The 243,793-nt window shown below is 41.6% G+C and overlaps 3 protein-coding genes, 2 long non-coding RNA genes and 1 pseudogene across 11 annotated transcripts; 4 read left to right on the top strand and 2 right to left on the bottom strand.

Moving 5' to 3' along the window:
- The first annotated feature begins 4,402 nt into the window (after positions 1-4,402).
- AS3MT (arsenite methyltransferase) lies at positions 4,403-21,238 on the top strand. 2 transcript variants are annotated; one of them, XM_055560212.1, is made up of 11 exons: positions 4,403-4,505; positions 4,700-4,740; positions 4,998-5,125; positions 6,065-6,215; positions 6,797-6,933; positions 7,636-7,705; positions 10,277-10,358; positions 11,313-11,444; positions 11,815-11,957; positions 14,087-14,221; positions 20,998-21,238. In XM_055560212.1, coding segments are annotated over exons 1-11 (1,125 nt in total). In that variant the 5' UTR covers positions 4,403-4,504; the 3' UTR covers positions 21,103-21,238. The 2 variants fall into 2 exon arrangements, with proteins under 2 accessions (XP_055416187.1, XP_055416188.1); XM_055560213.1 differs by lacking the exon at positions 14,087-14,221.
- Positions 21,239-22,018: 780 nt separating this feature from the next.
- On the bottom strand, positions 22,019-26,508 carry LOC129636652 (uncharacterized). The gene is made up of 3 exons (XR_008707059.1): positions 26,358-26,508; positions 22,948-23,034; positions 22,019-22,627 (listed from the first exon to the last, which is right to left on the bottom strand). It is a non-coding gene; the product is annotated as an uncharacterized LOC129636652 (long non-coding RNA).
- A 27,128-nt stretch (positions 26,509-53,636) lies between these two features.
- CNNM2 (cyclin and CBS domain divalent metal cation transport mediator 2) lies at positions 53,637-241,331 on the top strand. 6 transcript variants are annotated; one of them, XM_055560831.1, is made up of 8 exons: positions 53,785-55,420; positions 207,866-208,009; positions 210,868-211,005; positions 213,032-213,201; positions 223,669-223,762; positions 226,871-226,936; positions 234,037-234,221; positions 234,872-241,331. In XM_055560831.1, exons 1-8 carry the CDS (start codon positions 53,800-53,802, stop codon positions 235,079-235,081), a joined length of 2,628 nt encoding a protein of 875 aa, XP_055416806.1. In that variant the 5' UTR covers positions 53,785-53,799; the 3' UTR covers positions 235,082-241,331. The 6 variants fall into 6 exon arrangements, 5 of the variants coding, with proteins under 5 accessions (XP_055416809.1, XP_055416810.1, XP_055416806.1 ...); XM_055560833.1 differs by having other exon boundaries at positions 234,436-234,911; XM_055560832.1 differs by lacking the exon at positions 226,871-226,936.
- On the top strand, positions 100,898-106,072 carry LOC129636996 (uncharacterized). Its single transcript, XR_008707253.1, has 4 exons — positions 100,898-101,144; positions 102,534-102,697; positions 103,317-103,380; positions 105,732-106,072. It is a non-coding gene; the product is annotated as an uncharacterized LOC129636996 (long non-coding RNA).
- Positions 129,920-130,317, bottom strand: LOC129637068 (ubiquitin-40S ribosomal protein S27a-like; annotated as a pseudogene).
- LOC129637069 (small kinetochore-associated protein-like) lies at positions 143,934-146,997 on the top strand. The gene is made up of 2 exons (XM_055561060.1): positions 143,934-143,942; positions 145,505-146,997. The coding sequence occupies exons 1-2, from the start codon at positions 143,934-143,936 to the stop codon at positions 146,336-146,338; spliced, it is 843 nt and encodes a 280-aa protein (XP_055417035.1). The 3' UTR covers positions 146,339-146,997.
- Positions 241,332-243,793: the final 2,462 nt, after the last annotated feature.

A 243,793-nucleotide genomic window follows, 5' to 3' on the forward strand; every position in this document is an offset into this window, starting at 1 on the left:
AATTTTATGCAAGTGAATTTATGCGATGACACCCAAGCAGTACTATAAAAGAAAAAAGTCATATTTTAAAGTCATACCGACTCAATGGACATGAGTTTGAACAAACTCCGGGAGAAGGTGAAAGACAGGGAAGCCCTCTATATTAGGGATAAAATAGAAATAAATGCCCCCCCCACCCTCCGCCAACCCAAGGGGTTTGTGGTTAGAATTTAGAAAGAGAGCAAAAGAAATCAAAGTAGAATAAGAAAACCAGGCATGTGTTACAAAAGTTTGAAAAATATATGAAACATTAATTAGTTCTTATAGATTAAACTGGTAAAATGTTGGCTCAGTCATAAAAGTGTAAATTTGTAATTAAACAGGAGATATATAAATCAGTTAGATTTGAAAAGAATTATCAGTTTGATTCCGTATAGACTGAGGTATGGGTTTTCCAGTAGTCGTGTGTGGTTGTGAGAATTGGACCATAAAGAAGGCTGAGCACCAAAGAATTGATGCTTTATAACTGGGGTGCTGGAGAAGACTCTTGAGACTCCCTTGGACTGCAAGGACATCTAACCAGTCAATCCTAAAGGAAATCAACCCTGAGCTGAAGCTCCAGTACTTTGGCCACCTGATGCAAAAAGCTGATTCATTGGAAAAGACCCTGATGCTGGGAATGACTGAGGGCAGGAGGAAAAGGAACAAAGAGGATGAGATGGTTGGATAGCCTCACCGACTCAATGGACATGAGTTTGAGCAAACTCTGGGAGAAAGTGAAGGACAGGGAAGCCTGGTGCATTGCAGTCCATGGGGTTGCAAAGAGTCAGACACAACTTAGTGACTGAACAACAACAAATCAGTTTGATGCTGAAAATTTAATTATTAGTATCAAAATGTCTGGCTCATTATAAAGACATAGTATCATAAAACCGACATTTAAAAAAGAGTATGTCCCATCTGGTTATGAGAAATAATCCATAACTTGTCAAAAATAACCAGTTAAAATGTCATCTGTTTGTAATGGCTAGCCTGAGACTTTTCCAGAGTATCAAAGAACAAATCATTTCCATATGCTCCCAAAGTATAGAAAATGATAGCAAGATACCCAGTTCCTTTGCTGAAGTAAATGTAATTTTCATGAAAAAAAAATAAATTGAGATAACATATAGGTATTTAGGAGATACTTATTTATGAATATAGAGGCAAAAATCCTAATAAAATCTCTGAAAAATCAAATAGAGAAATATTTAGAAGAGTTGCCAAAATAATTCCAGAATTACAAAGTTGATATAACAGCTGCAAAATACATTAGATTACCAGGAAACAATAAAAATTATACATCACTGTAATAAGCACCAAAAGGGGATTAGAAAAAATTCAACTTCTATTTCCAATTAAAACTTAAAAAAACTCTCTAAAAGTATGTTTTAGAGGAAAGTATCATAGGACTCCAGAATATTATAGCTGTATGAGGCCTCACAAATGATTAAATTTTGGCCCCATGTTTAACAGATGAAAACATATAGGCAGGGAGATGAAGTGACTTATCCAAAGTCTCTGAGCTTGGTAGTCTTGACTGCTAGTCTAGCTTGCTATTATCTGTTACTTTTCTTTTAAATTGAGACAAGGGTATGTGTGTGTGCTCAGTAGTGGCTCTTTGTGGCTCCATTGACTGTAGCCCCCCAGACTCCTTTGTCCATGGAATTTTCCAGCAAGAATACTGGAGTGGGTTGCTGTTTCCTCCTCCAGGGGATCTTCTCGATCTGGGGATTGAACCCATGTTTCTTGTATCTCCTGCACTGGCAGGCGGATTCTTTACCACTGCACCACCTGGGAAGCCCCAGAAACAAGGATGCTTCCTGTCATTTCTAGTATTTAGCATCATACAAAGGAAAGATTTTTGGAACTGAATTTTAACCCATTTACCCCTGCTGCTTCATGTCTGGTAGGTAAACAACCGGTTGGTATTTCTATTAATAGCTTCTGTTTAAATGCTTCTAATGTTTGGAGAATCTTTTACTTGGGGATGCTGGCCATTTTGGAAGCTCTACTTGAAAGGTGGCTCTGTGTATTGAACCAAAATCTGGCTTTCTGGACCATGCTGGAATTGTCAGACCAGTAACTTACAAGGTTAGATGTGTGGAGTTCTATACAAGGCCATCCTTGGAGGTAAGGAAAGAAAACATGAAAATATCTGTGTATGTTTATGTTTTATTTTTAAAAGAGAAAATTAGGGACTTTCCTGGTGGTCCAGTGGCTAGGGCTCTGTGCTCCCAGTGTCGGGGGCCTGGGTTCGATCCCTGGTCAGGGAACTGGATCTCACATGTAGCAACTAAAAGGGTCCTGCACAGCACAAGAAGGACCCACGTGCTGCAACTGGGATCCAGCTCAGCCAAATAAATAAATAAATATTAAAAAAGAGAAAATTCGCTTTTGCTAATATTTTAAATATGGCTTGATTTGAGAGCTCTACCTCAGTCTGCCTAGCACGTGCACCATTCAGGAGGACCGCTGGTGGTAATGGTGGTGGTGATGTAGTCACTAAGTCGTGTCCGACTCTTACAACCCCATGGACTAGAGCCTGCCAGGCTCCTCTGTCCACGGCATTCTCTAGGTAAGAATACTGGAGTGGGTCGCCATTTCCTTCTCTAAGGAGTGATACTAAAAACAAAAAAATTCTGTGACTGAGGCCCTAACCAATCAGGATGAGTGACGTTCACAAGCCATCTGGTCCAAAACCAGCCCTGCACACTAGATACTTCAGGGAAAACTGGGAATAACCCAGTGTAAGTTGATGGTGGTTTGTTTAATTGTAGCATATCTGTGTGTGGTTAAGCGGATTTAAGGCTTATCAAATGGTTCTTGTGAATAACCGCAAATTGAAGATAATATAATAAAACAAGCACAAGTGGACAAGTAGAAAATGATAAATTTCTTTCCTTAACCTCCCACTCATCTGTCCTTTCAAGATAAAGTTACCATTTTAACAATGAGTGAGAAAGTGACTACTTTTCTAAACGAACTAATTTTAAATGGAGAGAGTGTTTTTAAAAACTTAATATTTAGAAGTTCAGTTCAGTTTAGTCTCTCAGTCGTATCTGACTCTGTGAACCCATAGACTGCAGCATGCCAGGCTTCCCTGTCCATCACCAACTCCCGGAGCTTGCTCAAACTCATGTCCATCGAGTCGGTGATGCCATCCAGCCATCTCATCCTCTGTCATCCCCTTCTCCTGCCTTCAATCTTTCCCAGTATCAGGGTCTTTTCAAATGAGTCAGCTCTTTGCATCAGGTGGCCAAAGTATTAGAGTTTCAGCTTCAGCATCAGTCCTTCCAATGAATATTCAGGGTTGATTTCTTTTAGGATTGACTGGTTTGATCTCCTTGCAGTCCAAGGACTTGCAGTTCCATATTCAGGAGTGTTTTCACCATTAAATGATTGCCCAAAACTAGGTATCTATAAAAATTTACTTTTTAAAAAACTCATTTTTACATATTTAATAGTTAGAAATATTCTGGCCTATAAGAATATTCCAACAAGCATCGTTTCCATGGGTTTAGTTTGTTAAAAATACAAAAATACAACAACTTCCTCTTAATATTTAAAAACTAACTGACATCTGGGAAAATTGTTATCAGATGAGATTGAAAAGTAAGTAAAATTTGGTAAATTTTCCGTTCAGATATCCTTTTAATTGAAACCCCGTATCTCCTTACTATCCTAATGAATAGGAATTCTTGTTGTTACCACAAAATAAAATGTATTAGTGGAGGAAAAACTAAATTAAAAAAAAAATTTCTGCAAGATGAGATGACAATACCTAGAAAACAAGTGAATTGTTTTAACCTCTAGTAACAATACTAGAGGTTAAAAATGAACCTAGCAAAGTTGCTTTCCTAAATACCATTCAATGTAGACTGTGAACAACTACATAATGTGTGAGTCTATTGCTGTGACATTCTGGGAAAGTTGGGACAACAGATCTATGGTTGTTTAGAAGCTGGAGGTGGGGAGATTTACTATACAAAGAGGAACGAAGAAACTTTTGGGTGAGAGAGTCGATTATAGTGATGTGCTCTTTGTTAGACGTTACAAAACTGTACACTTTATAAAAAAAGGTGAATGTTACTGAATGTAAATTATATCTCAATACACTTGATTTTAAAAACTAGATTGAGAAAAGGTGATTTCATTCCCTAAAGAGGCAAAAATCAATGTATGTATGGATGTTAATATGAGCGTTATAAAATGAAAATTACAGTCGAGCAGTAAAGGAAGATACTAATTAACAGTAATAGCCTTTTCCTGGTTGGAAAGACCGAAAGCCAAGCTGACATTAGGCCCAGTAGGGCCAGAGCAGCACGTGGGGACACGTGGTCCCTCCTACTGCACAGGTGGGTTCCTGCCCCGGGGCGGGGGCGGGGACTCAGGCCTGCCTGTCTGGGGGTGGGGCCTCGGGAGCGCTGGGCTTTGAGAGCGGTCTGCGGGTGCTCAAGCCCTGGAGTCCGGAGACGGTGGAGACAGTGAGTGTGGTCCTTCTCCTCTCCGCCCGCCCCCAGACCAGGCCCTGTGCCCGAAACTCTGCTCCCTCTACCTCCCACAGTCGCCCCCACCAGGGAGCTCCGGCTCTAGGCCACCCCTCTGCCCCGGGGCTCCCCCACCTCCACGCTGGGCTCAGCGCCCTGGCTTTTCAGCTGCCTTTTCTCCCTCCCGGCAGTGGCCACCCCGCGCGACGCTGAGATCCGGAAGGACGTGCAGGTGCCAGCAGCAGGGCCAGTGGTTGCGGTGGAGCATCGGCTGAGTGCAGACATTAGGCCTTTGGAAGCCCGGCCTGGCCCGCCAGGATTCCTGGGGTGGGGGCAGGGCCACTTCCGGGCTTGGAGCTTTACAGGGAGCAAAGGCCGGCCAGGCCTCAGTGGGTTGGAGTGGGGTTGGTGGGGTGCAGGGGGCCTTACCCCAGTGGACACCAGCTCTTCTTTCCCCACCCCTCACCCCACCTTTGGCCCCTGGGTCAGACCTACTATGGGCAGGTGCTGAAGAAATCAGCAGACTTGCAGACCAATGCCTGTGTCACTGCAGCCAGGCCGGTCCCCCAGCACATCCGGGAGGCCCTGCAGAATGTACACGAGGAAGTATCCTTGAGGTAAAGTGCTCTGTGCTGCCTCCATGAAGACCCCAGACAGCAGCTTTCTCAAAAGATAGTGATGCCAGGTCACTAGAATTAACCTGCCTCCTCCAGTCCATGGGGCTTGCCTTATCTGTCATAAAATCGGTAAAGCTCGCACTGATTATCTTACTGCTCTGTTGAAGAACATCCAGTGACACCCCCTCACCTCCCAGCTCCAAACACCCCCCCACCCCCCCACCCCCACAATGCACAACCCTTTACTCACAGGATACATTCACACTCCTTTGACCTGACATTCCAACCTGTTCAGTTTGGCCCTACCTTCCTAACCAGTCTTGGCTCCCTCCGATGCCCTGGACTACTCTAGGCCGACCTTTCCTTTCCTCTTACCATCAACACAGCCAAGATGATTTCTGCCTGCCTGGCATGCTGTTATGAATCTGGAATGCTTTCTGAATCCCGCCTGTCCAACACCTCACTGATGTCCTACCTACTTTGCCAGGCTGTCGTCAGTCCTTGAGCACTGCTTCCCTAAACCACTATAGCACTTACTTCCTGTGCCACTGTTTTTCAGTAAATCATAGAAAATGTTCTCTGTGTTTGTGTTTTACCTCCCCCATTAAATACACTTGTCTTACCTTTCTTCTTCAGTAATGAGCTTGTCCTGGACCTGCATTAGATGCTCAGTTAGTGCCTAACAAATATTTTAGTTGGTTTATTTGTTACTACCTGGAACGGTGCCCATCAATTCAATGGTAACAAAGCAGTGATAGTCAGCCTTCATGGAGCTTCCAGTGTATTGGGGGAGACTAAACACCAGAAGAGAAATTGAATGAGTGATGGAAGGAAAGGAGGGAGGGAAGGAGGAAGGATTTATAAGATTTAGTGGTTCCATGTCTTCTAGTTTCTAGAGGGAAAATAATAGACAACGTGTATATATTTTCTATTTTCCAGGTATTATGGCTGTGGTCTGGTCATCCCTGAGTGTCTGGAAAACTGCTGGATTTTGGACCTGGGTAGTGGAAGTGGCAGAGATTGCTATGCTCTTAGTCAGCTGGTTGGTGAGAAGGGACATGTCACTGGAATAGACATGACAGAAGGTCAGGTGAGGCGATTTCAGGGATACTGCTGCTGCTAAGTCGCTTCAGTCGTGTCCAATCTGTGTGACCCGAGACGGCAGCCCTCCAGGCTCCCCCGTCCCTGGGATTCTCCAGGCAAGAACACTGGAGTGGGTTGCCATTTTTAGAGATGAAGTTGTTTCCTTGTTACGTGTCAAGGATAATTTAAGAGAGATGCTAAATGCAATGCTCATTTCTGCCATTATTGCTTCCTGACTTGGAAGCTGAGAACTTTGAGGTTTAGGGGCCTCTCTGGGAGAAGGGAGTCAGAGGTTTGATCTGATATAGGAGTTTCATGATGTCTGAATGGAGTTTGATCTTTTCCTTCTTTCTACCATTTATCCTGAAAGATTTTCTTCATTCAAATAAAACCCATGTATCAGACAGGGGGTTTATGCTTCATTGAATTGTCCTATGTTGTAGTAAATTCTCCTTGCCCAGATGAACCTTGTTTACTTACTTAAAATAGTCTGGGGGGAGTATATTCCATTAGTAATAGGAAATGTTAGGAAAATATTAGTGCATTCAAAAATGTTGATTATCAAATCTATTTTTTTCCTTCCTGTAGGTGGAAGTAGCTAACAAGTACATTGAATATCACATGGAAAAATATGGGTTCCAGGCACCCAATGTGACTTTTATTCATGGCTACATAGAAAAGTTGGAAGAGGCTGGAATCAAGAATGAGAGTTATGATATTGTTATGTAGGTCTGCATCCTTACTGTTGTGAATATAGTCCATTTATGATTGAACACACAAACATCACCACTTTTTGTTGAATGGATTCTCATTTAGGGGCTTAAAGTAAACTTAGGCTGGCTTAACAAAAGGATGGAGCTAGCCTGAAGCACTTGTAGTCCACTAGCCACCTAACACACTAGCCTAAGAGAGAACAGATTTTAAGCTGAACCGTGGTTTATGAATGTGCCCAAAAGACCAGCAAGACTCCTGAGTCTGCTTGTATAATGTACATTGATCTGTTATTTTTAATATTATTTTCATGGGAAATGATAAGATTCTGTGTTTCTGTTTTTCCTCCGAGTTGTCAAATCATGCCCAAGTGACAGCCTTAATAAAGCTGCCTTTGAGGAGCTCAACCTATTTACATGTGGTGTAAGAAATGCCTTGAACAGTAGGCGTCTGGTCCCAGGTCATTTTGTTGCATGGCCAACATCATGCCTCAGAATTTTTTCTGCACACTCAAACTTGCTAACAGTTTATTGAGATTCTAAACATTCTATCGCCCTTATCTTGGGACAAAGTTGAGTGTGGGGAAGAGAGGAGGGAGGTGGGAAAAATGGTGTAGCTTTGAGAAAATGGTGGGAACCACCTTTAGGGACTAAAAGGATTTGAGGGTGTCTTAGTAGTCTGAAGGTGTGCTTGACATTCTCTCTGTTCTTTTTTAGATCCAATTGTGCCATTAACCTTGTACCTGATAAACAGCGAGTGCTGCAGGAGGTATATCGAGTGTTAAAGGTGAGGAGAAGAGGGAGACAGGCTATCAGTGAGAACACATGGAATCTGTCCTGTCCTTGTCCCCTTGAGCTGAGAGCTCCAACTCTTAATTTATCCATTAAATTAGAAAGAGTGGCAAAAAGGGGGTGACTGGAATACCTGAGATATGAATTTATTTCTCTCTCAGGTTGCAAAAGGTGATAAATCTGAGAGTCACGATTGAGATTGAATATGTTAAAATTTGCTTTTTTGACTGTTTTTCCTCCTTGCTTCTGTAGAGGAGCCTAGAATAGCATCTGCAGAGCTGCGGGGACCTTTGGACTGACTCCTAAGGTTATTTTGAATATGCTCTCCTAGCATGGACAGTGTTTCTCAGTGCTCCTTATTTTGTACCCATCAGTATTCCATTATCTTTGGGAAGTTACAGAAGGTGAATCTTTTACACTAACTACTGTCTTAAAGGAAAATTTGCAGGCACTCCACACCCTCTATATGTATCATGAGATGTATCTCTTCATGATAGAAGATTCTGAGATTCTTGGTTTATATTACTGTTACAGAGATCAGGGGCTTTTGTCTGCAATTCAGGAGACCCAGGTTTAAACGATCCCTGGGTTGGGAAGATCCCCTGGAAAAGGGAATGGATACCCAATTCAGTATTCTTGCCTGGAGAATTCCATGGGCGGAGGAGTCTGGCAGGCTACAATCCATGGGGTTGAAAAGAGTTGGACACTATGCAGAAATGATTTAACAGTGTCTTAATTAGTATGCCATTATATAGACCAGTTCATTACTTTCACCAGGGTGTACTTGTAGAAGGTAGAGACATTACTGTAGAATCTAGACCTCCATGCTCTTGAAATTAGCTAAATAAAATCTTAAAATTCCTGATAACTCATATGCCTGAAATTTTAAAAACGTTTTAAAAAGATAATGTGTTATTACAAAAATAAATAACAGTGTTACAAAAGTTATATAATTTTTAAGGAAGGAGACTTTATGAGTACCGTTTACGTCTGTTCTGTGAAAGCCTGGTCTGCTTTGCTTCAGATTGATTAAGTTTGTAAAGTTATTTTATTAGCTATTAGCTGACCAATCCCAAAGAAAGGCAGTGCCAAAGAATGCTCAAACTACCGCTCAACTGCACTCATCTCACATGCTAGTAAAGTAATTAATGCTCAAAATTCTCCATGCCAGGCTTCAGCAATACGTGAACCGTGAACTTCCCGATGTTCAAGCTGGTTTTAGAAAAGGCAGAGGAACCAGAGATCAAATTGCCAACATCCACTGGATCATGGAAAAAGCAAGAGAGTTCCAGAAAAACATCTGTTTCTGCTTTATTGACTATGCCAAAGCCTTTGACTGTGTGGATCACAATAAACTGTGGAAAATTCTGAAAGAGATGGGAATACCAGACTACCTGACCTGCCTCTTGAGAAACCTATATGCAGGTCAGGAAGCAACAGTTAGAACTGGACATGGAACAACAGACTGGTTCCAAATAGGAAAAGGAGTACGTCAAGGCTGTATATTGTCACCCTGCTTATTTAACTTCTATGCAGAGTACATCATGAGAAACGCTGGGCTGGGCTGGAAGAAGCACAAGCTGGAATCAAGATTGCCGGAAGAAATATCAATAACCTCAGATGTGCAGATGACACCACCCTTATGGCAGAAAGTGAAGAGGAACTAAAAAGCCTCTTGATGAAAGTGAAAGAGGAGAGTGAAAAAGTTGGCTTAAAGCTCAACATTCAGGAAACAAAGATCATGGCATCTGGTTCCATCACTTCATGGGAAATAGATGGGGAAACAGTGGAAACAGTGGCTGACTTTATTTTTGGGGTCTCCAAAATCACGGCAGATGGTGACTATAGCCATGAAATTAAAAGATGCTTACTCCTTGGAAGGAAAGTTATAGCATATTGAAAAGCAGAGACATTACTTTGCCAACAAAGGTCTGTCTAGTCAAGGCTATGGTTTTTCCTGTGGTCATGTATGGATGTGAGAGTTGGACTGTGAAGAAAGCTGAGCACCAAAGAATTGATGCTTTTGAACTGTGGTGTTAGAGAATACTCTTGAGAGTCCCTTGGACTGCAAGGAGGTCCAACTAGTCCCTCCTAAAGGAGATCAGTCCTGGGTGTTCATTGGAAGGACTGATGCTAAAGCTGAAACTCCAATACTTTGGCCACCTCATGCGAAGAGTTGACTCATTGGGAAAGACCCTGATGCTGGGAGGGATTGGGGGCAGGAGGAGAAGGGGACAACAGAGGATGAGATGGTTGGAAGGCATCACTGACTCAATGGACATGAGTTTGGGTGAACTGCGGGAGTTGGTGATGGACAGGGAGATTCATGGGGTCTCAAAGAGTCAGACACTGAGGGACTGAACTGACTGACTGAGGCACTGAAAAAAAATCTTGGCAGTTTGCTATTGATTGTAACTAGAGAGGGAGCAAGTAGTTATTTGTTCAAAAAGGGTCAACTCAGGAACTTCTGTTGTTTTTTTAAAACTTGATTTTATCCCCTCATGCCTTTCTTTGCTATCAGGGACTAATGTAATCTTTAACCTTGTTTGGATTAATTCTGTTTCAGCATGGTGGGGAGCTATATTTCAGTGACGTCTATGCTAGCCTTGAATTGCCAGAAGAAATCAGGACACACAAAGTTTTATGGGGTAGGTGTTTGTGTTTTGTTTTGTTTTGTTTTGAGGCAGATACTTGTTCAAGTACAGCATTCCATCCTGCTGATGTCCAGGGTGAGGCTTTGTGCTGTGGGAACACATGCCTTTAGGTAACAGGCTTAGGTTCTTTTCCTCCTCTGACACTCAACTCTGATAAGACCTTGGGCAATTTAATTACTCTCTTTGAGTCATGACTTCCTAACTATAAAATGTAGGTAATAATTCAGTCTGCCTCATAAGGCTGTCATGAAGATTGAATGGGATAATGTGTGTGAAAAATTCTTTTAAAAGCTCTAGTGTGGAAATGACGCCAGTTGCTCCAGAGATGATGCGTCCTTAATTCCCTGTATTTTCACCATTATTCTGTTGCTGATCCCTTGAGTGTCATTTTCATGGAGTTTCTGGACATTGAGGAGATAAATGGCATGTGTTTGGTCAGTCTGGCTATGAAATCAAAAGTTCTTTTAAAATAAATTATGTTAACTTTTTTCTTTCATACAATTATATTGTACAGCTGAACCATATTTTATTTGGCCATTTCTTTCTTGGTAATGATTTAGTTTGTTTCTAATTTGTTGATGTAATGAACTTGAAAACTATAAATGCCTTATGAACGTTAATAGTGCTTACTGTTCTAGTAGCAGATTGTTATAAGGTTAATCTGGAACTAAGAGGCAGTGTTGTAATTTTTCTTGTATATTTTTACTCACATAACATAGTGTTTTTCAGAATGTGACCTAATATATGCATGAATATTATGATTGATAGAACCATTAGCTAGCATATCCAGCCTTCACTTTGATTTTCTAGACCTTGGGGGACTCTCAGGTTCTTCTATTTTTCTAGGACCTGTGTTCTAAGTAATACCATAGCCTAATCAATTATACCAGAAGAATAACTCCCTAATATCTAGTTGTATTGGTTGATCTGTGATTTTTCTTTTTTTAGGTGAGTGCCTGGGTGGTGCTTTATACTGGAAGGACCTTTCTATCCTTGCCAAAAAAGTTGGGTTCTGCCCTCCACGTTTGGTCACTGCCAATTTCATTACAGTTCAAAACAAGGAGCTGGAAAACGTGATCGGTAAGAAACAGTGGCAGGGACTGTTATAACTCCAACCTGAATGGTTCTGATTTGGTGATTAGCAAGTATCTCCTCAGTGAGTCTCACTGAAGGAGACTGTGTCATCTGGAAATCTCTATCTTATCTCCCCTTTAATGGCAGCTTCCCAAAGTTTGGTGTTTATCCTCTGAGCCACCAGGGAAGCCCCCCAAAGTTTGGTGTTTAATAAAGCACTTTGAAGGTATTCAATAAATAGAGTCATGTGCCCAGAAAGATGATTGATGGCATGCAAAGAAGATACCATCTTTATAATATTTAAGTCTTCATCTATTGAGCAGACCAATAACCATTGCAGTGCTGGAGACAAACCATGAGTATATTCTGTTTTTAGGCGACTGCCGTTTTGTTTCTGCAACATTTCGCCTCTTCAAACTCCCTAAGACAGGACCAACCCAAAAATGCCAAGTTATTTACAATGGAGGAATCAGAGGACATGAAAAAGAACTAATATTTGATGCAAATTTCACATTTAAGGTAACTAAAGATTTCCATGACTTCCAGCATTCTTCCTCTTCTTACTTTGCTCCACAAACCTTTGCTTAATCTTGCATTGCTTCTCACTTTTCTGGTCTTGGTATATGTGTATGTGTCTGTGTGTCTGTCTATATACACACAAACAAATACACACACATACTTGTGGGCTTCCCTGGTGACTCAGTGGTAAGAATCTGCCTGCAATGTAGGAGGCCCAGGTTCGAGCCCTGGGTCAAGAAGATCCCCTGGAGAAGAAAATGCCAACTGACTCCAGTATTCTTGCCTGGGAAATCCCATGGACAGAGGAGCCTGGTGGGCTACAGCCCACGGTGTCAAAAAAGAGTCAGACACGACTTAGTGACTAAATAATAACAAATATATATATATTATATATATATATATATATTTTTTTTTTTTTTTTTTTTTGCTAAACCATTAAAATGTAAGTTGCAGATATCATGACATTTTACCTTTAAATATTTCAGCATACATCTCCTAAGAATAGAATGTTCTCTTACGTAACCAAATATCATTACCTTAAAAACTTTTCTATGAAACGTCATTCATGCATCAGAGTCATGGTATTATAAAGATGGAAAACTGTGAGAGTACTGAGCAATAATATTTCAGTTGTTTAATTGTTTTGGGATTAAGGAATTGTTAGTGTTTAATGATGACACTGATATTGCTACTACTCTTTTTCGAGTAGGCTTTGTTTTTTCAAAACAGGTAAGTACAGGCTTTGGAACTAGACAGCTGGTTTCAAATTCTAGTTCTGTCATTTATTTATTACTTGAGTAAACTTGAATATGCCACCAAAATTGTTTGAGAAACAGTTTGCTCCACTGTAAAAGTAGGGATAATAATAATACTATGTGGCAGATTTTCTGTAAAGATTAGCAATACTGTAGTAAAACATTGGTACTGGGAACTCAGTAAATAGAAGATACAGTCATTGTTTGTTTCAAAGGTGGAAGAACTTAACTGTTTCCCTACTCTGATGTTTTGGTCTAGATAGCATTTTCAGATTTCTTAAATACTCCTGGTGCCACAGAGCCATTAATGCTTTTTCACTGATACACTGCCATTTGCCTGCTCAGTAGAGCCACAGAATCAGTAAAACCATCACTCTGGTCTAGTGGCTTTCAAAAAAACATTTCTAATGGCAGAATTATTTTTTATTGAGACATATTTGGCACATAACTCTATATTAACTTTAGGTATAAAACACAGTGATTTAAAATTTGTATATATTGCAAAATGATCATCCAGTAAGTCTACAGTTAATGTCCATTACCATACGTAGTTACAAATTTTTTTTTTCTTATGATGAGAAATTTTGGGATCTTTCTCAGCTACTCTCAGATATATAAAACAGTATCATTAACTACAGTCACTATGCTATACATTACAGCCTCATGAGTTATTTATTTTATAACTGAGAGTTTGTATCTTTTGACCCCCGTTAGCCAATCTGCCTACCCTGTACTTGCCCCCAGAATTTTTTTTTTTTTTTTTTCAGCAAAAGCAGGCAGATTCTTTACCAACTGAGCTATCAGGGAGGCCCACAATTTTATTTAAAAGACCAATACTTAACTATGTGTAGGTCCTTGCCTTATGTAACCCCAGTATCTGAAGGGATACAAGCAGAATTTATTGGACAGGAGCAGAGACTGGACAGCTCAGAATCTCCTGTGTTAACTCCTGGTTCCCAAGGCGTGGACCCTTTACGCATGTCCCAGGCACACTGGGACTCAAGGAAACACACCAGAAAAGCCATTAGTCCAAAGACCTTATTTTAGCAACAAATAAGGTGAAACTCAGAGAGCAGTGGTTTTCTACATTTGCTTCTGAGCAGAAACTAGACACTGGAGCGATGAGTGTCCTTTTTTTTTTTTGGTGTTGCCACCAAAGGAAAACTAATAGTGACACTGGTCAATTCCATGGAGAAATAAGCATGAAGCTACTAGCAGCAGGGTCTGAACGTGAGAAAATACTATGTCAAAAGGTGTGGTCTTTTATCTTGAGATACTTCTTGATAGTAGTAGATAGAAGAACCCTTCAGGGTGTTTTTCTTCTATTCAGACGAGAGTGGCATCTCTAAGAATGTCTTTCATGCTTCCCTTCAGAAAGATGAAGCTGTTGAAGTAGATGAAGAAACAGTGGCTATCTTGAAGAATTCACGATTTGCCCAAGATTTTCTGATCGGGCCAGATGGAGAGAAGTTGCCAACATGTGGAGCCTATACTGCTTTAGAAGTAAAGGTTGGCTTGGCTTTTCATTCCCTAACCTCCAACGGAGAACCATTTAAAAAATTGTTATGATCACCACAGACTGCTAAAGAAACAAATCATTATTCTTTTAGTTGGCCATCATAACTTATTTCTAGTATTTTTGTACCTATAAAATGATTTAACTTCATTTTTCCAATGCTGACTTGGTACTTCCATCAATGGACTTTGAAGCATCCACGAACCCCTTAAAATTGTATGTGTATTTTCTTGGGAAAGAGTGTTACTTTCATCAGGTTTCCAAAGAGGTACAGATACAAAAAAGATTAAGAGCTACCTTGGGAAAAAATTATGCAAAGTATACATATATACATACACCTTTTAATGTGGGCTTCTGTGGTGGCTCAGCAGTAAAGAATCCACTGCCAATGCAGGAGATACAAGAGACGTGGGTTCAATCCCTGGGTCAGGAAGATCCCCTGGAGAAGGAAATGGCAACCCACTCCAGTATTCTTGCCTGGGGAATCTCACCAACAGAGGAGCCTGGAGGGCTACAGTCCATGGGGTCGCAAGGAATTGGACACAACTTAGTGACAAAACAGCAACAGACCTTTTTATATGAATAGTCAGAAAGATGGTACCAGCCTACATGCCTGCCTGCAATGTATGAGAATACCTTTTCCCTGTATCCTTACTAATATGGTTATTACTTTTTAAAAAAGATGATGGTTGGATGGCATCATCGACTCAATGGACATGAGTTTGAGCAAACTCCAGGAGATAGTGAAGGACAGGGAAGCCTGGCATGCTACAGTTCATGGGATCACAAGGAGTCAGACATGACTGAGTGACTGAACAACAACTTAAAAAAAATCTTTGTTTATCTGATAAGCAGAATATAATTTGTTTGTTTTACATACATTGAACTTTTTGGTTATGTTTATTGACTATTTACATTTCATCTATTGTGAACTTCCTTTGTAATATAAGAGTGTTTATTATTATGTTGCAAATTTTTTCTCTTTTATCTTTTCGTTTGCTTTTTTTGTTCTTGTGCCACATGGCATGTTTGACCTTCGTTCCCTGGGCGGGGATTGAACCCATGCCCCTTGCAGTGGAAGCGTAGAGTCTTAACAACTGGACCACAGGGGAGTTCCCCTTTTTATTTGCTTTTTCTCCTGAATAGATGTTTTCGGTTTTTATGCAGTCATTTCCTTTATGGTATCTGGCTCTGGTGTTACCATTAGAAAGATCTGTTCTATGTGAACCTTATAAATTTACTTGTTTTCTTTTAGTGCTTTTTAAAACTTGAGGTAGAATTTGCATAACATAAAATTCACTATTTTAACCAATTTTTTTTAACCATTTTAATCTGTACAGTTTAGTAGCTTTTAGTCTGTTTATAATGTCATACAACCATTACCACTGTCTAGTTCCAGAAAGCTTTCGTCATCCCCCCGAGTAAATCCTATTCCCATTAAGCACTCATCCCCAGTCCTCCTCTCCCCCATCCCTGGCAGTAACTAATCTGTTTTCTTGTCTCTGGATTTGCTTTTTCTGGACATTTCATAAAAGTGGAATCATACAATACTTTGTGACCTTTTCTGTCTGGCTTCTTTTACTTAATGTAATGTTTTCAGGGTTTATCCATATAGCAGTATTTCATCCCTTTTCATAGCTGGATAATAGTCCCTTATATGGCTATACCACAGTTTTTTCTTTTTAGCCCATTCATCAGTTGAGAGATGTTTAGGTTGTTTCCACTTTTTGGCTATTGTAATGTTGCTGTGACTGTGCATGTATATGTGCCTCATGTACTTGTTTGAGTGGTTGTTTTGAATCCTTTTGGGTCTGTATCTGGGAGTGGAATTGTTGGGTCATGTGGTAATTCTCCATTTAACTTTTTGAAGTCACCAAACTGTGTCCTACAGTGGCTCCGCCATTTTACAATCCTCCCAGCAATGTGCAAGGGTTCCCATTTCTCTGCATCCTTGCCAACAGTTGTTATTTTCTGTTTTGATTGTAGCCATCTTCGTTAGTGTGAAGTATTTGAGCCAGTATTGCAGCATATTCTAAAATGAATATTTTCTAAAATATCTTAGATTCTTATTTAAAAATTATTCTAGTAACGGAAATATTGGTGTAGCATTTTTAACAGCATTTTATCACAAGTTATCTCCAGTCACCTCTCACAACCTCCCTATGAAGAAGGTGGATAGGGAGTGGTAACAGATAGTGGCATCTTTCTCTTATTTATTTTTACCTTTCCCCCATTCATGCTCTCATAATTATTAATCCATTTGTTAATTTATAATATTCTATTATTTAGAACAGGCTTAGTGATGGATTTCAAGTCTTTTTTGTCTGACAGAACTTCTAACCTGCACCAGAGTCCTGCCCAGCAAAATAAGCTACTGCTCTTTCTGGGGCAGGATGGTGGGGTGTATGTACACGATAGGCTAAGTACACATCTCGGCTCTGCCACCTATGTGTAATCTTGGATTCCTTACCTAAACTCCTCAAACCCTCTGTTTCCTCATGTTTAATGGCAAGATAATAATCCCTTTTCTCCTCAGATTGTAAAAGTCAAATGGAATGATACATGTAAATGTTAGGCGATGCCTGGCAAGTAATAACATACCCAAGAAACAGAGGTGGTTATGGTTGTGGATTTGTATTTGCTAAGATTCTTGGTCCAACTAAAGACTAAGATCCAACCAGTCCATCCTAAAGGATATCAGTCCTGGGTGTTCATTGGGAGGTCTGATGTTGAAGCTGAAACTCTAATACTTTGGCCACCTGATGTGAAGAGCTGACTCATCGGAAAACACCCTGATGCTGGGAAAGATTGAGGGCAGGAGGAGAAGAGGACGACAGAGGATGAGATGGTTGGATGGCATCACTGACCCAATGGACATGGGTTTGAGTGGACTCTGGGAGTTGGTGATGGACAGGGAGGCCTGGCATGCTGCGGTTCTTGGGGTCGCAAAGAGTTGGACACGACTGAGCAACTGAACTGAACTGAACTGAAGATTCTGGGTATCTTGGAACTGTGTTCTGTGTGTTTGAATTCTGACCCTCTTTGCAGGATTCTTTCATCATTCTCTCATGTACCCTTTCTCCTGGCTCAGAATTTCTATAATCTTCAAAAATTTTACTTTTCTGCTCTTTATATTTTGTAGAAATTTTCGATGCATGGGGCAAAAACATTGATACACAAGTAACTCTTGTGCCTTTTCCTCCACCTTTTGTTACCTTGCAGTCTTTTTTTTTTCTTCCCTCAGTGCTTGTGGGATCTTAGTTCCTGAACCAGAAATTGAACCCCGGGCTCCAGCAGTGAGCACTGAATCCTGGCCTCTGGACTGCCAGGGAATTCCCAAGCAGTCTTTTTTTATTTGGCCACGCTGGGTCTTTGTTGCTCCGCACAGGCTTTCTCTAGTTGCGGCGAGGGGGGCTACTCTGGTTTGGTGCGTGGTCTTCTCGTGTTGGGGAGCACAGGCTGGAAGGTACATGGGCTTCAGCAGTTGCAGCTCCCAGGCTCTAGAGTGTGGGCTCAGTAGTTGTGGTGCATGGGCATAGTTGCTCCGAGGCATGTGGGATCTTCCTGGATCAGGGATCAAACCCATGGCCCTGCAGTGGCGGGTGGACTCTTATCCACCAGGGAAGTCCCCAAGCAGTCTTTTAAGAGTGAAGCTTATTAGGGAATTCCCTGGTGGCATAATCTGAGCTAAGTGTAGAAGCCATCGCTAGAGGTAAAAAGTGATTTTATTTATTTATTTTTTGCTTTATTTGATTCTTGAGCACTCTGCTTTTGAAGGAAAAAGAACTTTAGAGGGAAAAGTAGAGAAATTTGAATTCTGACTTTTCAGTCCATTGCATTTCATGAATGTGTTACTGGTCTTTTGAAATTCTTGGTTGTTCACTGATAACAAAATCTTCCTGGTCAAAATCAGTGTTTATCTGGAAATACTTTCATCATTCTATTCTCCTTTACTTGGTTTCCTGAATCCTGGTTCTGAAGGCTGCCAGAGAATTAGTTACAAGTAAACAGAATCTTTCCCCCAGCCCACTCTGGGGGCGTTTGCTTGTTAGATGCGTTTGCTTCTGCAGGAGAGAATTTTCTGGCAGCAGAGCTCTCCAGCACCTCATGTGCAGGAGGATGCCTGACCTCTGGTTGGAATGCAGCTTTCTACGTGTTTGAACTGGTTTGTCAGAACCATCTCCCATCTCTCACCTTGCTTCTTTCAGCCTGCGGGCGTGCCGTCAGTTCCATGTCTGAAATGGGACTAATTGACACTGAAGGAAGATTTGAAGAATGAAGCAGCTGTGTGTCCTAGAAATACAACCTTGGGCTTTCGGAGGAGGACGTTCTTATCTTTTTTATGGAAGACCTTTGTGATAGATTCCTGGGAACCACAAGCAGGAGGCATGTGGGGAATTGCTCGTATTTCTGTCATCCTATCCGTTGGCGCAGTAGAAGAATCAAAGTACTGCTTCTTTCTGGGACTTGACTCCATAATGACTGTTTTTGAGAGTCCTCGTTTTTCTTTCTTCTCCTCCTCCTCCTCCTTTAATCCTGACAAGCAAAGTGTATTTTGCTATTTAAAAGAACTATTAAAACCCTGCAGCATCTATAGTGATGCAGATAGGATGTGTGCTATGTCCTGTCTTGCTCTAGTTAATAGTCGTGGGAGTAATCACATGACAACAGTTGTTGCTGTTGTTCAGTCGCTGAGTTGTGTCTGACTCTTTGCCACCCCATGGACTGCAGCACGCCAGGCTTCCGTGTCTTTCACTATCTCCCGGAGTTTGCTCATACTCATGTCCACTGAGTCAGTGATGCCATCCAGCCATCTCACCCTCTCTTGCCGCCTTCTTCTCCTGTCCTCAGTCTTTCCCAGCATCAGGGTCTTTCCCCATGAATTGGCTCTTCAAATCAGGTAGCCAAAGAATTGGAGCTTCAGCTTCAGCATCCATCCTTCCAATGAATATTCAGGATTGACTGACTACCTTTAGGATTGACTTGTTTGATCTTGCTGTCCTGGGAACTCTCAACAGTCTTCTCCAGCACCACACTTTGAAAGCATCAACACTTCAGCACTCAGCCTTCTTTATGGTCCAACTCGCGCATCCATACATGACTACTGGAAAAACTATAACTTGGACTGTACAGACCACTGTTGGCAAAGTGCTGTCTCTGCTTTTTAATACACTGTCTAGATTTGTCATAGCTTTTCTCCTAAGGAGCAAGCGTCTTCTAATTTCATGGCTGCAGTCGCCGTCTACAGTGATTTTGGTTGTAGTCGAGAGGACCTAATCTTTATCAAACAGTTAATATGTTGAAGGCATCTCATCATTTAGTCCTCATAATACTCCTTTTCTTCATTTTACAAATGAAGAAACAGGCTCAGAGAGATTAATTTGCTGATCCAAGGTCACACAGCTAGAAAGGAGTAAATCTGAACCCACATGTATTTCTGGAGCTGACATTCTTAACCAGTATGCTGCAGTAGCTCTCCATATCTGTACTGTTCACACAAGCACAGTTAGTGCTGGAAAGGACTGCTTGTCAGGGTGTCCCACCTTCTAGTTCCTTCAAGTTTTGAGAGCTTTTTGGTCTGGTTGCAGACATTTGGAAGTGGTACTGATATTACTTGTACATCTTTCTGTTTGCTGCCGCCGCCGCTGCCGCTAAGTCGCTTCAGTCGTGTCCGACTCTGTGCGACCCCAGAGACGGCAGCCCACCAGGCTCCCCCGTCCCTGGGATTCTCCAGGCAAGAACACTAGAGTGGGTTGCCATTTCCTTCTCCAATCTTTCTGTTTGCAGTTATAAACAAATAACTTGTTTGTAACTTGTAGGTTGCAGTCCACCAACAAATAATAAGAGTGTAAGATCAATGGCACTCCACTCCAGTACTTTTGCCTGGAAAATCCCATGGACGGAGGAGCCTGGTAGGCTGCAGTCCATGGGGTCGCTAGAGTTGGACACGACTGAGCGACTTCACTTTCACTTTTCACCTTCCTGCATTGGAGAAGGAAATGGCAACCCACTCCAGTGTTCTTGCCTGGAGAATCCCAGGGACGGGGGAGCCTGGTGGGCTACCGTCTATGGGGTCGCACAGAGTTGGACACGACTGAAGCGACTTAGCAGCAGCAGCAGCAAGATCATGTTTAATGAATTCACTTTCATTAATAAGGTGGCTTGTGCATATTCTTGATGTGCAGTCTTGTGCCTGGATTTTCTCTGACTGTTGGGACTGCTGGTAGAGGTATCTCATTAGAAGGTGAAAGGAGGAAAAATAAAGACTGCTGTCTTGTCTTTTGAAAGTTCCACTTACTCTGCCCTGAAATCTTACTGGTTGTGGTTGGCAATCTCAACATCTGAATATCAGCAATTGCTAAGGAGGGCCCTGGTATCTGGGACTTCCCTTCTTCTCTTGCACACGTTTCTAGAGATTAGAGTAAGAGAAGGGAAGAAGATCCAGCATGTCAGTAGCTCAGTTCTAAAAAGGTAAAAGGCACAAACAAATGGGAATCCCATGGAATAAAGCAAATCAACTCTTCTGGCCCAAAAGGGACCTTTCAGAAGCTTTAAATGAAGTTTACCTTGAAAATAGCGATAACTTGATTAGAAACTTCAGGAAAAGACAGCCACCTTGATAAGTGAGTCACTGATGCTGCTCCCGGACCCCACAGAACTGTACAATTTTGTCCTCCTTGTAGGAAATAAGCGTTAAGTCCAGCTGAAATGTTAGTGTCTGTCAAAACATCTTTAACGTATCCTTTCGTCTTGGTTTGTCTTTTGACAGGATGTGATCACAGATCCATTTGAGCTTGCAGGGAGGTCCGACAGTGAGGAGTCCAGAAGTTCCCCTGCTGTTGGTGGCTGCTGCAGTACAAAGAAATGCTCCTAAAACAACAGCTGACCAGACGACAGTGCGCAGGAGGTGAAAGAATGAGTTACACATGTCTTAACCCACCCTTTCCCATAGCCCATACCATACGAAAGAGCAAGTGGCAGAAGTCCACTGATCTCTAGATAAAAATAAATGAGTTATCTTTACAAAGTATTAAAGGTTTACATCAAAATCACGTAAAGACCCGTTAAGCCGGTTTCCTCTTACCTGATTCTGGTGCCACCTGGTGGCCAGAAATGGAACTGAGCAGCAGTCTGAAAGCTTGGCCCATGGGCAAGGAAGGCTTTAGAAAAGAGTTGGCTGAGTCTCAGGGAAAACATTTTCCTTCTGACCCACATAGAACCTTTTCGACTTTTCACCATGTGTGCTCATTAAACAAAACTCCTACTGAAATCATTCGAATCATGCCAAAAGATTGCCAAATCAAATTTGGTAGGAGTGCTCTGGAGATAATGGTCTTTTATATCAGTTTTTTTCCTCCAATGTGCAGTTGAATGAAGAAAAAACCCAAGTGTTAATTTTTTTGACTTCAGTTTACCCTAACATAAGACAACATGGTAACCATATGCAGTAAATCTTAACCAGATCAGGAAAACAGTTTGATACTTTTTAAAAGACAAACTAGATGTAAAAATGGTGGGTTTTCTTTTCCTTTATAAAATGCCCTAATTAAACCTGTAGGAAAGTATTAGGTTTAGTCCTAGTTTCCATAGTTAAAGAAGATTGAGGGATTCTTCTCTCCTCAATCTTCAAGGATGGTTGAAGATTTCAAGGATGGTTGTGTCACACGAGTGTATGTTCCTCGGTTCTTTGTCTCGTCACAACAAAGATTTGGAGCGATGGACATTAAAGCCCTCGGCACGTCACAACTCTTGGGTCTTGGACAAACCGTGTTATAGCTCTTAGGCAAATCAGTGTTACAGCTCTATTTTATGTAGAAGATAGCAGGAGAATCCATCCTCAAAGCGTGAGGGCATGCCAACCCAAAGACTCGAAGAGAAGAGAGTGGAGGAGTGCGCAGGGGGGTGGGGGAGAGAGAGAGAGAGTGAGAAAGGAGAGACAGAAAGAGCGCATGCACGTAGGAGAGAGGGAGTCCGTGAGAAAGCGCTTTGGCTCCTCCTTTTATATGTTTTTTCCTCCACCTGGGCCTGCCCTATGCAAATTGGGCTTAGCCAGGAGTGCTGTTTGTCCTGCCTGAAGTCTTCACTCTGGTCCTCGGACCTTCCTTTGACCTTCCTTGTCTTTTAGCCACCGCCATTTTGGACTCCTTTCCCCTATTCTACCTACCTAACATTCTCCCCTCAAGAGATGAGAGGCCCAATTCTTTGGGAATAGGGGCGTCGAGGTCTTTCAGGCTACTTCCTGTTGAACTGGGATGGTGAGGGGTATTGGGCCTCCCCCTCTTGCTAGTCTCAATCCTCAGAGTCCTTATAGTGGTGTCCAAGGGTGTGTGATATTTTCCGTGGTCAGCTGTAGTTTTATATCTTTGTTGAACTGGCACTGCATGTTGTAGCTGGTTGACCTGGGCAGAGATAAGACAGGTTAGACAATTGACAGTACATGGAATAAGCATAAGCATCATCAGTATAGCATAACAAGGAGTAGTAGGGACATTGGTCAATTTTAAATTCACATCGCCAGGATGGCTCAAGTCCCTCCTTGTTCAGGGATCAGAAGATCTATCTCCTGTCTGTTTTGGAGTACAGTCTCTGTCAAGCTGTGTTGGCTCTTTAGAGTTATCCTGAGAAATTTTATCCCCAGAAACCAGATTTTGGGGGTGTTCATTAGAATGGCACTCATTGGTAGTTCTGAATAGGTATCTGAGATCTCCCAGGGGCTCACAGGTGTATTGAGTGTCCTCTTCTGTTTTCTTCCATGGCTTGACTCGTGAGTAGTGAATCCAGGAGTCATGTCCTGGTACCTTGACTGCTGTGGGGGTAGAAAATATTACAGGGTAAGGGCCCTTCCATGTGGGCTGGAGTTGAGCCTTTGGGGACCCATCTTTCCCGACTTTAATTAGGGCTTGAGTTCCTGGAGCATATAGTGGTGACTCCTTAGAATCTTTTGGGTCCTGGTTCATACCCCACAAGCGTATATCCTGTTGGAATTGCCCAATGGTCATGGTATAAGACTGGAGGGTCTGAACCTCTGGATCTAGGAAGAGGTCATTGACATAAACAAAAGGTCTCCCATATAGCATCTCATAAGGACTAAGACCAACCTGTCCCTTAGGGGCAATGTGGGTGCGGAGGAGAGCTATTGTTGGTAAAGCCTCCTTCCATCCCAGGGAGATCTCCTGGGTTATCTTTTTTATCGCTGATTTTAAGAATTGATTGGCTCTTTCTACTTTTCCTGAAGATTGAGGCCTCCATGCACAATGGAGATAATAAGTAATGCCCAATGCTTTCGAGACCCCTTGGGTGACCTTAGAAGTAAATGATGTCCCATTGTCACTTTGTAATGACCTGGGCAGACCAAATTTTGGAATGATTTCATGGAGCAGTTTTTTTACCACCTCCTCAGCCGTCTAAGTCTGGGTGGGAAAGCCTTCAATCCATCCTGTGACTGTATCTATCATAACTAATAGGTATTTATACCCTTGAGAAACTGGCATCTGGGTGAAGTCCATCTGCCAGTCCTCTCCTGGGTAGGCCTCACGTCGTTGGACGGGCTGGGCCAGCTGAGGTCTTCGAGCTCCTTGGGGGTTGTTTAATTGGCAAGTAGGACAAGAGGAGACCACCTGTCTTATCGTTGTTTGGAGGCCTGTTCCTCTGAAGGATCTTTCTAGTAATCTTTGGAGGGCCTTTCCTCCTAAATGAGTAGTGGCATGTAAGGAGTTAACCAACTTCCATTGGAGGTTCCCAGGCAGAAAAAGGAGTCCCTCCTCTTGGAACCACCCCATATGATCTTCTTGAAAGCCCTCGCTCTTAGCTTTAAGAGTCTCACCTTCAGTATATGAAGGAGTTTCTGGCAAATTAGTCTGTGGAACTAAGGTGGCAATCCCTATTAGGTCATGGTTCTGTAATGCTCTCCTAGCTGCCTGATCAGCTGCTTGGTTCCCTCGTGCCACTTCTGTGCTCCCTTTTTGGTGTCCTTTACAGTGGGAGACTGAAACCTCAGTGGGCAGATGGACTGCCTCCAAGAGTCAAAGAATCTGATCACCATATTTGATTGGGGACCCTCGGGTGGTCAAGTGGCCCCTTTCTTTCCAAATAGCCGCATGTGCACGTAGCACCAGAAAGGCATACTTGGAGTCAGTGTAAATGGCTATTCTTTTTCCTTTTCCCAGCTCTAAAGCTCGAGCCAGGGCTATGAGCCCAGCTAATTGGGCTGAAGTACCTGGTGGCAGAGGCTTAGCCTCTATGGTCTCAAAATTGGAGACTACTGCATACCCGGCTCTTTTTCCATCCAAGACAAAGCTGCTTCCATCAGTGTACCAGATTTCCTCAGGATTGGTCAGAGGATCTTCTGACAATCCCTCTCTGGGTTTTGTCCAGTGGTCCAAGGTTTCTAGACAAGAGTGAAAGGGGAGAGAGCCCTCGGGGGTAGGTAGGAGGGTGGCTGGGTTAAGAACCACACAAGGGGATATAGTGAGGCCTGGATTTTCCATCAGCATTACTTGATATCTGAGGATTCTTTGATCAGACATCCATAAATGGCCTCTCCCATTTAGGAGTTGTTTACTTGGTGGCTGGTAAAAATAGTTAGTTTGCCCCCAAAGGAGAGTTTTGAAGCATCTTCTATCATGATTGCAATAGCTGCAAGATTTCGAAGGCAGGGGGGCCAGCCTCGGGTAGTTGGATCCAGCCTCTTGGATAAGTATGCTACAGGCTGGGGCTCAGATCCCAACCTTTGAGTTAACACTCCCGAGGCTATTCCCTCTCTTTCATGGACATAAAGTTGGAATGCTTTTTCTGGGTCTGGCAACCTCAAGGCAGGTGCCTGAGTTAAGGCCTGTTTTAGTGTAGCCTCTGCCTCCTTTTGAGGAGTTCCCCACATGAGTGGGATTGAATCATCTCGTCCCTTTAAGCTTTCATATAAGGGTTGGGCAATTAGACCGTAGTTGGGTATCCAGATTCTACAATAACCAGTTAGCCCCAGGAAAGCTCGCAATTGTTTTTGAGTCGTGGGGGAGGGCAACTGGAGGATTCCTTGTACCCGATCAGAGGACAGCCTCCTGGACCTGTGTGTAATCTGAACTCCCAGGTAAGTGACCTTTGTCTCGACCATCTGTGCCTTAGCACGGGAGACTTTATATCCCCTTTCTGCCAAGAAGTTTAGAACCTGAATTGCATGTTGTTGGGCACTTTTCTTGTCTGGAGAGCAGATTAGTAGGTCATCTATGTATTGTAATATTTTCCCATTAGGTCCCAGGTCCAGATCTCGGAGATCCCGGCTAAGGGCCTGTCCAAACAGGTGGGGCCTATCTCTGAACCCCTGAGGTAATACTGTCCAAGTCATCTGTTGGTGTTTTTCTCCTGGGGCTTCCCACTCAAAGGCAAAAAGGTATTGGGATTCTTTAGCCAGTGGTATGCAAAAAAAAAAAATGCATCTTTGAGATCCAAGACTGTAAACTACTTGGCACTGGGTGGGATTTCTCCCAAGATTACATAGGGATTGGGTACTGTGGGATGGAGGGGGACTACAGCTTCATTTATGATCCAGAGATCTTGAACCATTTGCCAGGTTCCGTCTTTTTTCTTTACTGAGAGGATTGGGGTGTTACATGGCGAACTGGTGGGGACCAATAGCCCACAAGCAAGGAATTTATTTATTAAAGGCTGTAGTCCCTCCAGAGCCTCTCTTTTGAGAGGATGTTGTTTTCGGTTAGGAAACTGAGTGGGATATCGGAGGACAATGATGACCTGTTCAGCTTGGTGGGCTCGTCCAGGAATCCCCTGGTCCCACACCTGGGGGTTAATTTTGTCTTCCCATAGTTTTTGGTCCCTCTCTATTAAAGGTGTAATGGGTTCTTCAGTAGTAATGAGGAGCTGTAGAGCTCTAGGGGCTGAAAAAGTTCCCATCACAAGGGTGGTCCCCAGTTTAATGAGTAGGACACTCAGGGACCACCAGAAACTGGTGGGAAAATATTTGTCCATCCCAGCAACAAAGAAGTGCTCGGGTGAATCTTTTAGTAGTTGCTTTTCCTGCAGCACCCAAAATGGTACAGGTTTGGGAGGAGAAGGCTCCGGAGTAGGAGATCAAGACAGAGTAGGTAGCCCCCGTGTCAACTAAGAAATTCTCAGACCTACCTGCCACATCCAGTTGCACCCTTGGCTCCAGCCCCGTGATGGTTATCTGTGACAGGCGGGCTGGCTGGAGTGGGCCGCTTCAGTCCTCTTGAACCATCATGAAGGTAGGCTTGGCCTTTGACCTTGAGGCTCTTGGGTCCCAAGGGCAGAGTGCTGCCCAATGTCCCAGTTGATGGCATTTGTGGCAGGCCATTCTCAGAGACTTGTCACAGTTTGGACACTCTTTGGCCCAATGCCCCGCCTGTCTACAGATCAGGCATTTGTCTCGTGCCTTATCCCTCAAGCACTTGGGGTTTGCCATAGGGCTTCTCTGGAGGGCGGCCAGCATCTGGGCATGCCTTTCTTTCTCTCCTCCTGGGCCTTGGCCTGCTTCTCCTGTTCTCTGTTATAAAAGGTATTGGTGGCTGTCTGGACCATCTCATCTAAAGAGGCAGCAGGGTCCTGCTGTTGTAGCTGCTGTAACTTAACTCTGATATCTGATGCACATTGGGACAGGAATTTGTCCTTTAAAATCATCCGTCCCTCGTAAGAGTCTAAGTCCAGGTTGGTAAACTTTTGGAGGGCCTCTTTTAGCCTCTCCAGAAAGGCAGTGGGGTTCTCATTGGGCTCCTGAGTTGTTGCTGAGACCCAGGCATAGCTAATTACTTTTTGTTGGACTGCTTTCAGTCCTGCCTTCACACCGATTAGAAAATGATCTCTTTCCCAGATGTGCTCAGGGTCATTATAATTCCAATTAGGATCGGAGGAGGGGACTGCAGTTTCCCCTACTGGGTATCTATCACTGGACATGTGAAGCCCTGTTGCATACCTCTGGGCTTCCTTTAAGACCCTGGTATGTTCAGGATCAGATCAAGTTTGACTAAATATGACCATGATGTCTTTCCACGTCAAGTCAAAGGCAAAGGTAATAATGTTGGAAGGTATCTATATATTTGCCTGGGTCATCTGTATAGCTTCCCAGGTCTTGTTTGATCTGCCTTAGTTCTAAGAGGGAGAAGGGCTTATGGACCCAGGTTGGTCCAAATTCTCCTCCAGTTTCAACTAAGGGACATACTCAAGCTGGCTTTTGTGGAGGGGGTGCTCCCGGATATGGGGGCACATTTGGGTACGAGGAAGGAGCACCAGGCAACTCGGGAGCTGTGGGAGGTGAGCCTTCACGAGGGGGTTCCTTTTCTTGGTTGCCTGTGCCTAACACCATTTGCCTAGTGGGCTCACTTTTAGGGCATACTACAATCCCATACTTAAGACAGAGTTCCTTCATATTGCTTAGTCGGAAGAAAATTTGGACATAGGGGATCTCGGTTCATTTCCCTTGTCTTTTGCAGAATAATTCTAATTGCAGGATGATATTGTAATTTAAAGTTCCATCCTCAGGCCAGTGTTCCTCGTCCCCCAGTGGATACTGGGGCCATGCAGCAGCACAAAAGAATTTCAAACGACTTCTCCTTAGGGCTAGAGGGTCGAACAGCTTCCAGTTATCAAGGATACATCTCAAGGGCGTCTGCCAGGAAAGACAGTCATGACAGGGAGAAAAGAAAAAGACCTCTTTTGATTTTTATGGGTGGACTTCCTTAGGGGTGAGTCTTTCTAAAGCTTATCCTACCCAGAACTGTTGCAACCTGAGAGCCAGGCGTCCCCAGGTCAGGGTGCAGATCCCCACGCAGGCTGAGGTGTGACAGCCTCCTAGAGATCGAATCCCTGGGCAGGTCGAGGTGTGACGGCCTCCTGAGAATTGGGTCCCTGGGCAGGTCGAGGCGTGATGACCTCCTGGGACCCCTGGGACTAGAGGATCCCCAAGCAGGTTGAGGCATGACAACCTTTTGAAGACCGATCCCTGAGCAGGTCAAGGCGTGATGACCTCCTGGGATCCCCCAGACTGGAGTTTGGGCGTCCCCAAGATCTCCAGTGTGACCAGTGTTCGGTAGGATTAGGGGGTTGGATATTATAGAGTATTTCCCTCCCACGGCCAGGTATTTTATGGTTGTCTTTCCAAAAGATTGTAGAGGCAACCTGTGGGTCTGGATGGGGCTCAGGAAAAGAGCATGAAACAGGAGGGAAGGGGGCAGAGCACAACCTTTGAAAGAATGACATAGCACAAGGGTATAATGTAAACCAATTAAAATCAATTGGGTCCAAGATGACAAGTCAAATTCAAGTAAACCTTAATCCCCGATCTATAAGCCAACAGACACACCCAGAGGTGGCAGGACAGCTCCAAGGCATGGTCAAAAGAGGGAGGAGTGGGTGGTTCCCCAATGGCTGGGATGATCCTCTCACTCATTAGTATATGAATCCCACCCCCTCACAAAACCTGGAGAAGGCAATGGCACCCCACTCCAGTACTCTTGCCTGGAAAATCCCATGAATGGAGGAGCCTGGAGGGCTGCAGGCCATGGGGTCGCTGGGAGTCGGACACAACTGAGCGACTTCACTTTCACTTTTCAGTTTCATGCACTGGAGAAGGAAATGGCAGCCCACTCCAGTGTTCTTGCCTGGAGAAACCCAGGGATGGGGGAGCCTGGTGGGCTGCCATCTATGGGGTCGCGGACACGACTGACACGACTTAGCAGCAGTAGCAGCAAAAGCTAGCCAGGCCTAATACCATGGCCCCAGCCCTTGCCCTCGGCAATGGTTCACACCCTGAAGAGTGGCTTCTCTCCAGATCCTAACAAATCCACCTTTTATCGCTTTGTCTCTCATTGAATTTTTGCAATGAGACATCGGAGCCTGAGTTTCATTAGTTTAGGCTGGGCTTGAGTCCTGGGAGAGAGCTGAAGGACAGGAGGAAAAAGCAGTGGGAAAAACGTGCCAAGGAATCCCCTTCATAGCCTGCCGGAAATTTTGCTAAATATCTGACCGGTGCTCACAGTTTCATTGGTCTGATCCTTGGCACAGAGAAGAGAAAGGACAGAAGAACCCCACCCCACCCCTCCACCCACACCGGCTTGTGTAACAGTTACTGGGGCTCAGCAGATAGTGCCTTTGGGACATGCTGAGGAGTAGCCTCTCCAGAGTCCTTCAATTGTGCCCCCTGCCACCTGCCTGTTCGCGGGAGGTTCGAGGAAACAAGAGATTGTAAAGGTCCCTCCAGCCATAGGAGCGAGGACCTCTTACCTTAACCAGAGGTCTTCTGGAATCTGAGACTGGGCCGCATGAGCTTTCTGTTGAGTTCGTTTTTCACTGTCGTGGTTTCCAGCACCAAGGGCCTTCCCCTGCGATGGGTTTCTTCGCCTTCCACTTCTAGTGCGGGAGCTTCGCTGAGTTGGGCTCCTGCTGTGCTTGGCCTCTTCTGCGCGGAGGTTGTTTCAGCCAGGTTAAACCCGAGTCACGGCACCATAAATGTCACGCAAGTGTATGTTCCTCGGTTCTTTGTCTCGTCACAACAAAGATTTGGAGCGACGGACATTAAAGCCTTCGGTGCGTCACAGCTCTCAGGTCTTGGACAAACCATGTTATAGCTGTTAGGCAAATCAAGTGTTACAGCTCTATTTTATTTAGATGATAGCAGGAGAATCCATCCTCAAAGCGTGAGGGCATGCCAACCCAAAGACTTGAAGAGAAGAGAGTGGAGGCGTGCATGCTGGTTGGGGGCGGGGAGGGGGGTAGAGAGAGAGAGAGAGAGGGAGAGAGAGAAAGAGCAAGAGAGTCCGTGAGAAAGCGCTTTGGCTCCTCCTTTTATATGTTTTTTCCTCCACCTGGGCCTGCCCTATGCAAATTGGGCTTAGCTAGGAGTGCTGTTTGTTCTGCCTGAAGTCTTCACTCTGGTCCTTGGACCTTCCTTTGACCTTCCTTGTCTTTTAGCCACCGCCATTTTGGACTCCTTTTTCCTATTCTACCTACCTAACAGTTGCATCATTAGAAATTAAGAACCTTAAGGGAAGTTTCAAGAATGATTAGATCAATTGAAGACCACTTTTACTTGAAGACTTTGTTAGGGGCAGAACGTGTAAGTCATATATAAGTCACGGCCCTGGTCATTAGGAGCTGATGGTTCAGTTTTTAAATAACAACCTTCAAGCAATGAAGAATTTTGACAAGCAAATATCAACTAGTTGCTCTGAGTTCAGTGCAAAAAGAAGAAGGGGGGAACACGCATGACTGAAGAGTTTTTTTTTGTTAGAGGTAGGAAAATTTTTAGGTCTTCTAAAACATTGGAATGAATTTATAGGACATGAACCCTCTTTTAATAGAGCTGTACAAAATGGAAAAACTCTCAGATTTCTGAATGGGTTCAGGTATAGACACTAACTTACTACTACAAACTGAGGAAAGGACTGGTGGTATACTTCAAGGCTGATGCATCTGTGTGACCTTGATTCTAAACAGTGCTTTCTTGGTTGTAGAGTTCAATATCTATTCAATCGTAACCTACTTCAGTGACAGTATTACTTAAAATGGTACAGCTGGGATTAAGCCTACTTTGCTATCAGTGCTCGGTGGTCCTGCAACAGTAAATGATGAAAATATATGGTGTTCTGATTATTTGGTTTATTCAGTTTAGTTCAGTCACTCAGTCGTGTCCGACTCTTTGCGACCCCATGAACCACAGCACGCCAGGCCTCCCTGTCCATCACCAACCCCCAGAGTTTGCCCAAACTCATGTCCATTGAGTCGGTGATGCCATCCAACCATCTAATCCTCTGTTGTCCCCTTCTCCTCCTGCCCTCAATCTTTCCCAGCATCAGGGTCTTTTCCAATGAGTCAGCTCTCTGCATCAGGTGGCCATGACTGAGTGACTGAACAACAAAATATGATCCAGCTATTTCACTCTTAGGTATCTATTCAAGAGATATGAAAATATATGTCCACACAGACAATTATGTGAATGTATATAGGAGTATTATTCATAATAGCTCCAAACTTAAAAGCAACACAACTGCAATCAACTAGCAAATAAATGTAGTTTATCCACACAATAGAATAAAATTTATCTTTAAAAGGAACAAGTTGCTGACACATGAACAACACAGCTGAACAAAATACTATGCTAAGCGAAAGAAGCCAGACATAGGACTACATAATATACAGTATTCAGTATCAAATTTCAGTGCATGGGTTTCCCCCACGAACACACCAAGCTATTCTTTGACACCAGTTGTTCAGTTCAGTCACTCAGTCGTGTCTGACTTTTTGCGACCCCATGAACCGCAGCATGCCAGGCCTCCCTATCCAACACCAACTCTTGGAGCCTGCCCAAACTCATGTCCATTGAGTCGGTGATGCCATCCCAACCATCTCATCCTCTGTTGTCCCCTTCTCCTCCTGACCTCAATCTTTCCCAACATCAGGGTCTTTTCAAATGAATCAGCTCTTTGCATCCGGTGGCCAAAGTATTGGAGTTTCAGCTTCAACATCAGACCTTCCAGTGAACACCCAGGACTGATCTGCTTTAGGATGGACTGGTTGGATCTCCTTGCAGTCCAAGGGACTCTCAAAAGTTTTCTCCAACACCACAGTTCAAAAGCTTCAATTCTTCGGTGCTCAGCTTTCTTTACAGTCCAACTCTCACATCTATACATGACTACTGGAAAAACCATAGCCTTGACTAGATGGACCTTTGTTGGCAAAGTAATGTCTCTGCTTTTTAATATGCTATCTAGGCTGGTCGTAACTTTCCTTCCAAGGAGTAAGCATCTTTTAATTTCATGGCTGCAGTCACCATCTGCAATGATTTTGGAGCCCCCCAAAATAAAGTCAGCCGCTGTTTCCACTGTTTCCCCATCTATTTGCTGTGAAGTGATGGGACTGGATTCCATGATCTTAGTTTTCTGAATGTTGAGTTTTAAGCCAACTTTTCCACTCTCCTCTTTCACTTTCATCAAGAGGCTTTTTAGTTTCTCTTCACTTTCTGCCATAAGGGTGGTGTCATCTGCATATCTGAGTTTATTGATATTTCTCCCGGCAATCTTGATTCCAGCTTGTGCTTCTTCCAGTCCAGCGTTTCTCATGATGTACTCTGCATAGAAGTTAAATAAGCAGGGTGACAATATACAGCCTTGACGTACTCCTTTTCCTATTTGGAACCAGTCTGTTGTTCCATGTCCAGTTCTAACTGTTGCTTCCTGAGCTGCATAAGAGGTTGAGAAATGAGATTAGGCTAGACATTCACATTTTTCTTTTCCAAAGGATAACATACTTTATGCATGTTAAGAATTGTATTTGATCTAGAACCTAGAAGAGATATATATTAGACAATATAAAGTTAGATGGGTTTTACCCAGAAAAATGCCATAAACAATTATGTAAATATTCAAAAATAGGTGAAATAGACAGCTAGGAATATTTGACCCTTATGAGAGTGAGACGCAGTATGGAATGATAATTAAAGGCAAAAGTTGATGCCAGACGCTTTAGTTTTTTTCCCTCTCAACTCTGCCGTTTAGCATTTTGGCCTTGAGAAAATCATTTCACATCTCCATGCCTTTGTTTATTGATTTGTATGAAGTTCTTTGAGAGAGCACATGTTTAGATCCACGTGGTTGCTGCAAGCATGTGATGTCAGGACAAGTGCTCCTTTTGCTGCCAGAACATGGGTTATGAAGCTGCCTGCAGGTCTTTTGACTGTAGGTAGCTTTACTTCCAACATTTTACTGTAACCATTTCCAAACATACAGAAAGATTTAAAGAATTGTAGGGATGATCCATTTACCCACCCCCATCAAAAAAAAAAAAAAAAAAAGACTTGTTAACCATCTGCAATCATTCAATACATTTTAACATTATATTTACTGACAATAGAAGCACAGAAACATTCTCCCCTCACTGCAAATCCTTTTCAAAAGATACTGGACGTAAAAATTTAAGAGGCAGATTTTTCCTTAATTGATTATTGTATCAAATACAGTATTTTCAGTCCTTCATTATCACAGAGGAAGATTTATTTCCCAGACCACCTGACCTGCATCTTGAGAAATTTGTATGCAGGTCAGGAAGCAACAGTTAGAACTGGACATGGAACAACAGATCAGATCAGATCAGATCAGTCACTCAGTCGTGTCCGACTCTTTGCGACCCCATGAATCGCAGCACGCCAGGCCTCCCTGTCCATCACCAAATCCCGGAGTTCATTCAGACTCATGTCCATCGAGTCAGTGATGCCATCCAGCCATCTCATCCTCTGTCGTCCCCTTCTCCTCCTGTGCCCAATCCCTCCCAGCATCAGGGTCTTTTCCAATGAGTCAACTCTTCACATGAGGTGGCCAAAGTACTGGAGTTTCAGCTTTAGCATCATTCCTTCCAAAGAAATCCCAGGGCTGATCTCCTTCAAAATGGACTGGTTGGATCTCCTTGCAGTCCAAGGGACTCTCAATAGTCTTCTCCAACACCACAGTTCAAAAGCATCCATTCTTCGGCGCTCAGACTTCTTCACAGTCCAACTCTCACATCCATACATGACCACAGGAAAAACCATAGCCTTGACTAGACGGACCTTTGTTGGCAAAGTAATGTCTCTGCTTTTCAATATGCTATCTAGGTTGGTCATAACTTTCCTTCCAAGGAGTAAGCGTCTTTTAATTTCATGGCTGCAGTCACCATCTGCAGTGATTTTGGAGCCCCCCAAAATAAAGTCTGCCACTGTTTCCACTGTTTCCCCATCTATTTCCCGTGAAGTGATGGGACCGGATGCCATGATCTTCATTTTCTGAATGTTGAGCTTTAAAGCCAACTTTTTCACTCTCCACTTTCACCTTCTTCAAGAGGCTTTTTAGTTTCTCTTCACTTTCTGCCGTAAGGGTGGTGTCATCTCCATATCTGAGGTTATTGCTATTTCTCCCAGCAATCTTGATTCCAGCTTGTGTTTCTTCCAGTCCAGCGTTTCTCATGATGTACTCTGCATAGAAATTAAATAAACAGGGTGACAATATACAGCCTTGACGTACTCCTTTTCCTATTTGGAACCAGGCTGTTGTTCCATGTCCAGTTCTAACTGTTGCTTCCTGGCCTGCATACAAATTTCTTAAGAGGCAGATCAGGTGGTCTGGTATTCCCATCTCTTTCAGAATTTCCCACAGTTTATTGTGATCCACACAGTCAAAGGCTTTGGCATAGTCAATAAAGCAGAAACAGATGTTTTTCTGGAACTCGCTTGCTTTTCCCATGATCCAGCGGATGTTGGCAATTTGATCTCTGGTTCCTCTGCCTTTTCTAAAACCAGCTTGAACATCAGGAAGTTCACGGTTCACATATTGCTGAAGCCTGGCTTGGAGAATTTTGAGCATTACTTTACTAGCGTGTGAGATGAGTGCAATTGTGCAGTAGTTTGAGCATTCTTTGGCATAGCCTTTCTTTGGGATTGGAATGAAAACTGACCTTTTCCAGTCCTGTGGCCACTGCTGAGTTTTCCAAATTTGCTGGCATATTGAGTGCAGCACTTTCACAGCATCATCTTTCAGGATTTGGAATAGCTCAACTGGAATTCTATCACCTCCACTAGCTTTGTTCATAGTGATGCTTTCTAAGGCCCACTTTGCCGGGGTCCAGCCCCAGCTGATCCAGGGTATTTGAAGGAGAGACGGCGTAGGTGAGGGTCAGGAAACAACTGCTTAATTACACGTTAATTAAGGATACAAAGAGTAATAGAATGAGGATAGCTCAGTAGGAAAATTCAGTGGAGAAAAGAGGCTGAGTAGCTTGGTTTACGCGGGAGACCAATAAAACTTCAAGACAAGAAGTTTGCACCACTTACGTAGGCCGCAGGCATCCTTCCGTTCTCCCGAAGGAGAGGAGACACTGAGGCTTCCCCGGTCGGATCTTAGAAGCCCAGGCATAATTAGCAAGCATGGTGGGTTCCGCGCTCCAGATGGAGACTCAGCCAGAATTTGGGAGAGAGAGTGACATGGGGAGACCAAGTTTCGGTGAACAAGGCCCGCACTTTATTTTCCAAAGTAGTTTTTATACCTTAAGTTGTGCATAGAGGATAATGGGGGAAGGGGTGGAGTCATGCAAGGACAGCAGTTCCTGGTCCTAATCAAAGCCAGGCTTTCAAACTTATCATATGCAAAAGTTCAGGTGATTGACATCATCTTCTGGCCAGGAGGCCTGTTAACATTTTAAGAAACTTATTTTTCTCTAAAGGTGATTATTCCGAAGTCAGGCACCAGCCTCCAAAAAAGCATTGAACAAAGCTGCATTTTACATTTCTGTACACCCATTATATCAATCAATACACTGCCAAGGACACAGTAGGTAAGGAGTATGGAGACTTAGCAGCAAACATTGGCCCAACAAGTGAAAAACCCTTCACCAATACAATTTCTAATCAATCTTTTAACTACTCAAAGGAATCTGTGCTTAGGCAGTTTAGAACATCTCCTGCCTCTCACAGGTGGGAGGCTCTGAACAATCACATGTGGCCGGAAAAACCTATTCAGGCAGGCTAGAGGATTTCCAAAGGAGTTTGTAGGTTGAAACACTGTCACACCCAGGAATTATTAACTGGAGCTGTAAGCTAACTCTTTTTTCAGAGAGAGGTAGTGGGGGACAGCCCCCATAAAGTCAGAGGTGTAGGTGAAAGCACAAAACAGAAAGTAGGCAGACTCTGGTTTTGGGGGTAGATGCTCGAGAATTTCCAGGGGGACTCCTGAGGCTCGATCCCGCCTTTGCGTATGCTGAGCCTCCTTCCTCATGACCTTTGCCACAGGCAGAGTGCCTCACGCTGGCTCCCAGCAGTGATAGAATTCTAATTGAGCTATTCCAGATCCTGAAAGATGATGCTGTGGAAAGTGCTGCACTCAATATGCAATATACCGGCTCCCGGCACCACTTGACTTCACATTCCAGGATGTCTGGCTCTAGGTCAGTGATCACACCATCGTGATTATCTGGATCGTGAAGATCTTTTTTGTACAGTTCTTCTGTGTATTCTTGCCATCTCTTCTTAATATCTTCTGCTTCTGTTAGGTCCATACCATTTCTGTCCTTTATCGAGCCTATCTTTGTATGAAAATAGGAAAAGGAGTACGTCAAGGCTGTATATTGTCACCCTGCTTATTTAACTTCTACGCAGAGTACATCATGAGAAACGCTGGGCTGGAAGAAGCACAAGCTGGAATCAAGATTGCTGGCAGAAATATCAATAACTTCAGATGTGCAGATGACACCACCCTTACGGCAGAAAGTGAAGAGAAACTAAAAAGCCTCTTGATGAAAATGAAAGAGGAGAGTGGAAAAGTTGGCTTAAAGCTCAACATTCAGAAAACGAAGATCATGGCATGCGGTCCCATCACTTCATGGCAAATAGATGGGAAAACAGTGGAAACAGTGTCAGACTTTATTTTCTTGGGCTCCAAAATCACTGCAGATGGTGACTGTAGCCATGAAATTAAAAGACGCTTACTCCTTGGAAGGAAGGTTATGACCAACCTAGATAGCATATTCAAAAGCAGAGACATTACTTTGCCAACAAAGGTCCGTCTAGTCAAGGCTATGGTTTTTCCTGTGGTCATGTATGGATGTGAGAGTTGGACTGTGAAGAAAGCTGAGCACCAAGAATTGATGCTTTTGAACCGTGGTGTTGGAGAAGACTCTTGAGAGTCCCTTGGACTGCAAGGAGATCCAACCAGTCCATTCTAAAGGAGATCAGTCCTGGGTGTTCTTTGGAAGGACTGATGCTAAAGCTGAAACTCCAGTACTTTGGCCACCTCGTGTGAAGAGTTGACTCATTGGAAAAGACCCTGATGCTGGGAGGGATTGGGCACAGGAGGAGACGGGGACGACAGAGGATGAGATGGCTGGATGGCATCACCGACTTGATGGACATGAGTTTGGGTGAACTCCAGGAGTTGGTGATGAACAGGGAGGCCTGGCGTGCTGCAATTCATGGGGCCGCAAAGAGTCGGACACGACTGGGCGACTAGACTGAACTAAAGAGTAGCCCATTTGGGGGATGCTTGTTCTGAACCCCTATAGACCAAATTTTTATGTTTTTCGCTGTGGTCCTAGGATATTTCTAATTTTTCAGGAGTGGTCCCTTTTTATCACTTTGTCTCCCTTGTGAAATCATAGCTAAAATGGGATAGAAATAATTAATGGAAGAAAGTAAGACACTGATTAAAATAGATATTTGTTTTTATTATTTCTTTTGGATTACTTCCACATTTCATATTTAAATTGTGGTATATGATCTTAGAATTAAGCTCTGACAACTAATTATCTCCATTATGCTGATCTCCCACTTTTCATCATTGCTTACCTCTTAGAATTTTGATTATTTCTTAAATTTCATCATGTGTAATAAATCCATACTAACTTGCAATATTTGAGGAAGTAGAGAGAAGCCTAAACTAACTAGCTGAAAATCTTAAATACAGTGTTTTTCAAAGACTGGTATATTTTCATTTGTGTGTATATGTATATATAAAAAACATAAATCACATATTACCTAGCATGATCCTTAAGGAATTTGCAATTTCCTTAGTCTTGGTTTTGCATGTAAATGGAAAATTTCTAAGTGCTTGAGGTTACTTTGAAAGAGTCCTTAATAGTTTAACCAGTAACCCTTAAAGCTTAGGTATACTCTTATTTAGTAAACCTTTTTTATTTTTCTCATAGCTAGGTTGAGTCCATTTAGCTCAGCTATATGAAGTATTACATTATTAAGTAGAGTGGAGCTGCTAGGATATTTTTAGAGAAAAATCTACAGTGCTCTCCATATACATGTGCATTTGCATGACTATTACATCTGCTACACACACTGATGTATATGTGCACGTGTATTACAGTCCCTGAGCACACCATGTATTGTGGGCAATTGGAGGACATGATCTTTGGGTATAAACTAGACCAAGCTTTCTGAGGGCAGGAAGCATGGCCCTTGGCATTCTTCTTCTGTGTAAATATATCTGCCAAAGACTGCTTGGTGCCCATTTTAGTTGGGGGCAGCCTTTATGAGAAGCAGCTCCAGTTCCTTTCTGCCTTTCCATCGGGTGCTGATGAATGGGAGGGGAGGCTGTGTTGGGGGAAGGCTGGGAGGTTGAGCTGTGCAGTGTGCCTTCTTAGAGGTAGCAGTGTGACTTCTCACCTGTTCCTGATTCTCTTGCTGCCACACCATAAGCACAGTAGTTAAGAGCACAGGCTTTGGTGTCAGCCCTGGATTTGAACCTTGGCACTCTCATTTTCCAGCTGTGGGATCAATCTTGAACAGATCTAGTTAATCTCTCCAAGCTTCATTTTCCTGATCTAGAAAACAGAGATCATAATTACACCCTCACCAGGTATATATGTACTTTTGGAAGGAATTTTTACACTGGCAAACAGGTGATTCTTGCCTTACTATTGAGTAGATCAGTTTATCATCAACTTTACACAATCAGCCTTTCTGAAAAAGCCCATTTTGACTAAAGGTACAACCAGTCCTCTGCAACCACCGGTTCCACAGCCACAGATTCAACCAACCTCATATAGATGGCATTCCTGGGGAAAAAAATTCCAGAAAATTCTAAAACCCAAAACTTAAACTTGCTGTAGGCCAGTGACTATTTACATAGCATTTACATTGTATTGGGTATTATATATAAGTAATCTAGAGATATTTCGTAGAAGGCAATGGAACCCCACTCCAGTACTCTTGTGTGGAAAATCCCATGGATGGAGGAGCCTGGTGGGCTGCAGTCCATGGGGTCGCTAAGAGTCGGACACGACTGAGCGACTTCACTTTCACTTTTCACTATCATGCATTGGAGAAGGAAATGGCAACCCACTCCAGTGTTCTTGCCTGGAGAATCCCAGGGACGGGGGAGCCTGGTGGGCTGCCGTCTGTGGGGTCGCACAGAGTCGGACACAACTGAAGTGACTTAGCAGCGGTAGCAGCAGCAGAGATATTTTAAAGTATACAAGAGGATGTGAGTAGATTCTATGCAAATACTATGCCAATTTATGTAAGGGACTTGAGCATCTGTGAATTTTCGCATCCATGGGGGTCCTGGAACCAACACCCCATGGATACTGATAGACCACTGTTTGGGGGAATTTTTGTTTTAATTTTGAAATGGTAGATTTTTTACAAGTTAATTAAAATGAAAATGTTTTCATAAACTAAGACTTTTCAACAGTCAGATGATAAATGTATAACTGATACCTAAGGATGAAATGGGCTTTGCAGGTTGTTCAGTTGGTAAAGAATCTGCCTGCAGTGTAGGAGACCCAAGTTTGATTTCTGGGTTGGGAAGATCCCCTAGAGAAGGAAATGGTAATCCACTCCAGTATTCTTGCCTGGAAAATCCCATGAACAGATACTATCCATGGGGTAGCAAAGAATTGGACATGCCTATGTGGCTAACAAGGATGAAAAGGAAAATGTTCCACCAGACCAGACTGTGACTAGGGTTGTTAAATCAGCATTGTTGCTGACAGTGCAGGGTCAAGTTCCCAAAAGGAATTTGATTGGCTTAACTCAGCCTGAGAATAGATTCCCCGTTGGCCATATCCTCCTATTTCAATCAATCAGGGTCACAAGACACAACGCACAAACTGGGTGAAGTCAGATGAGTATGGGAGGCAATGACAGACATCTCTAAGCTCTGTGAGGGTCAAAAGCAGTAAGGATTTGCTAAACTTTGAACATTGGTAGAAAAATGACCATTAAAAAAAAAAAGATTGAGTATTGATGATAGATAAAACCTTGAAAGTGTGAGATCATTCAGGCAGAATGTAGATGGAGAAGGGCCAAAGACAGCTGACTAGGGAAAGCTGACATCCATGAGAAGACACGGGGAACTAGAAGAGAAACAAAAGGATTACCAGGAATCCAGAGCTATGTGATGTTTCATATTAGAAGGTGTAAGGAAGATGAAAATAACTGATAATGCTAATTGAGAGTCTTTACAAGAGAATGTCTGAAAGCAGCTACATGTAAAGAGATGAAGTTGGGCTTCCCCAGCGGCTCAGTGGTAAAGAATCCACCTGGAACACAGGAGCCATAGGAGATGCTAGTTGCATCCCTGGGGCAGGGAGATCTCCTAGAGCAGGGCAGGGCAACCCACTCCTGTATTCTTGCCTGGAGAATCCCATGAACACAGGAGCCTGTTGGGCTACAATCCATAGGATCGCAGAGTCAGACACCACTGAAGTGATTTAGCATGCACAGAACATTTTCTAACACTGTATTAAAAAAAAACTCAAAATGGATTGGAGACCTAACTGTAATACTGGAAACCATACAACTTCTAGAAGAGAACATAGGCAGAACATTCTTTGACATAAATTGAAGCAATTTTTTTTTTGATCTGTCTCCTAAGGAAAAGCAAATAAAGGCAAAAATAAACAAATGAGACCAAAGCTTTTACACAGCAAAAGAAACCACCAGCAAAACAGAAAGACAACCTACTGAATGGGAGAAAATATTTGCAAAACAATATGACAGATAAGGTATTAATATCTTAAATATATAAACAGCTCATACAACTGAACATAAAAAAACCACAAACAACTCGATTAAAAAATGGGCAAAAGACCTGAATAGACCTTTTTTCCAAAGAAGACATATGGCCAACAGGCACTTGAAAAGATGCTCACATTGTTAACCATCAGAGAACTGTAAATTAAAACCACAATGTGATGTCATCCATAATAGCTGTTCTCAAAAAGATCGCAAATAACAAACGCTGGTGAGGCTGTGGATAAAAGTGAACTCTCGTGCCCTGTTGGTGGGAAAGTAAATTGGTGCAGCCACTGTGAAAAACAGTACATATGGAAGTTTCTCTCAAAAACTAAAAGTAGAAATACCATATAAACAAGCAATTCTACTTCTGGGAATATATCTAAAAAAAAAAAGGAAAACACTAATTCAAAAAGATACCTGCGGGGATGTTGCTGGTTCTCCAGTGGTTAGGTCTCAGTGCTTTCACTGGGGACGGCAGGGTTCAGTTCATGGTCAGGGAACTGAGGTGCTATGAGCCGCAAGAGTGCAGTCAAAAAAAAAAAAAAAAAAAAAAAAGATACACCCCAGTGTTCACTGCAGCATTGTTTACAAATAATCCAGATACGGAAGCAACTTACACGTCCATCAATGGATGAGTGGATAAAGAAGATGTGGGATATTGATATACACATATATATACGCACAAACACAATGGTATTTGATTCAGCTACAAATAAGAATGAAATTTTGCCATTTGCAACAATATGGATTGACTTGGATGGTATTACAGTAAATGAAATAAGTCAGAGAAAGATAAATACGGTATGATATCACTTATATGTGGAATCTAAAAAATAAAACAAACTAGTGAACATAACAAAAAAGAAACAGATTCACAGGTATAGAGAACATGCTAGTGGTTACCACTGGGAGGGAAAAGAGGAGAGGGGCAAGATGGGGTAAGGGATTGAGAAGTGCAAACTACTATGTATTAAAAGAGCTACAAGGATATATTGTATAACAGGGAATTTAGCTAATATTTCATAATTGTAAATGAAATATAGCCGTTAGAATTTTTGAACCATGTTATACACCTGAAACTATTATAATATCAACTATATCTCAATAATTAATAGATGGATAGAAGGTCTGAAAGACATCCTATGGATCTACCAGTGTAGTGGGTCAGAGGCCAAACTACAAGTGTACAATGAATGGGGAATAAGATAGAAACACAAATGTTCATCATATTATTCTACCAAGAAGTCTGATTGCAAGTTGGAGGAGAGAAATTAAAGGAAAATTAGAGGGGAACGTAGCATCAGTGGAGGATATTAAAATTTTGTTTGAGATAAAAGTCTTAAGCGTATTTGTCAACTGAGGAGAAAAGGCCAACCAAGAGGGTGAGTGGAAGATGCAGGAGGAAAATGATGAATGAAACAAGAATCTCTGGGAGGTCTGAGGGAACAGGGTGGTAGGTGGAGGCATCAATTTTTTCAAAAAATATATTAACACAGTCAGTTAATACAGAAAGTGAAGAGGAACTAAAAAGCCTCTTGTTGAAAGTGAAAGAGAAGAGTGAAAAAGTTGGCTTAAAGCTCAACATTCAGAAAATGAAGATCATGGCATCTGGTCCCATCACTTCATGGGAAATAGATGGGGAAACAGTGGAAACAGTGTCAGACTTTATTTTCTTGGGCTCCAAAATCACTGCAGATGGTGACTGCAGCCATGAAATTAAAAGATGCTTACTCCTTGGAAGGAAGGTTATGACCGACCTAGATGCCATATTGAAAAGCAGAGACATTACTTTGCCAACAAAGGTCCATGTAGTCAAGGCTATGGTTTTTCCTGTGGTCATGTATGGATGTGAGAGTTGGACTGTGAAGAAGGCTGAGCACCAAAGAATTGATGCTTTTGAACCATGGTGTTGGAGAAGACTACTGAGAGTCCCTTGGACTGCAAGGAGAGCCAACCAGTCCATTCTGAAGGAGATCAGCCCTGGGATTTCTTTGGAAGGAATGATGCTCAAGCTGAAACTCCAGTACTTTGGCCACCTCATGAGAAGGGTTAACTAATTGCAAAAGACTCTGATGCTGGGAGGGATTGGGGGCAGGAGGAGAAGGGGATGACAGAGGATGAGATGGCTGGATGGCATCACTGACTCAATGCACATGGGTCTGAATGAGCTCCAGGAGTTGGTGATGGACAGGAAGGCCTGGCGTGCTGCGATTCATGGGGTCGCAGAGAGTCGGACATGACTGAGCGACTGAACTGAACTGAACTGAGAGGCTTTTCCGTTTACCTACTGGGGGAGGCCCAGCCGCAGCCCGAACTGGGCCCCTACTCCCAGCCCGCCTTGAGCCACACACAGCTTTAAAGGTCATGGCTTTGTGTCAGGACAGCAGCAGAACCCTCTCCTCCTATAGATTCTTGGCCTTTCTTTGATGGCTCCCAAGAAGCAGCCAACATAGTGGCTAGTTCTGTCCTATTAGGCTGAGAGACCTGTTACATGAGTCCAGCAGGAAATGTGAACCTGTCTATCCTTTTTTTTTCTTTTTGTAAGTCAAAGAATGTTGCTTGCTATCAGGTTCTGCAAGCATCAAGTCTTCATCTACTTCAGTCACTGATAACAGTACACCCTGGAAAGAATTAAGGATGAAAAACAGGATGAAGCACTCTATATTTTGGCAAAACAGTTCCCTTAGACAGTTACATAGATCTCAAGAAAAACTTTTATGAACCCAGATTCTTGTATCTTCACATATATAGAAAAGCACTAAAATCATTAACTGAGATATCTGTTCCTCTGGATTAACAGTAACCTTTTACTGAGATGCATGCTTTCCTGCACCAATTCCCTAGTCAAAGTCATCTTTATACTGACTTTCCTCCCGTCTCTTTGGAGCAGTACCCCCCAAGCTATGGAGGGGATGATTCCCAAGCTAGAGTCTTTAGTAAGACCCTGAATAAAACTCAGCTCAACTCTGCATTTTTCTTTCAGTCTACACTTTCATTTGGCCACTAAATATTAATGAAGTACCTGCTGTTTACCAGGCTCCATCCCAGGCTCCGATTCCTCACACTGGAATATTATGCACCTTCGAGGCCAACAGGACAAAACCAGCTAGGCATATTTTCTAAACTTTGTTGGCATCTGTCCTCACTTCTCTGATTTGCCAAGTTTCTTCAACCGTACACACACCACCATTTGGATCTAAACCGGGGTTATTTTGTAGACCCTGCCCTAAGAGTCAGCAGAGGGAGATTTCCCTAGATAGTGAACTCGTCTATAAATTGGAAGCTGGAATTCTACAGTCCTAATCATGACCTATGGCTTGGGCTTTCCTGCTTCATTCCAGTTTCTGTTTAACTGCTGATGCTGCAGTTCCCATAAGCACAGCTCCCACTGAGGTTAGTGGGAGTGTTATGTGAACGTAAGTTTTGTTCTTCATTTTCTCCTGCTGGGTGAGCCTTGCTTGTCTTGGACTGTCGACCACCCCAGTCCCCTTCCCCAATAGGCGTGGGAGTGCTAGCCCGTCCTTTCATGACGCCGAGCCCTACCACAGTGACAGGCTCCAGGTGAGGGGAAAATCAACTGGGAACAGAAGCATTCTGCTTCTTGCCTCATATAACAACAGAGAATGCTTCCTGTACACTGTCCAGAAGCCAGAGAGAGTAAATAGAATGGCAAATGGATGATTTTCTGGGTGCTCTGTAAGCCAGACTTGGGTCTGCTCATTTTGCCTAAAGCCATTAACCTCATTCATGGAAGGAAAAGGGATGCAGGAGACAGAAAACAGGTGTTCTTTCTAGTTCTGGTTCTGCTGCTGAATTTGTCACTTTCCGCTTGGAAAATCATTTGTCCACTTTGGGATTCACTTTGCTCAGCTGTAAAATGAGGTTTTGAACTCTGCATAAGTTCCCTTCCATCTCAGAAACAGACTTAACGGGTCTAGATTCTGGGGAAGCCACAGAGTTTTAAACAATTGAACTAGTTGCCCACATTTATAAATCAGAAGGTTTTCCAAAAAATATGAATTACTGGCTTCTCTTGAAAAATTGGCAACCTGACCCTGCATTTCTGCACAGCTGCCATGGCCCCAGTGAATACTGGTTTCCCTGTTACACAGGGCATGTCTCTTTAGGCATCGTTTCTACCTGGTCAACTTTGCTGACCCCTGCAGGCAAAGGGCCCCATTTTAGGACTGGAATTTAGCACAGTTTCATCATAATTAAAAGTGAGGGTGTGTCCCCCCATTATAATTCAAATGATGGCTGGCCTCTGGCTTAATCTATGACTCTGACTTGTATATTTAATTCATTACAAGCAGAAGCTAAGAAGGGCACGTGGAGCTGGGCAGGGGTGCTCACAGCAGGGAATCGAAGAGCGCTGGGGCTGCTTATGGTAATTTGACATATAACTCGGAGCCTGATTGTGTCAGGTGAGGCGACCTGGGATGGTTTATTCTCTGTTCCGAGTTAACAGGCTCCCATCACATCAGTGTCTCTGTGAATATGAGATGAGCATCCCCAGGAAAGCAAAGCCTCAAAATGTCAAGTTGCTCAGGAGGAAAGGTTTTGCACAGTGAGCGCAGAAGGATTTGTGTGGCTTCTAGGCTTAATAGTTAATCTTTTATTAACTGTCTTTCTTTTCTTTTTCTTATTAACCTTATTATTCCTTTCAGTCGGATCTAACTAGGGAAATGATGTAAAGGAGGTGTTTTTATTTCTGCTTTTCAATAATGTAACAGGACCCCACCGAGGCAGCCCTTCACAAATGGTGATTTCTCCTGGGGAGGAGGAAAATTGACTGCTTTGTGTGCATATAAAGCATGCCAAATATCCTAAGTTGTTTCTCTTCTGAAAAGAACTCCCTTACACCTCCCTCATAATGCTGATTTTTCTAATTTTACAGATGAGAAAGCTGAGGGTGCAGGTATTTAAATGACTTTCTCAGTGGGAGTGCAGTCTAAGAAATGTTAGAATCAAGGCTACACCCGGCTCTTCTGACTGGCACCACTGCCTCCGAAGGTCTGTCCTTGCTGTCCTTTCAGTTCAGTTCAGTCGCTCAGTCGTGTCCGACTCTTTGCAACCCCATGAATCGCAGCACGCCAGGCCTCCCTGTCCATCACCAACTCCCAGAGTTCACTCAGACTCACGTCCATTAAGTCGGTGATGCCATCCAGCCATCTCATCCTCTGTCGTCCCCTTCTCCTCCTGCCCCCAATCCCTCCCAGCATCAGAGTCTTTTCCAATGAGTCAACTCTTCTGAAGAAGCACAAGCTGGAATCAAGATTGCCGGGAGAAATATCAATAACCTCAGATATGCAGATGGCACCACCCTTATGGCAGAAAGTGAAGAGGAACTAAAAAGCCTCTTGATGAAGGTGAAAGAGGAGAGTAAAAAAGTTGGCTTAAAACTCAGCATTCAGAAAACGAAGATCATGGCATCTGGTCCCATCACTTCATGGGAAATAGATGGGAAAACAGTGGAAACAGTGTCAGACTTTATTTTCTTGGGCTCCAAAATCACTGCAGATGGTGACTGCAGCCATGAAATTAAAAGACGCTTACTCCTTGGAAGGAAAGTTATGACCAACCTAGATAGCATATTCAAAAGCAGAGACATTACTTTGCCAACAAAGGTCCGTCTAGTCAAGGCTATGGTTTTTCCTGTGGTCATGTATGGATGTGAGAGTTGGACTGTGAAGAAAGCTGAACACCAAAGAATTGATGCTTATAGCTGTGAAAAGAAGAGAAGTGAAAAGCAAAGGAGAAAAGGAAAGATATAAGCATCTGAATGCAGAGTTCCAAAGAATAGCAAGAAGAAATAAGAAAGCCTTCCTCAGCGATCAATGTAAAGAAACAGAGGAAAACAACAGAATGGGAAAGACTAGAGATCTCTTCAAGAAAATCAGAGATACCAAGGGAACATTTCATGCAAAGATGGGCTCAATAAAGGACAGATATGGTATGGACCTAACAGAAGCAGGAGATATTAAAAAGAGGTGGCAAGAATACACAGAAGAACTGTACAAAAAAGATCTTCACGACTCAGATAATCACGATGGTGTGATCACTCACCTAGAGCCAGATATCCTGGAATGTGAAGTCAAGTGAGCCTTAGAAAGCATCACTATGAACAAAGCTAGTGGAGGTGATGGAATTCCAGTTGAGCTATTTCAAATCCTGAAAGATGATGCTGTGAAAGTGCTGTACTCAATATGCCAGCAAATTTGGAAAACTCAGCAGTGGCCACAAGACTGGAAAAGGTCAGTTTTCATTCCAATCCCAAAGAAAGGCAATGCCAAAGAATGCTCTCCTTTAGGTGATCCCAAAATTTTAAAATATAGAATTAAGACGGGAAATGATTAGTACAAAAGCAAGCATCACTATAGTAGTGCAGACGGTAAGCAATCTGCCTGCCTAAACGAAAGAATCTGGCTGCAATTCAGGAGACCTGGGTTCAATCCCTGGGTTGTGAAGATTCCCCTGGAGAAGGAAATGGCAACCCACTCCAGTATTCTTGCCTAGAGAATTCCATGGACAGACCGTGAGGTTGCAAAGAGTTGGAGACGACTGAGCGACTAATACACACACACAAGGATCACTATGCAGGGTAAAGAACGTGTGTGATCCAGAAGGGACAGATAGGAGTTTTCTCAATGAGGGAGTGGTTCCTGTTACCATTATAAAAGATTACAAAGTCAACATAATCTTTGCCTGGGACTGTCCCAGTTAGCCTCAAACTAGGTTATTTATTAATAGTACCTTTATTTTTTACTCTAAAACAGGTTCTGTTTTAAACAATAAATTATGTGGTCAGCTACTATACATTTATGCACCTTTATGATGTTTATTTGGAGAAGGCGATGGCACCCCACTCCAGTACTCTTGCCTGGCAAATCCCATGGACGGAGGAGCCTGGTGGGCTGCAGTCCATGGGGTCGCTAAGAGTCGGACACGACTGAGTGACTTCACTTTCACTTTTCACTTTCATGCATTGGAGCAGGAAATGGCAACCCACTCCAGTGTTCTTGCCTGGAGAATCCCAGGGATGGGGGAGCCTGGTGGGCTGCCGTCTATGGAGTCACACAGAGTCGGACATGACTGAAGTGACTTAGCAACAACAGCAACAGCAATGATGTTTATTATGAGGCTTTCCAGGTGGTGCTAGTGGTAAAGAAGCCACCTGCCAGTGCAGGAGATGTAAGAGACATGGGTTCAATCCCTGGGTCGGGAAGATCCCCTCGAGTAGGGCATGGGAACCCACTCTAGTATTCTTGCCTGGTGAATTCCATGGATAGAGGAGTGTGGCGGGTTTCATGGGGTCGCAAAGAGTCGGACATGGACTGAGCGACTGACACATGAAGTTCCTTGACTGACCGTGAAGCTCCCCTCAATTCCTCTGTTTTATTTGTATTTCTTTTAAAGACATTCGATATTCCACCCTGCATTATGTAGTTACTTAGTACATGTTTCCTGATGTCTTACTAGTAAGTTTTCTGGGGTGACCTCTAGGTCCGCAATGCCTAGTGCTTATTTAGAAATGCAATCTCTATGGGTTGAATGAGGGGAAAAATGAATGAAAGAGAAAAAAAGAAATGGGGTGAGAAATAAGACACACACTTAAAGAGAAAGCAGAGAATTGAGATGTGGTATTAATAAATGGGAAGAAGTAAGTTAAATCTTCAGTGTAGTGGTGTTTCAAATAAAACAAATATCTCAGAGGAACTAAAAATAGGAGCAGAATTTTTTCCCACTGCTGCCTGGCCTATTATTTGTCTATATGTGGAGATTTGACTAATTACTGGAGTAGAGTTTTTGCTGCAATTTCAAACGATTTGCAAAAAAGACCATACAAATGAACTCAGTTGATATGGAAAAACTAGCATTTTATGTCTAGAGGCATAATCGAAGATCAGAGCTTGGATATCAGATCCAGGGCTCAGAATTGGACTCGAGAGATCTGTTCTTTTTCCTGCAGTCCTGTGGTCTCATAGTTACCTTCCTCCTGTCAGAGTCTGCCTTACCTCCCACATCTTCCTCACTCCCCAAGTGTGGCTTTTATGTTTAGATTTTTGAATCGGCAGTATTCATAGGGAGCAACATTTTAAAACCTAAAATTGCAACCTGGGTTGAATGCTTTGGTCACAATGATAAGGATAGTGGAGCACAGAACATCTCTTACAACTTTGTCCAAGACTGAGCTGGAGATTGGAACTGAGGTGATACAGAAGTCAGAAAGAACATCTAGAAGATTCTAGAAAGTCCCACAGTTGTAGGGTCTGGCAGTCTGGAGGACCGGGGGCAGGGCAAATAGTGGACTTAGAGCAGAAGAAGGACACCATGGGAGGTTTAGGAGGGGCAAGCTCCCTGGGAGAAGGGGAGTAGGTAGGGTGCTGTCCAATGCACCATGGGGCCGGGGCCAGGAGGAGGGCAGTGAGGAGGGAGGAGGCAGCAGAATTTTAAGTGGCAGGGGGCCACCTACCGTTGGCAGGGATTCTCTCCTGAGGAGCTTGGGTCCTTCTCAAAGGAGGAAGATTTTCTCACAACTCTGTCAAAAAGTCATGTTTTCCCTTCTCTTTTACCCCAGTGACTATGTCCAGAAAGTATCCAGAAAAGGAGGGAAATAGGAAAGCCTGAAACAAAAAGCCTGAAAAGCCCTCTAGAGAAGGTAGACTGCATTGCTGATTTTATTTTGTTTGTCCTCTGTTGTGAAGAGTTCTCATTTGAGCTAAAAGAGTTCTGTCTTTAAACAAGCGGACAGCGTTGCTTCAGGGGGAGCTGATTTGATTGGAGGGAAAGTTTGGACAACACCAGCATCACCCAGTTCCTAATTTTCCTCAAAAGACCCAGTGCTTCAGTGAGATTAAAATGTCATTTTAAATATTTTTCTACAGCTAGGCATTTTTCTGGGGGAAAAAGTTTCTCTATAAAACTGGAGCTTTATGTTGAGAAACCAAATGCAGAGAGAGCCATTTGGTGTTCTACTTGCTATCTTTAAAATCAAACTTGAAAAGACTTCTAGGTCTGGATACAGTGCCTTCCTGTCTCTGAACCTGCAGACAGGGGAGCATATTGCTGGCAGATGAGAGAACTGAACAGGTGCCTTACCCCTGGAGGACCCAGTGATGGATTCTAGCAAGAGAGGGTATGTTAGGGAAGGTATTTTCTGGAGGTTCTGCTTTACCTACGTAGGTGTGGAAGGTCAGAGTCAGAGCCTACCTAGGATTAGACATCCATAGCAACCAGTAAGCAGTCTTGAGCCTTTTGTAGCTCTTTGTGGAAATGAAACATGTTCAGAATTCAGGGTTTTGTTTTATTTTTTTCTGCCAGATTTTTAAAAAAGAGATCCTGAGAAATAGGTGCTGCCCCTGCCCTCGATTCATCCAGATGGACAGACTGGGAAGCTCCTGAAGGTCAAGTCTGTATTAGCAGGCCCCCACTAAAGAGAGGGTAGGCCAGCTAAAAAGCCTCCAAACTTGAAGCAGGATCCCACTTGCTATGGAAAAATTACTCGGCTGGGGTGTCTAGATTGCTCTGTGTCTTGGGTGTACATGGAGAATGTATTTTTGTTTGTTTGCTTTTTGGCCACACAGCACCTCCTGTGGGATCCTAGTTCCCTGACCAAGGATCAAACCTGGGCCCTCAACAGTGAAAGCACAGCAGAATCCTAACCACTGGACCACCAGGGAATTCCTTCATGGAGAATATGATCCCCACCCACCACATTCACATCTAGATGAACATTAAATTCACGCAGGGAATTGTTGAACTTGTGTGTAAATTTGAGCTTGCTTTGTTTTATATTGTAAATTGTCTTGCTGGGTGTTTTCTGACATTTTGCTATGAACTTCTAACTTGCTTCTAAATTGCCGAATGCCACACTTTCCTGACTATTCTAGTTTTCTCTGAAATGCACAGGAGATATCTGTAGGTTTGGCAAGCCTCTCCTCAACCTCTTCTCTGCACTCTTATTCCAAAGGTATGCGGTCAGCATTTAAAAGCCTTTAATCAATTTCCCTCTTAGCTCCCTTAAGCAGACTTGTGCTCACACTTTTAATGAAGGTAAAACAGTTGTAGTTTTAATCAGCTCATTTAGAAGACCATATCTATCCTTAACCTTTGTCATATATTCCCCCAAAGCTCAACATTTCTTCCAAACTTTGATAATGTTATTTTTGTAAATGCATGCCAAGTCTGTGAATCAGGGCTTTTTAAAAAATCTAAACTTAAAAAAAAAAAAAATCTAAACTTGTTTTTCAGATGTACCAGTATGAGAATTGTGGGTGTGGGAAGCAGTGTCAGAAACTGAAGGGTTAGAAGGACTTCCCTGGTGGTCCAGTGGTTAAAACTGTGTTACCATTGCAGGAGGCCTGAGTTCGATTCCTGGTCAGGGAACTAAGATCCCCCACGTGCCACACAGTCAACCCCCCCAAACAACAAAAAACACCAAAATGAACCAATAATACCTGATGACCAAGGAACCTTCATCAGTTCAGTATCAGTTCAGTCGCTCAGTCATGTCTGATTCTTTGCGACCCCATGAACTGCAGCACGCCAGGCTTCCCTGTCCACCACCAACTCCCGGAGTTCACCCAAGCTCATGTCCATTGAGTCAGTGATGCCATCCAACCATCTCATCCTCTGTCTTCCCCTTCTCCTGCCCTCAATCCCTCCCAGCATCAAGGTCTTTTCAAATGAGTCAGCTCTTCGCATCAGGTGGCCAAAGTATTGGTGTTTCAGCATCAGTCCTTCCAATGAACACCCAGGACTGATCTCCTTTAGGATGGACTGGTTAGATCTCCTTGCAGTCTAAGGGACTCTCAAGGCTCTTCTCCAACACCACAGTTCAAAAGCATCAATTCTTTGGTGCTCAGCTTTCTTTATAGTCCAACTCTCACATCCATACATGACTACTGGAAAAACCATAGCCTTGATGAGATGGACCTTTGTTGGCAAACTAACGTCTTTGCTTTTTAATATGCTGTCTAGGTTGGTCATAATTTTCCTTCCAAGGAGTAAGCGTCTTTTAACTTCATGGCTGCAATCACCTTCATAGCAGCTCTGAATGCAGACCTGTAGTCCTCTTCCATATAAGAGAGAAGTCAACTTTATTAAAAAAAAAAAAAAGACTGAAGGACTGGAAACTAGAGTTGAGGACATTATTTGGAACACTCAGAATAAAAATTCTTTCATTTTTTAAAAATACAAGTACTGTTCTGAGCATCTACTATTCTTCTAGGCCCTGATGATACAGCAGTGAATAAAACGACAAAATCGTTGCCCTTAGGAAGTTTAAGTTCTAGTTGGAGACAGATATACACCAAATTAAGGAAAATACAGCAAGGATGGAGTATAGGGAGTGTTTGGTCACTGGTTTATGAAGATGGACTTGAAACAGTCTTGAAGGAGGTAGACTAGGGTTCTGTGCTGACATCTGGGGGAAAGAGAGTCCCAGGCACAGGCAACAGCAGGTGTACGGGCTCCCTGAGGGAGATCCCTAGAGAGAATGAATAACCAAGAGAATCTGGCGGGAGCCGGGGGGACAGTAGGTCTTTTAGACCCTTGTCAATACTATAGCTGCCAGTGGCTTTTACTGTGATGAGTTGGAAAGCCAGAGTAGGATTTTAAACAAAGAAGGGACAGTGGCTTATTTAACAAAACTACTCTGGCTGGTGGGTTGAGAAGGGAAGGGGACAGGTGTAGAAGAGGATAGAACAGTGAGGAGGCCCTTGCAGTTATATCTATTAGAAATTCATAAAAATTTTACAGAAAGGAAAATGTGCTTGCAGCATAGAAAAAACGGAAATAATTATTTTTTGGATGTTTAAGTTCCAAGAAAAAAAAGCAATTTGGCTACTCTGTTTCCTCCAGATACAGAGGGGCTTGGAAGTCCTTGGTCTTCAGATTTTTTTTCCTCCTGAGCCACCAAAGAACCTAGCAGGGTTTGGTCAGTGTGTTTAAGAATGAGCCTTTATGGGTCTGCTTAGGATGTCCGCCCCGTCCCATTTCCCAGATTTGCCCAAGTGCCTACTAGGAATAGATTCCTGAGTCCTACCCATCCAGTAAGTATGGAATGGGTCCAGGGAATATATATTTTCAGTAAGAAAGTGAAGGGATTCTTATAATTTGGAAGACGGGGAACTGCCCCACCTCCTGAACACCTTTTTGGGTTTGCAGCGTACCTGGAAAGCATTGCAGGGAGCCTGTGCTACCGGCAGGTGGCGCTACCTGACCGTGAGCTGCAGAGGGCGTCTGTCCCTTACGGATAAGTGAGCGGCTCCAGCGGAGCGCGTAGGTGTGGTGTTGGGGCCCACCGGCCACTGCTCATCCCGAGCGGAGAGGCGCATAGGAGTAAAGAAGCAGGGCGCAGCCGGTGGCTCAGCTTCATTTTAGGCTAATGTGCATCTTGAGTCAGGAAGGCGCAGCTCTCTCTGAACGGGCACTGAGCACGCGGGAGCCGGCAGCGTGGCCCGGCGAGAACCGGTCGCCTCGGGCCACAGGACATTAGTCTAGCGGGCCAACCTAGGGACAGGGGTACTACCGAGGCCCCTCCGGGACGTCAGACTCGCAAAAGGCCCCTGTGCATTGGCCGCCGGGACGGGGGGCTCCGCCCCTTTTCGTACGGCTCTCATCTGTGACTGGCTCTTGGGCCCGAGCTGGCCACACCTCCTCCCCTCGCACATACACAAGAGTCACGCGCCTTTCAGTTGGAAACTTGGAGTGCAGAGGAGGACGCTGTCCCTCGTCTCCCCACCCACTTATCTTGCCATTGGCTCGCGGCACCGTTCACGGCCACGCCCCCATTCCAGCCCCCTGGCTGGGAGGGCGGGCACCTGCTGGTGATTGGCTGGTCGCCCTGCCTCTCGCAGAAGCCGCTGGCACTCCCCCCACCCTCTCCCCCCTCCCGCTAGCCTCGAGGTCTCGGTGCTGGCCCAGGCCGAGTCAGTGTCAGTCAGGGAGGCGGGTTGCTGAGCAGTGGGTTCGAACACTGCGTTGCAATCTCGCCCCAGGGCCGGTCCCTGCGCTCGTGCCGCCGGCTGAGAAGCATGAAGCCGCAGCTGGAGCAGCCACCCTATGATTGGCTGTGGCGCTTGTGAACCCGAAGTAAAGATGGCGGGCGGGCAGGCAGCCGCCGTACTGCCCTCTTGGAAGATGGCGGCGCGCCGCAGCCTCAGCGCCCGCGGCCGGGGGGTCCTGCAGGCGGCGGCGGGGCGGCTGCTGCCATTGCTATTGCTGAGCTGCTGCTGCGGCGCGGGTGGCTGCACGGCGGTGGGCGAGAACGAAGAGACGGTGATCATCGGGTTGCGGCTGGAGGACACGAACGACGTGTCTTTCATGGAAGGGGGGGCGCTGCGGGTGAGCGAGCGGACCCGGGTCAAGCTGCGGGTGTACGGGCAGAACATCAACAACGAGACATGGTCCCGCATTGCTTTCACAGAGCACGAGCGGCAGCGCCACAGCCCCGGCGAGCGCGGGCTGGGGGGCCCCGCGCCGCCGGAGCCGGACAGCGGCCCCCAGCGCTGCGGCATCCGCACATCAGATATCATCATCTTGCCCCATATCATTCTCAACCGCCGTACATCGGGCATCATTGAGATAGAGATCAAACCGCTGCGCAAGATGGAGAAGAGCAAGTCCTATTACCTGTGCACGTCGCTCTCCACGCCAGCCCTAGGCGCCGGCGGCTCGGGGTCCGCGGGTAGCGCCGTCGGGGGCAAGGGCGGCTCAGGGGTGGCCGGGCTCCCGCCACCCCCGTGGGCCGAGACCACCTGGATTTATCACGATGGCGAGGATACCAAGATGATCGTGGGGGAGGAAAAGAAGTTCCTGCTGCCCTTCTGGCTGCAGGTGATCTTCATTTCGCTGCTCCTGTGCCTGTCGGGCATGTTCAGCGGCCTCAACCTTGGACTCATGGCCCTAGACCCGATGGAGCTGCGCATTGTGCAGAACTGCGGCACCGAGAAGGAGAAGAATTACGCCAAGCGCATCGAGCCCGTGCGCAGGCAGGGCAACTACCTGCTGTGCTCGCTGCTGCTGGGCAACGTGCTGGTCAACACCACGCTCACCATCCTGCTCGACGACATCGCTGGCTCAGGCCTGGTGGCGGTGGTGGTCTCCACCATCGGCATCGTCATCTTCGGGGAGATCGTGCCCCAGGCCATCTGCTCCCGGCACGGCCTGGCTGTGGGAGCCAACACCATCTTCCTCACCAAGTTTTTCATGATGATGACCTTTCCCGCTTCTTACCCGGTCAGCAAGCTGCTGGACTGCGTTCTGGGCCAGGAGATAGGCACCGTCTATAACCGGGAAAAGCTGCTGGAGATGCTCCGGGTCACAGACCCCTACAACGACCTCGTAAAGGAGGAGCTGAATATCATCCAAGGGGCGCTGGAGCTCCGCACCAAGACGGTGGAGGACGTGATGACTCCCCTCCGGGACTGTTTCATGATCACCGGCGAAGCCATTCTGGACTTCAACACCATGTCGGAGATCATGGAGAGCGGCTACACTCGCATTCCAGTATTTGAGGGGGAACGCTCCAACATCGTGGACCTCCTCTTCGTCAAAGACTTGGCCTTCGTGGATCCAGATGACTGTACTCCCCTGAAAACCATCACGAAATTTTATAACCACCCCTTGCACTTTGTTTTCAATGACACCAAGTTGGACGCTATGCTGGAAGAATTTAAGAAAGGTGGGAAAATTTTGGTACCCTTTCATTGGCTTGCTCTTTCTCACTCCATCCTCCTCCCTACTTGAGTCCTCTACCCTCAGACCAACCCCCCAAGGCGAGTTGACCGGAATTTCTCCTCTCTTTTAATTGTAAAGTTGAAAGGGTGGCATGGATTTGGGGGTGGATTGAACTAGTAAGCCCTTCTAGGTTCTTTAAAACCACAAGACTGCCCTGGCTTGCTTCCCTCCCTATCAAAGCAGGCTTCCTATTTTCTGTGCATGGTACTCTTAGCCCCTGCACTCTGGCCTTGAGAGATCTGCTGCATTCATTGCGGGATTCTGAGTGGGTAGATGAAAAAAGGGACCCGCTGATGCCATGCTGTGCCATTTGGTTGCCATGTACTAATCTCAGGCATTTGGAGAACGTTTAAATGGGCTTTTCTAAACCCAGAGCAATCAGTTGATATTTCCAAGATTGGAAGTGCATTTTCAGTTGCTTCAGTTCCTTGTTGTCTGGTGACCTGTGGGAGAGATTAGGGTCTGCTTTTGAGAATAGGGTATGGGATAAGTCAGGTATCACTAAAGAAAATCACTCATTTGGTTGACTTGTCTTAGCTGGAAAAGAGGTGTTTTGTTGTTGTTGTTGTTTTTTAACTAAAGCTATTTGTTAATATATAACTTGGAAAGACTAGAGATAAATTAACCTTTTATGAGGCTCTATATTGCTTAGCTTACTTCACTGTTTGTTTACATTTACCTAACAACAAATAAAATTTCCCAAACCGAGTGTGGTTTAGGCAGAAAGCTTGGATTTTTAACAATGGGATTAATTCCTCTATATGGTTTGTCTGTTTCTTGAGACTTTCTGGTTTAAAAGTGTTCTTTTTAACCTTGATCACCTGGTATGTTCAGTGGAAGTATGTCTGCGAGTCATTGTTCCCTGTTCCAGGGAGTTTTACCAGGAAAGAGAAGTACAGGGGGTGGTGTGCTCACCTTTCTTGCATAGTGGTGTTTTCTGTTTGTTTTACCATGTAACAAATCGGCAACTCATACTGTTATCACTGAAATTCTGACTTTAAAAATGTTTCCAGTAGGTAGCTAGCTTTGTTAGTTGAAAGCCAAGTTTTTGATACTGAGTTTTTAAATTGTTATGGTGTGGGTGTTAGAATGTGTACTAACCTTTTAATGAGCCAATAGTCCTCAAAACTAACTTTTCCTTCTTCCAGTAGAATTTTGATCACTGAGAGTGGTCTCTCCACAGAAAAAGGCCATGTGTAAGTGGTGACAGCCTGATGGCTGTGATGATATGAACATAGAGTATGCAGTTGTCCTAATTCCATTTTCCTCCCTGAACGCTGTCCTCTCTGGAACAGGATCACACTGCAGTAATTTTCAGATACAGCAGAATGCGCTTCAGAGATGGGGTAATTTGCATTAAAAAGCAGAAGGGGATTCTTCTGGATTCTTAAACAGTAAAAAGAAAATGTCCATTATCTCTAAGTGACAGAGCTTCTTTGGAGATGGCATTATTCTTTCACTACTAAATTGTTAATTAGAGCATCTAACCAGTCTCTCTTTTCATTTTGCGGTAGAATGTGGAATACAGAAAAATGTCTTGAAATGCTTGAAAATGGCTTTGAAATACTTTATTTTCCTTTAGTTGCTAAATTTCCCAATATTGATAGAGATAATATATTCTTTTTTTTATTATTCAGAATTTTTGCGTATCTGCTGATGGATTGGTAGCACTGGTGTGTACTCCCTGCTGAAATCTTCTCTTCACTTCTGTATCTTTTATTTTCTTTCTTTGAGAATTTAGTTCTGCCCCTTGCAACTCATTAATCCTGCCCCTCTCTCAAAATCTCAAGATTTGCATTATTTTGAAATTTGGTTTTGATTGTTCTTGAGCAGTTTTCCTCTGAATGATTTATTTTTACTAGGAACTTTTCCCTTTCCCCAAATTACCTCTCACAGTACTTTCTTTGAAGTGTATCCTTTAAATTGATTGAATTGATAATATTTTCCTGTGAATTCTAAAAAAAAAAAAAAGATAATGCACAAGATTTTATTTTTGTCTGTAACCAGAATAATGTATTCAGTTAAGAAGACAGTATGATTTAAAGGTGCATTCATGCTAGTAGCTTATTTGGAAGAGTGGGCAATGACAGTTGGTTGCAAATGGGAAATTTAAGCCATGATCTTAAAAGGCTACAGTGGGTGCTTGTTGCTTAAACTGTCAAAATAATAGATTTTTCACCTTCCTTTCCTTGATTTTTTTTTTTTTTGAATGAGTGTGGCCGTTTTAACCTTACTAATAGCTGCATTATTTCTTTTTTCTGCGTTAGTTAAAATGTTTCACCTGATTTTTCTTTCCTTCATTTTCTGATTCAGTTATGAAGTAATGTGAACAGTCAACCTGCCACTGTTTTTCTCCATTGAATAATGCTTTATGGGATGGTTTGAAGACTTTTACTTCTTCTCCTTTCCTCTTTCTCCTAACACCACCAACTATAACTCCCCCCCACAGGTTAGACCCTTAATCCATATCTCATTGAAAATTATCCTTCCTAATTAAAAATGTCTGCATTGAAGCCTTTCCTGGATATAGGTCTGCATCATTAGTCTCAGTTATTCATTACTAAGGAAGGGCAAAGTTTCTGTAATGTGCAAAGAAAAGCTACCTTTATGTAGTGGCTTCCCAGGTGGCTCAGTGCTGAAGAACCCACCTGCCAATGCAAGAGATGTGGGTTCAACTCCTGGGTCAGGAAGAGCCCATGGAGAAGGAAATGGCAACCCATTCCAATATTCTTGTTTGGGAAATCCCATGGACAGAGAAGCCTGGTGGGCTATAGTCCATGGAGTCGCAAAAGAGTCAGACATGACTAAGCGACTAAAATAACAATCACCTTTCTGTATTATGTAGTATATGTAAATAATCTTCTTTCTAATGATTAAAAGTTTTTGCCTGGCTTTGGTGCTAGTGGTGAAGAACCCACGTGCCAATGCAGGAGACATAAGAGACACGGGTTCGATCTGTGGGTGGAGAAGATCTCCTGGAGGAGGGCATGGCAACCCACTCCAGTATTCTTGTGTGGAGAATCCTATGGACAGAGGAGCCTGGCAGGCTACGCTCCATAGGGTTGCAAAGAGTTGGACAGGACTGAAGCAACTCAGCATGCATGCAGGCCTGGCTACCAGGAAACTCATAGCTTTCCTTGAGGTTAGAAGACAGTAATTATGCTAATTTTGCAGTTAGCTCATTATTATTACCTATTTGCTCTCTGCAAGGTGCAGGGCTTAGTGCTTTACATGAATCACCTTGTTTAAATCTTCTGATAACTGATTGAGGCACCATCTCCATTTTACAGATGACGAAATTGAGGCATAGGTGAAATGATGTGTTCAAGGTCATTGAGTAATTTGTTGTTTTGGGGTTGGTGTGACAGCCAGACCCATACTCTTAACCATTCTATTATGCTGATCCCTTGATCCCGATTTTACATTTTTATTTTAAGTGAGTGTGAGGTTTGAATAAAACATTGCCTCAGGGCTTGTTGAAAGCAACAGACACAAAAATGTATTTAAACATTAAACACGGCGTTACTGCGTTAAACCAGTGCTTTTGCGATCTGGTACCTAACAGTTGGTGTCCCCACTTTTGCCATTAAAATAAGTCAGTTTCTGATGTGTATGATCCTAAATCTAAACAATTCTGTTTCCAGTATTGTAGGTCAAGATTCACTTTGATATTGTTTTGAGCTAACACTGTGTTGTGGTCCGCTGCCGCTGTAGTGGCGTACTCTAACCAGTGAGTGGTAGCTAACCTATGTGGTCCTGTTTCACTCTTAGTCTCACATGTGTTTGTGTTGCAGGGCTAACTCAAACCCAGTTTTGTGTTTTAATCCTGATTTTATTTACATTGTTTGAGGCCACTTTTGTGATAATTGGTTGCCTCCGAGCCTCCTGTACAGCCCTGCCCCTCCCCAAGCCCCAGTGTACCGCCATCAGCCTTTCTCTTTGTAAGCTTTTATAGTAACTCATAAATCTAAAAAAGAGAATAAAAGTGAATCCCAGAAGTGGATTACGAGAATTTTAGAAAAACCACCTAAAGCAAAGTAGTGTAGAGGAAGGAAAGCTAAATTAAAGCTTGCTACCTTTGTGCGCAGAAAGTGCCCTGGAGGCTCCTCCTATACCTGCCGAAACCTAACAAAAGTATGTGGGCTCCGAGCCACCTCGTTTGTTTTGCTTCCTTTTGTTTCTTTTAGCTTTGTAACAATTGTATTCCAGGATTGCGGAGCACGCTGTTTTATAGCTGCTGCAGACTTTGCCGGACTATTTCTTTAATTTTTTTTAAAACTTGAAACAGGTAAACTCATCAGATAATGTTCTTTAAGGGAAGAATGTAGTGTGTAATTTTCACTTAAACATTAGGTGTACAAGTTCTCCCTTCCTGTAACACAAGTCTTTCTGTATTAATGTGCTGAGTGCTTAATACTGAAAACTTTTTTCCTCACCAAATACAGTGTTCCATTTGTCTAGAATCTAGGAGGATGTTTTTATTGATATTTAAAGGTGTGAATGGTGTCGGGGTGAAGGGGTGGGCGTGGATATATTTGTTTTTTTGATCTTGTAGGTTTATTAATTCTTTGCAAATTAATGTGCAAACATGTGATACTAGTATGATTTTGCACATTTTTAGAACATAATTTTGAAATATCCAGATAGTATAGAATCAGAGCTGGAAGACAGGCAACAGCTCATGGATCATGTGGTCCAGTTTGTGAAGCTTACCAAATGATGAGACTGACTTGGATCACTTACTAAGAATTACTTCCTAAGCCTCACTAAGAGACCCCCTGAACTAGACTCTCTAGGGAAGGGGCTTTGGACTCTACACTGTTAACAGTTACTGTGAGGTAGTTCTTGTGATGAGGTGAGTTTAGGAAACTTTGGTCTAGTCAACCTCTTAATCATTGGTCTGGTCAGCCTCTCTCGAGCAGGAGAGAATGAGGAGAGAAAGCTGAGTGACTTGTGTAGGTCCACCCATCTAACTAGTAGGATCAGTAGCCTTAGAACTTGACTCTAGGATGGAGGTCTTTCCATTCCAAAAAGCAGGTCTTCTGGTTCCAAGTTCAGGGTACCTTTAAACAAATATTCAGCTTTGCCATTGGTTTTTATTTGCTTTGTGATTTTGATATCTATATTTTTGATATCTGGCATTCAAGTCATCTTTGACAGGCATTTTGTTACATAGAAAATGAGTCTGAATATGTGACCTCATTTTCTTTTAGTTTTTTTTTTTTAAGTTTTTCTCCTCTGCTGAGATTAGATAGAATGGGAAAGACTAGAGATCTCTTCAAGAAAATTAGAGATACCAAGGGAACATTTCATGCAAAGATGGGCTCGATAAAGGACAGAATGGTATGGACCTAACAGAAGCAGAAGATATTAAGAAGAGGTGGCAAGAATACACAGAAGAACTACACAAAGAAGATCTTCATGACCCAGATAATCACGATGGTGTGATCACTCACCTAGAGCCAGACATCCTGGAATGTGAAGTCAAGTGGGCCTTAGAAAGCATCACTACGAACAAAGCTAGTGGAGGTGATGGAATTCCAGTTGAGCTATTTCAAATCCTGAAAGATGATGCTGTGAAAGTGCTGCACTTGGTATGCCAGCAAATTTGGAAAACTCAGCAGTGGCCACAGGACTGGAAAAGGTCAGTTTTCATTCCAATCCCAAAGAAAGGCAATGCCAAAGAATGCTCAAACTACCGCACAATTGCACTCATCTCACACGCTAGTATAGTAATGCTCAAAATTCTCCAAGCCAGGCTTCAGCAATACGTGAACCGTGAACTTCCTGATGTTCAAGCTGGTTTTAGAAAAGGCAGAGGAACCAGAGATCAAATTGCCAACATCCGCTGGATCATGGGAAAAGCAAGAGAGTTCCAGAAAAACATCTATTTCTGCTTTATTGACTATGCCAAAGCCTTTGACTGTGTGAATCACAATAAACTGTGGAAAATTATGAAAGAGATGGGGATACCAGACCACGTGACCTGCCTCTTGAGAAATCTGTATGCAGGTCAGGAAGCAACAGTTAGAACTGGACATGGAACAACAGACTGGTTCCAAATAGGAAAAGGAGTACGTCAAGGCTCTATATTGTCACCCTGTTTATTTAACTTCTATGCAGAGTACATCATGAGAAACGCTGGACTGGAAGAAACACAAGCTGGAATCAAGCTTGCTGGGAGAAATATCAACCTCAGATATGCAGATGACACCACCCTTATGGCAGAAAGTAAGCCTCTTGATGAAAGTGAAAGTGGAGAGTGAAAAAGTTGGCTTAAAGCTCAACATTCAGAAAAAGAAGATCATAGCATCTGTCCCATCACTTCATGGGAAATAGATGGGGAAACAGTGGAAACAGTGTCAGACTTTATTTTGGGGGGCTCCAAAATCACTGCAGATGGTGATTGCAGCCATGAAATTAAAAGACGCTTACTCCTTGGAAGGAAAGTTGTGACCAACCTAGATAGCATATTCAAAAGCAGAGACATTACTTTGCCAACAAAGGTCCGTCTAGTCAAGGCTATGGTTTTTCCTGTGGTCATGTATGGATGTGAGAGATGGACTGTGAAGAAGGCTGAACGCCGAAGAATTGATGCTTTTGAACTGTGGTGTTGGAGAAGACTCTTGAGAGTCCCTTGGACTGCAAGGAGAGCCAACCAGTCCATTCTGAAGGAGATCAGCCCTGGGATTTCTTTGGAAGGAATGATGCTCAAGCTGAAACTCCAGTACTTTGGCCTCCTCATGTGAAGAGTTGACTCATTGGAAAAGACTCTGATGCTGGGAAGGATTGGGGGCAGGAGGAGAAGGGGATGATAGAGGATGAGATGGCTGGATGGCATCACTGACTCTATGGACGTGAGTGTGAGTGAACTCTGGGAGTTGGTGATGGACAGGGAGGCCTGGAGTGCTGCGATTCATGGGGTCGCAAAGAGTCGGACACGACTGAGCGACTGAACTGAAGATTAGACTATACGCGTGTTTTATGAAATGGGTGTTGATATCTGGATTGAAGCCTTAGGTAAGGTGTAAGCTATTTCTTTTTCTTTTGAGTTAACTAACTTGTTTTAGATATCCCTGAGTGATTTTGTTGTTGTTATTGTTTCTTCTGTGAGAGTAGTGAAGATTGGATTTGGGACTATGGGATGAATCTTCTTTGATTCTTTTAATTTTTGTTCAAGGTGCAGGTCTGTGACATTTCCATTGAAATAGTCATTAAAGCATTTGAAGCATGTGTCCCATTCATGCATCTTTTCAGGTTTTTTATCATGTAAACAAAATTCTTACAGAGGATCCAGTCTGAATTTTGAAGGCTATTTGTGTTAGTATCACTGAAGCCTTTTAGGTCAAGACATGCCATAGATGAATACCAGGTCTGACTTAGTATTACCTGGATGAAATAGGAAAGAATCTTGTTCTGCTTTTTCTCTTGGTCTTTATCATTCCAAACCAGTACCATACTATGAGGTAGTGGTTAATTTTAATTATTAGCAGCCCTAAACACAAATTAAAATCTTATTAACCAGGAAAATGCACAAAATAGACTGAGCCAACATAATATTTTATGATTTTATTTGCTCTTGAACTACTTCAACTTTTAAGAGCAAACCTCTGGACTTGAATTAGATGTTTACAGTACTTTAGTTACATATAAATTAGTATATTTCTTTCTAAGGAGCCCTTTCCTCTAAATACACATTTTATTGGTAGTAAGCGTCAATTCCAGTAAGATTTGCTTGGCACGTAAAGGACATTTATTAAACTAAATACATAGAAATGGATGACTGGGATTGAATACAATTTCAGTATTGTCTTTTCATCTTCTTTTTCTCAGAACACAAACAAGAAACCCGAAATCCTACCAACACTGCAAAGGAGAGACAATAGGAAGCATTCTTGCAACATCACATCACTGGCATCTCTAGGAATGTCTGCATAGAGGGATGTTCAGGGAGGCAGGCTGCGGAAGGGGGAGAAAGGGGACTAAGAACAAGCACCCTCTGAAGATGATGTGTTTATTAGACTGGCTGAAGGCTTGATGGACATAATGGGGGTGCTGACTCTTCCCCACTTTGACATCAGTGCGACCATTGATCATAAATATTGATATAGTGATGATGAGATGCTCATTTCTTCATACTTAACCCTCTCTTGCTGTCAGACATAGATGGGAATGTTTCTTTCTTTGAATTCACATCCTGTGGGGAGGCTACTACCTGCTAGCATAAAGGTTAAAAAATATGTGGTTTTCCTGAATCTACTTTGGACAAGTAACTTAGCCTCTTTAAGCTTCAGTTTTTTCATAGTAAAATGGGATATTTTCTGACTCATACTGTACTTAGTAAGGATTCCTGTGATAATGAATGTGAAAATGCTTCTACACCAGTACCAGTCACTCTGCTGCTTGTTGTTCAGTTGCTGGGTTGTGTCTGACTCCGTGATCCTGTGGCCTGCCGCCCTCAGGCTCCCTGTCCTTCACTGTGTCCAGGAGTTTGCTCAGATTCATGTCCTTTGAGTCCGTGATGCTATCTAACCATCCATCCTCTGCTGCCTCCTTCTCCTTTTGCCTTCAATCTTTTCCAGCATCACTGTCTTTTCCAATGAGTTGGCTGTTTGTATCAGAGTACTGGAGCTTCAGCTTCCAGCATCAGTCCTTCCAATGAATATTCAGGGTTGATTTCCTTTAGGATTGACTGGCTTGATCTCCTTGCTGTCCAAGGGACTCTCAAGAGTCGTCTTTAGCACCACAGTTCTAAAGCATCAGTTCTTCAGTGCTCAGCCTTCTCTCTGGTCCAGCTCTCACATCTGTACATGACTACTGGAAAAACCATAGCTTTGACTATACCAAGCTTTGTAGGCAAACTGATGTCTCTGCTGTTTAATATGCTGTTTAGGTTTGTCATAGCTTTCCTTCCAAGGAGCAACTGTCTTTTAATTTCATGGCTGTAGTCACCCTCTGCAGTGATTTTGGAGCCCAGGAAAATCAAATCTGTCACTGCTTCTACTTTTTCCCCTTATATTTGCCATGAAGTGATGGGACTGAATGCCATGATCTTAGTTTTTTGAATGTTGGGTTTTAAGCCAGCTTTCTCACTCTCCTCTTTCACCTTCATCAAAAGGCTCTTTATTTCCTCTACACTTTGTCCTGTTAGAGCAGTATTATTTGCATATCTGAGGTTGTTGATATTTCTCCTGGCAGTCTTGATTCCAGCTTGTGATTTATCCAGCCCAAGATTTCGAATGATGTACTCTGCACATATGTTGAATAAGCGGGGTAACAATATATAGTCTTGTTGTACTCCTTTCCCGATTGTGAACTCCTTTCCTAGTTGTTCCATGTCCGGTTCTAATTGTTGCTTCTTGACCTTGTATACAGGTTTCTCAGGAGACAGGTAAGGTGGTCTGGTATTCCTATCTCTTTAAGAATTTTCCACAGAGCTCAGTTAACCATTATTTTTATGTAATGATTCTGTAGACTCTTTGGTGGTGGTCTTGGTATTTCTCTAGACTAATGATTGCAAGTCAAGAGAGACACCTTGGGTCATGTGTGCACCTAGTTGTTAATGGAAGTTGAAATTTTTTTTTTTTTGCTGGGCCCATGTGACTTGCAGAATCTTAACTCCCTGACCAGAGATTGAACTGGGGCCCCTACAGGGAAGTGCTGAGTCTGGAATTCCCCTGGATGTTGAAACTTTGAAAAGTGGCTAATCATAGTAGGTTGTTTTTTGTGTGTGTGTGATTGAATTCTAGGCTTTTCTAGCCGATGCTGTTACTTATGAGATAGCCACATGTGTATATGTTTTTAAGGAAAACAATGCAATTGATTACATGTTCCATCCTCTTTAGAGTAAGAATGCTGAATTAAAAAAAAACTTCATTCTCTTTAACTGTAAGTGACTGAAAAAGACAGCAAAGTTTAAAAGAAATAGAACAAATTCTCATGGATTTTGGAAAGCCTTGAATAATCAAAGTTAGAAGATTAAAGGAAGATGTCAAATTACTCGGATAAAATTTTTTAGTATTGCTATTTTTTATGCTTTTGACATAATCAGCATCTAATATAGCAAGTTTTTGTTGCTAATAGCAATGTAACTTTGTAATACTTGGACGGCAACCAGGAATCATAAAAATATCCTTCAAAGGGTTTAGTAATTTTTTTCCCCTGGAAATCTTAATTCAGTGATACAATTCCAGAGGAGAAAAGAGCTATGTTGGCTTTTCATGTTGCATATATATTGCAAAAATACCTATAAATATTGAAAAATTAGAGATGACTTAAATATATCTAACACTTTAAGATAGGACATGGAAGAAAGGAGTTAAGAAAATGATAGGTGTCAATTAATCACAATCAATTAATCACAACCATTTAATGATCATATGGTCATTAAAGGCCATGTAGCAATATGGAAGATTTATACTGACTATTTTGTATAGATTATAGATATGTGAAAATATACATGTGTATAGACTGGAAGGGAACATGGACAAGTTAATAGTTAATGTGTTAGGATAGGGTAATCATAGATCATCTTTTCAAAGATCCCTTGGATAACTTTGCAGAATAACATACCTGGCAAAAATTCAAATCTGCTGAGAACATTATGAGTCCTGTTCTTGGGAAAACTGACCTTTGCTAATGGAGAACTCATATTATTCCATTTCTCCTTGGGAACATTTTGCTGCTGACACAAATGGTTCCTTTAAATTTTTTAAAACTTGAGATATAATTAACATACCACAAAAATCACCCATTTTATGTGTACAACTTGGTCTTTAGTGTATTCACAAGGTTGTATAGTTATCACTATTGCCTACTTCTAGAGCAGTTTCTACTCCAGAAAGAATCACATTAGTAGTCATTCTCCATTCCCCTCTTCCCTGGAGACCATTAATCTACTTTCTGTCTCTGTGGATTTGCTTGTTCTGGACAGTTCAGGTAAAGTATATCATACACTACATGGCCTTTTGTGTCTGGCTTCTTATATTTAACTTATATATTTAACTTTAACTTAGTGTAATGTTTTCAAGGTTCATGCAGGTACATCCATGTAACATGTATCAGTGTTTCATTCATTCATTTTTATGGTCAAATAGTTTTCCATATTATGGGTATACTACATTTTGTTTTTTCACCCATCAGTAGATGAACATTCAGACTGTTTCTAGTTTTTGGTTATTATAAATATTAGTATACGTGTTTTTGTGTGGATGTAAATTTTCAGTTCTCATGGGTAGATGCCTAGGAGTAGAATTGCTGGGTCTGTGGTAACTCTATATTTAACCCTGAGAAACTGCCAAACTGTTTTCCAAAATGGCTGCACCATTTTATATTCTCACTGAAAATGTATGAACATTCCAATTTCTCCATATCCTTGCTAACTCTTGTTATTGTTGATTGTTTGTTTAATTATAGCCACCCTAGTAGGTGTGAAGTGGTGTCTCATTGTGGTTTTGATTGGTATTTTCCTGGTGTCTAATGATGTTGAGCATCATTTCATCTTGTTGGCCATTTGTTCATCCTCTTTGGAGAAAAGTCTATTCCGATATCTTTTGTCCATTTTAAAAATTGCATTGTCTTTTTATTATTTAATTGTAAGAGGTCTTTATGTATTCCACATACTACTTTCTTCAGTTCAGTTCAGTCGCTCAGTCGTGTCCAACTCTTCGCGACCCCATGAATTGCAGCATGCCAGGTCTCCCTGTCCATCACCAACTCCCGGAGTTCACTCAGACTCATGTCCATCGAGTCAGCGATGCCATCCAGTCATCTCATCCTCTGTCGTCCCCTTCTCCTCCTGCCCCCAATCCCTCCCAGCATCACAGTCTTTTCCAATGAGTCAACTCTTCGCATGAGGTGGCCAAAGTACTGGAGTTTCAGCTTTAGCACCATTCCCACCAAAGAAATCCCAGGGCTGATCTCCTTCAAAATGGACTGGTTGGATCTCCTTGCAGTCCAAGGGACTCTCAAGAGTCTTCTCTAACACCACAGTTCAAAAGCATCAATTCTTTGGCGCTCAGCCTTCTTCACAGTCCAGCTCTCACATCCATACATGACCACAGGAAAAACCATAGCCTTGACTAGACAGACCTTTGTTGGCAAAGGAATGTCTCTGCTTTTGAATATGCTATCTAGGTTGGTCATAACTTTCCTTCCAAGGAGTAAGTGTCTTTTAATTTCATGGCTGCAGTCACCATCTGCAGTGATTTTGGAGACCCCAAAAATAAAGTCAGCCACTGTTTCCCCATCTATTTCCCATGAAGTGATGGGACCAGATGCCATGATCTTCGTTTTCTGAATGTTGAGCTTTAAGCCAACTTTTTCACTCTCCGCTTTCACTTTCATCAAGAGGCTTTTTAGTTCCTCTTCACTTTCTGCCATCAGGGTGGTGTCATCTGCATATCTGAGGTTATTGATATTTTTCCCGGCAATCTTGATTCCAGCTTGTGTTTCTTCCAGTCCAGCGTTTCTCATGATGTACTCTGCATAGAAGTTAAATAAGCAGGGTGACAATATACAGCCTTGACATACTCCTTGTCCTATTTGGAACCAGTCTGTTGTTCCATGTCCAGTTCTAACTGTTGCTTCCTGACCTGCATACAGATTTCTCAAGAGGCAGGTCACGTGGTCTGGTATTCCCATCTCTTTCAGAATTTTCCACAGTTTATTGTGATCCACACAGTCAAAGGCTTTGGCATAGTCAATAAAGCAGAAATAGGTGTTTTTCTGGAACTCTCTTGCTTTTCCCATGATCCAGTGGATGTTGGCAATTTGACCTCTGGTTCCTCTGCCTTTTCTAAAACCAACTTGAACATCAGGAAGTTTCTTTCCGGATATATAATTTGCAAATATTTTTTCCTATTCTGTCAGTTGTCTTTTCACTTTCTTGATAATAACCTTTGAAACAGGAAAGTTTTAATTTTGATGAAGTCCAATTCCTTTTTTTTTTGCTTTGTCTTTATTGTCATTTCTAGGAAACCATTGTCCAGTCCTAGGTCACAAACTTTTTTGCCTATGTTATCTTCTAAGACATTCATAGGTTACCTTCTACATTTAAGTCTTTAATCCATTTTGAGTTCGTTTTTGTATATGGTATGTAATAGTAGTCTAACTTTATCCTTTTGCATGTGAATATCTCATTGTTCAAGCACAGTTTGTTGAAAAGACTAGTCTTTCTTCATTGACTTGTCTTGGCATTCTTATCACAAGTCAATTAACCATAAACGTGAGGGTTTATTTCTGGACTCTAAATTCTCTTCCACTGATACATGTCTTCGTATGTCAGTACCATGCCCTTTTGGTTCTTATAGCTTTATAGTAAGTTTTGAAATTGGGACAAATGAATTATCCAACTTTGTTCTTTTTCATGATGATGTTGATGAAATCAATCCCTTGCATTTCCATATGAATTCTTCATGGATATTCTTCTTCATTTCTGCAAAGGCAGTTGAAATTCTGATAGAGATTGCATTGAATCTGTCAATTTGGGGAGTATTACAGTCTTAACAATATTAAATCTTTCACCCATGAAATGGGATATCTTGCCATTTATTTAGGTCTTTTAAAATTTCTTTCAACAGTGTTTTGTATTTTTCAGTGCATTTGCAATCTTTTTGTTAAATAAAATACTTGGAATAAAAGTTTTTTTGATGCTGTTGTAAATGCAATCATTTTATTAATTTCATAGGTAGTATATAGAATATAATTTATTTTTGTATAATGATCTTGTAGCCTGCAGCTGTACTGAACTCATTTATTACATAACACATGGTAAAATAGGGAAGTGCTTTTCAAAAACATGTGACTTTGGGGGGGATTAAGGCAATGCCAAAGAATGCTCAAACTACCACACAGTTGCACTCATCTCACACGCTAGTAAAGTAATGCTCAAAATTCTCCAAGCCAGGCTTTAGCAATACGTGAACCGTGAACTTCCTGATGTTCAAGCTGGTTTTAGAAAAGGCAGAGGAACCAGAGATCAAATTGCCAACATCCACTGGATCATGGGAAAAGCAAGAGAGTTCCAGAAAAACATCTATTTCTGCTTTATTGACTATGCCAAAGCCTTTGACGGTGTGGATCACAATAAACTGTGGAAAATTCTGAAAGAGATGGGAATACCAGACCACGTGACCTGCCTCTTGAGAAATCTGTATGCAGGTCAGGAAGCAACAGTTAGAACTGGACATGGAACAACAGACTGGTTCCAAATAGGAAAAGGAGTACATCAAGGCTGTATATTGTCACCCTGCTTATTTAACTTCTATGCAGAGTACATCATGAGAAATGCTGGACTGGAAGAAACAGAAGCTGGAATCAAGATTGCCGGGAGAAATATCAATAACCTCAGATATGCAGGTGACACCACCCTGATGGCAGAAAGTGAAGAGGAACTCAAAAGCCTCTTGATGAAAGTGAAAGTGGAGAGTGAAAAAGTTGGCTTAAAGCTCAACATTCAGAAAACGAAGATCATGGCATCCGGTCCCATCACTTCATGGGAAATAGATGGGGAAACAGTGGAAACAGTGTCAGACTTTATTTTTCTGGGCTTCAAAATCACTGCAGATGGTGACTGCAGCCATGAAATTAAAAGACGCTTACTCCTTGGAAGGAAAGTTATGACCAACCTAGATAGCATGTTCAAAAGCAGAGACATTCCTTTGCCAACAAAGGTCCGTCTAGTCAAGGCTATGGTTTTTCCTGTGGTCATGTATGGATGTGAGAGCTGGACTGTGAAGAAGGCTGAGCGCCAAAGAATTGATGCTTTTGAACTGTGGTGTTAGAGAAGACTCTTGAGAGTCCCTTGGACTGCAAGGAGATCCAACCAGTCCATTCTGAAGGAGATCAGCCCTGGGATTTCTTTGGAGGAAATGATGCTCAAGCTGAAACTCCAGTACTTTGGCCACCTCATGTGAAGAGTTGACTCATTGGAAAAGACTGTGATGCTGGGAGGGATTGGGGGCAGGAGGAGAAGGGGATGACAGAGATTGAGATGACTGGATGGCATCACTGACTCAATGGACGTGAGTGTGAGTGAACTCTCGGAGTTGGTGATGGACAGGGAGGCCTGGCGTGCTGCGATTCATGGGGTCGCAAAGAGTTAGACACAACTGAGCGACTGAACTGAACTGATCCTATGTTTCATTTGATTGTAGTGGACTTAATTTTTTCTTTAAAAAATTTAGGCATTTTTACTTACCACTTTCATATATATAGAGTGAAGCTCTATCTATGACTGACATTGTCATTCTTCGGCAAAGATGATAGGAAAGAATAAAATTTCTTTCTCAGATTAGATGTAGGAAAAAAAGAACTAGGCTGTGTGAAACGTTTTAGAGAGACCAAAAATACAGCTGGCTGGAGCTTGGGAGTTTAAAAGTTAATCTGTATTTAATGTTTAGAGTGGCTTTGTATAAGACTTGGGATTTGGCTAGGAGATGAGCACAGATGTGTTTGGTTGCTATCTAAATGTGCCTTTCTTCTCCAGGCCATTTTACCAAAGGTTTTCTTTGGGTCATTTTTACAGAGACTAGAAAAAACCCTGACTTTAGTCACTCTGCATTTCATACTGCCATTGTCAATGTAATCCTTAAGGTTTTTAGGTACCAGGTAACCGGAAGAGAGAAAATGAAACTCTTTGAGCTTTTTTCTTTTTTTGTGTGGGGGGTGGGGAGCTGGTAATCTGAGAGGGAAAATGTTTTCTCATTAGCAAAGACATATTGAGGGCATCATCTGATCTTTATGGAGGTGTGCAAAGCCTCAGTTTTTCCATTTGCCCATCTGCAATCATAAAAACAACGTGCTGACTCAACATGGAGCCTCTGCAGAATGGCATTTGGGGCTGAGGCAGTCGGGAAGACCATGCAAGAGATGGAAATATTTGAGCAGGTTTTTAAATGTAACACTAAAAACAGCTAAAATGAGACTGTGTTCTCATCTCCTTCAAGTTTTGTTTCTTGAGTAGTTACTGGTAGTAGTAATGTCACTGGTAGGAGTAATAGTCACTAGTCTACATCCTTGATTTAAGGCATGGCAGAAATAATTTGGTCTCTGTAGAGCTGATAACTGAGCAGAGATTTTCCCTGTTCCCGTGGTTATACTTTAGGGGTATGGGATTGTTTGGTGGAGGGAGTGAGATTCTGCTGCAAGCAAATCATTTGGGTAAAATACTATTATGATCATACTGGGTGGGCCATCTGCTAACTTTTCTCTTTAAAATTTTTAATTCTTTGTTCCTGTGTATCTACATTTACCCACAAAAGCTAGAAGAACATTTACCAAAATACAATATAATGTAACATTCAAGTGTACAGCACAGTGATTCAGTTATATTCTTTTTCAGATTATTTTCCTTGTGGGTTATTATATAATGTTGAGTATAGTTCCCTGAGCTACGTATCAACAGCTATCCTTGTTGGTCATCTATTTTATGCATCAAGATCAAGATCTGTCGCTCAGTCATGTCCGACTCTTTGCGACCCCATGAATCGCAGCACGCCAGGCCTCCATGTCCATCACCAACTCCCGGAGTTCACTCAGACTCACGTCCATAGAGTCAGTGATGCCATCCAGCCATCTCATCCTCTGTTGTCCCCTTCTCTTGTCCCCAATCCCTCCCAGCATCAGAGTCTTTTCCAATGAGTCAACTCTTTGCATGAGGTGGCCGAAGTACTGGAGTTTCAGCTTGAGCATCATTCCTTCCAAAGAAATCCCAGGGCTGATCTCCTCAAGGGACTCTCAAGAGTCTTCTCCAACACCACAGTTCAAAAGCATCAATTCTTCGGCGCTCAGCCTTCTTCACAGTCCAACTCTCACATCCATACATGACCACAGGAAAAACCATAGCCTTGACTAGATGGACCTTTGTTGGCAAAGTAATGTCTCTGCTTTTGAATATACTATCTAGGTTGGTCATAACTTTCCTTCCAAGGAGTAAGTGTCTTTTAATTTCATGGCTGCAGTCACTATCTGCAGTGATTTTGGAGCCCCCCAAAATAAAGTCTGACACTGTTTCCACTGTTTCCCCATCTATTTCCCATGAAGTGATGGGACCGGATGCCATGATCTTCGTTTTCTGAATGTTGAGCTTTAAGCCAACTTTTTCACTCTCCACTTTCACTTCCATCAAGAGGCTTTTGAGTTCCTCTTCACTTTCTGCCATAAGGGTGGTGTCATCTGCATATCTGAGGTTATTGATATTTCTCCCAGCAATCTTGATTCCAGCTTGTGCTTCTTCAAGTCCAGCGTTTCTCATGATGTACTCTGCATAGAAGTTAAATAAACGGGGTGACAATATAGAGCCTTGACGTACTCCTTTTCCTATTTGGAACCAGTCTGTTATTCCATGGCCAGTTCTAACTGTTGCTTCCTGACCTGTATACAAATTTCTCAAGAGGCAGATCAGGTGGTCTGGTATTCCCATCTCTTTCAGAATTTTCCACAGTTTATTGTGATCCACACCGTCAAAGGCTTTGGCATAGTCAATAAAGCAGAAATAGATGTTTTTCTGGAACTCTTTTGCTTTTCCCATGATCCAGTGGATGTTGGCAATTTGACCTCTGGTTCCTCTGCCTTTTCTAAAACCAGCTTGAACATCAGGAAGTTCACGGTTCACATATTGCTAAAGCCTGGCTTGGAGAATTTTGAGCATTACTTTACTAGCGTGTGAGATGAGTACAATTGTGTGGTAGTTTGAGCATTCTTTGGCATTGCCTTTCTTTGGGGTTTTATGCATAGTAGTGTGTATATGGGAGAAGGCAATGGCAACCCACTCCAGTACTCTTGCCTGGAAAATCCCATGGGTGGACGAGCCTGGTAGGCTGCAGTCCATGGGGTCGCTAAGAGTCGGACACGACTGAACGACTTCACTTTCACTTTTCATTTTCATGCATTGGAGAAGGAAATGGCAACCCACTTCAGTGTTCTTGCCTGGAGAATCCCAGGGATGGGGGAGCCTGGTGGGCTGCCCTCTATGGGGTCGCACAGAGTCGTACACGACTGAAGCAACTTAGCAGTAGCAGCAGCAGCAGTGTGTATATGTTAATCTCATCAAGTTGTTTTTTTAAGCATGTATTTTGTAATGTTTGGAAGGAAATGAAATGTTAAAATGTTATTAAAGGTATACATTTTGTAACTTGAATCACTGATTTAGGTACTAAAGTGAAATTCAGTATACTTAGGTGAAATTTATCCTTTTTCCTTCAGAATATGGACTGTTTTGTCATAATGCAGGCATGCTGTTATTTGAACCATTTTATCCTCTTCTTGGAATCCTTAGCGTTTGGAATGAAAGATGCATTTTAAAACCCATAAAATATATGTGTATATGTGTACATGTGTGTGAGTGCACATGAGTGTGTAAAACAGCTTAGCAAAATTAATTTTGTATTTAAAAAAAGGAATTTAGGCTTTTGTGTTTCATTTTCCAAACATGTTATCATTTGACAAAATCAGGTTTAGATTTGTACCTGGACTACCTGAAATGAAGCGATTTGATACTTACTTGATTGCTCTTATTAAATAAAAGGTTGGTGAAGTAGTTTTTCACCTAGGTATGTCCTTTTAGCATAAAGCTGTAATACTGAGATACTTGTCATTTAGGGACATTGAGATTCTAGAAACTGATACTTCCTTTTATCTATAGAAATCAGTACTGTAAAACCAGTAATAATTATTAAAAGGGGACAAAAGAGAAAAAGGAATAAATTGGAACCACACATACGTGAAGCTCGGTAGTTTCCAGACTATCTTTATACATTTGCTACATAAAAAGACTTTTTAACTTGGATGAGGTGACTTGATATTTACTTGATTGTAGTTCTATAAAATTATGTACCTGTTATATACATCATTTATCTCAGGTAGATAAAAAGATGTGATTTTCTGTGTTTTTCTGAATGTATACAGAAACTTTATATTTCTTTGTAGGATAAGTTAGCTGTCATTTAGGCATCTTTTCTAAAGTGTGTTTTCTCTTTTAAAAAAAAATATTTTTATTTTTGGCTATACTGGGTCTCTGTGCTACATGAAGGCTTTCTCTAGTTGCCGCAAGCAGGGGGCTGCTATCTAGTTACGGGGCTCAGGCTTCTCATTGTGGCGGCATCTCTTGTTTTGGAGCCCGGGCTCTAGAGCACAGGCTCAGCAGTTGTCGCTCATGGGCATAGTTGCCTTGCAGCACGTGGAATCTTCCCAGACCAGGGGTAGAACCCGCGTCCCCTGCATTGGCGGGTGGATTCTTAACCACTAGACCACCAGGAAAGTCCCTAAAGTGTGTTTTCAAATGAGGTAAAATTATGACAGTGGATTTTTGCCTCTACTCTTTTATCTAACTTCCCAAGAAAACTAATCATTCTAGGAATTGAAATTGATGTTTGCTTTCTGACAGCTGGCAAAGAATCTGCCTGCAGTGTGGGAGACCTGGGTTCGATTCTTGGGTTGGCAAGATCCCTTGGAGAAGGGAAAGGCTACCCACTCCAGTATTCTGGCCTGGAGAATTCCATGGAATTGCAAAGAGTCGGACACAACTGAGTGACTTTCACTTCTGACAAACGGTGGCGGTGGTGTAGTCACTAAGTCGTGTCCAACTCTTGTGACCCCATGGACTGTGACAGACAGTAGTATTCTTAAAAGGTCCCATGCATATTAGGCCGTCAGATCTATTATTACTCAGTTCCTTGATATCTGAAAATATATGAAAGGTTTGACATGCTTCCTCTATGCTGAAACTCATCAGTTGACACAGAACCTTCAGCCAGCGTTTATGCATAAGCTTCTTCAATACGAATGGACAGCTAAACATCTCTGGATATTTGAGGAGAGCCTCTAATAGTCTCATAGTGAGACGAAACAAACAGAAAAAAGAATCTTAATTGACTAAAGCCGGTTTAGCACACATTAACTAAAGTCCAACAAACCAAGTCACTTACAGGTATTACTTTCTTTGACCTCTTAAGGGCACTTACGAAACCATCTGTTAGTAGCAACTGTGAAGATTTGCTGTCTCTTCATACATAATATAGATAGAATCTTTCCTGTATTCATTCAGCCTACCTGGTTGGTTGAGGCTCCCAACTAGGACGAATGTTGTTAAGTAAGTCCTTAAAGCTTCCCTAGCCTCACTGCATGTGCAGAGGCCAGTGTAAGCATTTCTGGCAGTTATGTGTGTTAAGGAATTGTTACCTATTTTCCCTTTTTACTTTTACTATAAGATTAAAAACAAAAAGTTCTTTCTGTGCTGGATCTTCCTTACGGTGCACAGGCTTTCTCTGGTTGTGCTGCCTGGGCTTCTCTAGCTCTGGCAGGTGGGCCTCATTGCCCTGCTGCATGTGGGATCTTAGTTCCCCGGCCAGGGATCAAACCTGTGTCTCCTACATTGAAAGGTGAATTCTTAACACTGGACCAGCTGGAAAGTCTCAAGGTTTCTTAAGGAACAGGTAGTTGCTTCCCTTTCCTTGACTCCCTTCATCTTCAATCCTCTACAGTCTGGCTTCAAACTGATCAGGACTCCCTTTATTGCCAGACCTATGTCTTAGTTATTATCCTTCCTCACTCCCTTGACTAATTTAGCTGCTTGTCACATCCAGCTTAGCTCTTCAGCACAGTCTTGTTTCTCCTCCTGTTTCTCTGACTCTTTCCTTTTTCCTTTTAAATTCCTGATTTCTTCCTTCTGTCTGTAATTGAGCGTTCCCCAAGATTTTGTCTTTATCTTCCATGGTCTATTTCCATGTTTGGAAAGTTTTCTTTGACTCACTTTTAATCCATAAGCATTTATTCAGTATCATAATAAAAAAGAACTGTGTAGGATGCAAAAATGATTTAGATATATTTCCTGTTCTTGAGTAACCTGTAAGACATAGGAACTTTACAGTCTTTTTGCCCCCTGTGTCTTGTTACCAAAGTTAATTGATATTTTTGAAAATGCCTCTTATATACTTATTTTCTTTCCATTCCAGCTTCAACTACTGCAGCATATAGTCATCTCTATTATAATTTATAAATAGGTTAGAAATTGACATGGATCTCTAATACGACATCTAGGTTCTCATAGCATCTGTTCTTTCATTGTTGCATAGTTAGAAAATCCACTTGAAAATGGTAAAAAAAAAAAAAAGGCCAAGTAATATGTTAGTGTCATTATGACAAGTTTTCACCTCATAGGAAATCTGGCAGGCTCTCTGGGCCTCCCAGGTCAAAAGACAGACCTGCTCACACTCCAGTGTCATCTGGAATTCCTTATAAATTTCAGTGGGCACTTAAGCTATAGAACATTCTATTTACTGTACTGGTTTTAAGGTGGAATTCCAGAATTAAACATTGTGCCCAAACTTAACATTTTCACACTGTCTAGCCTTATCTTCCAAAAATAGTATATTACTCCACCAACTCTCCCTGCCCAATAAAGGACCTGAAGCATCAAGTGTTAACTGCAAAGAAGTTAGATGGGGCTCCTCTTCTCTCCCCAAGTCATGTGGAATCTGAGTGAATGCAAGTAACACAGACACATGACAATAATCTGTCCCCCAAAGCAAGCAGGCATTACTTTATTGTTTAGGGGAAAATACAAAAAACTTCCAGGAGTTCTCTGTATCTCCTGTATAAAATCCAAACCCTTTTAGAGTTTTCAGAACTCTTTATGCTCTGACTCTCACCCATATTTGTACCTTCTGTCCAAAAGGGCATCTCATAACTGCATATATGTAATATATGCATATATACATATGTCTATATGTTTACATGTGTATGTGTTTCTGCATACACATACTGTGGCTTGCACACTTCTACTCATGTTATCCTGATAGACACTTAGTTTTCTGCCCATCCAAGACTCTGCTGTGCCTTTAGTATCTTGTTAAAATGCTGGGTTTTTTTTTTTTCCTGAAATCTCTACTGATCTCTAACTCTTACACTACTTATATTTATGTCCTATATAATGAACACTCTATTTCTTAATTATCTTCAGTCTTTAAATTGCTACTTTTGTGTCTCTCATACTTCCTGTCTCCAGATCAACCTTATTCTTCTCTGCCTAATTTTCACTCATCCTCTTCTTATACAACTTTTTATTTTGAGAAAAATTCCAGCACAGAAAAGTTTAAATAATAGTACAATGAATTCCTGTATACCTCTCATCTGGATTTATTAACTGTTAATATTTTGATACCACTTTTGTCTCTTTTTCCATATATATATTGTGTGTACATATATGTGTGTTTTTTTTTCTAAACCCTTGATCATTTGTTTTTTTTTTTTAATTTTATTTTATTTTTAAACTTTACATAATTGAATGTAGGTTGCAGATATCATATTTCACTCCTAAATACTTCATCATGGATCTCTTAAGTATAATGATGTTCTCCCAAATAATCACAGTAACATTACTACACTCAATAAATTTGATGTCAATACAAACATATTGTCTAACATTCAGTCCATATTCATTTGATTGTCTGATCTATTTGGTGTCCTTTATTTTTTATGTGTATTTTATTGTTTGTATACAAGTTATTACAGAATATTAACTCTGTTCTCCATGTTGTACAATATATCCTAGAGCCTGTGTTTCAGCAAATAGTATATATCTCTCACTCCCCCATCTTTATATTGCACCTTTACCTGACTTCCCTGGTGGCTCAGTTGGTGAAGAATCCACCTGCATTGCAGGAGACCCGGGTTTGATTCCTGGGTTGGAAAGATCCCCTGGAGAAGGAAATGGAGATCCACTCCAGTATTCTTGCCTGGGAAATACCATGGACAGAAGAGCCTGGTGGGCTACAGTCCATGGGGTCGCAAGAGTTGGACACGACTTAGCAACTAAACCACAACCACCACTGCCACCCTCTCCCTACTGGTGAACACTAGTTTGTTCTCTGAATCTATGAGTCTACTTCTTTTTTGTTATATTCACTAGATTGTTGTATTTTTTAGATTCCACATATAAGTGATTTTATACAGTATTTGTTTTTCTCTGTCTAGCTTATTACACTTTAGCATAATGCTCTCCAAGTCCATTCATGTTACCACAAATGGCAAAATTTCATTCTTTGTTATGGCTGAGTAGTATTCCATTGTATGTGTGATATGCACACATGCCAGGGGCGGTGGGCGGGAGGAGCAACCCCACGACGGAGGCCAGGGGCTGTGGCCGGGAGGACCAACCCCATGTCCAAGGAGCCGTGGCTGCGCAGGCGCAGGAGGGCCTAGAGGAGCTATCCCACGTTGAAGGTCAGGAAGGGTGGCGGTGAGGAGATACCTCTCATCCAAGGTAGGGAGCAATGGCTGCGCTTTGCTGGAGCAGCCGTGAAGACACCCCATGCCCAAGGGAAGAGAAACCCTGGTAAGACGGTAGGTGTTGCAAGAGGGCATCAGAGGGCAAACACACTGAAACCATACTCACAGAAAACTAGTCTAATCACACTAGGACCACAGCCTTGTCTAACTCAATGAAACTAAGCCATGCCCGTGGGGCAACCCAATATGGGCGGGTCATGGTGGAGAGATCTGACAGAATGTGGTCCACTGGAGAAGGGAACGGGAAACCACTTCAGTATTCTTGCCTTGAGAACCCCATGAACAGTATGAAAAGGCAAAATGATAGGATACTGAAAGAGAAACTCCTCAGGTCAGTAGGTGCCCAATATGCTACTGGAGATCAGTGGAGAAATAACTCCAGAAAGAATGAAGGGATGGAGCCAAAGCAAAAAGAATACCCAGCTGTGGATGTGACTGGTGATAGAAGCAAGGTCCGATGCTGTAAAGAGCAATATTGCATAGGAACCTGGAATGTCAGGTCCATGAATCAAGGCAAGTTGGAAGTGGTCAAACAAGAGATAGCAAGAGTGAATGTCGACATTCTAGGAATCAGCGAACTGAAATGGACTGGAATGGGTGAATTTAACTCAGATGACCATTATATCTACTACTGCGGGCAGGAATCCCTCAGAAGAAATAGAGTAGCCATCATGGTCAACAAGAGAGTCCGAAATGCAGTACTTGGATGCAATCTCAAAAACGACAGAATGATCTCTGTTCGTTTCCAAGGCAAACCATTCAATATCACAGTAATCCAAGTATATACCAACCACTAATGCTGAAGAAGCTGAAGTTGAATGGTTCTATGAAGACCTACAAGACCTTTTAGAACTAACACCCAAAAAAGATGTTCTTTTCATTATAGGTGACCGGAATGCAAAAGTAGGAAGTCAAGAAACACCTGGAGTAACAGGCAAATTTGGCCTTGGAATACAGAATGAAGCAGGGCAAAGACTAATAGAGTTTTGCCAAGAAAACGCACTGGTCATAACAAACACCCTCTTCCAACAACACAAGAGAAGACTGTATACATGGACATCACCAGATGGTCAACACCGAAATCAGATTGATTATATTCTTTGCAGCCAAAGATGGAGAAATTCTATACAGTCAGCAAAAACAAGACTAGGAGCTGACTGTGGCTCAGACCATGAACTCCTTATTGCCAAATTCAGACTGAAATTGAAGAAAGTAGGGAAAACCACTAGATCATTCAGGTATGACCTAAATCAAATCCCTTATGATTATACAGAGGAAGTGAGAAATAGATTTAAGGGCCTAGATCTGATAGATAGAGTGCCTGATGAACTATGGAATGAGGTTCGTGACATTGTACAGGAGACAGGGATCAAGACCATCCCCATGGAAAAGAAATGCAAAAAAGCAAAATGGCTGTCTGGTGAGGCCTTACAAATAGCTGTGGAAAGAAGAGAAGCGAAAAGCAAAGGAGAAAAGGAAAGATATAAACATCTGAATGCAGAGTTCCAAAAAATAGCAAGAAGAGATAAGAAAGCCTTCTTCAGCGATCAAAGAAACAGAATGGGAAAGACTAGAGATCTCTTCAAGAAAATCAGAGATACCAAAGGAACATTTCATGCAAAGATGGGCTCGATAAAGGACAGAAATGATAAAGGACAGAAATCTCAGGAGGAGGGTTCAGGATGGGGAACACATGTATACCTGTGGCGGATTCATTTTGATATTTGGCAAAACTAATACAGTTATGTAAAGTTTAAAAATAAAATTTAAAAAAAAAAAAAAAAGAGAGGACAGAAATGGTATGGACCTAATAGAAGCAGAAGATATTAAGAAGAGATGGCAAGAATACACAGAAGAACTGTACAAAAAAGATCTTCACAACCCAGATAATCACAATGGTGTGATCACTGACCTAGAGCCAGACATCCTGGAATGTGAAGTCAAGTGGGCCTTAGAAAGCATCACTATGAACAAAGCTAGTGGAGGTGATGAAATTCCAGTTGAGCTATTCCAAATCCTGAAAGATGATGCTGTGAAAGTGCTGCACTCAATATGCCAGCAAATTTGGAAAACTAAGCAGTGGCCACAGGACTGGAAAAGGTCAGTTTTCATTCCAATCCCAAAGAAAGTCAATGCCAAAGAATGCTCAAACTACCACACAATTGCACTCATCTCACACGCAAGTAAAGTAATGCTCAAAATTCTCCAAGCCAGGCTTCAGCAATATGTGAACCGTGAACTTCCTTATGTTCAAGCTGGTTTTAAAAAAGGCAGAGGAACCAGAGATCAAACTGCCAGCATCTGCTGGATCATGGGAAAAGCAAGAGAGTTCCAGAAAAACATCTATTTCTGCTTTAGTGACTATGCCAAAGCCTTTGACTGTGTGGATCACAATAAACTATGGAAAATTCTGAAAGAGATGGGAATACCAGACCACGTGACCTGCCTCTTGAGAAATCTGTATGCAGGTCAGGAAGCAACAGTTAGAACTGGACATGGAACAATAGACTGGTTCCAAATAGGAAAAGGAGTAAGTCAAGGCTGTATATTGTCACTCTGTTTATTTAACTTATATGCAGAGTACATCATGAGAAACACTGGACTGGAAGAAACACAAACTGGAATCAAGATTGCCAAGAGAAATATCAATAATCTCAGGTATGCAGATGACACCACCCTTATGGCAGAAAGTGAAGAGGAACTAATAAGCCTCTTGATGAAAGTGAAAGTGGAGAGTGAAAAAGTTGGCTTAAAACTCAACATTCAGAAAACGAAGATCATGGCATCCGGTTCTATCACTTCATGTGAAATAGATGGGGAAACAGTGGAAACAGTGTCAGACTTTATTTTTCTGGGCTCCAAAATCACTGCAGATGGTGACTGCAGCCATGAAATTAAAAGACGCTTACTCCTTGGAAGGAAAGTTATGACCAACCTAGATAGCATATTCAAAAGCAGAGACATTCCTTTGCCAACAAAGGTCCGTCTAGTCAAGGCTATGGTTTTTCCTGTGGTCATGTATGGATGTGAGAGTTGGACTGTGAAGAAGGCTGAGCATCGAAGAATTGATGCTTTTGAACTGTGGTGTTGGAGAAGACTCTTGAGAGTCCCTTGGACTGCAAGGAGATCCAACCAGTCCATTTTGAAGGAGATCAGCCCTGGGATTTCTTTGGAAGGAATGATGCTCAAGCTGAAACTCCAGTACTTTGGCCACCTCATGGGAAGAGTTGACTCATTGGAAAAGACTGTGATGCTGGGAGGGATTGGGGGCAAGAGGAAAAGGGGACGACAGAGGATGAGATGGCTGGATGGCATCACTGACTCAATGGATGTGAGTCTGAGTGAACTCCGGGAGTTGGTGATGGACAGGGAGGCCTGGCGTGCTGCGATTCATGGGGTCGCAAAGAGTCGGACACGACTGAGCGACTGATCTGATCTGATCTCTGATATGTATATATAGTTATCCACTCTTTTGTTGATGAGCACTTAGGTTGCTTCTGTACCCTGGCAATTATAAATAATCCCTCTATGAACATTGGGATGAATGTATCTTTTCTATTCAGTGTTTTTGTTTATTTTGAATATATACCCAGTAGTGGAATTGCTGGGTCATATGGTAGTTTTATTTTTATTTTTTTGAGAAAGCTCCATACTGTTTTCCATGGTGACTCCACCAGTTTATATTCCCATCAACTGTGCACAAGGGTTGCCTTGTCTCCACATTCTCACCAATATTTTTTAGTTGTGTTCTTTTTGATGATAACCATTCTGACAGATTGGCGAAAGCAATGGCACCCCACTCCAGTACTCTTGCCTGGAAAATCCATGGATGGAGGAGCCTGGAAGGCTGCAGTCCGTGGAGTCGCAAAGAGTCAGACAGGACTGAGCGACTTCACTTTCACTTTTCACTTTCATGCATTGGAGAAGGAAATGGCAACCCACTCCAGCGTTCTTGCCTGGAGAATCCCAGGGACGGGGGAGCCTGGTGGGCTGCCATCTGTGGGGTCACACAGAGTCGGACACGACTGAAGTGACTTAGCAGCAGCAGCATTCTGACAGATGAGAGGTAATATCTCATTGTGGTTTTGATTTGCATTTCTTTGATGATTACTGTTGTTGAGCATTCTTTTCATTTTCTTTAATCTGAAATAGTTTTCTTTCCTTTTTTTTTTTTTTGACATTAACATGTTTGGAGTCCAGGCTAGTTGTTCTGTAGAATGTTCCACAATCTGGATTTGTCCGATTTTTCCCTCTCATAATTAGAATCAGTTTAAATCTTTTTTTTTTTTTCTGGCAAGAATAGTACATTGTAGACAACCTTTCTCCCTTGTAGTGAGTAAGCTGTGGGATGATATTTTGAGATCGTATATACCCTGGACTCTCCGGACAATTTTCATCCAATGGTTCTGATATCTTACTCCTTTTAAAAGTATCATTCTGCAAAGTCTGTCTCATCAATCTTTTTTGTATTAATCTGGTCTGTCTTCCATTTGAGCATGAAAATAGACATTTGAGATAGGAAGAGAGAGTAGTGAATCTGTTTCAAACATCTTATTTTCTAGATGAGCATTTAATGTTTCGCTCAAAAGCAGTCATGTCCATGCATGTGTGTGCTTAGCTTCTCAGTCGACCGATGGACTGTAGCCCACCAGGCTCCTCTAGCCGTGGGATGGTCTCCAGGCAAGAATACTGGAGTGGGTTGCCATTTCCTCCTCCAGGGGATCACCCCAACCCCAGAGCAGTCCTGTAGCTAGTAACAAAGTTACTGACCAGAACCTGGTTCTTAATCCAGTGCTACTTCCAGCTGTGCTCTATTGACTCTTAACCAATAATGCAAAACCCAAAGCATATATATATTACCTCACATAGAATATACTTTTTTTGCAAGTAGAAAGCATATATTCATTTTCCTTCTGCATGCATTCCTTTATTCACTTATTCAAAAGAGGCAAATCAAGCTCTTCTACCCATCCCTCCCATATCCTTCGTGGTGTAGCCCAGCTAAACCTGAGCTCCGTGCTTTCCAGCTCTCTTGTCTTCCTAGGTGCTGTTCCTTTGGCTTGTTACATTTATCTTTCCTTTCTCTTTTTTTAATTAATTTTTATTTTTTAAAATAAAAATGTTTAATTATTATTTTTAAAATATTTACTTATTTATTGATTTGGCTGCATCAGGTCTTAGTTGCAGCGTGTGGGCTCCAGAGGCCTTGGGCTCAGTAGTTGTGCGGCTTGGGCTTAGTTGCTCCTCAGCATGGGGATCTTAGTTCCCTAACTAGGAATCAAACCTGTGTTTGATCAGATTCTTAGCCACTGGACCAAGAGGGAAGTCCTTTAATTATTATTTTTAATGAATAAAAAGTGTGTATGTTTAGGGTATACAGTGTGATGTTTTGATATATGTATACATTGTGAAATGATTGCCATAATCAGGTTAATTAACTTATCCATCACCTCCCATACTTATCTTTCTTGTGTTGAGAACGCTTGAGATTTACTCTTAGCAAATTTCAGTATACAATACATTGCTATTAACTGTAATCACCGTTCACTAGTTCTCCAGAACTTACTTATCTTATAAACTGAAAATTTGTACTCTTGGATCAATATCTCCCATTTTCTCTCATGATAACCCCCCAGCCTCTGGTAACCACTATTTTACTTTCTGTTACTATGAGTTCCAGTGTTCAGATTTCATAACCGTGAGATCATGCAATATTTGTCCTTCTGTATAATGTCCTCTAGGTTCATCCATGTTGTTGCAAATGGTAGGATTTCCTTATTTATTAAGGCTGAATAATATTCCTCTCTGTGGGATGTGTGTCTATGTGTGTGTGTACATGCATGTGTGACATTAAAAAAAATTTATTTATTTGGCTGTGTTGGGTCTCGGTTTTGGTACGTGGGATCTTTAGTTGCCACATGTGAACTCTTACTTGCGACATGAGGGATTCTGTTCGCTGGCCAAGAATCAAAACCAGGCTCCCTGCATTGGGAGCTTGAAATCTTAGCCACTGGACCATCAGGGAAATCCCATGGTGTAACATTTTTAAAATCTATTCATCTGTCGATGGATACTTAGGTTATTTCCATATCTTGGTGACTGTGAAAAATGCTGCAGTGAACATACAGATGACACCACCCTTATGGCAGAAAGTGAAGAAGAACTAAAGAGCCTCTTGATGAAAGTGAAAGAGGAGAGTTAAAAAGTTGGCTTAAAGCTCAACATTCAGAAAACTTAGATCATGGCATCTGGTCCCATCACTTCATTGGAAATAGGTAGGGAAACACTGGAAACAATGGCTGACTTTATTCTTTTGAGCTCCAAAATCACAGAAGATGGTGATTGCAGCCATGAAATTAAAAGACGCTTGCTCCCTGGAAGGAAAGTTACGACCAGCCTAAACAGCATGTTAAAAAGCAGAGACATTACTTTGTCAACAAAGGTCCATCTAGTCAAGGCTATGGTTTTTCCTGTGGTCATGTATGGATGTGAGAGTTGGACTGTAAAGAAAGCTGAGCGCCCAAGAATTGATGCTTTTGAACTGTGGTGTTGGAGAAGACTCTTGAGAGTCCCTTGGACTGCAAGGAGATCCGACCAGTCCATCCTAAAGGAGATCAGTCCTGGGTGTTCCTTGGAAGGACTGATGCTGAAGTTGAAACTCCAATCCTTTGGCCACCTGATGTGAAGAGCTGACTCATTTGAAAAGACCCTGATCCTGGGAAAGATTGGGGGTGGGAGGAGAAGGGGCTGACAGAGGATGAGGTGGTTAGATGGCATCATCGACTTAATGGACAGGAGTTTGGGTAAACTCCAAGAGTTGGTGATGGACAGGGAGGCCTGGCGTGCTGTGGTTCATGGGGTCGCAAAGAGTCAGACATGACTGAGCGATTGAACTGAACATGGGAGTGCACATATCTCTTCAAGATCATGATTTTATTTCCTTTGGCTATATACCCAAAAGTGAGATGGCTGGTTCATATGGTAGTTCTATTTTCTAATTTTTAGAGGAACTTCTATACTGTTTTTCATAGTGGTTCTATCAATTTACATTCCCACAGATTGTGTACAAGGCTTCCCTTTTGTCCACATTATCACCAATACTTGTTATCTTTTGACTTTTTGGTAATAGCCATTCTAACAGGTGTAAGGTGATATCTTATTGTGGTTTTGATTTTCATTTCCCTGATTAGTGATGTTGGGTGTCTTTACATCTACCTATTGGCCATTTGTATGTCTTCTTAGAAAAATGTCTGTTTAGATCCTTTGCCCATTTTTAAAGTCGAGTTATTCGGTTTTTGTTTTGTTTTGTTTTGTTTTGTTTTGCTATTGAGTTGTATTAGTCCCTTATATATTTTGGATATCAACCCCTTATTAGATACATGGTTTGCAAATACATTTTTCCTGTTCCATAGGCTGCCTTTTCATTTTGTTGATTGTTTACTGTGTAGAAGCTTTTCAGTTTGCTGCAGTCCTCCTTGTTTATTTTTGCTTTTGTTGCCTGTGCTTTTGGTGTCAATTCCAAAAAATCATTGCCTTTCACCTACTTCCCTTCACTCTTTAACTATTAATGAGCTGAGTTCTGCTGAGAAGGCCTCTGACTAACCACCTTCTGGCTGAGTTAGGTGCCCTCCTTTGTTATGATAGGGCCTTATTCATATCTCATGTATCACTGTGTGGATTTCTTTTCCTTTTGCTAATAGTTGTTTGCAGTTATCTTCTCTTTTATTGGACTGTGAGCTCATCGAGGTCAGGAATTTCTGTTTAGTTCATTCCTGGGCCTGCCACTTAGAATGCTCAATCAATACGTGCTCTAATAGTGAAGCCCTTTCAGCTCTGTGGTCATTGATTGCTTTATCATAAAGATGTGGTTGAGATTCAGAACTCCACGTCCCTCCAGTTCTGATAGCTTCCATAAATATTTGATCTAGAATATGCAGGGCAGTATGGAAAATGGAAAGCTATTTTATGTGCTATACAAGTCCTCAAGGAACGTGGAGGGGAAAGTCTTGACTATAGTTATAAAAAAAGACAGAATGAGTTAATTGATGGTATAGGGAGTCTTCTGTGTTGCTCCAGCACTGGGAGGGTAGAGTGTCCTAAGGGCAGGCCCAAAGGAGGCCAGAGGCTGAGGGGATTGTTGGAGCATTTCAGTTGGAGAGAACAATTTGGGAAAGGCTTAGAATCAGAAAAGTTGTGTTTGGAAGAATTTGAGCAGTTGAGTTGACTGGTTTTTAGGCTTCTTTGCCTTATAAATCGGAGAAGGCAATGGCACCCTACTCCAGTACTCTTGCCTGGAAAGTCCCACGGACAGAGCAGCCTGGTGGGCTGCAGTCCATGGGGTCGCTAAGAGTCGGACACGACTGAGCAACTTCACTTTCACTTTTCACTTTCATGCATTGGAGAAGGAAATGGCAACCCACTCCAGTGTTCTTGCCTGGAGAATCCCAGGGACAGAGGAGCCTGGTAGGAGACTGTTTATGGGGTCGCACAGAGTCGGACACGACTGAAGCAACTTAGCAGCAGCAGCAGCCTTATAAATAGCATACATGTAGATGGTTCTTTGTACGAATTGGTTGCTATCCTGAGTCTTTTCCATTTTGCTTTTAGAGAAAAGTAGGATATATTTACTGGTTTTGTTAATTGAACACCTGTATTGCCAGAAAAGGACATCTTTTTGGGTGTTAGTTCTAAAAGGTCTTGTAGGTCTTCACAGAACTGTTCAACTTCAGCTTCTTCAGTGTTACTGGTTGGGGCATAGGCTTGAATTACTGTGATACTAAATGGTTTGCCTTGGAAACGAACAGAGGTCATTCTGTCATTTTTGAGATTGTATCCAAGTACTGCATTTCGGACTCTCTTGTTGACCATGATGGCTACTCCATTTCTTCTAAGGGATTCCTGCCCACAGTAGTAGATATAATGGTCATCTGAGTTAAATTCACCCATTCCAACTTCCAGATGTTCAAGCTGGTTTTAGAAAAGGCAGAGGAACCAGAGATCAAATTGCCAGCATCTGCTGGATCATGGAAAAAGCAAGAGAGTTCCAGAAAAACATCTGTTTCTGCTTTATTGACTATGCCAAAGCCTTTGACTGTGTGGATCACAATAAACTGTGGAAAATTCTGAAAGAGATGGGAATACCAGACCACCTGATCTGCCTCTTGAGAAATTTGTATACAGGTCAGGAAGCAACAGTTAGAACTGGCCATGGAACAACAGACTGGTTCCAAATAGGAAAAGGAGTACGTCAAGGCTCTATATTGTCACCCTGCTTATTTAACTTCTATGCAGAGTACATCATGAGAAACACTGGGCTGGAAGAAGCACAAGCTGGAATCAAGATTGCCGGGAGAAATATCAATAACCTCAGATATGCAGATGACACCACCCTTATGGCAGCAAGTGAAGAGAAACTCAAAAGCCTCTTGATGGAAGTGAAAGTGGAGAGTGAAAAAGTTGGCTTAAAGCTCAACATTCAGAAAACGAAGATCATGGCATCTGGTTCCATCACTTCATGGGAAATAGATGGGGAAACGGTGGAAACAGTGTCAGACTTTATTTTGGGGGGCTCCAAAATCACTGCAGATGGTGATTGCAGCCATGAAATTAAAAGTCACTTACTGCTTGGAAGGAAAGTTATGACCAACCTAGATAGCATATTCAAAAGCAGAGACATTCCTTTGCCAACAAAGGTCTGTCTAGTCAAGACTATGGTTTTTCTAGTGGTCATGTATGGATGTGAGAGTTGGTCTGTGAAGAAAGCTGAGCACCGAAGAATTGATGCTTTTGAACTGTGGTGTTGGAGAAGACTCTTGAGAGTCCCTTGGACTGCAAGGAGGTCCAACCAGTCCATCCTAAAGGAGATCAGTCCTGGGTGTTCATTGGAAGGACTGATGTTGAAGCTGAAACGCCAATACTTTGCCCACCTCATGCAAAGAGCTGACTCATTGGAAAAGACCCTGATGCTCTGAGGGATTGCGGGTGGGAGGAGAAGGGGACGACAGAGGATGAGATGGCTGGATGGCATCACCGACTGGATTGACATGAGTTTGGGTGACATGAGTTTGGGTAAACTCCGGGAGTTGGTGATGGACAGGGAGGCCTGGTGTGCTGCGGTTCATGGTGTTGCAAAGAGTTGGACATGACTGAGTGACTGAACTGAACTGATTGCCAGAAAAATCTTTTCTTGCGCTAGTTTCTACCATGGAGGACTTTTCGAGCAAGCACGGGTAGCCGTTGTTCCAACCCGAGTATTTTTTGAAAGATTTGTTGACTGCTTGTGTAACGCCTGTGAGCCCAGATTCTTCACTCTTTTAGGTTAGATAGGTAAAGTTCATTAATGATTGAAAACCTGTGAAGCATTACTGCTTCAATTCTGAACTTTCAGTGTTTTCTGTTACCTGAAAACTTTATTTAACATAATTTACATCCAGAATATTGAGATGTAAGCACATTGAGAATGGCCTGGAGCCTTCACCATGATACTTATTTTCTACCTGTTTTCTTTTCAGATGAGGAGAAAACCCTGAAACTTACTAATAGAAGGGACCAACTTGAAGAACGCGATGTTGCTTTCTGAGAAAGAGCTAGACATGTGCCTTTTTAATACATTAGTGTCTGTTTTTTTTTTCCCTTCTGAAATATACTTCTGCTTATATTTTGAATAACTCTTCACCAAATGGCAGAACTTTTTGCTTATAGTAAGTGTTGGTAAGATGGGAAGTGTGAGCCATTAGAGAATGGATTTTTTTTTCCCCTTATAAATACTGGCTTACTCTAAAGAGGTTTTTAGTTACCAACCTTGTTACCATAAATTCCCCAGTCATATGTTCTGTAATCTCTTCTCTGGCATACATTTTAATTGTTTTTTTACTGCTTCATAGGTGCTATAATCCTTTTATAGCTTCCTGGGTTTTAAAATAAACCTATAAAAGGTTCAGTTTTATATTTAATAGCTATGCTTCACAGAGTTCTAAAGCTGGGAATAAGTTCAGGCAGGCAAAAGCTTTTGATGTGGAATGCCTTTGTTTCTATGTTTTAAAAAATGTATTAGTCCTCCAGGGTTTCACATCATGATTTTAGACACTGACTGGGTTTTTAAAAAATATTCAGAAATAGTTATAAAGAAGAAATGTAGAAGAACACTGAAATTCCACAGGTTAAAAACACTGCTGCTGCTACTGCTGCTAAGTTGCTTCAGTCGTGTCCGACTCTGTACAAGCCCATAGACGGCAGCCTACCAGGCTCCGCCGTCCCTGGGATTCTCCAGGCAAGAATACTGGAGTGGGTTGCCATTTCCTTCTCCAAAAACACTGGTCTCATAATTTTCTGTTTCCAAGTTTCGGAAAAGTCACTTCTTTTTCAAACATTTCTGTTGACAAGTAAGTGTGTCACTGGCCTCTTGGAGCTTGCAGTTAAGTGCGGGAGATGGACGTGGACTGGATAATCACACAGATACACTCACCATCATGGGACGTGCCCTGGAGAAAAAGTGCTTGGTGCCCTGAGAGAATATCAGCTGAGGAAGGAAATAACTTTTGAGTGACTTGAGATCTGACAGTTAAGTCGGAGTCAACTAGGGGAAATTTGGTTGTGGAAAAGAGACTATTACAAGGAGATATATTGAGGAGGTGGGAGCTAACATTGTGTAGTCAAGGAACTGAAAGGTTAGTGTGGTGATTTATCCAGACTGTATAGATACTGATTTCAGTACTTTTTAAAAAAAGTGTTAAATAAGTACCATTTCAGATAAGCCTGTTGGGATTTATTAGTGGAGTAGAGTACAGGGTAACGTGAGGCTTGTTTCCTGAGGAGCCTCAGTGTTAGGGCAGCATGGTATTCCCCACCTCCTGGTTGAAGCCCACGAGACATGTTCTGTACATCTGTGAAATAGTAATATATCAGTGAAGCTGTAACTGAAAAGTACTTTTGCCTTGTTACTTGAACAAAAGGCCTTGATGGTTCTGTGCTGCAAACATATAGAATGTGCTAATAGGGTTAGTTGGTGACCTCATTGTAAGATCAGTGGGTATATTACAGGGAAACTTTGAATTATTTCCTACTGATGAGTATACAGAAGAAGAAAATATGACTTTGGTATGTATTGATTTAGCTCTTGAGTCAGATTAATAAACTTAAATAAGTTAGTATCCTACCAGTTATATAGTATGGAATTTTATGGACAGTGACTTACAATTTCTCAGGGAAGACTTATGTGAAATAAAGTTCTAAAAAGTAAAAATTGCTGGTTTCAGGTTTTATTCAGCTAGCTACTTAAAACTTACCTAGCAAAAAGGAAGAGTTTTCATGTAATAGTGACTGTAGCTCCATTTACTGAGCATTTACTATAAGCCAGGTACCGTGCGTGCTATTTAATTTTACCTGACAACAGCCCAATGAAATCGGTATTATTATTCCTAATATACAAGTCAGGAAGCTGAAGCTCAGAAAGGCCAAGTAACTGTTCAGGATTTCTCCATGAGAAAGTGGCCGAGTGGGAGTGAATCTCAGCTGCTCAAAAACACTTAGTCCAGTTCAGTTCAGTTTAGTTGCTCAGTTGTGTCTGACTCTTTGCAAACCCAAGGACTGCAGCACGCCAGGCTTCCTTGTCCATCACCAACTCCTGGAGCTTGCTCAAATTCATGTCCATCAAGTTGGTGATGCCATCCAACCATCTCATCCTCTGTCTTCCCTTTCTCCTCCTGCCTTCAATCTTTACCAGGTTCAGGGTCTTTTCCAATGAGTCAGGTCTTTGCATCAGGTGGCCAAAGTATTGGACCTTCAGCTTCAGCATCAGTCCTTCCAATGAATATTCAGGACTGATCTCCTTTAGGATTGACTGGTTGGATCTCCTTGCAGCCCAATGGACTCTTAAGAGTCTTCTCCAGCACCACGGTTTGAAAGCATCAATTCTTCGGCGCTCAGCTTTCTTCACAGTCCAACTCTAACATCCATACATGACTACTGGAAAATAGCTTTAACTAGACGGACCTTTGTTGGCAAAGTAATGTCTCTGCTTTTTAATATGCTGTCTAGGTTGGTCATAGCTTTTCTTCCAAGGAGCAAGCGTCTTTTTTAATTTCATGGCTGCAGTCACCATCTGCAGTGATTTTGGAGCCCAAGAAGATAAACTCTGTCACTGTTTCCACTGTTTCCCCATCTATTTGCCATGAAGTGATGGGACCAGATACCATGATCTTCATTTTTTGAATGTTGAGTTTTAAGCCAGTCTTTTCACTCTCTTCTTTCAATTTCATCAAGAGACTCTTTAGTTCCTCTTCAGTTTCTGCTATAAGAATAGTGTCATCTGCATATCTGAGGTTATTGATATTTCTCCCAGCAGTCTTGATTCCAGTTTGTGCTTCATCCAGCCTGGCATTTTGCATGATGTACTCTGCATATAAGTTAAATAAGCAGGGTGACAATATACAGCCTTGATATAGTCCTTTCCCAATTTGGAACTAGTCTGTTGTTTCATGTCTGGTTCTGACTGTTGCTTCTTGTCCATGCTATTCTGTATGTAAATTTTTAAAAAACAATTTAGTTTTTGTAAGTTCATCAATCAATTAATAATTAATTATAAGACAGTGAAGGCCCTGATACCGATCAACCTTTAATGTCTCCTCTCCAGGGAAATACACCTATTTCCCTGGTGGCTCAGATGGTAAAACGTGTGCCTACAATGCGGGAGACTGGGGTTCAATCCCTGAGTTGGGAAGATCTCCTGGAGAATGAAATGGCAACCCACTCCGGTATTCTTACCTGGAAAATCCCATGGACAGAGGAGCCTGTAGGCTACAGTCCATGGGATCACAAAGAGTCGGACACGACTGAGCGACTTCACTTTCTTTCTTCAGATCAGATCAGATCAGATCAGTCGCTCAGTCGTGTCCGACTCTTTGCGACCCCATGAATCGAAGCACGCCAGGCCTCCCTGTCCATCACCAACTCCTGGAGTTCACCCAGACTCATGTCCATCGAGTCAGTGATGCCATCCAGCCATCTCATCCTCTGTCGTCCCCTTCTCCTCCTTACACCTATTAAAAAGTATTTATTGAGCCGACTGTGTGAGAGTCACAAAGCTGCTAGGCCTAGGTGGACCATGCAAAGATGAAGAAGTCTTAGCTCCCTGTTTGGTTCATGGCTTTGCAGCAGTGTCTTGGCAGTGAAGAAAGACATTGCTGGTAGTTATTGGATAAACTGGTGCTTTGAGACAGATGAGGGAATGTTGTTAACAACCAGTTGTGGGAGGGGGAGACTTCAAGTAGAAGTGGGATTTTGAAGAAAACCTTGAGAGATAAGTAGGATTTCCACTGGTAGAGAGAGGGGTAGGTCAGGAGGTTGGAAGGCAGGCAAGGAAGAGAGAGTAGTAGGGGTGTGGGCTGGAAAGGAAAACTGATCTAGAAAGAAGAGTGTGTGAGTGCAAGGTTGAGTGATTTAAACTTTATGTACTAGTTGATTATGTGTTCATTGACATTTATCAAGCATCTCTTATGCTCAGTCACTGCTTTCAATTTAGGAAATCAACAAACTGTTGCTTTTAAGGTTGTATGGCTTTTCTTCTCACAAAGAAGGCTCTTTTGATAGCCTTTATTTAGGTCAGGATTTCTTTCATTCTTAAGGTCTTGACTTTTTCCCTGGAATTAAGCACTAAAGGAAGAAAAACATCTTTTAAAGACAGGGACTGATTACTGTGTTTAATTCTGATAGAATTTCAGGTGCCATATAGTACTTAATCTGGCATTTTGAGGTGTATTAGACTGGAGGAGAACTGCTCACTTTGGCATTACTTTTTGCTTCTCTGTAATAAGCACTACACCTACTGCAATCTAGAATACTGTGATACTAAGTAGCAATTGCTCTCAGAGAGAAAGTTGAATTGTGTGCTATTTTAGAAGGTCCAATTTTCATTTTTTTCTTCCCATGTTGCACAATTTGAGACTCTTCAATATATTTAGTTTCAAAAAGTAATATTGTATGGACAGCAAAGGAATTAAAGTGAATATAATTTGAAGTTGAATAGGTTTTGGCATGGCCTCCTCTTAACGCTATTCCCTTTTCCTGTATAGACTGTTGAGTCTGAATTGACTTGTTCTAAATTCTAGGAACTTGTGTTTGTTTTTTACAATTTGGTCTTTGTGCTTTGGCTTGTGATGGCTATTTCAGATTGGTGCTTTAAAAAACCCCTTTTAAACGATAGCCAGAATTCAGTGTGTGCTTTCAGAGGCAGAGATGGTTATCCTGGTTTTGGAAGGTTTGTGTGAGTTTATTTTATTGTTGTACATTTGCCAGTATAACTACACATGAGAAATGAATTAAACATGTTCTTTGGGAGGGATTCTCCAGCTTTCTGTGGAAGATCTGAGTTGTGATTATAATCCAGGAAGCTATAATCTGGACCTGGGGTGTTGGATGTGTGCTTATTAATGAAGAAATGCCAGCATCTCCTTCTCAATAAAAGCATGAGCTTTGCCATTAAACATCTTGTCTTTGAACCCTGGCTTCTCCACTTGATAGTATGACATGGGCTAGTTATTTCAGTTTACCTGTAAGCCTCAGCACCTCAGCTTTAAAATGAGAATAGTGATAGTATCGTTTAGATTTGTGAGAGGGTTAAATGAACTAGTCTATGTGAAGACTCAGCAACGCACCTGACACATTAAGTGCTCAATAATTTTTAAAAAGCATTTTGATCTTTTTTTTTAATTTATGTATTATTTTTATTTGGCTTTGCCAGCTCTTAGAGCATGTGGATCTAGTTCCCTGACCAGGGATGGAACCCAAGGGCCCCCTGCATTGGGAGTGTAGAGTTTCAGCCATTGGACCATCAAGGAGGTCCCCACTTTGATTTATTATTCACATTTCATTTAAAACTTGGCCAGTGCTTTGTAATGATCATACTAGCGTGTACGAGTGTGTAAATACTCTGCAGATCATGACTGAAGAATTATTGAAGACAGCAATGGCACCCCACTCCAGTATTCTTGTCTGAAAAATCCCATGGATGGAGGGGCCTGGTGGGCTGCAGTCCATGGGGTGGCTAGGAATCGGACACGACTGAGTGACTTCACTTTATTTTTTCCCTTTCATGCATTGGAGAAGGAAATGGCAACCCACTCCAGTGTTCTTGCCTGGAGAATCCCAGGGACGGGGGAGCCTGGTGGGCTGCCGTCTATGGGGTCGCATAGAGTCGGACATGACTCAAGCGACTTAGCAGCAGCAGCAGTAACTAAATAATTATGGAATCTTTTGTTGTTGTTACATGAATTGTTCAGTCACTCAGTCATTTCTGACTCTTTGCAACCCCATGGAATGTAGCATGCTACACTTCCCTGTCTTTCACTATTTCCCAGAGTTTTCTCAGACTCATGTCCATTGAATTGATGATGCCATCCAACCATCTCATCCTCTGTCGTCCCCTTCTTCTCGTGCCCTCAGTCTTTCCCAGCATCAGGATCTTTTCCAGTGAGTTGCTGCTGCTGCTAAGTCACTTCAGTCGTGTCTGACTCTTTGTGACCCCATAGACGGCAGCCCACCAGGCTCCCCCGTCCCTGGGATTCTCCAGGCAAGAACACTGGAGTGGGTTGCCATTTCCTTCTCCAATGCATGAAAGTGAAAAGTGAAAGTGAAGTCACTCAGTTGTGTCCAACTCTTAGCGACCCCATGGACTACAGTCTACCAGGCTCCTCCGTCCATGGGATTTTCCAGGCAAGAGTACTGGAGTGGGGTGCCATTGCCTTCTCCATCCAGTGAGTTAGCTCTTCACAATTGGAGAAGGAAATGGCAACCCACTCCAGTGTTCTTGCCTGGAGAATCCCAGGGACGGGGGAGCCTGGTGGGCTACCATCTATGGGGTCACACAGAGTCAGACATGACTGAAGCAACTTAGCAGCAGCAGCAGCAGCTCTTCACATCAAGAGGCCAAAATATTGGGGCTTCAGCTTCAGCATCAGTCCTTCCAATGAGTATTCAGGGTTAATTTCCTTTAGGATTGACTGGTTTGATCTTGCAGTCCAAGGGACTCTCAAGAGTCCCCTCCAACACCACAGTTCAAAAGCATCAGTTCTTTGGTGCTCAGCCTTCTTTATGGTCCAACTCTCACATCCATACATGACTACTGGAAAAACCATAGCTTTGACTAGACGGACCTTTGTCAACAAAGTGATGTCTCTGCTTTTTAATATACTGTTTAGTTTTGTCATAGCTTTTCTTCCAAGGAGCAAGTGTCTTTTAATTTCATGGCTGTAGTCACCATTGTGATTTTGGAACCCAGGAAAATAAAATCTGTCACTGTTACATGAATGCATAAAAGTCTGTCACTGTTACATGAATGCATAATGTGATTGCAATAAAACAACCAATATTCAACTATTGAAAACAATGTCTTAAAAATATTTTTTTTTGTTTTGCTGCGCTGGGTCTTAGTTGCAGCATATAGAATCTTTAGTTGCATCCTGCAGGATCTAGTTGCTTGGCCAGTGATCCAGCCTGGGTCCCCTGCACTGGGATCCTGGACATTTAACCACTGGACCACCAGGGGAGTCCTTGTTGTTTGTTTTTCTTCATCATTTTGGCATATCTTTTTTCTTCCCAGTGCATATTTATCTTTTATTTATTTATCTTTAACATAATTATAGTAGGATTATGTGCTATGATTTTAACATAATTATAGGGATTATAGTGTTGTATCTGTTCCCCTCAATTGATGTTATGTTTTAAACTCAACACCATTTTAAATGGCTACACAGAAACATCCCACCAGATGGAGCAGGCCATTCTTAACCTTCATGTTGTTCTTTCTCCATCAAATACTGTAGCAGGCAACACCAGGCTATCAAAATAGATAACTGAGTAATTTTATTCTGAAGTTTTAACTGATATTTAAATGTTCTTGATAAGTCAAGAAATCTCTCTCATTTATAAGAAGCTGAAATTATAAAAAGAAAGAACATTTACTTAAACTGAAGGGTTAATGGTATTTTTTTGCGATGCTGAGGCTATTTCTCTAGTAACTCATTTTGAGCATGTCTTATAAAAAGAAATATTTACATTTTTAGCAAAGGAAACATTCATGAAATGCTTTTCTTCCTGTAAAATGAGGAATTTTACATTGTTTTTAACTTCTGGATTTAATGCAGTATAACTACCTTAGCTTTTTAATTATAAAATTCGATGGTAAAATTTTACAATTAAATTTGATAAAGATATGATATGAAATTTTGTTTTAAAGATATTACTCCTTTTTTTAATTTTGCAGTAGTTAATTTATCTTAAGAATAGCCAAATCTGTTGTGGTGTAGAATAAAGCCTTTTAGAGCCAATTTTACAGAGTTTTAAAGAAGACTGTGTAATCATGCTAATGAAAAATAGACTTCTGACTTGAAATAAGCCACTTAAATTTTAAAAAGTGAAGATAATTTCCATTTGGTGATAAAAGAATATTGAAACAGCCAGATACTGATTTTTGTCTAATTAGCCAAACCACCCCCCTGCCACAAAACATTCAGGGTAATGAGGGTATGAGGACATGGGCATCCTCACTGCCAGTGGGATTTGACACACCCTTTCCAGTAAACATTTTTGTTTGGAATTCATGTGGTTATTCTTTCAGTCATTTTTCCTGAGGACGTGGTCTAACTCAGACATAGAAATGTGCACAGAGATGTTTATCAAAGTAGTATTCAACCAGAAAAATACTGGGAACAGTTCAAATGTCCAACAAGATATATCCAAATGATGAAATATTATATAGCTATTAAAATGATGTGCTTAAAAAGCATAATTAATAACATGGGGAAATTCTCACAATGTGGTTGGTATACTTTCTATATTACAGTATTATGTCAATTTTGTAAGAGTCAATTTATTTGCACGGAAATTTTTTTTAAGACTATATAAAAACAAACAAACATTTTTAAAATTTCCCAGATTTTTTTCATGAGCTTTTTATTCTATAACCAAAAAATGAATAAACATTAGTATGAAATAATGATTTGGACAAATGGCCCTATGTGATTCACTTTAGATGGCCATAGTTTTACTATATAGATCACAGTACGTTATCCTTAATGGAAAAACTATTTGGTAGCATTTAATAATTAATGTTTACTTTTATCTTGGGGCCATTTACTTAAAAAAAAAATGGAGGACTTCACATTTAGATAAGCTTTAATCAGAAATCAAATGACAACTTAGTGTAAAGTGAAAGTGAAGTCGCTCAGTTGTGTCCAACTCTTTTCGACCCCATGGACTGTAGCCTACCAGGCTCCTCTGTCCATGGGATTTTCCAGGCAATAGCACTGGAGCGGATTGCCATTTCCTTCTCCAGGGGATCTTCCTGACCCAGGGATCGAACCCGGGTCTCCCACATTGTAGACAGACGCTTTACCGTCTGAGCCACCAGGGAACCCTAAACGTCTTTGATGAGAAGTTTGGCAAAATTTCGTCAATTCTCTGAAAATACTTCTACATTGCTGAGTAAATGACATGAGCAAGTAAAATGGGAAGAGGACTAAGTATGTAGTTCCAAAAGGAGAAACCTTTTTAAAATAGGGGGGAAAAAATCCCCCCTGTCCTTAATTTTTTCCCCATTACCACCACCCCCTTTCTTTGGCCTCGCTGGAGTACATAGTAACATTAAGTGGTCCTTTTCCCTTGGACCAGTTCTCTTGGTTAAAGTTCAGATAGCCATCTAGTGGAAAGAAGACTCTTGAAGAATGACTTTCCTCTAGACATCCAATATCATGTTTGTTCAGTTGGCTTGTCCAAACAATTTTTCTGTGTTTTCACCAGAGAAGGATCAACTTAGCATGAAGATTAAAGCTGTTCTCCATCTGCTTTATCTGCCGTTCTTAATTAGAACCTGATGACAGAAATCAACTTGGACTCAAGACTGATTGTTCCAGGAGAATCTCATTTATTATTGTATAAATCTTTTTTTAATAAAAAACATTTATTCTGAGTATCTATATGACAGAAATGTAGGGAAAAAAAGAGAAATAATTTCCTTTATTTAAACATTTATTCAGCATCTGCTATTCCAGGTGCTGGGGGTGTATATTAAAGTTGTTTACAGTCTGGTCGAGAAGGTAAAGAATGCACGGAAATAATTTTAATCCACATAGAAGATGATCAGGGCTCAAAAAGACAAACACGAAGTGTGTGGAAATTCAAATAAGGCAATTATTTCTGGTCATGGAATCATATATTTTGAGTTTTCTTTTAGAAATTAAACAAACAGACCATTGTTTATTGCTTTTCTTTACTTTAGGATAAATGAAGGGAAGGTGAAAATGTTTGGATGCTATTCTTTTAGGTAAGGAGCCTAAAAGTGGCTTAATGATTTTTAAAGATATTCTACAAATATTTATTGAGCCTCTCCTCAAGGAGTTTGTAGTCTACCAACTGTAATGAAATGTAATTTTATGCATAAAGTAATATTGAAAGTTACTTACAGAAAATGTTCCCTTGGGACTTCCCTGGTGGTCCAGCGGTTAAGACTCTGCCTTGTAATATAGGGGTATGGGTTAGATCCTTGGTTGGGGAACTAAAAATCCCACATGCTGCAGGGTGTTGCCAGAAAGAAAAAAAAAATGTTCACTTAATTGGCTAATTAGATGTTCTTAATGTAGAAATCAAGAGAGGAGGAGTGGTGTCAGATGTCCTGTAATTAATTAACTGACAGTGAGAGCTAGTTAACCAGACAAACTATTCAGCTTAGGGAGGCAATGTGAGATGGTAAGACAGACAGAAACTGGCTCTGCTGTTTCCCAGTGCTGTTAAGTTTTATTTTGCCTTTCTGTTCCTCTGTCTTCTCCTCTTTAAAATTCTTCGTAGGAGTCTGGTGAGGTTCACATGAGATATTATATGTAATGCACCTGATCCGTGGCTGTCAATAATTGGGCTTCTTCCTCACCCTGCCTGATCTCATTTGAAGCATCAGCCATTAAAAGATGGGAAGTTAAAAATGCTTTCAGTATATGTCCTCCCTCTTAGTCACATATTGGGATGGCTTGCGTTTATTTAATGAAAGCACAGATATTTAATAGTAGAAGGTTGACACTTACTACAGTCATAGATGTTTAAAATAGGTGTCTAATTATTAGCAGGTCTGCTAATAATAAAAGACACGTGGCAAATCTTTTTCACTAGCTACAGATGTGTGCCTCTGTCCCAGTGGTATCTTCAGACGTCTTCATAGTTAATTCTTGCTGTTTGGAGATAGAAGTTCTTAGACTCTCAGACTCCTTTCTTGAAGATGACCAGTAAATGGTTTTTAATCCCTCATAGTGTCAGTTTCACTGTTTTAAAGCTTTTTTTTCTTAAGTGTTGAGTCAGCGTTTTATCTTTATCAGTGTTTGGCCTTTATGTCCTCTATCTCTGTGCATCATTTTTGGGAGAGTTAAATTCCATCTGACACAAATTGTGCTTTTAAAAAGAGCTTGCTTTGCCTTACCTTCTTTGAAAGTAAGAGCAAATAATTTCCAGAAGTCACTTATATATGAAGTTTAAAAAACCTATGGCCAACATTTGAGAAGCCACAAAGCTGCTAGAACGTTTCTAAGCTTTAGGGTCTCTGTATTGTCCGTTTCGGGCAAGAGTGAGCAGTGAAATTAGGTCCCCCTAAAACTGAGTTCCTCTGCTGAGTTTATGATTAACCTTTCTGTTCAAAACTTTATTTATTCAAAACTGTATACCTATGGTTGATTCATGCTGAGGTTTGACAGAAAACAGCAAAATTCTGTAAAGCAATTATCCTTCAATTAAAAAATGAATTAATTAAAAAAACACTTTATTCTCTTTCTATTCCCTTCCCTTCTGGATTGAAGAATATCAAAGAAAAGGAGATTGAAACCAAGCAGGACCCAGTAGGGCCCTCCTGGGTGCAGAAGCCCCTCTGTGTCACCCATTTCTTGTAGAAAAAGACTTTAGTCTCTTTAGTCTTCCCTGAGTTCCAGGAGCAGACTCCAGCAGTTACTAATTAGGGAAGGGAGTTGCAGAAACGAAGGGAAAGCAGTCAAGAAATAATAGTGCAGCTAAAAACCAGCCCTAGCTCCTCCTCAAGGGATGTGCATAGCAATCTGACACTTATCTTTGAATTGTTCTGCTGGAACTAAGACCCCTACCCAGGTGATGATGGCGACTATGTGGTGGGCAGCACTAAGACCCCAGACCGACTGAAACCAGTTTAGGCTGATTCCTAAGAACGCCACTTGTTACCTTACCTGCAACCAATCAGAAGAAAGTCATGCAGCCTGCCACGCTCACCCCTATCATTGCCTTTAAAAACCATTCACTGGGGGCCATTGGGTCTTTTGAGCAGTGAGCTGCCAGATCTCCTTGCTGGGTGCAGATGTTCCTTCCTTCACCACAACCCAATGTCAGTAAGTTGGCTTTGCTGCGAGGCTGGCAAGTGTACCCATGTTCAGTTGGTACCACCAGTGCTAACACGTCTTACAATAAAAGGTAGCCTCTATCACAGCAGAGGAGCTTCATTTCAACCAGGCTTTTACCAGAAAGGTTTCTAAAGATGATGTTTTTACTAGTTTGGAAATTTCTTACGGGTTGAAATCTGGCTTTGGTTGAAGTGTATGAAGCCATATTTTCTAGTCTCCCTTAGTTTCCACTGACTTGCAGATTTAGTAACTGGCTGTCAGGTTTGCTTGTGCTCAGCATTGAAATGGGATTTGTGATTCCTGTATTTGTGTGATTAAAATGGAAATGTCTGGAATGAGCACACTAAAAATGTTGAACAATTGGAAAGCATTTAGATAATGGTTTTTTGGAGGAGAGTGGGGGATGTAGGGTTGGATGAGTGAGTCTTCAAGGTTTAGATTTTTGCCACTTTTCATGCTGCAAGAAGGTTTTTAAGATAGCACCTAATCCTGTCGATTTTGTTAACTATTACAAATAGTCACTGAGTGCCTGCTGTATGTAGAGCATAATAAAGAACAGATAGGTGAATGACACACAGTTCTTTGCTCAAGGAATTTATCACAGGTAAGAGGTTAGGACTAAAGGTGATGATAAAAAGTTCGAGCACAAGTGCTGGGATGGTTCCAAGAAGAAGCCAACTCCTTGGGAGCGAAGTCGAGGTGGAGTGAAGTTTACAGAGGAGGTTCTTGGTTAAGGAGGCTTTCCAGGACTTTCCAGAGCAAAGGCATAGAATCAAGAGAGTGCCTGGGCATGCTGACTGTGAGCCACCGATGGGTCCACAGGGCTGTTTGGGGTCTGTCTCCCCCTTTTAAAACAGTCTCTTTAGGTATAGTTTGCATATAATAAAATCTACGCACTGCGAGTATAAAAGTCATATTTGTAAAGTCAGTTTGTAGAGTTGTGCGGCCATCACCCAGTCTAGCTGTGTCCGCTTGCTTTCCTCCTACAGAGCACCCTCCCGATTTACTAGATCTCTGCTTTCACCTCTGAGGCAACCACTCATCTGCTTTCTGTCTGGATAGATTTGCCATTTCTAGAAATTGCATATAACTAGGAATCATATAATGTAATACTGTGATGTATCATAGGAAATAAATAGATGATCTTTGTCCCTTGTTTCTAGTTCAGAACTCCTAAAACTCTTGGGATTTCCCAAGTGACAAGAGTGCTAAAGATGCCTGGATATTCCTAACAAATCCCTTTCAAACACACCTGAGTTTGTTAATAAGGTGACTTCTGGAAGGCACTTAAGGATGGGGGCTGGTTGCCAGGGAGACCAATCACATGATCAGAAGGCTGGAATTTTCAGTTTGCCCCTCTCTCACCTCCCTCTGGAGATTGAATTGGTTGGAGAGTGAATGCAGTTGCCAGCTGTCAGTGATTTAATCAATCATGCCTATGTAATGAAGCCCCCAAGAATCCAAAAGGATTGGGTTTGGAAAGCTCTCAGGTTGGTGAACCAGGACTCAGGCAAGCTTGTGCTTCGCCTTGAACCCCACAGGTACGGAGGCTCTTTTTGTATCTCTTATGTATCTCTTCATTGGGCTGTTGTTCGTTTGTAGCCTTTTACGTTGTTTGTGATAAACTGATAAATCGAGTAAGTAAACTGCTTCTCAGAGTTCTCTGAATCGAACCCATGGGTGATGGGAACCTCTGATTCCCGTCAGTCGGTCAGAAACACAGATAACAACCTGGACTTGTGATTGGCATCTGAAGTGGGGTGCTGTCTGGTAGGACTGAGCCCTAAACCTGTGGAATCTGATACTATCTCTGGATAGTGTCAGAACTGATGAATTGTAGGGCACCCAACTGGGGTCAAAGAATAGCTTGGTGTGTATGTGGGGGAAACCCATGCACTGAAACTGGGTACTGAATACTGTGTATTATGTAGTCCGTTTGGCTTCTTTCACTTAGCATAGTATTTTGTTCAGCCGTGTTCATATGTCAGCAACTTGTTCCTTTTAAAGATAAATTTTATTTTATTGTGTGGATAAACTACATTTATTTGCTAGTTGATTGCAGTTGTATTGCTTATAAGTTTGGGGTTATTATGAATAATACTCCTGTGTACACTTGCATAATTGTCTGTGTGGACATATGTTTTCATTTCTCTTGAATAGATACCTAAGAGTGAAATAGCTGGATCATATTTTGTTGTTCAGTCAGTCATGTCTGGATCATATAGTAAGTATATATTTAACTTTATAAGAAACCACCAAGCTGTTCTCCAAAGTGGCTGTACTATTTTACAAACCAGCAATATTTGAGGATTCTGGTTTTTCCAGATCTTCAACATTTGTTGTTGCCAGTCTTTTGCATTAAAATTACTCTAGTGGAAATATAGTGATACCTTACTGTGGCTTTCATTTGCATTTCTGTAGTGACTAAGAGGGCTTCCCCGGTGGCTCAGACAGTAAAGCGTCTGCCTGCAATGCGGGAGACATGGGTTCCATGATCCCCTGGAGAAGGAAATGGCAACCCACTCCAGTACTCTGGCCTGGAAAATCCCATGGACAGAGGAGCCTGGTAGGCTACAGTCCATGTGGTCTCAAAGAGTCGGAGACGACTGAGCTAGTTCACTTTCACTAGTGACTAGGAACCCCTTTTTTTAAAAATATATTTATTTTTATTTATTTGTCTGCGACAGGTCTCAGTTGCAGCATGCAGGATTTTTAGTTGTTGCACGTGGGATCTAGTTCCCTGACCAGGGATCAAACCCAGGCCCCCAGCATTGGGAGCATAGTGTCTTAGCCACTGGACTATGAGGGAAATCCCAGGAACCCCTTTTATTTATTTTTTTTTTTTTTTAAATTTTATTTTATTTTTAAACTTTACATAACTGTATTAGATTTGCCAAATATCAAAATGAATCTGCCACAGGTATACATGTGTTCCCCATCCTGAACCCTCCTCCCTCCTCCCTCCCCATTCCATCCCTCTGGGTCGTCCCAGTGCACCAGCCCCAAGCATCCAGTATCGTGCATCGAACCTGGACTGGCAACTCATTTCATACATGATATTTACATGTTTCAATGCCATTCTCCCAAATCTTCCCACCCTCTCCCTCTCCCACAGAGTCCATAAGACTGTTCTATACATCAGTGTCTCTTTTGCTGTCTCGTACACAGGGTTATTGTTACCATCTTTCTAAATTCCATATATATGCGTTAGTATACTGTATTGGTGTTTTTCTTTCTGGCTTACTTCACTCTGTATAATAGGCTCCAGTTTCATCCACCTCATTAGAACTGATTCAAATGTATTCTTTTTAATGGCTGAGTAATACTCCATTGTGTATATGTACCACAGCTTTCTTATCCATTCATCTGCTGATGGACATCTAGGTTGCTTCCATGTCCTGGCTATTATAAACAGTGCTGCGATGAACATTGGGGTACTCGTGTCTCTTTCCCTTCTGGTTTTCTCAGTGTGTATGCCCAGCAGTGGGATTGCTGGATCATAAGGCATGTCTATTTCCAGTTTTTTAAGGAATCTCCACACTGTTCTCCATAGTGGCTGCACTAGTTTGCATTCCCACCAACAGTGTAAGAGGGTCCAGGAACCCCTTTTAATATCATAAATTCTGCCAGTCATTTGAGAGAAAGCTCATTTTATAATAGTGATAATTGGTACTGTGGTTCACTATATAATTATAGACCTCTTGAAAAAAATTTTCTATGTAAAGAATCCGGACAGTATTTTACTAGAGACTTCTTGTTTATTTGCTTGTTTTTACTCTGAGATTTGTAAGATTATCTTCTTTTTTTTTTTTTTACCATTAAAAAATTTTATTGGGGTATAGTTGATTTACAATGTGTTAGTTTCAAGTATACAGTAAACTGAATCCGTTATACATACACTTTGGGATCCTCTTCTCTTATAGACTACTACAGAGCACTGAATTTCCTGTGCTATACAGGTCTTTATTAGTTATCTATTTTATACTTAGTGGTGTGTATGTATCAATTCCAATCTTCCAATTTATCCCTCCCCAAATCTTTCCCACTTCTAGGCATACAGTTCAGTGGTAATAACTATGTTCATAACATTGACCAATTATCACCACCATCCATCCCCATCAACTCTTTCACCTTGTAAAAGTGAAACAATACCCATTAAATACTTCTTCACTTCCTCATTCCCAGCTCCTGACAATCAGCAGGATTATTCTTCTTCTAAGAATATATCCAGACAACCTATGTTTTCACCAATTCATCAAAAAGAAAACTGGATGATTGTGTTAATAGTATAATTAAAACCTCAAATATTAAAAATATTATGGTACTCCATCTAGAAATCCTCAACACTGGTGTCAATATATGACAAACCTAATTTTAGTTTTTTGTAATGTAGCTGGAAAGAGGTACATACAGCTAGATGTCAACTGATGCTCATTCACTTTCACATCCCTAAACCTTTCTGTACCCTCTTGTTTTTACTCAGACCCACCTATTTTTATTTGCTTTAAAACATTTTATTGCAATCTTTCTAATAAAGATCACCTAATTGATTTTGGTCCCCGAACTTCTAATCAGCCCATCCCCTCTGCACCGGAGTTTGACAGCTGCTCACACAGGTTCATGCAGGAAACGTGAAGTTCCAAGGATCTGACCAACACCAGGTAGAACATCCTCTGCATCAGCAAAATCCTAAAACACAGTACCAGGCAGAAGGCATGCTGCTCTCCACTTCTTGTCACAGCCTGTTGCTGAAGTGGCAGGAACCACCACCTGGACATCCCAGCCACCCCTAAAGTGCTTCTCCAAGAGAATTCTAAACCTTAGGCCTTCAGTCACCAGGTTAGCCTGGAATCTCTGTGAAGGGGTACTGCCCTGGCTGGGCTTCCAAAGCTCTCAGGCCTTCTTTTAAAAATAACACACCGGTGGACGTTTTAACTCCCTTGTGGTGCCTCGGACCCTCCTTCGAGAATCAGGAGCCTGCACGCGGTAGCTGTGCAAAGACGGCGCAGGCGGCAGCCTCCCCCTGGTTTGGCGAAGGTTCCGCAGCAGACTACTGGGGAACCGCCGGAGAACCATTTCTACTCTCCGCGTGTTCGCCGAGCAAAGAGCTAAGATTATCTTCTAATGCAAACTACCGCATGTGGCCTACCACCTGCTTTCATATTCCTGCAGAGTAACAAATTTTTTTTCCCCACTTTTAAATGGCTGAAAATCAGAAGAATAGAAAATCAAAAGAATAATATTTCATGACATGTGAAAACTATGTGAAGCTAAGATTTCCGTGTCAGACTTTGATGGGAACGTAATGAAGCTTACCCTTACGTGTGATCTTTGGTTGCTTAGGTGCTATGATGGCAAGAGTTAAGTTGTGATGACAGAAACTATGGCTTGTGAAGCCTAAAATATTTACTCTGGTCCTTCACAAGAAAATGCTTATCAACTTTTCTAACTTCTCGCTCACCTGTTCCATCTCTTGCCTAGATTTAGAAAAGATTTTACTCTGGCCTTTTTATTCAGTTCTCACATTGGTTCTCCAGTTTGTTACTGAAAAACCCAAATCCATTTGCCGACTGGTGCCCTGCAAGAGAAGAGACTGGAACGTTAAAAGACTCATTTGCTAATGATCTCTTTTCTGGCTGGTGGCTCTAGTTAGAAGGGGTAAGTTAGAAAAAGCTCTCAGTAAAACTAAGGGGGAAAAGACAGGAGCTTTTGTAGAGGAAGGTATCATGTTAACTGTTTGTATTAAGTTTGGAAAGTAATGATGTGCAACTTTTTCATCAATTGGGAAATTCAAAAAAATTGCTTACTGTAAAAAAATCAAGACAATAGAGAAGTATGTAAAGTAAGAGTTACATCTCTCCATCATCTACCCACTTACTTTACTCTTAGTGGTCATTACTGTTAGGAATTAAGTCTGTTTACTTTTAGACCTCTTTCTGGATTTTGTGGTTTTTATAACAATGAAATTATAATATACATACTGTTTTAACATCAAAGTTTTTTTTAACTTGGCACAGTCTGTGATGGCCGTTTTTTCCACATGCATACATTTAGAGGTGCCTGATTTTAGCAGCTGCATACCATTTGTATGATTCTACTATAATTTACTGAACCGTTGGTGAATTTTTGGTTCTTATATAGATAATGCTCATATGTTTCAGATAGCCTTACCAAAGACTGCCTGTTATTAATCTTTTAAAATTTTTGCCTATTTGATAAGTGAAAAATAGCTCATTGTTATAATTTGCACTTCTTTAGTGAAACTGAACGTATTTTTTTCTTGTAATTATTACCCACTTGTACTTTGAATTGCCAGTTGCTTTGCTTATTTTTCTTTTGGGTTTATCTTCTAATTAATAGGAAGAAGTCTTTATATATTTTGGCATCTGCAAGTATTTTCTCACAACTTATTTTTCTTTATGGTGCAGTTTTTCCTTACACAAGTTTTATATTTTTTGTGTCAAATTTGCCAAGCAGTCATTGCTTTTAAGTTTGGAGTTAAGCTTAGAAAGAGTTTCTGTGCATGAGTATTTTAAGTGTAGTTATCTTTTAATGTTTCCTAATTAGAGAAGCATCAGAATAACTTAGGTGAGTTTTTCTAGTACATATGCTGTGATTTCCTGCTAAGATGTTTTTTCTTAGTAGATCAGTTTTGGGGTCCAGTTCTGTGTTTTTTTTTTTTATTTTGAAGGGAGAGGAAGAAGCTCTCCTTTGTGATGTCAAACCCTGGTTATAAATCCCAATATGTAAAGTAGATGTCTTTTCTTAAAATGGAGTGGTGCTGGTTGAAGCTGATGCAGGTTATTTTCACCTGCATCCATCCACTGAATCCCTGTGACAGGTCTGGAGAATTAGTAAGGAGAGACTTCATGTACTTGATAAAAAGAAAAACTGTTGTATACTGTATCCTGAAAATAATTAAATTTCTTGATCTTGAGCCAATTGTGTGCTAAAACAAACTCAAAACTGTAGGCTATATCTCATTGATTGTAAAGGTACATTTTTTTTTTCACATTTTAACATTTATGAAATTGGGATAATAGCACGTTGTAGTTTATTTGGCAAAGCTTATTTCTTGCATGCTAAGTTGCTTCAGTCGTGCCCAACTCTGTGTGACCCCATGGACTGTAGCCTGCCAGGTTTCTCTGAATTCCAGGTGAAACTGTGTTTGAAATGATTTTTTGGCTTGAAATGGAGGGATTGGAAGGGATGTTTAGGTTAGTATGTATAAGCCTGAAGCTAGATCATCCAGTCAGGCCTTTACTTTGAATGAAGAGGGAGAGAAAACACAAACAGATCTAAGATCCGAGGATGTGTACATGTCCAAACTGGAATTGTATTTTTGTCAAACTAAGATGATGGAGGGTTGAATACAGATGGAGTTTAACTATTTTTGGTCCATGAAACCAACTGCATAAGTAAGCACTGGAAGATGTAGAGGAATATGTGGATGATAGAGGCACTTTGGGGCAATGGTCAGCAGCTGAGTGTGAGTCTGGGAGATGTGGCAACAAAAAAGCCAGTCTCAGATGCTTTCTTTAAAAAGGAATTAAAAATCTAGAAATCTAGATTTGGGGGAGAGGATGGTTGTATCCACTCTAGAACAGAATAAAATACAACCATGGAATCCAGGTCTATTCTTGAACATGTTCAAAAGTGGTAGACAAGGTGATGAAGGGACTGGAAAGCCACATATGGAAGAATGATTGAAATAATATTTGGTTTGGAGGTGAGAGAACCTGGGGCCTGGGGAAGGAGGCCACAGTCAAATATTGTAAAGGAAGAGGGTTTGTACCTTGTATTTCCAGGGAACAGAACTAAGGCCAGTGGATGGAAGCTATGGGAAGAAAGACATTGTTCAGTTTAAGGAATAATTTGCAGTGAAAGCTGTCTAATGATTGAGTAGAAGATAAATTTGCTCTTCCTAGAGGCGTGAGGGCATTGGTTGACCAAACATTTGGCAGCCATGTTTTAGGGGAATTTTAAGTTGAATTGTTAGCAGCTGCTCCCATATCCTTATTGTAAATTGAAAAGGCAATAAACATCCAAAGTTGATCACACTCAAATTTTAGTAGACTTCTTGATATAATGTTATCAAGTTTGATTATTTTGCAAGCAATAGTAATGCCTTTAGAGAGCATGAACCAGCAGATGGACTGCAGCCTTCTTTGCTGCTCTGCTCAGTTCAGTGTCAGTAATAGATAGTGGACCTACCTGAGCAGGTTTCCCTAGGTGAACTGTGTGAGCTGGAATCTTTTTAAAACAGATATAGCCTTTTCTCATCACTGACACAGTTATAAGAACCTGCAAATATATGTGCACTGAAGAGTCAAGTGGGGAGCTATATAAAACTGAAGGAGTGTACTCTTCATGTTAAAATTTGAATGTCTGTGTTGGCAGGGCCTGTGAAGCACTTCTCTGGAACAGTGTGCAAACCTTGGCACTAACTGATCTCTAAGGACTCCTTCCAGTTGTAAGATTCTTGGGTATATGATCTTCTAATAAATGTGAAGCAGCAGTTTAGAGTTACAGAATAATAGAACCATAGCCAGTTAAAATTGAAAGTTTCAATGGACTGTAATTGTTCCCTCTGAAATTGACCACAGCTTTGGGAATCACAGTTACAATGAAGTCAGCAGTTTGAAATATGTTCTTAACATAGGGGGAGAAGGAGGAGGTGTCCTCATGGTAAAGAGCCACTTCCAGTCTGAAGTGAAATTCTGCTCCCTTCTCATGAAAGCACCTTACTGGGTCCTTTCTGTTGAGGAAACCTCGACATGCTTAAGGAGAGAGAGATTTGGATGGTTAATGAAAGGAACATTTGGTGAGTCTGAGCTCATTGAGCTGACTGAAGGGATTAGAAGCTGAGATAGAGAACTTACAGCAGTCTGAGCCTCAAATAGTCTAAAACATACCTCCTTATGCTAATTTTCTTTCAAGTTCACAAACTTTTTGGAAGGGTGGTGGATTTATTTTATTTTATTTAAAAAAATTTATTATTATTATTACTATTTTTTACTTTACAATATTGTATTGGTTTTGCCATACATCAACATGCATCCATCACGGGTGCCCTCCCACCTCCCTCCCCATACCATCCCTCTGGGTCATCCCAGTGCACCAGCCCCAAGCTTCCTGTATCCTGCATTGAACCTGGACTGGCGATTCGCTTCTTATATGAGGGGATGGTGGATTTAAAAAGAGAAGACACAGTGCATGGAATCTTATGACTAGTTAAAGAAGAATGTAGTCAAGAGTGATGCCGACTTCTCTGCCCTCAGCAAATTCCTACTCATCCTTCACGCTGTAGCCTCCCCCAGCCTCTAATTCTGGGTTAGGCACCCGCCTGGCACTTTACTTAGCCTGTTATAACATCTTTTACACTGCTTTGTTATTGGCTGGTGGTTTTCCAAGCCCCTAGACTATATGCATCAAGAAGACAGGGACCAGTTTTGTGTCTGGGCTTTCAGGGTTGGTTGGATGCATGGTAAGGGTTTTATAAATGTTTGTTGACTGAATAAATAGGAGCCCCTTTACCTTCTCTGGCTTCCCTTGTGGCTCAGCTGGTAAAGAATCCGCCTGCAATGCAGGTGACCTGGGTTGGAAAGATCCCCTGGAGAAGGGAAAGGCTACCCACTCCAGTATTCTGGCCTGGAGAATTCCATGGACTGTATACTCCATGGGGTTGCAAAAGTCGGACATGACCGAGCGACTTTCACTTCACTTGCCTTCTCTTTCATTGTACTACTTACTTGTCTTGGCATTTCTCTGAGATGTTGCTGATGTCTTCATCATGCACTTGTCTTATTAAAACAACTTTTGCAGGCTGGTTATTGGTCATGCTGGGTATTGGGTACAGGGAGGCTCATTGTATTAATCTCTTCCTAATAAAAATATTAAGGAGAGATTAATCCTAAAGGAAATCCACCCTGAATATTCATTGGAGGGACTGATGCTAAAGCTCCAATAATGTGAAGAACTGACTCGTTGGAGAAAGGTGCTGATGCTGGGAAAGATTGAAGGCAGGAGGAGAAGGGGACGACAGAGGATGAGATGGTTGGATGGCATCACTGACTCAATGGACGTGAGTTTGAGTAAACTCTGAGAGAGAGTAAATAAAGGATAGAGAGACCTGGTGCATTGCAGTCATTTGGGGTCTCACAGAGTTGGACATGACTTAGTGATTGAACTAAGTGAAAAGATGAAAATGTTAAAAAAACAAAAGAACTTTGACCTCTGTGGAAGTAATTTTCTGAAGAGCTGTTCTCATCTGACTGCAGCGAGAAAAGCATCTGATAGCTAAACTGTAACAAGCTCTTATTAGTTACTCTCTCATGGCTGTTGGCATTTTCAGCTGGGGATAGTTTGTTTCTCAAGCTACAGTTCTTTGGGAATTTACTCTCCGAATCCTTGTTCTCCATAAAATTTTTAAAAATTGCCTTTATTTCAATTATCTTTCAAAACTAGCATAAATAAAGTCTGGATCTTCTGGATAATGAGATTATCGCTGAGCTCGGGCACTTCATTTTGAATCTATACCAGATTATGTTCTTTAGTCGCTGAATCGTGTCCTCTTTGTGACCCCATGGACTGTAGCCCACCAGGCTCCTCTGTCCATGGGATTTCCTAGGCAAGAATACTGGAGTGGATTGCCATTTCCTTCTCCAGTGGATCTTCCTGACCTGGGGATCAAACTTGCTTCTCCTGCGTTGGTGGGCATATTCTTTACTGCTGAGCCACCAGGGAAGCCCCCATACCAGATTGTGCTGCCATAATTATTGTATATTCATGAGAAAAGGTCTTAATAGAATTGTCTTCCTGCCTAATAGCTGTAAAGACACACTGTACAAATGAGGATTTTACACTAGAGGAAAGTGGCGAGAGTATGTGCTGTGTAAGCTGGTACCATACATTGTGAATCGTGGTTTAGTTTTAGCAGGAGAGTATTCCTTAACTCACTGAGTTGATATCATTAATCTGAGTATTATTATTATTTTCTATTTGTAAAAGTTTTTTATTTTTGGTTTTATTTATTAAAATTTTATTAAAGTTTTATTTTTTTACACCATAAATGTTTTGTATTGGGGTATAGCCAATTAACAATGTGATAGTTTCAAGTGAACAGTGAAGGGACTCAACCATAGATATACGTGTATCCATTCTCCCCCAGACTCTCCTCCCATCCAGGCTGACACGTGACACTGAGCAGAGTTCCATGTGCTATACAATAGGTTTTTGTTGGTTATACATTTTAAATATAGCAGTGTGTACATGACCTTCCCAAAGTCCTTAACTGTCCCTTCCCTCCGGCAACCATGAGTTTGTTTTCTAAGTCTGTGAGTCTCTAAGAGTTTTTTTTTTATATCTAGTTTATCATTAACACTTGGAGTCTTTTTTTTATTTTTTAAAAAAATTCACATTTGAGAAGTCTTTCCTTGAATTCACAGGCATCAATCTCTTAGTGATCTTTGAGGCCTAACTTAACAGGCAGATTAGGGAGGGAGCTTGTTTGGCCCAGGAGGCTTCTGTCCTTTTCCAGGTGTACTGTGTAGGTATAGAAAGATAGGAGCAAAGGCCAAGTGAAATCTGACTTCAGATGTTCTTTAAGGATTGACTATGGCCAGGATAATCAAGTATGGAGAAGTATCAGGGTTTATAAAAGGTCAAGAAAAGAAAGGATCAAATAAGAGGTCGTGAACTCAGAGCTGTGCTGTCCAAATAGTAACTGGTAGCCACGCGTGCCTATTTAAATTTAAATTAAAATGACATAAAACTAAAAACTCAGTGCCTCAGGCACTATAGACACATTGCGAATGCTCAGTAGCTAAATGTGCCTCGGGGCTACTGTATGAGTCAGCCAAGGTATAGAACGCTTCTTTTCATTATCACATAAACTTCTGTTGGACGGTGCTGCCCTAGAGGGAGCAACAGAGTGGAAGCAAGGGCAGCGTGAAGGTGATATGGAAGAAGTGAGAAAACAGGAGGAGCAATGCTAATAGAATCCCCAGTTCTCAGTGTCCCACACTTTGCTTGTTTCTGAGGATCTTGACAGTTTTAAGGAGTACTAGTCAGGTATTTTGTAGAAGGATTTGTCGGGAGTTAAGGGTTTGAGGAGAGGGCCGCAAAGTGTCTCTCTCGTCGTCTCGTGTCAGGGGTACATGACTTTATGAGTGTTGATATTAACCTTGATCACTTGGCACAGGTAGGCAGTCCCTTGGTTTTAAAGCTGTGCTTTTGCTCTCGGCTCCCAGATTTATTTTGCAATCCAGATTTTCTTGCACTCCGGATTTATGCATCCAACTACAGGTGTTAACAGCTCTATTTGGACCCCTCACAAACATAAGGTTCTCAAAACTAGACATTTTTCCCCCCATGCTCTCCAAATCTGCATTTTCTATAGTCTTTTCCACTTCAGCTAAGGCACTTCTGTTTTCTAGTTGTCCAGGCAAAAAAACAAAACAAAACAACAAAATCACTTCATGTTATCCTTGTTGCTTTTACTATTTGGTGTAGTCTATTAGGAAATCACGCTTACTTTAGCTTCAAAATATTCCAGGATGTGGCCATTCAGCACAGTCTCTGCCTCTCCTGCTTGAGCCACCATGGTCTTATTTTGAAGAATTACACCAGCTTCCTAACTGCTCTCCGTGGTGTTTTGCCTCCTTCGAATCCATTTTCCACCCAGCAGATTCATCTTTTAAAAAGAACCTTACATTTACATACAGAAAATTGCACATATTATGGGTTTGTGGTGAATTTTCACAACTTGATCACATCTATGTATGCCGCACCCAGAGCTGAAATCGGCATGTGACTAGCTACTCCTCACATCCACCTGCAGACACTGATCCCCCAAGGATGACCACTGTCTAAGAGCACAGGTTAGTCTAGTCTGTTGTTAAACTTCATGTAAATGGAATCATACAATGTGTAAGTTGAGTCTGTCTTTTATGCAACATTATGTGTGTGAGATCCATCCACAATGGTGCGTGAAATTTGGTTTCTTCTCATTGCTGGGAACTATTCAGTTGTGTTCAGTTCAGTCGCTCAGTTGTGTCCGACTCTTGGCAACCCCATGGACTGCAGCATGCCGGGCTTCCCTGTCCATCACCAATTCCCGGAGCTTGCTCAAACGCATGTCCATCGAGTTGGTGATGCCATCCAACCATCTCATCTTCTGTCGTCCCCTTTGTGTTAATATACCACAATTTATTAGAGCTTTCTTGGTGGTGCAGGCAGTAAAGAATCTGCCTGCAGTGCGGGAGACCCAGGTTTGATCCCTGGGTTAGGAAGATCCCCTGGAGAAGGAAATGGCAACCCACTCCCGTATTCTTGCCTGGAGAATCCCATGGACAGAGAGGAGCCTGGTGGGTTACAGTCCATGGGCTTGCAAAGAGTCAGACACGACTAAGCGACTAACACATACACACCACAATTTATTGATCTGTTCTACTGTTGATGGACTTTCAGATAGTTCCCAGTGTTTGGCTGTTATGAATCATGCTGCTATGAATGTTCTAGTACCTGGCTTTTGAGAAATACATGTATACATTTATGTATAAATTTATGATGGGGATATACCTAGAAGTGAGATTTTTGATTCAGTATGTACTAGCCTCATGGTGTGTGTGCTCAGTCATGTCTGACTCTTTGTGACCCCACGGACTGTAGCCCACCAGGCTCTTCTGTCCATGGGATTTCCCAGGCAAGAAGACTGGAGTGGGTTACCATTTCCTTTTTCAGGGGATCTTCCCGACCCAGGGATTGAACCGGGGTCTCCTGCATTGCAGGCAGATTCTTTGCCATGCCACCTAGAAAGTCCAGTGTTAGTGTATATTGCCTCAGCCTTAACGTATAGTGTGTATCTATCTATCTATCTATCTATCTATAAGCCTTAACATATATAGCCAGTTTTTTTTTTTTTTTTTTTGGCAAGTGATTGTACACCAGCAAGTGATCTTTTAAAGAGTAAAAGTTAACTCCTATTGCTGTAACTCATTTGAAGACCCATGGTTCATTAGCTCATGCAGAGTAATAGCAAAAGTACTTACAATGCACATAAGGCCCTAAATAGCTGGTTTTCCAACTTGTCTTTGAACACGCTAAGCGCATGTACATCTTAGGGCCTTTGCATTAGCTGCTTTCCCACCTCCTCCATTCTTTTGCCACATATCTGCATGGACTACTCCCTTATTAACTCCAGATGTCTGCTTAAATGCCACCAACATATATAAATGCTGGAAAAATTTTATGGACAGGAGCCTGGGGAGCTGCAGTACATAGGGTTGCAGAGAGTCGGACGTGACTGAGCATGCACACATCCATTTGTGTATTTTGCATTACTTTTCTTCTTACCACTTAATTCTTGGCCTATCTGTGTGTTTAATATATCTAAAATATTTTGTGTGTCCCCACTAGACTTAGTTTTTTGTTAATTGCTTATCAGAAACAGTGGACATTAGTAGCTTCCCAGTAAATAGTTGAATGAATAAATGAATTCAGGAAATAGTTCTAGTTGTAATAGACATAAGGTGTCTAGAAATAGAAATTTGGGGAGAATGGAAGTAAGGCAAATGAGGTTAAAAATTGGTGAAAATTTTAATTTTTATTAAAATAATAGCTTCAAAAGACACTGGGCTTATGATTCAAAAATAGCAGCCTTCTGTCTCCTCCCAACTCCCTGGATTTGACTACTTTCTAGCTGTTTCTTACGCATTAAATTTGATATTTAAAAAATATCTATGGTTAAATCACTTTTATATTTCAGTTTTAGATCTTATTTGAGGGCTTTCTACACTGGAAGATACAGATCTACTTTTCTTAAACTTCTTTCTCCCTGCAGCACACACACCCTTTCCCCCTATCCTCCCAGTATAATTGTCCAAAATTTAAAAATGTTTTTAAGTTGTTAAAATATGCTTTCAGTTGTCTTCACAAATGTCACTTTCTTGGGGAATTGTTCTCTAGCTTCTCATGTCAGATGTTTAGTGTATACATTATTGTAAACATGAAAGTTTTTCTATATGAGTCAGGTTATATCTTATGATCACATCTTAGTTTTTTTTCTCCTGGAATTTTCCATAATTCTCATTTTTTTGTTTGCTTGTTCTTCTTCACATAACTAACTTCGTATCCTCATACTCCTTGCCAGGATTCTCACACACACTGGGTGATATATTAGTTCTTTAGGTTGTTTTGGAAACATTTGTCCTAGAATTGCCAACAATAACTATAGAACTGTAGCAGCCTGTTGCTCTGAATCTTCCCTTCACAAATTAACCTAAAAATTATCTTTTTTCCTATGTTTAAATCCTTCACTTCTGGATCCCAAATCAGAGTCTTTCCTGGTTTACTCATTTCTCTTGGGAGGACATATCCTTCAGTAGTTTCCAGAGAAAAGATACAGGAATAGTAATTTTTAAAGATCTTGTGTATAAGTTATCTGTTGCCATAGTAATGCTGCATGGCAGATGACTGAGAAACGTCAGTTGCTCACAAGAAGTATTTGTTCAAAACATTTCTAGGGTGGTTGGTTTGGGGGCTCTGCTGACTTCGGGAGTTTGGCTATCTGCTGGTTTTGGCTGGCACAATTGGTGTGACCTAGCTCTGTTTCAGGAGTCTCATCCTCCCTGGGGACAGGCAGTCTAGCCAAGGTGTGATATTTACCTGGTGATGGCAGAAGGCAACCAGGTAAGCTTATGTGCCTTTCTTGTATTTTAAATACACCAGCTGACTATAGTTCCAAAATGGGATGTTTTTAAATGTGTAACTTATTTGACCAAAAATAAATATCTGTGCAAATATGCAGAGAAAAAATTTAAGATAAGCAGCGTCCTTCAGATAACCTGATTAAATGTTACTTTCTCAAGACGTGGTGTTCTTTCCCTTCTTATATTAGGTAAAATTCTCCTCTAAGTCTTTTAACATTGTTACTCTTCTTTCACAGTATTTATCACACTAGTTATTTGTTCATACTGCTCTATCCCTCTAGAACTTAACTTTCCTGGAAGACAGGGGCCATGTCTTTCAGAGGGTTAGCCTAGAGCCTGCCATAGTGAAGTATATAATACATGTTAGCTAAATGAGTCTGGTTACATCTCAGGAACAGGAAATATTAGGATTCTTTTTATTGAATCTTTGTATGTGCAGTGTGTCCCTTCTTCAAGAATTTGGCAGAAAAGAGAGGAAAAAATTGCCAGTTTGTGGGAAAGATAAGCTCGCTTCTCTCTGGGCTTTTCGATGGGCCGCTGCACTCCCCTGAGTAATCAAGGCTGTGAAGCTTTGATTAGTAGTGTATTGTGTCTTTAGGGCCTTTAGATTACAAGGAATTGTTTTCAACAGTGTGTTAGTTACGACTCTGGGACTTGTAAACAGCTGGAAACAAGAGTGTTTCTACTGGTATATATGAATGTTTATTATTCTGAATTAGATGACAGTACTTTGATATTTCAGATGAGTGTTTGAAGAACATGTGTTTAAACTCAGCGACTGAGTTGCAGTACACTTCTGTGATTGGTACTGTATTCTGTAAACTTCTACCGTAGTGTGAACTTTTGAATGTATAAAAAATTAACCTTAAACTAACCTAAGTTATAGAAGATCTTCTCTAAATGAACTCAGAAACTAACTGTAAAAAAACCGTTCCTCAAACATGAGCTTATGTAGGTTTAAATATCCAATTTACAATGTACTATTTAATCATTTCCCAACTTTTTCATAATTTGCAAAGATTCATTTATTTGTGACCCATCGTTTGATCAACACAGACATTGACTTTGTTTAGACAGGAACTTGTGATAGAGCTAGAAATTTGTACCCAGGATTGAAGCAGACCTTGCTTGGGTGTGGTCTAAATATTTCTATTTCTTATTAATGCCAAGTTTTTGTCTTCTGCTTTTTTGATCAATTAAAATGGTAAATGTAGGTGATCTTTTATATAATGAAATTTTAGATCTTAAAGGGACAATAACATCTCAGTCTAACCTTTCCATTTTGTATAGCACTTGGGTTGTAAGTTTTATGAGAATGCTGTTGACTGGCAGTAGTTGTTCAGTAAGTATTTGTTGAATGAGTAAATAAACAAATGTACATTATAGGTAAAGAATGAAGACAAGAGATTTTAGAGATTCAGTTCAGTTGCTCAGTGGTGTCCGACTCTTGGCGACCCCATGGACTGCAGCACGCCAGGCCTCCCTGTCCATCACCAATTCCCTGAGTTTACGCAAACTCATGTCCATTGAATCGGTGATGCCATCCAACCATCTCATCCTCTGTCGTCCCCTTCTCCTCCTGCTTTCAATCTTCCCCAGCATCAGGGTCTTCTCAAATGAGTCAGCTCTTCGCATCAGGTGGCCAAAGTATTGGAGTTTCAGCTTCAACATCAGTCATTCCAATGAATACTCAGGACTGATCTCCTTTAGGATAGACTGGTTTGATCTCCTTGCTGTCGAAAGGACTCTCAAGAGTCTTCTCCAACACCACAGTTCAAAAGCATCAATTCTTCCGTGCTCAGCTTTCTTTATAGTCCAACTCTCACATCCATACGTGACTACTGGAAAAACCTTAGCTTTGAGCAGATGGACCTTTGTTGGCAAAGCAATGTCTCTGATTTTTAATATTCTGTCTAGGTGGGTCATAACTTTCCTTCCAAGGAGTAAGCATCTTTTAATTTCATGGCTGCAGTCACCATCTGCAGTGATTTTGGAGCCCCCAAAAATCAAGTCAGGATTCAAAAAGCTTATATAATTAGTGGGACAGCCAAGGCTAAATGGACCAATTTAAGAAAGCTGAAGAGTAGCATGACTATAGAAAGTGTTATAAATGAATAGAATTCAGAGAAACACTAGTAAAAATAATTTCTATTATCATAGTTCCGGTAACCATTAAGGGAATTCCAGTATTTTAAGCTATAGCAGTGGTTTCAAATCTGTGTTCAAAATTTTTACAGGAAAAAAAAATTGATGTTATTAGTGGTTTTAAAGAAGTATGTATAAAAAGTTCACGAAATATTCTCTCTTTCTTTGACAGTTCAAGTCCACAATATAACTTAAATGTAATTGTGTGACTACATTTTAGTCACTGTTAAGGACTGAAAGACTGAATTTTGCTAACATTTTCTAACACGAAGAATGTAAAAGAGAAAGATCTTTATTTTCTACAGCAAGTGGACAAAATTCTTGCTTTGTGTAGGAAATCTTGGCAGACCTTGAGAATTCTGAATTGCTCCAATTGTTTTGTCTTTTTTTTCCCTCAGAAGAATTTTAATAGTTTTTTTTTTTTTCTTTCTATATGATTTTCCTCTTCTCACCCTCATGTTTAACTTAGTTAGGACTCCTCTTCTGTATTTACATAGTTTGTCTGATACAGTCAATTCTTCTTAAAACATTATGAAGAACACACAAGTTATTTTTCCTCCCAGTTCTCATCATCAGAGTTAGATATCTGAAGTCTTTCTGGTCCCTTGCTTCTGTGTGAATGACACAAGACAGGCCGGAAGACCAGTCTCGTGTGTGTTCTCTTTGGTATTCTCTGGGTATATTCTTGGCTAATGTGCCACTCGGTACCACTTCACATTCTTCCTCGTATTCTCACTGACTACTCTTAGTCATATTCCTTCTAGTCATCAATTCCTCCAACGTCATGACCAAGTCATCAGTACCCAGAAGCACCTAGTGTTAAGTAAGCACTTAATGGCTTATTCCACAATAGTGTCTTTGTTTTGGTTTTAAATTACTAGATCAGATTGATGAAAAAGCTTTTTAAGCTACAGTGTAATCAGTTCACAACATGTTGTCAAGGGACAGTCGTAAAAGCAGAATTGGGAGCATGGAGGACTTGCCTGGTTCTCTAAGCAGAGAATAAGCATGGAAAGTTATGACCAACCTAGATAGCATATTGAAAAGCAGAGACATGACTTTGCCAACAAAGGTCCGTCTAGTCAAGGCTATGGTTTTTCCAGTGGTCATGTATGGATGTGAGAGTTGGACTGTGAAGAAGGCTGAGCGCCAAAGAATTGATGCCTTTGAACTGTGGTGTTGGAGAAGACGCTTGAGAGTCCCTTGGACTGCAAGGAGATCAGCCCTGGGATTTCTTTGGAGGGAATGATGCTGAAGCTGAAACTCCAGTACTTTGGCCACCTCACGCGAAGAGTTGACTCATTGGAAAAGACTGTGATGCTGGGAGGGATTGTGGGCAGGAGGAGAAGGGGACGACAGAGGATGAGATGGGTGGATGGCATCACTGACTCGATGGATGTGAGTTTGAGTGAACTCCAGGAGTTGGTGATGGACTGGGAGGCCTGGCATGCTGCGATTCATGGGGTCACAAAGAGTTGGACACGACTGAGCGGCTGAACTGAACTGAACCAACTGATGAGAGGCCTCAGACTTTGTATCATCCGTCAGCTTGGAGACCCATAGTTTCTTATGCCCGCTGAACTGGATCTGAGTCCTGGACGTTATTCTGCGCTTGTCCTGATTCACTCACCTAAAGCGTTCACTGCCTGTTTTGGTTTATAGGACACAGATTAGCTGTGAGGTTCCAGCTGCCCTGTTTTACTTGGAAAAGGTCCTCATGTCTTGCCACTGAAACCTAAAGATGACAAAAATGGTGCATTTGCTTTAGATTTGAGTGTGGGTAGCTCAGATGGTAAAGCGTCTGTCTGCAATGCGGGAGACCCAGGTTCAAGCCTTAGGTTGGGAAGATCCCCTGGAGAAGGAAATGGCAATCCACTCCAGTACTATTGCCTGGAAAATCCCATGGACAGAGGAGCCTGGTAGGCTACAGTCTATGGGGTCACAAAGAGTCAGACACGACTGAGTGACTTCACTTCACTTTGAGCGTGGGTAGTCCCCGTTGGCTCAGTGGGTAAAAAAAATCTGCCTGCAGTGCTAAAGACACAGAAGACGCGGATTCGATCCCTGAGTCGGGACGATCCCCTGGAGGAGGAAATAACCACCCATCCCAGTATTCTTGTCTGAAAAATCCCATGGACAGAGGAGCCTGGTGGGCTTTGGCCCACAGGGTCGCAAAGACACAACTGAGTGGCTAAGCATGCATGCATGCAGTGATGGTATTTTGTGAGACCTCAGAAGCCCAAACTGGACCCAGTGTGAAAGTTACAAGGAAGTCAGTTTTAGCCTAATTCCAGCAGAATTTCTAATAAGTAGAGCTGTTAGAAAGCGTTTTGAGTTGGCTCCAGATGTATAGTTACATTGGGTGATTCAGCAGAAGGTAGATAAGCAAATTGGAGAGTTTTGTTGGGCAGTGTGGGTGAGGTGGGCTAGATGATACACTAGTGGTGAGATTTTTGACTCAGGTGTAATGTTCAGGTTGCAGACTAAGTCAGAGAGCAGACAAGTTGACAAACCTTCCGGCGATTTGTTAGTAAGGTGAATTTGCCAAGGGAGGGTGTACTTGAAAGAGCAGAAGGCCAGATACCAAAGTCAGTATTTAAAAGGTGAAAGCAGGAAGTGGAACTGCTAAAGGAAAACATTGAGAGGAAGAAAACTGAAATAGTTTAGAGGACAAAGGCCAAGGGGAGAGAGTTGGAAGAAGAAATAAGAGAATAACATAGAAACTGGTTTACCCTGAAGCAGTTGTCCCCAAGGTGAGTTGCATGCATAGCTAACCAACAGATTGCAGTAGGACTTGCATGTTTATTCAAACATAAATATATAAACACTTAAGCTTATTATTGAAGGTATTTCTTAATGTACATAATGCATTAATTTAGTAATATTTGTGTATAATTAATAAAAATATAGAGGAGACATGGTCAACATTTAACAGAATACACAGTAAAAAATGATTTGAGTCCTCTGTCCAAAAAATAAAATGCTCTAGGTCTCTTCCATGCTTGCTGCTGCTGCTGCTAAGTCGCTTCAGTCGTGTCTGACTCTGTGCGACCCCATAGACGGCAGCCCACCAGGCTCCCCTGTCCCTGGGATTCTCCAGGCAAGAACACTGGAGTGGGTTGCCATTTCCTCCTCCAATGCATTAAAGTGAAAAGGGAAAGTGAAGTCGCTCAGTCATGTCCGACTCTTTGCGACCCCATGGACTGCAGCCTACCAGGCTCCTCCATCCATGGGATTTTCCAGGCAAGAGTACTGGAGTGGGGTGCCATTGCCTTCTCCACTTCCATGCTTATAGATATCCAATTTAAGTTAATTTTTTTTTTGTTTTAAAACAGAATAAAATTTGCCATATTAGCCATCTTTAAACACACAGTTCTGTGGTATTAAATATATTCACATTGTTGTATAATCATGACCCCTTTCTATCTCCATAATCCTTTTCATCTTATAAAACTGCAACTCTATACCCACTAAACAGTAACTCTCATTTCCCCCCTACCCACATCCCCTGGTAACCACCGTTCTACCTTCTTTCCTCATGATTTTTTGACTACCTGAAGTACTTCATGTAAGTGGAATCAGACACTAGTTGCCTTTTGGTATTTTTGGCAAATACAAAAAGGCTTAATTAGCAGAATGTCCTCAAGATTATTGCAGCGTATTGCAGAATTTCCTTCCTTTTTAGGATATTCCATTATGTATATATACCACATTTTCTTTATCTAGTTTTCAGTCCGTGGACACTGGCTTGCTTCTTTGTTTTGGTTATTGTGAATAACACTGCTATGAATATGGGAATGCAGCCAGCTCCCCCACACCCTCCTCTGGGTTTTTCTTTTTAGTACAGACCTGGAAGTGGAATTGCTGGATCATATCGCAATTCTACTGCTAATTTTTGGAGGGACTACCAGCAGTTTTATATAGCACCTGAACAATTTTACTTTCTCCACATCCTTGTCTATATTTATTTTCTCGTTTTTCAATAGCCATCCCACTGGGTGTGAGGTGGCATCTCATGGTACTTTCAATTTGCTTTTCCTGAACGACTAGCAGTGTTGAACATCTTTTTGTGTATTTCATGGCCATTCATATAGAGAAATGCCTATTCAAGTCCTTTGCCCATTTTTAAATGGGTTGTTTTATTGTTTGAGTTTTAGGAGTTATATATGCTGGATATTATTCCTTTATTAGATAAATAATTTGTAAATATTTTCTCCCATACTGTGTGTTGCTGTTTTACTCTTATAGTATCTTTTGATGTACAACATTTAAAATTTTCCCAGCAACCTATTTGTCTATTTTTCTCCTTTTGTTTACTATGCCATTGGTATCATATCTAAGAAATCATTGCCCAGTCCACTGTTGGGAGGCTTTTGTCCTATATTTTCTTCTAAGAGTTTTATACTTTTAGGGCTCATATTTAGGTCCTTGATCCATTTTTTGAGTTAATTTTTGTATATGGTGTTAGATAAAGATACAGCTTCATTCTCATGCATGTGGATATCCATTTTTCCCAGAAATATTTGTTGAAAAGAATATCCTTTCCCCACTGAAGGTTTGGCACCCTTATTAAAAATTATTTGTCCATATATGCAAGGATTTTATTTCCGGGCCCTCTAGTAGATTGCATTGTGTATATGTCTGTTTACGAATGCCACACTTGTTTGATTATTGTAACTTTGTGGTAAATTTTGAATTCAGGAGGTATGTCTTCCAGTTTTATTCTTTTTCAAGATTGTTTTGGCTACTTGGGGTCATTTTGAGATTCCATATGAATTTTAGGATGGGTTTTTTGTTTTGTTTTTCCTATTTCTGCAAAAATCATGATTGGGATTTTGGTAGGGATTGCATTGAATCTATAGTCGCTTTGGGTAGTATGGACATCTTAGTAGTGTTAAGATTTCCAATTAATGATCTTGGGATGTTTCTATTTATGGCCTTAATTTCTTTTTATCAATATTTGTAATTATCATTGTACAAATCTTTCTATTGGCTGACTCCTAAGTATTTTATTCTTTTTGATACTATTGTGAATAGAATTGTTTCTGTGAACAGGATTGTTTTCGTAATTTCCTTTTTAAATTGTTTATTGTTATATACAGAGAAATGAAACTGAATTTTTTTCTGTGTTGGCTTTTGTATTTTGCCACTTTAATGAATTTGTTTTAATAGTTTTTTGGTATGTCTGGAATCTTTAGGATTTTCTACATATAAGATCATATCATCTGCAAAGAGAATTTTACTTCTTTTCCAATTTGGATGCCTTTCTTTTTCTAGCCTAATTGCTCTGAGTGAACTTCAAATACTGTGTTGAGCAGAAATGCTGAAAGTGGGTATCCTTGCCTTGGTCCTGATATTAGAGGAAATGCTTTCAGCCTTGAACCATTGAAGATGATGATCTCCGTGGGTTTTCACATACAGCTTTTATTATGTTGAAGTAGTTTCCTTCTGTTTGTAGTTTGAATGTTCTTATCATGAAAGGGTGTTGAATGTCTGTCAAATTCTTTTTCTGCTCAATTGAGATGATCATGTGGATATTCTTCCTTCATTCTGTTGATGTGGTGTACTACCTTTTTGGTCTGTCGAACTATCCTTACATTTCAGGAATAAGTCCTACTTGTTCATGGTATATAATCGTTTTAATATGCTGCTGACTTCAGTTTGTTGCATTTTGTTGAAGGTTTTGGCATCAGTGTTCATAAGGAATATTGGTCTGCAGTTTTCTTACCGTGTCCTTAGTCCAGCTTTGGTATCAAAGTAATGCTGGCCTCTGAGTGAGTCTGAAAATATCCCCTCCTATTCAGTCTTTTAGAATAGTTTGAGAACTTTTGGAGTTAGTTCTTTAAATGTTTAGTAGAATTCATCAGCCAAGCCATCAGGTCCAAGGCTTTTCTTTGGAGATTTTTGATTATTGATTCAGTCTCCTTATTGGCTATAGGAATAACCAGATTTTTTAGTTCTTCATAATTTAATCTTTGTAGCTTTTGTGGTTCTAGGGATTTGTCCATTTCATCTAGATATTTGTTGGCATCCAGTTGTTCACGTCTATCCCTTTTATATTTGTAGAACCAGTGCTTCTGTCCCTATTTTCATTTCTGATTTTAGTAATGTGAATCTTTACAGCTTTGTTCCCACCCACTTTGGTTGTTGATGTCACAAAACTAACGTCTTTATACATAATACACTCTAAAATGAACATATAATTCCTTAAAAATGCACTGATCTAAAATTATATAGAAAATAAGATTTGGAGTGAGAAACCCAAGTTACAGTAATACTAGCTTTTGTACTGTTTTTTTTTCTTTGAATGTTTTAGTCTCTTAAATCATGTAGAAGAATGTAGTTACAAACCACTGTTACAATAATGCTAGGCTTCTGTAATTGCGGATACACTCAGCTTTATTGAGATTTGTATTTCTCTATAGGCTTCAAAACACTGTCTGGTGTCCTTTCATTTCACCCTGTAGGACTACTTGAGCATTTCTTGCAGGGCAGGTCTGGTGGTCACATACTTTCTCAACTATTGTTTGGCGAAGTCTTGCTTTCTCCCTCACTCTTAAGGACAGTTTTGCCAGAAACAGGGTTCTCATTTGATAATTTGTTTTCTTCACTTTGCAGTATCAGCCCATTGACCGCCGTTATTTCTGAACTTTCTGGCAAGGAGTCTGGTAATCTTATTGAGGATCCCTTTATGTGATGGGTCACTTCTGTCTTGTGGTTTCAAGACTCTCTTGTCTTTTGAAAGTTCGATTATAATGTGTCTTGGTGTGGGTTTCTTTATGTTCTTATTTGGAGTTTACAGAGCTCCTTGGATGTTTGTAGCCTGTATTTCATTAAATCTGGGACGTTTTCAGCCATTATTTCTTCAAGTATTTTCTCTTCCCTTTTCTCTCTTTTCCCTCTGTGACTTCCTCTATACTTATGTTGATCTTCTTAATGGTGTCCCACAGTTCCCTTCTGTTGGCTTTTCTTCCATCTTTTTTCTTTTCTTTAGACTCAGTAATTTCCATTATCTTATCTTCAAGTTCGCTGAGTCTTCTGTCTACTGAAATCTGCTTTTGAATCCTTCTAAGGAACTTTTCATTTCAGCTATATACTTTTGAGCTCCATCCAGAACTTCCTTTTGGTTCTGTCATTTTATTGATATTTCCTTTCATTCACACTTTGTTTTCTTGGCTTTTTCCATATCTTCCTTTAGTCTTTTGGGCATCTTTAAGACATTTCCTTTGAAGTCTTTGTCTAGTGTATTAGCCATTATGCCTTTTTTAGGGACAGCATCTATTGATTTTTTTTTTTCCCGAGTGAGCCATACTTTGCTGTTCCTTTGCATGCCTTATGATTTATTTTAATGGACTCTTGAATATAATAATGTGGTAACTCTGGAAATCAGATTCCCCCTTTCCCTAGGGCTTGCTTGTTTTTCTTATTGTTTGTTTTTTATTTTAATTGTTGTACACAGTCCCTTTGCTGAGGATCAGCCTGAGATGGGAACCAAAGGTCTTCCCAGGTCTTTTCTGAGCCTTTCTCAGGGCACACATAGTCACTTTCTAATTTTTTTCATATATGCAGTTGTTTTTAAATGTCCTAGTCTTTAATGTCTGGCTCCAAAGGGGAAAAAAGTGAAGAACGAAGGGGGAGAAGGGACCTGGCCTTTCAAATCCCCTGGAAGTCTTCTCGGGTAGAAGGGAAGGGAACTGCAACAGGGTGGGGGAGGCGCAGTGGCTGCTCACCTCTGTGATCAGAAGCAGTTATTGGCAGTCACAGCAGGGACCCCTGGTGTTTGGAGCACAAGGTCCTTCATGCCCACCCTAGCTCCCACAGGCTGTGGGCAGTGGTTCCAGGAACACATGTGCAGCTGTCTGCCAAGGGTCTGGGAATGATGAACGGGTGGCTCCTACTGTGCTAAGAGCCAAAATTGACTGCAGTTCATCACAGTTTATCATCTTACCTTCCCCTGGAAGGTGTAAGCATTCAAGGTTCCAAAATAGTTAAATAGATTCCACCAGTGCAGTTGGCTAAGTGGGAAGACAGATTCTGGTGTGTTATACTTTGGCGACTCCTCCAGAATCCTCTCCCCCTTTTAGTTTTATAATATTCACTCATCATTAGAGCAACTATACCCCAATTAAAAAAAAAATCATGCTAAGCAAAAGAAGGCAGTCATAAAAGACCATATAATGTATGATCCCATTTATACAGAATGTCTAGAATACGTAAATCCATGGAGACAGAATGTAGATCAGTGGTTGCCTAGGACTGAGCTGGGGGTTGGTGGAAAATAGGGAGTGACTGCTAGCGATTGTGGGGTTTCTTTTTGGGGGGCGATGAAAAGATTTTAAAGCCAGATTCTGTGATGGTTACTTGAAGCCCTTAAACTGTACGCTTCATGTGGATGAACTTTAGGGTATGTAATTTCTAACCCAATAAAGCTGTTTTAAAAAACAAAAAAATAGTCACTTGTCAGATCTTGGCTGGGTATTTCCTTTTTGCCTAACTGTAATGGTTTATATAATGAAGGTCTAGAAACACGTAGAAGATACCACCCTGACTCTGGCTAAGAACTCTGTCTCGTGAAGGCAGGATCTCCCTTATCTATTGCTGCCTAACAAGCACTCCCAAATTTAGTGGCTTACAACCACCACCACTTTACTGATTGCAATGCTGTAGTTCAGAAATTCATCATAGGTGGTGGTCTCTGCTCCAGTGAAGTTTGCTGGGTTCACTCAAGGGGCTGCATTTACCTGGTGGCTGGAAGGTAGGAGGTGGCCTCACTCACGTGTGGCCTTTGTCCTGGTTGTCACCCTGGGTGCCACATCCTTCTCCTTGGACCCTTCTGTCTGCATGGCCTTCTCTCCAGCAGGATAGGCTGAGCTTCTTCACGTGGTGTCTGGTTTCCTGGACGGTGGAAACTGTCGGGTTTCTTAGACCCAGAGATGACACAGCCGTCACTTCTGAGAATTCTGTTGATTGAGTCACAGGGCAGCTCAAGTTCAGGTAGAGAGGAAACAGACTCTGCCTCTTAATGGGAGGAGTACTCCTGTGTCTGCAGGTTTAGGAGTTGGGGGTACCTGTCTTCGCAGAATATCTACCACAGGAGTCTTGGTAGATAGACCACAGGCAGTCACTTGACTCAATATAGAATCAAAACAACTGAATTATACTGAAGTTCTAATTGAATGTGAGCTGTCCAGGGCATCACTTCTCCCCTATTAGAATGCATGCTCCATGTAGGCAGGGTGTTTTATGTTTGGTTCATTGCTTTATTCCAGCTGGACAGCAGCGCCTGGCTTTGACAGAGGCTCAGTGAGTATCTGTTTTGTGGTGGTGGTAACAGAAGGATTGGTGTGGAGCCACTCCAACAGAGAAGCTGGTCCGAGTCTGGGAAAAGAGTAGTGGGTATGAATCAGTGTCTCAGAGGTGGGAAGACAACATTTATTCACTATTCTGCAACATGAATTGAGGCCGCCTACGCCCGATGTGAGGGGGAAAGAAGAGCCCCTCCCTTGAGGAAGGGGATCCCAATATCTCAGTGCCTGACATGCGCTAAGTCATAGACAAGAGTGGGGTCCTCCGGGGGTCATGGTGGAGGCTTCAGCATGGGTGCTTGGATGGGGCTGAGCAAGGTGAGTATGATGGAAGTGTGACTGAAACAGAGCTGAAGACAACGCTAAACAATGATGGGTATGGGGTATGAGTATGACTGAGAAGGACCAGAGGCTTGAAAATAGTCACCTACAAGATGTATTTTTCAGATAAATGGTAAGAATCTCCCCCTCTAAGTCCTTAAACACGGGTGTTATGTGATGGAAACTAGATTTGAGTTTCTGAATTTTGGTGCAGAAATTTTTTGTCAAGGAAGACAGGCCATTCATTATTAGGATTGGTGAATTCATTGATGGTGGTTATTCACCTTATGTAGTTTTATAATGCTTTATATGTTTGCAAAGAGCATTGCCAAATACATGTGCCTGGGTGAAAAGGAAAAATAAAAGAGTACTGGTATGTGGCAGTGTCTTGCTCCCCTTCTTCCTGAGCAAGTGATCTCGGCTCCTGTTTGTGGTGAGTAAACCAGGAAAGCAGAGAGACGAGCGTTCCGAACACTGAGTTCCATTAGGTAAACAGAAGTATTTTTAAAGTCCTCTCCCTGAATCACTTCTGTCCATTCAGACAAGCAAACCCCCGTCGCTGAAGCTCAGGCAACATGTTCGGAGGAACCGGGGAACTGTTCATTATTTTTTTGGTCATCTTGAAAAACTCCTGAAGAAAAGTACTCTTCCTTCAGTGAGTAAGTTCTGTCTTATCTAAAAACGTAGCTGTGGTCTTTTTTCCTTGCCTTTTCCCCTGAGGCTGCTTCAGCAAATTATTTTTTTAAATTGAGGCTGGCCTGTTGTGCCAGGAAGAAAAAACACTTGTTTTGTGTGAGTTCCTAGTTGAAGTGAGTGATGTCTAACTACAGTAAGAAGATGAAACATTTAAATGTACTTTGGGTTTTTAAAAATGTCCTCTTCACTCATTTGTTAAACTCTAGGGCTCCTGGTTCTTTGAAGGTAATTAGTATGGTAGGAAGAGTGTCTTTTTTTAAAAAAAATTTGATTTGTGGTCATGCTGCACAGCATGCTGGATCCTAGTTCCCCAAACCAGGGATCGAACCTCTGTCCCCTGCAGTGAAAGCACAGAGTCTTAACCACTGGATCACCAGGGACATCCCCCATGTCACTGCAGTCCCTTACATTTCCAGTCCCCTGGGGTTTCAGGTGGACAGGGCATAAGGCCGGTGATAGCAGTGAGGAGAGAACAAGCCCAATTCCTAATCTAGAACACTCCTCACCAACCCTGCATACTGGGTTTCCTTTGTGTAATCTTTTTTTTCAGTCTGTTAGTTCATGCCTTTTGTTAACCAGTGTAAAATTACTTGTTTTCTGGTTTCTTGAAACAGCAGATCAGACCACATAGGCCACAATAGCATCTGTCAAAGTGACTGGCCATAAAAGCCAGCACCCACATTCATCTGAAGGGCACTCCCTCGGAAGGTGGCTGATTTTACCAGTCTCATCTACCTTACGGTATTTTGGGACAGCCAGCTTAACCTTCTTTCCCTCATTCTTTTCGGAGTGGTGTAAGATTCTCTCTTAGCACCACCACACAAGATGAAGAGTGGCCTCCTTTGAATGTTGAAGTCAGAGTCCGTCTTCCAGTTGCTTGCCAGCAAAGAGAAGTCTTTGATCAGAAGGAAATTCCTTATCCTGGATCCTGGTCTTTACATTTTCTGTTGTATCCGGGGGTTCAACCTCCAGAGTGATGGTCATCACGGTAACCTGCATCTTGGCTGCTGTTCCTCAGTGGATGGTGGATTTAGTGTAACCTCGATCCTCTTTCTGACCTGTCCACTTTTTGAATTGTGAAGTGTGAGAGGAGTGTCTTCATCCCTTCCTTAATGTGCAGTGCCTTGATTGGTTGTTTGAGGGGGTGGACTTTTAAAGATCTTTGCAGAAATGTACTATATTGTTTCTTTTACCCCATCCTCCAACCAAACGGAGAGTTTTCCTTATAGTTGGAGAGTGAGAAGAGATCTCTAAGACTGAGACCTGTCAGAAAGGAAGAACTCGCCCTCTACCCTTTTAGGTTCTTCTGGCTAGTCTAGGAATTAAATTGACACGAGTCAGATCAACAGAAGAAACTAAAACTTTTAAAATTTATTTTTAAAATTAAAGGATAATTGTTTTACAGAATTGTCTTGGTTTCTTCTAAACATCAACATGAATCAGTCATAGGCATACATATGTATATGTATCCCCTCCCTCTTGAACCCCCCTCCCACCTTCCTTCCCACGCCTCTAGGTTGTTATGGAGCCCCAGTTTGAGTTCCTTGAGTTGTGCAGCAAATTCCCACTGGCTATCTATTTTACACATGATAATGTAAATTTCCATGTTTGAAAAACTAAAATTTAATTTTGGATTGCCCGATGGGTTGAGGATATGGAGGGGAGAGAAATAGGTAAGGGATATTAACAGGTACAAACTTCCAGTTGCAAAATAAATGAGTCACAGTCATGAAATGTACAATATGGGATATAATCAATAATTAGTATCTTTGTATGGTGATAGGTCATAATGACTTATTGTAGTAATCCTTTTGAAATGTCTAGAATTATCAAATCACTGTTGTGTAATAGGAACTAACATTTAATAATAGGTTAACTATATTTCAAGAATAAACCACAGATCAGATTTGTGGTTACTGGAGGTGGAGGGGAGAAGGAAGAGGAATTGGATGAAGGCAATGAAAAAGTAGAAACTTCCAGTTATCAGAAAAAAAAGTCCTAAGGAACCCGATTAAACTTAAAACCTTTTTGCACAGCAAAGGAAACTATAAGCAAGGTGAAAAGACAACCCTCAGAATGGGAGAAAATAGCAAATGAGATAACTGACAAAGGATTAATTTCCAAAATATACAAGCAGCTCAGACAACTCAATACCAGAAAAACAACTCAATCAAAAAGTGGGGAGAAGACCTAAAGAAGACATTTCTCCAAAAAAGGCATATAGATGGCTAACAAGCACATTAAAAGATGCTCAACATCACTCATTATTAGAGAAATGCAAATCAAAACTACAATGAGATGGCACCTTACACCGGTCAGAATGGCCATCATCTAAAGGTATACAAACAATAAATGCTGGAGAGGGTGTGGAGAAAAGGGAATGCTCTTGCACTGTTGGTGGGAATGTAAATGGATACAGCTACTATGGAAGATGATATGGAGATTCCTTAAAAAAACGAGGAATAAAACTACCATATGACCCAGCAATCCCACTCCTAGGCATATACCCTGAGAAAACCAAAATTGAAAGAGACACATGTATCCCATTGTTCATTGCAGGACTATTATTCATAATAGCTAGATACATGGGAAAGAGACATGTATCCCATTGTTCATTGCAGGACTATTATTTATAATAGCTGGAACATGGAAGCAACCTAGATGTCCATTGACAGATGAATGGATAAAGAAGTTGTGGTACATATTTCACAATGGAACAGTACTCAGCCATAAAAAGGAATGCCTTTGAGTCAGTTCTAATGAGGTGAATGAACCTAGAACCTATTAAACAGAGTGAAGTAAGTCAAAGATAAATACATATTCTAACGCATATATACGGAATCTAGAAAAATGGTACTGAAGAATTTATTTACAGGGCAGCAGCAGTGGAGAAACAGACATAGAGAATGAACTTATGGACGTGGAGAGAGGGGAGGAGAGGGTGAGATGTATGGAAAGAGTAACATGGAAACTTACATTACCATATGTAAACTAGATAGCCAATGGGAATTTGCTGTATGGTTCAGGAAACTCAAACAGGGGCTCTGTATCAACCTAGAGGGGTGGGATGGGGAGGGAGGCTCAAAAGGGAGGGGCTATATGTATACCTATGGCTGATTCATGTTGAGGTTTGACAGAAAACAGCAAAATTCTGTAAAGTAATTATCCTTCAATTAAAAAAAGTCCTATGGATGTGACAGTTAATACTGTGTTACATATGAAAGTTGTTAGGATTTGCTACCAAGAATTTTCATCACAAGGAAAAACTTTCTGTATCTATATGAGATGATGGATGTTTACTAATTATCACAAGATTAGTAAACATTCATCTCATGGATGTCTTGTGATCATTTCATGATGTCAAATTATAATACTATAAATCTTAAACTTATGCAGTACTGATGTATGTCAAGTATATATCAATACAATTGGAAGAAAAGTATTTGTTACATATGAAAATTGCATATATGTGAGAGGGTCAGAGCCCCTATATATGTGAGCGGTTGAGAGACAGAAAGGTAAAATGAAGTACACATGCCATCCTGAACTAAGAAATGGGGTAAGGTGCTGGGCTGGGGCCTCAAAAATTGTGGTCCTAGGAAATTCATTTTCAATGAGTGTGTTCTCTCTATTCTTCTCTCTCATGAAATCCTTTCTAGCTAAAATGGTATAGAGATATAGGAGGAAATAAGGAGGCAATAAAACATTGATTAAAATGGATATTTTTATTAATTATTTTGGATTGCCTTCTTTTTAAATTGTGGTATATGATCTCAGGATGTGAACTGTGACGTATAATTTTCTCCCATTATGGTGATCTCCCACTTTTCGTCATTGGTTTGCTTAGCTCTTAGAATTTTGATTACTTTGTTTCTTAGTTTCCATCATATGTTAAAAAGCCATACCAACTTTAAAAATATTTGAGGGAGTAGAGGGAAGGCCAGTCTAAACTAAGTAGCTAAAATTATAAACACGGTATTTTTTTTTTCTTAAAAGCTTTTAAAATTTTTACATATCCAGTATATTTTATTCTTTTAAGGTTCTCATTAAGTTATCTATTTTATACTAGTGTCAATAGTGTATATATGTCAATCTCAGTCTCCCAATTTGCCTCGCCCCACCCTCCCCTTATCCCTTGGTATCCATATGTTTGTTCTTTGTCTCTATCTGTATTTCTGCTTTGTAAATTGTCTATACATGTTTTCAGATTCCACATATATGCATGGGATAATATATGATATTTGTTTTTCTCTTTCTGACTTCACTCTATTAGTCTCTCTTTTCAATTGTGTCTCTACAAATGACCCAATTTCGTTCCTTTTTCTGACTAATATTCCACTGTATATATGGACCACATCTTCTTTATCCGTTCCTCTGTTGATGGACGTTTAGATTGTTTCCATGTCCTGGCTCTGGTAAATAGCGCGGCAGAGAATGTTGGAGTGCATGTGTCTTTTTGAATTAGGTTTTTCTCTGGGAATATGCCCCGTAGTGGGATTGCTGGGTCACATGGTAGTTCCATTTTTAGTTCTATAAGGAACCTCCATAGTGTTCTCCATAGTGGCTTTATCAGTTTACGTTCCCACCAGCAGTGTAGGAAGATTCCCTTTCCTCCATACCCTCTCCATCATTTACCGTGTGTGGACTTTGTGATGATGGCCATTCTGACCAGTGTGAGCTGATATTTTCTTGTAGTTTTGATTTACATTTCTCTAATAATTAATGATGTTGAGTGTCTTTCCATGTGTTTGACCATCTGTATGTCTTCTTTGGAGAAATGTCTGTTTAGGTCTTCCACCCATTTTTTGATTAGGCTGTTTTTTTTGATATGGAGGTGCATGAGCTGTTTCTTTATTTGGAGAATAATCCTTTGTCAGTTGCTTTGCTAAACAGTATTTTTCAAGGAATGTATATTATCATTTGTGTGTATATGTATATATCAGTTCAGTTCAGTTGCTCAGTCGTGTCCGACTCTTTGTGACCCCATGGACTGTAGCACGCCGGGCTTCCCTGTCCATCACCAACTCCTGGAGCCTACTCAAACTCATGTCCATCGCATTGGTGATGCCGTCCAACCATCTCATCCTCTGTTGTCCCCTTCTCCCACCTTCAATCTTTCCCAGCATTAGGGTCTTTTCAAATGAGTCAGCTCTTCGCATCAGGTGGCCAAAGTATTGGAGTTTCAGCTTCAGCATGAGTCCTTCCAATGAATATTTAGGACCTATCTCCTTTAGGATGGACTGGTTGGATGTCCTTGCTGTCCAAGAGACTCTCAAGAGTCTTCTCCAACACCACAGTTCAAAAGCATCAATTCTTCAGTACTCAGCTTTCTTTATAGTCCAACTCTCAAATCCATACATGACTACTGGAAAAACCATAACTTTGACTAGATGGACCTTTGGTGGTAAAGTAATGTCTCTGCTTTTTAATATTCTGTCTAGGTTGGTCATAGCTTTTCCTCCAAGGAGTAAGCATCTTTTAATTTCATATAAATAATTATATATATATTTATATATGTATGTATAAAATGTAAACCACATGTTACCTTGCATGATCTTTAAGGAATTTGCAGTTACCTAAGTCTTGATTTTGCATGTCTATAGATATGTTTAAGTGCTTGAGGCTACTTTGAAAGAGTTCTTAGTAGTTTAACCAGTAGTAACCCTTAAAGTCTTGGATGTGCTCTTAGTAAACTTTTTTTTTTTAATTCTCATAGCCAGGGTGAGAGTCCATTTAGCTCAGTTATATGAGTGATTACATTATTAAGTAGAGTGGCACTACTAGGGCTTCAGGAGACTCTCTAGTGCTCTCCATATACATGTGCATTTGCATGACTATTACATCTACTACACACACTGATGTATATGTGCACATGTACTACAGTCCCTGAGCACACCATGTGTTGTGGACAATTGGAGGACGTGATCTTTGGGTATAAACTAGACCAAGCTTTCTGAGGACAGGAAGTGTGGCCCTTGGCAGTCTTCTTCCACTGTAAACATATCTGCCAAAGACTTTGCTTGGTGCCCGTCTTAGTTGGGGGCAGCCTTTACGAGAAGCAGCTCCAGTTCCTTTCTGCCTTTCCGTCTGGGTGCTGATGAATGGGAGGGGAGGCTGTGTTGGGGGAAGGCTGGGAGGCTGAGCTGTGCAGTGTGCCTTCTTGTGAGTGGGGGTGTGACTCCTTGCCTGTTCCTGATTCTCTTGCTGCCACACCACAAGCTCAGTAGTTAAGAGCACAGGCTTTGGTGTGAGCCCTAGATTTGAACCTTGGCACTCTCATTTTGCAGCTGTGGGATCTGTCTTGAACAGATCTAGTTAATCTCTCCAAGCTTCATTTTCCTGATCTAGAAAACGGGGATCATGATTAAACCCTCACCAGGTACATTTACTCAAGGATGGATTTTCAGTACTGGAAGATGGGGAATCTGCGTGTCCCCCATCCTTGTGTGCAGCCAACTGGTAGATACAAAGTATTCAAACAATTCCTGGAAAGTTCTGAAAACCAAAACTTGAATTTGCTGTATATGCCAGCAACTATTTATGTAGCATTTATATTTACATCTGTTTACATAGCATTTACATGTTGTGTGTTTGTGTGAAAGTTGCTCAGTTGTGTCCAACTCTTTGTCACCCCATGGACTGTAGCCTGTCAGGCTCCTCTGTCCATGGAATTCTCCAGGCAAGGATACTGGAGAAGGATCTTCCCAACCCAGGGATTGAACTCAGGTCTCTGGCATTGCTGGCAGATTCTTTACCATCTGAGCCACCAATGTTATATAAGTAGTTGTAAATATAATGCAAATACTGTGTAAATAGTTGCCTATGAGGGAAATTGAAGTTTTGTTATTTTATTTTGCCATTTTTCCCCTGAAATCTTTGATCCACAGTTAGTTTAATTCAGATGTGGAACCCACAGATGGAGAGGACTGGCTGTATTGTATTGAGGAATTTTGAGTACATAGGTTTATTAGGAAGGGATATTGGTCTGTAGTTTTCCTTCAGTGTCTGTCTTTGGAATCAGATTAGTGCTGGTCTCATAGAATGGGTGGAGAAGGCGATGGCACCCCACTCCACTGTTCTTGCCTGGAAAATCCCATGGACGGAGGAGCCTGGTGGGCTGCAGTCCATGGGGTCGCAAAGAGTCAGACACGACTGAGCGACTTCACTTTCACTTTTCATTTTCATGCATTAGAGAAGGAAATGGCAACCCACTCCACTGTTCTTGCCTGGAGAATCCCAGGAATGGGAGAGCCTGGTGGGCTGCCATCTATGGGGTCGCACAGAGTCGGACACGACTGAAGCAACTTAGCAGTAGCAGCATAGAATGGGAAATGTACCTTCCTCTTGTATTTTCTGTAGTGAAAAGTGAAAGTGAAAGGCATTCAGTTGTGTCCAACTCTTTGTGACCCCATGAACTATACAGGAACTCTCCAGGCCAGAATGCTGGAGTGGGTAGCCCTTCCCTTCTCCAAAGGATCTTCCCAACCCAGGGATTGAACCCAGGTCTCCCACATTGCAGGCGGATTCTTTACTAGCTGAGCCACAAGAGAAGCCCATTTTCTGTAGAGACTATATATATTTAGCATTACTTCTTTTTTAGATGTTTGGTAGAAGGAAATGGCAACCCACTTCAGTATTCTTGCCTAGAGAATCCCATGGACAGAGGAGCCTGGCAGGCTACAGTCCATGGGGACGCAAGAGTCGGACACGACTTCATGACTAGAGAGAGAGAGAATTTACCAGTGAAATCATAGGGGCTTGGAGACTTTTTCCCCAGAAGATTTTTTTTTTAAACTGAAGTATAGTTGCTCTAAATATTTTATGAGTTACAGATGTATACCACAGTGATTCACAGTTTGTAAAGGTTATACTGCATTTATAGTTACTGTAAAATACTGGCTCTAATCCCTGTGTTGTACAGTATATCCTTGTAACTCACCTAATAGTTCGTACTCTTAATTCCCTACTCCATTATTGCCCCTTCTCTCCTACCCTCTCCCCACTCTTAACCACTGGTTTCTTCTCTGCATCTGTGAGATATAGACAGAAGGTTTTTTATCTATAGTTAAATTTTGTTAAATGTTTGAGTTACCTATTTCATCTTGGATAAGTCTTGATAGCTTGGAGTTTTTAAGGAATTGGCCCATTTTACCTAAATTGTTGAATTTGTGTTGTAGCATTGTTTGCAGTATTCCCTTCTTTTAATGCCTGTATTGAAATTCCCTCCTTTCATTCCTGATAAAAATTCGTGTTGTCTGTTTTTTTCTTTGTTATTCTTGCTAGAGATTTATCAATTTTGTAGACTTAAAAAACACACCAAAAAACAGAAGTTTGGTTTTATCTGTTTAAGTGGATAGAACAGTAGTGCCTTTACCTTTTTTTCATCTTCCAACTTATAATTCCAACTTGTGGTATCTTTTTACTTTTTGTTTTTAAAAGTAAAGGACTTCATCAAAGCTGGTGAGATTTTTATTTCATTCTGTAATGTAACTGCAATTTAGATGTCTTTGCTTTGTATATAGGTTGAATCTATAAATCACTTACATTATTATGACTACATAAATACTGTTCACTTCTCATCCTAGCACTGTATCCTGATTACCTTTCCTTTCTTATGTGGTCTTTTTTCTAAAATGTCATTCTTTCTTGACATACTCCCTGATTATGATGGAACATATCCTTAAGAACCACCTTATTGAAAAATGTGAAGGAAGTACACTTTTTGAGTCCTTTTATTCCCTCTGTACATATAATGGCTGGTTGGGTTGGGTGTTTTCCCTGAGAATTCTGATGGATTGTTATACTATCTGTTAGCATCCAGTCTCAGTGATGAGGAGGCCAGTCCTATCCCAATGCTTGTTCCTGTGTAGAGGTCTGATTTTATACGTGATCTTTGAGAGATTGCAATGATACATCTTGACATAAACCTTTTAAAATTTGTTGTATTGGCCATTGGTAGGCCATTTTAGTTTGAAGATGCATGTTCTTTGCAAATACTACTTGGCTAGTTTTTCCTGTTTTCTTGATTTTCTTTCTGAAATTCATAACTGTGGAGACTCTTATTGATTGCCATGTAGCAAACCTACCCCAAATGTTAGTGGTTTAATGTTTAAAAAGTCATTTTATCATACGCACAGATAGATTCTGTGGATCTCAGACAGGGCATAACAGGGATGGCTTGCTCTGTTCTCTGAAATCTAGGGTTTCAGCTAAGAAGCAGCAGCTGGCGGGCAGAAGCAGCTGGAGACGTCTTCACTCCCATATCTAGTTCTCACACTTGAAGGCTCTGCTCAGCTGAAACTCCTGGCCAGAGCCTTTCTGCATGGCCTCTCTGTTGACTTGAATGTATATGCATGATGGCTGTTTTCTGAGAGGGAGAGTTTGCCCAGGGAACTTTTTGGAGATGACCTGTCCAGAGATGAAATATCCCAATAGAACATGAGGACGCTACTGGGTTGCTTCTGACCTGGTTCCGGAAATTGCTTCACTTCTGCTCATTTTTTGGTTTCCGATGAGTCAGAGCCAACCCAGACCCAAGGGGAGAGGAATTAGACCCCATATTACTCCACTACAAAAGAGATAAATATGATAAAGTGCTGGATTTCTAGTCTAAATATATGGGAAAATAACGCCTTTGTCTGAATATTGAAACATTTAAATTTCGATAATACCTCCTGGTGAGTCCTTGTTCCTAGGAGTATTTTCTAGTTGTAGAGCTCTCTCGTGAAAACAACAGTTAGTTAAGTACAAAGAAACAGAATGACCAAATGATCTATTTAGAATAAGCATCAAAGTAAGGTAGTAGGAGACCTGGGTTTGATCCCTGGGTTGGGAAGATCCTGTGGAGAAGGGAAAGGTTACCCACTCTGGTATTCTGGCCTGGAGAATTCCATGGGCTGTATAGTCCATGGGGTGGCAAAGAGTCAGACACAACTGAATGACTTTCACTTCAAGGTAGTAGGAAGAAAGAGAAAGTAGAATTAAAAGTGAGGCTGAGCATTTGCTAAGGAATGCTGTAGGGGAAGTGATCTGGAGGGCTGCGGTAGGCCCGCAGGTCAAAGGGAAGCAGATTGTGCTCACAAACCCTGCTAGGAACCTGGAGAGCTGATGCTTCAGCTAAGGAACATTGTACCATATTCTCCCAGTAGCTTGTTATTACCAAGGCAAATCCAGGTTACTTCATGCCAGTGGAGGTCCAGGGGAAAGGAATGACTAGATCTCAGGTTACTTTGATATATATTTGTTCATTTTAAAGCCAAATACTTGAGTAGCTCAAATGGTAAAGAATCTACTTGCAATGTGGGAGACCCAGGTTTGATCCCTGGGTTGGGAGGGTCCCCTGGAGAAGGGCATGGCAACTCACTCCAGTATTCTTGCCTGGAAAACCCCATGGACAGAGGAGCCTAGCAGACTACAGCCCATGGTGTTGCAAAATGTCGGACATGACTGAGCGACTAACATAATATTGCTTAAAGAGAGAAGTCTTTGTCACCCGCATAAAAAACCTCACTGAACATTGGGAAATGTAGATGAAATAAATCCTTTTTTCAAAGTAAGGAGAATGAGTGTATTCATGATAGTAAATAGTTTATCTGATCATTTACAATTAATCCATTGATTTTTTCTGTATACCCAAGTAGAAGGTAAAGAGTTTTCTGTTTGAATTTGAAATACCATTGAAGAAATATGTACAGACACCCTGAAATACAGCAAGTGCATGACTTGAATGCCATGTGTGAACATTCCTACCCTGTGCTGATGGGCATTCTTCAGTTTTGTTATTTTCTTGCCACATGGTCACAGTCACCAGAAGGGTTAAAGAAGAAAAGTTGCATTCCTAAAGTTTCAACTTCCTTTCCTTTTTACTGTGAAGGAAATATTATTTCTGTCTTTTCTCCAATCAACTGCTATTGTATTTCTTTACTTCTTCTTTCTATATTTTTCTTTCAATGGACATTATAGACTTTGAGGACCTTAAAGAATTAATTTAAATGACTGTGAAGGGGAACAAAAGTCACAGTATTTTTAAAAGACCTTGAAAAATGCCTTTGCTTAGTATTAAAAATAATGTTCTGTGTTATCACAGTTAGGTAACTAGAATATCGTAGTTCAGTTCACTTCAGTCACTCAGTTGTGTCCAACTCTTTGTGACCCCATGGACCTCAGCATGCAGGCCTCCTTGTCCATCACCAATTCCCAGAGTTCACCCAAACTCATGTCCATTGAGTCAGTGATGCCATCCAACCATCTCATCCTCTGTCGTCCCCTTCTCCTCCTGCCTGCAATCTTTCTCAGCATCAGGGTCTTTTCAGATGAGTCAGCTCTTCACACCAGGTGGCCAAAGTATTGGAGTTTCAGCATCAGTCCTTCCAATGAAAACTCAGGGCTGATCTCCTTTAGGATGGACTGGTTGGATCTCCTTGCAGTCCAAAGGACTCTCAAGAGTCTTCTCCAACACCACAGTTCAAAAGCATCAATTCTTCGGCGCTCAGCTTTATTCACAGTCCAACTCTCACATCCATATGTGACTACTGGAAAAACCATAGCCTTGACTAGATGGACCTTTGTTGGCAAAGTAATGTCTCTGCTTTTTCATATGCTGTCTAGGTTGGTCATAACTTTCCTTCCAAGGAGTAAGCATCTTTTAATTTCATGGCTGCAGTCGTCATCTGCAGTGATTTTGGAGTCCCAAAAAATAAAGTCAGCCACTGTTTCCACTATTTCCCCATGAAGTGATGGGACTGGATGCCATGATCTTAGTTTTCTGAATATTGAGCTGTAAGCCAACTTTTTCACTCTCCTCTTTCACTTTCATCAAGAGGCTCTTTAGTTCTTCTTTGCTTTCCGCCATAAGTGTGGTATCATCCGCCTATCTGAGGTTATTGCTCTCTCTCCCGGCAATCTTGATTCCAGCTTGTGCTTCATCCAGGCCAGCGTTTCTCATGATGTATGCTGCATATAAGTTAAATAAGCAGGGTGACAATTCCTATTTGGAACCAGATTGTTTTCCATGTCCAGTTCTAACTGTTGCTTCCTGGCCTGCATACAGATTTCTTAAGAGTCGGGTCAGGTGGTCTGGTATTCCCATCTCTTGAAGAGTTTTCCACATAGTGATCCACACAGTCAAAGGCTTTGGTAGTCAATAAAGCAGAAATAGATGTTTTTCTGGAACTCTCTTGCTTTTTCAATGATCCAGCAGATGTTGGCAATTTGATCTCTGATTCCTCTGCCTTTTCTAAAACCAGCTTGAACATCGGGAAGTTCATGGTTCACATGTTGCTGAAGCCTGGCTTGGAGAATTTTGAGCATCACTTGATTAGCATGTGAGATGAGTGCAATTGTGCGGTAGTTTGAGCATCCTTTGGCATTGCCTTTCTTTGGGATTGGAATGAAAACTGACCTTTTCCAGTCCTGTGGCCACTGCTGAGTTTTCCAAATTTGCTGGCATATTGAGTGCAGCACTTTCACAGCTTCATCTTTCAGGATTTGAAATAGCTCAGCTGGAATTCCATCACTTCCACTAGCTTTGTTTGTTGTGATGCTTTCTAAGGCCCACTTGACTTCACATTCCAGGATGTCTGGCCCTAGCTGAGGGATCACACCATCGTGGTTATCTGGGTCAGGAAGATCTTTTTTGTATAGTTCTTCTGTGTATTCTTGCCACCTCTTTTTAATATCTTCTGCTTCTGTTAGGTCCATACCAATTCTGTCCTTTATTGAGCCCATCATAGTTAGGTAGCTAGAATAGTCCACAAAAGTTTGTTGACTGTATTATTGCTGAGTCCAATACTGTATTTAAGTAGATTTTAGCAACTCTTTAATTTTTAAATAGGTTTTTTTTTTTTTTTCTCCACATGACATGTGGATCTTAGCTCCCTAAACAGGGATCTAACCTGTGTCCCCCTACAGTGGGAGTACAGAATTCTAACCACTGGACCACCAGGGAAGCCTCTCCCATAAACAGCTTTTTATGAAAAAAAATCTTATCACAACTTACGACCTTATTTCTATGGGAGATTTTATTTCTGATTTAGAAACATAATACAGCCTGCTATAATTTAGATTTTGAGTGTATGTAAAAGTTTGTTTCAGATTCTGATGAATAAATATACTGGAAACACAGATGTAAAGTCTAGTGTTTTGGTTTTAATATTTATGTATACAGCAGCACTCTAAAGTGTTAAGTTCCACAGGCTATAGACCAGCTATATTTAAGTTGTCTGTTTAAATATTTGTAAAGTGTAATTTCTATGGAAAAGCAGTTCAGGAAAAAGACCCATAGAGTATAGGTTATAAGTACTGTTATGTGATAGAATATGAAGGTTCTAATCAATGTAATGTATTTTATTCAGAGATAAAGAAAACTGCAATGGATATGTCTACTTCTATGTTCTTGGCAGTCCCATTAGATTTCTAACGTGATTTCATTTCCTCCCTCTTAACAAATGACCAAGTATGTGGTAATATATAGTGACTCAAGGAATGAAAACACTGAAAGGATAAAAGGATAAACTGATGTTACCTCTGGACTTACGAAGGTTTAGAACAGATATCTCCTTGAGCATAAAAAGTCATACATTTAGCATGACTGGCACTACACAGGACATATCCCATGTTGATAGCCTTATGTCAGCATTCAGGTTTTATTTCTTCCCCCTGTTTCTGGATATCTTTAAGTTAGAGAGTTTGTAAAATCTATTTTGATGCTGCATAAAATGGTACCTACCTAGGTGGCTTTTATAGAAACATTTTCATGAGTAATTATCTCCTGCTTTGTAAAAGTGGGATGAGTTACTTATTTATACTGGCTTTCTTATTCACAGTGCAAACATGACTTCAGGTGGGGTGGGAACTCATGAGATGCATACTTCTTATATTTGCAGAGTAGATTTACCAGCCTCTAGAGGAAGGAATCCCTCAGGACTCTCTTTAGTGTAATAGCAAAGGAAATTAGAATGGCCTGGCTAACCACATCAATATGCATAATTGACGAGTTACTCAATACTCCTAAAGATAAGTACTTTCCACTCTTTTCTTTTCGCTATCAAATGTAACCGTATGTATTATTCCTAGGCTACTGTTTTGTTCTAGAAATTAACATGTATCCTTAATATGTATATGCTAATTAAGAGTGTACAGCTTCATGGAACTTGAAAAAATACTGTGGTGCCTCTAGGCAGGATGGTCTTTAAAATATCAATGTGTTGGTGATAGGTGATGTATAATCTCCAGCCCATACAAGGATAAGGTAGGTGCCCAGGTTGGAAAGGAAGAAGTAAAACTGTGTTTGCAGATGACATGATCTTGTATATATTTATAGAAAATCCTAAGGTATCCAGTATAGAACTATAAGAATTAGTGAGTGAGTTCACCTGGATATCAGGGAGGGTAGCAATAGTATAGGAAAGTCATTTGAATTTTTATGCATTCACAATGAACAATTCAACAATGAGATTAAGACATTTCTATTTATAGTCAGAATACTTAGGAATCTATTTACAAAACAATTGCAAAACTTGTACTGTGCAAACTACAAAAAGTTGTTGAATGTCCAGAATAGGAAAATCTGTAGAGACAGAAAGTGACTTAGTGCTTGCCTAATGGTGAGGGTACCGCGGATGGTGACCTGCAGCCATGAAATTAAAAGACACTTACTCCTTGGAAGGAAAGTTATGACCAACCTAGATAGCATATTCAAAAGCAGAGACACTACTTTGCCAACAAAGGTCCATCTAGTCAAGGCTATGGTTTTTCCTGTGGTCATGTATGGATGTGAGGGTTGGACTGTGAAGAAAGCTGAGCGCCGAAGAATTGATGCTTTTGAACTGTGGTGTTAGAGAAGACTCTTGAGAGTCCCTTGGACTGCAAGGAGATCCAACCAGTCCATTTTAAAGGAGATCAGCCCTGGGTGTTCTTTGGAAGGAATGATGGTAAAGCTGAAACTCCAGTACTTTGGCCACCTCATGTGAAGAGTTGACTCATTGGAAAAGACTCTGATGCTGGGAGGGATTGGGGGCAGGAGGAGAAGGGGACGGAAGAGGATGAGATGGCTGGATGGCATCACCGACTCGATGGACGTGAATCTGAGTGAACTCCGGGAGTTGGTGATGGACAGGGAGGCCTGGCGTGCTGCGGTTCATGGGGTCACAAAGAGTCGGACACGACTGAGCGACTGAACTGAACTGAAGGGATTGGGAGACATGAGAGTGGCTGCTGGTTGGAATGGGTTTCTTCTGGGAGTGATGAAAAGGTTCTGCCATTTTAGATATTGGTGCATGCATGCTGTTTCTTCAGCTGTGTCTGAGTCTTTGTGATGACATGCAATGCAGCTCCCCAGGCTCCTCTGTCCATGGGATTCTCCAGGCAGGAATACTGGAGTGGGTTGCCACAGTCTCTTCCAGGGGATCTTCCCGAGCCAGGGATTGAACCTGTGTCTCCTATGTCTCCTGCCTTGGCAGGCAGGTTCTTTACCACTAGCACCACCTGAGATAGTGGTGATGGTCATACAACTCTTGAATATACTGAAAACCATTGAATTGTATACTTTGGGTGAAAGATACGGTCTGTGGATTATATCTTATAGAAGTTTTTAAACAAAGGGGAGGGAGATAAAGTAAACTTTAAAATATTGACACGAAAAGGTATCTATAGCTTGACAATGTAAAAGTAACATATACTCCTAGTTAAAAAATTTTTCCAACACCACAGAGCTTAACTTGAGGCATTGAAATTTTGCCTGTATTTATCTTCTTTGCCTAAACTAGCTGGATTCCTGTTTTCTTTAGAACTCTGATGCTGGGAGGGATTGGGGGCAGGAGGAGAAGGGGACGACAGAGGATGAGATGGCTGGATGGCATCACCGACTCGATGGACGTGAGTTTGAGTGAACTCTGGGAATTGGTGATGAACAGGGAGGCCTGGCGTGCTACGATTCATGGGGTCGCGAAGAGTCAGACATGACTGAGTGCCTGAACTGAACTGTATGTAAGCGCCATAAATTAGCTTTTAGAACTACGATGTTTTTGTTCACTTATAGTAAGAATTATTTAATTTTTGAATGGTTTCTCAGAGTCACTGAAACCCTTGGGAATTCATTGCTAGGAATAATCTCCCCATCTTCATCCAAAAAAATTTGTAAAATAATTTACTAAATTAGTGTCCTTAGTGGTAGAAAATAAGAAATGAGAAGCTAGACGTGGTCGGTGGTACGGCAGTTATTGCCGATCATCTTTTGAACCAGAGCGACGAGGCGTGCGGGCAGGAGCAGCAGGCACCTGGGCCCCAGCCGTGCCGCCTCGTTACGATGACCAGCGTGGTTAAGACAGTGTACACCCTGCAGCCCTCCTGTGTGCTGAGCAGCGGTCTGCCCGCAGATGCACAAACTCGAGCCACTTTTAAGAGCCAGTTACCTGTTAAGTCCAAAGAAGTTGATGTTTCCAGACCTCATTCAGGAGCTTCAGAGAATGATGTTACAAAAATCATCAAACCGAGACGAGAGAATGGGCAGGTGAAGGCTACAGACACCTCCAGGAGGAACCTCAGGAAGAGCTACAAACCATTGAGTAAACAGAAACCGGAAGAAGAGCTCAAGGATAAGAACCAACTCTTAGAGGCTGTCAACAAGCAGTTGCACCAGAAATTGATTGAAACTCAGGGAGAGCTGAAGGACCTGACTCAAAAAGTAGAGCTGCTGGAGAAGTTTCAGGACAACCGTTTGGCAATTTTAGAAAGCAAAGGCCTCAACCCAGGCAGTGAGACCCTGGCGTCACAGCAAGACTCCACCGCAGATCACGTGGACTCCATGCTGCTGTTACAAACTTTGCAAGATGAACTGAAGCTTTTTAACGAAACAGCCAAAAAGCAGATGGAGGAGTTACATGCCTCAAAGGTAGAGTTGAAAGAAGAAGAGAGAGCCCAGTTCCTTGAACAACAGACCTTATGTAGCAGTCAAGTAAATGATTTCACAACAGCCCTTGAGGAAATGGAGCAGCTATTAGGAATATGATAAAAGCAGTGGCCACATGGCTCTCTCTTGGAGATAGACTCTCAGAGGAAGCTACCTAGGACATCTGCTTCTTGGCCATGATCTTCTAGGACTCACCATCCCCAGAATGAAAACAGTTTCTGCAGTAGGATTAAAGATAGTTGATGTTGGAATGGCAATTCCTCCCTTAAGCAAGCATTCGTTCCCAGCCTTCAGATTGTCCAGCTCTCCTGAACCTCACAGTTCATAATTAGGGCCTACAGGAGAGGAGGCCTGAAAGCTTAGATCAGCCTCCTAGGATCAAAAAGCAGCACATCATTAGCATCAGGAGACTCTAAACCAGCCACAACCAGAGAAGCCAAAAGATGTGCAGGAAGAAACAGTGAAGCATACATGCTCCATGGGAGACATCACTGACGAGTCACGTGGTCCCTTCCTAACTTGGAACACATTCTGTCCCATCCTGACTGGGCTCTGTAACCTCACTGTAAATTTATGAACTGAAAGTTACCTGAAGTGGCTTAATAATGGGGTGAAGGTATAGATAGCAATAACAGGTATGAAACAATACACCTTGGAGCTTTTAATCTAAATCATTTCTGTGGTGTTTTTTTTTTTATAAAGTGTTACTTTAAATAAATATTTCTGTAACTATTCAAAAAAAAAAGAAAAAAAAGAAATGAGAAGCTTAGAAGAGTAAACAAAAGAATTCAACCATTGTAAGCCTCTCCCAGAGGAAAAAATTTTTTAAATTTTGGTGTCTGTCCTTTCAGAACTTAAAAAAACAAAAGGCAGACTTATTGAGAGAGAATTCATTTTCTATATAGGTGACCCATTTAATCTTCTGGAACTTTTTAAAGAACTTTTTAAAAAGTACAATATATATATACAGAAAGTATACAAAATGCATGTATATATACAGCTTGATGGATTTTCCCATCCATGTAAAACTGCATCTCATGAAATAGTAACTAAGAGAGAGTAATGTTCCCAGGTCACCTAAAGGTAATAACTGCTGCCTTCAGAATGCATAGTTTTTCCTGTTTTTGTACATCATGTAAATTAAAACATACAGGATGTATTCTCTTGGTCTGCTTTGTTTATACAGCGATATATTTGTGAATTATAGTTAGAGTGTTTCTTCTCATTTTTTGGTGATTATCCCACAACTGATTCTTTCCATTGTCTGGCATTGGGGTAATTTTTGGTTTTGGCTATTAATATTATTAATACTTTTTGTAATGTCTGTTGGTGGATATCTGTCTGCATTTCTGATCAGTTCAGTCGCTCAGTCATGTCTAACTCTTTGCGACCTCATGGACTGCAGCATGCCAGGCTTCCCTGTCCTTCACCATCTGCCAGCGCTTGCTCAGACTCATGTCCATCGAATAGGTGATGCCATCCAACCATCTCATCCTCCGTTGTCCCCATCTCCTCTTGCCTTCAATCTTTCCCAGCATCAGAGTGTTTTCAGTGAGTCAGCTCTTCTCATTAGGTGGCCAAAGTATTGGAGTTTTCAGCTTCAGCATCAGTCCTTCCAATGAATATTCAGGGTTAATTTCCTTTAGGATTGACTGGTTTGATCTTGCAGTCCAAGGGACTCTCAAGAGTCTCCTCCAACACCACAGTTCGAAAGCATCAGTTCTTTGGTGCTCAGCTTTCTTTGTGGTCCAACTCTCATATCCATACATGACTACTGGAAAAAACATAGCTTTGACTAGTTGGACCTTTGTTGGCAAAGTAATGTCTCTGCTTTTTAATGTTCTGTCCAGGTTGGTCATAGCTTTTCTTCCAACGAGCAAGCATCTTTTAATTTCATGGCTGCAGTCACCATCTGCAGTGATTTTGGAGCCCAAAATAATAAAGTCTGTCACTGTTTCCATCATTTCCCCATCTATTTGCCATGAAGTGATGGGACTGGATGCCATGATCTTCATTTTCTGAATACTTAGTTTTAAGCCAACTTTTTCACTCTCCTCTTTCACTTTCATCAAGAGGCTTTTTAGTTTCTCTTCACTTTCTGCCATAAGGGTGGTGTCATCTGAATATCTGAGGTTATTGATATTTCTCTCGGCAATCTTGATTCCAGCTTGTGCTTCTTCCAGCCCAGCATTTCTCATGATATACTCTGCATATAAGTTAAATAAGCAGGACGACAATATACAGCCTTGACGTACTCCTTTTCCTGATTTGGAGGCAGTCTGTTCTTCCATGTCCAGTTCTAACTTGCTTCCTGACCTGCATACAGACTTCTCAGGAGGCAAGTAATGTGGTCTGGTATTCCCATCTTGTAAAGAGTTTTCCACAGAGTATTGTGATCCACACAGTCAAAGGCTTTGGCATAGTCAATAAAGCAGAAGTAGATATTTTTCTGGAATTCTCTTGCTTTATAGATGATCCAACAGATGTTGGCAATTTGATCTCTGGTTCCTCTGCCTTTTCTAAATCCAGCGTGAACATCTGGAAGTTCACGGTTCATGTACTGTTGAAGCCTGGCTTGGAGAATTTTGAGAATTATTTTGCTAGTGTGTGAGATGAGAGCACTTGTGTGGTAGTTTGATTATTCTTTGGCATTGCCTTTCTTTGGGATTGGAATGAAAACTGACCTTTTTCAGTCCTGTGGCCACTGCTGAGTTTTCCACATTTGCTGGCATACTGAGTGCAGCACTTTCACAGCATCATCTTTTAGGATTTGAAATAACTCAACTGGAATTCATCACCTCCACTAGCTTTGTTCGTAGTGATGCTTTCTAAGGCCCATTTGACTTCACATTCCAGGATGTCTGGCCCTAGCTGAGTGATCACACCATCATGGTTATCTGGGTCATGAAGATCTTTTTTGTACAGTTCTTCTGTGTATTCTTGCCACCTCTTTTTAATATCTTCTGCTTCTGTTAGGTCCATACCATTTCTGTCCTTTATTGAGCCCATCTTTGCAAGAAATGTTCCCTTGGTATCTCTAATTATCTTGAAGAGATCTCGAGTCTTTCCCATTCTGTTGTTTTCCTCTATTTCCTTGCATTGATCACTGAGGAAGGCTTTCTTATTTCTCCTTGCTGTTCTTTGGAACTCTGCATTCAAATGGGTATATCTTTCCTTTTCCCCTTTGCCTTTCAGTTCTCTTCTTTTCACAGCTATTTGCAAGACCTCCTCAGACAACCATTTTGCCTTTTTGCATTTCTTTTTCTTGGGGATGGTCTTAATCCCTGCCTCCTGTACAGTGTCATGAACCTCTGCCCATAGTTCTTCAGGCACTCTATCAGATCTAATTCCTTGAATCTATTTCTCACTTCCACTGTATAATCGTAAGGGATTTGATTTAGGTCATACCTGAATGGTCTAATGGTTTTCCCTACTTTCTTCAATTTAAGTCTGAATTTGGCAATAAGGAGTTCATGATCCGAGCCACAGTCAGCTTCCGGTCTTGTTTTTGCTGAATATATAGAGCTTCTCCATCTTTGGCTGCAGAGAATATAATCAGTCTGATTTTGATATCAACCATCTGGTGATATCCATGTGTAGAGTCTTCTCTTGTATTGTTCGTGGAGAGTTCTGACAAAATGTGGTCCACTGGAGAAGGGAATTGCAGACTACTTCAGTATTCTTGCCTTGAGAACCCCATGAACAGTATGAAAAGACAAAAAGATAGGACACTGAAAGATGAACTCCACAGGTCAGTAGGCGCCCAATAATGCTACTTACTGGAAAAGAGTATAGAAATAACTCCAGAACGAATGAAGATACAGCCAAAGCAAAAACAATGCCCAGTTGTGGATGTGACTGGTAATGGAAGTAAAGTCTGATTATGTAAAAAACAATATTGCATATGAACCTGGAATGTTAGGTCCATGAATCAAGGTAAATTGAAAGTGGTTAAACAGGAGATGGCAAAAGTGAACATTGACATTTTAGGAATCAGTGAATTAAAATGGACTGCAATGGGCGAATGTAACTCAGATGACCATTATATGTGCTACTGTGGGCAAGAATCCCTTAGAAGTAATGGAGTAGCTCTCATAGTCAACAAAGAGTCCTAAATGCAGTTCTAGGGTGCATTCTCAAAAACAATAGAATCATCTCTTGGTTTCCAAGCAAACCATTCAGTGTAACAGTAATCCAAGTCTATGCCCCAGCCAGCAATGCTGAAGACGCGAAAGTTGACTGGTTCTGGGAAGACCTGTAGAAGACCTTCTAGAACTAACACCCAACAAAGATGTCCTTTTCATTATAGGGGACTGGAATGTAAAAGTAGGAAGTCAAGATACACGTTAAGTAACGGGCAGATTTGGCCTTGGAGTATAAAATGAAGCAGGGCAAAGGCTAACAAGGGTTTTGCCAAGAGACCGGACTTCTGATGGGCGTATGTATACCGGGGAGTGAAATTGCTGGATCCTAGGGCATTGCTGCTTAAACTATCTTGTCCATATCAGTCACCTGGGGGTCTTCTTAACATGCACAGTCTACTTCAGCAGATCTGGGATAGGCCCTGAGAGTCTGTGTTCCTAACAAGCTTAAGGGAATTCCAGATGTACTGGTTCTGGACTACACTTTGAGTTAGCAAGGTTATAGTATCCTATGATACTTATATATCTACTCATAACTGATACACTTATATTCAGTTTTAGTAAATAACACCAAGTAGTTTTCAGAGTAGTTGAGTCAGTTTACATTCTTATTGGCATTTTATAAGATTCCTTTGTTTACATTTATTTGTTCTGTTGCATTGATTGGTTTTTCTATTTGTGCATGTACTACATTCCTGATTACTTCAGTTTTATGTGAGACTTGATATTTGCTAATATAAGTCCTGTCCTTGAACTCTGTATTTCTTCAAGATTGTTTCAGCTTTTCTTGGACCTTTGCATTTTAATCTACATTTTATGATTAGGATCAGTTTCCATGTGCATAAACCTGCTGGAATTTTGATTGGGATTGTATTGATTCTAGACATCAATTTGAGAAAGAATTGATGTCTTTCCAACATTCAGATCTCTGAATGTGGTATATCATCCTCCGTTATTGATGTAGCCTTTTGTTTGTTTCAACAACACTTACAACTTTCTGCGTCGAGGTTTTATTTTGTTAGTTTATTCTTAAGTATCTCATTTGTTAATGCTGTTGTAAATAGTTCTATTCTTAAATTATTTCATAAATGTCAAGGCTGATACATAAAACAATTGACTTTCATTTGTTACTTTTAATCAAGTATATTGGTAAATTCTCTTAATTTTAAGTGTTTATAATAGATTCTTTTGGGTTTTTTTGTGTGTGAACTCAATCATGTCATGCAAATAACAAGTGATATTTCTTTCCTTTTCAAACTGTATACCATTGGTTTTTTTTCACCTAAATGCTCTGCTTAGTATCTCCAATTTAGTGTTGAATACTAAAAGAAATAGTGGGTATTCTTGTATTTCACATTTCAGAGGGAAAGCTTTCAGTATTTCACCATTAAGGATGATGTTTGCTTTAGATTTTGTATAGATACCCTTTATCAGATCAAAAAAGGTTCCGTATAATCCTAACTTTGCCAAGAGTTTTTGGGGGTTTTTTTTGTTTGTTTTTGAAGTCATGCTAGATAGTGAATTTGGTCATATGCTATTTCTTCTTTTATTGAGGTGATTATATGTGACTTCTCTCCTCTCCTCTGATAATGTGATGAATTACATTGAGTTTCTTAAATGTCAAAGCAACCTCTATTCTTGGAGTTTGAAATGTATTGCTCCTTTTTTATATGTGTTTGGATTGGCTGATACTTTAAGAATTATTACATCTGTGTTAAAGAGGGAGATTAGCATAGAATCTTCCTTGTTGTGTTTGTCATATTTTGTGCTTGCCTCATCAAATGAATTGCGAAGTATTCCACTTCTTCTGTCTCTGGAAGAGTTCATATAAAATAGTTGTTTCCTCTCGGAATGTTTTGAAGAGTTTACTGGCGAAGACAACTGGGCCTCGAGTTGTCTTTCTAGGGAAGGTTTTTAGTTCTGGATTTCATACATTTTGTAGATTTAGAACTATATACTGTCTCTTAATTTTAGTGTTTTACTAGGAGTTTTTCTGTTTTTAGAATTTTACAAATATATTTTAAAAAATATTCTGATATATGTACTTAAATTGTTCCAAACAAGCACTTAAGTATCTTTTTAACATCTATGGGACCTTAGTTATGGCTCTTTTACTTTCCTATCATTGATAATTTGCATTTTCTTTTTTTCCCCTTGACTTGCCAAATTCTTAACAATTTCATTGTCTTTTCAAAGAACCAACTTTGTTATTTTATTTTTTTAACTTTCTATTGCATGTTGTCTATCTCTTTTTTTGCTTTATTGTTTCCTTTCTTCTCATTTCTTTGGGCTTAAACTTTTCTGATTTATTGAGATACATACTTGAATTATTGAATATTTCAGCTTTCTTTTTTAGGATCCCTTTAAAGCACAGCTTTAGCTGCATTCTGCAACATTTTATGCCTTGTTTTTAATATTAGCTGAAAATATTTTCTAATTTCCTTATTTCTTATAGTTAATTCAGAACTATCTTTCTAGTTACCTTTTTGTTATTAGTTTGTAGTTTCATGCTGTTGTGATCAGAGAAAATTAAGTTTTAATCTTTTGAAATTTATTGAAACCTATGGCATATCTTCGGAGAAGGCAATGGCACCCCACTCCAGTACTCTTGCCTGGAAAATCCCATGGACGGAGGAGCCTGGTAGGCCACAGTCCATGGGGTTGCTAAGGGTTGGACACGACTTAGCGACGTCACTTTCACTTTTCACTTTCATGCACTGGAGAAGGAAATGGCAACCCACTCCAGTGTTCTTGCCTGGAGAATCCCAGGGACAGGGGAGCCTGGTGGGGTCGCACAGAGTCGGACACGACTGAAGCGACTTGGCTGCAGCAGCAGCATGGCATATCTTGCTTTTTTAATTAATTAGGTATTTCTATGATTTTGATTCTTGAGGCCTTACACTCTTATAGCCCAGTGACTCATCAGTGATATGGATATATGAGGTGTGGATATTTTTGCTCAGGAACAATTCATGGCTAGATAGTATAACTTAACCTCTTTGTTTTTTCTTTCTCATCTTTAACGGGTTGCCTTTCCAGCTATGTTCATGAAGCTGGATATAATATACTTAAATTTCTTTTCACTAAAATAATACGTACATTACTTCTCTCTTTTTCTAAGATTGTTCCTAAACCCTGCCAAGTGGAGTTGTGTGTGTTACAGATCTTTTTCCAGATACATTTGCACTTTCTTGTGTTAGAGAACTGCTAGTGTGTGTTTGTTATTTTTTACCAGTTTTTGTGTTTAATTCTAGAGAGAAACCTTATTCATCTTGGCTTCAAATTATTTGGGGGGTTACCTCATTGGTTACTCGCGAGGTGCAGGATGAGTGAAAATGTGAGGTATCTTGCTCAAAAATTAAGAAGTTCGAGACAGCAGGAGCAGAACACCAGGTGTGGGGCCCTCCTGACCGTTCCTCACATGGCCAGCTCTGCTGTCACCGCTGTGCATAGATTGCTTTTAAATAGTTGTATAAAAACAAGAAATTTTCTTAAAATTTTTCAGATGTTCACACTGAATTTTCATACATTTGAACTCTGAAATGCATATTCCCAAGCATTTGAAAAATCAGATTTTTCAAATTTCCACTGTAATCATAAAATTTTATAATATTAGCTAAATGCCTGTCAGCTTAGACAACCTGATACACTCAACTATGAGAACATTTTGTGTGTTCTTAAAAATATGATCAGTTTATAAAAATAAGAGAAATTCTGTGTTGATTTATGACATTTTCGTAGACTTTTAAAAAACCAGTTGAATCAGGAAAGTGTTGTTCAGTATTAGATTTTGGAGACAAAATTTAAAGGAAAATATGCTTGAGGAAAGTCTAGGTATTGTTAGCCTCAAAAAAGGTGCATGGCCTCATTAGGGGCGTGTGTGTGTATAAAATGTGTCTTCAAACCAGTTGATCAATTTTGAAATTTAGAGAAGTATGAAATTTGCTTATATAATAATACCTTTTATAAGAAATTATGATTTATGTTTAAAAGCCAGTTTTGGGACTTCCTTCAAGATGCCGTGGATGAGACTCCATGCTTCCATCGCAGTGGATGGGGAACTAGCTACCTCGTGCTACACAGTGCAGTAAAAAAAAAAGTTGCCAAATAAACTGGCAAAAACATCAGCTTATGATTATGTAAATATACCCAACCATTTTATTTTGTTTTCAGAATATAATAGAAATATGCAAATGCATACTTATGTAAATGAATGATCTGTTGTATGACACTTAATGAGAACCAGACCTTCCAATAAAATTCAGTTTTGGAAAAAAGAATGAAAGTATGAATATTCAGAGATGATCATTTTTCTAATCAATTTCAAAGCCTGTAAATCTTTTTGCAAGGTAGTTTGGCCTTAACAAGGTTCTTTTCACTCAGAAAGCTCCACTTCTAAGAATTTACCTTAAAGAAAAAACTGAACAAGTGTATAAGGTGCATATAAGATGTTTGTTCAGCATTGTTTTTTTTTTCCCAACTACAATTTTATTTTATTTTTAAACTTTACAAAATTGTATTAGTTTTGCCAAATATCAAAATGAATCTGTAAGTGAAAATGGGGAACGTGTTATTCAGTAGAGGTTTCATCATGTGAATTATGGTGTATTCATACAATGGAAAGTAGGACAACCATTAGACTTGATAGAGGTTGCTTGATTGTACAAAAGAATAGACTTAGAAGGTACACGTTGAGAGGGAAATGGAGGTGAAGAGAACCAAATAGAAAAAGAGTGCCAGCATCATTACCTTAAAAGTGGTAAGGCAGTGGCTACTGTCTTAAAATAGAAAAAGAAAATGAAGGTAATGATTATATTATCCAAGGTTATGAAGGTAGCGATAAAGAATGTATAACTAATAAAAAGTATATTGGGAGCACAGAGGACTCGATATGGGCAGTGATAAAAATGATGCACAGTGAGCTGATCTCCATAGACCATGACCAGAAGGCCTAAGGCAGGGAACAGTGAGTGGAGCAGTTTGCCACTTTGGAAGCTTTACAGCCCTTCATCTTGAGGTGTTTGTTGTCTCATCAATGCAGCACCCCCATATCAATCTGGATTTCATAGCTTTTGCATGCAGACAAAGGAGATGTAAGCCCCTCTCCCTTAAAGAACAGTCAGTTAAGACTTACAATGCAAGGATCTCGTTGGACTTCACTACTTCAGGTTATTTTATTAAAATGTTCTAAATTTTCAAAAAAGAAATAATGGTAGAAACATCAGAGCTGGGAATAATTAAAAAAGAAACTGCTAAAAAGTTGAACATTTTAGAACATTTAAGTAGGAGGATGTTTAATCCTAAACACATTGACTTAAAATTTGAAACATTTAAATATAATATTTAATAACATAGGAGAATGTTTATCTGTGTTCTTCAAATGGAAATATGCATTGCCAAATAATATAATATGATCCCCATTTTTTTTAAAGATATATCTTAAGTGAGAAACTTTAGAAAGATGCATGAAATGTTAAAAATCATTGTCTCTTGATAGTAGGATTAAACCTGATTTTCATGTTTTTCTGTTGCCTATTTTAAAAAGCTATAAGTCTGTGTGATTTTTTTGTAATCAGGGGGAAATACTTCCTCTTGGGGAAAAGAAATTATAATAGTGATATAACTTAAGCAGAGACTGTATATGTCTTAACATCCAGCACAGTGCTTGGCACATGGAAGACACCTAATATTTGCTCATACTATCTCATCTTTGGACTTCCCAGATGGAGCTAGTGGTAAAGAACCTGCCTGCCAATGCAGGCAGACGTAAGAGATGTGAGTTCCATCCCTAGGCTGGGAAGATCCCCTGGAGGGGAGGGTATGGCAACCTAGTCCAGTATTCTTGCCTAGAGAATTTCATGGACAGAGGAGCCTGGCAGGCTATGGTCCATAGGTTCGCAGAGAGTAATAAAAGCATTTTGTAACCATTGGCAAAGTAAAGTAAGCTATTTTTAAGCAAAGCATATGTTATGAAAAGTGTGAGAATTAATGGAAAAGACTACAAAGTGTTACTGTCAGGTAAAAAGTTTAAAAACATTCAGAAAGCAACTGGTAAATGTTACGCTGGTTTGTTTTGCAAAAGTAGTGTACTTACAGTACCCTTGATCTTGAACAAGGTGGGGGGTTAGCAATAACAAGTCTCCATGCAGTTGAAAATCTTCATATAACTTGATGGTCTGCCTCTGTATCCCTGGTTCCATATCTGCAGATTCAACCAACTCTGGCTTCTTGTAATAGATGTTTAGTGGAAAAAAATCCACATATAAGGGGACCCGTGTTGTTTACAGGTCCACTGTACATAAAATCTTTAGAGTGCAAAAACATATCATGAAGTCCCTTCATCTTGCTACCAGGACTCTCCCCTGGAGGCAACATTGAAATTTTTTGTATCATTCTAGAAATACACAAAATGCATGTTGTCCCCTTTATTACATATGATATCATGTTGTATGCACAATTCTTTTCCTTCCCCCTGTCCCCACTGTATGTCTTAGAGATAATTTTATATTGTTGTGTATAAGTTTTATATTGTTGTATGGAAGAATTTATATTATTTTTTATGGCTACACAGTATTCATTGTATGGATGTATCATAATTGATTTAACTGTCTCTTATTAATGGATACTTAAGTTGTTGGCAAACTTTACCACTATTAACAATGCAATAGAATATTTCCTTGTTTATACATGATTTTACATGTGTATAAGTTTCCCTGTGAGATTAATTCCTTGAAATAGAATTGATAAATCAAGGAATGTCTGCATTTGCAGTTTTGGTAGATTTGGCCAAAGTACCCTTCAGTGAAGTTCAAGTAGTTAACACTTTTACCATCAGTATCTGAGAGATTTTATGTTATAGTTTCCAGGTATCACTGATATGTTGAAAAATGTGCCTACATGAGTAATCAGACTCTTAACAAATGAGGTTCATTGTGGACAAGGATAAAGTATATACTTTTTGTTAGAGGAATATGAGCTAAGACTTATAAACAATGTTCTAAAAACAGTGGTTCAGTACAGTTTGGATAAAGTACTGGGCATTGTTAAGAAATTTGAAACCTAACAGAGGCACACCATCATGGTCATGTATTGAAATATTTTTATTTCATCTGAAGTATCGGTTTCAGTTTTGGATGCAGTGATATGGGAAGAACATGACTGATTGGGAGAAGGATAACTAACAATTAGGATGTGTGCATGCTCAGTCATAGCCAACTCTTTGCAACCCCATGGAATATAACCTGCCAGGCTCCTCTGTCCATGGGACTTTTCAGGCAAGAATACTGGAATGGGTAGCCATTTCCTTCAGGGAATCTTTCCGACCTGCATCTCCTGCAGTGGCAGGCTGAGTCTTTAACACTGCACACCTGGGAAGCCCAGTTAAGAGGATGACCGGGGTTAAAAAGTATTGTTGAGAAAAAGAAATAACAACTAGTAGGGTGGAATCGGAGAAAGCAATGGCAACCCACTCCAGTACTCTTGCCTGGAAAATCCCATGGATGGAGGAGCCTGGTAGGCTGCCGTCTGTGGGGTCGCATCTGTGGGGTCGCACAGAGTCGGACACGACTGAAGTGACTTAGCAGCAGCAGCAGCAGGGTAGAATGGCTTCCCAGGTGGCTCTTGTGGTAAAGACCTGCCTGCCAGTGCAGGAGACATAAGAGATGTGGGTTCGATCCCTGGGTTGGGAAGATCCCCTGGAGGAGGGCATGGCAACCCACTCCAGTATTCTTGCCTGGAGAAATCCCGTGGACAGAGGAGCCTGGTGGGCTACAGTCCATAGGGTCTCACAGAGTCAGATAGGACTAAAGTGACTTAGCACATATACTAGAGTGGAATACATCTAAATTTTTGAGTCATGAAAAATATGAATGTGCACACACTTTCTGATTAATCTGTCTTAGAGTTTTAGAAGTTAGGAGTATGTAGGACTCTCAAAAGAAGTGACTACCTCTAGTGTCAAAACAAATTGCGGATGGATAAACTGTAGGGGAATACATTATTTTTACACTTCTGGTTGGATCGCCTTTCTAAAAACCCAGAATTCATGAAGGAGAAGATTGATAATTTATGGGTTGTAGCCAAATTTGTTAAAAGGCAACCACAGATTGGGGTAAATATTTGCAAGACAAATGATAGGGCAAAATATGTAATTTATGAAAAGCTTTTAAATCTTTAAAAGGATAAATATGCTAGGAGAAAAACAGAATATGAAAAAAAGAAATAGCAGTGGTCAACAACATGAAACTATGTTAAATCTAACCTAGTAATCAACAAGATATCTTATTTTATACATTTCATTAATTACATACAAAGATTGACAATCCATCATTAAGGGTATAAAAGAATAATAGGCTTTCATTTTTTTCTGGAAAGCAGTTTCATGCAATGTATTTCAAACTAAAATAAACCTCTCTTGTCTATTTTAAACATTGTCTAATAGAATTATAGTCAGTTTATACTATTAATGTAGAATAAACTGTTCAGTAAATTATCTTTCCTTAATTAAGGAGATGATAATTTATGTGATTTGGGCTCAACTTTGTGAACACATTTAAGCTGTGAAATTTATACTTTTGTGTAAGATTAGATTGCAGCACATAGTGTGGGTTTCAGGTCAGTTCAGTTGCTCAGTCGTGTCCGACTCTTTGCGGCCCCATGAATCGGAGCATGCCAGGCCTCCCTGTCCATCACCAACTCCCGGAGTCCACTCAAACCCATGTCCATCGAGTCGGTGATGCCATCCAACCATCTCATCCTCTGTGGTCCCCTTTTCCTCCTGCCTTCAACCTTTCCCAGCATCAGGGTCTTTTCAAATGAGTCAACTCTTCGCATTAGGTGGCCAAAGTATTGGAGTTTCAGCTTCAACATCAGTCCTAGCAATAAACACCCAGAACTGATTATCAATGAACACCCAGGGTTTCAGGTCAGGGGTATTTAATAAAACAATTTTCTAGTTGGAGACCTAAAGTATTTAGCTCAGTGAAAGTTTGATACTTTGTAAATACTGCATCAGTGTTCTTTGAATTCCCACTTTAAATTCTAAGCTCATTTGAAAAAACAAATACTTAAAACCAGAAAAACCCACCACCAACAACAAAACTTGCTGGAGATTCCGTTAGTAATAAGTTATGTGATACAACTGAATTTTTTAAATTGAACATTCAATACTAGATTGAATTTAAAAATATTTCTTATCAGTAAAAACTATAGAATGAGAGCTTCTAAAAATGAGTGCTAGTTGATCAGTCAACACTGAGCTGAGCAGACCACTGTATGATTGATACGTTACAGAATAACCTGCTATAATTGAGTTTTGAGAGACTTGACGCATCTATTAAAAATAACATCTTGAGTTGAATTGCAAAAAATGGTTGAATTTGTTTACCTGGAAGCTAAGCAGTTTACTGAAGTTCTGAAGACATTGAAGAGTGTTCTAGAAAGCGTTCAGTACTTAATGATATTTCACTGTGATCCTCACCAGTTTGGTATAGTCTGCTTTTTTAAATAAGAGTTTAAGACCCTTTGGAGATAGAAGTTGCCATAGCCTTTCCTTCCTTTTTCCTTCTTTTATAATAGTCAGTTAATCAGTTCAGTCGCTCAGTCATGTCTGACTCTTTGCGACCCCATGAACTGCAGCACACCAGGCCTCCCTGTCCATCACCAACTCTCAGAGTCTACCCAAACCCATGTCCATCGAGTCGGTGATGCCATCCAACCATCTCATCCTCTATTGTCACCTTCTCCTCCTGCCCTCAATCTTTCCCAGCATCAGGGTCTTTTCAGATGAGTCAGCTCTTCTCATCAGGTAGCCAAAGGATTGGAGTTTCAGCTTCAACATCAGTCCTTCCAATGAACACCCAGGACTGATCTTCTCTAGGATGGACTAGTTGGATCTCCTTGCAGTCCAAGCGACAACAGCCTGGTTCCAAATAAGAAAAGGAGTATGTCAAGGCTGTATATTGTCACCCTGCATATTTAACTTATATGTAGAGTACATTATGAGAAATGCTGGGCTGGAGGAAGCACAAGCTGGAATCAAGATTGCTGGGAGAAATATCAATAACCTCAGATATGCAGATGACACCATCCTTATGGCAGAAAGTGAAGAACTAAAGAGCCTCTTGATGAAAGGGAAAGAGGAGAATGAAAAAGTTGGCTTAAAGCTCAACATTCAGAAAACTAAGATCATCACATCTGGTCCCATCACTTCATGGGAAATAGATGGGGAAACAGTGGAAACAGTGGCTGACTTTATTTTTCTGGGCTCCAAAATCACGGCAGATGGTGATTGCAGCAATGAAATTAAAAGACACTTACTCCTTGGAAAGAAAGTTATGACCAACCTAGATAGCATATTAAAAAACAGAGACAAAAAAAAAATTTAAAAAGCTAAAAAAAAAAAAAAAAAACAAACAAACCAGAGACATTACTTTGCCTACAATGGTCCATCTAGTCAAGGCTATGGTTTTTCCAGTGGTAACAGAGCCTTTTCAGGTGGATTTTTTTCATTCCTTAGCTGAGAGTGGAAGGAAGTGCTATGAAAGGACTTATTCAGTTATATAGCTTGCATAGCAAAATAATTAACTATGGATTTTGGAATCAACTAGAATTCACAGTTATCTATATTTTGTTCAATCATTCAGTTGTGTCCAACTATTTGTGACCCCATGGACTGCAGCATGCCAGGTTTCCCTGTCTTTCACTTGTCTCCTGGAGTTTGCTTAAGCTCATTTACCATTGAGTCAGTGATGCCATCCAGCCCCTCAGTCATCCCCTTCTCCTCCTGCCTTCAATCTTTCCCAGCATCAGGGTCTTTTCCAGTGAGTCAGTTCTTTGCATTAAGTGGCCAAAGTATTGGAGTTTCAGCATCAGTCCTTCCAGTGAATATCGAGGGTTAATTTCCTTTAGGATTGATGGTTTGATCTCCTTACTGTCCCAGGGACTCTCAAGAGTCTTCTCCAACACCACAGTTCAAAAACATCAATTCTTCAGTGCCTAGCCTTCTTTATGGTCCATCCAGCTCTCACATCTGTTTGACTATACAGACCTTTGTCAGCAAAGTGATGTCTCCGCTTTTTAATACACTGTCCAGGTTTGTCATTGCTTTTCTCCAAAGGAGCAAACGTCTTTTAATTTCATGGCCACAGTGATTTTGGAGCCCAAGAAAATAAAGTCTCACTATTTCCATTGTTTCCCCATCTATTTGTCATGAAGTGATGGGACCAGATGCCTTGATCTTAGTTTTTTGAATATACTTTTTATATACTTCTTAGTTATAAGACCTTTGATCTTCAGTTTCTTATAAAATGAGGACAATAGTTCAGTGGGCCTGTCTGAGGAAGCTGTTTTGAGTAATCTACTTGGAGTCCTTTGAAACAAGGACAGAAACCCAGGAATGTTAGCCTTTTTAAGTCTCAGTTTTGTGGTTTATAAGATGGAATTAATATCTTCTTCTTGGGGTTCTTGGATAATTAAATGAGATACACAAGCCTAGTGGCTGGTATACACAGGCCCTCAATAATTGTGAATTATTATTACTAGTACTGCAGCCATGTGATGTCTGTGGATGGAATTATAGCCTCTCTGGCCTTAATCAGTACTCGAAGGAAAGGTAAATCTGCAACTTGGTGGGTTAGATAAAGCATTTTGCTCTGAGAGGTCATTAGTAGAAGGCAAGCACAGAGTGTACTCAATGAAGTGTGACTGCTGGACGCCAAGAAAAATTGGGGTTTGCAGTAACAGCCCCCTTTATTCAAGCAGAAAACAGTCTGACGCAAGCAGTGCTTTCTAAATGGCTATGAATGGAACAATCTGCTGGGAGAATTTTCCATCTAGAGTACTGGCAATTAATCCAAATGAGACTAAACTGCTGGAAAATCCGAGAGCAATGGAAAATCAAAAGGGTGCCCCGAATTGAATGGGTTAAGGCTGTATTGTACTTTAATTCAGAAACAAGTTTTGTGGTTGGAAAAAGCTAAAGTAATTAATTTGACCATGAACTCTTAGATTAAATGTATTGGGAGAGGAATCTCATTTTCTAGTGAATCTGTGTAATTCTAGACTGAGAGTCTAGACTTTGATCAACTATTACTTTCCGATCCCAATTGAACTCCCTTACTAATGAGTTGAACCTTGAGAAACCCGGAATAAGTTTTTTAAAAACCCTGCTAAGAAACAATATTTTTTGACCATATAAGATTTGGGGTCTTGTTTTTATTGGCCCTTTTATCTTTGCTATTGCCATTTATGATGGTAGTTCTCTTATGTGTTACTGATTTCAGCCTACAACCTAATAGCTAGAATTTCAGATTAAATTCAGGCAGTATTTACTCTGTACCTGTTGGGTACCAGGCGGTGTGCTAAATGCTAGAAATATAGAGACAAATAAGACGTTGTTCTTGTCCTCGAGGCATTTGTAGCCTTGTCAGGTTCTATCAATAACGATGACTATAGTAAGAACACCTAACATTTGTAGAGGACTTAGTTTTCTATGCAGGTGCTTTGTATGTGTTGACTCAGTCCTCACAAGGACTTTGGTGCAGGTGCTTTTATTTTGTTTTACAAATGAAGACCTTGAGGCACAAAAATTCAAGTAGCTTGCCTAAAGAGGAGTAGAGAGCAGGAATTTGAATGTAGGCTGTCTGGTTCTACTATGGCCGGCAGCCACTGAGTACCCACAGTATGCTTTGGTCAGAGTTTAGCTTATTAAAATTTTAACTTTTTTTAATTAAAAAAAATTTAGATTTTTTTTTTAAATGTGGACCATTTTAAAAGTCTTTATTGAATTTGTTACAATACCACTTCTGTTTATGTTTTGGTTTTTTGGCCATGAGGCATGTGGGTTCTTAGTTTCCCAACCAGGGTTGGAACCTGCACCCCTGCGTTGGAAGGTGAAGTCAACCACTGGACCCCCAGGGAAGTCCTTAAATTTATGATTTTTTAAAACCTATTTTCTTTAAACCTTTAAAACCCAACAAAAAAACAATAAAGCCAGTAAAACAGAATTCTAATAAGTCCATGAAACTTGTAATAAAAACACATCTGAGGCTTCTCTGGTGACTCAGTGGTAAAGAATCCACCTGCCAATTCAGGAGACGTGGGTTCAGTCCCTGGGCTGGGAAGATCCCACATGCTGAGGAGCAACTCAGCCACAACTACTGAACCTGTGCTCTAGAGCCTGGGAGCCGCAACTCCTGAGCCCTTGAGCCCTAGAGCCTGTGCAGCAAAGCAAGAGAAACCACCGCAGTGAGAAGTCTGCGCGCTGCAACGAAAGAGTAGCCTCTGCTTGCTGCAACTAGAGAAAAGCTTGTGCAGCAACGAAGACCCAGCAGAGCCACAAATAATAAACAAATAAGTAAAAACACATTTGCTAGTTTTTGGATGCTCAGATGCTTTTAAATAGATGAAATTCTTATATTAATACTATTTACAAACTTGGTTAGAGTTCCTTAAACATTTCAAGCCATACTTACAAATTTAATGTCTGATTTCCTCAAGTACTTCAAACTTCCAGTAAAAACAGATAAGTCATCATCTCTTAAGAATTTTAAACATTTTAACATTACAACCACTGATGGTTGTAATGGTAATAAAAGTTATTACTGCACTGTATAAATACAACTTAAAATTATCACTACTACTGTCTCTTCATTCAGAGACTACAAATGTACCCAACCAAAGTGGACAAAATTACCATTCTGAAGCTGCTATAGCGTTCCAGGTTGGAGATACATGTCTGGGTCAATAATTCCAGGCTTGTTCTTGGCCTAAATGCCTTATAGTAACGGGACTGCCCAAGCCTCTGCCTCTTTCTGTGTCTTGTACTTATCTAATTAAAAAAAATTACTGGCGTATGGCTGATTTACAGTGTTGTTAGTTCCGACTGTACAGTAAAGTGAATCCGTTATGCATATACGTGTTAGTCACTTAGTCATGTCCAACTCTTTGCAACCTCATGGACTATAGCCTGCTAGTTTTCTCTGTCCGTGGAATTCTCCAGACAAGAATACTGAAGTTGGTAGCCATTCTCTTCTCCAAAGGATCTTCCTGACCCAGGGATCAAACCTGGGTCTCCTGCACTGTAAGCAGATAATTTACCACCTGAACCACCGGTGAAGCCCATGTATATACATATATCCACTCTTTTTAGATTCTTTTCTCATACAGATCATTACAGAGTATTGATAGAGTTTCCTGTGCTATACAGTAATTTATTAGTTGCCTATTTTATATAGACTAGTTTGTATGTATATTCTTGCCTGGAGAATCCCAGGGACGGGGGAGCCTGGTGGGCTGCTGTCTCTGGGGTTGCACAGAGTCGGACATGGCTGAAGTGAGTTAGCAGTGGCAGCAGCAGCAGCAGTGTGTATCAATCCCAATTTCCCAATTTATCCCCCCCCCATACATTTGTTTTCTATATCTGACTCTTTCTATTATGTAACTAAGTTCATTTTGTACTTATCTAATTTTTTAAAAACTATTTATTTGGCTGTGCTTGGTCTTGGTTGCAGCATGTGGGATCTGGTTCCCTGACCAGGGATTGAACCCAGGCCCCCTCCATTGGGAGCAAGGAGTGTTAGCCCACTGGGCTACCAGGGAAGTCCCTGTACTTATCTAATTTTTGACCATAGTCTCTTAATCTACGTTAGAGATGACAGGATTCTGTAGACCCTGCCTGGATAGTATCTTTCCTGTTGAGTTTGCATCAACAGGACCTTGTCCAGTAGTCAGAGGTAGTCATTTCGGCAGATTGGCACATAACATTTTAAAGTAAGTACTATTGGAACTTCACATACACCGTAATCCCATACCCAGGACGATCTCTAGCACAAACAGTACTTTCTGTGTGAATTACAGGTGCCAATCTAGGTAGATGAAATAATTACAAAAGGCCTCAGGTCACGACTCAAGGTTCAGCTAGCTAAGCCTGGCTAGATTTTTACTCCGGCTTGCCCTGTTTGCCGCAGGTCGCCTATAGCTCAAAAACTCCCTTTTTGAATACCATTAAGACTCATGATTTTTCACAGAATTCATGGTCAGATTGCCATTTGATCTTTTAAACTGGCTCCTTTCTAGACTTTCTGGCAAAAACAAGATATTCTAGCCTCATCCTGATGTATCCCTTCCCCCACCCCTGCCCAAGACTAGAGTCAGATATTATCTGCAGAGCCAGTAGCTTTTGTGGCAGAATAGTGTTAGATGCTATTAGATATGTTTGAAATTTGATTATGTATGAAATTGTTCCATTGGATTCCTGATACTGCTCCTTAGTGACAAAGATCTGAAAGATCTATTTTTAATGGATCACAGAGTTTCCGATTTAACTCTATTAAACCCTTAAAGTATTCTTCTAATTAAAAAAAATTTCCATCTCTCTTCACTTTTGTTTTGAGCCACCAGCTCGTTGGCCGTCTCTGTGTACAGCAGCGTTCACTTACAACTTCAGTGTGTGGTGCTGTGCCGAACTGTGATGACCTTCGTGTTGTCTAAGCCTTCTGTGATACGTGCCTCCTTAGATCCTGGTGCTTAGCCGGGCTTCGTCTGTAATCGCTCTGTAGCCATGTGTTCAGTAGGGAAGACAGATGACCAGCACCTGGTTCCTGATGTTACCTTGTTCTGGCCTTGCTCCTCCCAGTCGTGCCATGCATACCCCGCCAGCCCTCTGTTTCCTTCTGCTCACTTAACCTAGTATTTCTTCTCCTGTTTCTTTTGTTTTCTCCCTTCAAAACCCCTAATCTCCTGTGACGTGGAGTTTTTTTTCCTTTTTTTGGGGTGGGGGAGGAAGGGGTACTTATAGTACTTTGTTAAATTTTTTGTGGTTTTTTTTTCCCCCCATTTCCCAAACTTCTTTTATTGGAAAACTACTGGAGAATGTGTTAAATAGTTTTATTTTCATTTTATTAAAAATCAGGTGAGAAAAAAATAGACGATTCAAAAAACACACTTCTCTCCTTTATTTTTCTTCAAATCTGATATTAAACTGGCTTAGTGGAGTGAGTCGGTATTCATGGGATTATATTTATGGTTTTTTTTTTCCTTAAACTGGGTAGTAGGCACATGGGTATTTGTTTCTTTATACTGTTTTTATGTCTGAAATATTTTATAATAACACATATTTTCTTTATTTAAAATTTTGGTCTGACTCTCTTGATTTTTGTAGGGATAGGAAGAGGTGCATCATTAGCCCTGAATAGACAAATGCATGAAGATGTGTGGCTGAGGATATGCAGTCAGTATTACTCAGATGTGGTGCCTGTTATGTGCCAGACCGTGTTCCAGGCACAGAGGATATAGTGTCACTAGGAGAGTGTTCTGCCTTTGTGTGTTCTATAGCTAGGTGGGGAGCACACTAAGCAAATAAATATGGAATATAATATCAGCTACTAATAATTGCTACATGTAGCATAGAAGAAGGACCTTTGACTGGGTCGAGGGAAGCTAGTTTAGATGAATGGTCAGGGAAGACCACATAAGGGGGTGACATTTGAGCAGAGACATGAATGGAGTGGGGGAGTAAGAAGCACGGGAATGGAGAGAAGGGTGGTCTACAACTGGGAACAGGGAGAGCATAGATCCTTAGGCCAGAGAACGTTTGGCATATTTAAGGAAGACCAGGAAGTGTCTAAAGAAAGTGTCTAAAAAGCAGAAGTGTCTTTAGTCTTATTCTAAAGAAAAGTAAGCCAGAAGTGATGGGGGATGAAGCCACAGAGATCAGCGGGGATCAGTAAGGCCTTGCAGGTCATAGTGAGGGGTTTGTGTTTACTCTAAGTATGGTGGAGGGTGGGTTGGTTGGTTTAACTGCACCATTCAGCACATGGGATCTTAGTTCCCCAACCAGTGATCGAACCCATGCCCCCTGCCTTGGGAGTGTGGAGTCTTTACCACTGGGCCACTAGGGTAGTCTCACAATGGGGAGTTTTTGAACAGGAGAGTGACAGAATCTTAGTGAATTCTAAAAAGTTACTTTGGTTGTTCTGCAAAGAGTTTATTATAGAGAGCGAGAGTAAGGCAGAGAGGCCACAGTTAACTAGCTGTTGTTGCGGTTCAGGTGAGAGATGAGAGTGGCTTGGACTGGTCGGGGTCACTGGTGAGAGATCAAATTCTAGATATTTTTTCAGAGGATTAGAAGTAAGGAGAAAGTTAAGGATGAAGCCTGGGGTTTTGGCTTGAGCCACTAATTTTGGTGACTGTTGATAACATCTTTTCCCCCTTTAAAGGAAGAACAGATTTAGAGAAAGAAAGTTTCATATTCTTGGTACACAGTCTGATGGAGATGTCAAGTGGGCAATTGGATATATAAATCTGGGATGGGGGAATGATCTGGATGGAACTATATGGAGGGATGATCGACTTATAGATATTTAAAACTTTGAGATTAAATGAGATAATTACTCAAGTGAATAAGTGTCTGTGGGGAAGAGATCCAAGAATGAAGAGCAAGAGTACTCTGTCTTCTAGAAGTCAGGGGAATGAGAGGAACCAACAAGGAGATTGAGATGAAGTGGCTGTCAAGGAAGGGAAAACCCAGAGAAGTGTGGTGTAAGCCAGGTGAAGAGATGGTTTCAGGAAAGGAGCGATAAAAAATGGACTAAGATGAGGGCTAAGAATTGATCTTTGAATGTATCCAAATAAGAGTTTATTGGAGATCTCTACAAGAGTAGTTTCATTGGACAAGAGTGGTTTGCAGCATATTGAATAGAATGTGAAAGATGAAATAGAGATAGTGAATAGAGACAGTTCTGTTAAGGGCTTTGCTATAAGGAGCAGTAGAGAAATGGAATGATAGCAGGAAAGCGATAAATAAGCTGGAGAGGTTTTTTGGTTTTAAAGATGGGAAATATTCTGGGCTTCGAATGTACTGATAAGAATTATCTCGTTAAAAAAAAAAAAAAAAAAAAAAAAAGAATTATCTCGTAGAGAAGGAGAGCCAAGTGATGGAGGGGACAGTCTTCCTACATAAAACCCTTGGGCCTTCTCTAAACCTGTGGAGGTGGCAGTCAGGGCAGGGTAGTTTTCCCGGAAGGAAGTATCAAACGTTACATGAAAGATGACAGACCGAAACTATTGAAATGTCTAACCTAGAGGAAATTAAATACATTGACTGTGTAACAATTATGGTGATACAGTGCAGAACTACAGTTTACCCAGTAAAAATCATGAAGTTTTGTGTTGATTGATATGGAAAGATTTTCAGATTTAAGTGCAGAAAAGTATTTTTCATGAATAAACGATTAATACACAGTAGAGAAAAATGTTGGTGATTTTATTGGTGATTTTTAATTTCTTCATTTGACTCTGTTTTCCAGACTATTTCCTCATGGTTTTTGTACACTGAGCATATTTTACCTGTATCTTTCAAAAAGTTATTCTGAGAATGTCAGTGAACTGAACTGATTTATATCAATCATAAAATATTTATTTTGATTTTTTAAAAGCTATATTATTGCATGTTTTCTGTTTGCTTATTTTTGTTATCCTCTTTTCCTACCATCTATTATTGGCTAAATATAATAGTCCTCCTGTTTGAAAGTTATCCATTCTGTTTTTATTCTTTTGGCAGTTGTCCTTAACTCTTTTTTTTTCTTTTTAATTAATTTATTTTTTATTGAAGGATAATTGCTTTACAGAATTTTGTTTTCTGTTAAATCTCAACATGAATCAGCCATAGGTATGCATACATCCCCTCCCTTTTGAAACTTCCTCCAATCTCCCTCCCCATCTCACCACTCTAGGTTGATACAGAGCCCCTGTTTGAGTTTCCTGAGCCATACAGCAAATTCCCATTGGCTGTCTATTTTATTTATGGTAATGTAAGTTTCCATGTTACTCTTTCCATACATCTCACCCTCTCCTCCCCTCTCCCCTTGTTCATATGTCTGTTCTCTGTGTCTTTTTTCTCCATTGCTGCCCTGTAAATAAATTCTTGAGTACCATTTTTCTAGATTCCATATATATGTGTTAGAATATGATGTTTATCTTTCTCTTCTGACTTACTTCACTCGGTATAATAGGTTCTAGGTTCATCCACCTCATTAGAACTGACTTGAATGTGTCCCTTTTTATGGCTGAGTAATATTCCATTGTGTATATGCACCACAGCTTCTTGATCCATTCATCTGTCGAAGGACATCTAGGTTGCTTTCATGTTCTAGCTATTGTAAATAGTCCTGCAATGAAAAATGGGATACTTGTGTCTTTTTCAATTTTGGTTTCCTCAAGGTATATGCCTAGGAGTGGGATTGCTGGGTCATATGGTAGTTTTATTCCTAGTTTTTTGAGGAATCTCCATACCGTCTTCCATAGTGGCTGTATCAGTTACATTCCCACCAACAGTGCAAGAGCATTCCCTTTTCTCCACACCCTCTCCAGCATTTATTGTTTGTAGACCTTTAGATGATGGCCATTCTGACCGGTATAAGGTGGTATCTCATTGTAGTTTTGATTTGCATTTCTCTAGTAATGAGTGATGTTGAGCATCTTTTAATGTGCTTGTTAGCCATCTGTATGTCTTCTTTGGAGAAATGTCTGTTTAGGTCTTTTTCCCACTTTTTGATTGGGTTATTTGTTTTTCTGGCATTGAGTTGTATGAGCTGCTTGTATATTTTGAAAATTAATCTTCTGTCAGTTGTTTCATTTGCTATTATTTTCTCCCATTCTGAGGGTTGTCTTTTCACCTTGCTTATAGTTTCCTTCTCTGTGCAAAAAGCTTTTTAGTTTAATCAGGTCCCACTTGTTTAGTTTTGTTTTTATTTCCGTTACTCTAGGAGGTGGGTCATAAAGGATCTTGCTTTGATTTATGTCATTGAGTGTTCTGCCTATGTTTTCCTCTAAGAGTTTTATAGTTTCTGGTTTTACATTTAGGTCTTTAATCCATTTTGAGTTTATCTTTGTGTATGGTGTTGGGAAGTGTTCTAATTTCATTCTTTTACATGTAGCTGTCCAGTTTTCCCAGCACCATTTATTGAAGAGGATGTCTTTGTCCCATTGTATATTCTTGCCTCGTTTGTCAAAGATAAAGTACCCATAGGTGCATGGGTTTATTTCTGGGCTTTCTATCTTGTTCCATTGGTCGATATTTCTGTTTTTGTGCCAGTACCATACTGTCTTGATGACTGTCACTTTGTAGTATAAGCTGAAGTCAGGAAGGTTGATTCCTCCAGCTCTATTCTTCTTTCTCAAAACTGCTTTGGCTATTCAGGGTCTTTTGTGTTTCCATATGAATTATGAAATTTTTTGTTCTAGTCCTGTGAAAAATGCCATTGGTTATTTGATAGGGATTGCATTGAATCTGTAGATTGTGTTTGATAGTCATTTGGTAGACTATTTGGTAGTGAAAATAGTCATTTTCACAAAGTTGATTCTTCCTACCTAGGAACATGGAATATCTCTCCATCTGTTTATGTCATCTTTGATTTCTTTCATTACTGTCTTATAATTTTCTGTGTACAAATCTTTTGTCTCCTTAGTTAAGTTTATTCCTAGATACTTAATTATTTTTGTTGCAGTGGTGAATGGGACTGATTCCTTAATTTCTCTTTCTGATTTTTCATTGTTAGTATATAGAAATGCAAGTGATTTCTGTGTATTGATTTTGTATCCTGAAACTTTGCTAAATTCACTAATTAGCTCTAATAATTTTCTGATACCATCTTTAGGGTTTTCTATGTACAGTATCATATCATCTGCAAACAGTGAGAGCTTTACTTCTTTTTTTCCAGTCTGGATTCCTTTTATTTCTTTTTCTTCTCTGATTGCTGAAGCTAGGACTTCCAGAACTATGTTGAATAATAGTGGTGAAAGTGGACACCCTTGTCTTGTTCCTTATCTTAGGGCAAATGCTTTCAGTTTCTCACCATTAAGAATAATGTTTGCTGTCGGCTTGTTATATGTTGAGGTAGGTTCCTTCTGTGCCCATTTTTTGAAGAGTTTTAATCATAAATGGGTGCTGAATTTTGTCAAAGGCTTTTTCTACATCTTTTGAGATGATTATATGGTTTTTATCTTTCAGTTTGTTAATATGGTGTATCACGTTGATTGATTTGCATATATTGAAGAATCCTTGCATCCCTGGAATAAACCCAACTGGATCATGGTGTATGAACTTTTTGATGTGTTGCTGAATTCTGTTTGCTAAAATTTTGTTGAGGATTTTTGCTTCTATGTTCATCAGTGATATTGGCCTGTAGTTTTCTTTTTTTGTGTTGTCTTTGTCTGGTTTTGGTATCATGGTTATGGTGGCCTTGAAGAATGAGTTTGGAAAGTGTTCCTTCCTCTGCAGTTTTTTGAAAGAGTTTTAGAAGGATAGGCATTCAGTTCAGTTCAGTCACTCAGTCATGTCCGACTCTTTGCGACCCCATGAATTGCAGCACGCCAGGCCTCCCTGTCCATCACCAACTCCCAGAGTTCACTCAGACTCACATCCATCGAGTCAGTGATGCTATCCAGCCATCTCATCCTCTGTCGTCCCCTTCTCCTCCTGCCCACAATCCCTCCCAGCATCAGAGTCTTTTCCAATGAGTCAACTCTTCACATGAGGTGGCCAAAGTACTGGAGTTTCAGCTTGAGCATCATTCCTTCCAAAGAAATCCCAGGGCTGATCTCCTTCAGAATGGACTGGTTGGATCTCCTTGCAGTCCAAGGGACTCGCAAAAGTCTTCTCCAACACCACAGTTCAAAAGTATCAATTCTTCGGCACTCAGCCTTCTTCACAGTCCAACTCTCACATCCATACATGACCACAGGAAAAACCATAGCCTTGACTAGACGGACCTTTGTTGGCAAAGTAATGTCTCTGCTTCTGAATATGCTATCTATGTTGGTCATAACTTTTGCTTCCAAGGAGTAAGCGTCTTTTAATTTCATGGCTGCAATCACCATCTGCAGTGATTTTGGAGCCCAGAAAAATAAAGTCTGACACTGTTTCCACTGTTTCCCCATCTATTTCCCATGAAGTGGTGGGACCGGATGCCATGATCTTCGTTTTCTGAATGTTGAGCTTTAAGCCAACTTTTTCACTCTCCACATTCACTTTTATTAAGAGGCTTTTTAGTTCCTCTTCACTGTCTGCCATAAGGGTGGTGTCATCTGCATATCTGAGGTTATTGATATTTCTCCCGGCAATCTTGATTCCAGCTTGTGCTTCTTCCAGCCCAGTGTTTCTCATGATGTACTCTGCATAGAAGTTAAATAAACAGGGTGACAATATACAGCCCTGACGTACTCCTTTTCCTATTTGGAACCAGTCTGTTGTTCCATGTCCAGTTCTAACTGTTGCTTCCTGACCTGCATACAGATTTCTCAAGAGGCAGGTCATGTGGTCTGGTATTCCCATCTCTTTCAGAATTTCCCACAGTTTATTGTGATCCACACAGTCAAAGGCTTTGGCATAGTCAATAAAGCAGAAATAGATGCTTTTCTGGAACTCTCTTGCTTTTTCCATGATCCAGCGGATGTTGGCAATTTGATCTCTGGTTCCTCTGCCTTTTCTAAAACCAGCTTGAACATCAGGAAGTTCACGGTTCACATATTGCTGAAGCCTGGCTTGGAGAATTTTGAGCATTACTTTACTAGTAATGAGTGAGATGAGTGCAATTGTGCGGTAGTTTGAGCGTTCTTTGGCATTGCCTTTCTTTGGGATTGATAGGCATTAGCTCTTCTCTAAATGTTTGATAGAATTTTCCTGTGAAGCTGTCTGGTCCTGGGCTTTTGTTTTTTGGGAGATTTTTGATCACAGCTTCAATTTCAGTGCTTGTAACTCTTACTCTTAATTTGATAATATATGTACTTGTGTTTGTTCCTATTGAAAAAATTTCTCTATTTTAAACCTTTAAGTGTATGTATTCCCCACACATACTTAAAAAAAGACTAGTATGTTAGAAGCTTTCATCTTCCTCTCTACCCTCCAGCCATGCCCCACCTTAAAAAAAAAAGTGCTTTGATTTTTAAAGAACACTAGTTCTGGAATTGCTATGGGTTTACTTTTGTGTTTTGTTTTGTACCTTGTTTAGACAATAGTTAATGAATTATTTACTTATTACCCTTCCCATTTTTTATAATGTATTCCAGAATATGTATTTCTTATTTTTTTTGATTTGATTTTATTTATTTTTTTAAATTTTATTTTATTTTTAAACTTTACATAATTGTATTAGTTTTGCCAAATATCAAAATGTATTTCTTATTTTTAAGTTTCAAGTTTTTTTCTTTCACACCTTTGCACATATCACTTCCTTGACCTCTTAGAACCAGTGTTGCCTTTGAGAATTATGGAGTCCATCTGATTCTTGTTTTTCCTTTATAAGTGATTTACTTTTCCTCTAGACTTTAGACTTCTTTTTCTTTTTTTCTTTCATTTCATTATACTGTGAGGTGAAAGTCGCTTGGTCGTTTTTGACTCTTTGCAACCCCATGGACTATACAGTCCATGGACTTCTCCAGGCCAGAATACTGGAGTGGGTAGCTTTTCCCTTCTCCAGGGGATCTTCCCAACCCAGGGATCGAACCCAGGTTTCCCGCATTGCAGGTGGATTCTTTACCAGCTGAGTCACAAGGAAAGCATTATAATGAGTTCCCACAAGGGAAGTCATTATACTGTGACCGGTGATAAATCCCACCCACCCACCCCCACCCCCCACCCCCCGGCCTTTATTCTTTTTATGGGTTTGTTGGGTTTTTTTTTCAGTCTGAGGTCTCACATCTTTTACTAGAGCTGGGAACCCTGAGTTATTTCTTATTCAAAATTTTCTCCTTCTGTTTTGCTAGGAGAAACAGCTTTCCTTTCCTCTGGGCCTCATTACATAGATATATTGACACTTCCACTTCCGTCCTGTACCTCTCGCTATTTATTTTCCTCTTTTTTCCCCTTCCTAATATCTTCTAAGAGTTTCTTAACCTGATCTTTGGCTCTTTAGCCCAGCTGTTGGGTTCTTGATTATCCTGGCTCTTAAATTTCACACCATTAACTTTAGTTGGTGTTTATTTTAAAACTTTTTGTTCTTACTTATGGGCTTCCCTGGTGGCTTAGACAGTAAAGAATCTGCCTACAATGCCAGAGACCTGGCTTCAATCCCTGGGTTGGGAAGATCCCCTGGAGTAGGAAATGGCAACCCACTCCAGTATGCTTGTCTGGAGAATTCTATGGACAGGGGAGCTTGGCGAGCTACAGTCCTTGGGGTTGCAAAGAGTCGGCCACAACTGAGCAACTAACGCTTTCACTTTGTTCTTACTGCATGTTTCCAGTTATGTATGGTCCTTCTTGGAAGATATTTACTAATTTATTTTTTTACATACTGATCTATTAACTTGCTTTTGTTTGATACAACTACTTTAATTTTGTTCTTCTCTGTGGCAGTTGTGCCCCTGAGATGAGCTCATCTGTCTTCTCTGTGAGTCCGTTTTTTCTGGCTGTCATCTCTTGATGGGTCCCTGGACTGTGAACAACACAGAGGCACTGGCTTATGCCTCTGAGAGCTTCCTTTGATGACAGTCCTTACCTCACTCTGGCTGGGAAGGAGGGTAAAAGAGGAAGATACACTTAGGGCTTTACAGCTGCTTGTACCTCTATTTAACCCAGCCTACCTAAGTATACCACCCTGGTCCTGCTGTCAGACCAGCTGGGCAAGAGTGTTGTGAGCAGTAGGGGCCAAGAGGCATGAACAACACAGAGAAACACACATGGAGAAGCCTGTCCCCTTCCAGTGTTTTCTATGCCACCTGCTTAGGACCTACCATGGGCATCTCTTTCCAGCTGAAACATGGCTGTTTTCTGTTGCCTGCAGTTTTTGTCACAGCTTTTGTGTTAGGGTGACAGTTTCATTAACGTGTCTGTGAGATCTTCAAGTTTCTGTTGGGAGCCAACTATAGTTTTCCATTTTATTAGAACCATGTATATAACATTACAAAAAAATCATTAAAGAGGTTATAAAAAATAGGACTGAAAGTATATACACATTACCTGCTGCTTTTTTAATGATCTGTTTTACAGCAGGAAGCAGTTAGATATTCTAGACAGTGTTGCTTTTCACTTTTGGTGTTTTCACTTGAATACTTACTTTGACCATTGGATTTTATTATTTAAACCAGTCAAGAAATAATTGAGTATCATCCATTTACTGAGGACTGTTTTCAGCTCTGGGAATACAAAAGTAGTAAAAAAGCAAATGAGAGTCCCTGCCTTCACGGAGCTGTCCTTCTGTGGAATAGAAGACAATAAATAAGATAAAAACTGAAAATGTGTACTATTCCTTAGGTAATTAGTTGGATTTAAATTGGGTTGTTATTTAGCCAAGCAAATAAGATGAAGTGAGAGGGCCCAGGGAATTGAGGGTCTAGTTAAAATGATTGACAGTGAAATGATGTAGAGCTTGATTAGGAGGAGAAAGAGGACAAGTGAAGGCGGTAGAAACAGTGGATTGAAGGTGCAGGACTGTCCTAAAAACACAGAGAGAGAGAGGTGGTGGTGGTTGGGGAGTAGATGTTTGGAATTGAGATAATGAGGGGTTGCAGTAATTGTAAATGACAAGGTCAAGGGAGTGACCATGGAAGAAAGTGACTAAGTTAGGATGGAAAATAAACAGAGAAGAGGCTTCCATTTGTGCCCCTGTGGAGTAATAGGGGCCAGATTTACCCTCCTTCCTTAAATAAGTAGACAGATATGCAACCTAGACAGCATATTAAAAAACAGAGACATTACTTTGCCAACAAAGGTCCATCTAGTCAAGGCTATGGTTTATCCAGTAGTCATGTATGGATGTAAGAGGTGGACTATAAAGAAAGCTGAGTGCCAAAGAATTTATGCTTTTGAACTGTGGTGTTGGAGAAGACTCTTGAGAGTCCTTTGGACTGCAAGGATATCCAACCAGTCCATGCTAAAGAAAATCAGTCCTGAATATTCACTGGAAGGACTGATGTTGAAGTTGAAACTCCAGTACTTTGGCCACCTGATGAGAAGAGCTGACTCATTTGAAAAGACCCTGATGCTGAGAAAGATTGAAGGCGGGAGGAGAAGGGGATGACAGAGGATGAGTTGGTTGGATGGCATCACCGACTCAATGGACATGAGTTTGAGTGAATTCCGGGAGTTGGTGATGGACAGGGAGGCCTGGCATGCTGCAGTCAATGGGGTTGCAAAGAGTTGGACATGACTGAGCTGAACTGATACATATAGTGGTTTTCAGATGTTGGACAACAGGCAGTACTGGAAGACGATCTTGACAGAAGATGAGCCCTTATGATTGCACCAGCTTTCTACCTAGATGGAGGTTATGATTCAAGAAGGGCCAACCTAAACAGAGCCTGCAGTCTCCTTGAGTTGAGACAATGTTGAGAATTCAAGGAGGTTAAAGAGCCTTGAATTCAGAGAATACTGGAGAAGAGAGAGTTGCACAGATCTGCAAGGGGTTCTCCTGAGTCTTTAGTATAGTACTGTTGAATACATGCGTGTGAGGAGACCACTTGAGGCTGGCAAAAAATAAGGAAGGCCTGGCAGTCCTGGGCTTCTTGTGGATGGTGTCAAGGGCATGATGAAATTAGTCATGATTATCCCAAGGTAGACAATGGCAGAGAAGCTATGGGTATTGAAGGGGAGACCTGGAGTGGTCTTGTCAGAATTACAGAGTTCTGGGGCTCCCACTTGACTTTGGCCTGCTGGGGGGTTATTTTACTTCAAGGATTGCAATTCTCTTTTGACTTCTGCTACTTCACTTGGCTCCTGCCAGTGGAGGCATGGAGTCCTACAAGAGAGTTAGATTAAGTGGTTAAGTTCAGGAATCACATTAACGTACTCCTTTTCCTGTGGCCTTTTCCCCTGAGAAGAATACACCTCTAATTTATGGTTTAAAAACCAGGATTCATTTAACAAAATGTGTTTTCTAGCAAATTTATGAGAAAATATTTGTCCTCTAAGTAAGAGTTGCTTCTGCTGTTCATAATTATAAATAGTAATTTCGGCCTAAAGATAGTTGCCTAAGATTAGATAAATTCCTCGCAAAGGAAATTTTCCAAAGCCAAATTAGAACTCCTTAGAGTTGGAGAGAATTCTGTTCATGTGTGTTCCCAGACCCAGAGACATAGAAAGTGCTCAGTGAATATTTGTTGCATGACTGTATTTTGGAGTGAAATGTGGCATTCTGAGTGACTGAAGGCTTTGTTTGAATCTTATCATGGGTACTGAGGCAGCCAAGATTCTAACTTTTCCACATGTGAATAAACTTGTTAAACTACAACCTCTACCGTGTCAGCCGGGCATGATGATTTGGAACTTTTTTTTTTGGTACTAGTTTATTGTCGTTGATTCTTTATTTTTATTTTCTGACCATGTTGGGATCTTACTTCCCCGACCAGGGATAAAACCCATGCCCTTTGCACTGGGAGCGCCAAGGAGGTCCCTGTTGGCTGTTGATTTTTAAATTCTTGTATTAGGAGTGATGGGAATAAATGCATGACTGCATAGATGTCAGATTAGGAGCTTATGGTGAGAAAAGAGCTGTTTCAAGAGACCCATGTCCTAAGATTTAGAAATTTCAATTTCATTTATATTTTGAATATTTATAATACATTCACATTTTTGAAAATTCAAAAGGCTCAGAGCAGTGAAGTGGCTTCTTCCCATTCCTGATGGCGAGTTGCCCAGCCATTCAGTTCCCTTCTTTAGAAGCAACCATCATACGCTGTCTTAAAAAGATAAGATGACCTTTTAGATTATGAATCAGGCTAGAAAATGATAATAGTCAGTCCAGTTGCTCAGTCATGTCCGACTTTCGTGACCCCATGGACTGCAGCATACCAGGCCTCCCTGTCCATCACCAGCTCTTGGAATTTACTCAAACTCATGTCCATTGAGTCAGTGATGCCATCCAGTCATCTCATCCTCTGTCATCCCCTTCTCCTCCCACCTTCAGTCTTTCCCAGCATCAAGGTCTTTTCAAATGAGTTAGCTCTTCACATCAGGTGGCCAAAGTATTGGAGTTTCAGCTTCAGCATCAGTCCTTCCAATGAACATCCAGGACTGATCTCCCTTAGGATGGACTGGTTGGATCTCCTTGCAGTCCAAGGGCCTCTCAAGAGTCTTCTCCAACACCACAGTTCAAAAGCATCAATTCTTTGGTGCTCAGCTTCCTTTATAGTCCAATTGTAGGAAGTGCTTAGTAAGTTAGTGATTACTGTATACCAAGCACTGTGCTGAATATTTATACATAATTTAATATTTTGTCTTCTGTGTTCAAACCCTTCTCCTCCCCTGCCTCAGCCCTTGTCAGCTGATGACCTTTGGTTCTTGGTTTTCTGCAAACCATCTTTCCTCTCTCTTATTACAGCTGGCATCCTTCTGTTATGATCTGGATTCAGTGATGTGTTCGAACTGTCTGGTGTCTTGAAAGACCAGTTGTACTCATGTCACTGAACACAGAGTTGGGAAGAGCTGTTAGTAATTTGAAATCGGACATGGTAGGGATATTCCTACCATGAAAACTGGTGAATGCTACAAACCAGGGCTGCTTTCCCCAGAGAACTTGTTAAACATATATCAGTGCCCCACTGTCTGGATCCTCTCCCCTCTCAGTTCACTAAATAACAAAATTAACTCAAGTATAGAATTTAAAAAATTATATACGCATCTTAAATATATTATTTTGGAAAAAACATTTGCAAGTGTTTGACAAACTGCTAAAACCTTATTATGAAAATGTTCAAAAATACAGAGAAGTTGAACAACTAGTGTAATTAATGTTCATATACCTGTCTTCTAGATTTGATAGTTCTTAATGATTTTTCCTGAACCATTTGAAAGTAAATTGCAGCTGTCATGAGAGCTGACCCAGCATTACTCTTGTACATCATCCTCTTTCCATTATAACTAAGAAAATTTATTGTTCCCAAATCATTTACTCCCTGTCCATATTCAGATTTTCTATTTTCCCAAAATGTCATATACAGTTGTTTTTTTCTAACATGGATTCAGTCAAGGTTTGTGCATTGTGTTTGGTTGTTATGTATCTTTTAAACCAGAATAATCCCCTCCTCAGTTTTTTCATGACATTGAATGTTTTCTGTTTTTGGTGTTTTGAAGTGAAGTGAAGTCGCTCAGTCGTGTCCGACCCTCAGCGACCCCATGGACTGCAGCCCACCAGGCTCCTCCGTCCATGGGATTCTCCAGGCAGGAGTACTGGAGTGGGGTGCCATTGCCTTCTCCGAACATACATATAAAAGTAGTGAAAAAAGGCAATAAACCCCAGTATATCCATTGATTCAGTAATTGTCAACATTTTTCCATATTTACCTTTCCTCATCTTTTTTCTTTGCTGGCATATTTTAAAAACAAATTCAAGACATGTCATTTTATCCCTTTGAACTCTAAAAAATAACATTTTCTTAGGTAACCAAACTGGTGGTGTAATGATACCAAACAAAATTAATAATGGCATTGACTTTTTACAGAAACCAAGCTGGTTCTTTCATGGAGTATTCTATATTTGGGGCTTCTATGATTTTCTCATTATCATTTAACTAATTTTTCTGATCTCCTATATTGCCTATATACTGGAAATTAAATCCAACTTCTTAAGCAACCTTTGGCAAGAATATTTTAATGAGCTGTATGTACTTAACAACACATCACATCAGGGGGCACCTAGTCTGATCTTCACTGTTACTGATGTTGAGTCACTTGATTAAGGTGGCAACTACCAGTTGTCTCCATTGTAAACATATGTTCTCCCCCATCCATGAAAATTCATGGAGTGATACTTCAGCACCATGTGAAAATTATTTTCTCTAGCACCCTTTGCTCTAATGTTTAGCAATCATTTATGTCCTTTGCTTGAATCAGTATGATATCAACAGGCAATGGAAAATATTATTGTCATTCTTCTTGTACAGAACCAAGGCCTTTTCTTTGAATGTGGGCTGATTTGTGTTCCCTGTAATAATTGAATGAAGTCATCCAACATCTATATTTTCTCTCAGTTCTCTAAATTGGAGTTTTCTGTTTAAGTGGAACAAACAATACAAAGGATTTTTTCCATATAATTATGGCTTTTAAAGGGCTTCTCTCATAGCTCAGTTACTAAAGAATCTACTTGCAGTGTGGGAGACCTGGGTTCGATCCTTGGGTTGGGAAGATCCCCTGGAGAAGGGAAAGGCTACCCACTCCAGTATTCTGGCCTGGAGAATTCCATGGACTGTCCACGGGGTCGCAAAGAGTCGACTGCGACTGAGGAACTTTTATTATATTATGTTATGGCTTAAAAAAAAGTTATTATTGGCTGCTCTGGGTCGTCTTTGCTGTGTGTGGGCTTTTCTCTAGTTGCAGAGAGTGGGGGTCCTCTCTAGGGGCAGTGGCTTCTCTGGTTGTGTGGCATGGGCTCTGGGGGGTGGGCTCCACAGCACAGGCTCCGCACCTGTGGGGCACGGGCATGTGGAGTCTTCCCAGATCAGGGATCAAACCGGTGTCCTTTGCATTGCAAGGTGGGTTCTGAACCACTGGACCGCCAGGGAAATCCCTACAAAGGATTTTTAAACAAATAGTACAAATTAAAGAGTTGTTAAAGATTTTTCCCCCTCACTTTTTGTGATTCTCTTGCTCACTTCTAATTCAATATCAGTTTTTGATGTGTGTGTGTGTGTGTGTTTGTGTTTAAGCAACTTGCTTTTGCTGATTCCTTCCAGAGGCTTCATCATAGTTTCCATCAGATCAGTTGCTCAGTCCTGTCCGACTCTTTGCGACCCCATGAATCGCAGCACCCCAGGCCTCCCTGTCCATCACCAACTCTGGAGTTCACACAGACTCACGTCCATCGAGTCAGTGATGCCATCCAGCCATCTCATCCTCGGCCGTCCCCTTCTCCTCCTGCCCCCAATCCCTCCCAGCATCAGAGTCTTTTCCAATGAGTCAACTCTTCGCATGAGGTGGCTAAAGTACTGGAGTTTCAGCTTGAGCATCATTCCTTCCAAAGAAATCCCAGGGCTGATCTCCTTCAGAATGGACTGGTTGGATCTCCTTGCAGTCCAAGGGACTCTCAAGAGACTTCTCCAACACCACAGTTCAAAAGCATCAATTCTTCGGCGCTCAGCCTTCTTCACAGTCCAACTCTCACATCCATACATGACCACAGGAAAAACCATAGCCTTGACTAGATGGACCTTTGTTGGCAAAGGAATGTCTCTGCTTTTGAATATGCTGTCTAGGTTGGTCATAACTTTCCTTCCAAGGAGTAAGTGTCTTTTAATGTCATGGCTGCAGTCACCATCTGCAGTGATTTTGGAGCCCAGAAAAATTCAGTCTGCCACTGTTTCCACTGTTTCCCATCCATTTCCCATGAAGTGGTGGGACCGGATGCCATGATCTTCGTTTTCTGAATGTTGAGCTTTAAGCCAACTTTTTCACTCCCCTCTTTCACTTTCATCAAGAGGCTTTTGAGTTCCTCTTCACTTTCTGCCATAAGGGTGGTGTCATCTGCATATCTGAGGTTATTGATATTTCTCCCGGCAATCTTGATTCCAGCTTGTGTTTCCTCCAGTCCAGCATTTCTCATGATGTACTCTGCATATAAGTTAAATATAAACAGGGTGACAATATACAGCCTTGACGAACTCTTTTTCCTATTTGGAACCAGTCTGTTGTTTCCATAGAAACAGCAATTTCTTTTTATTATCATCAGTTTCTATAACATTTAATTTGTAGCATCAAGTGTAGATGGCATAACTAGGTTTGAAAACAAAACTAACCAATTCTTGATAAACATTCTACTTAATATATGGGAGTAGATTATGCAGAGTACTGGATAGTAGTTTTACCAGCCAAAAGCTTCCAGTGTCCTATAGACCTCAGTCAGTGTGCTCCACAAGGAGAATGGACATGTCAGTTAATCAGTACGTTGTCACATGGACGTCCCTTGAGAGAGTCTACCATGTTATAATCTTTACTTGTCTTTTACACTAGATTTCTAGCTCCTTGACAGTGAAGACTAGGCTTATTTTCATGTGTTTATTTTAACCCTAAAGCTTAGTCTAGCAGGTAATGAGTGCACGATAAAAATATTTGTCGAATGAATCCTTAACCCGCGCCAGAGGAGACCACATTGACCTCAAGTCAACGCTGATCTTAAATATAGTAACCTTCACAGTGTTTTGCAAATGTCAGGCTTGGCATGGACGTTGTGTATAATTTATTCTTTCACTGGCTTTTCCTCTTTGCATTCCCTCAGTCTTTGAGTCTTTCTCTGCTCTGTGCCAGCTTCCATTTATGGTGTATGGCAGGCTACCTGTGTTCATTTTCATTCCAGTTTCCTGATCAAGATGCAAAAATGTGTAACAATTCTGCTTCTATGGCGCTATACACTAAGAGATGAGATTCGTAGGAGAATACAAAGTAGTTCCTTAGTTCTCTGTTCTAGGGCTTAACCAATCCCAGGAACTGAAGTCTTCTGTTTCTTCACAGAGGAAATATGACAAAGGCAATGGCTGTACAAGCTTCCTTCATGGGCCGCCCTCCCCACTGCCCCATCCAGTAAGCGGGAGCAACCACTTCTAGAGGTGAGAGGGGATGGAGGACAATCTCCACAATCCATTTGAATCCACTCAGAGGCAAAGTTTTGGTTTTGAGAAACAGAGTGAAAAATATGTGGAGTTGCTGTGCTGAAGAACTTTAAAACAAGGCTGCCTAGGACTGAATGCCCATGGGATGTTAATTATGCTTTTTCATAGAAGCCCATAGCCTCTATTTTAAAAGCAGCAGCTTGTAGCTGAATTTTCTCAATGGTTCCAAGATCTTGCTTCTATAGATACTAAACGTGTTATACATACTCCTTTGAGATGATTATTAGGTTTCAGAACCAGGAGAAAGTTCATCAAGAATATACTCATTGTTGTTTATTGCATTACTTGCTGTGTGCCAGGCCCTGTGTTAAATTCTGAACTTCAGTTTTCATAGGAAGCCTAGGATTTATCTCTGTTTCACAGATGATTAAAGTCAGAGGCCAAGAGAGGGTAAATGACTTGTCTTTGGTCATACAGCTAAGTGTGTAGCAGAACCAGAGTGTTCAAACCCAGATTTGTCTAATTTTAGTTTAAGCCCTTAGTCACCACTGACAGTATTCTCTGGGGTCCCAGCACACATATTTGAGCTCTAAAACTGACTTTTTTGGTGAGGGATTAGTGGCGATGGATGACCTAGATTTTCTGAATGTTGTCAGGAACCAAGGTGATGTTCTTTTCAGGCAGTTGTAGTACCTACTCCCAGAGAACTAAAGACAGGTTGTTGTCTTGACCGAGGTATCTGCTGATACCTCAAAAGGTGTTTGAGGATTTTTACGTAAATGAATGATCGTTGACCTCTTTTGAACATTCATTCATTCATTTGGTAAGCTAAGTGCCTTTCTCTCTCTCTCTTTTATTTGACAAACCATCATGTTTCAAAATTTGGAGTCTCAGTTTCCAGGCTGAATTCATGTTGTGTATTTAAGAAGACAGTGAAAATTCTTTGAAGATATTCTCAAACTCAACAGGAAGGAGCACAGGGTTTGATTTGTACTTGTTTTTCAAGCTGGCTTCAACTGGGGACAAACTCTATTGTAACTTTTCTCGAAGTTGGTGCCAATAGGAGCTGAAATAATAAAATCAGTACAATTAAATTAAATAGGAAACGAGAGTCTTCTATGTCCCAGGCCTTAGATTAGGTAACAATAGTTGGTCACTCTTCTGGGAAATCGTTGCTAAAATTACAATCAACCGGCAGTCACTGATTGGCCCCATTTACTATATTGTGTCCCAGGAAGAAAAACAGTCTCTTCTTATAACACAAGCTTGCAAGGATGATACTGTCCCCCCCCCCCCATCTTCATCTTCCTTCTTATTTTCTTATGATTAATTTGAGCCATGTATTCCGCATTTATTGACAGTGCTATATACCTAGTACTGTGCTAGCCTCCGAGACTAGATATAAAAGAGAGCGCTTGCCTTCAAGAATCTCACAGTCTAGTAGAGAAGAGAGCAAATCATAATACAGGATAAGAAATCTCGATGGAACTAATGAAGGCTCTGTGGAAGTGCAGAGACAGGACATCAAACCCAACTGGCATAGGTGACGTGACGAAGACTTCCAGGATGAGGGAATACTTGAGTTGCATCCTTGAGGAGAATAAGAGCAAAGGGGAAGAGGGTGTTCTTGCCAGTTGTTGTTCAGTCACTAAGTTGTGCCCAACTCTTTGTGACCCCAGGGACTGCAGCACATCACGCTCCCCTGTCCTTCACTGTTTCCCAGAGTTTGCTCAAACTCATGTCCATTGAGTTGGTGATGCCATCCAACTACATCTCATCCTCTGGCATCCCCTTCTTCTCCTGCCCTCGATCTTTCCCAGCATCAGGGTCTTTTCTAATGAATCAGCTCTTCCCATCAGGTGGCCAAAGTATTGGAGCTTCAGCATCTGTCCTTCCAGTGAATATTCAGGGTTGATTTCCTTTAGGATTGACTGGTTTGATCTCCTTGCTGTCCAAGGGACTCTCAGGAGTCTTGTCCAACACCACAGTTTGAAAGCATCAGTTCTTCAGTGCTCAGCCATCTTTATGGGCCAGCTCTCGCATCCATACCTGACTACTGGAAAAACTATAACTTTGACTATATGGACCTCTGTCAGCAAAGTGATGTCTCTGCTTTTTAATATGCTGTCTAGGTTCTTGGCAGAAGGAACTGTAAAATAGCATATCTTTAGTTTGGAGAGTGGCAGAATGTGTTCTAACATTGAATGACCAAAGAAATAGGAGATGAGACTAAAGAAAGAGCTAGGGATCGTGTCATGATAGCTTTGTAGGTCATATTGAAGCATTTAGATTATCCCAAGTGAAGGCAATGGCACCCCACTCCAGTACTCTTGCCTGGAAAATCCCATGAACGGAGGAGCCTGGTAGGCTGCAGTCCATGGGGTCGCTAAGAGTCGGACACGACTAAGCGACTTCACTTTCACTTTTCACTTTCATGCATTGGAGAAGGAAATGGCAACCCACTCCAGTGTTCTTGCCTGGAGAATCCCAGGGACGGGGGAGCCTGGTGGGCTGCCGTCTATGGGGTCGCACAGAATCGGACACAACTGTAGCGACTTAGCAGCAATGGGAAGCTATTAGAGAGTTTTAAGCAGTGGTATAACATGTTCAGATTTGCTTTTTATAAAGATTACTATGGCATCAGGGAGATGGGGAGATTACAGTAAAGTTAGAGAAGTTAGAAGGTTGTTACAGTTCAGAACAGAAATATTGAGGACCTGTAACTAAAAGTGAGCTGATGATGGGGATGGAGAATATGGGAGAGATCCAATGGCTATTAGATCCAATAGATATTTAGGAGGTGGTCTTCAGTTTACAGCTTGACACAGTGTTTGGTGACCAGTTTGTCATAGCAGGGTGAAACTAGAGAAAAAGGAGGAATCTAAGATGACTCCCTCAATTTCACACATGATACATACTGGTACCATTAGTCAGCAAGAGGAGTAGAAGTGGAGGAACAGGTTTGGTAGAAAAAATGATAGTGTGGGGTGTGTTGAGCCTTGAGATGCTCATGGGACAAGTGAAGAGGACCAGGTTGGCAGTTGGGGTATTTTTGTGCCTGAAGTTAGGAGAGAAGATTAGATTGGGGATGGTGGTAGTGCATAGATTTAATCCTTTTCAGTCTTTGTGTTCTGTCTACTTTTGTTACACTTAATTGATTAGTACATAGTGAAGGTAGATTTACCATAAAGCTAATTAAAAGTATATGCCTCTCATATGCACAGGCTTCAGGAAGGGCTCTAGCAAATGTGTTTACATCGTCATGTGTTTTTGTGAAATTTGAAAAATCCAGATATTACTGCAGTTGGTCTAAAATCCTCTCTTGGCATTTTTAATTACCCTCTTTCACTCTTTCTATCTTTGGTAATGTTGGAATGTCGCAGGTGTTTTTTGGACTCTAGCTGTGGAGAAGCTGAGCCTGAAATGCATTTAATTTGGGTTTGCAGGCACTTCAGTGTGTAGTTATTGCTGGCCATCCCGATGTAGGAATGACTTTGAGAAGTTCTCCTGCACTGTGCCAGCTCACCTGGTATTGTGATACAAAGCTGCATAACCAGCTTTGTAACTATATTGAGATATGAATGTATCTTTACACCTCTGGCACTGGAATCATGGAAATAGAAGAGGATGAAATGTACAAAGCCAGAAACTGATTAGTAGAAAAACTTCTGATGAAGTTATAGCCTGAACATCTGCCTGATACAAAGGCTTGCATGCTGGGAGGTGTATTTGGAATGGGATCCCAGGGTGCAGGAGTTCAGAACAAGGGAAGTGAAATGGGAAGAAAGGAAAGGAAATCAAGGATGTGATAGTCTGTTGGCTTTTGACTACAGGTAGCAGGTGTTCTGTCCTACCTGGGACTTATAAAGGAGCATTGTGAGATGCTCTCAGGACTGTGCTTGAGTACAGAGGGGGACGTATTCTCCCATGGGCATTAATTCCTTCTCTGTGCAGGAGAAGTCCCAAAGCAGAGGTGAGAGACGCAATGAGCTACGCTGTGAGCTGTATATGAGGTGACGTCTGCTTGTACTGGGCTTCCCCAGTGGCTCAGTGGTAAAGAATGCCCCTGCCAATGCAGAGGCCACAGGTTCCATCCCTGAGTCAGAAAGATCCCCTGGAGAAGGAAATGGCAATCCACTCCAGTATTCTTGCCTGGGAAATCCCATGGACAGAGGAGCGTTGGCAGGCTACAGTCCACTGGGTCACAAAAGAGTCCAACACGACCTCGCCCCTGAAAACTGCTTGCACTGGTTACATGGGTGTGAAACCAATCTGAGCCTGTGTGGAACTGGTCACTGTGGCAGTGGAAGGAATGGAAGGGGTAAGCAGTGGGCCAAGAGGATTTTGAAGTGATGCTTAAGAGCCATCTAACGTTGACAGAGGATTCTGTTCTCATTCATTCATGGTCAAACTTTCTCTGTTGTTAGAATTACATATGCTAATACAGGGCATGTCATTATAAATCTCCATTCTGTTTTACTTTTTGATGACAATCACACAAAATAGACTTTATCAGAATTTCTACTTGTAGAACACAACCTTGTTGTGGCTATTAAAAATTTCCGTCAGCGTGCTACTGTGAACTAGTTGCCTTGCAGGACATTTGGCCCTGTCCAAAATGTCCTGAGCGGTTTTGGTCCATGACACGTGATTTGGGACAAGACTGAATTTCAAGGGAATCTCATAGACATTTTGGATAAGACTAAGTATCCACTAACCAACTATTCCTTGCCAGAATTTTCCTATACATATACAATTTATACAAATAAGATCATACTATGTAAAATAGTCTTGTTTTTTCCTGTTTTTATTTTCCTTTATTTTGGGTAACTTTTCTTTAACAGTTAGGTAGACCTATTTAATCTTGTTTAATGACTGCATAGTAGTCCATTATATGGATTTATGAGAATTTATTTAATCAGGGTTGGTTTTCTGTTGGATGTTTTTCCTTATAGAAATACAAAAACTTCTTTTATCTCTGACATATTTTTAAGAGATACTTGGTGGGGAAAATAGATAATGGAAATGGTGAGAGGAATTGTGAAAGAATTTTAGAGAGAAAAGGTTTGGTTTTTAAAGTCGTCTGGTTTTATCTCTTTTCTGTGATGATGATGAAGTGCTTGATCACCAAGAAAAATACTCAGTATTTTTGCCCCCTTTTGTATTTTTTTAAGTTTATTGTTTGCACAAAATTTGCAGATGAGCTTAATGGCACTTTATGAGAATTTGAACTCGACTTTTCATTTTTCCTTGCAACATCGGGACTCAGTGATATTTTGACAGTTTTGCTAGCCCTTTTCCTTCATATCATGTGATTATTAATGATGATAATACATAATTAGCAAATTTATAATAGCAATTCCATTTCCTCATTACAATTCGAGGTCATCAGAAAGGACTTCTGAAAAGAGGAGACTTGAATAAGAAAAGGGGATAAGGTTTTTCTGAACAAAACCAGCCTTTAGTTTTCCCTTTAAGCAGGTTTTAAAAGAAGTGATGACCTCACCTCTCTCCTTAAAATGCCTGCTTCTAAGGCAAATGTATGAGGTAGTTGGGTCTGTAGTATTTCTTAGCACATCATCTGGACTTAGGTAATTTTTATTCACTGTATCACAAAAGAACCATGTTTTTATGTCTGTTTTATATAACTACTGATCTTGCCTCCTCATGTTATAAAAATCATTCAAGAAGTTAGTTCAGTCGATATTGAGAGTTCTATAGCACTGCAGCACAAAGTTCTGAAGGTTGCTGATCCAAAGACTAAGTCACAAGGAAGGAAGAGAAGAATTAAAGCACAGATAGTTGGTCTTACCTTAGCAACGGAAATATATTTCTGGTTTTTGAATCTCCTATTATTGGATATGTTGGGCAATTACTCATCTTTTGGGCTGTTAACTCACTAACACAGTTATTCCTCATTTATCATCCTTAGGAAAGCTACAAGTCTGAAGGAAAAGACAGAAATAGACTCATTGATTCTAAAATAAGCCCCTTGGTTCTATAGAAGAACTGCTTATCTCTTGGGAAAGACGTGAAGGTTCCCATCATCTCATCCCGAAAGCTATCCTTTGTCTTAGCCACGTTTTCCATTGCTGATCACTTACTAGGAAAACATTCCAGTGAGTGTGCAGTGAGTGGTACAGACCACCAAAAAAGATGAAGTGGAGATGCCCGGCATGCCTCACTATTTATAAGAAAATATTTCCCCTAAAGATGGGAAAGTCCAAGTCTTTAAATACTCTGGGAGAGGAGAATAATGGAAAAAACTCTACAGTTTCTGTTCTGTTGGTTCATAAGATTTTTCTCACAAATCATTTGGATGGGCCTTTAAGCAAGTCACATAGTAACCGAAATCTTATATTAATTGCCCCACTTTGGCTTTCTGGCTAATGTATCTGGCAGTAAGACTGAAGAACAAGCAAAAGAGAGTGAACAGCTGATGGTGGTGTGGGAATGCAAGGCCATCCATTATTTGTGGCCTGGAACCCTAAGTTAGGTGGGAGAACCACAGGGCTCTCCTTAATAGGGCAGTCCATGCAGATGGTTTGAAGCAAATGATTTGGCTTTTTTTTTTTAATGTATGTGTTTTTAATTGAAGGATAATTGCATTACAGTATTGTTTTCATAATGATTTGGTTTCTTGTCTTTTGAATACAACTTCAGTTTAAGTTAATATTTTAGTCCTAGTGGTTACTTCACTTTCTATTCTACCAGGAAGTTCATTCAGCAAGTCTCTCTGGCGTTTAGTATATATATAAGTACATATTATCTTCCTAGATAATTAGTCATTCATTGTCTTGGGTTTGGGAAATACAATTTAGTCTATAATCCTAGTTTTCTTTTGGTATCTGCTTTCTAAATCCCTTGGTGGGTCCTGAGTAGGTCAATCATGGTTCAACAGGCAGAACCAGTAAAAGACAGACACCCACATGCGTTAAGGAATTTCTTATAAGGAGCAGGCTTATGGAATTGTGGAGGCTGTCTAAGAAAGTCTAGAGTTGGTAGGGCAGGCTGTCAGGAAGGGAGGATCCCAGCAGGTGGAAACCCCACGGGCACGGTCTGCAGCGGCTTTCAGCAGGTGGAAGGTCATCTTTCCCTCAGAAAGCCTTCGCCCTGCTTCTAAGGCTGTCAGCACCTTGAGTCAGTCCCACCGAGGATGGCAACCCTTAAAGTCGACCCGTTACTTTGACTGCATCTGCAAAATCCCTTCACATCAGCACCTGGATTCACGTTTAACTGAATTGTTGAGGGCAGTTACCTAGCCAAATGGACACAGCAAAAATCCATCCCATTCAGAGAAGCCAGAGGAGCTGCCTGAGAAATTACTGCCATGGAGGTGTTTCTGCAGCGTTCATGAAATCAGGGCTGGTGTCCGCTGCTCTCTACAAGCAGTCCTCTCTGAGCGCCCACAGCTGTAGCACTGCCTGCCAAGTACCTGCACCAGGGGAGCCTGGTTAGTTAATCTTGTCGGCACCGAACCCCACTCGTGAGTTTTCAAAAGTTGCACACAAAACAGGGTTTTGTTGACTGAAAAATGTTTCCCTACTGATTGCTATTTTGTGAGTTTTTAAATATTTGTTTAAACTTAAAAGCTAAAGCTCAAGAGCCAACTGCCAGTGGAAAACCAAGCACTGACTTTATCAGAGAAGGTATTAAAATGATCTGTTCTGGGGAGTGGGAAGAGCAGTGAATGAGGCCATGAAAGGACAACAGGGGGTGCTGGTGCTGATAGAAATGCTCTGTATGTGTAGCAGGGTCAGTATCCTGGTCGTAATGCTGTGCTGCCACACAGTTTGGCTTCACAAGATATTCTTGGTGGCAGAAACGGATGGGCAAGAGTGTATGTGGTGTCCTGGGTGAAAACACATGAGATCTTTCACAGCTGTATAAGAATGCACAGTTATTTCAAACTAAAATTCTAATTGAAAAATCATCCATTCTAGAGACCTCCCATGTGTTCTGGTGGCTAAGACCCCACATTCCTAATGCAGGGAACCCGGGTTTGATCCCTAGTCAGGAGAGCTGGGTCCTGTGTGCCACAGCCAAGACTTGGCACAGCCAAAAATAAATTAAAAAAAAAAAAAAAACATTTTATAAAGCAATCCTTTTATAATATGATTAATTATTTTTTAATCCATTTTAAAAAAATAGTCATTTTTTTTCAGGAGGTAGACATCTATATATCTTAGTCCTATGCTTGAATAAATTACATACTGCTCAGTGGTAAAGAATCTGCCTGCCAGTGCATAAGTGGGTATGATCCCTGGGTTGGGAAGATCCCCTGGAGAAGGAAATGGCAATCCACTCCGGTATTCTTGCCTGAAAAACCCCATGGACAGAGGAGCTTGGTGGGCTACAGCCCATGGGGTCGAGAAGGAGCTGGACATGACTTGGCAACCGAACAATAACAAACTTAAAGTGTAAATCAAGAGGAAACCATTGGAAATGTGCAGGAGGGAGGTAGTTGTGGGACAAATACCATCTTAGCCCAGAAAGTTGTATAGATTGAAAATAAAACTGTTTGAAGGATTTAGGTAAATGTGTGGATTCACTCATTTAGTGAATATTTGTGTGCCTCTCTGCCAGGCAACTATCTATAGTTTTCATGTATTTCAGAAACTTTTCTTGATGTAGATATTGATGTCCTTGATGGCAGCCACGCCTTCCCCAAATCTCAACTGATACAGCTGTCAAAATCTGAGAATCATGTGGATTGGAATTTCTCAGTGTATATTTCTGATCCAACTCGATCAGATTTTTGTGGAGAAGTGAAATTCCATCAGTCAAAAATAATTCAGTAGTAACTTATAAAGATAACTACAAATGTAATTCATGGATTGTCTTAAAAGATATTTTCTACTTGAAATGTCTTTCAGGTGTTTCTATTTTAGGGATATAGAATAGGAAACTACAGTTAAGAAATGGGAAGGTGGGGACCAAACTCAGTTTAAATGTTAAGAAACAGGTATTTATAGCAAACAGAAAGAAGGCTCAGACAATCAGGTAACCTCCAGGGACCAGCATTGGGGCGGTTGTTGTTCTTTAGTTGCTATGTCGTGTCCGACTCGTGACTTTTGTAAGATTCATAACTTACAACTTATGTAGGACATGACTTACATGTCCGACTCACGTAGCCTAAGCAGACTCTTGTCCATGGGATTTCTTAGGCAGGAATACTGGAGTGGGCTGCCATTTCCTTCTCCAGGGGATCTTCCCAACCCAGAGATGGAACTCATATCTCCTGCCTTGGCAGGCCGATTCTTTACCACTGAACCACCAAGAAAGCCCTTAACATTGGGCCTGGGCCCTGGTAACAGGCCTAAGTGCTCTGACTCCTGGGGGCTCCGTGCGCTCTGCCCAGGACTCTCTGGTCACCTTTAGTGAAGGTGTAGGCTTTGCTTTTTTTTTTTTTAAGTGCCTTAGAGGCTGAGCACCTCAGCAAGTGATTGCCATCTTTCTTTCAGAGTTTGGCCTATGAACAGCAGGATCTGTTCCCTGAAAGCTGTTATAATCTAAGTTAGTAGATAAATTTAGGGTTCTACCCAGGAAACGGCCTGATTAAGAAATACTGTCTGCATCAAATCAACTCCTGCCCTCACCCCCATAAATTAAAGTGTTTAGGAAACCATGATTCCATATTTCACCCCAGTCAGCTCCTGGCAGACGTGACCTAACTGGGAGTGAGGTTGTCGGGGATGGAGGGACCCCAACACACCTGCGGTGGAGCTGTCCTGCTAGGGAGAGCTCAGCCAGCCACTTAACTGGGTGGATATTGGAATTTTTAAAAGTAGTTGAACTTTTGGTGAAAGGGAGCTTTTGTCTCCTGGAATAGCAACAGTTATCATCACTTAAAACCAGTGATTTCTATATACAGCAAGTGCTTCTATATATATACTCCTGTATTATTTATATAGGACTATTTTAAGATCTGTGTCACATTTTTTCTGGTGTATTTTACGGTGGGAAAATTCAGTTGGAAAAAATGCACTTAGCTCTGATGGGGATGGTTAAGGTAAAGTAAGACTTTAAAAAGAAATGAAGTTTTTGGGTTTTTTTCTTCATTTTGTCTTTAAAGAGGACAGAAATAGCAAGGTAGTAGCTCCCTAAGTGAAATTGTGTTTCTTCTTTCTCCTTAAACAAATCTTACCATTTTACTCATGTTATAATAATAGATCTGTCACCCTATAAGTCAGTTGAAGATCTGCAAGGCATGTGTAAGAATTCATCCATGCATTCATTATGAAAATCTGTGAGAAATTAGCTGTTTTGTGCAATATAGGTTGTAATTCAGGGTTTAGTTTTCTTTTGATTTTGCGCTTGTTGAGAGGGAGAGGGGTAGGATAAGGATGTATCTACTGTTAAGACCAATATGAGTGTGGCAGCCTGGATGGGAGGGGAGTTTGGGGGAGAATGGATACATGTATATGTTTGGCTGAGTTGCTTTGCTGAGCACCTGAAACCACCATAGCATTGTTAATTGGCTATACTCCATTAGAAAATAAAAGGTTTAAAAAAAAATGTACTCCGGGTGTAGAGACACAGGTATTCCCACAGCCCAGGTGTGGCTTTGGCGGGAGTTAGGTGCGGCTGTGATATGACACAGCATGGCCGAGGTGGGGGCAGTCCCGGGGGGTTGTGCGTGCAGGGGTTGGCCCACTGTGATCTTTGGTCCCTTCCCCTGAGGAGAGAGAGGTTCCTTCCTACTTGTTCTGTGGGGATGAATAAAACCATGGAGGTTACGGTTGGAGAAAATCAAGTCATTTGATCGGCTGGGGAAGAAGAACATAAGAGGAGTATGTGTGCTTAGTCGCTCAGTTGTGTCTGATTCTGCAACCCCACGGACTGCAGCCCGCCAGGCTCCTCTGTCCATGGGATTCTCCAGGCAAGAACACTAGAGTGGGCTGCCATGCCCTCCTCCAGGGGATCTTCCCAACCCAGGGGTTGAGTCCAGGTCTCCCACACTGCAGGTGGACTCTTTACCATCTGAGCCACCAGGGAAGCCCTAAGAGGTGTACGTTGGAGACCAAAAGAGGGAAAGACAGGGCAGTTAAGGACCAGGTTCTTGATGGCCTTTGAACCCTACTCGAAGCCATTTTCTTTTAAATTCAGTCATTGAAGGGAAGTGAGCACTTTTGAGTTGTAGAATGATAGGGTTTAGTAAGTATTACCTTTGTGTCTTGAGGGGGGTGTTAGGTATTGTGCTAGACTTGGTGGGGCCTGTAGATGAAGAGTGATACAAAGATGAGGAACACAGAGGTCCCTGTCATCTAGGCATTGCTGATGATCTCAGAGGGGAGACAGCCTTGTGGTGAGTAAGGTGTGAGTTGGTTGAGGAGGTGCTCAGGTGAGGAGGCACAGAACCAAAGGCTTGCTTTCCATTTCAGAGATTTGAAGGCCTCTGTCCTGCTCACCCCGGCCCAGGTTTCTCTTCTGGCTCAACGTCTCTAGCCTCCATTTCCTCCTCATGTGCCATAGTTTATACATCTTACAAGATCTTGGTAGTTCTCTTCTCAGTTTGCCTCATAAAATAAGAGACCCAAACCTGAACACAGTATTCTGCATAGGCTAACCGTAGTAGGAGCATTGCTTTCCCTGTTTGGAGATTGTATTGGCACTCAGTCACCAGGTAATAATATGTTCCTGGACCACCAGGACATCTATTCTGGGGACACCTGCTGTTAACAAAGAGAAGGGGTTCTGGGAAGGAGGTCCTAGTGAAGAGGACACAAGTGGGCCTGTATTCCCCCTTGGAACCTACCTAAGTCTGCTCACCTTCCTTAGCGACTTCTCCTATCACCTCCTGTTCCCCATTCCTGCTCCTGCCTCATACACCCTGAGGTCCACTGTTAGGCCCTGACCCCTTTAGTCCCTCGTGGGTGGTAGTTCTTTAAGTACTCGTTGAACTGTGCGTCTTATACATTTTATTGTTCAGTTCAGTTCAGTGGCTCAGTCGTGTCCGGCTCTTTGTGACCCCATGGACTGCAGCACACCAGGCCTCCCTGTCCATCACCAACTCCTGGAGTGTACTCAAATTCATGTCCATTGAGTCGGTGATGCCATCCAAACATCTCATCCTCTGTCGTCCCTTCCTCCCGCCTTCAGTCTTTCCCAGCATCAGAGTCTTTTCCAATGAGTCAGTTCTTCTCATCAGCTGGCCAGAGTATTGGAATTTCAGCTTCAGCATCAGTCCTTCCAGTGAATATTCAAGACTGATTTCCTTTAGGATTGACTGGTTGGATCTCCTTGCAGTCCAAGGACCTCTCAAGAGTCTTCTCCAACACCACAGTTCAAAAGCATCAATTCTTCAGCACTCAACTTTCTTCATAGCCCAACTCTCACATCTATATGTGACTACTATATTTATATAGCTTTGATTAGACGAGACTTTGTTGGCAAAGTAATGTCTCTGTTTTTTAATATGCTGTCTAGGTTGGTCATAACTTTTCTTCCAAGGAGCAAGTGTCTCTTAATTTCATGGCTGCAGTCACCCTCTGCAGTGATTTTGGAGCCCCCAAAAATAAAGTCTGTCACTGTTTCCCCATCTATTTGCCATGAAGTGATGGGACCAAATGCCATGATCTTAGTTTTCTGAATGTTGAGTTTTAAGCCAACTTTTTCACTCTCTTTCACTTTCATCCAGAGGTTCTTTAGTTCTTCGTTTTCTGCCATAAGGGTGGTGTCATCTGCATATCTGAGGTTATTGATATTTCTCCCAGCAGTCTTAATTCTAACTTGTACTTCATCCAGTCCAGCATTTCTCATGATGTACTCTGCATATAAGTTAAATAAACAGGGTGACAATATATAGCCTTGACGTACTCCTTTTCCTATTTGGAACCAGTCTGTTGTTCCATGTCCAGTTCTGTTGCTTCTTGACCTGCATACAGTTTTCTCAGGAGGCAGGTCAGGTGCTCTGGTATTCCCATCTCTTTAAGAATTTCCCACAGTTTATTGTGATCCACACAGTCAAAGGCTTTGGCGTAGTCAATAAAGCAGAAGTAGATGTTTTTCTGGAACTCTCTTGCTTTTTCAGTGATCCAACGGATGTTGGCAATTTGATCTCTGATTTATCTACCTTTTCTAAAACCAGCTTACACATCTGGAAGTTCATGGTTCATGTACTGTTGAAGCCTGGCTTGGAGAATTTTGAGTGTTACTTTGCTATCATGTGAGATAAGTGCAATTGTGCAGTTTTGCGCATTCTTTGGCATTGCCTTTCTTTGGGATTGGAATGAAAACTGACCTTTTCCAGTCCTGTGGCCACTGCTGAGTTTTCCAAATTTGCGGGCATATGACTGCAGCACTTTCACAGCAGCATCTTTTAGGATTTAAAATAGCTCCACTGGAATTCCATCATCTCCTCTAGCTTTGTTCCTAGTGATGCTTCCTAAGGCCCACTTGACTTCACATTCCAGGATGTCTGCCTCTAGGTGAGTGATCACACCATCGTGATTATCTGGGTCATGAATATCTCTTTTGTATAATTCTTCTGTGTATTCTTGCCACCTCTTCTTTAGGTGTTAGGTCCATACCATTTCTGTCCTTTATTGAGCCCATCTTTGCATGAAATGTTCCCTTGGTATCTCTGATTTTCCTGAAGAGATCTCTAGTCTTTTCCATTCTGTTGTTTTCCTCTATTTCTTTGCACTGATCACTGAGGAAGGCTTTGTTATCTCTCCTTGCTATTCTTTGGAACTCTGCATTCAAAAGGGTATATCTTTCCTTTTCTCTTTTGCCTTTCGCGCTATTTGTAAGGCCTCCTCAGACAACTGTTTTGCCTTTTTGCATTTCTTTTTCTTGGGGATGGTCTTGATCAATGCCTTCTGTACAATGTCATGAACCTCTGTCCGTAGTTCTTCAGGCACTCTATCAGATCTAATTCCTTGAATCTATTCCTCACTTCCACTGTATAATCGTAAGGGATTTAATTTAGGTCATACCTGAATAGTCTAGTGATTTTCCCTACTTTCTTAAATTTAAGTCTGAATGTGGCAATAAGGAGTTCATGATCTGAGCCACAGTCAGCTCCCGGTCTTGTTTTTGCTGACTGTATAGAGTTTTTCCATCTTTGGCTGCAGAGAATATAATCAATCTGATTTCAGTATTGAACATCTGATGATGTCCATGTGTAGAGTCTCCTCTTGTGTTGTTGGAAGAGGGTGTTTGCTGTGACCAGTGCATTCTCTTGGCAAAACTCTGTTAGCCTTTGCCCTGCTTCATTTTGTACTCCAAGGCCAAATTTGCCTGTTACTCTAAGTATCTCTTGACTTCCTACTTCTGCATTCCAGTCCCCTATAATGAAAAGGAAATCTTTTTTGGGTGTTAGTTCTAGAAGGTCTTGTAGGTCTTCATAGAGCTGTTCAACTTCAGCTTCTTCAGCATTACTCGTCAGGGCATAGACTTGGATTGCTGTGATACTGAATGGTTTGCCTTAGAAACAAACAGAGATCATTCTGTCGTTTTTGAGATTGCACCCAAGGACTGCATTTTGGACTCTTGTTGATTGTGATGGCTATTCCACTTCTTCTCAGGGATTCTTGCCCACAGTAGTAGATATAATGGTCATCGGAGTTAAATTCACCCATTCCAGTCCATTTTAGTTCTCTGATTCCTAAAATTTTGATGTTCACTCTTGCCATCTCTTGTTTGACCACTTCCAATTTTCCTTGATCCATGGATCTAACATTCCAGGTTCCTATGCAATATTGCTCTGTACAGCATCGGACTTTACTTCCATCACTAGTCACATCCACAACTGGGTGTTGTTTTTGCTTTGGCTCCGTCTCTTCATTTTTTCTGGAGTTATTTCTCCACTGATCTCCAGTAGTATATTGGGGAGTTCCTCTTTCAGTGTCCTATCTTTTTGCTTTTTCATACTGTTCATGGGGTTCTCAAGGCAAGAATACTTAAGTGGTTTGCCATTCCCTTCTCCAGTGGACCACGTTTTGTCAGAACTCTCCACCATGACCCATCCATCTTGTGTGGCCCTACGCGGCATGGCTCATAGTTTCTTTGAGTTAGACAAGGCTGTGGTCAATGTGATCAGATAGGTTAGTTTTCTGTGATTGTGGTTTTCAGTCTGTCTGCCCTCTAATGGAGAAGGATAAGAGGCTTATAGAAGCTTCCTGATGGGAGAGACTGACTGAGAGGGAAACTGGGTCTTGTTCTGAGGGTCATGCTCAGCAAATCTGTAATCCAATTTTCTACTGATGGGTGGGGCTGTGTTCCCTCCCTGTCATTTGACCTGAGGCCAAACTATGGTGGAGATAATGAAGATAATGACCAGTGCCCCTACATGTTATTGTAAGTAGGTTTATATTCATTCACTCTTCATTCAAAAAGAAAGAAAAAAAGATCTGGAGAAAAGAGGCAAAGGTGATTCAGAGTTTTAAGGCTGGGTGATTGGAGCTCCAATGGCAGTATTGTCAGAGGTGGCACTTAGAAGAGGGAGGTGTTACTAAGGAAGGACAAACACTCTGCCTAAAGATACAGGTCTTTGCTCTCAGGCGAAGGCGCCCTGGCAGAAGCAGGCCAGTGTGTTTGTCCTTGTTAGAAGAAGGAAGGATGTTATGGAAATCGCATGGATCGAACACTGAGATGATGAGCCTTGGATTCTTCATCTATGACCTTTCTTATCTTGAGCATCTTTTGTTCCCAAAGTCACCTTTCATGATCTTTTGGCCGCATTTGATATGTTGGCCACTTTTCTGCTTCTTGAAGTAGTTTTTTAAAAATTTGGCTTCCAAACACCAATCTCTCTTTTCTCTGCTCGTGCCACCAGCCCCTCCTTCTCAGTCTCCTTTTTGACTGTTATCTCCACTTCCTGCCCTAGAGACGCTGGCCTGCCCTGGGCTCAGGCTGCACACACCACCTCTCTTGGTGATCTCCACTGGTGTCTGGCTTCACTAGCCTTTCTTCTCTGGGAGTTCTCACTCTTCATCTGTAACCCCCATGGCTCACACTCTGTTGAATTCTGCACTTAGGTATGTAACTGCCAGTTTGATACTTCCGCTGCTGCTGCTGCTGCTAAGTCGCATCAGTTATGTCCGACTCTGTGCGACCCCATAGACAGCAGCCCACCAGGCTTCCCCATCCCTGGGATTCTCCAAGCAAGAACACTGGAGTGGGTTGCCATTTCCTTCTCCAATGCATGAAAGTGAAAAGTGAAAGTGAAGTCGCTCAGTCGTGTCTGACTCCTAGTGACCCCATGGACTGCAGCCTACCAGGCTCCTCTGTCCATGGGATTTTCCAGGCAAAAGTACTGGAGTGGGGTGCCATTGCCTTCTCTGGATAGTTCCACTGGGAAATCTAATAGGCATCTTGAACTTAACCTAACACTGAACTGACTTCTTCTTTCCAGGCGAGTACCTTCCACAGTCCTCCTCTATAAATGGCAACTCCGTCCTTCCCGCTGCTCAGGCCCCCAAATCCTATAGTCAGCCCTGGCTTGTCTCCTCCTTTCCTGCCTACATTCAGTCGATCAGCAAAACCTGTTGACTCTAATCTAAAATATAAACCCAGATTCTAAGTACTTCCCACCCCCTCCATTGTTGCCATCTGGTCCAGGCCACCATCCTTGTCACTGAGATCACTGAAATAACTTTTGTTTTTTTCAAATTTTGATCGGAGTATAGTTGCTTTGCAATGTTGTGTTAGTTTCTGCTCTACAGCAAAGTGAATCAGCTATACATACACGTATCAGTTCAGTTCAGTTGCTCAGTCCTGTCTGAAACTTTGTGACCCTATGGACTGCAGCATGCCAGGCTTCCCTGTCCATCACCAACTCCCAGAACTTGCTTAAACTCATGTCCATCGAGTCGGTGATGTCATCCAACCATCTCATCTTCTGTCTCCTCCTCCTCCTGCCTTCAGTCTTGGCCAGCATCAGAGTCTTTTCCAATGAGTCAGTTCTTTGTATCAAGTGGCCAGAGTATTGGAGCTTCAGCTTCAGCATCAGCCCTTCCAGTGAATATTCAGGACCAATTTCCTTTAGGATTGACTGGTTGGATCTCCTTGCAGTCCAAGGGACTCTCAAGAATTTTCTCCAACACCACAGTTCAGAAGCGTCAATTCTCCAGCGCTCAGCTTTCTTTCAGGTTCAACTCTCACATCCATACATGACTACTGGAAAAACCATACCTTTGACTATATGGACTTTTGTTGACAAAGTAATGTCTCTGCTTTTTAATATGCTGTCTAAGTTGGTCATAGCTTTTCTTCCAAGGAGCAAGTGTCTTTTAATTTCATGGCTGCAGTGATTTTGGAGCCCAAAATCACTGAAAATAAAGAAAATAAAGTCTCTCTGAAAATAAACACTGTTTCCATTGTTACCCCATCTATTTGCCATGAAGTGGTGGGACCAGATGCCATGATCTTAGTTTTTTGGATGTTGAGTTTTAGGCCAGCTTTTTCACTCTCCTCTTTCATTGTCATCAAGAGGCTCTTTAGTTCTTCTTCGCTTTCTGCCATAAGGGTGGTTTCATCTGCATATCTGAGATTATTGATGTTTCTCTCAGCAATCTTGATTCCAACTACTTTTTGGATTTCCTTCCCATTTAGGTCACCACAGAGCACTGAGTAAAGTTCCCTGTGTTATACAGTAGGTTTTCATTAGTTAGCTATTTTATACACATGATCCCTGGGTCGGAAAGATGCCCTGGAGTAGGAAAAGGCAACCCACTCCAGTATTCTTGCCTGGAAAATCCATTGACAGAAGAGCCTGGTGGGCTACAGTCCATGGGATTGCAGAGTCAGATAGGACTGAACAACTGCACACAAAGCGTGCACACACACACACTTCAGTAAAAGCTAAGGTCTTGGTGATGGAGATGTGATCTGCACTACCCCCCATCCCCAACTACCCCGGCCTCCCCTCCAACCCCCATTTCATCTTTGCTTTTTTCTCTCCTGCTTACTCTGCTCCAGCCACACTGCTTGCTTTCCCTCAAGCACACCAGGCCTCTCCTCTCCAGGGCTCCATCGTTCCCTCCACCTGAAACATCTTCCCCAACCCCTTACTTACTTCATTTGGCTCCTTAATGCCTTCCAGCATTGTTCAACTGTCCCCTTACTAGGGAGGCCCTTCCCGGGCCAGCCTAAGCTAAATAATTTGGCCTCTGCTTTTTTGTTCTGCACTGCACATTTTATACAGTCTGACATGCATTTATACTGTTTCCCTGAGTGTTTGTCTCCCCTGCTAGAATGTTCTTTGAAAGCCAGAGCTTTGTTTTGTGCCCTGAGGTATAAGCCTGGCATATATAGTAGACATCAGTACATATTTACTGAGTGAATGAATGAGTTTGTGACTATAGTTCATTGACACTTACATAGCATTGTACCTTTTGGATTATACATTATGTTCAAAAACGTCAGATCATTGGTCAGTGTGTTCAATTTTTGTACATCAGACTAAATCTAACTAATGCTACTTAAAGTGTATTGACTTCCTTGACGGCCTATATGCAAACTGGTTTCCTTGGGAGATCTTAAGTATAGCCTTCAAATCTACCCTCCATCTTGTTTTGTTTTAGTGAAGGGGGACCTGAATTCTAACTTACAGAGCATTTCTTTATCACTGGTTTCATTCTTAGGAACTTGATTGATTCCTACTTGTTGAATTATTATAATTCTTATGTTAGGTAAACTGGGAAATGTTTAAAAACAGAGGCATATCAAATGCCTCCCTTGCCCTAATGCTCTTGTTTAGTGGGGGGCTACAACACTGCATGGGCTTCCCTGGTAGCCAAGTGGTAAAGTATCCACCTGTGGTGTAAGAGACACAGAAGATGGGGTTTCGATCCCTGGGTCAGGAAGATCCTATGGAGGAGGACGTGGCAGCCGACTCCAGCATTCTTGCGGGGAGAATTCCATGGACAGGGGAGCCTGGTGGGCTACAGTCCATGGGGTCGCAGAGTTGGACACGACTGAAGCAACTTATGGCACCCCACTCCAGCACTCTTGCCTGGAAAATCCCATGGACGGAGGAGCCTGGTGGGCCGCAGTCCATGGGGTCACTAAGAGTCGGACACGACTACGCGACTTCACTTTCACTTTTCACTTTCATGCATTGGAGATGGAAATGGCAACCCACTCCAGCGTTCTTGCCTGGAGAATCCCAGGGATGGAGGAGCCTGGTGGGCTGCCGTCTCTGGGGTCACACAGAGTCGGACACGACTGAAGCGACTTGGCAGCAGCAGCAGCAGAAGCAACTTAGCACGCACGCGTGACGCTGCACGACTCCTACATTTGTGGGACCCAGCAGCCATGGCAGACGTAAAATGTTTGGCTTTAGTTTCTCATCGTTAAATCTTCTGTTTGTTTTCTTCCTGCTGTTCAAGTGGCATTTTAGGACCCTGTCTGCTTTGCACTCACATTGTTCGGTTGTTTGGACTACTGCTTGTCGCTTGTTATTAGCTCAGCTGTGTCAAGTTTTTCCTGATTCCATTCTACTTCATCTGCTCACTTGGCTTTCTTCCTTAGGTGTTTCAGTTACTCTGCCTGCTGTTCCACTTCACTTGATTGACATCAAACTTGTATGAGAGCAAATGAGTCCATATTTTCATCAGGCGGTTACGGTACCCTTTGTCAGCCTAATCATTACCTAGTTAATTATCCCTATCAAAATACAAATGGTATCTGTCATTCAGAATCTGAGCCTAGCATTGTGGTAAGGTTAAAAGATTTGAGCGTGGCAACTGGCAACAATTCTGAGCCGATTCTCCAGAGAGATGATGCAGTACTTTGATTTGGGGAGCAGTGGAAGCAGGCGGAGGCAGAAATTTGATCCTAATTTTATTGCATATAGATGATTTTACTTAGCCTACCTCACAGTGAAGACGTGTTATTATAATTTCATCTGTGTAAGTGCCCTGTTTTGAACACATAGCAGTTAAAATCTAGGTGATTATTTCACAGTAAACTTAACAATTCTGAATTTGACTGGAAATGTGTTTATGGAGCCCTATACTCTGAAGAGAGGCCTGCATAGATTCTCCTAGGTCTGACTTAAGTATTCCGTTAGTCATCTAGGACCAGGCTAGTCAAGAGGCTGTAGGTATAAGTTTCAGGACAGTTTGAAACGACATGAATACTGCAAGACCCCTTATAGCTAGCCACAAAGGGCTGTCTCCAAGCCCTAATTGTGCCAGCAATGTCTGCTTTATTCTATATATAATTAATCAAATTTGTGTAATCTAGCTATATTAAAAAGCTTTAGTGCTATTTCATGCCTGTAATCACATATTGTGCTGAGTGCTGTGTTTTTATTCTTCTCTTTGGAAGTTAAGAATCCATCAGTTCATAATCTTTTCCAGTTTTTGGTTTATAAATATCTTTTATTAGTTTCCCCAAAATTGTTTTGCTGCTTTCAATCCTGGCTTAATCCCTCCAATGCTCAGGTTAAGAACGATGTTATTTGAGCTCAGTTCTTTAAATTTCTGTTTTGATAAGTTTATATTTTCCCTTTGATGGTTCCATTGATGAGGCCAAAGGCTGAACTCCCTGCAGTGAATGGCTAAGTAGGGGAAGAGGTACCTTATATTGCTGTCTTCCAAAAGCATGATTAGAGAAGAGGGATATCTTTTTTTTTTTTGGTACTGCTTACTGGGAAGAAGGTTAGAAAACAAGACTTCTCACCAGGAATTCCAAAGCTAAAAATATGTGACTCTGGGGCAGATGAAGAAGTTTCAACATTGGAGGTGGGGGTGTGAAAGGGAACACTGAGCTAGGAAGAAAACCTAATTTTCCATCTAAGAAGCCTAGCTTACATGAATTATTTCTAGAGTAAGGCCTTTTCCAGTTAGATCTGTTGGTGCTGTCGAGCTGGTATTTCAAGTATGTCCATCTGCATTTAAACGAATTGCTCCAAGACAATCTGATTATGCGGTAGTTACTTTGGTGAGAATAGCGCCTCAGTGGAATGGAAACTTCATTTTGAGTCTAATATTAGACCTTGCTTTGGAAAATTCCTTTTAAATGATCACAAGCTGGGAATAGCAAAAGAATTTAACTTTCGACAGACAGCATTCACCAAGAATTTTTAACTGCTTATGTTTGGGTCCTTGGGAAAGCAGATGGGAGAAACTGACCTAACCAAACTGACTAGACTGGAATTGACTTGACCTGATGCGGTGTTTATATATCTGTTGCTGATAAGTTTCCCTTGTAGTCTCATTTGCTCAAAATATTTTCATTCTTTGAGTGTGAGCACGCAAAGGATGCAAATTGTTAGGATGCCTAGTTGTCTAACAATCTTAACTTCTCAGTCTCCAGACAGTGTTGCCTGCAAAGGGGTCTGAGGCAGAGCAGAAAGGGCAGATGAACCCACAGACCCAAAGCCAGCCTCTGAGTAGGTGCTGGGAACTTCATCAGAACTGGCCTTCAGGATATTTTTAGTTTGGCTAGTTGTGTCTGAGCAAACTCACCCAGTTTGAAGTAAAGTTTATTTAAATGACGTGCCCTCACTCCCACCGCCTCCAAATAAACCTCACCCTGTCATTTAAAAATATAATTATGTTGGGTAGGGGGAGGCTCAAGAGGGGAAAGATATATGAATACGTATAGCTGATTCATGTTGTCCTGCAGCAGAAATTAACATTGTAAAACAGTTATGCTCCAATTAAAGAAAATAATACAATGTTAAAACGATCATGAAGTTTCCAGATATCATGTCTCCTTGGCTTAGCTTAAGGATATGTTTCAGCTGCCCTCATGGCTTGGTTTAGGAAAACCAATGATTGGTGTATGAGATAAATTTAATATTTTTAAAAGATCTTTCTGAAATTGAGATGCATCCTTTTTTAATTTTCAAATTTTTAACTGGAGGACAATTGCTTTACAATATTGTGTTGGTTTCTGCCATACCTCACCATGAATCAGCCATAGATATGCATGTGTCCCCTCTCTCTTAACCTCCCTCCCACCTCCCACCCCTCTAGGTTGTCACAGAGCACCTGATTTGAGTTCTCTGCGTCATAGAGCAAATTTCCAATGGCTATCTATTTTACATATGGTAATTTATGTTTCTGTCACAGTGCACATTTAATGTAGTAGACTTTTTCTTTCTAAGCTGGTAATAGTTGATAGTGCCTTAGAATTGAGGAAGAATATTGATAAATTAATATAAGCTACCATTTATTGATTGCCCAGTTGATCCCAGTCCCTGCCTTTGCTAGGTACATTATCCCTGATACTAACGATAATCCTGCATGGCAGCAGTTATGAGCCTGGGTTTAGAGAAGAGGAGACTGAGGCTCAGAAAAGTTACATAGGCCTTGGTCCTGATCACACAGCTGGTGGTAGCTAAAGCGGTGATACTAGAGTTCGCATCCAGAAGTGGTCAGTTTCACAGCATGTGTTCTTATAGGATATCTTTTTGATGTTTACTATGTTTGAAATTAAACCTGAGGAATTTTAAACATTTACTTATTTTTAAGGGACAACCATGAATCCATTACATGGTAACGTAGCATTTTTATTAAAAATAACTTTTTCCAAAACTTGAATAGTAAAGAGAGTAGTGATTGCCTTTCTGTGTATTGTTTATTATCAAGCTAAATGGAGGGCAGCTAGATCCTCTTCTGCATTCAGTCTGTGCTATACACTGTTTTTATTGAGGCGTGTGAAGAAACTCTGTCCTCACACAGATATGTATTTGAAAAGGGAGGGGTATTTTAATAACCTTTATGAATATTTGGATGTTCTTTGATAATAACCCCAAACTCCCCAAGTGATCGTCTCTTTAGGGTTAGTTGCAGTGTAGCATCTGAAACTCTGCCAGTGGACTTGTGGTGCCCTGTTCCATTAAGATCTTTTGGTCTGGAATCTTCCTTACAAAAGAATTCTGAGTAGTGTGTGTAGCTATTCCCTGACTCCAAGAAGTAGAGCTTAATTCCTGCCACTCGCCCTCTGGGGGTGGGGCTAGGCCAAATGACTTGCTTCCAAAGAGTAGAATGAGGACAAAGGAAAAAGGGGTAACTTTTGCAGTGGAGAAACCTGGGGAACACTGCCCTGGCCACACAGTGACCGTGGACGTTGCCTGTGATGATGAGAGCCCTGATGTCCTATAACGAAAAAACACAACCCCAGTCTAATTGTGAGAAAAACATCCAAAAAGTATGCCCAAATCAGAAGATATTCTACAGAGTACCTGACCAGAACTCCTTGATTTTCAAGCTCGTGAAAAACAAGGGCAGACTGGGAAACTGTCATAGACCAGAGGAAACTGGGAAGACACGACAGCTAAGTGCAGTGTGGTCCTCAAGACTGGATACTTGAACAGAAAGAGGACATTAATGGAAAAACTGGTGAAATCCAAATAAAATCTAGAATGTACTTACTGTTACCATATCAGTGTCAACTTCTGGTTTTGATGAATATATCATGGTAAAGTAAGGTGTTAATAGTGGGAGGGGGAAATTGAGTAAAGGGTATACAAGAACTCTGTCACTTTTCTGTAAATCTAAAATTACTGCAAAATAAAAAGTTTTTTAAAATCCACTGTTATGCATTGCATTTTGAATAAATCGTTTACCCATGCATGATTTGGTAACATCATGGCCATGGTCATTTGGAGAATACTGGTTCACAGAGTTAGGCAGATCTTTGAACTGTTGACACATTTTGTTGTTCAGTACTTTACAAATCACATTTGTTAATAGCACCACCTGTCTCCATCAGGTAAGTCTTCACTGAGAAGCTCTCAAGTTTCACGGTGGTGGATCCAAGTTTCCAGAAACCCTAATTTTCCCTTGAAAGCTCGGATGTTCTGTTTGGCAGTGAACGCTGCTGTTGTTTTCCTAAATGTAATAGGCTCATCGTGTTCATTTTCAAGAAAATGTCTGCCAAATATCCAAGTCTAAATAACCATAGCTTGGTAGTTATTCTTTAAAATGTTTGGTGAAAAAATTGATCCAACTTGCAACTCAGTTTGCATGAGTCCTTTTCCTCAAAACAACTATCATACTTCAGAATGCAACAGCAATGTTTTATGGTACTTTTCAATTTGTCATGTACAATATTGAAAGACAAGTCCCAGGAATCAAGATTTAATGAAGCTGATTACTTCTACTGTATCATCAAGGATATTTTTTTCCCTCCGGAAAAGAATTATTTTTACAATTTTTAATTGAAATACAGTTGATTTACAGTGTTCTGTTAATTTCAGGTGTATAGCAAAGTGATTCAGTTTTATATACTTTTAAAAATTCTCTTCCATTGTAGGTTCTCACAAGATATTGAGTATAGTTCCCTGTGCTATACAGTAGGTCCTTGATGGCTATAGATTTTATCCATAGTAATTTGTATGTTTTAATCCCAAACTCCTAATTTAAAGGATACTTGAACAGATTTTCCCCCTTTTACTGTGTGTGTGTGTGTGTGTGTGTGTGTGTGTGTGTGTGTGTGTGTGAGAAGACAGTGACCACTGGTAGTGACCTGCTACTACCGCTGCCTTGACTTGTGCTGAGGCACTTTTATACCATTGGTGCAAATACCAACACAGTAGAAAACTCCAGAAACATTTTAGTAATCTAAATGCAAAGTATTTGGCCTTTCTGACTTTCCTAAAATGGTCCTGGGTACCCCTAGGGGTCCACAGACCACACTTTGAGAACTGCTGTCCTCAGGTAAAGCAGCAGTTGCTAAATGGTCACAAAGGAAGAGCTGACATAACCAGAGACCAACTCCATTAAGAAGCACATGGCACCATGGTGGTGCCTGGTGTGTAGATGATGATGCTGTTTTGGCTTAACTGGTCTTACTTTTGATGGCCCATGAAGCTTTGCCATTTGTTTGTGGACAAACATTTCTAAACCATTTTTAAATGCTGAAAGGTAGACTTTGATAATCTGGTATCTGTGTTTGCTGCTATTTTTAACATAATCCTTTATAAGATTTCATTCAGGAAATTGAGAAAATCACCTCTGAAAATTACCTCTTTGCTTTCTTTTCTTTAAAGGTAAATCTCACCTGGCTATCGTGCAGCGAGTAAACAATGAGGGAGAGGGGGATCCATTTTATGAAGTTCTGGGAATTGTCACATTAGAGGATGTGATTGAAGAAATCATCAAATCTGAGATTCTAGATGAAACAGATTTATACAGTGAGTACCGTTGCCTGAGTATAATTTTGCAAAACCTTTGCTTTTATTTGCCATGTTGTTTGTGAGTCATCTGACATCTCTCCAGCTGTTGTCTGTCTATTTCTAATAACACACAGTGTGTGTAGGCTGGGTACCACCTACAAGTATACACCAGTCCTTCCACCGCAGAGGAAGAAGAGGCAGGTCCTGTAATATCAACTGGCCATGGTTTTTTTCTTTGAAAAGCCAGCTGCTTCTGAGCTGGGCATTACTTGCCCTGAACAGAGAACTCCATTCTTGGCTTTCATTTTACACAGTTAAGCAAACTGTTTCAGTTAAGTTTCTGCCTCTACTTAAAGTCATAATTCAAATGCGTAAAAACTGAGAAGGGTTTGTGGATAGCAACTGTTGAAATTGCCTCGTTCTAGTACCCATGGGTCGGGATAGAGGTGAAGTTTGCAGGCGTAGTTTTGCTGGGGTAGTGTTGTCACTGCGGAGTATATAGCAAGAGCAGGACAGGTTAGGGTACACAGTAAAGGCGTGTCTTTCTCGTTCTGTTTCTCTGCCTTTTGGGAGGTAGGCTTGGATCGGGGAAGGTGGGTATCCACACCTGTTTGCCCAGGAGTAGGCTTGATTCTGGGGCTTCCCAGGTGGCGCTAGTGGTAAAGAACCCGCCTGCCAGTGTAGGAGACGTTTTAAGAGATGCAGGTTCGATCCCTGGATTGGGAAGATCCCCTGGAGGAGGGCATGGCAACCCACTCCAGGATTCTCTTGCCTGGAGAATCCCATGGACTGGTGCACTGCAGTCCTTAGGGTCACACAGAGTCAAACACGACTGAAGTGACTTAGCACACACGCACAGGCTCGATCCTGGGCTGGGCAATGAACCTGCATTCTGTCCTATTAAATCCACAACTGTTGGATTTCCTCAGCCTCACTCTTAGCAAAGTAATACTCTTTAAAGAGTTTCTTAATGCCAAAGATGGCCTGAGGCCTGAGATGTTAGCGGCTGTCAAAGGTGGTATAGAGAAGGAGAATTTGGGCTCTTTGTATCCTGTTGAGCTTTTCAAGCTTGAATTGGAGGGGAAAAGGGACCGTTCAGGTGGCCTGGAGCACCAAGGACAAAACCAGCCTTGCTCAAAGCAGAGTCATTTTATTCAGGCCTATTGGAAAGGGAATGTCCTTCATTTTAAAACAAAAGTCTTCCATCCACCCTTAAAAAAAAAAAAAAAAATTAATATTTAGTTCTTGACCTGCTTCCTAAATGGATCTTATTTTTTTCCTCACATCTGTATAGTCTTCTTTAAACAACCCGGGTCCCTATGTGTTTTATCCTTTGGACTCTTGGAGAATAATCAGAGCTTTCATAATAGAGAATATTGTTAATTGTGTGTTTACATTCTTTTCATCCTTCCTCACAGAGACTGTTGAATACCAAGTGTGTCTCTGCATATTTCTGTGTTTCCCCAGGGGTAATCCTCAGTGTAAGAAAGATACTCTAGACATTTATGTGCCTTTATGTCTGCACTTCAGCTCACTTCTTTTAAACCTTGATGAGACTGATTTCATACATGGCTTCCTGAGATGAGATACTGAACTTGTGTTTCAAGGATAGTCTTGATTCAGTTCAGGGATGATGACGACCTTTGACATTAGAAAATGATTCAGAATGCTTGCCTTGATTTTTGCTGCCTGACTTTAAAGAGAATTTGGGACAGAGGAAAATTCCAGGTTGTGATTGCCTTCTCCCCAGGACAAGCCTGATTAGTCATCACTGTTTTGCCTTAGGCATGAAATGGTAATGTAAAGACTCCTGATTCTTGAGGGCGGAAAGCAAGCAATTAGGAAAAGCAAGCAAATTGTCTCTAACCTAGTTTTTTCTAGTTCATTACTTTGTCCAGAAAAATACTCAGAAGTTTTGCATTTGACACGTTGAAGATCAAGGATTGGCAAACTACACTTACAAGCTAAAAAAAATTTTTTTAACATTTTTTCAGTTGTTAAAAAGTCAAAAGAATATTATTTTGTGACACGTAAAAATGATACAGAATTAAAATGTCATATCCGGAATAAAGTTTTACTGCAGCACAGCCCTGCTAATTCATTTTCACATGGCTTCTTTTTGCTCAACAGCAGAGTTGTAGTTGCAACAGAGCGTACATGGCCCGCAAGCCTGAAATATTTACTGTCCAGCCCTTTGCAGAGGAAATGTGCTGACCTCTGTTCTGAATCACTCCTTCGTATTTGCTTGACCTTGAGGGTCTCATGGTCTGGGGTATTATTACTAAGATCAACAAATATTATTAAAAATCAACAGATAATATTATTAAAATCAATCACAAATAATCACTGTTCTGTGAAAGTGTTCTTGTTCGTTTCTCGAGGTTGTGTGTGTGTGTGTGTGTTCTCTTTCAGTAGAGGCAGGCAGAGACACGCTTCTCTGTGTCTTCTGTAGCGTGATTGTTCTTCCTGCTGTGTGGCAGCCTGAGTAGCAGGAGCCTATGTGCACTCTGGGCTCATGTCCTGTCGCTGCGTGGTTGTGTAAAGGCTCTACCAGGGGAGGATTTTTGTCCACAGCTGCCCATTAATAATACTTAGAAGGGCCCTGTAGATCTTCCCAGCGTGTGTCCACAGTCATCCCTAATCATGTTGCCTGTGATTTCGTACTCTGGATTGTGTCATAGCCACGCCTGTGCTGCACTGATCCGATGAGGGTTCTCTGTCCCTCCCCTCTCCACGTGCTGTTTGCATGTAGCGTGCCCACCATCTGGAGAGCGAGCTTAGCCTTTCCAATATATCTTGTCATTTTTCGTTCAAAAAGAGCCCTGATCTAATGGAATGTGTTTCCTTACTTTTTCCTTTTCTCATTCCTCCCTCAGCTGATAACAGAACGAAAAAGAAAGTGGCCCATCGAGAAAGAAAGCAAGATTTTTCTGCCTTTAAGCAAACAGACAGCGAGATGAAGGTTAAAATATCACCACAGCTTCTCTTGGCCATGCACCGTTTCCTAGCAACAGGCAAGTGCGCTTATCACAGTTTGAAATCTCTGCCAACCCTGGAGCAAGTTTCTCACCCACGCTGACTGGGGTGGGCTGGGGGTGGAGCCTGGGAACTGGGGTGATAAGTAATGCCACTTTTGTGTTTTGTTTTTTTTGTTTTGTTTGTTTTGTTTTGTTTTTTTCTTTTTAAATTCTCTCCTCTCCTATGTTCAGTGTCGGCATGAACCCTCTGAGACATTTACCAGGGGTGGACCAGTAACTTAAAATTGGTCTGAAAGGTAAGGATGAATGTTAGTGCCACACTGCATGTGAACGGTAGGCCAGGCCATCCGCTTCAGCTCAGTCCAGGGGAGAGCCAGCTGGCGGAGCAGGCGGACAGTGCACACCAGACCCCATCTCGGTGTGTCAGGCATTGAGTAGCTCTCTCTTCAGCTTGCCTCGGAAGAACAGTTGGACATCAGTGGTGACACAGGTGCTATGATTTGCAGTGAAGAACAATAAATTCTCAAAATTAAATCTTTACCCTTTCTGGTTGTAATGAAATCAGAAATCCTCAGAACTCTGACATAGATTTCCTGATGGCCTCTTCAAAGCAGATTGTTAACTCAGGCCCATTCCAGGAGGCAAGTGTTCACATTATTAAAACCACCAACCCAGCCGGCAGTGACTGCTCCAGGGAGGTCAAGGTCGAACGGATTTGAGAGACTGACTGACCCTGCTCACATCCCCAGATGGCTCTCTAGGTGAAGGGTGAGCTCTGTTGGCCAGGGGGAAGTGTGAGAGAATCTGAGAGTGCCCAGTGGCCTGTAGAAGACGTCTGTGTCCAAGAGGGGCAGCCAGTGCCTTTCAACTGAATGCAGTGTACTTGAGATATTTTGAAAAGAAGGCTGACAGCAACCACGTGATGGAATGTTATACACTCTTTAAGATCATTTTTTCAGATACCTCGAAAGGCTTATCATATAATACTTACCACATGTGAAAATACTTAGTGTAAAGTAAGAAGAAACAGTATAAAACCATGTGTACACAAGATTATCCTTGTATTTTTTAGTGTACACACACACGTATGTACATGGTACTCATGCCTAGGTGAGGTATGGGAAAGAAATACTCACCAATTGCTCAGAATGGTTATGAGTGGTTGGTTTATAGGTTTATTTTCTTCTTTCTCTCTTTCTGTATTTTCCAAAACTTCTGTGATGTACTATCTCATTTTGTTATTACAAAAAAGTCACTGAACTAATGCAGAATCTATAGGTCTCACATATAACATAATTAAAAACCTTTTAAGACATATGAACAATATCTTTAACTTATTTTTTTTATTTCTGATAATATTGTTCTTCATCATTTAAGAACCACAAGTTAGATGTTATCTTATTCTGCCTCAGAGATACCATAAAGTTCACTTTTAGTATAGCACCCTTAAGTCAGTAACTTGGGGTTTTGTTATTTTAAATGAAATCACTATCTTTATCAATTCAGATCAACATTACTTTTTTTAATAGCAAGCTGGAGTGCATGTTGCTGTGTGCACGTGCCTTGCTTTTATTCTGAATCTCTACCTTCCTGTTTCCAGACTTTCTCAGGGTAGTCGATGGGAGAATGAGATGTGAGCACTGCGTCTGAGCACCTGGTACTAACCCACGCCTAGACGCTTCCTGACCTCTGCTTCTTCCTTTGGCTGTTGTTGGACAGTCAGTCTTTTGTGGCCTGTTGCAGGGTGTCCTGGCAGTCATGGAGCCTGCTTCTGGTTGATTTTCCTTTGTGTCAGTCAGAAAATGAGGGTTTTTTTTTTTTTTTTAATGATACCTGATACCAATGACAGGTTGAAAAAGAAAAATTCTAAAGCAACAAACATGAGAATTCAGCATTTTCTAATTTCTCCCAGGTTATCTGCCCCCAGTGGATCACGAAACGGAAGTCTCATTAATCCATGCTGTATTGCTTCGATTCCAAGTATTCTTTAAACACTTTAATCACTAGCATCATTTTTTCCATCCATTTGAAGTGTAATATCGAGTTGTGTTTATATCTATAGAAGTAGAAGCATTTAGCCCATCCCAGATGTCAGAGAAGATCCTTCTAAGGCTGCTAAAGCACCCCAATGTCATCCAGGAACTGAAGTATGATGAGAAGAACAAGAAAGCTCCAGAATACTACCTCTACCAGCGAAACAAACCTGTAGACTACTTCGTTCTCATTTTGCAGGTCAGAAGTATTAATCAATAGTTGTTTGATCTCATTGAGTACCCACCCTTCCAGCTCTGAGGAGACTTGGTGTAGGTGAATGGGTGTCAAGGATTGCACACTTAACTTCTGGGGTGGCCTTATATGTGGGAGAATTTCATCTCCCTGTTTTCGTATCTGCAAAAGCAGTGTCGTTAGTTACTTTAATTTCCAGTACAGATAGGCACTTGGTGATTGCTGAGGCATTGAGGCATTCCTTTGAAGAAGGGTGAATTCAGGTGTTTGTTTTTTGGAAGAGTTTGGGGAATTAACTGTGTGTGTCTAAATCTTGGCTGGACACTTGAAATGTCAGTGTTGTGAGTTCCTTGGGTCTTCTTTTCATTGTCTTCTTTTTTCCACCCCTCATTAAGACTTGGCCTTACACAGCTTCTTAGAGATTCCTTATTATCTCTTCTCTTAATGTTGTCAAAATAATCCATTTATTGGGTTGGCCCAAAAGTTCGTTTGGGTTTTCCTGTAAGGTGTTATGGAAAAACCCAAATGTATTGCTTTTATTTCTGGTTACTAACCAGATTGTTTTAATGAGCAACTGATGGGTAATCACAGCCTCTCACGGCAGTGGTTACTTACCTCCTTCTTTACTATAACATAATCCACTATATAAGGTGAGAAGGTCTCTCCATTCTGAGTCCTCTTAGAGGGGCTTCTGTGCTTGAGTTGACAGGAGGCCCTTGTTATCTCACAGTTTCACCTGGTAGAGCACAGTTCTTGGCATGGAGACCAACATGCATAGTACAAAGAACAGTGTGCTAGTTTTATTGATTTCTTATACCTCTTTAGTGAACAATTACTTTTATGGGAATTCTGAGTGTATTTCAGTACAAGAATACTAGCCCTTTTAGCATTCTCCTGTTTCTTGGTTACTTCCTAATAAGAATTGGAAGGATCTTTGTAAGAGTATAATTAGCACTTGGTAGGCCCATCTATAGGAGAAGGCAATGGCACCCCACTCCAGTATTCTTGCCTGGAAAATCCCATGGACTGAGGAGCCTGGTGGGCTGCAGTCCATGGGGTCACTAAGAGTCGGAGACACGACTGAAGCGACTTAGCAGCAGCAGAGGGCCATCTACAGTTTGCATCTAGTAAGTCCTAGTTATCTAAATGAACTAAAGTTCTTTTGTTTGAAAGTAACGTTTATCAAATGTCTAGATGTTGGAAACTCTGGGAAGTGTTGTGTTCATGCCCTGTGTTTGGCCTGTACAGTGAATTCTGGATGCAGAAGTCAGGAGTTGTAGAAAAGTCTGGATTAACTGGGTATATGCTGCTTTCATAGGGTGTTTCTTGGAAACTTCTGTTTGCAGGTTTTCTAAGTCAGTACCCTAATGCTTCTACTAAACTTAGTCCCATTCAGTCCTGAACTGTGTTTTTTGTTTCTCTGGGGATAGATGAGCTTGAAACTCTGAGGGGGCTATTGGGAATTAATTTTATTTACTACAGTGAAGGAAAAGCATTCATGTTTCTCATAAAAGGTCAATATGAATATTCCTTAAACCTAGAGAAGCTAAATGACATTAAAGACAGTTTATTTCGGAGAACTCTGAGGGTTGACATTGTGAATTTCAGTAATAGTAGAAACTCTATGGCTTTCAATTGTTGATTTTTATATAGTTAGCATTTATGAATTCTGATTCATTAATGCTCTATTGGTATGTAAGAAAGCCATTTCTTGGCTGATAGATCTAAAAGTAGACTTTATGGAAGAGGGACTTCATAATCTTTGTTCCTTTATAAGTAAATCTTTAAAGATATTTTTCAGAAGACTTTTAGGTCTGTGTAACTATATTTGAATACCTGTGTCATGTTAAATATTTTTGTAAATGTGACAAGTTCTTGGAACTGATGATGTCATGAGGGTTTTATAAAGATTTATAGGATTTATGGAGGTGTTCAAATTATAGAGTTTGGTGAAAGTCATGTTCTTGTGAGCCAGCCAGTTACTTGAGGTACGCAGAGTATGACAAAATGAAATCTAATACCCTGTCAGTCTAACATATGCCCAGTCGCTCAGTCATATCTGTTTGTGACCCCATGGACTGTAGCCCTCCAGGCTCCTCTGTCCGTGGGATTTCCCAGCAAGAATCCTGGAGTGAGTTGCCATTTCCTCCTCCGGGGATTCTATCAGACCCAGGGATCAAACCTGTGTCTCCTGCCTTGGCAGGCAGATTCTTTACCACTGAGCCACCTGGGAAGCCCCATACAGAGTATAGTCCAAGCTAAAATTCACTAATCCATCACTGGAAATTCATGCCAGATTATTGAATATGTTCCACTGTATTTTAAGAGCATTAAATTAGTAGAAAGCAGAAGTAGCTGCCTTCCCTTCCTTTCCCAGGGCTAGCGAGCTGCCCTCTTCTGAAGACACTTGAAAACTCTTATCAAATGATTGATGTCTGGAATATAATTATAAATAGAAACATCATTTTGAGTTTAAACCCTAGATGAAATAAATTTATTCAAAGGGCAAACCACTCAAGTAAGCTTAATTAAAAGAATATCCTATAGGTTATGGGGCACATACCTCCCACTACAGATGAATAAAAAGGCACTTTCAAGTTTTATCTGAGAGAATAGTTTTTTTAAATAAAATGTATTTTGATAAAAATACAGTAGATAGTGAAAGAAAACTTTATTGGCTCTACATACCTTAAATAACTTAATAAAATAATGGAAATGGATAGGAACATAATTTTGATGGAAAATTTTTTTCTACCATCATAAAAACGGAAGAAAAAATATTAGTTTTAAATTGTGTACATAATAAAACAAAATTAACCAAGTTGAAGAAAATTAAATATAAAACTAGGGAAGTACACTTTTAAAAACATTTTATGTGACTTCATAAAAATTGGTCATTTGCTGTCACATGTAATGTCTAGTAAATTCAGAGAGAAATTTCATAAAAACAATCTGCACAGATCATAATGAAATAAAATTAAACAAAAATGCATAATTGAAAAGTACAGAGCTATTTTAAAATTGTGGTCAGTTCTCTTACAAAGATGTGTATATAACAGACAGTATAAGATGTTCTTATTTGTGTTAAAGGAACCTACATTCTTCCTTTACACACACATAATAATCATTGCCTCTGAGGAGGAGGTTTGAAGAACTAGGAATAGGGTGGAAGGGAAACTTACTTCTCTTTTTGAATTTCCATGTGTATGTACTACCTGTTTAAAAATGTTAAAAATTGTGAATTAATGGCAAACTAAAAACCCTAAGTAGCAACTGAATTAGGGAGAAAATATATAGATTATCATAAAATACCATAAGACTATTAAATAATATAAATACTGTATACATAATATGGTAAATTTTAAACTTTTATTTCTGTAAGTATTTGCATAAGAAAAAAGATACCTATAATTTTCTGTAATAGAAAAAGAGCAAAGCAACAAACTCAAAAGAACAAATTAAATAATAGATTATCATGAAAATAACTTTTAAAATGAAAAAACTCTACATATAAACAAAATCAAGATTGGTTCTTCTAAAAGATGAACAAACTCAGTATTCTCACGCCATAATTAATGTGATAAGAGAAAAAGCAAAACTAGAAGTTCTCCCTTGCCCCCCCGAAAAGCAGCTAGAATCAAAAGAATCGCTTGGGGGAAAAGTTGAGACTTTAAAGAACTCAATTTCTATATTACACAAATAGAAAAAAAAATGATTGACTATCATATGCATTCTTTAGGACAACATGGCCTTATCTAATTAAGTCTGAGTAAATACTACTGTGGCCCAGTCTCACTTATCCACATTGATGGAGAAGTCCTAAATAAAAAGATAGCAGTTAGAAACCAACAGTAGACCCAAAGAGTTATTCACTGTGACTGAATTAGGATTATTTTAGAAATTCAGGGCCAGTTTAATAAAAGGACAACAAAACTAAAATATGCCATGTTAATTAAGAAAGCAGTAAAAGAAAAAATCCTTATACTGTCGATAGTTATCAAAAAGGCAACTGACAGAGGTAAACATCCATTCTTGATTTTAGAAAATAAACCCTCTACCCCCACCAAAAAAAATCTCTGTAAAAATCCATGATGAACAGTGAACAAAAAACACAATACTTAACATCATTTCACCTGCTATTTGGGAAAGGAATTTTAAGCCTTCAATATCAAACCTTCTCATGGAGTTTTGAGTTGCAGGATCTTATGTGTCTCAGTGGACAGTATTTCCTCACTCTTGACTCATGTACTGATAACACAGTCACGTTAATGAAAAAAATTAGCTACCTAGCGTCAACCCTATTTTTTTAAAAAAAGTATGTATAAATATTGGGTTGGCTAAAGAGTTCATTTGAGTTTTTCCATAACACCTTACAGAAAAACCTCAAAAAACTCTTTGGCCAACCCAATATGAAACCAATATAAGTTCCTTTTGAACCCTTTGAGCTGAGAACTCTTGTATAGAACAATAAAGAGAACAAGTTTGTAATTAATACTTTAAATGTGTAAATGATGTTGTTTGGCTGACAGGAAAGTACCAGTGGTCCCAGACTGTTGCTCTTGCATCCAGCGCACTCGGCTCCCCTGCACCTGGCGAGGAAGGCACCCTCCAGCCCTGTGCTCAGTTTGAGCTACTTTGTATGTTTGTACAGTATGTTGTGCTGTTAGTTGGCCTCTGCTGGGTGTGACCGGATTATTTCTATGTTTAGTCCTCCTCGCTGCTTTCTCTTTGGCTCAGTGCTTCTCACACTTCAGTGTGCTTGGGAATCTCTTGAGGATTCATTACATCTAGGGTGGAGTCTTAACAAACTCCCATTTGGATGAGTAGAAGGCTTAGCCACAATGATTTATGTAGTAAGAACAGCTTCCCAACAGAGATTTGAGCAGTAAAGGCAAGTGCTGGCACTGACATCTGGTGGTAGCACTTGGTTAGATGATGGTCAATGAGATAGCCTGAAATATGTGTACATTAATTTTTGACCGTCAAAAAAAATTTTTTTTAGTTTAAGCATTTATGAACTTGCTGAGTCCCAGGACAACATCTGTGGACTCCAGATTGAAAAATATTGCTTTAGAATGGATGGGTGGTGTTCCTCTTCCTATTGGGTAGTGCTGGTGACCTGGCATTTAATGGTATCTCCCTGTACGTGTCAAAGCCTACTTGTGATGATGATTTGAAAAACAGGAAATAAAAAGAGAACTCAATTCCAGAGCGAGCAGGAGACCAAGTAGCTGCTCAGCATATGGGATCTGAGGGTCTTCAGCCATGAGCCCATGGCCTCCACTGATCGCTTGACCTTGTTCGTGCCAGCAAGGACAGCTGAGGCTTCTCCCTAGAGGCCAGGTCCACATGATCGCTGAGCACTTTGTGGATGCTTGGAAACTTTGAAAGGAGTTACACCTTTTTCCAAGGAAAGGTGGGATCCTGTGGGAGTCACTTTACTCGAGGAGCCAGCAGCTTTGCTTGGGGCAGTGAAGCCTTCTTCCTGTTTGTCAGTTTACCCATGTGATGCCCCTTCTTCCTTTGGGAGTCTGTCCTGCCCTGTCCCAATTTTTTTTTTGGTGACAGGCTAGAGCAAAGCCATGAATGTTTCAAAAGTAAAATTGATACATAGCCCCTTCCCTATATAGAAAGTTGTTATCTGAGAAGTTCCCTGATTGAGTTTTGAGCCCAGCAAGATATTTATTTCCTCAAAGGACAGCCCTGTTTTGTGTACTTAATGGCACCCCACTCCAGTACTTTTGCCTAGAGAATCCCATGGACGGAGGAGCCTGGTAGGCTGCAGTCCATGGGGTCACTAGAGTTGGACACAACTGAGCGACTTCACTTTCACTTTTCACTTTCATGCATTGGAGAAGGAAATGGCAACCCACTCCAGTGTTCTTGCCTGGAGAATCCCAGGGATGGGGAGGTCCGGTGGGCTGCCGTCTATGGGGTTGCACAGAGTTGGACACAACTGAAGTGACTTTGCAGCAGCAGCTGCAGGTTTACTTGAAAATGGTCACTTTTATGAGTCATTGACACACACAGATGAATAAAAATATGTTCACTGGATGTTTTTAAAACTTGCCGGTCAGGAAAGCCTCACTCTAGAGAAGGAGGTCTGGGTAGTTCTGGGGGGTTGTAGAGTCACAGAATGTTAGAACTGAAAGAACCATAGGGTTCGTCTTCTCTACTAACGTTTTATAAATGAAGCAAGACTAGCCTAGGGCAGCAGTTCCTAAATGCTTGATACTTGACCAAGTTTTCTCCAGTTTGAGGCAAAATGAGGGGGAAAAAGGACAGTGGCAATGAGTTCTTCATGCAGCTGTGTGTATTCAGTTTGTTTCCCTGGTGGCTCAGCTGGTAAAGAATCTGCCTGCAATTCAGACCTGGGTTCGATCCCTGGGTTGGGAAGATCCCTTGGAGGAGGACATGGCAACCCACTCCAGTATTCTTGCCTGGCAATCCCCATGAATAGAAGAGCCTAGTGGGCTACCGTCCATGGGGTCACAGAGTCCGACACGACTGAGCGACTAAGCACACATTCTGAAATTATGTATTTTCTATATTGGGGATTAAAATATCTGGGCTTCTGTGAAATCATGGTCTCACACAGATAGCTGTGTGTTTTTTAAAAAAAAAAAAATCTCTTATGAAATAAAAATGTGGCAACTCTCTCTTTGTTCCTGAGAAGGAAGATGGACCTAGTTTTTGGGATCCAAGCTGGGAACCACTGACCTAGTATACCTGCCTTTAATCTGATGGATCTAGACTCGGTAGACTCCACAAGGAAGGTAGCTGATCTTCCTCTGCCTGCCAGCCAGTCTTAGGGAGCAGGGAGAGATCACCTGAGGGGGCTGAGAATTTTTGAGCAGCCGTTCTGGTCTAACTGACAGCTTGTGGGGAGTCTCTTGAGAGGCCAGAATGCCCAGAGTTTCCAGAGCTGATACCCATTTGCAGGGACATAGAACACAGAAGGCCCTGTCACTTGTTCTTTAAAAAAAAAAAAAAAAAATTAAAAGATCCAGATCAACGGGTGGTTCATAAAGATGGACGTCATTACGAGTCTTTACGGCATTTGATCCTGCCTCCTGATTTTCTGCGTAGAAATGCAGGTTACGAGATGGTCTTGCAGCCACTTTTGAGTTTACAATCACCAAGGCAGACATTTTCAAATAGCATCTATGTGCATCCTAGCTCCCTGATACAAAATCAAGGATGAGTCCATGACAAAATGGATATATAACTGAAGGTATCCACTAACGGGCACTTCCATTTCTGTTGCTTACCATTTCTGAATATTGTCCTTCCCTACCTCTCTCAGGGACCCTGCCTCCTATTCTTTCCCGCCAGCTTTTGGCGTTTGCTCCCTAAGTTCCCACCTCTTCTCCCTCCACTAACTGTCCTCCCTTTCTGCCTGGAAATGACAACAACCCACTCCAGTATTCTTGCCCGGGAAATCCCATGGACAGAGGAGCCTGGCGGGCTACAGTCCATGGTGTTGCTGCTCCTGCTAAGTCGCTTCAGTCGTGTCCGACTCTATGCGACCCCATAGACGGCAGCCCACCAGGCCCCGCCGTCCCTGGGATTCTCCAGGCAAGAGTGTTAGAGTCAGACATAACTTAGCAACTAAACAACAAAAACAACAGAACAGCCCTCATTAACCCCACAGCACCCTCCTCACCCTGCTGCCATCTCCCCTCTGTGGCCCTGCCTCCTGTGCTTTGTCCCGCCTGCCCTCCCTTTTCATCCATTGTCTGATTTCTTTGGGAAAAGACCCCCCTCAGGCCACAGTGCCTTCCTTGGTGAGGTGACCGTCCCTTCACTCTGAGGTCCTTCCGCTCCTCCTCTCTGTTGTGACGCGGTCGTCAGTCCCTTCACTCTGAGGTTCTTCCCCTCTTCGTGTCTGCGGTGACGCAGTCGTCCGTCCCTTCACTCTGAAGTTCTTACTCTCTGCCTGACGCGGTCGTCCATCCCTTCACTCTGAGGTTCTTCCCCTCTTCGTCTCTGCGGTGACGCGGTCGTCTGTCCCTTCACTCTGAGGTTCTTCCTCTCTGCGGTGATGCGGTCGTCCCTCCCTTTTCTCTGAGGTTCTTCCCCTTGTCCTCTCGGCGGTGACGCAGTCGTCCGTCCCTTCACTCTGAGGTTCTTCCCCTCTTCCTCTCTGCGGTGATGCGGTCGTCCCTCCCTTTTCTCTGAGGTTCTTCCCCTCGTCCTCTCGGCGGTGATGCGGTCATCCGTCCGTTCACTCTGAGGTTCTTCCGCGCCTCTGTGGTGATGCGGCCGTCTGGTTCTACTTCTGTCTGTTTTTCCTCCTCCTCTCAGTCACGGTCTGCAGTTGCTCCTTTTCTCGTTCCACCCACTTGTCTCTTCTCTCTCACATCCCCATCTCCAATGCTGACCTTTTCCCTGACCTTTGTTCTTCCATTTCAACCTTTTTGATGGGCTCTTCGAAAGGTCTTGTTTTCTTGAAGGGTGTTCGTCCTCTCTTCCCAGGTCCCATTACTGCCCTTTCTAGTGTTTCCATCTCCATGCATGGAGTCCCCGTTCTTCAAGTCACTCAGAGCAAACTTTTCTTGGAATTTTCGACACCCCTCCTTTCTCTCCTTATGCTTTTCTCCCTTACGGTTTCACTAAATTATGTTCATTCTTTATCCATGGCTCCTCTCATGGCGATCTTTTTCCAGTCCTGTAGTTACTGCCTTTGTGTACATCTAGACTTGATCTTCCTGAAACCTTCTCAAGAACCTTACTGAGCTGGCCCATCCTTCAAGGAGCTCCATAGTCCGACCTGCTCACCAAACTCTCTTCAAACTCCTCTCCCCTTCTTCCCTGGTAAACCCACTGAGCCTGCTGTTGCCCACCTCTGACCTTCCTTGACACTGTTCCCTTCTCTTGGCTCAAATCCTACACCTCCTTAGATATTCCTTCCTGTGTAAAATTTGTCTTTATACAAGAACAGAAAGTAATTTTTTTCTCTCTCTCTGAAGTCCTTGTGTTCTTGTCTTTTTCCTTATGTGGAATTTTTGTTCACTGCCTTGTATCATGGCGTTTCATGTACTCTCCCCTTACCTGAACTGTGTGCTCTTGGAGCACAAAGGCTGTCTTCTCACAAGGCTGCACAGCCTCTCCTATAGGACCCTGTGTGGTCAGGGTTTTAGCACCTTTTGGTTTGCAGGTTGATTTTGTATAATAGCAAGAGAATTGGTTGGAGATTGATAAAACTAGTATTTTCCATTGAGGGAAGGAAAACCTAAAAGAGAGACAACAGATGGTTTTCTGAGGAAGGGATTCGAGAAAAGACTTCCATAAATGGGAATTTAGTGTAGAATAAAAGGGAGTGATCACAGTGATGAGGGTTTGGATTCGTGGGTGACAGTGTAGCATACTGATTAAGAGCTTGTTCTTGGGTCACTTCATCTTTCTGAGCCCCGTTCTCCTGATTTATATGAGGGTGGTGATTGTGTCTGCTTCATAGCATTGTGAGCATTAAGTGAATTAATAAAGCTGTGTGATTGTTGGCACAGTTCCTCTTCAGTAAATGGTAGCTTAAGTTTTGTTTCTGCATGGTAAAGGATGTACCATGAAGGTACACTCTTACCAGAGAGGCAAGAATTACAGGTAAGATGAGTAAGAACTTTCCTGATCCTTGGCTTAGAAATTTAGAATACAACTTGCATATGAGGGTTTTCCGGTAGCCCAGAAAAATGCATGTTGATATCACCTACCATGAAAAGATTATGGTGACCCCTAAGGCTGGGGGAATAAGTAAAGTACAGCCTGTCCCAGAAGAAATGGTGAGAGTGAAGAAGTTGTGATCAAGTTAGAGGAAGGAAAGAAGGAAGAACCTTAGAAGAGGTCTTGTCCTAATGGAAAGACATTTCTTAAGGTGCTTTTCCAAGACAAGAGGAGTACCATAGTGTTATGGTGCCTCTTGGGTGTCTGGATGACCAGGGATTGGCCTGCGGGGTGTTTGCTCAATTGGTCACGACTATGATAGGGAGAGAAGAGTGAGTTCTGCCCTCAGGAACTGGTTTAGTCCTCCTTGTTTCATGGTCACAAACCATGTTGGCCCTTGACCCTGACTCTGCTCCGACTCAGGCTCCCATGGGACTGCCTGGATGACGGTCACAGAGTGCTTTCTCAGTGTTGCCCCTTGAATGGGGCAAGAGCCCCATTCTTCTATTCCTGGGAGGGCTCTTGAATCCACAAACTGGGGTGCTGTGGACTACTAAGTGAACTCATGGAAATTAAACATCAGACTACCATCCCCAGTGCACCTCCAGCTAAATCCAGTTTCTCATATTTAAGATGGATTAACCCTCTCCTCTGTTTAAGTGGGAAAGGGCTACTACCTGAGGCTTTTTACTTCCTCGGTATTGTTGGGAAAGGAATTTAGACCAAAATCTGAGGAAGGACTAAATCTTGCATAGAATTTACAAAGAGGTTCATATAAATAGGCTGAAAATGCTCCCTTTTTCCTTTTCACAGGGGAAAGTGGAAGTAGAAGCTGGAAAAGAAGGTATGAAGTTTGAAGCCAGTGCTTTTTCATACTATGGTGTGATGGCCCTTACAGCCTCCCCAGGTGAGTGTCCTGGTCAGCCTCAGGGCAGGGCTAGGGGTCAGGAAATAAGGCCCTGTACTGTCACTGTTATCTCTGTACCTGCTGGCTAAACACAATGCTTGTTTCTTTACTTTATGAACTTTTTATTGAAGTTGCATACAAACAACACTGCTCACCTCGTACATATATGCCTCTGAGCGTTTTCACAAACTCAGCTCTCCTGTGTAGACCAACTCCCAAATCAGGGGACAGAAAGGGCATCACCAACCCTCAGAGGAAACCACCCCCCGACACCCCACCCTCCCTTTTAGTTACTGTCTCCCCAGAGTAACCACTGTCTTGACTTCTGAGCCTTGACGAGTTTTGCCTCTTTTTGAACTTCAGGTCAGTGGAATTATTACACTGAATCTGGCTTCTCCCACCCAGGGTTGTCCTGGTCACCTTCATCTGTACTGCTGTGCGAGCTTACAGTCTTTCTTCTCATGGCCGTATAGTGTTCCACAGTGTGAATATACACCAGTGCGTTTGTTCTTTTCGGTGGACACGGGTAGCTTCACGTTGGAGGCAACTGTGAATTGTGTGGCAGTAACACCGCACATGTCCCTTGGTGAAGACACTTCTGTCAGGTCTATATGTAAGAGCGGGATGTTGGGGCCCGTGTTAATAGCTCTTGACAGTTTCCCAGAGTGGCTGAGGAGTTTCCACACGCCTGCCCCTGCTAACGAGGGTTCCAGTTGCCTCACGTCCACCTGGCCACCACTAGATACTGTTGAATCTTTTAGGTGTTAACTATTCTGGACTTTTTAAATTTTCACTTTTCTGAGGATAATTGAGGTTGTTGATACATATCCATTGCCTATAGTTCTTCTTAACTAGAGAGCTGGACAGTTAAGTCGGCCAAGTAAGGGTGGGTATGCCTTCAGGGTATCAATCCAGTTCTCTGACACAAAATGCCAGAAAGCGGGGCCTGTGCTAATGGGAATGTGGCTGCAGAGACTTGGCTCACCTCTGGGATGGGACTTGAGTAGTCTCTCTCTAGCTTCCTTTGCTTTAACTGGGCAGGCAGGTGGGCTTCCCTGGTAGCTCAGCTAGTAAAGAATCCACCTGCAGTGCAGGAGACCCCGGTTCCTGGGTTAGGAAGATCCCCTGGAGAAGGGATAGGCTATCCACTCCAGTCTTCTTGCCTGGAGAAACCCCATGGACAGAGGAGCCTGGCGGGCTACAGTCCATGGGGTCAAAAAGAGCTGAACAGGAGTCAGCACAGCACAGCAGGGCAGGCAGGTAAACAGGGCTTGGAGTACCACCTTGTGGTCACAATGCCTAATGACATGCTGTGTTGCTAGGAAATACCTTCCTTATAAACCTCAAACTTAAAAATCACCCATGAAGGGGAGGGGATGTCTCCAGACAAGTCTGTGTTGTGACCTTGGTCCTCATTTACTGCGTCACACGGTGTCTCAGGCACCCAGAGATGTTACAGTTAGAAAGCAAGAGAAGGTCAAGAATTCTGAGGTTTGAAGCCTCCCCTGCCCCCATGCATCTTCTCACTGCCCTGGTGCAGGTTACTGAGTTCCATGGGCCAGCATCTCCATTGTCAAGTGCAAACTGACACCCAGTGTGAGCACAAGCCTGTTGAACCCCATATAATTAGTAGGTATCTGCTGTAAACCTGAAGATGATCTTCTGTTTTCACTGCTAGTGAGAGGACAGGGACATTCTTAACTAGGTCGAGAAGACCTGGGTGACAGCCTAAGTTCCATCATTTATGGGTCTCCCAACTGAGAAATGCCCTTGGCTTCCTCACTATTAAAAGGATATAAGATCATCTCCTGTGATTGTTAGAGTAGAATGTGGTGATACTCATACAAGGGCTTTGTAACCTTTAAGGAACAAGAGGAAATGTTTATATTAACACAAGGTGTTGAGATCGTGACTCTTGCTTGGCAACCATCCTCATGTTAGCCCCAGGTTAGCAGAATCAGTGTATAAGGTGGCTTTGAAAAGAAAGCTAGTCCTCTTTGTAAAAATGTAAGTTGTACATTTTTATTGGTTACTAGTTCTTGAAACCTAAATATTAGCCCAGTTCATACTGAACTATGGATTCATACAGGGGTAAATCGCATTCAGAAAAGGAAGAGCAGGCCTTCCATACAGAAAGCATGTGGAGCTGCAATAGCCTTACCTAGTAGGCAAATGTCCAGAAGGATGAGAATTAGCATCCTGCTTACTACAAAAGCCCAGCATTTTACTTGACTTTACAATTAGGATTCATGGTTTTGTATATCCATTGAGAGATGCATTAGTATTGTAATCTCAAGATAATGTTTCTGTTTGTTATTGTTGATTGCCTAGAAAACCCTGTGGTAATCAGTTATCAAGTCCTGCCCAGTTATTTGTCAAATTATATCTCAATTTAAAAAAAAAAAAAACCTGCCCAGGAAATATGACCCCTGCCTGGTAGGGCATTTTGTTTGACTTTGGTCTGCCACTCTCAGGAAATCTGCATATGATGTTCTTTATTTATTGGGCTACCCAAAAAGTTTTTTGGGTGAGCGCTTATGGAAAACGAACGAACTTTTTGGCCAACCCAGGACCTTCCTCTGATACTTTGAATTGCTTTGGAATACTTGGCAATTTCAAACAATCCGGTCAAAGTTACAATCAGACTAATTAAGAGTGTAAATGAATTGAATAACTAATTGCTTGGCAGAGATGGGGATGCTGTAGGCTGTGCACTGAATTAACATCGCGGTGTTTTGGCAAAAGCGTCTTGGGTCATGCTCCTGGGGCAGATGATGGGTTGAGCTCCCAGTCTGTGTGGCTAGCTGTGTTTGAAGTCCTTAAGAGCACATTTTGAGCTATAAACCGCAATTGGGTATTAATGGCTTAAGACGTTTCTAGGTTAGTAAAGAAGCATGTGAGTGGAATTCTCCCGATTTCAGCCTCCCTATATTCCTCTTCCTGGAAAGCAGTGTGTGTTCTCTTGGTTTATATAATATATAGGCTTCAGCATATCTGGAACCGAACACTCGTATGAGTAGAACAGGAATCCACTCCTGTCCCTTGATTACAGAGAGCTCCTGTCTTGCCTTTTGAAACCGTCTCACCCTGTTTTTCTCCATTTTTCAGTTCCTTTGTCCCTGTCTCGTACCTTTGTTGTCAGCAGAACAGAGTTGTTAGCAGCAGGTTCTCCAGGTAATTCTGCATGTTTCCTTTTCATAATTCTTCTGATCGCCTCCCTTGACCCCGCCAAAGCCTGCCTGGCCAGGTCTGCTCCTTCTATTCGGTTAAGGCCATTTTCAGTTTTTCTTTGAGCTCTTAAAAGTCCATGGTTCTATGACCTAAGAGTGAGCTACCCAGGAAAGCATTAGCCCTCAACAGATGGCAGAGAGGGTTTGGGAGCTGGGAAGGGAATCTTGAAACATGAGCAGCGATGACACTGGGAAAAGGAGAGTGGTTCTAACGTGAGTCACCAGTGTTCTCTGTAAGTCCCACCCACACCGCTGACCTTGGATTTTCGTTGCTGCCCTTTGGTTCTTTGGGTGACCTCAGCAGAGTCATGGTGTGTGGAATCTGCAGAGGCCCCAAACCCGAGGATTCTTCTGCAGAACACATTCAGCCAAAAGGCTGGAGGACTGTGAACTTTCCTTGGTTCTCCATCCTTGGAGGCCCCAGCATTCCTGTTTCTTTGGTCCTTTTTTCAGACGTCCACGTGAACGAGGTGCATGTATTTCCACCCTCCGTCAGGCAGGTGGCCCCACTTCTCCTGTCTCGCTTTCTTCTTTTTGAAATTAGTACAGTGCACATTCTTAAGGAGCTGCTGGTTCTTGCCCCACAGGAGAATGTGGTCATGCCTTCCTAATATGTCCAGCTGCTAAAGGGAACGGCAAAGGTTTAATCTCTCTTTAATTAAAATTGCTGGACTTTCCTACTTGGTAGTCCAGTTTTTCTGTATTTTGTTCAATACAGCTTATATTTTAAAATCTGACTGAAATTTGTATCTCCTCATCCAGTTTCAGCAAAAGTCTGAAATGCCAATACTTGGTAAAGGAGGCAATACTTACTTGTCTTAGAAGGAACGTTATATTTTTCAGGTCTTTGTTCTTAAAAGATTTGAGGGTGTTTGGCCGTAAGATACTAATCAGGCTGCTTGAATCCGACCAGCTGACCAAATATACGTATATACATATATACATGCATGTGTATACATAAACATATATTTATTTATGTGTATGTTGGTATTTTTTTTCTCCCCTTTTATTTGCTGGCATCTGTTACTGATTTAAAATGTCCTAGATACTGAAGTAAAGTGACTTTTGGATGCAGCTCCTGGAAATGTCGTTTGTGTTTCACTTTTTCTTAGAACTTAGCGATTTCATAGTTCAGCCTGTTCCATCTGATCTAGTCATAAGAAAATCCATTTTGAGGGTCCAGGCCTTCGGGCTGCTGGCATTACAATAATAAGATACCTGATGAATGGAGGTTAAACTACACCAGTTTTTTGCAAAGTTCCTCACAGAGCCTCACGGGTCTAAGGGAGGAGGCTGTTTCTTGATTGTGTCTTTCTAGCTTACTAGCTAATGAAAGGATTCCTGGGTAGGATGAATAAAATAAGCCAAGACCAAAAAAAAAAAAAAAACAAACAGAAAATTCTGAGAAGGCATAAGAGCAATTAAAATAGATTTTTTTTTTTGGTAATTATCATCATAAAACCTTGGCACATAAATTTGGCAACAAAACCTGCCCTGCGGGGTGGGAACTTGAAGTCTTTGTTATCTTTGGGTGTGAAGACTTGCACATCTCACCACATGCTGATAAAAGGTGAGCGTGCTGGTTTCTGTTAAGTTGCAGAAAAGGTCCTGGAAAACGGTCGATGCTCTGGACTGGCTGTGATGCCAGGCAGTGGTTTCCTGGCAAAGGGGAGGGTTTATCTCTCAAAAAACAGAGGTCTGTGGGCTGAGAGGAAGCTAACTGGGAGTCTATAGATACCTTGGGAGACCAGAGAAATTGCCCTGTAATCCTCCTCAGGAGAAAAGTAACAGGAGACTGAGAAGCAGAAGGCCTCATGACAGTGATCGGGCAACGCACAGGGTCTGATCAAATAAGAAAAGTGCTCTTAAAATGTTTTTATTTATTTATTTATAATTTATTTTTTGGCTGTGCCGTACGGCTTGCGGGATCTTAGTTCCCTGAACCTGGGCCCCCAGCAGTGAAAGCACTGAGTCCTAACCACTGGACAGCCAGAACATTCCCAAATGTCTTGTTTTCATAACATTAAATTGAAACTCAAAGAAGTAAACACCATTTCAGAAGTATCTGTAGATCTGGGGCTAAAGCCTGGGGATAGAGTGGGATCCCTTGTTTCACAGATGGTTGCATCTGTCAGCCTGTGCAAAGTTACCAGGAGTGCAGAGAAGCTTGATCCTGAGGGTAGGAGAGTCGTGGAGAGGTCTGGGGTGGGGCTTCAGGGGAAGACTATAATAATGTTATTATTATAAGTGCTCGTTCCTCGGCACTTGCTGGGTGTCAGACACCATGCTAAGTGCTTTACCTTATCTCATGTTGACTCACCATCAGACCTTATAAGCCGGGTGCTATTACTATTTGCTTTTTATAGATAGGGAATCTGAGGCTTAGCAAAGTTGGGCCATCTGATCAAAGTTAGGTCACCTGCTAAATAGAAGATATCTGATAAATTATTAATATTTCATGTGGAAGCAACAAGAGGAAGTGCTGTTGAATTTAATTTTGACCAACAATGGAAAATTGGCTCCTGACATGAAAACTGTAGAGAAAGTTGTGACATGAAAATTTTAGGAGACAATGAACCCATCATAGGAACTTCCTTGGGTACTTGCCATGTTTTGTTCTGTTTGTCATATTTAAACAGGGACTTTTGCTCAATGGTCTCTCAGATGGTGGTCCAGATAGGCTAAGGAAAGGTAAAATACGAGGTGAATGGTTGAATTATTTGGCCCAGAGAAGAAGAGACTTCAGAGAATTATCTTCAGACTCCTCAGGGCTATTCCAAGTAGCAGAGGAGTGGAAGTTACTCAGTAGAGCTCCATAGAGTGGAGAGGCTGTCACTTGAAGTTGAGGAAGCAGATTTTGATGGCTCTGATGACAGACTTTCCAGTCGTTGAAGGGTGGGACCAGCTGAGAGCCAGTCAGAACTACATTGGAAAGAGGAGCCAGCCATCAGATGGGAGAGTAGGTCCCCTTCCATCCTGTGACATTGTGCAATTCAGTGTGGGCACTCGGTTGATATTTGTGCAATAGGTTTGACTAGAAAAGCAAAAATGGAAGAAGCCTTGGTGAGGGGAGGTGGGTTTTATTTTTAATGAAATGTGTCAGAAGCTATGGTGAATGTGCCTTTAAAAGCAGCAACATTTAGAGTCACCTGGATTTCCTTTCACTTTGTTTTAATGAAAGAGTTCATTGAAGACTGCCCCAGCACCTAAGCTAACCTAATCAAACCTTCTAAAGGGGTCTGGTGTCTCCCAGGGTGCTTAAGTATTCTTGCCTTGAGAACCCCATGAACAGTATGAAAAGGCAAAATGATAGGATACTGAAAGAGGAACTCCCCAGGTCGGTAGGTGCCCAATATGCTACTGGAGATCAGTGGAGAAATAACTCCAGAAAGAATGAAGGGATGGAGCCAAAGCAAATACAATACCCAGTTGTGGATGTGACTGGTGATAGAAGCAAGGTCCGATGCTGTAAAGAGCAATATTGCATAGGCACCTGGAATGTCAGGTCCATGAATCAAGGCAAATTGGAACTGGTCAAACAGGAGATGGCAAGAGTGAACGTCGACATTCTAGGAATCAGCGAACTAAAATGGACTGGAATGGGTGAATTTAATTCAGATGACCATTTTATCTACTACTGTGGGCAAGAATCCCTTAGAAGAAATGGAGTAGCCATCATGGTCAACAAGAGAGTCTGAAATGCAGTACTTGGATGCAATCTCAAAAACGACAGAATGATCTCTGTTCGTTTCCAAGGCAAACCATTCAATATCACAGTAATCCAAGCCTATGCCCCAACCAGTAACGCTGAAGAAGCTGAAGTTGAACGGTTCTATGAAGACCTACAAGATCTTTTAGAACTAACACCCCAAAAAGAGGTCCTTTTCCTTATAGGGGACTGGAATGCAAAAGTAGGAAGTCAAGAAACACCTGGGGTAACAGGCAAATTTGGCCTTGGAATACGGAATGAAGCAGGGCAAAGGCTAATAGAGTTTTGCCAAGAAAACGCACTGGTCATAGCAAACACCCTCTTCCAACAACACAAAAGATGACTCTACACATGGACATCACCAGATGGTCAACATCAAAATCAGATTGATTATATTCTCTGCAGCCAAAGATGGAGAAGCTCTATACAGTCAGCAAAAACAACACTGGGAGCTGACTGGCTCAGATCATGAACCCCTTATTGCCAAATTCAGACTTAAATTGAAAAAACTGGGGAAAACCACTAGACCATTCAGGTATGACCTAAATCAAATCCCTTATGATTGTACAGTGGAAGTGAGAAATAGATTTAAGGGACTAGATCTGATAGATAGAGTGCCTAATGAACTATGGACGGAGGTTCGTGATATTGTACAGGAGACAGGGATCAAGACCATCCCCATGGAAAAGAAATGCAGAAAAGCAAAATGGCTGTCTGGGGAGGCCTTACAAATAGCTCTGAAAAGAAGAGAAGCAAAAAGCAAAGGAGAAAAGGAAAGATATAAGCATCTGAACGCAGAGTTCCAAAGAATAGCAAGGAGAGTTAAGAAAGCCTTCCTCAGCGATCAGTGCAAAGAAATAGAGGAAAACAATAGAATGCAAAAGACTAGAGATCTCTTCAAGAAAATTAGAGATACCAAAGGAACATTTCATGCAAAGATGGGCTCAATAAAGGACAGAAATGGTATGGACCTAACAGAAGCAGAAGATAATTAAGAAGAGGTGGCAAGAATACACAGAAGAACTGTACAAAAAAGATCTTCACGACCAAGATAATCATGATGGTGTGATCACTCACCTAGGGCCAGACATCCTGGAATGTGAAGTCAAGTGGGCCTCAAGAAGTATCACTGTGAACAAAGCTAGTGGAGGTAATGAAATCCCAGGTGAGCTATTTCAAATCCTGAAAGATGATGCTGTGAAAGTGCTGCACTCAATATGCCAGCAAATTTGGAAAACTCAGCAGTGGCCACAGGACTGGAAAAGGTCAGTTTTCATTCCAATCCCAAAGAAAGGCAATGCCAAAGAATGCTCAAACTACTGCACAGTTGCACTCATCTCACACACTAGTAAAGTAATGCTCAAAATTCTCCAAGCCAGGCTTCAGCAATACGTTAATTGTGAACTTCCAGATGTTCAAGCTGGTTTTAGATAAGGCAGAGCAACCAGAGATCAAATTGCCAACATCCGGTGGATCCTCGAAAAAGCAAGAGAGTTCCATAAAAACATCTATTTCTGCTTTATTGACTATGCCAGGGCCTTTGACTGTGTGGATTACAATAAACTGTGGAAAATTCTTCAAGAGATGGGAATACTAGACCACCTGACCTGCCTCTTGAGAAACCTATATGCAGGTCAGGAAGCAACAGTTAGAACTGGACATGGAACAACAGACTGGTTCTGAGTAGGAAAAGGAGTACGTCAAGGCTGTATATTGTCACTGTGCTTATTTAACTTCTATGCAGAGTACATCATGAGAAATGCTGGGCTGGATGAAGCACAAGCTGGAATCAAGATTGCCGGGAGAAATATCAATAACCTCAGATATGCAGATGACACCACCCTTACGGCAGAAAGTGAAGAGGAGCTAAAAAGCCTCTTGATGAAAGTGAAAGAGGAGAGTGAAAAAGTTAGCTTAAAGCTCAACATTCAGAAAACGAAGATCATGGCATCCGGTCCCATCACTTCATGGGAAATAGATGGGGAAACAGTGGAAACAGTGGCAGACTTTATTTTGGGGGGCTCCAAAATCACTGCAGAAGGTGATTGCAGCCATGAAATTAAAAGACGCTTACTCCTTGGAAGGAAAGTTATGACCAACCTAGGTAGCATATTAAAAAGCAGAGACATTACTTTGCCAACAAAGGTCCATCTAGTCAAGATTATGGTTTTTCCAGTGTTCATGTATCGATGTGAGAGTTGGACTGTGAAGAAAGCTGAGCGCTAAAGAATTGATGCTTTTGAACTGTGGTGTTGGAGAAGACTCTTGAGAGTCCCTTGGACTGCAAGGAGGTCCAAGCAGTCCATTCTAAAGGAGATCAGTCCTGGGTGTTCATTGGAAAGACTGATGCTAAAGCTGAAACTCCAATACTTTGGCCACTTCATACAAAGAGTTGACTCATTGGAAAAGACTCTGATGCTGAGAGGGGTTGGGGGCAGGAGGAGAAGGGGATGACAGAGGATGAGATAGCTGGATGGCATCACCGACTCGATGGACATGAGTTTGAGTAAATTCCAGGAGTTGGTGATGGACAGCAGGCCTGGAGTGCTGCGATTCATGGGGTCGCGAAGAGTCTGACACGACTGAGCGACTGAACTGAACTGCTGCTGCTGCTAAGTCGCTTCAGTGGTGTCCGACTCTGTGCGACCCCATAGACGGCAGCCCACCAGGCTCCCCCGTCCCTGGGATTCTCCAGGCAAGAACACCGGAGTGGGTTGCCATTTCCTTCTCCAATGCGTGAAAGTGAAGTCGCTCAGTCATGTCTGACTCCTAGCAACCCCATGGTCTGCAACCTACCAGGCTCCTCCGTCCATGGGATTTGCCAGGCAAGAGTACTGGAGTGGATTGCCATTGCCTTCTCCGGAACTGAACTGAGTGGTGCTTAAAATCGCGAGATGTCCTGAGGCTCCCTTTCAGGGATTTTACTGGGGTCAGAGGCAAAAATAACAGGTTTGGCTGGGAAGTATGAACAGATAGACCTATTTTGATCCTTTAAAAACACGTACTGACTTAGGAACATTCTCAAGCGTTTTTGCTCCTGGCAAAATGATGCTGTGCTGCCTTCCTGCAGCCCAGGCCTTTATCAAGTAGCTTCTGTGTCTGGGGCCTCGCCTCCTCTGACATAGCATGCAGCCACGGGTCTTTGTTTATTGGAGACTCGGTGTGTTCATGTGGATGGGGCTGGGAATCTGTTGCAGAAGCCGTGAGCACGCTGTCAGAGACCCTGAAGCTGAGCTTGTTTATTACTTTACTTGGAAAATAAAGAGCTGACTTTGAGTGACATCTGACCTCACTTAAAAGGCATCTGGGTTTTTTTTTTTTTCCTCCTTTTCCAGGTGAAAACAAGTCACCTCCTCGCCCGTGCGGCTTGAATCACTCAGACTCTCTCAGTCGCAGCGACCGAATTGATGCGGTAACGCCGACGCTGGGGAGTAGCAACAATCAGCTCAACTCTGCATTCCTCCAGGTCTACATCCCTGACTACTCAGTGCGAGCCCTCTCTGATCTCCAGTTTGTTAAGGTGAGAGGGAAGGGTGGCCCGGCTGGGCCTGGCAGGGGAAGGTCTGCTTCCCTTGTGAGCAGGTGGCTCCCTGGCCCCTGCGTGGAGCCCTCCTTGGTCATTTTGCGGGGGCCCTGCCTCTAGCTCCTGTCTCCCTGCTTCCGCCGGGGAAGACCATTGATCTCCCTGGCTCTGTCCAGTGAGCTGCCAAATCAGATGTAGCTTTCTCTTTCAGGGAATGAGAGCTGGAGATGGTAAGAAAAAGAGGAAACCTTTTCAGCCAGTCTTCACGGACTTCTGAGAAACTTGGAGGATTTGCTAGGGAGAACCCTCAGCTTACTTCCTCCCCTGAGACAGAGCTTTTTTCTCAGTCTGGAATAAAGATGGCTTTGAGGGGATGAGCCAGCTCTAGCTGATGGAAGCCTATCTCCATTTTCTAGTCTGGGTGGAATTTTGAGACAAACTTTGGATATAGCTTATACCAGTATAAACTGACCTGTTCGTAGAGTCAACGTGAACTGTACAAAGTGACTGAAGGATGGTTTTCACGTAGGGCAGCTACTTGGGGCCCTTCAGGGGATATAAGGTATAATAAATATAATGCCATGTGGAGAAAAGATAGCCTAAAGATATTATCTTGGTTTGTTTTCTGTACCATCTCCTGGCCCCAGATCTCAAGACAGCAATACCAAAATGCCTTGATGGCATCCCGGATGGACAAGACTCCTCAGTCTTCAGACAGTGAAAACACTAAAATTGAATTGACTCTTACGGAGCTGCACGATGGGTTGCCGGATGAGACGGCCAACCTGCTCAATGAACAGAACTGTGTGACACACACCAAGGCCAACCACAGCCTGCACAGCGAAGGCGCCATCTAGGGTGCCCGGCCCCCTCACCAGGCCGCCGTCCGACCACGAATCCCACTAGTGTGAGCTTGTGTGCCATGCTGCATCCTGCAACGTCCTGACACCAAAGACTCTGTCCCCTTCCTGGAAGCAGCAGAGGAGGCCGGGGAGGGCAGGCATGGAAACCGGAGACAGGAAGTCGACAGCCAGGGCGTGGCATTTCAAGATTATGGAGATGAACTTCTTCCGCCCAAATAGAATCATGTTTATTTTTTCAGCTGTACCTTTTTATCATTATTCACTCTCCTCCTCCCTCGATTTGCATGAAGTTGAAAATTGTCGCGATTTATTTTTTTCCGAGAGATCATGTTTTTAAAAAGTGTCTTTTGCAGAGTTGTAAGTTGTTCTGTCTGAACTCTGCTGTGACCCCATGATGTGACCGTTAGAGAATGGACTTGTCCCTCCAGTGGCCTCCCTTGGGCCCTCCCTCCCCACCGCCCCAGGGAGGGGCACCCTTCCTCTGTGCCCCAGTGGGTGTCGCTGTCGAACCTGAAGGATGAATGACAGAGACCTGCGAAGGCTGTCAGCCCTGCGGTGGAGCCTGAACAGGGACCCGCAGTTGCCTCTCTGAGCTCAGTGTTGTTTTAAGTTAATGTTTAACCGTGTCCCTTCCCCTCAGAAAGGTTTAACATTTGCTTGAAATGTGATTTTGCTCCCACTCTAAGGAATTTTTTTTTATCACCAAAATGAATGTTAATGAATTTTAAACTGATGGTTTATCTTTGCAAGAGGCCAGGGTGGATCCCCCCAACATTCCCCCAGCCTGGGACCTCGGGCTCAGCCAAGCCTCTTCCCCCTCTGAACCTCCAGAGCACCGTCATCCCACCCCACCCCCGGCCTTGCTCTTGTTAACCCAAGATGCTGCTACACAGATGCCAAATGGAAATCTTCCACGGGGCCCTCGAGTAAACTCGAGGTGTGTTGTCCACACTCCTGCCCTTCCTGCTGGGACGGTATGTGGTTGTTAGAAAAGCAGTCAGACCTTCCAGCTGTGCTCTGTGCCCCGCCGAGAAGGCACGTCCAGACCCATGTGTCTCATGAAGGGAACTCTGGGGACTGCCAGCCCCTGCCCCCCCATCCAGGGAGCCAACTGTCCCTCTTCCCCTCAGCCCTGGGCCCATGGGGCCCAGCAGGGTTGGGCTCTGTGCCTCTGCCTCAGACTCGGCCCATGCCAGAGAGGCTGCCTGTAACAGCCAGGGTCAGTTTGGCCCCAAACAGGGATTCAGAAACCAAATGTGTGTCATGGCCATTTCATGTGTGTGTCTGTCTTATTTTAATACTAGATTCATCACGTGTAGTGAGATTAATGTCAGGAGGTATTTCTTGAATGACTGAATTCTTAACTCTTAGCTGTGTTTTAAGTGTTAACCCAAGGGATATGTGCATTTTGGGGGCAACATTCGTACACTGAAGTGACTTCCTACTGACCACAGTTTTCATGTAGACCCGTCAGTCCACGCTGTGTCCAGTCTCTAGGCAAGAAGATAGCGTTTTCTCCATTGGGTCTCACTGCACGAAGGGAAGCCCTGGGGCTAAGCAGCAGTTTCTTCTCCTTCCTCCAGGTAGGACTGTACACCCCAGGCTGGGCGCTGGTGGGTGGGAGCTGTGGTCGGGGAAGAACCAGAAACACGCTGGGCTTGCCTCCCCGGGAGCAGCTCGGTGGCTCCAGTGTCGTATGTGTGCCCGGCACATGGCTTCCCCTGGTGCGTCGGTCCTGGAGCATCTTCCCAGAAGGTGCCATGTCCCTTGGTGAGGGAAGTACTGCCTCACTGGGTAGAAGTCACTGGGGTGCCCCTTCAGGGGCTGAGTGGCCTGCTGCCAGCACCCAAGATGCCACCAGTGGGATGGCACTGCCACCGTCAGGCTTGACATAAAGGTTAAAGGTCTTGCTTTCTTAAGATGCGTTGAGCTGAGCACACTGCCAGCGTGATGTGACTCGGAAACTGGGATTGTCTGTGTAGGGGGGCGTGCAGAAGTGAGAGTGCCCTGTAATGAGGGAAACTTGGGCCTTGCTGGGGAAGGTTTCTGACCCAGCCCCCGGGCCACGCTCTGGGCCAGGACAGTACTTGCTGTCCCAGTGGTCTGGTGGGGCCAGGCTGCCAAGCCGTGGTACCTCTGGCCTCCAGGATCTCCGCCTATCAGCTTCCCCTGGCCGATGTGCTTCGATCTGCCCCCCACACAGTCCGTCTCCAGCACGTTGCCACTGGAAGGAGCCTCTGGAACCACTGTTACTGTGTTGGATCTGTTTTGGAGTCCACCTGCTCCTCTGAGAATTGTAAAGCCCTGGTGAGAGGATTCCAGCTGCTGGCTCCTTGGCTTCAGGGAGAAATGGATAACTTTTCCACATTGCCATACCTGCTCAGTGTGGCTCTGTGAAAAGTCCTCTCTAAAGGAGCTGGTGGCAAGAGGGCTTTGCCGTGGGGCTCCTGGAGGATGAAATTTTAGTCTCCCAAGTTCGTATTTATTTTCTATAAACTACTCTTTACCTTTGATTTTTCACACTGTTTTATAGCAACAGGGAATCCCAAGTAGGTCCTGTCTGGTCCCTGAAGGAATGAAAGCTAACATTTGGCAACAGTTACATCTCCTTTGAGGAAAGCTTAGGACCCTTCAGATGTAACACTCAACATCTGAGAGATAGATATCTCTTCCAGGCCCCACTTTCCTTCTGGAAACTAACTTCAGGCTGTTGAAGGAGAGATGCTGGCTCATTGCTTCTGTGAGGCAGGCGAGCAGGAGAATGACTTGGGCTTAGCAGGTCTGTGCAATTTGTGTCTGTAAAGTAAACGGGAGCAGGGCAGAGAAAGACCCTCAGATAGTTGAGATCTTGATGTGTGGTGGCTAGTCCTTAGCACCACCGGTGGATCGTCCTCTCCTTGGGCTGCCGGGTTTGTAAGCGTGAGTGAGGAAGTGGGTCAAGGAGCAGACACAGGCCCCGGGGTTCCGAAGCGTGTGGGAGCCCTACCATCTGGCCCAGGGCCTCACTGTCCTCTTCAGTGTCCTCGGGGCCCCTGCTGCGAGCCCTGGCTCTGAGGGACCAGACAGGGCCACCTCCTGCTCCTGAGCAGCCATTCCGGCATCCCGAATGTTCCTCCTGGAACTAGATTCTGGTATCCAGGTTGTTTCCAGGACAATCTGCTTTTTCTTCATAAATGAGACTTGCTAGTGCTTTAGAGGTTCCCTCTCTTTTAATTCTCTGTTCATCCAAAATCAAGTGTTTAAACTTTTAGGAAAACAGAACCTTAAGATTTGTGCATGGAAATTGGGATGTTAGTCAACTTACAGTTAGCTTAAGCCTTGGTTCTTATCTTACATAATTTGAATTTGAAAGGGCACCCTGTGTAACTTTCCTCCCCTCCCTCCTCACCTCACTTCTGGAAGAGAGCTCAGTGCCCGTGCTGACAGGACTGTCTTCCCTCGGTGGGAAGAATAGGGCATCTTGCCATTTCCTAATAATATTTCAAGGAACTTTTGTGCACGTGTTGAATGTAAAACTTCACACTATTATGGAACATTAACTGTGAATATATTGACCTGTGCTGTCCCTGGTACCATGCAGTTAAAGGACCAGCTTTTCCATGTCTTGGAAAACAGTGCTAGATACAAGAAGTGCATTTCCCTTAGGAAATGAAGCAACAGGAATTTGGGCTAAGCAGGGGCCATGAACTTCTGTCCTCAGATTACCTCAAGTCGAGGAGCAGACCTAAGTAGGCCCTGGCCCACTGAGCCTGTGTCATGGCTGGTCAGAAACAAAACCCAACCCTGTCACCTTCTGAAAACCAGCCAGGGATCTGACCACTTTCTCCTTCCCTGGGCCAGGAGACCAGTATCCCTCCAGTGTTCGCCAGGGCCCAGTCCAGGTAGAGGACTCACCTGGGCTGGCACAGGAAGGTGCTCACCTTGTTCCCTGGGATTCTAAGCAGGAGGCCACCAGGGAGGATTGGCCTGGGGCATGTCACATGACACAAGCTCCTTGTTAGCACGAGGGCGGGATACAACTCCCCTCTCCACTTTGATCCTGGAGATAGTTTTTCTTGCAGAGTGGTGGGGACTGCCAAACTGAGCTGGGCAGTTCAGGGTGTGGAGCTTTCTGAAGTGCCACTGCTCACTTTCTTACTTGAGGACATGGGCTCTGGTCCCAGGTCAGGTGTGGTTCTGTTATGGCCTCCAGACTAGTGGTGCTTCAGGCTAGCAAGGGCATCTTGGAGGGCTGGCAGGTTAATGCAGAATTAGAGGGGATTTAAGGAGTTCAATATGAAAGTGATTTGGGAATTCAGAAACTTTTCCCATGTAAACGTTATCAGTGAGGAACCTACTCAGTGGATTTTTATACCTCAGGGCCATTTGCAGATTTTTATCTTTCCACATTTCTTTTGTATTTGAGTGGGCTGTTAGAAGAGATGAGTTTGGGGAATGTTGTTCATTTGCTGTTCGTTGCCTCTGTTTTTGGATGTGCGGGGCACCCAAGCCAAGCTTGCTCAAGGCTGTGACGGTGGGCCTTCCACCTCCGGCACGTGCGGGCATCCTTCCTACAGGGAGCGCTTATGAGCTGGCTTCCTCCTGCCCTGTCTGGAGATGCCAGGAGTCCCTGGTCAGCCCTGAGAACAGGAGGGAAGAGGACAGTTCACAGCAGCTGCAGCACTTGAGGCAGCTTTCCATCCCACCATCTTGGGCTGGGAACCTTCTTTGCAGACTTCTGTGGCTGACTTGGCTCAAGTGAGCTTTCTCTCTGTATATGCTAGAGCCACTGACATCATCTCAGAAGAATTGTTTTAAATATCGGGCTGTACTTGAAGCAGCATGGAAACAAAAGGTTCCAAGTGGCAAGAGAGTCAAGTTCTAGGAGTTTGCATGCCAAGGTTTATATGTACACAGATCCAACACGCACTGTAAAACTTGAGTGAGTACTCATTTTCAAGTTTGAATACCCACTGGGTATCAGACATGAACGACTTGGAAGAATGACTGAGAGTACTGTCTTCATTGGCAGCATCTTCTGGCATTTGCCCACATCTGACCAACAAGGATTCATTTGAGAAGTGGGCCCAGATTCCTCTTCAGACTTACCCTGGAGAGAACTATCAAGTGTGGACCTGGAGGACCTGGGGTGCCTGCCTTTAAGCTGGAGGCCCAGGCCCGTTGGGTGTAAACAGCTGGTTGCAGGCTCACAGAGCAGAAGGGAGAGGGAGAAAAAAGGAAGGCCTCAGGCCTCTCATTGCCCAGAGAGCCCAGCCTCACTCCTGGTTCATTACTCCCCATGTCTAAAGTCTACTGTGAAGGTGGAGTGTGTCAGTCCATTGACTTTTCGTTTCCGGAGTCCTTTAAGTCCACAAATGTATATGCTTTATTTTATATTATTATTTATTATGTACATACGCCTCTACTGTTAGTGCTCGTCTGTGACTAAGATGAGATCTGTTCCCGAGCCCCTCATCCATGGAGCCTAGGGTTCTTTTGTCTTTCAGAGTGGATGAGAAGGAGCAGTTTTGTTTATTTTCGTCTTAAACAGGTTGCTGCTCTTATGTTGGTCCTAGCGTGCCAGGCCCTTCACTGGACCCGCCTCTGTTCCTGACAGCAAGTGTTTTGAGATGAGGATGGAGGCAGGTCTCCTACTTCACAGCAGGGCCTCTTCAGGGACCTCCATGAAATACTTTAGAGGTGGTTTCATGGTGACTGGGTCTGTTCTCTAGGCAGTGGTACAGCATGGCTTTGAGGCCAGGGCCTCCACTCCCACACTCCGAAGCCAGGTTGGTGGCCTGGCCCCACAACAGGGATGGTCTCCAGTTCCCACCTTGGATCACAGGATTCATCTCTGTGCACCAGGGAAGCTGCCTACCCACCTGGGCTTCTGAGATGCCTTTTCTTGGTTTTGAGGTCCAATGCCAGCACTGCCTTGGCGCCTCACAGAAGACCTGCTTTGAGTCTGATTTCCACCCTCCTTAGTCTTTACTCACTGTATCATAGTGTACATTTCATGCTTTGCGCAGCAAAGTTTTCTGAACACAGTTATCTAGAGCTGTGTCCATAAACCTAAATAAGCACAAACGACATGTATAGGTTTCATGAGCTGATTGTCATAACGAATGCATTTTATAATTCAAACAATGTTGTAGATTTACAATCTATTTATTTTGTATCAATTTATTTGTAAATTTTGTGATTGTTTTAAAAGGTTTTTGTTCATTTCTATTATTCTATTTAGATAAATGATGATTTCTGTTCACCCTTCTAGCGAATGTGTGTTCCCTCTCTCCCCTATCACCTCTGCCAACACAGGCCTCGTCCCCTGCTTAGTGGGAAAGCTGGGATTGATTGTCACCAAGGCAACACAGCGGGGCATTTCCTCTGGATGTACACTACCAAGTCTTACATTAAAAGAGAAGCAGGTGCTAGAACTTGAGCCTCCAACTTCCAGCCTCGTACTCCAACTTCCAGCCAACAGCAGGGCTGTGTTCTCTTTTCAAGGATCATAATCTGTTCCCTATCAGTTCATTTTAGATAAAGATGCTGGGGGTACCCACTGAAACTGCCCCAGACATTTGCAGCTCCATCACTAAAAACACATTTCAGCTGGCAAATGTCTTGACTGTTTTTTCCCTAGGCAAGCCCGGAGGCCTCATTCAAGCCTCTCAGTTGGCTCTTAAAGATGAAAATGGCTCTGCAGATCTTTCTCTGTGATGGGAAGCCTAAGACAATGGTTGCAAGAGGCACAGATGGTCTACCAAGTTAAAATCAAGGGCATGAGTGTGGTGAGTCATGGTCGGATGCTCTTCAGGATTCCGTGGGCCTGCCTGATTCCTGTGTGAGCCCCATCCTCTCCCACTGCCACTTCTATTCCAGGCTTCTGCTTCTTCTTACCCTCCTCAGTCACGTGACCAGATCCTGAAGATCTTCCAGTCGAGGTTCACGGACCCTCTGTGATCTATTCCTAGACCACATCCTTTTGGATTCCTTTTTACCTCCCCTCTGTCTCAGTTTTGCATTCTTCTGAGAACTGAGCTTCTTAATGACTAGTCCCTTGTTTTTCCTACCATGTTGTTTTAACCGTGATGTTCTTGATCTATTTTACTTACACTAGTCCTGTGGATTGGAGACATTTTAGTGAAGAACTGCTGACAAAACTGGCTAAGACACCACCTGACCTAACCACCTCTCCCACCTCCCCAGTCATCACCCCCAATTTCTTGAAAGTGGAAAAAAGTAGAGCTACATCCCAGTTAAGTGCTGTCTTCTTGGGAGCCTGTTTGCTCTCCTTAGAAGAGCAGAAAGCAGGGCCAGGGAAGGAATTCTCTCTAGCATGTCTGCTCCCAGTTCACTGCTTTGCTTAGTTTTTCCTGCTTTACTCACTTTGTCTAGGTGAGTCCTGAGCTCAAATCAGGAAATTCTCAAAGGAAAATGTGATTTTTCCTCCTGTGAAGATGAGGTTTGCCTAAGCCTTCCCTCTGCATCCATGGGGTTGCCTGCATGTTGGTTCATTCCCGAGCTGTATCATGATAAAAACTCGGGTTTTTATTTCATCTCATGCATCATGCTCCCCAGTGCCTCTTGTTAACCCAGCACTTCTGAAGACAAAGATAGTGATCAGATGGTCTTGTAGAGAAAGTGACCAGTACAAATGACCTTTTTGTAGCCTGGAGTTGATTTTTGGAAACACACTTTTTGAAGGTAATTTAATAGATAATTCCTTATGAAAGCCAAAATGTTTCATTATATGAGATGGCTAATAAATGTTTGGCTTCTTTGTATGATTGCTTTATCGTTTTCCCTCCAAGATCCTCACATCTCTGCTCTTTCAAAAAGTCCCAGAACAAAGCCGTGGTTATAGTGCCTCTCTGTGACATTCTGGTGGCATGACATCTCCCCTAGGGGATGACTGTGAGGCCTAAAGATGCAAGGGGATTTGGGTACCAGAATTCTTTGTCAGAGTGCTTTTCCTGCTAGCATATGAGTGACTATGAAGCCCTCAAACAGTAGGCTTACACATGGCAGGAATTTTAGATGAAGCCAGCTTCCCTGCGACAACTCTGCTACGTTACTGACCTGAGGGCAGTGGGTCCAAAAAAAGTTACTTGCTTCAAAATTCCCACACCCACAAACTAAACATTATCTTTGGTGCAAACCCTCTCGCAAACACTGAACACTTAATATTTTTCAGTGCTGGGAAGGTGTGCATGACAAATCCTCTTTCCAGTTATCTCAGGAACTTGTGAGACTTGGAAGGACTAATACTGTCTTTCATGTGAAGACTGTGTGATGAGGTTTCCATTGGCCTAGACTCTTCAGCCTCATCTATAGCCCTGGCCAAACACAGCTTTGAGAAGAGCACAGTGGGAGACCAGAGCATTTCGGTGAATATATATGTGCCTAATTTGATTCATGAACCAATCTGTCTCATCCATAAAGTGGAGCAAAGGTATTTTATGGGCAGTGACCAGACCAAAAATTTCTGTCATTTTAAATTAGAAAATAGAATTATATTTATAATTAAGAGTTGATGAACTTGAGAGGAAGTGTTCTGTGCTCACTTGAGATTACTTTTTGGGGTTAAAGCTCTTTAAAGGCACTTAAACTATTGTTTATATTTTAATTTTTATCTACCTTTGTGGGAACAAGTCAGATAGTTGTGGCCTTGGGAGGAAGACATGATGTCTGAGGGCAGGGGAGAAATGCTTGAAATTGCCAGGC

Source organism: Bubalus kerabau, chromosome 22, assembly GCF_029407905.1.
Source record: "Bubalus kerabau isolate K-KA32 ecotype Philippines breed swamp buffalo chromosome 22, PCC_UOA_SB_1v2, whole genome shotgun sequence".
Lineage (NCBI taxonomy): Eukaryota > Metazoa > Chordata > Mammalia > Artiodactyla > Bovidae > Bubalus > Bubalus kerabau.

Coding starts and splice junctions, on each gene's coding strand:
- AS3MT (XM_055560212.1), top strand. Junction 11,958..14,086: donor ATGCAAATTTCACATTTAAG/GTAACTAAAGAT, acceptor GCTTCCCTTCAG/AAAGATGAAGCTGTTGAAGT. Junction 14,222..20,997: donor ATACTGCTTTAGAAGTAAAG/GTTGGCTTGGCT, acceptor GTCTTTTGACAG/GATGTGATCACAGATCCATT.
- CNNM2 (XM_055560831.1), top strand. CDS start 53,800: ATGATTGGCTGTGGCGCTTGTGAACCCGAAGTAAAGATGGCGGGCGGG. Junction 223,763..226,870: donor GGCCCTTACAGCCTCCCCAG/GTGAGTGTCCTG, acceptor TCCATTTTTCAG/TTCCTTTGTCCCTGTCTCGT. Junction 234,222..234,871: donor CTGATCTCCAGTTTGTTAAG/GTGAGAGGGAAG, acceptor TCCTGGCCCCAG/ATCTCAAGACAGCAATACCA.